The sequence below is a fragment of the Xenopus laevis genome, chromosome 1S (genome assembly GCF_017654675.1).
Source record: "Xenopus laevis strain J_2021 chromosome 1S, Xenopus_laevis_v10.1, whole genome shotgun sequence".
NCBI lineage: Eukaryota > Metazoa > Chordata > Amphibia > Anura > Pipidae > Xenopus > Xenopus laevis.
In genome coordinates, this window is record NC_054372.1 from 83,812,067 (window position 1) to 84,068,543 (window position 256,477).

Consider the following 256,477-nt stretch of genomic DNA (forward strand, 5'->3'; position numbering starts at 1 on the left):
CTAAGTATGAAGTTGAAGTTTTTTTTAAAGAGACAGTACTTTGATTATTGAATGGTCAAATAGTCGAACGATTTTTACTTCGAATCGTTCGAATCATTCGATTCGATCGAATTTGACTAATTCGATAGTCGAAGTACCTTCGTACTTCGAAATTCGAATATTTTTGCATTCAAACTATTCACTCGAGCTTAGTAAATCTGCCCTTGTGTGTTATGCACATAAGATATTGAAATACATGATAATATAGGCACAGTTTATGCAACCCCCTTACACAGTGTGATTGTAGTACAGAAATGCAATGCAATGCAGACACAACAGTTTTTACACATGTCGCCAAATGAGCGGATCTCTCCCCGATATGCCCACATTGAAGTCGGTGATATCAGGCTGATCCGATCAGAGGCCCTAGGGCACAGATGCGGCCGCGATCCAAAGGGATTTTTTAACCTACCCGATCAAGATCTGGTTAACTTTCGGCCAGATATAGATTGGGGAAGCCCTTCGGATGGCCCCACACCCAGGCCAATAAGCTGCCGACTCGGTCTGTCGGCAGCTTTTATCAGCCATGGGGGCCTTTAGTCTATCCTGTGCCAGCAATTCCAAAGCATCAAGGAGAAATGAGAGAGATACAGTACTGGTACTGTATAATAAGCTGCAGAAGAGAGGGAGGGAAAAAAATCATGTATCCAGTGAAAAAGAAGGGTTGAGAGATCCAGAGTGGAAAAGAGATACAGGAATAGGCTAAGAGGAAGGTGAATCAGAAATATAATAGGTACGAGTAAGAGATACTAAGGAGCAGAGCTGCTAGAGAGAGGGGGAGGGTGTAAAACGAGTGGGGAGAGATAGAGGGAACACTCAGAAAGGGAGGAGGGTGAGAAAAAGAGACGACACAAAGAGAGTGGAGGAGGGAGAGAAAGAAAGGACATTGGAAGAGATAGAAAGGGGACAGAGATGGGAAGCAAGGGCAATAGGAATAGACATAGGGAAATCAGACATTGAGTGGCCGATAAAAGAGGACGGGGGCAACAAAGCAAGAAAGAGGGACAGTGCAGGAGATAGACTGACAAAGAGCAATGTGTGCATAACCGGAGCATTGAAATGGTATTCCTATGACACTGAATAAGAGCATCTGCAGTACCTGGAATATAAACACAATATGACACGATGTGACAAGGACAAAAGGTAAAAAGGGTGTGTGATATTACTGTCTGCCTGTGGGTACCAGGGATTTTAGGTGTCAATATCGTTGTTTATGAAAAGCACAAATGATTGTGTGGCTCTGCTTAGCTCTATGCATGAAGGCATGTTTGTCTGGTTATATTTGTGACTAGCTGAACACAAATTATGTGTGCTTGCCCGCCTAGCATCATGTTGCATTGGTATGTGTTTGCTGCCAATATGCTTCAGTTAAGCTGTGGGTGACAATATGTTAGGTCCCTGTTCACCTGTAATTATATCAGATGCCAAGTCTGCACATCTTGTATTTATTGCACTGTGAATTATATATCATGCCACTGTACCACTCTGTTGCTCACTGCGTCTATTGCCTTATATATGGTCATCCAGCACCATGGCATCAATGTAGGCAACACAGGCTTTAATTATGTCTTATTAGTATATTGTTTTTTGTTTATTTAGTCATTTTGGTGCATATATATGTATTACACAATAGATTGTGTATGTGAACAGGTCAACTATCACTGCAGCACATTAATTGTAACATTGTGTAGATTACGTAGAAACTCAGCACTGCCTGAACCAATAAAGATCTATACTGTTCAAGAGGTCAAATTAGATACAGACCTATTAATGTATCTGACTGTGTAAAATAAAAACACAGATGACTACCTGGCATAGAAGCACCGAGGCTGATGACAACTATATGGTCAGCCAAGTCTGACCTTCTGATAGCTATACAGCAACTATAATGCATGTGTGATGGTTCCCTGCATAGGATTACATGTGATCACCATTTGAGCATTGCTTATACACCAGTATCTGCTAAAATTTATTCCATATTCTTCTACTTCTTTTCAATTTGTAAATGTATCTGTTGAGGAAGAGTGCTATAGTAATGTTTAAGTGTGTTTGAAGGTGTATAAATATATATATCTATCTATATATATATATATATATATATATATATATATATATATATATATATATATATATATATATATATATATATATATATACACACAGTGTATGTATTTCATTTTTCAAAAATGTAGTGCCCTATATATTATTATTTATTAGCTTAGCCATTGATGCAGATACTTCAGCTATTTGTATATTTCTATTATTGTAATACTGTTACAAACCTATATCTACCTGCTTAAGGCAAAATAACAGCAAAGTGGTTGCTTTTGATTTGTTACTAGTTGTTAAGATACCTCTGATGCCCCAGGGAGGTGGTCAGATTGTTTATGAGTTTAATAATGAAGGGACAAATATCCATAAATAAAGATCAATGTTTGTGGAAAGGTAAATCTAAACACAATGGTTCAAACAATGCACTTTTACTGTGTGCCTCTGTCATTAGAATTCACTAAGGTTATAAATATATATTCATCTGATAAGGTCAGCTTAATTGTAAACTATTGTGAGCAGGGTCCTAGTGTCTTATTCTGTAACCCTTGTTTGATAATTTAATGTAAACCCATGTTTGTTGTCATATTGTAAAGCACTACATACCTTGCTGGCACTACTGTATGTATAACTCTGTAGACTAATAATGTTCATTATTGGAGCAAATCAGGAGGCTATATACTTAGACTTAAAGGGGTGGTTCACCTTAAAGTTCATTTTTAGTATCTTATAGAATGGTCAATTCTAAGCATTTTTTTTATTGTTTTTAATATATTTGCCTTTTTCCTCTGACTCTTTTCAGCTTTCAAATGGGGGTCGCTGACCCCATCTATAAAACAAAAGCTCTATAAGACTACAAATGTATTGTTATTGCTACTTTGTATTATTCATCTTTCTATTCAGGCCCTCTCCTATTCATATTCTAGTCTATACAAATCAGTGCATTGTTGCTAGGGTAATTTGGAACCTAGCAACCATATTGCTGAAATTGCAAACTGGAGAGCTGCTGGATAAAAAGCTAAATAACTCAAAAGCCACAAATAATACAAAATGAAAACTAATTGCAATTGTCTTAGAATATCACCTTTTACATCATTACAAAAGTTAACTCAAAGGTAAACAACCCCTTTAAACTACTGGTTCAGTCCCTTCATCCAACTGACATCTGTCTGAAAATCATCCAGATTTCAATTGGGCACATTTGAAGATACTGTTGCATGAGCAGTGCATTAACATGTTTATGCGGTCCTTGTACGATGGTCACAGTAGTTGATCTTATCTCTTAAAACTGCTCAGTTTGGCCTAGAAATGTGGATGGCCAAATCAGGCCCAGATCCACTCTTTGGCAACCTCACTAAACAAGTGGATCTAGTCAATTATGGCCACTTTAAGACAAGTGTGAAAAAGTAGTCTATAGGTAAATATGTGCAGTAAACTTTATAGATCAAACCATGATACTTATAATTACCGTACAGCAGGCCCTGCAGGACAGGTCAGGGGGACAAGGGGCCTGTACCTCAGGGTCTGCTATATGGTAGTTCCCCTACTTTGCCCCTTCTGAAGTTTACATACACTGCTAGAACAATCTTTTGCAGCAGGCAATGAGTGAGTGGCCTAGTGGGCAGAAGGGAGGGGGGTTAGTAATTGCATCTTTTTTTTGGATTCTGTTGGCAAGTCAGTATATCATTTTGGCTCAATTTAAATGTGGATAATGTGGATGAATCTCATGGTTTGATGCCTTTCCAGATTCATTAAGGTATTGGAAAAGTGTTCTTCAATTATGTCAACTCCTGAGTGGCAAGATGCCATGTTTTCTGGCAGGATAATAATGAAAACAAGCACTTTCCATTTAGATCCCTGGCCTGCATATACCACAGTCAATCCCATGTACACAACCAACACAAATTGACAACTATAAAGGCTAGGTTGATATGATTATTAATTCGATATGAATTTAAGTGTGCGTGCTGCCATATTGGTAAAGGGAAGAATATTATGTGAGACTGTGAGTATAGCAGATTAAATGTTTAATCAGAGGCCAAGACCATAGCAGATTTTTATGGCCCAAGTTTTAATATGATATGATGTGATCAAATTAATAATCCATTAGACAGACAAATGTGGATATTGCTGGCCTGTAAGGGAGAAGATTGCTGAAGTTTATGGTACAATGTGAAAGGAAGGACAGTGGTGTATCTTGTCACTATTAGGCCTGGTTTCATGTAAATGTTGGTATCGAGGAAAAGTGTGCCCTTTATCAAGTAATTTTAAATATTAGGAGCTTTAAAGTATGCCAAAAGTACCCCAAAGGCTATACCCTTTCAGTGTTTGTAAAATACTGTACATTCATTGAAACTAGTCTCCTAATTTTTATGGAAAAGACTGTGGCCTTACTAGTGTGCGCTAACCCCGCTGCAAAAAAATCTTTACAGGACAGGACATTCATTTCTTTGTCTGTTAATGGGACAGACTAGATGGATAAACTCTTTGAAGTTAAAATACAAATGTACAATTGACTTACCTCACAAATATACAGTACAAGGGAACTGCTGCCTGGGAACTGCCATAAATCTATTTGTGCCTTCTGCAAACAGTGGCTTGACTTGCAAACAGTACATTTGACATTTGGCCAAAAATTTTGTAGTGCTCAGTGACCACTATGCAGAATGCATCAGCTTGTGTTACATGCTGTATACAATTATATTCAGGAAGAATGGTTTTAGAATAAGGTCATCTGCTGTCTACTAATCCCAAATCACTCAATCATATCCCTGAATGTCACTATGGTTCCTGTCTTCTCTCCCCCAGTCTATGCCTCCAACTACAAGTGTTTCTTGCACAAATTCCAACACAACCAAATTTAAAAGAGAATGAATAGTAGGATTAAGGCATTTGAGGCAAGTAAAATACAACAAATTGACATGTTGTTTTAAATGAGATATCTAAAGTAACTGATCAAATGAGAACATTTATCCTGGTAATTTTTCACATTTAAATCACCAACTGCCACTAAATAAAATATTAAAACTCTAAACAAAATAAGAATTACATGAAAAATCAGAGCCAAAATGCATCGCAGCCTTAAATAAATCCCTGTCACGATGGTATCTATTTTGCAACTTGCTTGAATAACACAAAGAACAGGATTACATTAAGTCAATGTCTTTTACTAACCCTTAACATAACTGCTTTGTATATTATTAATTTTATAGATATATTTACAGTATATGTATTATTGTGTTCCAGAGTAATGTTGGTACTATAGGCCTTTGTCTAAACGTACTGCTGTTAAACTTGTGGTTCACATTTTGTATTTTTAAAATTCAGTTTTATAACCATTTTGGCAATATGGTTCGTTTCTAAACTTTATGCAAATGCACAGGTGCAATATGTGGTCTCATAGGGATAAATATATTTCTTCTGAAAGAGAGCACTAACCCAGTCTGAGGGACAAGCTCTCTGAAAGTAAAATGGTTTCAAAAATAGTCATGGAAGCATGATCTTCTACTGCACATGCCCCAACTTTCCTTAACCCTTTAGCATAGTAGCAATAAAAGCTCCCACTGCCCTTTCTGCTATTACAGGTATAGGATCCATTAACTGGAGATCTATTATCCAGAAAGTTCAGAATTACGGAAAGGCCATCTCTCATAGACTCCATTTTAATCAATTAAAATGTTTAAAAATGATTTCATTTTCCTCTGAATAATAAAACAGTACCTTGTATTTGATTCTAAGATAAAATTAATTAATTAATTAGTGGCAAAACAATCCTATTGGGTATAATAATGTTTTAATGATGTTTTAGTAGACTTGAGGTATAGATATCTAAATTACGGAGAGCCCCCATATCTGGAAAACCCCAGGTCCCAGGCACTCTGGATAAAAGATCCCATACCTGTATAACAAAGCCATCGCAGCAGAAGGTCAGCAACCTAATTGTTTAGGGGTGCATGATCCCCATTTGGCTGGGCCTCTTTGAAAATGTCTGACACCAGAAGATATGATTTTTTTTATATCTATCATATCATTGTCTGTCCTATTTATAATTTTACCATAAAAGTATTTGCCCACTGCTTTGACATTACCTTTTACATCCATGTTCCTCTATGAGGGGGCTGCCATATTTGAGCAACAGTAGTCCATTAGCATTAGAAACTCTAATGACAGGTTAAGAAGAGACAGTCAGGTTGACAAAACAGTCAGGTTTAGGAACTTCAAGTAACAATTACTTACAAAAGCAGAACTATCAGCAACAGTCAACAGTCAACATGACCTATAGGTAACTTCTGATTAATATTTTGAAAAGAACAGTTTAAGTGTCAGTATCACTTTAAGAGGTTCACTATATGTTAAATGGTCCCTATTGCCAACATTCTTATTTTGGATATGATAACAGTATAGTGGCATTTTTTAAAAACATTAAATACCACAGTTAATACTTTGTTGATCCATCGTCCAGCTTGGTTAGCTATATACTTGTCTCCTTGTGTCTGGAGACCTTTTTACTTTGTTGCTAATTCACATTTTCTTTGTGCTATGTATCTTGAGAATTTTCACTTCTCAGCCTGGATTTGTGACAAGGCCACAAAGAACCAGGCCTAGAGCGGCAACATTTTAAGGACGGCATGTCGCCCAGCCGCATCCTTATGTGTATTGGGAGCGCATAGTCTCCCAGAGCCATGGAGCATGTGCGGGGGTTTGCACAAGGCGGCAGGCACTAGGACCATGAGGCCTAGGGTCGCCACTGAGAGAAATCCAGCCCTTTCCTTTTCAGGAGAAATGGATATTATTGCTATTATTGAGCTTTGATTATATGCTTTGTCTCTTGCTGCCTCTCACCTTCATCCTGTAGTACTTCTTGAACTTAGTTTGAGGGCAAATTTCAGGTAATAAATCTTTTTTCCTATGTTATGTTATTTGAAAGTACATATCTTGTACACTCTGAAAAGTTCAGTTACGTTATAGAAAACTGTTATGTACATTTTAAGACAGTTTGACTGATTATGCAACTATACTTTGAACAAATGACATCAGAATTGCCTGCAGAATTGTGCTTACTACAGAGGGCTACTAGACTGGTTCAGATTCATGATCTCTTGCTATGAACGCTTTAAGGGGTAATCCCCCTTTATGACATGGCAGTAACGTAACTAGAGGGGGGCGGGACGTGCAGCCGGGCCCCCCGCCCCCCTCCGTACGTTATTTTCTGCACTGAATCCAGTGGCGCACAAGCTGCCGGTGGGCCCTGAGGGGGTGCGGCCCCTGGCCCAATCGCACCCTCTTCTCCCCCGGTAGTTACGCCACTGTGACATGGGCTTATTCAACTGGAATTAGGAAGAAAAGTGTCATGATCGGCACCTAAATCCAGAACAAGTGCTAGGCTCCCTGGTCTCGGCTCTGCTTCCGCCTGTAGCAGCTACCTTTCACTTCAGGAGGAGTCCTCCGCTAATCGGATGCCGCCAGGTCTTAATAAGAGACCTTTTGAATACCTTTTGAATTTCACACCAATGTGCCATGACCTGATAACGCCGGTGCGTAAAACCTGGAAGTGCGCGTCGCGTGCCATAGGAAAGACCGGCACCAGGGAGACATCTGCACAAGGCAAGAGTCAAGAAGTCTCTGGGCTAAAAATTCGGGCCGACCCTTTACCAACCCTGGAGAAGGACATGATTGCTGGTGGACCTGTACAACTGGTCTTAACATGAATACATGAAAGAGGTTAGATGACTTAAACATATCAGCCAGCTTGAGACAGACAGAGGTAGGGTTAATCTCCATGATAGGATATGAACCAATAAACCTGGTCCCCCACTTAAGAAATGGAATTTTAAGCTTAATATTCACTGTAGATAACCAAACCAAGTCCCCAACCTGATATTTGGATACCTCCCTACAGGACTTATCGGCTGCTCTTTTTTGAGTGGTCGTAGCTGCCGAAAGAGAACCATGTACCCCAGAACGAGACTTAAGCATGGCCATAGACGCAAAGATCTGATCGTACAAATCGAGGATTCGTACGATTTTCGAACCGTGTGTGGAGAGTCCCAACATTTTTCGTCCGGCGGAGATCGGTCGTTTGGTCGATCAGACAGGTTAGAAAATTTCTGTCGGCTGCCGATAATATCTCTGCGTGTATTGCCGATCGTACCATTTTCAGTGGGAGACTGTCACTAGCTTTGGTTGGACATAGATATCGTACGATTGCTGTCAGGGGCAGAACATTGCTGATCTGTTCTTTAACAAATCTTACTGGTAAGACTTTGATCTGAATGGTTAGTGGCGGGTCGGGAGATGGGAAAGTCCGATCGTACGATGATTCTTACGATCGGGAGCTTTGCATCTATGGCCAGCTTATGAACAATGTATTACAGAGGGGAGTTTCTATAGAGAAGCCACCAATTGGGTAGAAACTAGACAAGAATCTTTACACTTAGATCCCTACTGATAACCTCCCCAGTTACCCAATCAATGTGGGGATTGTGTACCTGTAACCCCAGGGTAACCCCAGAATTAACTGAGATGAAGAACCATCAAGAATGTGAAAAGATAATATCTCACAATGCATATTGTTAATACACGTGAACAATGCCTTGGATTAATGGGTTACCAGTCCTGACCCGAGTGGGCAGGGCTGGAACTAGGGGTAGGCAGAGTAGGCACGTGCCTAGGGCGCAAAGCTGGGAGGGCGCCAGGCACGTACCTCCTCTTTCGCCTCCCCCAAGTTCGGTTCCCTTCTCTGCCCGACTCTGCATTTTTTTCTTGCTTCACACATGGGCACGCGAGTGCAAATTCGCGCATGCGCAGGCGAAAAACAGGCGCCGCGACTAGGGATGTCGCGGACTGTTCGCCAGCGAACTTGTTCGCGCGAACATCGGCTGTTCGCGTCCGCCGCAAGTTCGCGAACGTCGCGCGACGTTCGCCAATAGGCGTTCGCGTCAAAATCGTTCGACCATTCGATCGCTAAAATCGAACGATTTTCGTTCGATTCGAACGAAAATCGTTCGATCGAACGATTAAAATCCTTCGATCATTCGAATCGAACGATTTTCGGATGTTCGAAGTTCGCGAACTGTTCGCGAACTGTTCGCAATTTTTGCCGGTGTTCGCGAACGGCGTTCGCGAACACATTATCGGCGGTTCGCTACATCCCTAGCCGCGACTGCCGGGCCTGCCTAGGGTGCCTGCCCAGCGTGGCCCGGCACTGCGAGTGGGCTCTTATCAATTGCTGAACCTCTCATAGGAGGTGTAAGGGTAACATTATACCTTCCTGCGAAGGCAATATCTAAAAAAATTCCCTCCAGCCCCAGAATCCACCAAAGCCGAAACTTTAAACATACCCCCATACCAGGACAAAACGACAGGTACAGGTTTTTAGAGGCAAACTGGGGAGAGGAAATCTCTGGACCCAAATGTAGCACGCCTTCTCCATTTAGGTTTTGATGTTTTCCCGGCCTCTTAGGACAATATTTAAGGAAATTACCCTTATCCCCACAATATATACACAGGTCCTGGCATAATTTTCCTGCCCCCTCTTCAGGGGACAAACAAGTAGCCCCAATGGGGGACCTTGAGTTATGTAGTCCTGTTGCCCCTCTTGTTCCTCTACACAGAAGGAGGGTTGAATGAAGCAGCTCAATGGTCTGAGGAATAGCAGGACCTTCTTCCATTTTCTTCTGTTTCATGGGCCTGTTGTACTGTCACGATCAGTAAGTGCTAGGCTCCCTGGTCTCGGCTCCGCTTCCGCCTGTAGCAGCCGCCTTTCACTTCAGGAGGAGCCATCCGCTAATCGGATGCCACAAGGTCTTAATAAGAGAGGAGCTTAGCAAGAGTTCTGGAAAAGCAAAGGGGCACAATGGTTTACCAAGGATTTTGGATGGAAAGCCAAATGTTACCCCTGAGGAATAGGAAACAAGGTGAGTTGGTGATTCGTCAGTATTACATACTGTAGGGAAATATGTACCCCCTTCAGCCCGCCTTTCCCTTTGCCTCCTATAAGTTTGGATGGCTAACTTCATGAGGTCATCCAAAGTGGATGAAGGAGGGTAATTAACCAGGCTGTCTTTGTCAAAAAGCCACACCCAGAATTGGCTACAAAGAGCTGTATCATTCCACCCAGTTTCAACTGACCAGGTTGCGGAATTCCGTACAGTGCTCCTCAGTTACTCTTTTCCCTTGGCCGAGATTAGCAATTTCGGAATCGGCAGAGGTACCATGATCCAGTTCATCGTATAATATGGCCATGGTAGTAAAAAATACCTCTAGGGAAAAATGGGCAGGGTCAGTCGGGGGGTTACCTTAGTGCCCAAACTTGTGGGTCACCTTGTAGTAAGGTCATAATGAACCTTACTTCCTCCTCACAAGTAGAAAAAGTGTGAGGGAAAAAACTGAGGTACAACTTGCATGCCTCTTGAAAAACAAAAAATGTACTCCTATCCCCACTAAACTTATCAGGGAAGGGGATTTTAGGTTCATGAGAACTACCTCTATTACCCAGGGTAGATTACGGGGAAGACCCCTCAGGAACTGCATCTAGCCTTTCGGAGAGAGAACGAAGACCTTGAATTATGTAGTCCTGTTTCCCCTCTTGTTCCTCTACACAGAAGGAGGGTTGAATGCTCAATGGTCTGAGGAATAGCAGGACCTTCTTCCATTTTCTTCTGTCTCATGGGCCTGTTGTACTGTCACGATCGGCAAGTGCTAGGCTCCCTGGTCTCGGCTCCGCTTCCGCCTGTATCAGCCGCCATTCACTTCAGGAGGAGCCATCTGCTAATCGGATGCCACAAGGTCTTAATAAGAGAGGAGCCTAGCAAGAGTTCTGGACAAGCAAAGGGGCACAATGGTTTCCAAGAATTTTGGAGGGAAAGCCACAACTCAGAAAAAAACAAACGGAATAACGTGGTCAGGGCAACTACCAAAAATCCAAAATCCCTTTAAATACCTTTAGAATTTTATGCCAATGCGCCATGGCGTCATCACGCCGGCACGTAAAACCCGGAAGTGCGTCCCACGTGCCTTAGGAGAGACCGGCTCCAGGGAGACACACCGCAGGCATCCCCGCTGATCACTAGACCACCAGGGTGAGTGGATATTACAAAAAGATGCATAAACACTATCTGAACTTTCAGAAATAATATAATTTTTTTTGTTACACAAACATACATGATTCCAAAGATTGAAACCAAACCATGTTACCCAACAAACCATTTCCTAACATCCCTTTTTTTACAAAAATTTTTTCTCCATTTATAAATGTGAAGTATATCAGATACTCAGATACTTGACTTTACTTACACACACACACAGGACTGCCGGCCCAGACCTGATATTAACGCTGCTTTATAAACTCCCTTCCAGCCCCCAGTTGCCGCCTTGCAGGGTCGAACTGGGCCCTGTGGGCCCCTGCCGGGCCAGACACAGTCCCCATTTGGCTGGGCCCATTAAAAAAAAATTGTGGGCCAGCATTCCCGTATGCGTGACACACGTGCCGCTTGTACCAAGCTTGTAGAAAACTTTATTGGCAAGGCTTGAAAATGTTGCATGTACAGTGCAGCAAAAATTTGTTTGGCTATGTGCAATTTGTAAACACACCCAAATACCACACCTATTTTACCAAAACATACCCCAGAGATTCCAGTTTAATTACAAAAGAAAATGGATAATGAGCATGTAAGTTCATGACCAGCCAGTGTAACCACTAAATAAAATAGGTAATGGGCATTTTAACCTGCAGATGTGCCAATACTATTATTAGGGAAAATGAATAATCAGCATATTAACCGAAGATGTGTCATTATAATTGCTACAGAAAAAGGATAGTCTGCATATTAACTCTAGACAACCCAGTATAATCACTACAGGAAATGGATTATCCACATATTAACCACAGACGTGCCAGTATAATGACTGTAGGAATGGCCAATGAGCACTCCATTAACTCCAGATATTCCAGTAAAATGAATTCAGAAATAGATAGATTGAGTGCATACCAACACCAACATTTTTCTTTCCTGCTGCTCCCACACTGTTTGTCTTACTCTCTTTCTCTCTTCCTGGCTCATGTAAAAAAAATCCAACTTTTACAGTACAAATTTAATTAATGAAGTAAAAGCAAAGTACATTAAAGGACAGTCCCACAGAGGTATATCTTCCTGTGAAATGGAATTAGGTAACATATCCTTTACTAATCTGCATTGCAAATTTGTACAAATGGGAAACTGCTACCTGTATGTTAGCATTTCCAGTTAATTTATTCCAGTGGGAATACCTATAGAATGCCCATGCTGCTGAACTGCTAATTAATCAGCTCTGATACATGCTAAGAGTGACTATTGTCAAAGAATAAAAACAGGGGTTGTTAAGAACAACTTGGGCTCTAAATGGACAAAACCTGTTTGTACCCTTAGGTAGTGTGGTGGGATCATAATATTTTTAGGGCACATGCACCCTTTTTATATAATGGACTATTAAATTGTCTAATGGATATTAACATTAAAATATGTATACTAATATTTACTACCTGCCTGGATATCTTTAGGATGTGGGGGGAAACCACACAGACATGGAGAGCACATACAAACTCCTTGCAGATAGTGACCAGGCAGCAAAGCTACACATAACATGAAGTTATTATTGTTTGTGTCTAATGCAATAACTATTACAGTAATTCAGATGACAGTTTATTAATAACACAAATGCACATTTACTTTTACAGTAAAAAATTATGCAGAAGTAGTGTTCACTTACATATGCCTCCATATTTGTGAAATAACTTTATAATCACTCATGTGTCTTCCTTAAACAGTATATTAACCAGTAACCTCCATGGTATTCTCTTGACAATTAGCAGCTGTGCAGCAATCTAACATTGTATCAAATCAAATACTTTCTGTGGTCATTGTAACAACAAGCCATTATAACATAAAAGAGCTGAACAACTGACTGCTAAGTGTACTTGTGGATTCCATTGCACCTAAGGTGACTGTGATGGGCTCTGTTCCCTAAACACATGGATTATTGTTCTTGGCTAGGGAGGTGAAGGCAACAGCAGCTGAAATGAGTAGTGATGACAGCTGTAAGGAGACACAAGTGAAGACAGGTGGAACCTCTGAATGACATAGCTTGTGTGCATGCAGGAATTGTTTGCATTTGTGATCGTGATTTGGTGTTCAGACAGAGCTGAACAGGCTGGGGAGTGTTCTGTCCCTATGTTGAGTATTATCTCCTGTGTTTCAATAAGGTATGTATATGATTACTGCTTTTTGCTTATTATATGTTTCATTATGTCATTATTTATTTTTGTTTGTTTTGCATTTTGATGATGAAAAGAATTATTGGAACAGTGGCCTCAGGCACTAATTGTACCTGAAAACGTACAATGCTGCATGAAATTATTTGGTCTCTATGCTTTCCGAGTGCATTTCCCCTGGTATGTATATTGCTGGTGTCTGAAGCAATAATCAACAGCAGAAAAGAACCATCTGGTGTTACACAGTTACTTCAGTTTATTTCAGGCTCAGGGTAACCTTTTCTGTATACAAGACAACTAGGAATGAATCTAATGTATTGATGATTTCTAACATCCCTGCTGTGAGATTTGTACATGTATCTGTAAAACTTTATGCAGGTGCACCACAAGACTATATTAATCATCAGTGCAGTAAAGTATTGCAGTACTGTGCATGCTGGCATGGGCAACATGTAACCTACAGCTCAATTATTTTAAATATTCACACACAGATATACACAGAGTTCAATAAATATATGGGCCATACTTCACTCTGAACATAATATGTTGTAACATGGTGTTTTTCTACATTTCTCTCTCTGTGTTGTGACAAATATTATTTTGAGACCTTATTAATGAGCCACCATAAGGATGGGGAGTTAGGGGTTGACAAAAATAGTTTTGCTAGGACAAAATAATTATTTAACCATTAATTGATACTGATCCTTTGAGTAGTAATCATTTCCATTTTCAGAAAATCAAATGATGCTCCAAATGCTGCACTTGTACTGGGTTCAATAGCTGTCTCTGAGATCTTGAATATATTAAATGCCAGTTACCCATTGACATTTCCTTTCCATTGACATCAATGGGATGCACCTTGCGCAATTTTTAACATTAATTGCTCATTTAGGGACCCAAGCCCATGGATTAACACTGCAAGAAGCCACATCCATAAAGTACTTGAATCTACTGAAGAACACAAATCTACTCTACTACTGACTGTAATGTGAAAGCACTACTATTTGGGGTTTGCAGTCTCTGTTTAAATACACTCTGGTGTTTGACTACAATGTAGAGTACAATTAATTTGTACTGTATAGGAATAATTCAGACAGGGTTTTAGCTCATGCAGTTGGACCAAGCCCACAAGGATATACCAAACCAAGGAACAAGGCAATTCCTGTATATACCAGAAGATATGAATCTCAGTGATGACTGCCAGTCAAAAAACAGTATCTGCCATAAGTAAAGTATACTTATATTGAGTGAGACATAAAAGAAAGCTAGGTGGTCTAAACAGGAGTCATGCCTTTAATCTTTGAATGTAAGACCCTATAAATGGATGGATATAAGCAGTATCTTTGCTGCTTTGATTTGTTAAATCTACCCCTAGACACAAACAAAAACAATTGCATACTATACTTTGGATACTTAACACACAAACACAAGTTCTTATGCACATCCAGGATACATACCTAAATAGAAAGCACCACATAATGTAGGGGGTTTACTACCACATTAGGTTCAGGAGAATGTGGGGGCACAGATCGAAGCAGAGGCTGCAGGAGATCTGTTCACTGCAAAGCAAACTGTAACAAAATATATAGCTTGTTCAATCACATTAGTTTTATCAAGGGGTTATGCAAAGTAGCACCTAATTTAATTGGCTAAATTAACAGTATTTAATTGAGCTGTATTTTTATTTGCTCTGATGATATATCTTGCACCCAGCAGCAATATGATTAAGCAGACATTTGTAGGCTATTAGCACATTTTCTATGCTGGCAGAAAAACAATATTGTATGCCACACCCGTCTGTCAGTGTACACATGGGGCATAATTTGGCCCCAAAATTCAGATTTGAGGCAAACGGTTTTTATCTCCATGTTATTATTTCAAATGTACACTGCAAGGCTGCACTGAAATCAGTTAAGTCTGCAGTATGCTTTAAAACTTTTTAGTTATCATCCCCTGAGGAGCATTTAGGGAGGCTTAACCAGTGGCCAGAATCCTTTTGAACTTGTGCCAGGGAAGTAATTTTTATTGTTTGCATATTTACCTGCCATAAGTGAGCCTGAGTAGGGCAAATCATAGCCCTCGAGCAAACACAAATTGAGACTGGCAGCTGGAGACAACTGGGCAAAGCTAAATATATCTGAAATAAAGCACTAGTATACAATGACTTGCATCAATTTTTTTTGGGAGGGGGACATTTACACCATTTGTATCTAAGAGTTTTATTGCAGTCATTTAAGAGAATCAATGACTAATTGTATCCCAGTGCTTTATTGCTATCAAAGACAGTTTTATTTCTTTTACCCAGCTTGTAAAATTGATTTGACTACAACGGGTTTACAATCCAAATAGTAATGGGTGACTTAACCTGTCAATACTATGTAATAATGTGAGAAGTTCTTAGTAATGTCTACAAAGGCCATGAATTCAAAACTGTTGATCAGATACTCTTAAGCATGTTAATGCTTAAAGATGTAGTCTTGTGTATGGAGGCTATAGATCGAATAAGTGAATAATTATATTTATATGTTTATCATGAACTTCTCCCTTTCGTGTGCAATTCTCAGACCTTCTTTGCAGTTCAGCTTCACTATGGCTGCCTTTAGACCAATCTCTCCAGTCTAGTTGTCTGCCTCTGGTGCATAGCAGAATTAAGATCATATGAAGCAAATGCAGGTCTACCTTGTCTCAGTGTTAAACACTAAAACCCTCACAATGATAATAGCAACCTTTTCAACAGAATAGAAAAATAGATTTCTTAGGGTTTTTTCTGTTGGTGTGATTTGTCAGGTGGAGCAATTTCCTTAAGGAGCAGCTAGTTGGATAAACCTAGGTATAATATTAAGGCTTGATTGCTCAGGTAACAATTAGGTAACAATATACGTAAAGGAGAAATATTCTTTGGGGGATGGAAGAATGGATTTGACAAAATATTAACTAAACCCTGAAGCTAATGTGCCACAGTGAATAAATGAAGCTGAAAAGAGGTTGCATATTTCAGAAACACAATGATCCAAAAAACACCAAGAAATCAACAAGAAAGAAAAAATGAAGGTTTTGGAATGACCTTCATAGTCCCCAGACAGGAACATTATTGATTAGTGTGTGGATAGATGTCAGAGAAACAGTGCATGCAAGGAAAATCTAATCATATATTTCAAAAAAGTTTAACAAAAAGTTGCAAAAATGACAAAAGCAACATTGAAAGACTTTTAAAGGTACAAGGGTTAACATGAACTTTGAAGTTCTTTCTTGTTTTGTATATGCAGTTTTTTATTTCATTATTTTTTTTCATTTAATAGAAGATAGGTAGGGGAATGTTTATATTTGTGTTGTTTAAAGCTTTAAACCAAAGGAGAGTGGCAATCAAACAGATATAGATCACCAAAGAAATGTGTTTATACACAAGAATAGATGAACCTCTATTACAAATATAGATTGTCTACATATTGCGTTATGCTGTGTGTGAAACAATTTATTAACAATACATATAAACAGGATTTAGTTATGTATATTACTATGTTATTCATTTTTCCTCATAGACTAACTCCATATTAAAAGAGGAAAAAACCCCATCAAAGGTTAAAAGAAGTTAAAGTTATTTGGATCTGAATAACCATTATTTAGATAGAGCATTTATATTTGTTGCTGTGCAGTCTTATTTCGTTTAGTGATCATCAATATAAAATGGCCTCAATGTATATACACAATAAAAGGGCATTCTGTTACTCTGTATAATCATCTGTTTATGAGGTGAATATAGAAGTGCAATGTATTTCATTTTTTTATCTAGAATACTGATTATAAGTAGCGAATAAGATGTTACTTCAGCTAAATCTGTGACATTGGTTTAGGTCTTTTAAAGTAAAACTATACCCCTGAACAAGGTTGATCTCTAATATATTGCAGATGTAAAACCCTGCTTCATGTAAATAAACCATTTTCATAATAATATGTTTGTTTATTAGTATGTGCTATTGGGTAATCCTATAATAGAAAATTGCCATTTTAAGAACAAAGGGCCACCCCTTGGTATCCTACAGTTCATGATTCACACAAACAAACCAAACATGTTTGTTCACGTGAGTGAAAGTTCTGTCTTTTGCTTCCACACTTCTTCCTGTTAGAGCTGCAATATTTCTGATCAGGTGATCTCTGAGGCAGCACAGAAATTATCACAAAAGCGCAATATTAAATTAAGTACATATTTGAGTTTCTTTAATATGCCACTTAAAGCAAAATTATACCCCCAAACAATGTAGGTCTCTATAAAAAATATTTTGCATAAAACAGCTCCTATGTAAAATCCTGCTTCATGTAAATAAACCATTTTCCTAATAATATACTTTTTAGTAGTATGTGCCATTGGCTAATCATAAAGAGAAAATTGCCATTTTAAAAAATAAGGGCTGCCCCCTGGGATTGTATGATTCACAGTGCACACAAACATACCAAACAAACCATACTTCTTAGGTCACATGAGCCAATTAACAGACAGAGTTCTGTCTTTTGCTTCCACACTTCTTTCTGTTACAGTTAGAGCTGTAGTATTTCTGCTCAGGTGATCTCTGACCATCATGAAATGGTGGTTCAATGCAAGAGATGTAAAAGCGCAATTTTTACTTAAATATATATTCCAGTTTTATAAGGTTGTTTAATATGCCACTTAATATGATGTAAACTATCTGGTGCTTAAGTATTCATTTTGGAGGTATAATTTTCCTTTAATGGTACAAGGCAGGCAGGAATGTTGGAAAGGATAACATGTTAAGGCAGCAGTAGGACTAATAACTTGTTTTAACAAATACACTGGTAAACTGTTGATTAGCAGCTGTGTATAACTAGATTTTAACTGCACAGTACCTCTTTAGCTGCTGCTAAATTAACCCTAGCATCTTTATTAAGTAAGTGAAATGATATAGTGACTTGTACAGAATGGTCATTTGAAATAATAAAATTCTTCCAAACATGGATATGTGTGTTAGGTTGTTACAGGCAAAGCCAGTTACTATGGTAACAGAAAGTAGGGCTAGCACAGAGAGAAACAAGAGAATATGTTCTCCACTGTGTTTGGCTAGTGCAGGGAAGTCAGCATTAAGTGCCATACTGCAAGATTAAATAAATTCCTGAGAAACTTGGAGGGAAGCAACACTGCATATCCATGTTGTCTTATTTCTTTAAAGAATTTAAAGGAAAACTATTCCCCCAAAATGAATACTTAAGCAACAGATAATTACATATTAAGTGACATATTATAGAATCTTACCCAATGACACATACTGCTTAAAAGGATATTAATATTTCTTCAGATTTCTTAGGGTTTTTACTGTTGGTATGTGAGTTATGTCAGGTGGAGCAATTTCCTTAAGGAGCAGCTAGTTGGATAAACCTAGGTATAATATTAAAGCATGATTGCTCAGGTAACAATATACGTAAAGGAGAACTAACCCCCTCCCCACAAACAATGGTTTGCACAAACCTTGTTTTACTGGGAGTTTATACATCTGCCCACACCTTTGTTTTTTAATAAATGTTTAGGAATTTCTTCTCTGACAAATGTCCACAACAGTCTGTGCTCTGACAGCAAGAGTCACACATATTCTGTAAAATAAATAAATGTCTTATTAATAAAATTAATAAATGCCTAATTAATGGTGCTGAGTGATGTCAACAGTTATAAACATGTTTTACAATGTCACACGAACTAATCAAAACTGGTGTATTACCCTACAAACTGTACTTAAAACTATATTAGAAGTAACCAGTAAAAAAACACGCAGCGGATAAAATCTAGGGTTTGTTAACATTCTTTGCAACATCAGTGGAGGCAGTGTCAAACTGGGGGACCCAGGGCCCACCGGGTCTGCAGCTTCAGGGCCCCCCAGCTGCAAACTCCTCTATGCCGTTGTTTCATTCCCCCCCCCCTCCACACGCACAAGCTTGAACGTTTTTCAGGCACTGAGGTAGATGAGATGAGGGAGTGGGTCTGGACCGACGGGGCCCACAGGGTTTTTTCCAGTGTACCGCCTGCTCAGTCCAACCCTGAGTGGAGGAGTGGTAAACATTCCAGTGGAGAAGATAGACAACCTAGAGGCACACTTATCAATGGTCGATTTTCGAATTCATGTGAGTTTTTAAAAATTCCCCCTAAACTCCCATAAATCCGAAATTCTAAATTTATTTTAAAAAAATATAATTTTTAAAACTCGGATGAATTAAATTGATCCGAAAACTCGAAGCGAATTCGATACAAAAAACTTGATTTGAGTTTTTTTCTCTGAATATCAGGAAGGCTGCAAATAGCTCCAAATTGATCCTTGGACCTCTCCCATTGACTCAAACAGCAATTCATCCAGGTTTTAGATGGCGAATAGTCAAATTCAAATATAAATCTAAAATGTAATTCAAATTTTTTAAAAGATCGAATTTGAATAACTCCCTAGTCAAATTTGACAGTTTTGACCATAAAAAAATTTGAAAATTCAACCCTTTATAACAGTGCCAGAACTACCAGGGGTGCAGGAGGTGCAGCTGCACAAGGGACCCTGCACCCTGGTGGGGCCCGCAACCCAGGAGAGGAGTACCGAGTACCGACGACTACTCCGTGGCACCAGCATAAAAATACCTGTCCCTGCAGACACTTCCTCCCCCACTAACTAATGGGCGTGTACACAAGCGTGCATTCGCGCATGCGCGTTAGCAAGCGTGCGTATGCATATTAGCTTTTTTGCCACAGGTTGCGGATCTGGGCCTACAGGGCCCACTGGAGCCGGTCCAGGCCAGTCCAACCCTGGCTGAATACGGTATATATAAATATAGTGGCAGAGAGGGGAGAGTGGGGGGGGTTTTGAGAGAGTGAAGGGGGGTTTGAGAGAGTGCAGGGGGGTGTTGAGAGAGGGGGGGTTTGAGACAGTGTGAAGGGGGGTTCAATAGAGTGGAGGGTTTGAGAGTGTGCAGGGGGGGTTTGAGAGAATGGAGGGTTTGAGAGTGTGCAGGGGGGTTTGAGAGAATGGAGGGGTTAAGAGTGTGCAGGGGGTTTGAGAGAATGGAGGGGTTGAGAGTGTGCAGTGGGGTTTGAGAGAATGGAGGGGTTGAGAGTGTGCAGGGGGGTTGAGAGAGTGCAGGGGGGGTTGAGAGAGTGCAGGGGGGTTTGATAAAGTGGAGGGGTTGAGAATGTGCAGGGGGGGTTTGAGAGAGTGCATAAGGGGTTTGAGAGAATGGAGGGGTTGAGAGTGTGCAGGGGGGTTAGAAAATGTTCAGGGGGGTTTGAGAGAGTGCAGGGGGTTATTGAGAGAGGGGGGTTTGAGAGAGTGTGCAGGGGGGTTTGATAGAGTGGATGGGTTGAGAGTGTGCAGGGGGGTTTGAAAATGTGCAGGGGGGTTTGAGAGAGTGCAGGGAGGTTTTGAGAGAGGGGGGTTTGAGAGAGTGTGCAGGGGGGTTTGAGAGAGTGCAGGGGGGTTTGAGAGAATGGAGGGGTTGAGAGTGTGCAGGGGGGGTTTGAGAGAGTGCAGGGGAGTTTGAGAGAATGGAGGGGTTGAGAGTGTGCAGGGGGGTTTGAAAATGTGCAGGGGGTTTGAGAGAGTGCAGGGGGGTTTTGAGGGAGGGGGGTTTGAGAGAGTGTGAAGGGTCGTTTGATACAGTGGAGGGGTTGAGAGTGTGCAGGGGGGGATTGATAGAGTGGAGAGGTTGAGAGTGCAGGGGGGGTTTGAGAGAGTGTGCAGGGGGGGTTTGATAGAGTAGAGGGGTTGATAGTGCAGGGGGGGTTTGAGAGAGGGGGGTTTGAGAGAGTGGAGGGGTTGAGAGTGTGCAGGGGGGTTTGATAGGGTGGAGGGGTTCAGAGTGTGCAGGGGGTTTGAGAGAGTGGAGGGTTTGAGAGTGTGCAGGGGGGGGGTTTAAGAGGGTGTGCAGGGGGGGGTTTGAGAGGGTGTGCAGGGGGGGGGTTGAGAGGGTGTGCAGGGGGAGTTTGAGAGAGTGTGGGGGGTTGAGAGAGTGTGCGGGCAGGATAAATGACTGCCAAATACAGCAGGGGAAAAGGGCGCCAGTATTAGTTCAAATTGTCCAGGACTCTAACAGGCAGGATGAATGGATGGCAGACAGTGGTGGTGCTGCTGCAGGTTCCTCCTTTCCACCCACCCCCAAGACAATCAGTGAAGAAAGAAAGAAGGCAGGCTGGTAAGGATACAAATCACATTTATTACACTGCATTGTGGTTTTTAACCCTTTCCTTGCTTTCAATAGCAACAATTTCAGTTGTGTCCTCCTATTTGGGGTATTTGTACATGGAATTGACAGTGTGCCACCTTATGTGATTTCTGGGGTTATTTATTCATGGGATTGCCACTGTATCATCCAACTATGAGTTCTGGGGGTATCAAACATGAAATTCTTACTGTGTTCATCCTACTTTTAGTTCTATTATACTATTATACATGGAACTGCAACTGTGTTTATTCTGCTTAATGTTTTAATAATTAAATTGCATCAGTGTCTTTTATCTCAGAATGATGAGATTTGTGCTTTAGGTACAGCTAAAACAAATGTTTAGCTATTGATATATTTAATATTTCTACCATAGTGGGCATGGTCTAAATTCAGCAGGAACAGTCCCCTAAGTTTGCTCATAGTCTGTACAGAGAAATCCCATAAAACTATGGCAGCATAGGTATTCCCCTGTATTAAGCACAATGGTCACAGAACCCCTCAGTGACTTCTAATATCCTTATCATTTACAGTAGGGGGTACATTATCCCTTATAATACATAAGTGATACTGTTCCCTGTATAACTCAGGCCTGCTGTCTTTATATGGTCACAGAACAACCCCTTACTGACTTCTAATATCCTTATAATTTACAGTAGGGGGTACATTATCCTGTATATCATTATAATACAGTAAAAGCTCAATTTTACGTGTCTATTTTACGTGGAACTTTTAACTGTTGTTGCTTCTTTTTAATGACTCATTTGTGTATTCATACCTCTTTTTTCACATTTCAGTCTCTTATTCAAATCAGTGCATGGTTGTAAGGGGAATTTGGACCCTAGCAACCAGACTGCTGAAATTGCAAACCGGAAAGCTGTTGAATAAAAAGCTAAATAACTCAACAACCACAAATAAAATAAAATGAAAACCAATTGCAAATAGTCTCAGAATGTCACTCTCTACATCATACTAAAAGTTAACTCTTAGGTGAACAATCCCTTTAGGTGGGGGCCAGTTGTAAATTTCTGTACCAGGGCCCTTAGGGGTCTAGTTACACCACTGCTTTATAAATATGCCCCGTAATATGGGGTATACAAGTGTATTGTCAGGATATAGTTGGTTGGAAGGTGGTAGAGAATCAAAGTTAGTTAACAGGCAGTATAGCAACAGGAAGCAAAATGTAAAAGGATCCTGTCATGGGAACACATGTTTTTTTTCAAAATGCATAAGTTAATAGTGCTGCTCCAGCAGACTTCTACATTGAAATCTTTTTTCAAAAGAGCAAACAGATTTTTTTATATTTAATTTTGAAATCTGACATGGGACTAGACATACTGTCCATTTCACAGGTGCCCCCAGTCATGTGACTTGTGCTCTGATAAACTCTTTACTGCTGCACTGCAAGTTGGAGTGATATCACTCCCTCCCTTTCCCCCCAGCAGCCTAAGGCTATGGACACACAGGCTGTGTTCAGCGACTGAGTAATTTTGCAGGCTGAGAGAAGCTCAGTGCCTCTGCTCCATTGATTTGAATCAGATCAGCCTGTGTGCGGTCACACAGATGCAAAGGTCAGCCCAATTAAGCAGGTTGAAAACAGCCTGTGTGTTCATAGCCTAACAAAAGAGCAATGGTAATTTAAGCAGATAACAGCTCCCTGACACTTACAGCTCCTTGTTACATATAAGAATAGCACTCAATAGTAAAAATCCATGTCCCACTAAGACTTCTTCAGTTACATTGAGTTGGATAAACAATAGCCTGCCTGAAAGTAGTTCCTTCCTGAAGTGATGGATCTTTTCTGAAAGCACAGGATAAGGCAGAATGACCTTAGATGGCTGCCTACACACCAATATAACAACTAAAAAATAATATACTTGTTAGTTCAGGAATAAAATGTTATATGGTAGAGTGAATAATTTGCAGTCTAAACCATGTAATTTATGACAGTATACATTTAACCTCTCATTCACTGTCTTCCAGAAGCCAAGACATGTGGACAACCAACAGGAGTAAATATATATTTATAATAAGGAATTTATACATGCATTTTCTTTCTTCTCCAGCTATAGGCTTATTTTCATTGCAATATTTATCCAATGAATAGCTGTATGATCTATACACATTATTATTGTTTTCAGAAATGGCCCCTTAATTGGAGCTCCCCATAGATGTTCTCTGGTCTCTGTCTGAGACAGGCTTCAGTTCCCAATCAGGTCCTGCTAGCTGCTGATTGGTTCCTATCCTACAGTGCAGTGAGCTGAGTGCCGCCGTCTCCCCTGCACAACCAGATAATTCAGGGAACAGGAAGTGGAAGAGAAGGGAGGTATTATTAGTAGTGATGGGGGAATATATTCGCCAGACATAGATTTGAGGTGATTTCCGCATTTCGCTGCCCGGAAATGTTTTCGTGAAAATTCCACTGTGAAAAATTCAGCGTGACAAAATAATTGTCGTCCGTCAAAATTGATGCGCACATAAAAATTGTCACACATCAAAATTATTCTGATGCCCATTGTATTTGGACAAAAGAGTCGTGCATTAAAAAAATTGTTGTCAAAATGATCGCGCATCAAAATTATTTTGACACCCAGTAACTTCAATGCGTTTTGTGAATTTTTCGTTGTTTCGCAAATGTTTTAGAAGTTTCACAAATTTTTCTCTAAGCGAAATGGGACAAATTCGCCTATCACTGATTATTAGGGTTTATGCAGACATATTCAATAAATCAGCTACTTTTTAAAGCATATTCCTTCCATATTTAAAAAAGAGTATAATGCACTGGTACATTCTTGTTTTTTAAATACGTGTACAGCAGAGCACAATTATAACCATATTAGTATGCCTTTGTTTTATTATATTTATTTTTTCTTGTACTAGACTGTGAACAGGCCTGCATACGATGCTTCTTCAAACCAGCCTCTTATGTGCTTGCCTTGTGCTGATGGGGGGTCTAGGGGAATCTGTGTTCCCAGAAGAGGCTGTGCCAATTACCAAGACTGGAGTTGAATGTGAGTTACATTTTTATAGATTTTTTTCTTTCATGCAATGTGTCCTAGTCCAATTCAGCCATCCTGCAATGTTTATCTTCCTGAAATTAACTTATATACTGTAAGCTTTCCTGTATGTTTACTGAAGGTTCTAACTATGCTATTAAATATGTTGTCCCAAATGCTTCTTCTCCAATCCTTCTGCTTGTTTTAAAATAGAATGGTATGCATAAAGTGGTATACTTATTTTCTCCAAAAAAACTTTACCAAATGTATGATAAAATACAAAATAATTTGACCATTGTCCCCCCTCACACACACATAATGTGTTCCCAATTTGAAATTAACATCTGGTATTAACAGAAGTCTGTCACATGCAGAAATAAAGAGCCTAAAAAATATTTTAGTTGCTCTTCTATGACAAGAAAAACACAAACAATTTATTGATTCTGTTTGTGGTATACTATCAGAAAACAACTGAAAAAAAAAGTTTTTTGAACAGGGGTGAATTAATACACAGGCCCAGTGTGATCAGGGGACCATCTAACTTTTTTCAATTATTATTTCTATTTTCTTTTCTTTTAATATTTATTTTTATTTGTACTGCTGTGTCTGTTTGGGTGCATGTGCTTGAAGAAGAAGACAGACAAGGCACGTGCATATGCACTCGATTGCACTGATGCCTGGATCTGCACCAGTGTCGAACTGGCCCACTGGGACTCCCGGTGGGCCCAGGTGTCAGTGGGCCCTCTTGCTTCTAACCATTTGGCCTATTTCATGTCATTCCCCATTCCTTTATGGTAAAAAAGAGGCTTACTAATGGAAGTATAGTATAGTAATAATAATAAAATATAGTAATTACATATAAAAGACTAGGAGAATAAAGAGGTTGACTTCAGAGAGGAGGAATAATAGTTTGCAAAGTGATCCCACCATGGGCCCATCATCTAAAGTTTTCTGGTGGGCCCCTGGCATTCCAGTCCGACACTGATCTGCACACATCCGGACCCAGCAGTAGCCAAGAAGGAGGACCTGTGGATGTAGGCTAGGGACCTCACACCTCATTAATCTGCCACTGGTTTAGAAAATGAGAAACCCCATAAAGGTACTAGGGCTCACAGTAACGGAACTAGGTGGGGGCAGGCCTTGGTGCGGGCCGTGCAGCCAGGCCCCCCCACCCTCGTCAGTGCGCATTTAGTTTGCGGCTGCAGCCTACTCCAGCCGGCTGCAGCGCACACAATCTGCCAGGGGGGCCTGCGGGGGTGCGGGCCCTGGCCCAGTTGCACCCCTGCTCCCCTAAGGGCTCATTGATGTCCACAAGCACAGTGGGCACCTTGCGTTTTACCCCACTGTGAGTTGCTCAGTCCTTCTTGCCTTTATTTCTGAATTTGGCGCAGATTCACCTATTGACATAGGGGGACCCTGGAGCAGGGCCACCATCAGGGGGGGACAGGGGGGACAAGCGTACCGGGCCCGGGCACGAAGGGGGGCCCGGCAGCGCTGCATTTTTTTGAAGATCCGGGCCCCCCTTACGAGCGCCCGAGCCGTACGTCATTCCTCTTCAGTGCCGAATGCGGAAGTGCCGAAAAGCCGAAGCCGATGCGCCGAAAAGACCCGAAGTCACGGAAAAAGCCGAAGTCCCGAAGTCACGAAGCGCCGAAAAGACCCGAAGTCACGAAAACAGCCGAAGCCGAAGTCCTGAAGCAGCGCAAAGACCCGAAGTCACGAAAACAGCCGAAATTGAAGTCCTGAAGCGGTGAAAAGACCCGAAGTCACGAAAGGAGGCGAAGTTGAAGTACTGAAGCCATGAGTTCAATTCTACTGAACACCAGTTTGTGTTTTTTTTTTTTTTTAATCCCCTGGCCACCAATGTATTATTTTAATATTCTATAGGCCCCTGCCACCAATCTTTTTTTTAAAACTTTTGTTTTTGGGGCCCCAATTTTTTTTTAACTCGTAAGGGGCCCCTTGCCACCATTGTTTTTTTTTGGTTTTTTTTTTTAAAAAAAAATTAATTTTCTTTTTGGTGGCCCCAAATTTTTTTAACTTGTAAGGGGGCCCCTGCCACCAGTTTTTTTTTTTTTTTTCAAAAAAAAATTATTTTTTTAAATTTTTTTTGGGGCCCCAATTTGTTTTTAACTTGTAAGGGGGCCCCTGCCACCATTTTTTTTTTCAAAAAAATTTTTTTTTTTTCCAAATTTTTTTTTTGGGGCCCCAATTTGTTTTTAACTTATAAGGGGGCCCCTGCCGCCTATGTTTGTTTATTTTTTAGTTTTTTTTTACATTTTTTTTTGTTGGGGCCCCAAGTTTTTTTTAACTTATAAGGGGGCCCCTGCCACCAATGTTTGTTTATTTTTTAGTTTTTTTTTACATTTTTTTTTGTTGGGGCCCCAAGTTTTTTTTAACTTATAAGGGGGCCCCTGCCACCAATGTTTGTTTATTTTTTAGTTTTTTTTACTTTTTTTTTTGTTGGGGCCCCAAGTTTTTTTTAACTCATAAGGGGGCCCCTGCCACCAATGTTTTAAAAAAAAAAAAAAAAAATTTTAATTTTTTTTTTTGGGGCCCCAATTTTTTTTTATAAGGGGGCCCTGACCATCAATAGCTTTTTACAATTTGTGTGGGGGGGGGTTACTTTTTTAGCGTTGATGTCTGTGTGGTCTTTTAACTGCGATGTGGGCGGGATATGGGGCGGAGCTTGGTCGTCAGTGTGGGCGGGGCCCAGGGGGCCCCAAAAATTTTGTTGTACGGGGCCCCGTGATTTCTAATGGCGGCCCTGCCCTGGAGCTACCTCCACCTCCTGACCAGTTTGTAGCTTCAGTGTTTCCTTCACCCAGCGTCCATAGGCACAGTACACTTGGACCTAAAGAATTGGGCATAGTCATCAATTGCATGGCAAATGCCTCCAGATGGACATCCGTGTAGGTGCATTCAATTTGCGGTGAAAGCCATACACAGTTGCGCTCAGTTGCAAATCCAGCGCAATTGTGTCAAGAGATTTCCCATTCATGTCTGCAATGATGCTAGAATTCTGGGGAAAATGGGGCATTTTGGGAAAAGCATGACAATCGTCCTCACTGCACCTCATTAAGTGAATGCATCCAATTGTGGCTTTGATGTTTTATGGGAACAACAATGAGAAATGCAGCCCTTCACATAACATTCAGAGCAACATTAAAATAGTATCATATAATTTGTAAATGCTTTGTGATCAAATTGCCTTGACCCCAATCAGAAACTATTCTTATCGGTCTTTGACCTTCTTTTTTCCTTTGTATTATATCATTTTAAGTTGTTTATGCCACCTTATTGAATTTCTGTTTCAAATTACATTCTCAAGTGTACTTTCTCTGTTTTTAATTCAGACCTTCAGACATACCCAGTGTTCTTAGGAAAGGGTCCCAGCAAGACAGCTGAGAGAGAAAGAGATCATCTTAACATTCAAAAAATATTGATGGTGAATAGAACACTGTATGTTGGTGACAGGTGAGGAACAAAGAAAAGGAGATTGACTTTTAGGGTCCATCAAAAGGGAATATATGCCACACTGTACACTGTGTGTGTGTGTATGTATGTATATTTGTATTAATATAGCGCTACCTGCATATGCAGTATTGTGCAGAGAAAGAAGACAATAATGGACAACATGAGGAACAATACAATAGAACATTATCTAAATACAGTAGATAAAATGACAGTGCTGTATTCATGAAGAGCTAGCTGGGGAGACACGTATATGATCCCCATACCAGCCACTTCACATTATTTGGACACACAAGTTAGGGAGCACTGATGTGCACAGGGTGCAAAGGAGCCTTATGCAGGCACATGCACAAGGAAGCCTTGTACTCCTCGGTACCACACTCTGCACCTTTTATTAAATGAGTGCTTAGGGGTGTGATTTTGCACTCCTTATTGCTCCAGCACAAGTGTCCCGGATGCAAATCTGCCTAGTGCTAATAAATAATCCTCAAACATTTAACTTTATATGCTATCCCCTGGTTCATATCTGCTACTGCATTTACAGTATGTGCCAGTGGGTCAATGCAACATCATTGTTTCTGTAACGTTCGTTGTTGTTTAGTTCTGTTTTTGGGTTTGCCAATAAAAATATCAGAATTTGTCTAGACTTATGGGGTGCCGTTTGTCCCAAATACATTCTGTATACAAAACTATCTCTAATACACAGAATGAATGTCTCTCGTGGTATATAAGTATTTATGACCATACACAGATAAATATAATATACAAAAGACTTATTTCTATTAAAGAATGAAAACAAAATCTGGTTAGTGCACAAAAGGATGTCATTATATCACAAACTCCATTCTGTACAGTTTAACAAGCAATCTGTCTCACAAATGTATAACCTCCATGTAACGGACACACTTATGTGCAAAGTTACTTATAGAATGAATTATGTAAAAACAAAGTTGGACATAATATATAATAGTGTAACTAACTAGTGCTTGTCAAGCTAGATTTGAATGACAAAATAGATATCTGTGACAGAAAGCAAGATTTTATAGCACAGGATTCATTCTTTCCACAAAATGACAGTTTTGTTTCACAAAACAGATAAAATAACCATTCTGTGAAGCAACACTGTCAGTCACATTCCTGAACCAATAAGAACAAAGCTTATTGCCATATACAAACAAGATGAGAAGTGGCCAGCTCTGCTCCACATGGCTAAGGCAAAGTATCTGACCTGCTATAGAGGGCGCCCTCTAATGTCCCCTGTGCTGCATAGTAATAAACATGAACAAACCTTTCCTAAAAGAGCTGCTGTTAAACACTACAGGTTCATAAATGGAAGTTTTTACAAATGGCTGAGAAATATAATGCTGCACTTATAATGATTGTAGAGAAAGAAAAGTATGCAAAACATAAATATGATCATTTTAAGTGATATGGCTATTCTTATTGTAGTAACCTGTTTGTGTGGCCATTTTGGTTAAGGGCATTCCTGCTGTTTTGCCATTATTTTATGACTCACTCCTGTTCCTCTTCCTGTCTAAGCTGAGAGCAATAATGGGACAGGCCACACCCACCTGCCATCTTCTATTAAATGTACCAGAAGTTACTGTGCTTGTCTGGCTGCTTTGCCTGCCTCTTAGAGTCAGTTATAAGTTTTGTATATGATAGTTAGACTCCAATGTCTCCTCCTAGCTGTAATCTTGCACCAATTAGCTTGTAGTAGTCTCTTAATAATGTGCTTAGCTATAGTTCAACTACTACATAATAGATTTAGCCAGCGACTTGGGACTGATCATGTGCATCGCACATTGTGTATAGTATGATGTGTAGGTTATATGAACATCCACTCCTGAGTATTGTGTGTAAACAAAAGGCTTCAGGACTTCAACTTCACCTCCTTTTGTGAATTCGGGTCTTTTCACCGCTTCGGGACTTCAGCTTCGTCTTTTCGGCACTTCCGCATTCGGTAATATGTGCAATGGCCGCACGGCTTGGGCGCTCTTAAAGGGGACCCGGCTCTTTGAAAAATGCAGCACTTATGGGCCCCCCTTCAGGCCTGGAACACTTGTCCCCCCCTGCTGGCGGCCCTGGACATGCATGTGACATGGGCGCAGTTGTGCTCTCTGCTCTAGTGTTGTGCCCCCCTTGACCCACTCTGATGTGAAAGGGTTAAGCACTGGGCAGGTAAGGGGACGGCATCATTAGTCTTTTGTTATAAATAAATATAAAGCATTGTATAGCTTCTTGCTTCTATAAAAATAGATTATGATCCCCTAAAATTGCCCCTGCCTAAATGACCCCCTTTTGTTTACACACAGTACTCAGGAGTGGCTGCTCATATAACCTACACATCATACTATACAGAATGCGTGGTCATACCTCCCAACATTTTGGTAATAAGTAAAAAGAGGGACAAAAAATTTTTTGTCATGTAGCGCGGCAATTTTTTGACCACACCCATTTTTGTGGCCACACCCCATAATTACCATGTTCATTTTACAAAGTTTGGCAGGTTATAAAAGTTTGAAAATATTTCTCCTTATCTAAACTGTTAAAATTACTTATTTTTTTATCTCAAAATTGTTACAAAGTATCTTAGTTGCACCTGTTAGCTGTACTGGCCTCTCTGCCAAAAGCCAATTAAGTTAGAAATTTTGGACACAATAAAGATCTTTACAATTTGAATTGGTGCCTGCTGGAAGTCTGCATACATTGAGTGCCTGCTCCTTTTTACATTTCGGTTTGTCCGCCCCCTATGCTGAGGGCTCAGGGCAGTGCACCTGGGCCACTTCCCTTACGTGGTGAGTAATTTGTTTACCACATTGAAATACAATACAGATGACTTCTTGTAAGTTAGAAATTTTGTTTCTTTTTCTGGCTGTTCAGTGCAGAGAAAAGAGGGACTTTCCAGTACAAATGAGGGACCTCAGGTTGAGCTGTCAAAAGAGGGACTGTCCCTCTGAAAAAGGGACAGTTGGGAGGTATGTGTGCACATGATCAGTCCCAAGTCTCTGGCTAAAGCTATTATGTAGTAGTTAAACTATAGGTAAGCACATTATTAAGAGACTACTACAAGCTAATTGGTGCAAGATTACAGCTAGGAGGAGACATTGGAGTCTAACTATCATATACAAAACTTATAACTGACTCTGAGAGTCAGGCAAAGCAGCCAGACAAGCACAGTAACTTCTGGTACATTTAATAGAAGATGGCAGGTGGGTGTGGCCTGTCCCATTATTGCTCTCAGTTTAGACAGGAAGAGGAACAGGAGTGAGTCATAAGATAATGGCAAAACAGCAGGAATGCCCTTAACCAAAATGGCCACACAAGCAGGTTACTACAATAAGAATAGCCATATCACCTAAAATGATCATATTTATGTTTTGCATACTTTTATTTTCTACAATCATAAGTACAGCATTATATTTCTCAGCCGTTTGTAAAAACTTCCATTTATGAACCTGTAGTGTTTAACAGCAGCTCTTTTAGGAAAGGTTTGTTCATGTTTATTACTATGCAGCAGAGGGGACATTAGAGGGCACACTCTATAGCAGGTCAGATACTTTGCCATGTGGAGCAGAGCTGGCCACTTCTCATCTTGTTTGTATATGGCAATAAGCTTTGTTCTTATTGGTTCAGGAATGTGACTGACAGTGTTGCTTCACAGAATGGTTATTTTATCTGTTTTGTGAACAAAACTGTCATTTTGTGGAAAGAATGAATCCTGTGCTATAAAATCTTGCTTTCTGTCACAGATATCTATTTTGTCATTCAAATCTAGCTTGACAAGCACTAGTTAGTTACACTATTATATATTATGTCCAACTTTGCTTTTACATAATTCATTCTGTAAGTAACTTTGCACATAAGTGTGTCCGTTACATGGAGGTTATACATTTGTGAGACAGATTGCTTGTTAAACTGTACAGAATGGTGTTTGTGATATAATGACATCCTTTTGTGCACTAACCAGATTTTGTTTTCATTCTTTAATAGAAATAGGTCTTTTGTATATTTTTTTTCTCTGTGTATGGTCACAAATTCTTATATAACATGAGAGACATTCATTGTGTGTATTAGGGATAGTTTTGTATACAGAATGTATTTGGGACAAACGGCACCCCATATAGACTAGCATATTAAAGTCTGAATACTAAAACTCAAAAAATTTGAGTTTTTTACTATAAAATCTGAATTTTTGTGGAAATTAAAATCAAAATTTTAAAGATTTATTATGCCCCGAGGCTGCAAAAAGTCTAAATCCTGCCATCTCAGACCTGCCAAGATTATATACAGTTAGGTCCATAAATATTTGGACAGACAACTTTTTTTCTAATTTTGTTTCTGTACATTACCACAATAAATTTTAAATGAAACAACTCAGATGCAGTTGAACTGCAGACTTTCAGCTTTAAATCAGTGGGTTGAACAAAAAGCTTGCATAAAAATGTGAGAAACTAAAGCCTTCTTTTTTTTTAAATAATCGCTTCATTTCAGGGGCTCAAAAGTAATTGGACCAGGGGTTCAAAAGTAATTGGACAATTGACTCAAAGGCTATTTCATGGGCAGGTGTGGGCAATTCCTTTGTTATGTCTATCAATGAAGCAGATAAAAGCCCTGGAGTTGATTTGAGGGGGGGGGTTGCTTGTATGTGGAAGACAACATGCAGTCAAAGGAGCTCTCCATGCAGGTGAAACAAGGCCATCCTTAAGCTGTAAAATCAGAAAAAATCTCTCAGAGAAATTGCTACAATATTGTGGCAAAATCTACAGTTTGGTACATCCTGAGAAAGAAAGAAAGCACTGGTGAACTCAGCAACGCAAAAAGACCTAGACGTCTACGGAAGACAACAGTGGTGGATGATCGCCAAAACGAGTGAACAACACTCTCCAGGAGGTAGGTGTATTGTTATCTAAGTCTACCATAAAGAGAAGACTGCATGAAAGTAAATATAGAGGGTGCACTGCAAGGTGCAAGCCACTCATATGCATCAAGAATAGAAAGGCTTTGCTAAAAAAAAACATCTTAAAAAGCCAGCACAGTTCTGGAAAAACATTCTTTGGATAGATGAAATAAAGATCAACGTCTACCAGAATAATGGCAAGAAAAAGTATGCAGAAGGCGTGGAATAGCTGATCCAAAGCATACCACATCATCTGTAAAATGGCGGAGGTAGTGTGATGGCTTGGGTGTGAACTAGTGTTTATCCATGATATGACACAGGACAGAAGCAGCCAAATGAATTCTGAGGTGTTTAGAGACACTGTCTGCTCAAATCCAGCTAAATGCAGTCAAATTGATTGGGAGGTGCTTCATAATACAGATGGACAATGACCCAAAACATACAGCCAAAGCAACCCTGTAGTTTATTAAAGCAAAGAAGTGGAATATTCTTGAATGGCCAAGTCAGTAACCTGATCTGAACCCAATTGAGCATGCATCAAGAATAGAAAGTCTTTGCTAAAAAAAAACATCTTAAAAAGCCAGCACAGTTCTGGAAAAACATTCTTTGGATAGATGAAATAAAGATCAACGTCTACCAGAATAATGGCAAGAAAAAGTATGCAGAAGGCGTGGAATACATGCATCAAGAATAGAAAGGCTTTGCTAAAAAAAAACATCTTAAAAAGCCAGCACAGTTCTGGAAAAACATTCTTTGGATAGATGAAATAAAGATCAACGTCTACCAGAATAATGGCAAGAAAAAGTATGCAGAAGGCGTGGAATAGCTGATCCAAAGCATACCACATCATCTGTAAAATGGCGGAGGCAGTGTGATGGCTTGGGTGTGAACTAGTGTTTATCCATGATATGACACAGGACAGAAGCAGCCAAATGAATTCTGAGGTGTTTAGAGACACTGTCTGCTCAAATCCAGCTAAATGCAGTCAAATTGATTGGGAGGTGCTTCATAATACAGATGGACAATGACCCAAAACATACAGCCAAAGCAAGCCTGTAGTTTATTAAAGCAAAGAAGTGGAATATTCTTGAATGGCCAAGTCAGGAACCTGATCTGAACCCAATTGAGCATGCATTTCACTTGTTGAAGACTAAACTTCAAACAGAAAGGCCCACAAACAAACAGCAACTGAAACTGAACTGAAACCAAGAATCTGGTGATGTCCATGAGTTCAAGACTGCAAGCTGTCATTGCCAGCAAAGTGTTTTGAACCAAGTATTAGAAATGGACATTTTTTTTTCAGTTTTTTAATTTGTCCAATTACTTTTGAGCCCCTGAAATAAATTGTTTGTGTTAAAAAAAGGCTTTAGTTCCTCACATTTTTATGCAATCTTTTTGTTCAACCCACTGAATTAAAGCTGAAAGTCTGCAGTTCAACTGCGTCTGAGTTGTTTCATTTAAATTTCATTGTGGTAATGTACAGAACCAAAATTAGGGGGAAAAAATCGTTTTGTCCAAATATTTATGGACCTAACTGTATAAGTCAGGGATCCCCAACCTTTTGAACCTGTGAGTAACATTTAGAAGTAAAAGGGGGTTGGGGAGCAACACTAGCATGAAAAATGTTCTTGCGGTGCCAAATAAGTGCTTGGCCATTTGGATATCAATCAACCTACATTGAGGCTCTGTTTGGCAGTGCACCTGGTTTGAGGCCACTGGGAGCAATATCCAAGGGGTTGAAGAGCAACATGTTGCTCATGAGCTAATCCGGCTATTGGGGCAAAAAAGTTCAAAAATGTGGATTTTATGGGAAAAAGCCCAAAAAAAATTTAGCAATTCAGGAAAAAAATCAAGACTATCATACGATTTGGGTTTTCGCTTGATTTTATTGAGTTTTTTCCTAATCCGATTAAATTGAGCCTTTTTAATAATAAGGTCAAATTGTGGATTCTAGTTTGGATGGACTTTTTAAAATAATCATAGAATAGGTGAAGGCTTAAAATATGTTTCTTTGTCTAGAGCCTTTATGTCCCCTTTTTAGGGATAAGTGTAGAGTCAATTTGTTTCATTCTCATTCTTACAGTATCTTTTTTTAGGGATGCTTTGTATCAAATCATGTTGGATTCTTACAGCACAGAGCTGCAGTATCATAAGGTGAGCTTGAGAGTAATCAAATGCTTGAGTTGTTTAATGTACATATGCCTGCTAGTGTGCTCTAAAGGTTGATTTGGATCTCTACGAAAAACTGTTACTCAGTAGTGTTCTCCAGAAGATGTAATAATGTTGGAGGACAATCAACACTTAATACAGGTATATAAATTCCAACCAAGGCTGTTATATCATAAAACTACTAACAGGGAATTAATTCCCCACAAGATTGGGATATGTTGCTAAATCTTCAGTTGCTGATATGTACATCTTGACCAGAGAATTTTCTACAAACAACTCCATTAAACTTCCATCATGCTTTGCTTATTTTTAAAGCAAGTTTTAATGCAAGTTTCTCAACTACTTGAGAAAAAGATGCTTATTTAACTGGTAGCAAGTTAACTGGTAACTGGATGCCCCTGGTAGCAAGTGGGGCGCAGCTTTCTCAGCTCGTTTCATTGGCATAGTGCCCCTGACCTTAGACCAGTGCTGTCTACATTCAAATGTAAAAAGAATTAGGGAGCAATACAAGCATGGAAAAGGTCCATGGGATGCCAAATATGGACTGTGATTAACCATTTGGTAGCCTTTGTGTGGACTGGCAGCATACAGGAAGCTCAGTTTGTCAGTACACCTGGTTTTTATGCAACCAAAACTTGCCTCCAAGCCAGGAATTCAAAAATAATTACCTGCTCTGAGGCCACTAAGAGCAACATCGAAGGGGTTGGTGAGCCACTGGTTGGGGATCACTGCTGTAAACATATATGAGAGAACTCTGCTGTGCTATGCTATTTATATTTTTGTGCAGCAGCTTACACATACAGTTGTGCATACATCAGGTAGAAATTGTACAATATTAGCTATTTTTGGAAAATACAAGTGATCCTGCTAAAACTAGAGAGTCACTTGGCTGGTTACTGAAGCATGGGGAAACTAAAGAAACTGTCAAAGGATCTGCAAGCAAAAGTAGTTCTTTATAAATCAGAAATAGGATATAAAAACCTATCCAAATAAAATGACTTTGAACTGTTTGAATTATGATCAAAAAGTAAAAAAAAATAGAGTTTTTGTCAGGTAGACTGAGAAAGGAAAGATCATATTTAACATGATCTTCCTTTACTGGTCAAACTCAATGACAGTACTCACCAGGATAGACCCTCCCTCTGCTCCCATCAGAAAGACCTCCCAAATCGTAAGTCCACCACCACCCTGGAACTGGTGTCTTTGTAACAAGTTTCTAGTAACTACAGAAAAAGGAATGGGAAGATACTGACATGGAGTTCATCCAGAAAAATGTATCAGCGCTGCGCAATATGTTGGTGCTCTACAAATACTTTATAATAATAATGATACACATTTATACCAACCCCTCCACTGAACCATCATTGTGGAGATTTCAAACATGTAGTTCATGCTAGACCACCAAAGACTTTGTAGGACCTTTTTTGCTAAGAAGTGTGGGCAGTGTTACTGCCTGAGAAATTAAAGGGTCTCATTCACAACTATATCAAAAACTGCAGTCATTGATGATAAAGGGAATACATAATATTAATAAGGTTATATAAACATTTGAACAGGATCATTGTATTATTTCCTTTCCTGCTATGGTTTGTTTAATCATTCCACTACTCTGTGATGTCTAATACAGGTATGGAATCCATTATTCAGAAACCCATTATCCAGAAAGCTCAGAATAACGGAAAGGCTGTCTCCCAATTACCACATTTTTTTAAATGATTACCGTTTTCTCTGTAATAATACAGCAGTACCGTGTAATAAAAACAAGTTATAAAAAAATGATATAATAAACGCTTATTGAAAGCAGAACCAGCCTGTTGGGTTACAGAAAGATCCATTAATTGGTAAGCCACAGGCCCCAAGCATTCTGGATAACAGGTCCCATACCTGTAGTTTCATTTGAATCACATTAAAATTGGCTTTGCCTCTTGTTTATTAAATATGGTCGACAATATCTACCAGGGGTGTAACTTGTGAGCCCAACTGTATGTTAACACAGTAACATTGCAAATTTCAAAAGCCTACTTCACAGTTTCCCCATTATTCTTTTTCTCTTTAACATTTTTCGTCATAGTGTCCTGTCTTTTTCTCCCTACTTTTGTTTTTTGCTGTTTTATTCTGTCATCTGCTTCTCTAGTTTTTTAAATAATGTTTAACTTCTGATTCTCCCTTTCTTCCCTTCTGTCACATTTCTTTGTTATCTAAGAAAGCCCAAATGCTAATTACTATACAACGGCAGCTCCTTTGCTACTTTAAAACACTCACCCAATTAATAGGCCCATACTCCGAACCCCTTCTTGAGACAATCAATCAGTGTATCTTGCAAATACAGTGCTCCAACTTGGTGGTTTGGGGCAGTGCCCCCACAGCAAGAGGAGACACCAGTCAATCCGCACCGATATGATACGCACTCCACGGACTTCCATGTAGTGGTAAAATTAAAGCAGCTTTATTTATAAGTGGAGCTATTTGTCTGGTTAATTCCGATAACGATCCAGACTCCTCCATGCTAACTAGTTAGGTGACTCCCTGGCAGGAAATATGTTTATGAAATAAAGCTGCTTTAATTTAATCACTGCTTGGAAGTCCGTGGAGTATGTGATATATTGGTGCCGATTGACTGGCATTTCTTTCATAGTCTCCTTAGTCTGTTTTGTTCTTTATGATCCCCATCCATCATACTGTTTGTCTTTCCCAGCTGCTCATTAACGCAAATACAGTATTATACTTTTATTTAAATCTGTTTTTTGGCTAGGCTGGTATGAAAATGTTTGACTTTTTTTTTTATTTTATAACAATGATTGAGTTGTAAAAAAATATTCTTAAGTACATTCATGTTTTTTTCCACATTTTTTCTCTTATATTGTGGAAAAGCTAACTCTTGAATTCGATTTGCCCCTCAGACTCACACATTAAGCAGTTTTCTATTTGTAGTGCAAGTATGTGCTAGGGTGACGTGAAAAAGTTAAAGGGATACTGTCATGGGAAAAAAATTTTTTTTTCAAAATTAATCAGTTAATAGTGCTGCTCTTGCAGAATTATGCACTGAAATCCATTTCTCAAAAGAGCAAACAGATTTTTTTATATTCAATTTTGAAATCTGACATGTGGCTAGACATATTGTCAATTTCCCAGCTGCCCCAAGTCATGTGACTTGTGCGCTGATAAACTTCAATCACTCTTTACTGCTGTACTGCAAGTTGGAGTGATATTTTCCCTCCCTTTCCCCCCCCCAGCAGCCAAACAAAAGAACAATTGGAAGGTTACAGATAGCAGCTCCCTAACACAAGATAACAGCTGCCTAGTAGATCTAAGAACAACACTCAATAGTAAAAACCCATGTCCCACTGAGACACATTCAGTTATATTGAGAAGGAAAAACAGCAGCCTGACAGAAAGCATTTCTCTCCTTAAGTGCTGGCACAAGTCACATGACCAGGGGCAGCTGGGAAATTGACAAAATGTCTAGCCCCATGTCAGATTTCAAAATTGAATATAAAAAAATCTGTTTGGTCTTTTGAGAAATGGATTTCAGTGCAGAATTCTGCTGGAGTAGCACTATTAACTGATGCATTTTGAAAAAAACATGTTTTCTGATGACAGGTTCCCTTTAATTTTAGTATGTTATAGAATGTTATATTCTATTCTTTTTTATTGTTTTTGAATTGTTTTCTACCTCTTTCCAGCTTTTAAAATGGTGTTTACTGATCCCTGCAGCAAAGAAAAAAGAAAGATTGCAGTGTGAGGCTACAGTTTTATTATTATGCTGAGTTAAACTGGTCCCTAGCAACCAGATAGTTTCTAAAATTCCATACTGGAAAGCTGTTAAACAAAAATCTGAAAAAACTCAAAATAAAAAAATGAAAAGAAATTGCAAATAGTCTTAAAATATAAATGTTGGCATCATACTAAAAGTTAATTACAATGGTGAAGCACCCCTCGATTTTCTTTTTCTCCCCTGTCAGTTTCAACTCCCATGTATTCACTGCACTTTGCACCTTGTGTCAGATTAAAAAGGTAGGCGGTAGGGAAATGGCTCTGCTACACTTTGAGCACACACACCGGCCCTTCATAACTTGCTCACCTGGATAAGGCTCAAGTTAATCAAGTTAATCACTGAATATTTGTCTTAGGGATGACAGTATCCTTTTACAAAAGGAAATATTAGAAATTGTAGTTGTGCTTCATCTAGGGACTTATATAAATGCACTTTTATTTGCTGTTGTTTTGACCATGCATTTAAATTTTGATTTGTTTGATTTTTATATACAGAAATTGATCTGGAAATCAAATCACCAAGACATTAATGTATGCCGGATGAAAGGAAAGCAGGAGGTGGGAATTACACTACTCTTAGTCTTTCACCATAGACACACATGCACCTACACATACTACCTGTGATCTTGTGGATCTCTGTGGCATTCATTGACTACTGCTCTATTAGCATGCAGACATTGGTTAAAATTTCTGGCAATGTGATACATATGTTGTGATACATATGGTGTGATACAATGTGATACATATGGCACTTTAGACTGCATATGCTGTAAAGGGTATTTTACCTTTTAAGGATAGTTTACCTTTACAAACTTCGGGACAGATTTATCAAAGGTGAATTTCGAGCTATTTTTTGTGTGCTTCGACTAGGGAATAGTCCAAATTAGATTCGAAATTGCAAAAAATTCGAAAATTTGAAAATCGAAATTTATCATGTACTGTCTCTTTAAAAATTAGACTTTGACTATTCACCATCTAAAACCTGCCAAATTGCTGTTTTAGCCTATGCGGGACCTCCTAGGACCTATGTGGAGTCAATTGGTGGACTTTGAAAAATCTAAGTTTTTTGGGCGGAAAAACTTCGAATTGAATTTGATCAAATGCGCTATTCGATTCGGCCGAATATGGACCTATTAGATCGAAAACAGAGCTATTCGACCCAAAAAAAACTTCAACTTAATTTCGGTTGGTCTTTTTGAATTGGAATTTCAAAGTTTTTTCAATTCAAACTTTGACCCTTGATAAATATGCCCCTAAATGTGCTTTTTATTCAATGAATGCACATTATTTACATAATGATAGGTTTAATTAAACATTGACGCCTAAATAACTTTCTTTCCCTTGTGCAACACCCCTTGCAGTGACAATGTAATTGACTGTGAAAGTAGCTCCACTTTGATTTCTACTACACCACTGTTAGTTCTTTTGCCTACTAAAAAAATATTATGACCACAAAACTTTTAATGATGTAAAGCAGAAAATTCTTGCAATTTGTTATGTATTCAGTCCTCACAGTCAAAAGAATAATGAAGCAATTGCAAACGAGAACTTGACTATTCTTTTTTGTGATCTGATGTACCTTCATTTAACTCAGGGCAAACTCAAAATGAAAAAAAAATGGAATAACCCAATCAATCATAGCTGATCAGCTGACAAAAAACTTGGCCAGACAATGTTCTGTCATGTGTCTAACTTAGAAAATATGAATTTTAGGCAGCTGTGCCAAGTTTGTAGCATTTTATATTTACAATCACTTGGCCCATCCTACTATGGCTCCATAATTTGTACCAGATATAAAGCAGAATATGAAGATTTAGTGATATACTTTATTTACAATATATTGATTATAACCAGGGGTAGGCAGAAGAGGTACGAGCCTAGGATGGAAAGCTGGGGAGGCATCAGACATGTACCTTCTTCCCCTAGTCCGGTTCTCCCTGTCTCTACTCTCCTCACTCGTTCTGTTCTGTTCCCTCATAGCGAGTGACTGTGTGCATCTGTTTGCGCGCGTGCCTGCCTGTTTGCATGCACGTTCGTTCTCTCGTCTGGGGGTGGGAGGCAACATGACCAGCCAGGTTGCCTAGGGCATGCACTGTAAGCATGCACATCCCCACACATAACAGGAACTTTGTCCAGTCTGAACATTTATTTGTAAATAAAACCTATTAAAGAACAGAAAAACATTCCATAGTCTTTCTAGAAGTATAACTTCTAACGCTTTTACTCAGTAGCAGGACTATGATCAGAAACATACTTAACATTTTTGGGCTCAATAAGATTGTAAATGCCCCAAGCAGCATATTTAATTAAATAAAGTATAATCTGTGTTGGCTCTTTTGCTTTGTAGGACTCAGAATAATAACAGGATGTGCTATATTTTTATGTATTTTTATTTTACTTGTTGAAGTTGGAGAGCATAGAACCATATGGAATGGAAAAATGGAAAACACGATAAAAAAAATATGGATTATGGAAGTTTTGGTGGTGGTTCTGATGTTACCAGGATGCCTGGCAAGATATCACACTTTACAACACACCCAGCTTTTTGTTGAAAAGGTTTAACAGTAGAATAATCCCACGGTTGCACTGTGGCCAAATAAAACTGGGTGAAATACCTTTTCTACTACAAGCTGTGTTTGCGATTCCTAATAAGGGGTCCGATTAAAATCATGAGGAAACATTTTATGGTTTCAGTTAGAGGAGAAAACATTTCTCATAATTCAGTTCCAGTTGTTCCCATAGACTCAAAAGATTTTTCATGTGATTAAGAGTTAGATTTTTCATGTGATAAGAAAGTTATTCTTATTGAATTGCATCTGGCTCTATGGGTCAGTCTGGAATTGAATAAAGAGAAAAAGATGGTCATACAAAATTACGATCTTTCCTTTTCAAAAGTTCGATCATTTGTTTTCATGACATACTTACTAGCTGAATCAACAGATATGCCCGATAAAAATTTTCCGCCTTGGCGGATTGATGAGACAACTGATATCCAAGTCTTTTGCCAATATAGGTCATCTTGTCTACCACCATTAGTGCACCAAATATTGAACTTCTTTCGGAAGATAATATCTGTGCATGTACGGCCACCTTTAGTCTTTGTCACCTAACTGAATCTGGCACAATATGTGTAAAAACTACTTTGAACTTAAATGTCTCATATGAATATAAAAAAATCCATTCATCCAGTAATAATAAAGCATCTTGACACATAACCTCACAGGTCTTTGCACCTAACACTCATTGTCTCCTGAATCATTCACTTTGACCTCTTTCATTCACTGGTACACGTCCCAATCACTGGTCCCTCTCTTCCCACAGGACGAGTGCAGGAACTTTGTGAAGGTTCTTCTTTTGAGAGACTACCAAACTTTGTTCATTTGCGGAACCAATGCTTTCAACCCAGTGTGTGCTGACTACAGTGTACGTGAGATCCCCTTTGCAGGAAAACATTGTGTCCCCTTCCTGCTTCATTGATCACTCCCTCCCATACTGTTTTAGATTTGTTGTTCCCAAATAGTCCCTCTGTGAGAAACGTGTTTCTGCAGCTTTGCAACAGATAGTAGAAAACGTTGTATTTGTTGTTGTGCATCCATTCAAGAAGCAAATCATTCAAGGGAAACTGACACAAAAAAACTACATTTCAAAATATAATTGTACATTGGGGGGTTATTTACAAAAATCCAAAACTTTCTATTTTACATTTTTACTGTATTTATTGTTAAATTAAAAATCTGGTGCAGGAAAAGACTTGCATTATAGATAATGTTGACTGTTTGTCACTGATAGGTTTGCTTTTGTAAATAATCATTAATAAACCGACACTGTATTGCCAACCTGACTGTCCCTTCTCAACCTGAAAGTTAGCTTGTGTTTCTAATGCAAACAGACTACTGCTGAACAAATATGGCAGCCCCCATAGAGGAACATGGGGGATCAGATAGATAATGTAAAAGCATTTTAATTATAAAAAAATTATAAATAGCATTCAAAGACAATGTTATGACAGATGTTAAAAAAGGTTAAGGGGCAGATTTACTTGTGGGCGAAAATTAGTCAGCGACCGCTTTGCACCCATCGCTACACTTCGCCAGGCAAAAATTCGCTCAGACAATGCTAATTCACGCAAATGCAGAGTTTTGTCGTGGGCGCCGAATGCGTCATTTCTGCCTACCGCAAATTGCGCTCAGGTTAACTTGCATACGGCAGGAAATTTAAAGCTGAATGGATACAGCAAATACATTACATTACACAAGTCTAGGGAACCTTAATAAAGAAAATAGAGTTGTTATAATGCCCTACTCATTAGCCCACTTTATAGTTAATGTTCCATATGTTAGAAAATGTATGGGGGAACCCGGTTACCCAAAAAAAATTTAAGGACTTTTGCAGGCTATCACTCTGAGCTGGACTTAGACTTGATGGACTTTTTCCACTAAAAAAATATGATGTAATAAGTAGATCCACTCCAATGCACTTCGCCTGAACTGAGCTGGCGAAGGCAAGTCTGGTGAAAGAGGTAATGTTCAGTAAAATCCGCATTTCATTGATTTTGCTGATTAACGTCCATTCGCCAGAGTGAATTGTTACCTGGCATTAGAGTGTGAATAACCGCTAGCGTGTATCTCCTTCGCTTGTGAAGTGACGCTCGTGCCCGTTCGGTGAAGTCCCTGAAAGCGGTAACGCTGACAAATTGACGCTAGCGTTAGCCACTTCACCCTCGAGTAAATCTTCCCCTTAATGTTTGGTGTCAGTATCTCTTTATGAATAAAATAAATTAATTTCTACATTAATATCAAATGAGTCATTTAAATGTATTTTTATTTCCCGGCACCTTCAGACTGACACTCTGGAGCAGGTTGGAGATATTATTAGTGGAATGGCACGATGTCCATATGATCCCAAACATGCAAATGTGGCTCTTTTTGCAGGTAAATTCAAAACTGGTTATTTTGAAAGAACAGTGAAAAGATGAATGGAATAAGTACAGAGCCATACAGTTTGACACTTCTTAAAAGTTATCAGCCTCACCCCCAGTCATTACACAATATTCTCTTTTCTCCCTCTTTTAGATGGAATGCTCTTCACTGCTACAGTAACAGATTTCCTGGCTATTGATGCTGTTTTGTATCGCAGCCTTGGCCCACGTCTAGCTCTACGTAGTGTAAAACATGACTCAAAATGGTTCAAGGGTGAGGGAAACAACATTAGGCACAAATGTATTTTTATGAAATGAAACTGTGGATAAATTGTGTCATTTTCATAATATGTAGTCTGCCTTTTTGTTTTCATTGATAGTTTTGTTTTCTGCCCCTAGATCCATACTTTGTTCACTCAGTGGAATGGAAAGAGCATGTGTACTTCTTTTTCAGGGAGGTTGCAATGGAGTTCAACTACCTTGAGAAGGTGCCCATTTTATTTATCTAACTAATATACACCTAAATACCCTATATTTGTTTTATTACTTGTTATATACCAAATGGTTTACCTTACATCTATGAAGTTCCTTGCAAAGGTGTTTAGACCCTGATTAGTTATGTTATTTAAAAGAGTACAAAAGGTGTAATCTGTGGGTGGTGCCCCAGTAATTATAATCTCGTACCTGATACCCTGGACTGGTGCTTCTCTTCGTTAAAAAAAGTTAATCATTTCTTCTCTTTGTTCTGGGCTGGCACATGTGTAGGCTTTTTTCACTGTACTGTGCAAATGCCTGCCTGGGCCTTAAAGGGATACTGTCATGGGGAAAAACATTTTTTCAAAATGAATCAGTTAATAGTGCTGCTCCAGCAGAATTCTGCACTGAAATCCGTTTCTCAAAAGAGCAAAGAGATTTTTTTATATTCAATTTTGAATTCTGACATGGGGCTAGACATATTGTCAATTTCCCAGCTGCCTCATGTCATGTGACTTGTGCTCTATTAAACTTCAATCACTCTTTACTGCTGTACTGCAAGTTGGAGTGATATCACCCCCCTCCCTTTCCCCCCCCCCAGCAGCCAAACAAAAAAACAATGGGAAGGTAACCAGATAGCTCCCTAACACAAGATAACAGCTGCCTGGTAGATCTAAGAACAACTATCAATAGTAAAAACCCATGTCTCACTGAGACACATTCAGTTACATTGAGAAGGAAAACAGCAGCCTGCCAGAAAGCATTTCTCTCCTAAAGTGCAGGCACAAGTCACATGACCAGGGGCAGCTGTGAAATTGACAAAATGTCTAGCCCCATGTCAGATTTCAAAATTGAATATAAAAAAAATCTGTTTGCTCTTTTGAGAAATGGATTTCAGTGCAGAATTCTGCTGGAGTAGCACTATTAACTGATGCGTTTTGAAAAAAACATGTTTTCCGATGACAGGATCCCTTTAAGAAAAGAGGACAGTAGAGAAAGAGGATTGGGATGAATTCGTTTCTACCGAAATACCCAAGATTGACGCAGTTTACTGCTAACTGGAGTAATAACTGGGGGGATGTAACATTTTGGAACCCCCAAAAAGTATGCCTTAAATAAATAGCATATTATACATTCTTACATTATGTTCACTGTGATATTTTAATTTCAAAGCACTGAACACAAAATTCATTCTTGAAGTAATATTGTTTAATAATAGAAAAAAATCTTTCAAAAACTGAATTATGCTGTTTGTACTAATATTTAATAGGGACACTTTAATATTTTTAGAGAACCCTTTTACAGTAATACCAATTTGTAAATCTTTTGAGATATGTATGTACCAGCTTTGCTGTCTGTTCCAGAGTGGTTTTGTCCCATTAATTTTTTTATTTTGCATTTCAAACATACAACATAAAACATGAAAATAATACTTACGTTGTGGGTAGCAATTAAAGTTGAGTTTACAAAATACAATTTGGATCGGGCAATTTTTAAACATTTGGCATTCTTAAGTGTTACTTTGTTCATCCATTGTGTTTGCATTTAACTAAAAATTATTAATTGAAAAAAATTTGTTTTAGGCTGGAACTACACAGTGCACATCCTCCGATCTGACACAATTAGAGGAAGTGCGGGCGTCACATCAGATGCACCGAATCTAATGTAAGTAATACAAATGTCTCACCTACAAACTGATTGCATCTGACATGCCTGTCAGATGCGAACGATGCACATTGCGTCTTAATCTGCCAGTCGTGTTGTGTCGTTGCAATCAGTTTGTAGATGCGACATTTGTATTACTTAGATTCTGTGCATCCGACGTGATGCCTTCGCTTACTCTCATCGTGTCGGATCGGAAGGACATACACAGTTTAGTTCTTGCCTTACACTATGGAAGTGCACCCCTGCTTGCTTCTAGATATTTCTGATTGACCTACCACTTAGTAGGCTCCTCTATTGCTGATGTTGAACTTTGTACCTTGTACTTTGTAATTTTTTCTTTATCCACTGCAATGTGCACAGTGCAATCAGACCCTTCTGCTTCTGGAATAAGAGGGGTGCTTTTGTGCCCCTAGTTCTTGCACTTCTGTTGAGTATTTTTTTAAATAACGCTTCTATTCTTTTTTTGTGGTAACTTTCTACCCATTTGTGATCAAGTATTGTTGCTTTGTTTTCTCATATTTTCTCATTCTTTTCCGTTTACCTACCACATTGCTTTTCGTGTCCCTTTCTTTGTCTGAAAAGTGTTACTTTAGTAACTGGGATTGGGAGCCTTGTCTTGCAGCAATGAGCTTTTGCTCAAACTTTTTGCACTATCCATTCTTATTTCTATTTTAACAAGATGCCTTCTTGTTAAGGCAGCAGCCCTTTAGCATGAAAAATCAATTGGTTGCCAGGGTCCCCCCTACAAATTAAAAAAAAATCACTGGTGGCCAGCTTCCCCCTACAAGTTAAAAAAATGTGGCTCAGGGTCCCCCATAAAAGTTAAAAAACATCACTGGTGGCTAGCTACCCCCTACAATTTAAAAACCCCATTGATGGCCAGAGTCCTCCCTAAAAGTTAAAAAACAAATACAATTAGTAGTCAGGGCCCCCATAAAAAATTTTTTTTTAAATGTTTTTATTTATGAGACTTTTCATACAATAAAATAGTTGTAAAGTAGCCCCCATAAAAGTTTTAAAAAACTTCATTAGTTACCAGCCCCCCCATGTTAGAAAATTCCATTGGTGGCCAGCCCCCCCCCCCCCACAAGGTAAAAAAAGCACATGGTGTTCAGTGGAAGTTACCTTAGGTTCTTCTTCCTTGTCCTTGGAAATGGAAACTTTGTCAACTCCTGTCTTTTCGTGACTTTTATAGCTTCAGCTTCAGCTCCTTCTGGGCTTAGGGTCTTTTCGTGGCTTCTGCTCCTTTTGCAGCTTCGACTCCATTCGCGGTTGTGGGTATTCGAGCTTCATCACCTCAGGTCTTTGTTACCTTGGGACTTCGGTGATTTGGGTCTTCAGCACCTTGGAACTTCAGGTTCAGTTTGCACACTGTTAAGAGGGCCCAGCTAATTTGGAAAGTGAAGCACATCCGGGGACCCCTTTAAGCCTGGGCCCAGTATGACTGTACCCCCTGTGCCCCTCTGATGGCAGCGCTGCTTCCTCTGTTTAGGGGGCTTACAGGAGGGTCATGGGTGATACACAGGCCAAATCACCTCTCATCTGCATTTTTTTGCACATTGTGGGCTACCCATATTTTCAGCCCATGCCGCAAATGTGACACCACTGGGTGATGGTCATCCCATGGGCCACAGAAACCATAGTATGTCATACACTGTTCCTATCTTTATGTACCACTGAAACAATGTTGAGTGGATATATTCCTCCCCCAGTAAAGACTCCACTTCCCACAATGCCTTCCATAGTTGTCATTTTCAATTTTACAGGTCTGTTAATAATCACTGAACATTGCTTTCATTATGGTTTACAAGCACTTTAACCACCATCCTGCTAATCGAGCACGTTCAATAATGTATAAACTGAAAGCTTAAAATGAGTGATGGTTGGGTGTCAGGTCTCTGGTTCCACAAAATATTGAAAGGGAGTTGGGAGTTGAATTTGTATGCATATATAAAACAGTGCCACATTAGAGAACTCATTTTGAGATTCAGTGATTTGAAATGAAATATCACAGAGTAAAATATCAGTGTAGAATATATTTTAATAAAATTAAGCAATTGATCAATGTTTAAAAAACTGTAAATGCCTAGTGACAGATAGGGACATAATACTGGCACTTTGAATAAAAAAACAAGCAGGTTATTAAAATATTTGTGCTAAGTAAAACAATTGTGTCTTTGTTTTGAAAAAAAATTCAGTTCAAAAGTTATTGCCTGGTAAGCATACGCTAGTATTACAATCAATGGAATTTCATCTATTAATACAAAAAAACATTGCCCTTTGTGCAAAACACTTTATGCCCTTAGACTTTCATACACAACTCAAAACAAGGATCTTAATTCCTACGAAAGCAATACCCCTCATTATGCTATTTTCTGTCTTTTCTTTGCACCATATTACACCTCTCCTTTTCTGTACACAGGTAGTGGTATCCCGTGTTGCACGCGTGTGTAAAAATGACATGGGAGGGTCACAGCGTGTTTTGGAAAAGCAATTCTCTTCCTTCTTGAAGACTCGTTTAAACTGTTCTGTCCCTGGAGATTCTCATTTTTACTTCAATGTCATCCAAACAGTCAGCAATATTATGTACATTGGTGGAAGGCATGTTGTTTTGGCACTTTTCTCCACTCCAACAAATAGGTATGGTTTCTTGAACAGTTTAAACAATTTAAACTCAATATGATGTGATGTGATTCAAGATGGTTAATATCCTTGTTATGATAGTGCTAAATATTATACTAAATAACATGTCACATGACATGGTAGACCTTACCTTGGAGTGACTGATAAGTATAATAACACTTGGCTTTTAAATGGTCATAGAGCTCCTCAATAATTTCTAAAATCCTTATAATCTATTTTAAGGAATTTTTACAATGGCCCATACTGTAAATAATAAAAATAAATACTGCAAAAAATAAAATAACCTTAAAATATATTCTTATATTTTATAATAGGAGTACAGTATTCACTATACAGTCTACAGTTTAGTAAATACTGCAAAAAATAAAATAACCTTAAAATATATTCTTATATTTTATAATAGGAGTACAGTATTCACTATACAGTCTACAGTTTAGCCATTTTTTACTATGGGCGAAACTGTAATTAATATACAAAAGCCATGAATATCCTGTAAATTATATCCTTATAACCAGCTCCTGGTGATGTCATCAGTTATAAATGGAGCTTAGTGATGTAATTTCTGTCACATGACTCACTAAACTTGTATATTATCGTAAATAAAGTACCCCTTGTCAGAGTTCCATGGCCTGTATATGAGCACTTGACCTTCTTTTATATGGTCCTTGGTGACTTATAATATCCTTATAATTTATATTTTACAATAGAGGGTACTTTATTCACTATATAAACAGCATTTAATGTAAATTGTGTCTGATTGTTACCTTTAAAAGCAGGACGTTTTTGTAGCTGAATTCTTGTTAGCACCTCTGCCTAGGGTGCAGCAATATTATCCAAGAGAGTGTTTGTCTCTTTCACTTGACAAAGAGCTTCACGGGGCTCGAAACATGTAGTGCTGAGAATAAACACAGAAGTTTGAGCAGTTAACCTGCAGTTTCGTCTGTTCTTGTTTAACTACAACTCTCTTGGATAAACAGCATTTATAAGTTAAAGAGAATAGCAAACTATTCATAGTGTCTCTTCTACTGTTTCACTTCCTCTCTCATCCTCCTCGCCACCACCACAAATGCTCTGCCATTCACTGGCCACCGTGTATCTCGCCCATCTGCTTCCCAGGTCTTTTTGTATTTCTTCCTTTTAATTAAAGGGCAATATTTGCCATTGCTAAAAAATGTAAAACTATTTAAGGAAGAATGGGAGAAAGTTGTGCTTTTGATCAGATTGCAGGTGTACTAACTTATTACACCCCACTTCTAGTAACTTCTAGTGTTTTTATAAATGTCAGTAAGGGGTACAGTATTACTCTCTGATTGTTCCAGCAGACATGAGGGCTTAACAGAGAAACAGTTTAATCTTAAAGGAGAACTAAAGGAGAACTAAAGCTTAACCAAAGAAGTAGGCTAGAAACGTTGTACATGTATGTTTTGGGCTTCTGTACCAGCCCGAGGCAACCACAGCCCTTTAGCAGGGAAGTTCTGTGTCTCTGAAGATGCCCCAGTAGCTCCTCATCTTCTTTTCCGCTGATTCACTGCACATGCTCTGTGCTGCTATCAATTACTGAGCTGAGGGACCCACTCAAATTATACAGTATGCATAGAATATAAATATCACAATATAAGGCTAATTAGTAATTAATACAGATAATTATTACATGGAAGCACAGAAACCAGCATCAGAATTTAATAATCAGCCTTGCAGCATTAGCTTATATTACAGGACAACCTCATTTTCTGCTTGATAATTTGTGACGACCCCTAAACTTAGCTGCTCAACAGCTGCTCAGAGCCCACTGAGCATGTGAGTGTCACAGACACTTTTAAAGATGGTGACCCCCTGTGAAACGTTTGAAGTCCTGGATCAATGCTGATATTGAGAAGCTGAAACTTTAGGCTGCTGAAGTAAGTTCAGTACATAAAATATGGCATTTTTAGCCATATACATTTTTAGGGTTTAGTTCTCCTTTAAGGTGCAAGCATTTTTTTATTTCCAGTGAGAACTGTGAAGATGTGTCATCCAGGTACTGGTTTGGTTGCCTCATTGAAGTCTGGAGGGAATCCCCCCCCCTTTGGGGCAGGTGGGTTTCTCTTGGGTTGGGTCGTTGAACTTACTTAATGGATGTGTATTTTTCAGCTTTGTCTACTGTGTTAATGTGTTATGAATATGAATATATGAAAGTTAAATTGCAATAGTTGCAAAATTGTGCATAATCCCATATTCTTCCTTAGTATCCCTGGATCAGCTGTCTGTGTGTTTGACATGGAACAAATAGCTTCAGTTTTTTCTGGCCGATTTAGGGAACAGCGCACTCCAGACTCTGTCTGGACTCCTGTAGCAGAAGAGCTGGTACCACGGCCCCGGTGAGTGAATTAATCCGCTAGACCCTATATACTATAATTAATAAGTACTGGGTAGCTGGCATTTAAAGAACATCCAGCAAATTAATACAGAACATTACTTACAAGTTGTACTGTCTTGTTTTATGCATGCTAATTGTAATGCAAGAACTGTACAGGGTGCCATAAAGAAATGGTTCACTAGACTGGCCTATAAACACTTACTGATATTTCTAATTTCAGTCTCCAAGTATCCTCTGAAAGGTAGCATATTTTAGCATCTTAGGTTGGTATATTTTTCAGTCTGGCAGTAGATAAAGGAAGCAATGTACTTTACAGATTTATAAGGAGAAATGAAATGAAGGTTGTAAATGGAAGGTAAATTAGCATAAATATGAACAGAAATTTGCATTTTCACAATGTGATATTAGAGTATTGTTACATTTGCGAATTTTAAGAACTGCTGAAATAAATAAAATAACATTTGCAGTAAGAATTTTATTACACAAATATATAATTTTTAATATATATATATATATATATATATATATATATATATATATATATATATATATATATATATATATATATATATATATATATATACTAGTTCTTGTCCATGAACATAGGTGCTAATTTGCATAGTTTGCAGTAGTTGCCTGTAACAACCAATTAGGTCTTCTCTTTAATTTTTTAATGAAAATTTTCTGATGAGAGATAACCACAGTACTATTTTACACAGGGTACTGCTTTCCAACTCTTGAGATCAGTACATTAAGATGAGCAGTTTTGGTTTGTCCACTTGGACTGCCGATTGAGCGATTTGCAAGATCTGTTAAGACCAGTTTGGAAAAAAATGAACATTTATCTTTGCCCTGTACACTACCATGAATACTTTTTTACAGAAATGTTGCATTATGCTCTCATAAAAATGTATTCGTCCTCCAGCCCAGGATGCTGTGTCGGACATTCACAGCCTTATAACTCCTCACGCAGTCTCCCCGATGAAGTGCTAAACTTTGTAAAGTCTCATCCACTAATGGAAGATTCAGTTCCATCAGTTGGTGGCTTCCCGTGGATAACAAGGACTCTGACACGGTGAGAAGAAAATTTTGTTGTACTACTAGGTGGGATTAAAGGTCATCTGTATATAAAAAGTGTCTGTAGGGCCTCACAAAACAAGGTTAATTCTAGTAATCATAATTAAAGAATTGATAAACAGTTTGAATATTGTGCAGTCATTGATAAAATCAGTATTATTGACTTTCAGGAATCAACTGACTCATCTTGCTGTGGATACATCTTCTGGAGTTCATGGAAACCAGACTGTGCTATTTCTTGCCTCAGACTCTGGAACTGTCCTAAAGTATCTACTGATGCCAAAAATGAGTGGATCTCAGATAGGCACTTCAACAAATCAAACTATACTATTGGAAGAAATGCAGACATACCCTGCAAACAGGTCTGTCTTAAATTTGCAGATGTAGGCTCTGCAATGTATTTTCAATGTTGTCATCTTTGTAACAGGCAGTAGAGCTTGTGACCTTTATTTGCAGATGTGGTTGGGATGAAGAGGACCAGAGAATTATTGGTATAGAAGTCGATAAAGGCTCTGGATCCCTGCTTTTGGCCTACAGCAGTTGTATAGTTAAAGTGCCACTTGCCCGCTGCCAAAGACATGATGGGTGTATCAGGTTAGTACTAATGAGAACACTGTCAGAAAAAAGATAACATTCCCAATAAAGGGTCAAATTAAAGTAAGTTTATACATTTGTTTAGCAATAACAAAAAAAAATTTCATTAAGCTCAACGTTTCGAAACCGCACAGGGTTCTTTGTCAGGAGTATGTAACAAACCCTGCTGCGAGGGTTCGAAACATTGAGCTAAATAAAATACTTTTTTGTTATTGCTAAACAAATCCCATGAGTGCTGTCATTTCCTGCATGTTTTATATATAGATATAAATATTTATATAAAAAATGTATATCTTTCTAATTCTGTTGCAGTTACTTGAATACTTTCAGACCAGATTTGTATTATTTAGTTCCAGTGCCCTGGAAAATGCCCCTTCCTCTCCTGAACTACATTTAATGCTCCCACCGTAGCTGCCACCTTGCCCCTGAGAATGCAAAAAAAGGACAACGGTTATTTTGGAATTGAATGCTGACTAGGAACATGCTCTCTATAAACCAAAGTTGAATAGGCTTCCAGTGCACATGCTTCTTTTGGCAATCAACTCCTGGAACATGTCGTAACTAGATATGCTGCATTTTCAGCTTAGATATGGGGTAATTTAGGGGAAAAAGGTGGGGAAAAGGGGCCCTTTATGGAGTACGCACTTTAAAAAAATAGACAAATGGGATTTTGATGCAGAATAATAAAAAATTAGGTCTTCTTTGACCAACGAACAATAAGAAGAGACCAGTTATGACAGATAATTAGTTAAAAAAGCCAATCAAGCATTCTGCATGTGGACCGTCTGTTGTGATTTGTATGCTGTCTAGTGCTCCTTCCTGTAGCTTACTGACAACCATGGTGTTGGCCTGTATGAAGCTATATTGGCACTAAAGTATCACACTGATATACAGTATATGCTCCATGTAGCTCCACACAGACTGAAGTTGGGCCTGTCAATGGAGCTATATGGAGAGTTTTTTACAGAGATCATTAATAAATCAGTGCCTGCTGGTGGAGCTTACAGTCTAAGGTCACTAACAGTCACACACATACACAAACTAGGGTGAATTTCATAAAGAGACAATTAACCCCACTGTATGTCTTTTATAAGTGGGGAGAAAAAAATCCCCAGAGAGAATTCCCCGATAGGAACTAAACTAACTGCTCCACCATGCTGCCAAGAATATAATAGCATAATAATAAATTCAGTATGATTTACTTAAAGGGGAGAAAATATATTTTGTCTTTGAGCCTAAAAAATGTGTGTTATGTTTAGCAGACAACATGCTAACTGACTGCTTAGCTCTGCTGAAAGGCAAAAACCCATTGTTCTCTTTAACTGCAATTATGCAGACCCACCTCAGTTCAGGTAATTGTCACTTAAAAATGTAGTAGTCAGCACATTAAAGTGATCCTGACCTACAATTACACTGTGCCAATGCAGACAATTGCCATTGAAGTAAATGGGAAGTGATTCCAGGTGTCGGCTACTTGGCTGAAATTAGATGAAATACTGAATAATTATGGCCAATTTTACTTAGTTTCTGAAGTATGTCACATGGATGACTCCTGCACCAGATATACTATATCACTATAAATGTATACTGCTAGAACTCAAAAGGATGCCATTAGTAAGTTAAATATGCTTTTAGAGCATTTTAATACACTATATAGTTGGTTCTGAATATTTATTTAAAAGGAGATGGTGTTGGAAGTATGTCAGATTAAAATGCCACCCAATAAATTAATACATAATTTAATAATTTCTATATCCCACAATTTAAAGGATCAAGGAAGGTTGCAGATGTTGCAAAGAAACTTGAGGGTACTTTTCCAGGCCTTGTGAAGCACCCTCCCCCAGAAAACACCTTTTTATAACCTAATATAGATTGGTGGTCATCAGCATTTCTTTGTTTTCTACCCAACAGAAGCTGCCTAGGGACACGTGATCCATACTGTGCATGGGACCCTGTTAACAACCTTTGTGTTTTTACCCCACAAGGAATCAGGTATTACTGAAGTTTATGCAATAGCATTTGCATAGTAAAAACAGAGTTTTTAAAACTGCCATAAATATATATTTATATCAAATCTGCCATATTATCTAGTTAATACGGCAAGTTGAGCTAGCGACCCCTAGCTCAAAAATGACGACCAACCAGCTATACATCATCTGGTTTTGTTTTGGTAGAGTACTCTTACTTTTTTTTATTGATGCTTCCCTCAACTAATAGTGCAAGTATTTCTGCTAAAAGTATATGTGGTTTTTTGACATTGACAGCCATCTGAGTGCCATTTGTGCTATCCGAGCATTATGCTATATTAATCAGTCATTCTCATGCCCTTTCCTCCTGCTTTCTGACAAGGACCTTTTCATACTCAACATTTCCAGAAATAGTCTGTTTTCTTTATTAAGATGGATATCCACAAGCATTCATAAACCTTTAGTATGTTGTATATGGACCAATTCTTAGCAACTTTTCAGTTGGTCTTTATTTTGTATGGCTTTTCAATTATTAATATACTTATGATCCTATTTCCTCCCTGAAAATGATGCTATCTGGTTGCTGGTTACTGAAAACCACAACCTAAAAACTGAAGACAGATTGTCTTAAAATACTGGTGTCTGTATCTTACTAAAAGTCATTAAAAGTAATTATGTATTACCCCTTTGAAGAGAATGAAATCTGAAAATTAAATATTGTCTGAAACAAAATGTAATTTAACTTTTCAATATACATTCATTAAAAATTTTCAGGGTTGAATGCAACATAAACTGCCCCCACAACTATTTGTACTTTTTTTATGCAGTTTTGCCTGTTGTAATTATACATTTGATGCCACCCAAACCACCACTTACTGAAAAGAGTAAGGCCTTTTCCCCACAAGTGTTTGCTGGTATATTCTCAATTTGCAGTGGATCTTTCATGCAGCCAACCGCAAAGGAGCACATTGGAAAACGCAGCCTGTTCTTTTCAGTAACTGTACCACAGGGAACCCAAAAATACAGGTGGACTGAGTACAAAGTGAGTACAAACTGATTGAAAATATGGGGTGCGTTTCCCCTGTGGTGGAACACATGAAAGATTCACTGCAGGGGAATCCAGGAAGAACATCCATAAGAGCTCTAACTTGTGAGTGGCAGAAGCAGAGTTAATTATATTAAGGAGAAGCAGTGAATTCGTTTATTGGAACACAATAATCAAGTAAAAAATTATTTTTACAGGGGCAGATATGAGCAAGACCTTAATGGATCATGGACCTCTCAACTTGGGGACTGTGAGGGTATGTGTAGTTCTCATCAACCCTCTTTCTTTAAATGTAGAGTTACATTGTTATTTGACATAAAAAACATGGACATATCATATTGCATGTCACAGTTATTACAAAAGGACACAAATAAAATTCCCATAGCTCCTACAATATATATTTTTATTTCTTGTTTATTAAAATCCATTGTATACTTTGTATCTTTCAGGCCTGGTAATACAGAATTTTGTTGAGCAGAGAGGTGAAGAGGTGTCTGTTAATGTCCTGGTTGTCTCGTCTGTAGCAGCATTTGTAGTAGGAGCCATGCTTTCAGGGCTAGGAGTGTGCTGGGCAAGTTCACAGAGGAATAAAAAGCTACAGTGCCGACACAGAGAACTGGACACTAGTCTGATGCAGGGAGGCTCTGTGCAGAGTGTTAGTCGAGAACTGGGTCAACCAGAACATGACCCTCTTCTTACTACTTTGATACAGCGTAATTGGAACCCAGGACGCAGTAAGGAGCATACTGGTGGTATACCTCCAACCCCTGAGCAGACACCTCAACAGCACAAAAAAAGCAATAGCACCCATGAATATATTTCTCACTCCTTGCGGGACCCAAATATTATCCTAACACAACCAGAGACACCACCACTCTTATCTAAACACATGTTAACAAAGGGAGACCATGGTCCACAAGACCAATGTTATTTGCAACCCCATGAAGAAGATCCCCTGTACTTGCCTCTGCATGGAGGAGATTGTTTATATTTACGCCAGCATGGAGAGGAACCCTGCTTTATGACCCAGCACAGAGATGACATTTGCTATATTCCCCCAAATGTAGAGGGGAAACGGTATTTATCCCAACATGGGGACAACCCTTGCTATGTGTCTTCACAGGGAGAGGAAACACGATATTTACCTCAACACACTGAAGAGACACACTACCAGCCCTCACAGGGACAGGACAGAAATTATCTTTCCCTGGATGTGCCCTTCAAATCATGGACATCCAGTGAACGTAGACGAGTTGTGTCTGCCCCAACATGTGAAAGGTTTTACCAGCCAACCTCTCATGATAGTCCTCTGCGACCACCATATCTGAAAAGAAACCTGACTTTTAATAGTGGGGAGAGCTGGTCCCATCCCCGTCATAACTTCTACACAAGGCCAACATATACCCGCAATGGGACTTCTAACTCAGACTTCAGGCTAATGTTGCATTTTGGGATGCCGAGGACCCCAACAGCACAGTGACACAAAACATTTATCTGAAGCATACAGGCAATCATTATATATGGTGGATTCTGCCTCATCCACAATGACCCTTACTGCAGGATTGGAGTTTCATCACGTCTCGCCTCAAACTTCTCTCTTCTCTGCTCTAAATTGTTTTACTTTTAAATGAGGGTATTCTCTAAGACTGATTCAGAGATTGTGGCTTTTCAAAAAAAAAAAAAAGAAAAGGTTGGGGTGGAGTCCTTTAAGAGAAATCAGCAAAGCACAATGTGTTCAGATAAACCTTTTATTAATGTTTGTTTTTTTTATAAATGTTCTATGGATAGGACTGAAGAAGCATGACTATAAGTATGTATGTCCTGAGTGTGAGGATAGTGTATGTATGGGTACATATGGGTAGAACTATTGCTGTGGATAAGGTTACCAGGTGATTTGTACACTGCACATACTGCTCTCACATACAATAACACAGCCCTAAACATCATACGAAGACATAAGACATGGCCACACACAAACACAGTCTGTTGATAACCAAAAATGAGAATTTTGTCAATATAATGAATTCTTTAAACAATTAAAACAAAGCTCTTATGCATAATTATAAGCAATGTATGAATGAGGTGAATTATAGGGAAACAAAAAAACGGTATGAAATTTCTTTTAAACAGAAATTGTTGTATTCCATGAAGCAAGGAAACAAACCTATTTTGACAAAATAGTTATTTCTATTCATCACAGACTTATTTCCCTAATGTTTTGAGAATCTGTTGCAGAAACAGTTACCTGTTTGGTCTCGGGTATGTTATTGGAGCTTAATACATTTCACAACATTTTTATTTATTTATTTTTTGGTGTTACTGACCCTAATGACAAATGCAATGCATTCTTTTTGATGGGAAAACACATTTAAGCCCAAGAACAGACCACACATCCCAAATGGTATTTTTAACTCAAAACAGAATAGCAGCAAAAGAAGACAAACTTAGGTGGAAAAATGCCATATGTCCATCAATATCAACCTTTCAGGTAATTCCTACCTAGCTTCTAGCTGATCCAAAGGTATGACTATGGGAAGGTTGCTTTGCAGGACAAAAGTAGAAACTGAAACAGAAAGCAAGAATACCACAAACGACATGACAAGAAGTGAAGAGGAGCTGGGTAATTAACTAAACTCAATTCATTTATCAATACTTATCAGTACAACTTTTGTTCTGTAGGTTCTGTAAGCAAATTAAAGGACAACACATCTTCACACTTTCAAAAAAAGGCTACAGAAAATAATTTTCAGGCATTTCTACCAATGTTTTTAACACTTAAAGAGAAAAGATTGCACAAATAAGAATAAAAATTTGCATTTCTCAATGTAATATTTTTCCTTAAACTGTTATTGCATTACAAATTTTAATTGTACATTGTGAATTTTAATTGCTCACTTTTAAGAAATGCTAGAAGCAAACGTAACAACTTTTTCAGGATGAAGTTTTATTACATTCACCGCACACTGGCGCAAACTAAAAAAATCGCAATCCTTCTTCTACTGTCGGAATTGGTTGCTAAACAGTTTCCAGGTTCGCAAATTTTATATTAAATTCACACAAAGGTAAATTTGTTAGTGCAAAGGCATAACTTTTTGCATTGCGAAAATTTTTCTGTTACATTTCCGTTACTGATTTTTATTACATTCCACCATTAATTTACAGTATGCCTATGATAATTTCAGTCATAAATAGGCTACTTTCTGGCCATCTGTGGTTCTTTTTAAACTCATTCCCAATGTTAGCTCAGTTGCCCTTTTGCTTGGAGGGCAGGCTAATATTAATCATAGCAGTATATTTAGCAGCTGACGAATTAAGCCCTCCCTGGATTTATCATGTTGGGCTGCACTTATTTTTTTAACTTTGTGTATGTCTAAAATGATAGTATATGTTGTTTGCTCAGTGCTCAGTGACTTGAATAGATGTCATTGATTGGGCTGTCTGCTTTTGCTAGTAGTTTTGCCATTATAGTAAGATTTGCTTTACAGTAATATTTTTTTATTCCTTTTGGGGGACATATGTTTTGGTTGTTCTGCTTTCTGTAGAATTATTTTTTATAGCTTTCAGTGAGGGGGCTAATTATTATGTTGTGTAAAACAAAATTCTCTGGAAAAAAAAACACTTTTAAAAAGCTTTGTAAAATAAATGGCGAATTTATCAAGGTATGTTTGATTTTACACCATGCAAACTCCAGATTTGCTGCTGTTATTTTACACTGCTTCAGACCTTTGAAAGGAAGTCCCGGTAAATGTTACCCAAAGAAAAAGCGCATAGAAAATTATGCCATTTTGACACAGTTTTTAAACAAATAACAAATAAGCCTGGCGATGTGTGGCGAATTAGTCTGCCATATTTTACACCACATAATAGATCTGCTCCTAAGTGTTTGCCCTCTGTCTTCCATTATTATGTATCTGTTAGAAACCCCTAATGTTCTTAATTCATGTAAGTCCATCACAAAATTATGTCTAATATGTTGTTTTTTCAGGAAAGAAAACCTGAAATCAGTCAGTTTTATATCTGCCAGATGACTTGATTTATCTAAAGTTGCCTTGATTTACTTACACTGTACAAATTTGAATGAACTGTAGCACAGGAAATAACCTTTATTATGTTTGTGAGGGTTTGCTCAAGGATTCATGCACTACCATTAAGCAGCTTGCACCTTGCACCTTCTTAGATAAATGGTAACTAAACCAAAGATGCTAAAAGTAATACAATCCCTTGATCCAGAAGGTCTCTTTTTTCAGATCCTGGACATTCTTCTATGGCTATTCACAGTTTTGCACATGCCCCAATTCCAATGGAAGGCTTGCACGAATGTTGATTATGATCAGGATGCAATGTACATGACTTTTGGTGTATGACAAGTGGGGAGGCAAAAACCCCATGAAGCAATACTTTCCTAATGCAGGTCTCTAAAAAGGGTTGAACTTGATGGACAGCTGACTTTTTCAAATTAATTAAATAAGTACATAAAAAAGCCATGGAGTATAAACATAAAGACTAAAATCACTATGAAAGGGCTGTAGTTTTGGACTAATACTGTTACATACAGATCACATCCAGCATAACTTGCTTACAGTCTAAAATAACTGTACATTTTCCTAAATGATTTAGAGTACAACTATATCTCTTAACATTACAGACACATAGAATTGCCAACATGTAACACATTGATTAATCTAAATCTAACCTTTCTAACAGGTGCCATTGGATAAAACTATAAAACTATATTGAAACTGCTATTTTAATTACTATACTCTGTCCCTCTAGCTTGTAAGGCACTGTGCTTACAGACAATCCAAGACCATGCATACATACTAGGGTGAACAGCCAATGAATGGACAGCGCTGTATCCTCTACTCCCACACTTTTTTCTGTTATAGCTGGAACTGTCAGGTTTTCTTGTCAGGTGATCAGTGATGGAGCACACATAACTTCATAAAATTGTGTCTTGAGGTAGAACATGTAAAAGGACAATATTTACTGATATTTTTATGGAAATTCAGTAAGATTTATAATATGATATAAATTATCTGTTGGCTTGGTTAAGAACATATCTTATGTTCGCCTTTAAATTTTTAAAATAGTCCTAATTGTCACTGTTACTGTATTAAGAGCAGGCAAATTGCAAGATGTGTCATGTTAAGAATATCTCATCCAAATGAGGAGCTGTTCTATTTTATGCATTTGTTTCTGTACTCTATTCTTCCAACAGGAGGAATTATGGTAGAAGTTAGATTTATGTATACATATGCTTATTTATGATCTGCATGTTTTATCTCACTGTAATCTTGCAAAAGGACTTTGCTTATGTATTAAGACTGCCACGGAAGGGTCAGGAAAAAGATCATGCCATGGCATACCTAATCCAATTTAGACTGACAAGATCTAACATGATGATGTATTTTGGAAGAGATTAAATTCTAATTACAGATTTAATTATTTATTTTAGTTTAAAGAGTTCTCCAATACCTTATAACCTGTTATACTGTGGTTCATTCACAGCCCGAGCTATAACTTATAGCCCTTAAAAAGTTGCATGGGATACTTGGTTCTAGATATACTTTAAGTAAAAAAATAATAATAAAGGGGGATGTTTCTCCTGATCTCTTTGAATTCTTAGATTAAATTTCCCTATTAATATTCATGAATTTCATCCTGACTTTTATAGGCCTGAAAGTCCCCTGTGAAATCCTCCTCGGGGGATTCGGAAAACCCGTCTCAATGGGGGAGTGGAGCACTTGTAGTTTCAGAGCAGTAGTTTCAGAGCAGCAGGAGGAAGAAACTGACTATATTTACAAAGCATACAAATGTATCAGCTTTATTCTGAGCAGGCATCCATTTTGTTTCATTGCATTCTGCTCATGTTTCAGTATGCAGGTTTAGCAGTGTGACACTGTTCAGACCCAAAACATCACATTTGTATCACTTTTAATAAAAAGGGAAAATGGAAGAAAAGAATATATGGGGCACAAAAGGCAGGAAGCTGAGAAATCAGGAGCAAACTGTATGAAACATGGAACATTTGGAAGAAGGATAAAAAAAGAATTTAAGTAGATTGAAAAAGATTTACCCCCACATGTAATAAAAGGCACTAAGTTTGCCCAGGAGCAGTAACCAGTAGCAACCAATAAGATGTTTGCTTTTAAACATGTGACCAGGAAATTCTACCTGCTGATTGGTTGCTATAGGTTACTGCCCCTGGGCAAACTTAGTGCCTTTAATTACAAAACCCCTTTAGAGTGTACATGGTTTAGAAGGTTAGAAGGTATTTAGCACATTCTATTGGAGAGTATATATCTGGGAAATATATAGCCTTGGGAAAAACATATTTTGTTTTGGGAAATTGTGCCTTGAGGCAACCTGACGAAAGATAATGGCACATAACAATCAATCCATTACCTTCAACCCCATTTGTGTGCACTAATCGGCCTGTCAGCACATACAGAAACAGTATAGTATACGTTTCTGTTCCTAAATCTTCTTTGTGTGCACACAAAATCTGACAGCAGATTTGCTTTCCAAAACTGGCATTTACTTGTTAGCAAATTACCCATGTACCATTAACCCGTTGAGATACATAAAGGGGGCCTGAGTAAAAATGTTGAAAACCTTTGATCTAGGGGCTGATTTACTAATACAAGTCCTACATTACACTCCTGCTGCAACCAGACAGATAGATCTCTGCTTTAGTTTTTTTCTGTTTTAGCAGGAGTGGCAGAAATACTACTATATCTACTGCTGTGTAGCCATAGGGCAGAAATCTAAGCTGAACAGAGCAAAAAGGCACATGTTTATATAACAGATAAGCTCTATATAATACAATGGGTTTTGCACATGAAGATGCCCTAAGGTTGTCCATGGCCTACAGAAAAAATTAAACTTGGGCTGCAGATTTATTCCTTCTATATTAAGCAAAATTCAGCAGAATACATGTAGTGTGCAGAGGCTTTTCAATAATTAACCCTGTAGGTTATAAACTATTACTTGTTTACTCTTGATTTACTTAATATAGACGGCAAGAAAGATGGTGCAATATACTGTACTATGCACCAACAAAATTACTATGCACCAACTGACTTACCAAAGCAACCTACCATGTTTTTAATCTCCATCCATTTCAGTTGTGCAAATTGCAGTGGAACCATAAGCTTGCAACGTGTTCAAATAGTCCAAGAAGGGAGTTGTTGAAATTTAGATCGTAGTAGGTTATTATAAAGGAGAAGGGATCTCTCTGTATACTGCATCTGTTTGCTATCAATCTATGTTTGCTATAAAATAAACCTTGCCTGAATTAAACAAAAAAAAGGAGAAGGGAACTTGGAATTCAATATAAATAGCCCCAGTTAAAGGGCAAACTGCAATTATGACAAAAAAATATGGATACCCCAAGAAAAAAGTGTTCTAAACAAGTCATTAGAAAACTAAAAACAGATTTTTATTTTTTATGAGAGACTATAATGCTTTTCATGCTATATATATATATATATATATATATATATATATATATACATACATACACACACACATACATACAGCCATCCAACTCTTCATACAGACCTATGAATGAACTCATTTATAAAACACCATACCTATAATAAACTAACTGGATATTATGCTTGCCCAAGAAGTAATTGAACATTGGTTCAATTACTTCTTGGGCAAGCATAATATCCAGTTAATAAATAAAATCTACCATCACAACATCACCCAGCACATAAGCAGCAGAAGATGATTTTGCTGGGGGGGTAGGAAGAGAATATATGTGTGCCTGGTGAAAAATAAGCCAGGCCTACCTTTGCAATGCCACACCCACCTAGTTTACTTAGTCCAGATCAGTTTTGGTATAAGGAATTGATCCAAGTGATAATTTTAAAGTGCATGTTCACCTTCAGACAATAGTCCAGATTTGAACAGCCCCTGTCAGAAAAAATATTTTTGTAAATCATCTTTATTATTTTAAATGTTTAGTTTTGAAGCTATATAGACCATATCTGGATCAGTGCTGCTAAAATTCTCTCTTCTCTGGGCTCTCTCTTGCAAGGGATCAATGCCAACAGCTTGCCCAAAAAGTCCACTCTTGTTATATGCAAAAGCTCATTTAAACAAGCCACAGTCATTTTGGAACAAAGCGCTTTGGACAGATGAGTCAAAAATTTTGTTATTTAGTCATAATAAGAAATGATTTGCATGGTGGAAGAAGAACACCGCATTACATGAAAAACACCTGCTACTTCTTGTCAAATGTAGTGGACGTTCCATCATGGTGTGAGGCTGTGTAGCTAGTTCAAGGACTGGGGCCCTTGTTAAAGTCCAGTGTCGGATGAATTCAACCCAATATCAACAAATTCTGTAGGATAATGTTCAAGCATAAGTCACAAAGAATAATTATGCAGGGGTTGGATATTCCAACAAGACAATGACTCCTGACTTAAATATCATTGAAAATCAATGGGATGATTTGAAGCAGGCTGTCCATGCTCGGCAGCCATCAAATTTAACTGCAATGGAGAGATTTTGTATAGACAAATGGTCAAAAATACCTCCATCCAGAATCCAGACACTCATCAAAGGCTATAGGAGGCGTCTAGAGGCTGTTACATTTGCAAAAGGAGGCTCAAGTAAGTATTGATGTAATATCTCTGTTGGGTAGCCCACGTTTATGTACCTGTCTAATTTTGTTATGATGCATATTGCATATTTTCTGTTAACCCAATAAACTTAATGTCACTGCTGAAATATTACTGTTTCCATAAGGCATGTTTTATATTAAAAGGAAGTTGCTACTTTGAAAGCTCAGTCAATGATAAACAAAACTCCAAATTTGGATTCCCAAACTTTTTTTGTACGACTGCAAATTCATAAATTCAATTTCATAAGAAAGTGTTATTTTATCATGTGAAAAGTATTCTCCTAAGTCTTTATCACCAAATTGAATCTGGCCTATTATTTGTTACATTTTTTCTTAAGATTAGTACAAAACAAATTACACAGAGATATAATAAACCCGGAGCATTAAAACCCCTGCATTCAGTTTGCATGCTGACGTTTGAGATCAAAGGTCCAATAGTACAAGGTACAATGCTAAAATGTACAATAGTTGGAATGTTAATTCTCCATTAATCATTAATATGTGGGATTTGGAAATCACTTGAAAATCATGTACTGATTACAAAAACATGAATTAAAATGATATTTCAGACTTAACCCTAAAGGACTAATTTAATCCAAATTAAGGTAACAAGAATATTAAAAATAATTACTATTAACAAGAATACATATTATTGTATTTCAATGTATTAAATTACAACAGTGGGTAAACAACATAATACCAAATAATAAATAGTTTCATTGTAATATAGGGCACAGATCAAATGAGAATGGCATACAACCCCAGGAGATAAAATCTAGACACAGCTACAACTGTTTAAATAATAACTAGATTAAAGGGGTGGTTCACCTTCAAACAACTACCGTATATACTCGCGTATAAGCCGAGTTTTTCAGCACCCAAAATGTGCTGAAAAACTCAAACTCGGCTTATACGCGGGTCATACCTCTGCTCTTCCCTCTGTCCTTCCCTCTGTCACCTCTGCCCCAGCCGGACTGCCTGTGACTGCCTGTGTCGCCGCCCGGAGCAGGTCCAGGAGCTCCGGGCGGCGCGTCCTTCCCTGCCGGCGTTCGCTTTCAAAATGGCGGCGCCCATGGCCGCCACGTGGGGTAGCGGCGCCGGCCGCTACCCACGTGGCGGCCATGGGCGCCGCCATTTTGAAAGCGAACGCCGGCAGGGAAGGACGCGCCGCCCGGAGCTCCTGGACCTGCTCCGGGCGGCGACACAGGCAGTCCGGCTGGGGCAGAGGTGACAGAGGGAAGAGCAGAGGTGACAGAGGGAAGGACAGAGGGAAGAGCAGAGGTGACAGAGGGAAGGACAGAGGGAAGAGCAGAGGTGACAGAGGGAAGGACAGAGGGAAGAGCAGCCAGGGTGGGGGAGAGCGACAGATGGGGGGGGAAGTGGCAGAGGGAAGCAAACATGAAATAGGGGTGGCAGAGGGAAGCAAACATGAAATCCGGTCGGCGACACAGTCAGTCACAGACAGTAACAGGTACCTGCCCAGTGTCCCCCAATTGTTGCGGCTGGGTCACATTCACATTTTGAAATCTGACATGGGGCCCCTAGGCTTATACACGAGTCAATACATTTTTCCAGTTTTCTTAGGTAAATTAGGTACCTCGGCTTATACACGGGTCGGCTTATACACGAGTATATACGGTAGTTGTTCTCAGATAGATCACCATAAATTACTTTTTCCAATGACTTTCTGTTTTCTACAGGTGAGTCTGCTCCTGAATTACTGAGCTGCCAGACTGAAACACCAGAGACAGGGACATTCAACTTTTAACTTACATTTTGGAAAAAACAGTAAAAAAATAAATAATGGAAAATAATTGAAAGAAGACTTTATTTCTGGGGAACAATCTTAAAACAACTGAACTGAAAAAAGGAATGTGAACAACCCCTTTAATGCTAAATGAAGGGTCTCATAACCTTGAGACCACATTATTTTACCAATTGGGACATGTATGGGCCAATAACAAACTCTACCCCAGCAACGTCTGACTACTGCTTTACACTGGCCCATGGCCTGTGATCCTACTGTTGACAACTAAAATGCTTGGCTATATTCAGTTGGACAGACTACTTACAAAATAAAACCTGTTAAAAGTAGGTAAAATGTTTCTAAAAGTAATTTTCTTGCTTAAATGTTATGCTACTCAAGTTGCTTTGTCACTTTCCTTTCTGTCATGTTTCATGATCGTGAATAAAGAAGGCACAGAATTAGTCAGGCAGTTTTGCCAATTTTAACCTTACTGCCACATCATTTGTGCATGCAGGACATCGCAGGGGGCTGTTTCAGTATACCTTTAAAGATGTGAACCCCAATAGATGATCTGACCAAATTGTTCTGGATGCTCCTTTGTTGACATTGCCACTTTTATGCATACAAATACTTATGTCCGGTACATTAATTGAACTCTTTGACTCCAGGTATCAAAGTATTATCTTCAACTCTGATTTGCTCCACATATATTAGCTAAGTTTTCTTTATTTCACAATGTTGCACAACTTGACCATATGATTCAAATAAACAGAGATTCCCAGATGTGATCTTAGGGTAAGGGCACACTGGACAATTCGGGGAGATTGGCAAATAATCGGCTCGACTTTGCAGCGACCAATCTCCCTGAACGCCTTACCTCACTCTGCGCTGGCTAAAATGAAAAATCGCCGGCGCTAATCACACGTGGCGATTCTTTTCCTAAGTGGGCCGAAGTTTCCTCGTGTGGCATTTTAGCCAGCACAGAGTGCTGGCTAATCCTTCACTCGAGCTAAGTAAATGTGCCCCTTAGTATCCTATAAATTACTTGTCTGAAATGTACAATTCTGTATGTGATACAGATGCCTAGAAATGTCCTATAAATATTCGTTTTATCTTTGTATTATACATTTACTCATGAAATCCGCTGCAGCTTCCCTCTACCTACAATTTCCATCTCTGTTACATTCACCAATATTACTTCTCTCTGCAATAGTTCCCTCTCAGAGTTTCCAAGCCTACAAGAATTGCATCTTTCCAATGCCCTGGAATCTCTTCCTAACCATTTTATTGTCCCATTAAGCAGTTTGCACACCTTTGACCTCACTATTGATTTCATTGTCTATTTCACCAACTTTGTTCCTGGATGTTGCAGCTCTTCTTTCCTGGTGCTCAGGGGAAATTTACCGACAAATCTTTGGATATCAAAAATTTCAATACTGGAAAACCTAAACTGGCTGGATGTATTCCACAATCATCTAAAAGAAGGAATTCTATGAGCTTTTCCTCCCTTTACAACCTAGAGAATCTTGACCTATCATATAATCAGCTGCACCAGTTGCCATCATCTTTGCTTAAAGGACTGCCTTTCTTACAGCGCCTGAACCTGGAGGGAAAGAAGCTCTCCTCATTACCTCCTAGTTTCTTTGCAACTAGTCCTTTAAAACATGTGTTTCTTGCAAGAAACTCTCTGCATCTTTTACCTGAAGGTCTTCTGCTACTAGTAATCTCACTGAAAACTCTTGATTTATCAGAAAATGTACTCAGATTACTTCCCTCTGGCTTTCTACAAGAGTGCAAAGATTAGATGATAGTAGGGAACAGACTCTGGACCTTTCAAATAACCCTTGGCATTGTGACTGTGATTTATTATCCCTGCATCAATGGGTCACTAAGCACACTCTATATTCCTTAGATACCACACAGTGTGCAGGGCCTGGTGCTTTAAAGGGGACACGACACCCAAAAAAAATATTCCAAATCACACTAGTCAAGCAAAATTAACTTTAATTACACTGTTTGAATCTTGTTTCTGGGAACTCATAATTATAGCAAGCAGGCAGGAGTCATTTTGTGGACAGTGTTATTAAGACAAGCCTTGCATCATCTCAGAATCTTGTTTGTGCACCAGAATGAGGGACCTGATGTCTATCCCCTTTGACCAGGGCCGGATTTGCCCTGAGGGCGCCCCAGGGCCGGCATCCTCCGTCGCCCCCTCCCTCTGTAAAGATAGCGCGCATTCTGTTTGGTTGCGCAGCATTAGCCTGAGGCCAGCGTCCTCTGTAAAGATAGCGCGCATGCGCATCCTGTGTGGTTTCGGACCACTAGCCATTCGGCGCTAGTGCTCCGCCAAGAAAACTGCTTGTGTGGCTGGGCAGCATGCCGCCCCTTAATTGATGCCGCCCTAGGCCTGGGCCTATGTGGCCTTGCCGCAAATCCGGGCCTGCCATTGACTGGCCACGTAATTAAATGGTTAAGAGAACTGGGGGAATGTGTGGAGAGCAGTGACATATAGGAAGTGCTGAATGGAAAGTGAAATTAATTGCTTGCCCTGCCTCTATGCCTTAGGCATAGAGGAGGGGCAGGCAATATTTGATTGACAGCTAAGATTTTTAAATGAGTTTAAAACAGCTATGAATGCTTTAATTAAAAAAATAATTTGGATTTCATGTTTAATTTAAAAAGAACTTTTATTATACAGCTTTTTATGTCTGGGTGACAAGGTCCACTTTAAAAAATTGCATTTTGCATCATGTGAAAGTAGATTTGTGCCAAAGCTTACTGAACCACAAAACGTAATACAACTGAACCAACTTGTATAATAATTTAATTTGATACATACATTGCCTGTAAAGTACAAGCAGATCTGAAGACATTTTCAGGCAATAAATATTTTAAATACACACAGGGGAGTACATCATTGTAACATACAGTATAAAAGGGTGACGACTCTACATACGGTACCTAGCTGTGATTATTTAAATAAAAATATGTAAATTAAATATTATCCGTCTCTGAGTGGATGTGAGTGTCCTTATCATGGTCTATAACAAAAATGTAAACTTGATAATTAAAGAGTTGAGGAAATCATATAAAAGCATAGTACAGCATTAAGGCAAAGCATTACTGTTGAATTAAAATACCCTTCTCTGGCTGACCTCCCAAGGACTTGGGGATTGCTTTGCAACCAGGGGTGCTTCGCCAATGAGGCGAGTTGAGGCTATCACCACAGGCGGCAGTGCCCCGATTAGGTACCAGGGGCGGTAAATATGCCGCTCCTGGTACTTTAAGAGCAGAACTCTCTGCCGCCCTCATGGACCCCCCTGGACCCCCTCAGGCGCAAAAAGGTAAGCGCATGTGGGAGGGGGGATGGCAGCAACTGCTGCTGCCTCAGGCAGTGGAGGGGCCAGGATCATCCCTGTTTGCAACCATGGGCATGTGCCCATAGCTAGAAAATCTAATGTTATAAATGAAAAAAAGACCACTCTACTCTTTTTTGACAAAACCCTGAACATTGAATTTTGAATGGTTTGCACTTCTCTCTGTCTAAGAAACATAGCTAAAAGTACCAATGTAGATGAGGGGCACAGGGGCATCTTTCTAAGAAGAGTGGAGATGGCAGATACTCAAGAACAGATTTATACCACAGCCAGACTTGTAATATCAAAGTTAGTTTATTGATTAAAAGAGAAGGAACGTCACAGCTATTGGGGGGTGCCATTGTATTCACTTACCTGATACCTCAGGCCAGTGCAGTTTTCTACAGGGTATCAGGTAAGTGAATACAATCACTGGCACCGCCCCAGTGATTGTGACTTTCCGTCTCCTTCAGTAAACCAATCCTCTTCTTCTGCTTCTTCTTTCTTCACTACCCTGTCCAAATTACCCTAGCAACCATTTATTTATTTGAATAAGGGACTGGAATATGAATAGGAGACGGCCTGGTTAGAAAGAGGAATAAGAAAAAGTAGCAATAACATTACATTTATAGCTTTAGAGAGCATGCCTTTTTAGATGGGGTCAGTGACCTCCATTTCGAAAACTGAAAAGTCAGAAGAAGGTAAATAATTCAAAAACTATAAAAAAGAAGAAATGAAGGTCAAATGAAAAGTTAGAATTAGCCATTCTATAACATACTAAAAGTTAACTTAAAGGTGAACCACTGTTTCCTAACTTTTAGCCCCCAGTGATTGTTGACTTTTCTTTAATGCAGGGGTGTCCAAAAGGTTTGTCAGGATCTACCAGTAGACCTTTAGCTGGTAATCAATAGATCTCAAGACACAGATTGTCTAAATCACCCTCCTGTTTAATTCTTTTCATTCAGATATTTATAATTTTATGTTACATAAGAAATAATTGTTCAACATAGCAATATACATTTGCTCATAAATCAATGTAATATTTAAGTAATATTGAACAGAATGCTAACAATGCTTTTATGGATGTAGAATATAATGGGACAGTATCACTTAAGTAGACCTTGCATTAGTAAAGTATGGGACTCCTGCTTTAAGGCATGTTTTCAGCTTAGTCTATAAGTATGTGCTAGCAGTGCTTGAATTGGAATGAAAAAGGTGGAGGGATACTACACATGGTGCACAGGGCCGGATTTACATAGTGGGCGCCCCTAGGCCCACTGCCGTTTGTCGCCCCTGCCCCCCTTTATTCGGGCAAATTTTCATCATCTGGACTGGACCAATGGGGATTGTCGGACGGGAAATTTAAAAAAATTATTGTATCTTCAGCACATCCCCAGTGTTTTTAAACCAATGTGGAAGTGGTTGGGCAACATGCCGCCCCCCTAAAAATCCATGCCTGGTGGTGCACAAAAGTAGCCCACCCCACTGTCATAAACCCCACCTACTGTTGTGATAAGCTTTGCCCACAAACACTTTCTAGTTTCACCCACAGCATATCATTTTTCTATTTCCAGCAAAAACGCGCTGCTTTTCCATGGTGGGAATGGCAGCATCAAACATAATAGGTTAAGCCAGAGATGTGGGTTAAGTCAGAGATGTGGGACTGATCATGTGCACACAATTCCTGTATAATAGCATGAAGAGTAGGTCTTATGATCAGTCTCTAGTTAGCTGTAGTTAAACTACTACTTAATTGGTGTAGTAATACAATTGAGGCACTCCTGAGTACTGTATGCAAACAAAAACAGGATTTTTATACTCACCGTTAAATCTGTTTCTCTCTAGTCGATAAGGGGGACACAGGGACAGATGGGGTTAAGCTCCACCCTCTAGGAGGCAGGACACTTAGATAATGAAAAAAGGGCCGTGCCAGTATAGTGGCTTAACCCGACACCAAACCAAACCATTCAGTTTGTACCAAAGAGACTGCTGAAAACAGAAAAAAAAAAAAAACTCAAAACTGCAGAAACTGGTAAAGAGGGGAAATTTTTTGCCTTGCAGACCAATAGGTCAACTCGCTGAAGGGACGGGAAGCCCTGTGTCCCCCTTATCGACTAGAGAGAAACAGATTTAACGGTGAGTATAAAAATCCTGTTTTCTCTTACGTCTCAAGGGGGACACAGGGACAGATGGGGAGTTAACAAAGCAGCCCCAAAAACAACAGGGTGGGAGCGAGTGTTAGACACATCATTGCACCACAAAGTGCAACACCTTACGGCCAAAAGAGGCCTCTGCTGAAGAAAACGTGTCAAGGCGGTAGAATTTCGTGAAAGTGTGAATAGCAGACCAGGTAGCTGCTCTGCAGATCTGGTCCAAAGAGGCTGCATTACGCCATGCCCAGGAGGCACCCATGGATCTCGTAGAATGGGCTCGAATACCCTCAGGAGGAAGTCTTCCCTTGGATAAATAGGCCTTCTTGATGGTCTCCTTCAACCATCGTGCGATGGAGGTCTTGGAAGCTGCCATACCTCGTCGTGGCCCTGAAGGAAGTACGAACAGGGTCTGAGATCTCCTGAAGGTCTTGGTCCGTTCGAGGTACCAACGAAGTGCTCGGACAACATCCAGCCCATGGAGCCGTCTTTCTTTGTCATTCTTGGGGTCCGGACACAGAGAGGGCACCACAATCTCCTGATTGATATGGAAGGACGATACCACCTTTGGGAGAAAGGATGGGACAGTGCGTAGTACAGCTTTATCCTTGTGAAAGACGAGGAATGCTGGATCACAGGATAGGGCGCAATCTCTGAAACCCGTCTGGCAGACCCAATCGGTTCAAAAGGAGGATCTAGAAGAGCTTCCAGAACTGTGTTGAGATCCCAACCTGGCGTTGGTGGACGAAATGGAGGGGCAATATGAGCTACTCCCTGGAGGAAGGTGTGGATAGCATCGTCCATTGCGAGGCGAGACTGGAGCAGAACGGACAGTGCTGAAACCTGAACCTTCAAGGAACTGAGTTTGAGTCCTAACTGCAGACCTCGCTGGAGGAAGGACAATACTCGTGGTATATTGCATTCCATAAGGGATGAGTCCGCCTCAAGTATGCCTGTCTCCCTGCACCAAGTCCAATAACTGCGCCAAACCCGGTGGTAGACTTTGGATGAAGTCGCCTTGCGAGATTTGAGCATGGTGGCAATGACATCATCCGCTAATCCCTTCCGTCTCCAGATGGCTGCCTCAACAGCCATCCAGTCAAAGCAAATAGTCCTGGATTGTGGTGGGTTATTGGACCCTGGCACAGTAAGTCGTTCCTGAGACGAATGGGCTGTGCTATGGACATCTCTTGTAGGTCCGAAAACCACGTCCGTCTGGGCCGTGGAGGGAGAGTGTCTGATTTTCTTGAGGACCCGAGGCAGCATGGGGAGCGGAGGGAAGACGTAGGCCAGGTCGAAGTGCCAGAACTGGGTCATGGCATCTATTCCTGCTGCTAGAGGATCCCTGGATCTGGCAAAGAAGGCTGCCACCTTGCGATTGGTCCTGGACGCCATCAGATCGATCTGGGGACGACCCCAATGACTGACCAGCTCCGCAAAGGCTTCTGGATGAAGCTCCCATTCTCCCGGATCTAGCAGGTTTCGACTGAGGAAGTCTGCCTTGGTGTTGTCCACTCCCGGAATGTGGATGGCGGACAGTCTCACCGAGCTGGACTCGGCCCAATTTAGTATTAGCTGGACCTCCGCTAGGGCTGCTGCGAGTTCCGCCTTGCCTGTTGATGTATGCGACTGTGGTGGAATTGTCGCTCTGTACCCGCACTGCCTTTGACTGTAGAAGGTGCGACCAATGGGCAAGGGAAAGTCTTACCGCTCGAAGCTCCAGAATGTTGATGGGAAGTTTGGACTCCCCGCGAGACCACAGACCTTGTGCGGATCGTTGGTCCCACGTTGCGCCCCAGCCGAGAAGACTTGCGTCTGTGGACATGACGGTCCATTCCGGTGTTGACCAAGATTGGCCCGTGCCCAGGTTGCTCGACTTGAGCCACCAACGGAGAGACTCCCGAGTCGAGGCTAGTAGAGACAGAGTCTGTGATAGGGATCCCCCCTTCCAGGTGGTCAGAATGTTGGATTGGAGAGGTCGTAAGTGTAGCTGAGCAAAGGGCACTGCTTTCGATGGCGGAGACCATCAGCCCTAGAACCTTCATCGCCAGGTGTACGGTAGGTCTTTGAGTGTGAAGTAAGGCATACACTTGATCCCTGATCCTCTGTTGTTTGTCGAGAGGTAGGCTTACGCGTTGTGTCAGGGTGTTGAAGTCGAGAAACGTCATCTGGTGACAGGGGACTAGGTTGGACTTTCTCCAATTGATGGTCCAACCGAAGTCTTGTAGGATGGCGATAGCTTTCTGGAGATCCTGTTTGCTCCTCCCCTCCGTCCTGGCCTTCAGTAGCAGATCATCCAGGTAGGGTGTCACTGAAATGCCCTGTAGCCGCAGGGTGGCTGCAGTCACCGTCATCAGCTTGGTGAAGACCCTGGGTGCTGATGTAAGTCCGAAGGGAAGAGCCACAAATTGATAGTGACGATTTTTGAAGGAAAACCTCAGAAACTGATGATGAGGTGGCCAAATCGGGACATGGAGATAGGCATCCTTGATGTCCAGGGACATCATCCATTGTCCCGGTTCCATTCCACGTATCACGGATCGGAGGGTCTCCATCTTGAACCGGACCGACCGAATGAACTTGTTGAGGAACTTTAGATCCAGCACTGGTCTGAATGAGCCGTCCTTCTTGGGAACGAGGAACAGGTTGGAGTAGAAACCTGAGAATTTCTCTGTAGGAGGCACTGGAATGATCACCCCATGCTGTTGCATGTTGTTGACACAGTCTAGAAAGGCTAAGGCTTTGTTTGGATTGGTAGGAAATCTGGACATGAGGAATTTTCTGGGGGGGCAAGAAGAAAAATCCAGGTGATAGCCTTCTGATATGATCTCGTTTACCCAGGCATCTGATGAATGCTGGTGCCAAACCTCCCGGAATTGTAACAGTCTGCCCCCTATGAATTCCGAAGGGAGTGCCCCGTCAAGCGGAGGTGGGCTTGTCAGCGGAGGTCTTATTATGGAATTTGTTGGACTTACCTTCTGCCATTTCAGCAGTGGCTGTGGTAACTGCTGAATGGTTGGGCCCGGCCACGGAATGTATGCTGAATTAGCCCCTAATGGAAGCTGTAGCAAAAAGGCTGCCAGGCAAGGCAGTCCTGGAGAGTGGCGCTGCTGACCCCTGCACTGTTATCCGACACTTCTAATGAGTGGGAGAAACAGCGCGAGCATTCAAGATGGCGGATAAGGAGAACCGCCTCCTGTCCAGACGCGCGAAGTTCATGCGTTCCAATGCGTGCGCACCTCAAGATGGCGCTGGAACGCAAGGTGCGCCTTTTACATAGAAACGCCGGAGAGTCAGCAGTAACAGGCCGTGAGCGGCGCAGATACCTCCCCCCCCAGGGGAGGACAAAGTGCGCATGGTTGCACCGGAGTAACCGGTCAGTAATCCCCAGGAGTGTAGGGAAGATACAGCTCTGACTACCCAAGGAACCCTGGGAATCGGAGAGCGGAGTAACAAGGAGTTATACTCACAGTCCACTGCACCGGTCAGGCCCTCTGCTCTCCGTTTAGGGATGCAGGCATGCCTGGATAAATCGGTATGGCCGGTTGAGGCCAGGGAATGACTCCGGTGGGGTAATCCCGCGGGGGAGGTGTACATCAACAGATACAGGTAGCCCTGTTCGTGGTAACACCCCATATGGCAGTAATCTGCGTAAATAATCTGCGTGGAATATTTGTCCATCCTCCTTGGAAGCAGGACACTTAAAAACTGGATGGTTTGGTTTGGTGTCGGGTTAAGCCACTATACTGGCACGGCCCTTTTTTCATTATCTAAGTGTCCTGCCTCCTAGAGGGTGGAGCTTAACCCCATCTGTCCCTGTGTCCCCCTTGAGACATAAGAGAAAGAAGTAATGTATGCAGTGTCAATTTTAAGGGGATCGTAAATAACGGGGGTCTATAACCTATTTGGTTTGGAGGAGTGGCATATGTGTATACCTTACTCTGAAGGAAAAGGTAAAAGCTGGGGAAATCTCATATAATGTAGGGAGAGGTCCTAAATCAAGTAACCTCTGGGGGAATATGAGGGTGTTGACATGTATGCTCTTTTTCTATGCTAAGCATGCATGCAAGTGCTAAGTTAATGCCAGGTTTGTAGGAAAATCATTTATTGACAAAGCCCAGAAAGTCACTTACAGGTTCCATAACCTGTGGAAATGTTTTGCACTATACATAACACAGTAATATGTGGTATTATTTGTTAAAGAAGAAGGAAAGGAGCTCTTTACTTGGGGGTGCCAAAAGTTAGGCACCCCAAGTGATTATATATACAGGGATTATACATACAACTCACACTTACAAACAGATGCTATTACAGTAATGTACTGTGGTTTGCTTGGCCTTTTTTAGTATTTAGCTAAAATTTTTTATCTTTTTTGCCTATTAATAACATTGGGATAAAACATAATTTTTACCGGCCAGGTGGCAACCCGAGTGAGAAGAAGAACTTAGTATTCTGCAGATTTTCCTATGTCCCCAATTATCTCCCAATAGTGATAGGCTTAAGTATTGTTGGAGGGGTCGGCAACTTTCCCAATGTCTGTGTAAGAACAAAATACCAAACTCCAAAGCCGGTGTAGTGGGGAGAACCCCTGCGTGTTTATTAGTCACTTGATGTAATGTTTCGGGGGCGTGCCCCTTCAGCATGATGTCTGACGAAAGGGCACGCCCCTAAAACATTACATCAAGTGACTAATAATTACGCAGGGGTTCCCCGCTACACCGGCTTTGGAGTTTGGTATTTTCTTCTTATATGGACATTGGGAAAGTTGCCGACCCCTCCAACAATACAGAACTTGTCATTGGTATTTTCCGGTAGCAGGGAAACATAATACAGATTTGTAGCCATATCCCCCCCCCACTTACTGTAAAATAATATACACATATACAAACTCACACTCAGTTTCTCACAGACACAATCACACACACAGAAACAGATTAAGCTTTCCCACCATCTGAAGCCATTTTCTAAAATCACCCCCAGGCCCCCCACCCCCATCATGTGACCGGGTTGAGGCTCAGAGGAAGCACAATAAAACAGGTTTCAGACTGATGCAGCTGCCAGGGAGACATGCAGTGTTATCATGATAAAGAAACAGAATTACAACAAGCACGAACGTCTTGCCCACCATTATGGGAACCTCCCTACCCTACTGTGGGGGAAGAAATAAGTTCCTATAAGCTATGCAGAAACTGCTTCTTTTCTGTGCTGCCCCCTTTTAGTCACCAAGTATAACTCCGCCTACTCTGACACATCAAGCCTTCAAATAGGAGAAAGAAAGGAGGGGCTGAACTTACAAAGAGACTAGTGTAAGTAAAGTGCAGGCATTAGGAGACCACATAATCGCGTCAATTTTTCAGCGTAGTGGGATTTTTCTTTTTCTCTCCAAAAGCCAGCCTGGTTGTGTGAGAGAGCTGTTATAAAATGTGGTGGGCATTGGTGTAATTGGAATTGGTGGGGGGTGGGCTCTCTGTGCTTTTTTGCTCATATCTCGGTGGTTCTGCCCTTTACCCAGGAAAAGTATTTAGCTGCGTGCGTGTTACAATGTCCGAGGATGGAACTGCGGCAATTGCTGATGAGATACCCGAGCAACAGGTGAGCAGCTGTGGAGAGAACTCCCATTTGTGTGTTGTAATTTGAAGTGTTCATTATTTTAGACAGCGTTGGGCAATCCGTATTTGTATAGGTCAACCTAATGTCAGAATACACTTGATGTATATTTGAGTTGTGTTATTTTGCTTTCCCTCCCCCCCCCCCAAGAAGCGTTGGGGGTGTGATGTAGTTACAAAAAGCAGTCTTAAGGGATGCAGGTGGTGGGGGGGGGGTTTTTTCTAAATGAAGGCCGAGTGCTTTTATCCAGGTTATGGAACTCCAAGATTTCTAATATCCTTATATTTTGCAATAAGGGGTACTTTTATTATATTGCACAGGTTTTAGGGAATAGAGTTCCACACAGTCAAAAATTGTATCACTAACCTTCGTTTATAACTGATGACTTCACTAAGAGTGGTTTATAAGCATATATATATAGTGAATAAAGTACCCCCTCTTGTAAAATATAAGGATATTATAAGTTACCGAGGAGTTTCATGACCATTCGGCCGAGTGTTTTTATACAGGTCATGGAACTCCGAGGTAACTTATAATATCCTCATATTTTACAACTGGGGGTACTTTATTAATTATAATACAGAAATTTTAGTGAGTAATGTGACAGAAATTACATCACTACTCACCGTTTATAACTGATGACATCACTACTCACCGTTTATAAGGATATAATTTACAAGATATTCATGGCTTTTGTGTATTATAATTTGATATTCATGGCTTTTGTGTATTTGCCTGCACTGCTTCCAAATTTATGTAATACAATGAGACTGAAATCAGTGTTGTAAACATTCCATAGATCTCTCTAGTAACTGTACCACGCAGGTAGTCCAGCCTGTCCTTCATCACCTACATCAATTTCTGAGAACTCTGCCATTCTTACTTTGCGTTATAATGTATGTGTCGCATTTTTGTGCTGTGCTTAAGGGCTGACTACTGATTGTGTAGTGTAGAATTCATGTCTCACTGAACTTTTGTGCAGTCATAGGTCATTTCCTCCAATCATCCACATTCTTTCTTACCTCTGATTCAATCCCAAGATTTACGTGTATTTAATTTCATCAGAATGCAGTAAGCCGGGTGACCAGCCTTCCTCTGGTTAGTTCAGCATGCAGTGTTGTCGGTGCCGTGTACAGCTCCACCAAAGAAAGTCATCCTTACATCCGTGGTGTATGTGATGTGGCTGAGAAAGGTGCAAAGACTCTAACGGATGCTGCAATGAGTGGAGCTCAACCGCTGATAACTAGGTTGGAGCCACAAAGTAAGTGATAAGATGAATGTAGTATGGCGGATAGTGTGTTTACACATTTTTTAGATCCATACAGCAAGTGTTATAGGTGATCCAATAAAGTGTGACTTTTTTTTTTTTTTTTTGCATGAAAAACTGTTTGCTTTAGAAGCCCTAATGTAGCATGTATGTAATATATACGTGTATATATAACTTTAATAGAATAATATGACTATCCCTGGCAGCCTTGAGAATGACGTGTGCCACCGCATAAAGAGATTTTAATTTTCCTAAAAATGTAATTGCCTTAGAAAAGCTTGCTTTTCCATTTAAAGACTGTAGTAAATTTAATGTAGCAAATTAATAAAGCAGATAGGGTTGTTTTGAAAGACACCAGGTTTGTTATAGTGTTGACATAAATGCTGAAGCATAAAGTGTTCAAAATCACTGTTAACAGCGGTTATTTGTGGAGGTTCCTCATCTCTGCCCTTGTAAAATCTAGGCCTTAAGCCAGAACTTTTAACAGCAAGGACATCCCTTAAGTTTGTGTGTCTGACTTTCTGATTCTCTTCCTGTTTACCTGTTTCAGTTGCCAGTGCAAATGAATTGGTCTGCAGGGGCCTAGACAAACTAGAATCCACACTCCCCATTCTTCAGCAACCTACAGAGAAGGTAAGTGAATTATCCAGAAAGAACACCAGTTCAAATGTGCTCTATATCCGTTAAAGGGGACCTGTCAGCAGAAAAAGTATTCCAAATCCTATTTTATCATGTTCATAAACAAAATAACTTTAATTACATTATACATTATTTGAATCTTGTTTTCTTCGCTCTGGGAATTCATAATTATAGCAGGCAGGCAGGAGCCATTTTGTGGACACTATTAAAAGGCAAGCCTTGCATCTTCTCAAAATCTTGTTTGTGCATCAGAATTGGGGACCTGATGTCCTACCCTATGCACTAGTTACACAATTATATGGTTAAGATAGAGGGGGAATGTGGGGAGTGCAGTGAAATCTAGTAAGTACTGAATGGAAAGTGAAAGTAGTTGCCTGCCCTGTCCCTATGCCTAAGGCATAGAGGAGGGGCAGACAATATTTGATTTGACAGCTGAAATTTTTAAACAAGTTTACAACAGCTATGAATACTTTACTAAAAAAAATAATTTGGATGTAATGTTTAATTTGAAAAGTGCTTTTAATGTCTGGGTGACAGGTCTGTCTGCTTTAAGACTGCTTGTATGTATGTATGTATGTATGTATGTATGTTTGTTTTGTTTTTTGTTTTTTCACTTCACAGCATACTGGAAAGCATGAACTAGAGAATTTTTTTATACCAGATTATCTCTGGACACAAACAATGTGACTTAATACTGGTAAAGTATCCTACATATAGTGAGGAAACCATTTTGTTGATTTGAGATTTTTTTTTTTAAATATTTGTTTACACTTTATACTGATACACTCCTCTAAAACATGGCATGTGTAGTATCACTGTAAAATGGCAACAGTGTAATAGAACTTTTTTTACTAATGTCAGGCATGGATGCTGAAGGTGTGGTGGGGGAAAAGACAAGCAGAAGGTATTTTAACCTATTGCTCCACCACATGCCCAACACAGCTACAGAATACTTGTTCCAAGGAGCATCTGAGGCTAATGAATATATTAGTGCTGAATTGCATAAGTACAGTCACACATAGTGGCCAGTTGGCAAAAAGCAGTCATTGGTACTGACACCAGAAATTAAACTTTTTTAAATTTATGATAATATTGCCTTTGAAAGCAACTATAAATTTGCCATAAAGTACTTGCACAATGCTTTTACATTACCTGTCTGGTGCCCCATGTTCCTGTATGAGGGGGCTGCCATATTTGTGCAGCAGGAGTCCGTTGGCATTAGAAACTATAACTGACAGGCTGAGAAGGGACAGTCAGGTTGGCAAAACAGTCAGGTTTAGAAACTTCAACTTACAATAACTTACAAAAACAAACCTCTCGGCAAAAAACAGTCAACAAGACCTATAGGTAACTTTTAATGTACATTTATATTTTAAAATGTACTTTTTTTACTGTCAGTATCACTTTAAGAGGACTATGGTTTAATAGTCTATTCTGAGCAACTTTCCAACTGAGGGTTTGGATTTAAAAAGTAAAAAATGTACCAAGAAGGTTTTGAGTGAAACATCAAAAGTGCAATAAACAACGAGGCTAAATGGCAGTTTACTCATTAGGTTATGCATGGCACATCTATACTGGTTAAACACAAGCCCTTTGATATTGCTTTTAATGAACTGTGAGTAGATTGCTGTTTTAACAATTATATAATTAATTAATGTTTTAAAGGACTGAATTTCTCTGTCATGAAAGATTTGTTATATTAGTATAAATCAGAACAACTGATACTAATGAAAGTTTAAATTTGCATTTCAGTGTTAAAATATCTTATGACCGTCTGTGCTCATAATTGTTAGATTGCATTACTCTTAAATACTCCAAGCCCACATGCGAGACCCCTTAATTCTACATTGCCGATTAATGCTTTGAGGGAAAATTAATACTGAATGCGAGAATGTAATGCTTTGTTTAATTTTCTGCAGGTTGTGTCTGATACAAAGGACCTGGTGACTGGTGCATGTGATGCAGTGACAAATACAGTAACTGGAGCTCGAGATACCGTAACTGGAGCCATGTCTGGTGTAATGGGTCTTGCTTATGGGGCTGTGCAAGGCAGTGTTGATATGACTTGGGCAGCAGTATCCTCTGTAATGGGAACACGTGCAGGACAGTTGGCTACAAGCAGCGTGGACACTGTTTTAGGAAAGTCTGAAGAATTAGTGGACCATTACCTCCCAATGACTGATGAGGAGCTGGGTAATGTACTAATTTCTCTAACATTTTACTTATTTTGTGTGGGTTATATTTCTGAAAAAGTGTATAGAGACCTGGCATATATAATCTGAAATCAAGGTGCAAGAATCCATGCCGACTAAACAAGAACAGAACTGGCCATCCTTCCACCTAAACTTCTCAATTTGCTATTGCTTGCTACTAATGGAATGCTCACCGTACATTTTGTCACCTGCGCTAAATCCATCCCAATGAAGGCGAAAATAACGTTGAATAGAAGTTAGCTAGTGAACCTGAATAGTGTAATTGCTGGAAACGACCTTCTCCTATATTAACTTCTGTTCAAAAGTATTTTCTAAAGTTTTGTTGTCTGTGATGGAGGCAGTTTTAGTGTAGGGTCACAAAATATACAGTGTACCATCACCCTTAACCCCATTGACTCAGCAGGCTGTCTAGGTAATCTCTGAATCTTCACCAGGGTTGGAATACTACCAGTCTATAAACATCAAAAATAACCTAAAAATGGTCCCACTTTGGAAAAAAAAACTTAAAGAATAAGTAAACCTTAAAAAAGTGTAAAATTGATGAAGCTGTATTTCTAAGCACTTTTGCAATATACATTCATTATTTGAATTCCAAGATATACATTTACAGTTAACATGAATGAAATTTGCTACAGCAGCGACACCTGCTGGTCATTTTCCAACCTCTGACCACCAAGTAGTCAAGGAAGTTGTCAGGAGAAAGGAAAAAAATTAGAAATCTCTCTCAAATCTAACAAAATGAGCAATCAAAGCAGCCATTTTTCTTTCTCCTGACAACTTCCTTGACTACTTGGTGGTCAGAAATTGACCAGCAGGTGGCGCTGTTGAAACTGAATTCATTCATTTTAACAGCACATGTCTACTTTAATATCTTGGAATTAAAATAATGTACATTGCAAAAGTGCTTAGAATAGCACCCTCCTTCACCGACATTGTATCGAATATACATTAAGGAACATTCCCCCCCTCTCTCTTACCCCCTCTTACTTACATGCTCTCTTTTCTCTCTATGTCTTCCTTCAACTATTGATGGCTTTACTATGATTCTGAAAAACTCAATAAAGTTAAATACAAAAAAAAGAATAGCACCCTCATTAATTTTACATTCACTTATTTTTAAGGCTTTCTTATCCTTTAAAATTTTCTCTGTGGCATGAAAAAAAACATAGCTCTGGGATCAGATATCCGGAAACCCGTTATTCAGAAAGCACCAAATTATGGAAGGCCGCATCCCATAAGACTTTTGTCCATATTATCCAAATTTTTAAAAAGTATTCCCTTTTTCTCTGTAATATTAAAAGTGCCTTGTACTTCATCAAAACTAAGATATAATTAATTCTTATTGGAAGCAAAACCAGCCTATTGGGTGTATTTAATGTTTTAATTAGTATTTATGTTAAGAACAACTTGGTGTGCTTAAGTCATACTTTGAATAAATGCAGACATACAGATGCCCTTAAAGGAACGATAACACCAAAAAATGTAAGTGTTTTAAAGTAATGAAAATCTCATTTACTGTTGCCCTGCACTGGTAAAACTGTTCTGTTTGCTTCTGAAACACTACTATAGTTCATATAAACAAGCTGCTCTGGAGCCTACTAGGCCAATATATTCCATGTGGATAATTTTTTTTTTTTTTTTAATAGTAAAATTTCAATTAAATTTCAAAATTTCAATGAATCGAGTTGTCATGACACTTGTGTAAAGTTTAAATCATAAATTGTGTGGTTCTTAACTTAATATTGTAATGTTGCAAACCAAATTTTTACATGCCTTTGAAGAAAAAATAGATTATTTTTGCATAAATTGAGTTCAACAATTTTAGGCTCGTGGGTTATAGTATAGATTTTTATATGCTATAAATAAAATGCTTTTGGTTAGAATATAATAGAAATAAGTTGAAAGAGATTTTTGTACTCTCCTTTTTCTCTTGTCCTATATTGGGGGACACAGGCACCGTGGGGATGAAGATCCTGCAGCTGGAGAATGGACACTAACTTGTTAACCGTGACTCCTCCTCCTGCTCTGGGCTTCATCCTCTGCCTCCTACTACATTCAGTTTCGACCAAAGAAGGCAAAATAACCCAAAAACAGAAGTGGAGTAACTCAACCCACTCAGAACTGTAAAACAGAACATATCTCCCAACGAGGAGTAACTGGACACAACCCTAGGTTGTGAGATATCGGTGTCAATACAGGGAGGGAAGGCCTGTGTCCCTCAATATAGAACAAGAGAAAAAGATTTAAATGTGAGTACAAAAATCTTTCTCTTGCCTAATTGGGGGACACAGGCACAGTGGGGATGTCCCAAAGCAATCCCTGAGGGCGGGACACTGTGACCCCCTATATGTTGCTTAACTGATTACAGCCTGTAGCACCTTCCTCCTGAAGCTGGCTTCGGCTGATGCCTGTGTATGTGACCTGTAGAATCATGTGAAGGGACGCCCAAGTGGCCGCTCTGCAGACCTGTTCTGCTGATGCCGAACTGCCCAGGAAGTCCTGAGTGTGTAAAGTGTGCCCTAACCTTGATCGGTGGAGACATTACCTTCACTGTGTAGGCTCTAATGATTGTGGAACGAATCCACTTGGCTATCGTTGCCTTCGATGCTTTGGTTCCTCTCTTAGGTCTGTTCAGGATGATGAAGAGTGCATCCGTCCTCCTTATCTCCTTAGTGGCCTGCAAGTAAGTTTTAATTGCTCGGACCACGTCAAGCTTGTGTAATTTACTCTCGATAGGATTCTTGGGGTCTGTACATAGGGATGGAACGACCATGTCTTTATGAATTAACACAACCTTGTCTTTATGAATTATTGTGAACGGAGACTTGCAGGAAAGTGCAGCTATTTCAGGCGGAACCTAAAGGGGGTTAATAGATGAGGAATTACTCGCCAATGTCGCCAGCTGTAGCATGCCCTGCTGTGATGCTCCGTTTTCGTATACATATAAATACATAATTATGTGAAAAGTTACCACATATAACGTAGAGCCGGTGTATAACGCTGTTGCAGACCTCCGGAGAGTGGGAAAACAGCGCAGGGAGTGAGGACCGAGCCAGCAGACCTCCGGAGAGCGGAAAGGCTGTAGGGCTAGGTGTAATAGTATCAGCTGGAAGTGCTCTTGAAAGAATCGGTAGAGAAATACAACTTGTCCTAGCTTTACTCTTCACTTTTCACATTCAAAATAGATTCTAATACATTTTAAAGCAATACACTTGCATGTATACATCTACAACCTATATTTGTCATGCTTTAAACTGCGTACATGCTGATTTTCCTGGTACCACATTGAATTGGCCAGAAATGTGTAATGCTCTGCAAGGTACTTAAGAACCTCGATCAGACAGGAACTTGAGATCAGGGAATGGCTCAGAGAAGGATTGGTGAGAAGTCAAAAAGTGTGGCAACAGATAAATTACTTTTAGAGCGCTGTATGCAGCTAACTGGAGAATTGAAATTAGTTATTTATATAAATTGTTAGATTAACAATTACATTTAAAGCATGTTAACTATTACTTTCTACTCCAACTGCAGTGTAAACTACTATAGTGTGGACTGAGTGGATTAACCAGTATCTGTGAACAACCATTAGCCTGTAGAAATTTTCTTTGAAAATCAGCCTAGTGTAAGCCCATTTATTATAGGATAGTAACAGCCAGTGTTACCACTTGTGTGCACTGATAAGCTGGCTGATTTTTGGATTTTCCCTTTCACTGTTCATCGCAGCTCAACTTGCATCATCTGTGGAGGGGTTTGAAGTAGCACCATTGCAGGAGCAGAGAAAGCAGCAGAGTTACTTTGTTCGCTTAGGATCACTGTCCACACGGTTGCGCCACCGTGCATATCAACACTCCTTGGGCAAGGTGAGAAGTGCCCGGAACAACACTCAGGAACTTCTCACTCAGCTGCACCACACCATTGACCTGGTATGAACTCCAAAATATCGGTCTAAAATGAATTAATAATAATGGTTACTTTTATTTATTTTTTGCTAATTGCGTTCTTGCCATCCTTTTATGTCCTTTGTATGTGCCATGGGCTAGTCTTTAACTTCTGCCTTTAATGTACTTAATCCACAAGCCTTTTGCATTTCTTTCTCAATACCTTTTATTCAGATGGATTCAGTAACACGTAGTGTACATGGTGGTCAGGAGAAACTGCACCAGTTATGGCTGGATTGGAACAGTAAACAGCCAAATTCCAGGTTGACTGATGAAGAGGAAAGGTCACAGTATGAGGTAAAGACATATTTTTAATTACTTCTGTTTATTTTTAGCAAAGGTGTTTTAGGTATATACTGCTCGATTCAAATGTGCCAAACTCTTCCTTACACCTACCCTGCCTGTAACCTTATTTAGCCCCACTCCCTCATTTAGCAGTGGGTATTTATAAACTTGCTTCTGCTTTACCCCCTCTTTCTCTGTCAGAAATTGTAAGGCGAGGGTCTATAAATACAGATGGTTAACTGTGTAGGGAGCAGGTTAGTTAGAGTTGGGGTGGGTGTTGACTTTTGGACAACCCTCCATATTAGTGATGTGCCTGTTGACACAAACAATTGCACAATCCAATTGAAGGGACAAGGAAATTGGTTTACCTTGTTCTTACTATGATTTTAAATTAATGATACTTGAATCATGAGTCTGGCTTCAGAACTAGGTTGGGTCAGGCCCCCTTCATCCTGTGCATGCTCCATTAGAATGAGTGTAGTGCACAGTAACTGAACAAATGTCTGCAAACCATGCATCAAGATGCAAAAAGAGAAATTGGGGAATTCTCTCTATTAGAATAGTGGTAGTGCGGCCAGGGGTATTAGGGTTCTCACACACAACATCACACTGTCTTAAGCATGTCTGCAAATGTATTGAGTGAAAAAATTCAGCATGTTGCATTTAAAAAACGAAATAAAATAGTCATGAATACAAACAAGCACAATATACTGTAATAGTTTCAACTAGCTGATGCATTTATTTGTGCTCAAACCTGCATCTAAAAATAAATTTTAAAAATTCTGGAAATAGCTCCCATACTTGTGCTTTGTTTGAGATTAATTTGTTTCCTTGTCCTTCAACTTTTAGACTGTACTTTCTTTAAGGTAAGGGCCCCTCTCTAAAACTTTTTTTTAAAAGTTTTTTATTTTTGGTATGTTCACACATTTACAACTCTCTGGACTATGCTGGCTTTTTATGAATTTGTTAAAAAAATTTAATTTGCAGCTTTTGGAATGCCGAACTTTCACCATGGTGCAAAGCCTCACAGCACAACTCCAAACCACTTGCTTAAGTTTGGTGTCTGGAGCACAAGGTCTTCCATCTCACATCGGGGAGAGGATGCAGCATCTACGCCAAAATGCCCAAGCTCTCCACTCATCTTTTGCTAATATTTTCTCCTTTGGGGACCTCACGGCAGGGTCCCTAACACAAAGCCGAGAACATGTTACAAAGGTCCAGGACCACGTAGATGAGCTATTCTCTTATGTAGTTACCAACACTCCCTTAACTTGGCTTGTTGGACCTTTTGCACCTCGGTTAGTTGAGAGCCCTGAAGAGCAGCCAATGAAAGGGTGAGACAGGAGGGGAGGTAGAGGTCCTAGCATATATTTGGAGGTTCAGGGGACTTCTTAAATATGGCACTTTAACGACTTAAAGGATATTGATAGGAGGGAAAATTGAGAACATGCAACTTCTGTGCATTAGAGGTATATTTCTTGGCTTCATCACTTCATTGTGTTTTCACAACCTGTAACCAATAACGAAGTTCAAACTTTCTCATATAATCATTGCTATTACAATTCTATCTCTAATGAAACTTGTATTAAAAAAAGACTAGGTCTTGTGCAAACAATTTTAGGTTTTGTGTACTTTGTTCTTGAGCTGCCTTCAGTCTGGTTTATAAATATTTTTATATATATATGATTAACAACCATAAAAACTGATACTGCACTTGCACATGCCTGTTTATTTTCTGCATATTGTTGTATCCATATTGGAATTGTGTCTGAATTGTGTGTTCTGAAGACTGAATTTTGATGGACTGATATAATACATCTGGGAGGCTCTCTTTTGCTTAGAAAGATGTTTGGAGAGGAAGAAATATGCTTTCTACATACAGGACTTGTACCAGTCCATTTTATTAATTAATGGAGTCATTTTGAATTAGCTCTAATACATCTGCTAGGAAAGGGAACCCCCTCAAAAAATATTAGACCTGTCAATCACAATCTGACCCTGATATCTAAATGAGAGCAACAGATTGTAGAGATGGAGCTAGTACAGAGTAACTTGATTAAAAAACATTTTTTGTTTTTATATTTAGAAATGATGTAACAATCAGATGAAGCTTATATGAAATTATCACTCTTGAATAGTTTCCCTTTTAAAAGAAAAGGACGTTGCTGATACATTTTGGTTGGGTGGAACTACTATGTGCCACTATCCCCAGATATTAAAGGGATACTGTCATGGGAAAACATTTTTTTTCCAAAATGAATAAGTTAATAGTGCTGCTCCAGCAGAATTCTGCACTGAAATCCATTTCTCAAAAGAGCAAACAGATTTTTTTTTTTATATTCAATTTTGAACTCTGACAATATGTCTAGCCCCATGTCAATTTCCCAGCTGCCCCTGGTCATGTGACTTGTGCTCTGATTAACTTCAATCACTCTTTACTGCAAGTTGGAGTGATATCACCCCCTCCCTTTCCCCCCCAGCAGCCAAACAAAAGAACAATGGGAAGGTAACCAGATAACTGCTCCCTAACACAAGATAACAGCACTCAATAGTAAAACCCATGTCCCACTGAGACACATTCAGTTACATTGAGAAGGAAAAATGGCAGCCTGCCAGAAAGCATTTCTCTCCTAAAGTGCAGGCACAAGTCACATGACCAGGGGCAGCTGGGAAATTGACAAAATGTCTAGCCCCATGTCAGATTTCAAAATTAAATATTTTGAGAAAGGGATTTCAGTGCAGAATTCTGCTGGAGTAGCACTATTAACTCATGTTTTGAAAAAAACGTTTTTCAATGACAGGATCCCTTTAAGCACTAAAATTTATTTAATCATAAGAAAATAAATACGATGATGGGTATTCTTGCAACCATCCTGTACATTTGGCACCTTTCATTGAACAGGTATGTCTTTTTTTGTCGGAACAGATTCAGTTGAACTGCATGACTATTTCATATGGCGCTCTCTCAGATCATGCATGGGAAGTTCCAATGTTCTGGTTTCTGCTACTTGGGACAACAATCAAAAACACTGTCTTTGCCACATCCCTCCCTTGAACTCATGCATGGCAGCCTGCAATGTGAAATATACATTAGAAATTGTAGTTGCCTCTGCCCAGTCTAATCCCAGAGCATATCCATAACATTAATTGAAACCCACACTATTATTTTGAACAAGCTTCAATTAATGATTCAATTAGATGGGGTTGTAGAGTATTTGCCAATGTAGTAATATAATTTTGACCAAAAACAGTTATTGATGTTGACCTGCTTTTATGCTTAACACAACTGTATGTGGCTTTACTCTGATGTAAAAGAATTATGTATACAAATATAGGTATGGGAGCTATTATCCAGAAAGCTTGGGACCTGGGGGTTTTTCAGATAAAACTGATCTTTCCTTAATTTAGATCTTAATGCCGTAAATCTACTAGAAAATCATAAAAAGATTAAAAAAAACAGGCTGGTTTAATAAGGATTAATTATATCTTAGTTTGGATCATGTACAAGGTACTGTTTTGTTATTACAGAGAAGAATAAAATCATTAAAAGATTTTTGTTTATTTGGATGAAATGGAGTCTATGGTGGATGTCCTTTCCATAATTCTGAATTTTCTGGCTAATAGATCACATACCATTACTGTAATGCAGCAAATAATGAAACCAAAATGCAAAGTAAAATAATTGAACATAATATGATAATATGAAAAGCTTATGCAACACAGAACATTTTGCATGCATAAAAAAAAGGCACTGGCCATCTGGTGGACTAAAGGATGACTACAGCCCTAGATGCAGTATCAGTTTCATTAGGAACAGATAAGGGCATCCTGAAATCGTTAGATCCTATAGTGAATACATCCTGTCAATTGGATATTACATTTCTAGGCTGTTTTAGCACCATCCTGGAATATATGAAAATATAGAATTATCACCCCTAATGCATTATTGCACAAAGAGCAGTTTCTAGTTGCTCCAGCCAGAAGTGCTCCCAGGGCTGCTTTTAATAATTGGGCAAAAGTGGCATTTATCCAGGGCCCACCAGAATAGTGGGGCATTAAGAAACAACAGTGATGGGAAGCTATACACTGCAAGTCAATGTAAAACTGCAATTTAAATACTTAATTCCATCTTATATGAGGCACTGTGATCACACACAAACCAATTACATACATACATACATGCTACGTTACATAAGACAATGAATTGCCAGAGCTGTGTCTTTTAATTTTACGTCTTCCTGAACCAGATGCAATTCAGGTGATCAGTGAGGGGGCACAAACATCACAAAATGGTAGCTTAAGGCAAGAGATGTAAAAGCAAGCTATTTACGGATATATACAGATAAAGGGCATGTAAAGGCAAAAAAGTAAAATCCCATTTTTACTTTCTTTAATGAAAAAGAAACCTATATCCAATATACTTTAATTAAAAATGTGTACCATTTTATAAGAAACCTGACAGTGTGCAGTGAAATTCTCCCTTCATTTACTGCTGTGGATAGGAATTGGCAGACGGTCCTTAACTGCTCTGCTTACATAGAGTACAATTTCTTCAAAATTATCCCCACACTATCATCTCTGGTAGAGAGAGATTTAGAGAAGAGAACATGTAAAAAGTGCAATCACACAATTTTAAGGTTCATCTGGGCAGGAAAAACACCAAAAGTGAATAAACTTACTTTATATCAGCTTAAAAAATAAGGGTGGTCTGGGTCTCTCAAAACTCTCATTCTATTATAAAGCCGCCCCAACTTTCCCAGGTTTTAACCCTGCACACCATAGAAGAACAAGCTACATTGGGTTTCTTTGGAAGCTACTTTTACTCAGCCTTGTTCTCCTACAGCATTAATCAGGTGTCCTCTTGGGAAGAGACCCAAAAAAGGTTAACAGGTGCCTTCAACATACCCTGAAACTTTTGGATACCTTAAACAAGAAATTGAATTTAGGTTCCCTTCACAGTCAAGCAGCACCTATACCATGGAATCCACTGTTCATAACAGGTCTCAAAGCTTTACAATTTAAGTGGTGGTGAGAACAAAACATTTTGGCAGTGGGCCATCTATGTTCATCCTTGAGTCCATCCCCTCTGCAACAGTTTATAGATAAGTACTCCATTCCACAAGACGAAAGATTTTGGTTGCAACAAATACTCCACTTTGTACATTCACAATGGCTCCTCGTAGAGGTCATAGATAACTTAGCAACATTTTTTGAAAAGCGGTGCCTCCATTCTTCTAGACTACGTAAATCAGTATCGTGTCTATACAATAAAGTCTTTGAACTTCCTCTGCCCCAGAAGTTACCATATATTTTAGCAGAGACCTCTCTACGAAATTGGACCCTGAGGACTGGGATTGAGCTGGGAATACGGCTAAAAGGTCCTTGAGTAACGTCTCCTTACAAGAGACAAACTATAAAGTACATTTTAGATGGTACTTAGTACCAGCAGGTATCGCTAAATTCACTCCCTCAGCCAACCCTAGTTGCTTCTGGGGCTGTGGTAAAATAGGCAAAATGTTCCATACGTGGTGGACATGCTCCAATGCTCGGAGATTTTGAATTAGGATCTTTAATATGGTCTTATCTGTTTTGGAAGTTTCTGGGACCCTGTAATAGCCTTATTAAGTGTAAAACCTGGAGAATTAAATTATACCCAGTTTTTTTCTGTTTACCATAATTATGACGGCAGCTAAGAGGACCCTGGCTAGGGCCTGGAAACAAAAACAAATACCAATTGACCCAGTAAAGTCCAGAGTAGACTGGATTATGTCCCAAGAAAAAATGACTAGCATTTTACTCGACACCTACCAGAAAATTCTGTTGACTTGGAGTCCCTGGATATGGGCATGGTGTGCCCAACACCCTTTTTTAACTATAGTGGCTCATAGTGTACAACGTATAAACAGTGTAGAAGAAGTAATATTTTATTTTTTTTCTTTATTAATAAAAAAGACATTCCTTATGTGAACCTAATGTTTATTAAAATGTGATTGTTAACCTGTTCATATTACAATATGGATTGCTTGAGTTGTTTAAGCATCATGTGGTACAGAACTATTGCTTCAAACGAAGTTACGACATACAGTATGTGATTAGCTACACAGTAAAAGGGAAATTTATGCTGATGTATGTATGCAAACGTCTGACGAAAATAATTGACTGTAGACAAATATTGATAAAAAAAACAATAAAAATTTATTGAAATAAGAAAAATTACAATCACACTGCTAGATTGTAAGAAACCAGTTGATAGACTACAATGTTGTCTTACACAACTTCCACAAAATTGCACAATTCCACTAACACATAGTAACATCAAGTTTAACCTTTTTACTTTTTTTAACCTGCCTATCTGCCAGTTGATCCAGAGGAAGGCAAAAAAACCCCATCTGATGCCTTTTCAAATTGCCTCAGAGGGGAAAAAAATTCCTCCCTGACTCCAAAATGGCAATCGGACTAGTCCCTGGATCAACTTGTACTATGAGCTATTACCCATAACCCTGTATTGCTTCACTTGCTAAAAAGCCATCCAACCCCTTCTTAAAGCTATCTAATGTATCAGCTTGTACAACTGGTTCAGGGAGAGAATTCCACATTTTCACAGCTCTCACTGTAAAAAAACCCCTTCCGAATATTTAGGCGGAACCTCTTTTCTTCTAATCGGAATGGGTGACCTTGTGTCAGCTGGAAAGATCTACTGGTAAATTAGAGAGATTATTATATGATCCCCTTATATATTTATACATAGTTATCATATCACCCCTTAAGCGCCTCTTCTCCAGCGTGAACATCCCCAATTTGGCCAGTCTTTCCTCATAGCTAAGATCTTCCATACCTTTTACCAGCTTATTTGCCCTTTTCTGCACCCTCTCTAATACAATAATGTCCTGTTTGAGTGATGGGGACCAAAACTATACAGCATATTCTAGATGAGGCCTTACCAGTGCTCTATAAAGTGGAAGAATGACCCCCTCCTTCCCTGAATCTATGCCCCTTTTAATACAGCTCCAGACCTTATTTGCCCTTGATGCTGCTGACTGGCATTGCTTGCTACAGCCAAGTTTATCATCTACAAGGAATCCAAGGTCCTTTTCCATAATGGATTTGCCAAATGCAGTCCCATTAAGGGTATAAGTGGCTTGGATATTTTTACATCCCAGGTGTATGACTTTACATTTATCAACATTGAATCTCATTTGCCACTTAGCTGCCCAGATTGCCAGTTTGTCAATATCCTGTTGCTAGGATGCCACATCCTGGATGGAATTTATTAGGCTGGATCTTTTTGTGTCTGTCATCTGCAAACACTGATACATTACCTACAATACCCTCCCCTAAGTCATTTATGAACAAGTTAAATAAAAGTGGACCCAATACCGAGCCCTTAGGGACCCACTAAGAACCTTACTCCAAGCAGAGAATGTACCATTAACAACCACCCTCTGTACCCGATCCTGTAGCCAGTTTCCTATCCATGTGCAAATGGCTTCATTAAGCCCAACAGACCTTAGTTTAGTAAGCAGTCGTTTGTGGGGCACAGTATCAAACACTTTGGCAAAATCCAATTAGATCAAATCTACTGCCCTGCCACTGTCCAGCATCTTACTTACCTTATCATAAAAAGCAATCAAATTTGTCTGACATGACCTATCCTTCATAAAGCCATGCTGATTGCTGCTCATAATGCCATTCACCAAGACAACATTTTGAATGTGATCCCTTAACAAGCCTTCAAATAATTTGCCCACCACCGATGTCAAAATTACTGGCCTATAAATGCCGTAATTGATCGTAATTCCTTTTTAAATACTGAAATTACATTACATTACAGCTTTTCTCCAATCCATAGGTACTGCACCAGATGAAAGCAAATCTGACAAAATCAGAAATAGGGGCTGGTCTAAAACTGAACTAAGCTCTCTTAGAACCCGGGGGTGTATGCCAGAATTCTAATCTCATGCCATATTATCAACCTCTAGCTTTTCAAGTGATGCCACAATCAGGGGATAAGTGGACTTAAATTACCATCCAGACTACTACTATAGATAATCATTTACAGTCTATTTACAGTCAGATCAGGAGTCTTAAGCAAAGGTCAGACAATTACAGTAAATAGATGACCAATCATCTTCTGCCAAATGATGGATATGGTAGCAAATAATGATGTCAATCATCCTCTCAAAAGTGGAAAAGGTTGCTAGGGTGTAAATATAGGTTTAATATGAGGGGATCCAGAATTAGTAGCCACTGTATAGAATACATGTGCTTAAAAGAGAATGTAAACTGTTACAGGGAGCTTTCCCATGCAATATGCATGGAGAACCTGATGCTATTTCAGTTACATACTGTATATGGTACAGACCATAGTATTAGAAACATTCCCATATCATGATGATTGCACCACCATGCTTCACTGTCTTCACAGTGTACTGTGGCTTGAATTCAGTGTTTGAGGGTTGTCTGACAAACTGTCTGTGGCCCCTAGACCCAAAAAGAACAATCTTGCTTTCATCAGTCCACAAAATGTTGCGCTACTTCTCTTTAGGTCATTTTGTTACTTGGCAAAATGTTACCTCTTCAGCACATCTTTTTTTCAACAATAGGACTTTGCGGTGGCTTCTTGCCGATAGCTTGGCTTCACATAGGCGTAACAGTACTCACAGATAACTTTAGACCTTTTGCCATTTTTGCTATTCTTCTATTCATTTGAATGGTTAAAGCATTTGAGATCATTTTAGCTGAGCAGCCTATCATTTTTATTAAAAGTACGCTGTTCTTCTGAACAATGTCTGGAATTACCCATTTTCTTCAGGTCCCTAGGCAGCAAAATTTCCCTGTGTTCTTGTTTCCTGTCCTCCAAGGACTAGGTAAGTATGTAGGGGTCCAGCAGGATTCCTAGCATGGGTTGGCAGGACAGGTAGTGTCCGTCCCTTACCAATCACCCCTAGCCTGGGTTTGGGGGGGTGATCTCTTCCCTTTCTTTCTTTATCTTGGAGACTCCTGCCGGTGCTGTGGGAGGGGAGATCAGCCTTGTGCGGCTGGTTGGAGGAGATCCCGTCGGCATGGGGAGGACCTGCGGTGCAAGGTCCTCCCCTCTAGGCTGTGGGTTGCCTTCCCTCTTGGCTGTCTATGGCAGAGACAGTCTGGTGAGGCTGGGTAGTCCCGCACTAGCGTCTGCGATTCCATGCACTGGGGGGATCCTCACTTCCAGGTTTGGATGGCGGGTCATCCGACAGCCCAGCAGCAAATTTAAAAGCCAAATATTGCAGTTAGTAGGGTAAGCCTCCCTACACTGCGGCTGCTGTGTTTTTACATTTCGGTTCTGATAAGTAGCTGTGGCTTCAATTTGCTTTGTTGGTAGGTTTATTTAATTCTTGCAACCTTTCTAATTTTTTTCTTATAGCCATGTCCTCCCGATCTGAAGTTAGAGAACAGGAAAGAGAAAAATCCAAGAGATGTGCACTATGCAAGGCAAAGCTTTCTCGAGATTTTCCTAAGAGGATTTGTCCGGACTGTTTTAAGGAAAATTTTCAGCAACAAGTGCCTGAATCTATGTCAGAGTTCATGTCCTGGTTCAAGTCTAATATGCAGCAGACCTTTGATACGTTTAAAGTTGCCACTCAATCTCAGCCACAGGCAAGTACTTCAGCAGCTAGCCAGTTGGAGGTGCCAAACGTACATGAAGTATGACATTAGAGATGATACTTATGTGTTTTCGGCAGAAAATAGAGATCATCTAGTTAATCTGTTAGATTCTCAATGAATTTAAAAGATGAGGATAAGCCACGCTCCAAACAAGATATGATGTTTTTGGGTCGTAAAAAAACGTGAGTATTTCCATTACATAGTTGATTTTGGTATCATTTATAAGGAATGGCTGAAGCCTGAACAGAAATTAACGCTGCCTCGAAATTGGAATGCAATATTTCCGTTTGATGATAAGGTGTCGGCTGCCTGGGACCTTCCACCTAAGGTTGATGTGGAGGTGGCCAGATTGGCTAAGAAGATGACTTTTCCAGTGGAGAATGGAGCCAGCTTTAAAGATCTAATGGATCATAAAGTGGATGCTGCTTTCAAAAAACTCGGTGAATCTTCTGCGGCAGGATTTAGGCCAGAAGTGGCCACAGCTTGTGTCATCCGATCTATTAGGCTTTGGCTTACTTAGCTGGATCAAGATATTGAAGATGGAGTCTCCCAGGAAGATATGAAATCTTCTACGGAAATTATTAAGCTAGCGGCAGACTACTTGTGTGATGCTTCAGTGGAGAGCATTAGAATGGCAGCTAGATCTTCTGTTCTAGCTGGTAGACGTGCAGTGGCTTAAACATTGGCAGCAGAACTGGCTTAGAAGAACAAGCTTTGTGCCATGCCTTAAGTGGGTCCCTTTCTTTTCGGTAAAGAGTTGGAAGTTCTGGTTTCTATGCTAGGAGAGACTAAGAAGTCATTGCCTCAGGACAGATGTTTTTTTCCCCAAAGGAATTTTTTTTTTGTCCGTCAAACCAGTATAAGAGGACCTAGAGAGAAGAAAAAGACCTTTTTTCGTTCCATCCGTGGCAGACCAGGAAAAAGGGGGGAAAAGTTCAGAAGAACCTCGTAAAACGGATCAGTTCTGACACCAACTTGTTCAGACCAGTAGGGGGGGGGGGGAGACCATTATTTTATACTCTGCAGGCAGTATATATGAAAGGCTCAGACATCATCAGAGCAGATTTTCTGAGCTGCAGAGTGGTTGTGCCTCGGGAATGGTCTCTCAGTCCGTCTGTCTTTCAACTTCTGATTCATTGGTGGGGTCTTTTGACTATGGATCTCATGGCTACAAGAGAAAATGCCAAGCTAAACAGATTCTTTTTCCTGTCTCTTCAGGACAGACCAGCAGCAATAGATGCCATGCTTCAATGCTGGAGAGGCAGTCTGGGTTACATATTTCTTCCGCTTATGATGATAACCAGAGTTCTGAGGAAAATCAAACTGGACAAAGCCAGAGTTATTATAGTAGTTGCATACTGGCCCAGAAGGGCTTGGTTTACTCTCCTGCTGGAAATGGCGGAACTGGCCCAGGAGGGCTTGGTTTACTCTCCTGCTGGACATGGTGGAAGAGGATCCACTGTTCTTGGGCTCCAGCAGGACTCTGCTTCATCATGGGCCAGTGCACCACCCGGACCCCAGCAGACTAGCTCTGTCAGCATGGATCCTGAATGACAGTCCCTAACTCAACAGGGGTTATCAACTGAAGTTATTGTCGTTATGATTCAAAGCAGGAAATCAGGAACTAATAAAATCTATCTAGAGTTTGGAGAAGATTTTCTTACTGGTTCGGAGATCACTCTATTGATCCGCATTGAGCCTCCCTCCCTGCCTGTGGACCTCTTACCTGTAAGGGTCAGGTCACATGCTCAGATTCGGGGAGATTAGTCGCCCGGGGACAAATCTCTTCTTCTTCGGGGCGGCTAATCTCCCCGAACTGCCTCCCGCCAGCTAGCTGCCTCACAAGGAAACTTCAGGCAACTTCGGAAAATGAATCGCTCCAAGTGCAATCACTAGGAGCGATTCGTTTTCCAAAGTTGCCTCACGAGGAAACTTCGATCGACTTTGGAAAACGAAACGCTCCGAGTGCCATCACGTCGGTTTGTAAGCATGCATGAAAAAGTTTCAATAAATCCCACATTTTAACCTATACTGAGTGGGACCATGGAAGGGGACAGAAAGTACACATGCATTTTGTTAATTTACATATTCCAGCATTTGTGCAATCGTCTACAAGTTACATGATGAATTGTTAACTTAATGATATGTTAAATAAGTGGATTATTTTGGCGTGCAAAATAATAGCGGAGGGGAAGGTAAAATCAGATCAGGTGTAAACATACAGCATATAATGGCATGCATATTCTTTTGCATTGCTATGTGTCCTAAGACGCCAACAAGTTTGTCATCACGTAACAGTAATTCACCATGGGTGTACCATGAAGGTACAATCTGTGCCAGTATGTATGCAACATACCATGGATGTACCAAATCGTGGCAGATATCATGAGAAACACAGAGAGACAGACAATATGACTAGGCCATTTGCTTTGGTGGGAAAAAAATGCAATGGCATATATTAAAAACTTAATTTTATAAAATATCGAAGATACTGATTTTTTTTTTCTAGTAAAGCAACAAGAAACAATAAGAAAGCCCAAACTCTGGAACTCCGTTAAATCTCCCACATCTCTGAAGACCATCAAGAATATTTTGCTAAAAAAAGTAAAATTGAGAATGAGAAGGGAATAGAGAAGTTGAGTTGTCCGACAACTCACTTGATAAACCAGGATCGGATTTGCCATTTAGAATCGCTAGTGACTCAGAGTTGCTCTACCACATCTTGGCAGATAAAGAACACAGAGTCCATGGAGAAAGTCTCAAAGTTAATCTTTTTGCAGCAACAGATGTATGAACAGCTATTGACTTGAGAGCACCCAGAGAAGTTTCTCCAACTAACCAGAAAGTTGGAAGTCATGCAAATGTTTTCGATGAAAGATGTTGAACTCTGAATAATCCAGCCCTGGTAGATGCTCCTGTGGCCCACCAATCACCACAATCTCAAAAGGCATACTTAAAACATGCAAATTACAAACAGAAAGGTCCACAAAAATCTATATTTGTTACAGGTCAAATGTCATCAAAACTATGAAGAAGCTGAATACCGGTGACACCTTGCTGTGGCGTTTGAACAGCACTTTAGAAGTGTCAGATGAGACTTCCAGGTCTTGAAGATGAAGGGTCTCTAAAATGGAGGAGATTAAGGAGTCTACTGTCTCCGAGGATAGTCTGGGTGACTCCTCCTCTTCGTGGTCTGAATTAGAGGATAGCTGTCCTTCGGAGCGATGACAGTCGCCGGAGTCTGGTGGTGTGTCTGGGAGATTTACCACTGTTCTCCTTGGATGGGGATGGTGCCCATCGTTTGAAAGCCCTTGTTTTAGAATTGTCTAGGCTGGATAGTAGCCTGTCCAGGGATTGCACCAGTTTAGGTATTCCTGTGGCTAATTGCGATGCCCACTCTGGGGTAGGCTGTGGCTGATTGTCTCTGTTAGAGGCGGATGGTTCCCCCGGAACAGCCTGACTCACCTGGGGTGGAGTACGTTCTGAGCCCTGATCTAGCGACTTACACTTACTACATAGGGGGTCTTTGTGCCCTGATGGTAGCCGTTTGCGACATTTGGCACAGGCTAAGAATTTTACAGTTGCAGATGATCTGGCTGTCACTGTTCCCCTCAGACCTGGTGGCGCTAATTGAGCTATAGGCCCCCCTGGGTGTGGTAGGATCTTAACTGGTATGTGGCAAGCCTAACCTGCTCTAGGTACCCGCAGGGGAATTGCACTAACCAGCGTGAGGTAGAGGCAGCAAGGAGTGGTTGAGGGTGACTGCTGGTGTAGTGGCACTAGCTGACCTGTGTCCCTGCTGAGGTGTTTTCAGTCTGCCTCCCCACTATGGAACAGCACTGGAATATGCATGCTGTGCCTTTGGAGGAGTCCCATCGGAAAGCCTGTGAAAAAGGGTTTTGTACGCACTCCCAATGGCGGCCGGGATCTGAGGAAGGCACGTTTGTATTCACGCGTCAGAGGTAGGGTACCTAGCCGGTAAAACACCAGCCAAGGCCGGGCCGGTATTACAAATTTACCGGCAATGTAGCAGCCGGTAAATTTGTAATACACCTATCAAAAGCCTGTGGCCTGCCCCCCAGTCTGGTGAAAACTCACCTTTTTGCGAATCGCATGCTGTGGCTCCGCCCCCTTCGACGGCACGACCTGCCCCATTCAATCACGCACCGTGGCTCCGCCCCCTTCACCAACATGGCCTGCCCTTTTGTTCCTGCCCCCTCCACCGGCTGGTGGAAATTTTTTTTTAAAAGGTGGCAACCCTAGTCAGAGGAGACTTCCGGGTGACACAAGCATACAAAGTGCTGAGGCGCCAATTTTAAAAATGGCTGCACCGTAACGCTCCTGCATTCCCGCTGAAGCAGGACCTGCGAGCCACCCAGAGCCTGCCCCGTTCCCTGATCTGGAGCTTGCTCCGGCATTATGCCCTTCAGTAAGAAGAATGTACTGTAACCTCCCGTCAGGGGAGCAGGGGAAACAGGTAGTGGGCGGCAGAGTAAAGCACCCCGTGCATGCCATGGTTGTAGGCAAGGAGGGGGTAATATGCCCTGGAAAGATGGGGAAATGCAGAATACTCACCAAGTGAAGGCAGTCTCCCTGTGTCTTCCGGCAGTCTTCTCCAGTATATATAGAGGAAGAGAGATATAGGTTGGGCTGTTGGTCTGTGCAAGCACTGTATAGACCCTGTAGACAAAATCCCACATTGGAGGATGCCCTGCAGGGATATTCTACATGGTGTAGAAGTCCTGAACATAACCTAATGTCAGAAAAAAACCGACCAGAAGTAAAATCACATCCTCACCTCCTGAGGACACAACAAAAACTGAGCTAAGCTCCGCCTGCTGGAAGTATAACCAGTGGGGGAGGAGCCAGTTTTTTTCTACTGTTGTGTCCTGCCTCCTAGTGGTATGAGCTATACCCCATTGTCTGTGTCCCCCAAGTTGACTAGGAGAGATTATGGGTTCAAACTCCCATTCTGCTTCCCATTCAAAGGATAGTTCAAAAGCAAGTCACAGGCTTTGTCAGTTCAACATCCGTCAAAGTCCAAAGAAGGTGTACCATAATGCCAGATTAGTTCTCCTTTTCTGCTATGTTCACTTAAACCTTTCTCTAGTCTCTAAAATATATGGGACATTTCATCTGATCTTTGACCGAAACAGGTTTGTTTCAGAACATACACTTGCACATAAACAGTCATATGAAAAAAGTTTGGGAACCCCCTCTTAATTCTTTGGAGATTTGTTTACCATTGACTGAGCTTTCAAAGTATTAACTTCCATTTAATATATAACATGCCTTATGGAAACAGTAGTATTTCAACAGTGACAACATTTATTGGATTAACAGAAAATATGCAATATGCATCATAACAAAATGAGACAGGTGCATACATTTGGCCACCACAACAGAGATATTACATAAATACTTAGTTGAGCCTCCTTTTGCAAATGTAACAGCCTCTAGACACCTCCTGTAGCCTTTGATGAGTGTCTGGATTCTGAAAGTTATTTTTGATTATTTATCCATACAAAATCCTCTCCAGTTCAGTTTAATTTGATGGCTGCCGAGCATGGACAGCCTGCTTCAAATCATCCCATAGATTTTCGATAATATTCAAGTCGAAGGACTGTGACGGCCATTCCAGAATATTGTACTTCTCCTCTGCATAAATGCCTTTGTAGATTTGGAAGTGTGTTTAGGGTCATTGTCTTGTTGGAATATCCAACCCCTGTGTAACTGATGCTTGAACATTATCCTGAAGAATTTGTTGATATTGGGTTGAATTCATCCGACCTTCGACTTTAACAAGGGCCCCAGTCCCTGAACTAGCCACACAACCCCACAGATTGATGGAACCTTCACCGAATTTGACAGTAGGTAGCAGGTGTTCTTCTTCCGCCATGAAAATCGTTTTTTGTTATGACCAAATAATTCATCTTGTCGCATCAGTTCAGCAAGATGTTCTTGCAGGTCTTTGGAGGTGATCTTTGGGTTGTCTGTAACCATTCTCACAATCCTCTGCATATGCCACTCCTGGCTTATTGGCCTGCCGGACTTGGGTTTTACAGCAACTGTGCCTGTGGTCTTCCATTTCCCCGATTACATTACTTACAGTTGAATCTGACAGTTTGAACCTCTGAGATAGCTTTTTGTATCCTTCCCCTAAACCATGATACTGAACAATCTTTGTTTTTAGATCTTTTGAGACTTACTTTGAGGATCCCATGCTGAGGAGAGTCAAACAGCAGCACAACTTGCAATTGGCAATCTTAAATACCTTTTTTTCATGATTATACACACCTACCTATGAAGTTCAAGGCTTAACGAGCTAATCCAACCATTTTGGTGTTGTCAGTAATCAGTATTGAGCAGTTACATGCATTGCAAAATTAGAAGGGTGTCCAAATTTTTGCACAGCCAGTTTTTCACATTTGGTTTAATTGAATACTGCTTCACTAAAAATATTTGTTCAGAAAACACCCCAGTACTTAGATGTTCCTGGGAAATGAAAGACATACCACTATCTTTTTTTGTTGAAAGTGGATTCAATTATTATGCAGGCTGAGAGGGGTTCCCACACTTTTTCATATGACTGTATATCTGTGAAAGGCACCAGTACCATCTTTGTTTGGGCTTTTTTTTCACTATAGTTTAGGTTTACTTCAGCCAAGTGTTGTCATTTACAGTTCCAGGTAGTTACGTGAGCACCCATTTGGGCCTTGGCTAAAAGTATGGCGGGGACACACAATCATCTGGTAATACTGATCATCAAACAACAGTAGATCCAACCAGCATATGCCTCCTACTGTGCAATGCCGATCAGTACTGGAAGAAGAGCAATTGGACGAAGATGGTGCCCGTAAACTCCGCAAGAGAGAACCTGCATGGAGGGGTGACTAACAAGTTAGGGGCATTTGCCCGGGGGGGGGAGGGCTTTTGCACCAAAACGTTTTCCTTCTCCTTTAAACCACACACGTTACCACAAGACCATGTTCACATTAATTGTGGTAGCACACCAAAAAACCAAATGTTTGGTGCTCACTGCAGGGATATCACTTATCACTCATATGTGAAAAAAGTTGTCATATGAAGACATACCCTTAAATACATATACCTAGTCATCCTCTGTGGATAACACAGCACCCCCAGCACATGATTAAACACCTAACAATTTATTTTCAAATGCTAACAAACCCCCAGAACAAATACCAGGCTTATGTTCCACAGGCAGAGTATGTCACACACAAGCAGTGCGGGGCACACAAAGGCAGAGCGGGGCACACACAGGCAGAGTATGTCACACACAGGGAGCATAGGGAAGGCAGAACAGAGCAGGAGACAGGGAAACCTATTGGGACCACTGCAAGATCTGCTATATACAGTGACAGAGTGCTGGTGCCCTATTAGCATTTTGTATAAAATGTGAACAGGTGAAAAATGTGGGCAGTTTTCAAGTGTGAACAGTACAGAGTTTTAGGATGTGAACAATAAAGGTGTCACAAGTGTGAACAATGCAGGGGGGATTACATGTGTGAACAATACAGGGGATTAGTCTGAATTTGAGGTTTAAACAATGCAGGGGCCAGTAAATCTCTGTAGTGATACAATTTAAAGTTTACACATGGTAAGCAAACACAGCAGTCATGTGGGGGCCGCACAAGGGGGGGGCACCAGTTGGACAGCGGAACAAATCAGTTGATCTACCTGTTACAGCAACCTGTAATGGCTGCTTGTCAGAGACAACCTAGATACAACTAATTAATGTAGTGCGTGATGCTTTGGTGCTGCAAGAGTCCACATTTGTATCTAATACGACAAACCTTAATTTGTCAGTTACTTGTTAGTATAAGTTTCTTCCCTGTTCTAAGGATTTTCCTGGACCCTACAACACAAAGAATCTTTGTCTCAACTTTGCAAACCATTACATGGATGTCAGGCCACATATTCAACATTTTAATGTCTGGATAATACAGTGTCTGAAGGGGAATATCCTCAATGTTGCTGTTCAGATGGCACAAACTGTTGATAAATGTGTTTAGACTCTCCTTTAGTAAGCCATGTTGTTCAGGTCAAAAAAGTTAAATTCACTGGTTCACTGTTTTTTTTTACCAAAAAAGCTTGAGAAAAGGCCAAACCAGGCCTGAAACTTTGCTGTATCCAGATTGTTGCAATGTGTATCGAATAAAAGCTTTTTATTTTAAACACGGACTGGTGCTGTGCCTCAAGTATTCCATGCTATGTATTACTGCACATATGCAAATTTGGCCAGTGTTCATAAATGAGCTTCCCCTCCCTCGTCCACCCAGCCTAGCTGCTACCCCAGGTAATTGCCCGTAACTTTTTACTTACCCCTCGGTGCAGATTCTGTCCAGCAGAGTTCACAGGCGCCATCTTCTTCTTCGGTAATCTTCGGGTCTTCTCCTGGCGCATTCGGCAATTTCTGTGACTTTCGGCGCATGCGCAGTTGTTCGTGAGTGGCAGACTGCTGCGCATACCCCAATATGGCACTTACTTCCCGAAGATTACCAAAGAGAAGAAGATGGCGCCCGTGAACTTCACTGGACAGAATCTGCACCAAGGGGTAAGTAAAAAGTTAGGGGCATTTACCCGAGGTAGCAGCTAGGCTGTGGGGGAGGAGGAGTCTATGTAGGGTAGGGGGTGGGTTGTTTTTTTTTTTAAATAAGGGGTTGAATCCTCCTTTAAGGGTCCTCACAAATCATCAAACAAAAAATGAGGTTACTGTTATAGAAGCTGATGCTACAGGGCTGATTATTAAATTCTGATGCCTTGTATCATGAAGTTTAAGTCTTTTAAGATTATACTAATCAATTAAGTTGGGGAACTACTGGGGTCATATTACAGACACAGATCTTGACTGACTTGGCTACTTTGTTAATCTTAAATTCTTGTTTTACAGAACAGAAGTACAAAACCTTCTTGATATATATCAAAAGGAACCCCTCAGATTTATTTCACTGATGATCAAAATGTTTGTAAAAAAAACATTTACTTCAATAAGATTGACTAAACATTTAAAAGCTGCAAGGGGGGTTTAATCTATGAGTTATACATTCATCATCAAACAAAAAATGAGGTTCACATATTATAGAAGCTGATGCTACAGGGCTGATTGTAAAATTTATGATACAAGGCATCCAAATTTAATAGTGGGGAACTACTGGGGGCATATTCAGAGACACAGATCTTCACTGCAAAACAGCATTTCTAGGCTACTTTGCTACTTTAGTACAAAACCTTTTTTTTTATATATCAAAAGGAACCCCTCAGCTTATTTCACTGATGATCAAAATGTTTGTAAAAAAACACCATTTACTTCTATTAGACTGATTTAACATTTATAAGCTGCAAATAATGGGGGTTTAATCTATATTAATTAGTGGTGCTTGCGAAGCAAAGCATCACTACTGTTATCTTGCAAACTTATTTTTATTAGTGGTGCTTGCGAAGCAAAGCATCACTACTGTTATCTTGCAAACTTATTTTTTTAGTGGTGCTTGCGAAGCAAAGCATCACTACTGTTATCTTGCAAACTTATTTTTATTCTTCTTCCGTATGAAAGTTTGGCGCGTAACTAGTCCCGCACCGTTTGTCCTAGACCCATGAATGAGGTGTCAAATCGTGCGGCTTAATCGGGAATGGGGTGGTATGACTTTTCTAAGGGGTGGGTGGTTAATTGCCCCTTGCGGGGGCAATTAACCACCCCGAAAAGTCCCATAGATTAACATTGAGGCCAACTTTTGACGGATTCTAGCGCAGAGAGGGAATCTTGTAGAAACGTTAAATTTACCACATTTGAAGAGGTTTGCGACCTGTGTCAGATGATACCCCACACGAGGGTATAAGTTTTTACCCCCGGGGCAGGAGAGGTCCCCAAATTTGCCCCATTGACTTATAATGGGCAATTTATCGAATAATTAGTTTGTCGCAGACCCATGAATGAGGTGTCAAACCGTTCAGTTTATTCGGGAATGGGGTGTTGTGACTTTTCTGTCCTATTTTGGGGACCCAAAAAAGTGAGCGGAGCCGCAAACAACCAATCAGATTTTCCCTATTGACTTCAATGAGAAAATGTAAACAGCTGTAATTCTCACAGTAATAAAGCCAGAGCTCCCAAACTTGGCACCGTGGGTCACTGCAGCCAAAATTTACAAAAAGTGGGCGGAGTCTACAACAGCCAATCAAATTTCAGCCATTCAATTAAATAGGAAAATTTTAAACTGCTGCCGCTCTTAGACGGTTAATGGCAGCCTCCTCAAAGTTGGCACAGTTGGTCACTGGGGGACTGGGATTAAAATTAAGAAAAGTGGGTGGAGCCAAACCAACCAATCAGATTTCTTTGATTGGTTTTAATGGGAAAAATTAAGAAGGCTGCCATTCTCTCAGTATTGATGTCAGGGACCTTGAATATCACAAATGTGGTCGCTGGGGGTTTCCACTTCAAGTTTAGAAAAAGTGGGCGGAGCCACCAACAACCAATCAAATTTCATTCATTGATTTTCAATAGAAAAAAATAGAAATGCTGCCATTTTTACACATTAAATGACAGCATTCCCAAACTTTGGTATGTTAGTCACTGAGTGACTGTGGTTCACAATTAGGAAAAAAAGGGGCGGGGCAACAACAGCCAATCAGATTTGGGCCTGAGTTTTGCCACGGCAAGCACCACTCACATTTTCTTCAGGAAATGTACCTCTCTAGTTGTTGTATATTATTGTTATTGGGAGAGAACATCTTAATTTATTCAGTATTTATTTTCCAATGGCTATATTCAAACCTGAATCCAAACTTATGATTTACCGTATATACTCGAGTATAAGCCGACCCGAGTATAAGCCGAGGTACCTAATTTACCTAAGAAAACTGGAAAAATTTATTGACTCGAGTATAAGCCTAGGGGTGAGAAATTCTTTTAGGACATGGCCAATTTAAAGCTTTAACGTTGCTGCTTACTCACTGATCTGAAGCATGCACTGACTCCTCCATTCTGCTGCACATACTTCTCCCCCCTCCTCGCTTAATTCTGCTCCAGCCCCTCCCCTCTCAGCTCTTGTCAATCAGTCCTCCCTCTTCAGCCCTTCCCCTCCGTGCTCAAAGCTCAAATGACAATGGTAGCTCACAAACTTACATGGAGGGTTAAAGGAGAAGTAAATGTTTAAAATAAAAACCTTTTTTTTTTAATCATAGCAAGCAATAGGACACGATACATTACACAATGATGTGGCACTACCTTTTCTCCACAGATTGACCCACGCTTTGCCTCTCTTCTTTCAGACAGGCGCCATACCGTATTTAAAAAGTATAACTCCAGAGCTGCAGCCCCTCCCTCAACTGAAATCAGGCTACAGGGAAGCGCAGGATACGAACGGAAGAAACAAAAGCCAAGGGATGTGAGGCCGCGCCCCCTTAGCTGTCAACTGCCGCCTCCTTTCCCCCTATTACGAGGCTGCAGCGTCCCAGGGCACGTCACAAAGGGAGAAGACGCGCGACTCCGCTCCCTGTACAGGTGCGTGCTCGTATCACAGAGTGAGTGCGCACCTCATCCAAATGTCGTCTCGAGCGCTCCTCTTCCAAACTCTTGCGCACTCCTACGCGCAATACGGTAATGCGCACACATTTTCCCACATCTCCTGCGTAAAAAGGGGAAGGGCTGAGGAGTACTGAGTGACGAGAGCTGAGAGGGGAGGGGCTGAGGGCTAAGGAAGCCACGAGGGGGGAGAAGTATGGGCAGCACGGAGGAGTCATTGCACACTTCAATCAGTGAGTAAGCGGCAACCTTTTTTAGCTGACCCGAGTATAAGCCGAGGTAGACTTTTTCAGCACATTTTGGGTGCTGAAAAACTTGGCTTATACTCGAGTATATACGGTAAGTTTTATGAGCACTTTATTAAAACAAAAAGAGGATTCATTTGTTTGGGGCTGGACACAACTCCAAAAGCAATGGGCTCAGAGCGATGTAGTCAGGGAAGCAATGGATATAGAATGATGTATGCTCTGATACAGGATGGGTATGCCTGATATTTGGTAGTAATTATTAAGTAAGTATTATTGAAATTATTTTGTCAAAATTTTAGTTTTTTGTTCTGAAAGGAATTCTACCCAAGTTTTAATTATTTTAGTTATTACTATACTGTACCATTTTACTAATTTCATAACAGACATTTGCCCAGTTGAGTTTATTTGGCTTTAAATTTATAGCAGGAAAAATGACAGGATACATTAATTATTGTTTATTTATAAAACCCTTTATCATAATTTCTTGCCAATTCATCCCATAGGAAATCAACTGAAAGAAACAAAAACAGCCAAATGAAGAGATACAAACTGACCACTAGGGGATGGGGAAACATCACAGCTGCAATCCATGAAATTCCTGAACAGAACAGCTGCAGCAGTAACGGAGATTAGATCAAGGTGCAATACAGGTCTTCAGCTTGTTTGGTTCTCTGAAGAGATAGGTCTGGATTCAATGTTTTCTTCTGTAGGATTACTGTTATGTTCAGCACTGCAGGTAAAAAATAAAAACAAAAAAAAAAAAATTAACTCTTCAAAGACTCCAACATAAAAATATCCTGCCAATTGGAGATATAGTGTTGTGCAAAGCACGTCCCTTCAGACATCATTATACAGAGCATTTTGGGTGTGGGTATGAGAGGGTGCAGGCTGGAAAACCGCAACCCTTAACGGGCTGCAAGAATTTAGGTCAGTAACTGGTCATTCTATTCATGTAACAACCATATGTGTATTCTCAAGCCAAGTTGTGGGGTGGGATGCCAAGACAGAGGCAATTCTCCTAAAAAAACATAAACCATTCACTCTATCAAAAGCAGATTTTGTGTACTCACAATTCTCTCTCTTTAGTCGCTTGGGGAACACTGGGACCATGGGGTATACCTGGTATAACTAGGAGGTGCCGGACAAGACGGAAGAAACCGGCCCCTCCTCTACTGGCTATACCCCTGGCAGGCGGACCTAAGCCCAGTTTGTTCCAAAGTCAATAGGAATATAACTAATTAAACTGATACAAGTAACAATAAAAACATAACCGTATCATGTCTGCACTAAGCGAAGGCCTCAATCCAGGGTGGGAAGCCCGAGTCCCCCAAGCGACTGAAGAAAAATAGATTTAACCGTGAGTACACAAAATCTCCTTTTCTCCAGGTCATCTTGGGGGACACAGGGACATACCAAAGCTGTCCCGTAGAAAATCTCGGGTGGGGGAATGAGGCCTATGTAGAGGTAACCCCTGCGGCTTGAAGTACTTTTCTGCCAAAGTGAGTATCAGAAGCTGCAAAGGTGTCAAAATGGTATCATTTTGAGAAAGAGTGGACAGAGGTCCACGTGGCTGTCTTCAAAGCTGTTCAGCTGATGCTTGATTTCTGAATGCCCAGGACGTACTCATGCCCATGGTGGAGTGGACTGAGATTCTGGCTGGTGGCGTCTTTCCTCGTGCCACGTATGCTCGCTGAATTGCTTGCTGGATCCAGCGAGTGTCAGGTAGCCGGGAGCTCCCTCCAGGGAGGTTGTCAGGATCAAGGAGGAAGCCCACAGGGGAGTGAAGGTCGCGGTGTCCAACAAGGGGTAAACAGAAGGATAACCAAAGTCCAGGCAAGGGTTCAAGGGCAGGCAGAATATCAGCAAAGTCCAAAAGTCCAGGCAAGGGGTCAGCAACAAACAGGAACAGGATAAGTCTTCAAAATAGCAGACAGGAAACCCAGGAAACACACAGGAACGAATCCTATACTTGGGCGCCATTCTGGCGTCTTGGTAAGGCTTTTATATTTGAATTTGGCGCCATTCTGACATCATCGGCGTCCTTGCGTCAACGTCATTGCGCCGGCGCTGCTACCCACGTGGCGGCCATGGGCGCCGCCATTTTGGGAGCGACGCCGGCAGGGAAGGACGCGCCGCCCGGAGCTCCTGGACCTGCTCCGGGCGGCGATCGTGACAGTACCCCCCCCTCACGGGGGGCCTCCGGACCACCAGGACTTGGCTTCTGGGGAAATTTGGAGTGGAACTCCCTCACCAGACGAGGAGCATGGACATCAGAGCGTCCTTCCCAGGAGCATTCTTCAGGGCCAAAGCCTTTCCACTTGATGAGGTACTGAAGAGAGCCCCTGGAGATTCTGGAGTCAAGGATCTTCTCCACCTCATATTCTTGTTGACCATCCACAGAGATGGTAGGAGGGGGAGGCTGGACAACGGAAAAGCGGTTGGAGGTAGCGGGTTTCACCAAGGAGACATGAAACACGTTGGGAATTCGCATCTCAGGGGGAAGCTGAAGTCTGACAGCCACAGGGTTGATCACCTCCGAGATGGAGAATGGACCTACGAACCTCGGACCCAACTTAGGAGATGGTACCTTCAACCGAATGTTCCTGGAAGACAACCAAACTTTATCACCAACCTTGTAGGGAGGAGAGGGTCTACGTCTACGATCTGCAAACGTCTTATGAACCAGAGCACTCTTCTCCAGGTTTGACTTGGTTGCAGCCCAAATAGCAGACATGTGGGCTGCATGGTCATCAGCGGCCGGAACATCAGACAACACAAAGTCTTGTGGGAAGGCTTGAGGATGTTGACCATACACCGACATAAATGGGGACCTTCCAGTGGAAGTGTGGCAGGCATTGTTATGAGCAAATTCCGCCCACGGGAGGAGATCAGACCAATCATCTTGACAAAGGGAAACGTGGTTCCTCAAGAACTGTTCTAAGGCTTGGTTCACTCGCTCAGCCGCTCCATTAGTCTGGGGATGATAAGCTGAGGAGAACTGAAGATTAATACCCAGATCTTTGCACAGGGAACGCCAGAACTTTGCCGTGAATTGGGACCCTCTGTCAGAAACGATCTCGGCCGGGAAGCCATGCAGGCGAAAAATGAACTGGATGAACAACTGTGACAACTCCACTGCAGATGGAAGCTTCCGTAGAGGGATGAAGTGGGCCATCTTGCTGAAGCGGTCAATGACAACCCAGATCACGGTGTTCCCACTGGAGGGAGGAAGTTCAACAATGAAGTCCATTGCCAAATGCGTCCAAGGACGAGAGGGAACAGGCAACGGCTGTAGTAACCCACTGGGGCGAGAATGGCTGGACTTGGAAGTGGCACAAACAGTACAGGCAGAAACAAAGTCTTTGACATCTTTACGGATTGTCGGCCACCAGACTAGACGCCGTAAAAGTTCAAGAGTTTTAACAGGACCAGGATGTCCCGCTTGTTTGGAACTATGAGTCTGTTGCAGGATAGGCAGACGAAGCTCAGGAGGTACAAAAGCCATTCCGATGGGGGTATCAGGAGGGGCAGAAGATTGTTCAGCCAGGATTTGATCAGCAAACTGAGGGTACAATGAAGCGATGATCTTGACAGGAGGAATAATTGGCTCTTGTCTTTCAGGAGAACGATCCACCGGAGAGAAACTTCGCGACAGAGCATCGGCCTTCCGATTCTTGGAGCCAGGGCGATAAGTCAAGATAAAGTTAAATTGGGAAAAGAAGAGAGCCCACCTTGCCTGCCTGGGGTTCAGCCTCTTGAGAGATTGAATGAATTCGAGATTCTTATGATCGGTGAAGATCGTGACTGGAATCAAGGAACCTTCAAGGAGGTGACACCACTCTTCTAAGGCGAGCTTGACAGCCAGGAGTTCTCGATTTCCTACATCATAGTTATGTTCAGCAGGAGAGAACTTCTTAGAGAAATATGCACATGGGTGCAGCTTTCCATCAGAGGGATGCCTTTGGGACAAGATAGCTCCAACTTCAGAAGCATCCACCTCAATGAAGAAAGGTAACCCCGGATCAGGATGGCGGAGAACCGAAGCGGAAGTGAAGGCATCCTTCAGGGATTGAAAGGCTTCAATAGCAGATGGAGGCCAAGAACTGGGTTTACCCCCTTTTCGGATGAGGGCCAGGATAGGAGCTATACAAGAAGAGAACCCCTTAATGAATTGCCGGTAGTAATTGGCAAAACCAATGAATCTCTGGATCGCCTTGGTGCTCAGCGGAAGGGGCCACTCTTGGATTGCGGACACTTTAACGGGATCCATCTCGAAACCCTCTGGGGAGATGATATAGCCCAGAAAAGGAATCTTGGACACTTCAAATACACATTTCTCCAGCTTGGCAAAGAGAGAGTTCTTCCTCAAACGAGAGAGTACTTCCTTCACCTGGGAGCGATGGCTTGCAAGGTCCTTGGAGAAAATCAGGATGTCATCTAGGTATACGACCACAAACTTTCCAAGAGATCCCGGAAAATGTCGTTCACGAAATACTGAAAGACAGCGGGGGCATTGCAGAGACCAAAGGGCATTACGAGGTACTCATAGTGCCCATCACGAGTGTTGAATGCTGTCTTCCATTCGTCACCTTCCCGGATGCGGATAAGGTTGTACGCCTCACGGAGATCCAACTTAGAGAAGATTTTAGCCCCCTTCAGTTGGTCAAAAAGTTCTGCGATCAGCAGCAAGGGATACCGGTTCTTAACGGTGATTTTATTTAGACCCCGGTAATCAATACAAGGACGTAGGCCTCCATCCTTCTTCTCCACGAAGAAGAATCCAGCCCCTGCAGGAGAAGTGGAAGGGCGAATAAACCCCCGCTGTAGATTATCTTGAATATATTCTTTCATGGCAGAGGTCTCTGCTGGGGAGAGAGGATAAGTGCGACCTCTAGGAGGCATGGTTCCAGGCAGGAGATCAACTGGACAATCGTAGAGACGATGAGGAGGGAGAAATTCTGCAGACTTTTTATAGAAGACATCAGCGAACTCCTTGTAGAAGGAGGGAAGCGTCTTCAAATCTGACGAAGAAATATTCACCCTCTGGATGGGTTCAGCAGGAAGGCAGTGCTGTTGACAGTATGGACTCCAACGGGAAACCTGCCCCGAGGACCAATCAATAATAGGGTTGTGCAGGCGTAACCAAGGAAGCCCCAAGACGACTGGAACAGAAGGACAGGAAATAATCAGGAACGATAACTTTTCTTTGTGTAAAGTCCCAACCTGTACAGGCAATTCCCCAGTCGTCATAGAGATAAACTCGGATTCAAGGGGTCGATCATCAATGGCGGTTACACGAAGTGGAGGAGTCAATGGAAACAGGGGAACATTCATATGCTTGGCAAAGAGAGCGTCCATGAAATTGCCGGCAGCTCCAGAGTCAATAAAAGCAGAGCCAACAATGGTCTTAGAGGACAGACGGATCTGTAAAGGCAGAAGAAACCCTATGAGAGTTCTCTTGTGACTTGGGAGTAACACCCCCTAAATGAGTCTTTGCAAGGTTACCTTGAAGAGGGGAACTCTGAGGCTTCACAGGACAGGAGTTGGCAAAGTGAGATTGACCCCCACAGTAGAGACAAAGTCCAGCCGTACGTCTCTGGAGTTTCTCCTGTTCAGAGAGACGAGCTCTTCCGACTTGCATAGGTTCCTCCGGAGGAATAACAGAAGGCTGCTGGGAGGTAGGAGGTAATAGAGGTCTTTGAAAGCGAGGAGCCAACATGGGTTGAAATTTCTTGACTTTGTCCCTATCAGCTTGATGTTCTCTCTGACGAGTGTCCACCTTGACAGACAAAGCAATGAGGTCTTCAACCTGCGCGGGTAATTCACGGGAGACCAGGTCATCTTTGAGGCGGATAGAGAGACCATTGTAGAAGGCAGCATGATAGGCATCATTGTTCCAGCAAGTCTCTGCAGCGAGGGTACGGAATTCAATGGCATATTCCGCTACACTGCGATTTCCTTGGCGGATCTGGAACAGACGAGAAGCAGCGGTCGCCACCCGACCGGGAGCATCGAACACCGTCCGGAATTCATGAAGGAAGGCTTTGGAATCGTCAATTAAGGGAGACTCCTTCTCCCAGTGCGGAGATGCCCATTCGAGCACTTTCCCCGCCAGACGAGTGATTACGAAACCAACCTTTGCTCGTTCAGAGTTAAATTCCGCAGGTTTAAGGGCGAACCGAATCTGGCACTGGTTCACAAAACCACGACAGGCTTGAGGGTCGCCACTGTAGAGAGGCGGTGCAGGAATTCGCGGACCAGAAATGGAGGATTGTGTAGCCATATCGGCAGCAGCTAGCATGGGCGTTGGAGTAGTCGGCGTGAGCATGGATAACTTTTCCAAGATCGCCTCCAGCGCGCGTCCGACGTAATTTTGCCGAGCTTCGTATGCCTCCATGCGGGTATGCAGACCTCGAAAGGCCCTGCCGAAATCTGGCTGAGCTTCCTCAGTGGGATCCATGGCCCAAGTATAATGTCAGGGAGCCGGGAGCTCCCTCCAGGGAGGTTGTCAGGATCAAGGAGGAAGCCCACAGGGGAGTCAAGGTCACGGTGTCCAACAAGGGGTAAACAGAAGGATAACCAAAGTCCAGGCAAGGGTTCAAGGGCAGGCAGAATATCAGCAAAGTCCAAAAGTCCAGGCAAGGGGTCAGCAACAAACAGGAACAGGATAAGTCTTCAAAATAGCAGACAGGAAACACACAGAAACGAATCCTATACTTGAGCGCCATTCTGGCGTCTTGGTAAGGCTTTTATATTTGAATTTGGCGCCATTCTGACGTCATCGGCGTCCTTGCGTCGACGCGCTGACGTCATTGCGCCGGCGCCGCTACCCACGTGGCGGCCATGGGCGCCACCATTTTGGGAGCGACGCCGGCAGGGAAGGACGCGCCGCCCGGAGCTCCTGGACCTGCTCCGGGCGGCGAACGTGACAGCGAGAAATCAAGGCTTTAGTAGCGGAGGAACCCTGGTTTGATCCTGAGGGAATAACCAGTAAAGAGTCCGTCTTGTGGATGTCCTGAACTCTGTGCAGACAGAACTTGAGAACGTGAACAGGGTCCAGAGTATGAAAGATCACTTCCTTAGGATTGGCTGGTGACGGGCAGAATGTCGGTATAGTAATTTCTTGGTTTAGGTGTAATTCTAAAACTACCTTGGGTAGGTTGGAACTGTGCGAAGAACCGCCCTATCCTGGTGGAAGGTAAGAAGAGGCGGTCTGCATGAAAGAGCGCTGGGTTCTGATACACGTCTTGCTGAGGCAATAGCCAGAAGGAAGACTGTCTTCCAGGTGAGCCACTGAAGTGGCACTAAACTTAGAGGTTCGAAGTGAGGGTCTTGTAGAGCACGAAGAACCAATTTGAGGTCCCAGAGAGGAGCTGGAGCTCGTACTGGGGGAGCCACATGTGCAGCAATAACAAAGAGAAATCAGATTGCACTCACCAAGCAAAATGTGCTGAATTTTTATGATTTATTCATGAAATCATGTTTCTTTTAAGGATGTGATATGCTTTTCAATTGTAATATGGAAATGACTTGTTTTAGTTGATAGAATTTTAAGTAATACATTTTTTATTGTACTTTTTATATTCACAGATAATATATCAATACAGAGGAAAGCATTAAATGACACTGTCAGAACATTTCTTAATTTATTTATACACGATTGTCATAGATAGGTATGCACAATTTGTATTAAGGGTTACATTTGGCAGTCACTGGTGCTTGGAGGGTGTTACCATTTGCATGTTTTAACTATTTATACCTGTTTCCTGTTCACTTTTGTAAGAGCACTTGAGAAAGGGTGTTGATCCCCCGAAACGTTGTGCAGAGATCTGAATAAATCATAAAAATTCAGCACGTTTTGCTTGGTGAGTGCCATCTGATTTCTCTTTGTTATTGCTACATGTATGGAACTGAAGAGCAGCAAAGTTCCCAGATAGAGCACCACAGTATTTAACCCATGGAGGTAGGATTCTATTGAAGTTTGAGCCACATGTGCAACCCCCTGCATGAAAGTCTTGAAATCTGGCAGGAGAGCAAGACATCTTTGGAAAAGGACCGATAGTGCGGAGACCTATGACTTGAGTGATCCCAGAGACATACCCATGGAATTGAGAACAGTCTGAAATCTTCTTTGTGACAGATGCACCATTGCTGATAGGTAGCCCAGACTCTAGGATAGGCTTTTGCCGAAACCAGCTTGCGTGCGGCGCACATGGTGCGTGCCACGGCCCTTGAGAACCCATTCTGTGTTAGGATCTGGGTCTCAACAGCCATGCCTTCAAGATGAGATTTCTTGGATTTGGGTGCGGAATTGAACCTTGGATGAGAAGATCCAGATTCAGAGGCAGGGTCCAGGGGTCTGCCACTGACATGTTGAGTAGACCTTTAAACCAAGGAGCATCAAGGCCATCTTGGAGCGATGAGAATGAGTGTGATCCGTTCCTTTTGTAGTTTTTTTTTAAAGCTCTGGGTAGAAGTGGAAGAGGCGGAAAAACGTACGCCAGACGAAAATGCCACTTGGCCGTTATGGCATCAGCTTCCAGGGATAGAGGATCCCAGCAACAAGCAAAAAAGGTGGGAACCTTGCGGCTGTGTCCAGTCGCCATGAGGTCCACGTCTGGGATGCCCCACCTTTGCGTTGTCTCATGGAAGATGTCGTCCTTCAGTGACCACCCGTCTGGGTCTAGGGACTGTCTGCTTAGGTAATCCATTTCCCAGTTAAGCAGACCTAGGATGTAGATAGCCGACAGGTGGGTCTGATGTGCTTCAGCTCATTTGAACATGAGATTGACTTAGTTAAGAGCACCACTGCTTCTTGTGCCCCCTGGTGGTTGATGTAGGCCACCGCTGTGGTGGTGTTGGACTGTATCTTTACTGCTTAACCCTTTAATTCTTGTTGCCAACGAATCAAGCCCAGGCGGATTGCCCGAACCTCGAGAAGGTTGATCTGTAGCTTCTTTTCTCGAAAGTTCCACCTTGCTTGTGCATAGCGGCCCTCAAGAACTGCTCCCCAGCCGAAAAGGCTTGTGCCCGTTGTGAGTATGCGCCACAGAGGTTCTCCCATGGGTCTGCCTAGGAAAAGGTGGGTGTTGTTCAGCCACCAGAGCAGGGATGTCTGTCCTCGTCTTGCAAGATAATCGGATCTCTTGAAGCAAGGGTCTCCTTTTCCAGACCTTCAGGATGTTCCACTGAAGTTCTCTGAGATGAAATTGGGCAATGGTACCACTTCTATGGTGGAAACCATGACTCCCAGTACCTTCATGCAAAACTTGATTGTGTGAAGTGGCTTGTGTGGGATTGTGTGAAGTGGCTTGTGCGGGAGTGACTGTACTAACGTTCGAAGGTGCCTGGCCTTCTCCTGAGGAGATAAACGTTCTGCGTTTGAGTATTGAATTGCATGCCTAGAAAGATCATGGATTGGCAGTTTGTCCATGGTTAACTTGAGTGACCTCTTGGCCTCTATGAAGGAGGGTGTCTTGATTAGGAGGTCGTCTAGGTACGTGGTAATGTATATCCCTGCAATGCGAATAGCTGCTGTCACTGCGGCCATAATCTTGGTGAAGACCTGCGGAGCTGACAGCCCAAAGTGGAGGCTTGTGAAATGGTAGTGACAATCCTGGAAAGCAAGTTGCAAGTATCTCTGATTAGAAGGGAAAGTCGGTACGTGCAAATATGCATCCTTTATGTCGAGTGACATCAGGAATTGTCCCGGGGACATGGCTGCAATGACCGATCTGAGAGACTCCATTTTGAACCTCTGTGTACGAATGAATTTGTTTAGCTCCTTGAGGTCCAGAATGGGACGTAGTGACCCATCCTTCTTGGGTACTACGAAGAGGTTAGAATAGAAACCCTTGAAACGTTCTCCTGCAGGAACAGGAATGATCACCTCTGAAAGGAGGAGGTTGGAAATGACATCTAGGAAAGTTTGTCGGGATCTTGAGGCAGTGGGACATGAAGAAACAATGGGGGGGGGGTGAGGAAAACTCCAGATGATATCCATGGATTACCACTTCGTGTAACCAGGCGTCTTGAGTAAGTGTGATCCACATATTTGCGAAGAGTCCTAGTCTCCACCCAATTGGTTTAGTGCCTGCCAGTGCAAGGTCGCTGTCATGCCAAGGTGGTCTTGTCTCCCGCTTTGGGAGTGTGTTTGCGGTTTTGTCTGGATGGCCTCTGCTTGTTATTGAAGCGTCCTCTGTTTGAGAAGGACTGCCATGGTGTTGAGGATCTAGAATGTTTGGTTTGTGAGCCTCAAAAAAAAACAAAAAAAAACCTGTATCCCTGCAAAAGGGAGGGCGTGCTTTTGGTTGAGGAAGTACTTTTACCCCCTGTTGCTTGGCTAATGATCTTGTATAAGTCAGGTCCAAACAGGAGTTTACCTTTGAAAGGGATGGAAGTCAGAGACTTTTTAGAAGAAAAATCAGCTGACCATAGTTTCATCCAGAGAGATCTGCGAGCTTCCACTGAAAGAGCCGATGAACGACTTGTGACCTGGGTGGCATCGAGGGACGCCTCACACATGGAGTTGTTTGCTTCCTTGATCTGAGAGGCCCATTGAGAAATCTCGTGACGTGGTGCCCCAGATTCAATGGCAGTGAGCAGTGAGGAGGGAGTCAGACCAGGACTGAATAGCTCTACTGATCCATGCCATGGCTAGTACTGGACGTAAGGAATTGCCAGATGCGGAGAAAATTAAGCAAGTAAATATTATGGTCTCATAAGACCACGGTAGAATGTGTTCACCAAAAAATATTTTCGTGAAATCACCAAAAATAAAACCCTTCTCTTTAGCAGAAATCTGGGCTCTAGTCAAGATACAGAGGAAAATCAATAGCTCCAAATATTAATATCAATGTCAAGTGTACATTTTATGTCTGAAATCCAATTCATTGGTGCAGTAATAGTCATATACTGTCAAGCCACACACATACATGGTAGAGGGGGGCCAAACTACAGTTTACACTACTGGTATAGAAAATGTAAAACCTAAGCAATAAGCCTTAAATGTAGACATCAACCTTTATGCAAAAATGTTGATGAATTTAGGCGAGAATTACATTTTTATCAAACTGGGATATCCTGAGGCTTTCAAAGCAGTTAAACATTTTAGAATATTTTATATTTACGTATCTACTCCATTGATAAATGTGTCAATTCATAAGAACATGAGTGCTTTGAGCAGCAAAATGACATATATATATATATATATACTGTATATGGGGTTACGAACAAATCTGTGTACACACATTATAGAAAATTTACCCTCAAGCATAAATCAGTCATACTCACTGGTTGTTTTGTTTTGTCTCCATCTCGGTTATGTTGTCTAGGTTCAGCCCTTCCACATCTTGCTCTTTATCACCAGCGGTTTCAGTCCTCTGAGACAGAAAGTCTCCATTCATTGAAGTATCCAATTCTGGGGAAACAAAAGTCAACAGTTTAATTATTAAAGGAAAACTATACCCTCCAAACAATGTAGGTCTCTAAAAAGATATTGCATAAAACAGCTCATATGTAAAACTCTGCTGCATATAAATAAACCATTTTCATAATAATATACTTTTCTAGTAGTATGTGCCATTAGGTAATCATAAATAGAAAATTGCCATTTTAATAAATAAGGGCAGCCCCCTGGGATCATACGATTCACTGTGCACACAAACATACCAACAAACTATACTTGTTAGTTCACATGAGCCAATTAACATTAAGTTCTGTCTTTTGCTTCAATACTTCTTCAGTTAGAGTATCTCTGGTCAAGTGATCTCTGAGGCAGCAAACAGACCATCATGAAATGGTGGTTCAAGGCAAGAGATGTAAAGACAACATTTACTAAAATATATATATATATATATATATATATATATATATATATATATATATATATATATATATATATATATATATATATATATATATATATATATATATATATATATATATATAGAATAAAGTACCCCCTCTTGTAAAATATAAGGATATTATAAGTTACCGAGGAGTTTCATGACCATATAAAAACACAAGGCCGAGTGTTTTTATACAGGTCATGGAACTCCGAGGTAACTTCTAATATCCTCATATTTTGCAACTGGGGTACTTTATTTATTATAATACACAAATTTCAATGAGTCATGTGACAGAAATGACATCAGAACTCACCGTTTATAACTGATGACATCAGAACTCACCGTTTATAAGGATATAATTTACAGGATATTCATGGCTTTTGTGTATTATATATATATATATATATATACACATACACAAGTGTAGGGGCCCACAGGGTTAATGTGCCCCTGTGGCTTTAATTCCCTATACTTCCTGATCTCCCTAGTTGCTGGGGGAGGCTCCTGTCGTTAGAGATAATTTGCACAGATATGCTATTGGCCAGGATACGCTGTGACCACATCCTGGCAGACTCTGGTATAGTGAGTGAGTATGGGTTGATCTTCCTCTTTGGCTGCTGGATGCTGATCCAGCTGGGTGTGCCCAGGGGAGCCTGGGTACAGCAAGGCCCAGAAAGCCATGTGCCTAGATGGACCGGGTCCTCTAGTGTCTAAGTCGGGGAGCAGGTAACCGAGTGAATGAGGTTAGCTAAACAGGGTTAGTTCTGTCATAGACTCTCTAGGAAAGTAAGGTAGAGAGGACAGATAGTAAGAGCAGTTGGAGCTCCATCGAGGATTGTAGTAGGGAGTAGTTCCCAGGGCCTTTGAATTGCCTAGAGCGAAGAGGCCACAGTGGATAGGGTGTCAAGATTAGAAAGGTGTTCTTCCGACCAATCCATAGGGTGGGAGCCGGACCGCCTAATGGCAGTCACGGTCTCTGCTGTGTGCTGTAACCTGTTTCAGCCTGCTGTGTGGCATTGTGTTTGCTGTGTACCTCTGTAAGTAAACCCTGGGCTTATTTATCTTGTACAAATAAACAGTTATTCGTTTATCACAAGAATCTCCTGGCGCCCATTATTTCTATTTGGTGTAGCAAAGTAGTGAGAGTTGTAGTTAAACTATTCCACCTGGGAAATCTTCCATGTAGCAAAGGCCCTAGCCTGAAGTGTTTTTAGTCGCATGTAACCCATGCTCTAACAAATAGCTGGACATTAACCCCTTTTTGGCCTGCCTAGTCAGATTAGCGTTACACAAGTTTGGTAAGATTCTTTAATATGTCACTTAATATGATATAAACAATCTGTTGCGTAAGTATTCATTTTGGGGGTATAGTATTCCTTTAAAGTTACCAATTAAAATAACAGTGGGCTGCAGATTTCTAGTTAGATCAATCTAGAATAAGTATAAGGGCACAGACACACGTGGAAACTTCGGGTGACTTCCAACGGGAAGGCAGTTCGGGGAGATTAGTCGCCCGAAGAAGAGGCGATTTGTCGCTGGGTGACTAAATCTTTCCGAATCTCCACGTGTGTCTCTGCCCTTAAGAGCTGGGACAAAGTCTAAATGTACACATTATGAAGGTGTGGCAATAAGAGCTTTGCCTAAATTATTTAAACATCAGAGGAACCTAAAATTGATTTTACGGATTTGTGTGGCTGTAACGAAAGGAAAGCAAGCCCCTTTACTTCTTCAAACGTTAGTACCTTCTCCAGCCTTGCCAGTCTGGATTTCTCCCTCTGGATCTTTCTCTGCAGTGTTGACCTTTTGTGCTGTTTTCTGTTGAGACTCCAACTTGGGGCCTAGGATACGAGCTTTAATTTGCGAATAAACTTCTGTGGCTTTGTTCATAACACTTTGATTTGCTTTGTAGCGCCGGATCTGGTGGTTGGGAGATCGTTGAGACATAAAAAATTTGATTTACGTACAAAGGTAAAATGTTTTTGTTTTATTAAAATTTTATTTTATTACCAATTGGATAGTTTGCCCTATATCATAGATCATTACATCTAAAAATCTTTTGGAACTTTTAGAATTTTTGAACTGTCTAACTGATAACTGTTTGTGTACACCTGTGGTGCTATATAAAAAAAATTATCATTAGGGTTTGGGGATCCAGAATTATGTCCCTTCTAAATTAAGACATTTGATTGTATGAAAAATTAATGGCTAGCAGGTGTGTACAAGTAATATTATTAATAACGGTAATATGGAATCAAAGGAAGGATAATTTGATAAGGAAAAACATTAATTTAAAGTATGATTCTTACCTTCTTAAGTGTGGCCACCACATCTGTGTTCTTCTGCAGGATCTGAGATGTCACCTCTAATCCTCCTAGTTCTTCTAAAGCATCTAGACACTTCTTAATGTCCTGAGCAACAGAATAATAGAGGTGTCACTGTATTGCAATGGAGACAAGACTGGTGGCCATTGCATGTTTGTGATGTTTAGAACAAGTGAATAAATATGGATTCGTAGGATATTTTTCCAAAGGGTTGGTTAAAAATGTGTGGCTCCGAAATTTAATTATACCCAAACACCGATTCCCAACCAGTGGCATGTGAGCAACATGTTGCATGCCCCACCTTTTGGATGTTGCTCCTATTGGCTTAAAAGAATATGAATTCCTTACTTGGAGTAAAGTTTTTGAGATATAAAGACCAAGTTTACTGCCAAAATTGTCCTACTGCAGGCTAGCAAACCACACTGGGCTATCAAACAAACAATCACAGACCTTATTTTAGCAACTCCCAGAAACCTTTTTCATTCTTATGTGGCTCTATTTCAATTCCAAACAAGGATATATAACAGTTTATGAATTGTACTTAGCATTGCTTAATGTTATTTCTACTAACATTATGATTGGACAACTGCATTATCAGCCACTTTCAACTGGCTAGAGACTTCAGACTACATGTCCTGCAACTCTAGGTCATGCCCCTTCATTTACATTACAGAAGGAATAGCATGTAAAAAGGAAGACTGTGTATGGCAGCCTTAAAGTACAAGTATATGATGTAACAAAAAGATATTTTTGTAACATTAGCAGAGTTTCTACTGTTTATCCTCGAACACTTACCTCATCTACACCTACCCACTACAGAAACAGAAAAGAAGCAAATTCCTGACAATTTCCTCATCAAGAATTGAGAAGAGAACACGCGACTGGATGCTAGACTACAGAACTTATTGGTTGCGGGTAAACGAGAAAGATTGATTGAGGCCTGCATGTCAGAAAAATTTATTCGTTCTAGAATTAATGTTAAATTGGCCTGAGATCTCGACACTGAGTATTGGAAGTCAGCATAGCAAAAATTACAAAAGGGTGTATGCGCCACAAGCCTTATTTTAAATATTATACATTTCTCCTTTAATGCTGTAAAAGATGGGGAAGTCTAGGTTTGTTTTAATGACTAAACAGGAATCAAAAAGAGTGCGATATCCATGTTATAGCCTGCCTTTACTTACAGGATTGTCCACTTTCAGTGCAAATTTGATGTCACTATGAAGCTTTAGAAGTCTTTCTTCCACTGTAGGCTCTGGTTCATTCAAAAAAAAAAAAAAAGAGCAACACAGTAATTTAATAACAGTGTGGTTGAAATGGATCATGATAAATGTCACATGAATGCCTTGATGGAACTTATTTTTTATTAAATGTATTTAAGAAAGCTATTCCTTTAATCACAATAAATAATGCTCATGGTGTCCTTCTCATGAATGCACAGAATATATACTTTGTTCTTAATAGAATTCTCCAACTCACCTTTTTTCACCACCTTTCGGGCACTTGTTACCTCTGGTTTCTTTTTCTCCTTTTCCACTTTAGATGGTCTAAAAAAGAAGATTTTGACTTACATAATCCAAACAGTTTACATTACCATGTCTAAAATAAAAACACATCCCACACTTCTGTAAGTTTCTCCACAACACAGAAGTTTGCTTCTTCCTATTACCTTCCCCTTGGCCTTTCTCTACGTTTTTCCTTTTGGTTTGTCTTTCTTGCACTTTCAGAAGGCCTTGGTTTCTTTATTGTTTTCTTTACCTAAAATATATGATGATACAATGGTATCAAAAAGAAACAAAACATACTGAACTTCCGCTACATTGATTACACACATTACAAAATGTCACAATAAAACAGTCTCAAAGAGATAAACAAGAATGCAAAGTCAAATAACTGCATGTTGTTTATGAAATTGATTTGCCCGAAAATATATTTGTGACTAGATAATGCTTAAAGGGGAACTCCGGTTCCAAACTAAAATTTGATAAAGAGGCCCACAAAGTAACAGAAGTCAGCCAGCTCAGCAAAGTAGTCAGAAAGATCAGCAGAAGGGGCCAGGCTTAGGGAACTGTCAGAAACCTTTAAAAATCGTGAAAAGTCTGCATACTTTTTAATTGATGTGTATTGCAAACTTGTTTGAAATTATGTTTACTTATCAAAAAGCTTAAGTTATGTTCTTGTGGAGTTCCACTTTAAAAAAACGTCAGTACCCAGATAACTCAGAGACTTATGGGGAGAGGATTTTTAATTTATATAACCACTTTACCAGCTTTGTGTTAAACTTCTCCATTTGAAATTGTGTGCACATTCCTGGCAGCCTTAAGGGGTTACTGGTGTTACAGCTGGAGGGCTAGGACCTTATAAAACTGTTTTGTATGGTATAAGGGGCTCAAAATCGTCTCACTGTATGGGGCACAGTGGAAGAAAATGGGTTTGAAACAAGGCTCCAAGGTCAGATGGAATACACCCTGTGAGCTTAATTCAGTTTTAGACAGGCCTCTATTTATGATTTTCTCAAATTCACTTTCATCTGGTATGGTACCTGTGGATTGGAGGAAAGCAGAGGTTATTCCAATGTTTAAAATGGGATAACAATCTCAACCTGGCAATTATAGGCCAGTAAATTTGACATCTGTGATGGGCAAATTTATTTGAAGACTTGTTAAGGCATCACATTAAAAATGCCATAATGTCCTATGGCATTATGAGCAGCAATCACCATGGCTTTATGAAGGATAGGTCAACTCAGACTAATTTGATAGTAACATAGTAAGTGTGGTTGAAAAAAGACACATGTCCATCAAGTTCACACTTTTGATTTTTTTTTGACCTGCCTAACTGCCAGTTGATCCAGAGGAAGGCAAAAAAAACCATCTGAAGCCTCTCCAATTTGCCTCAGAGGGGGAAAAATTCCTTCCTGACTCCAAAATGGCAATCGGACTAGTCCCTGGATCAACTTGTACTAGGAGATATCTTCCACAACCCTGTATTCCCTCACTTGCTAAAAATCCATCCAACCCCTTCTTTAAGCTATCTAATGCATCAGCCTGTACAACTGATTCAGGGAGAGAATTCCACATCTTCACAGCTCTCACTTTAAAAAAACCCTTCCGAATATTTAGGCGGATCCCCTTATATATTTATACATAGTTATCATACCACCCCGTAAATGCCTTTTCTCCAGTGTGAACATCCTCAATTTGGCCAGTCTTTCTTCATAGCTAAGATTTTCCATGCCTTTTACCAGCTTAGTTGCCCTTCTCTGGACCTTCTCTAATACAATAGTGTCCTGTTTGAGTGATGGAGACCAAAACTGTACGGCATATTCTAGATGGGGCCTTACCAGTGCTCTTAGCTATGAGGAAAGACTGGCCAAGTTATTGCTGTTCACGCTGGAGAAGAGGAGCTTAAGGGGTAATATGATAACTATGTATAAACATATAAGGGAATCATAGAATAATCTCTCTGTAATGCTTTATTTACCAGTAGGTCTTTCCAGCTGACACAAGGTCACACATTCCAATTAGAAGAAAGGAGGTTCCGTCTAAATATTCAGAAGGGTTTTTTTTACAGTGAGAGCTGTGAAGATGTGGAATTCTCTCCCTGAATCAGTTGTACTGGCTGATACATTAGATAGCTTTAAGAAGGGGTTGAATGGCTTCTTAGCAAGTGAGGAAATACAGGGTTATGAAAGATAGCTCATAGTACAAGTTGATCCAGGGACTTGTCCGATTGCCATTTTGGAGTCAGGAAGGGATTTTTTCCCCCTTTGAGGCAAATTGGAGAGGCTTCAGATGGGTTTTTTGCCTTCCTCTGTATCATCTGGCAGTTAGGCAGGTTAAAAAAAGTAAAAAGGTTGAACTTGATGGACATGTGTCTTTTTTCAACCTAACTTACCATGTTACTTAAAGTACCCTGCTTTTCAGAATCAGTTGCACCTTTCATACAGAAAAAGGCCATGTTAAAAAGGGGAGTATTTTCCACTTTTTGAAGTGAGGTTGAAAATTAAAACTGTAAGAGCCATAACTGTTAAAGCCAACTGGTGAAACCAGTGTATACACTCACTGTATCCAAGCTGGATATTCTAAGGGCTTGATATCTAAACTATATGGTATCCTATTAACACCCGCATCTGAAACACACACACCCAACATTCCAAATCTGCATGGCAAGATAATGTAGGCCAGCGGGATCAAGAAGAGTTGGAAGAGGCCCTTGAGGCCCTCAAATACACCTCCCCATATGTACGTGAATGTACAATACAAACCTATATCCTGCAGAGAGCATACCTTACCCCCTTAACCCTTAGACACTTTCGCACACAAACCCACACTGCCCCAAATGTGGCTCCAATCGTCCCAACTTCTTCCACGTAATATGGGCCTGCCCAGCGATTGCCAGATACTGGGTACAAATTACCAAGTTTATACATGATATCATGGGATCCCCGGTCCCCCTGGACCCTAAAGTCTGCCTATAGGCAATTATAGAAAACCTATACCCCAGCATATACTCGAGAACAGCGATGGCAGAATTACTGCATTGTGCAAGGAAACACATAACCAGCAAGTGGCTGTCACCACAATGTCCAACACTAGGTGGTTGGATTACTCTAGTGAGCCAGGCACTCCAACACAGAGCAATAACCTACAAAAACAGGGGTTGCCATGATAAATACAAATGGATATGGAACCCCTGGTTAGGAAGCCCCCAAACTATAATAAAACTAGGTTGAATGATTCCATGAAATAGAACCTTCAAAATGTGCATCTCTGTGCGAACGTGGTGTCCTGCATCTAGCTTTATAAACTGTACTGTATAAGACCTAAAAATGTAAATATATCCACATACTTGGATATAACTTGCTATAAATTGAAGCCATAAGGTCTACCCTTGCTCAATTTGCCTTGGTCTATTGTCTCCTGACTGAGGAAATCTACCAGTCAATTATCTACCAGCTATTCATTAGAGCACCTCCTTGATGATTTATGTATACAACTGCTGTAACATTGTCAGACTATATTTACACTGGATATCTATATCTATCCAGTCATATGTTTTTTAGAAATTGTCCCTGGGTTCCAACAGTACATTTGAAGAGAGCTTTCCTTCTGATTCCAACAACTCTAGAGCAGTGCTATCTAAATTCTGTGATAGAGGGCCAAAATTTTACTGGCCTATGTGGAGGAGGGCCGATAATGGAAGTCAGTGTTGGCCACTCCCCTGTTTAAACCACACCCACATTACCACAAGAACTTTTAAAACCATATCGACACTAAAAGGCGGTAGCACACCAAAAAACCAAATGGTTGGTGCTCACTGCAGGCAAATACCTCATCACTCAAAATTGAAGTCATGTTAAAAAAACATACCCTTAAATCCATATGCCTCATCCTCCCCTGTGGATAATACAACAACCCCCAACACATGATTAAACACATTAGGGGACCTTAATTTCCAAATGCCAATAACCCCAAGAACAAACCACTAACAGGCTTACTTTCCACAGGTAGCATAGTGCAAGCAGAGAATGGCACACACAAGCAGAACTGGGCAAGCAGAGAATAACACACACAAGCAGCACTGGGCAAGCAGAGGATGGCATACACAAGCAGCACTGGGCAAGCAGAGAATGGCACACCCAAGGAGCACTGGGCAAGCAGAGAATGGCACACAAGCAGCACTGGGCAAGCAGAGAATGGCACACACAAGCAGCACTGGGCAAGCAGAGAATTGCACACACAAGCAACTCTGGGCAAGCAGAGAATGGCACACACAGGGAGGCAGGGCCGGGCCAAGGTATTTTTGCACCCTAGACAAGGGCTTCAATCAGTGCCCCCCCCACCCAGTCCTGCATTACCATTTCCCACCTTACCAGTCATATTGCCCCCTGTAACTGTGCCAGCACCTATCATATTGCCTGCATTTGTACCTATGCCAATGGCAGTCAATCCCACAGATTGCCACCAGGCCCCAATCTGTACTTGTGCCAGCATAAGACAAAACATCCATCATATTTTTACCCCCAATCTGTACCTATGCCAACGGCAACCAAAAGAATACATCATATTGCCCCATTTGTATATGTTACAGCAGTAGCCAAAACCCAATCATATTGCCCTCAAACATCTGTGTACCTGTGCCAGCAGCCACCATATTGCCCCATGTACCTGCGCCAGCCTTATAATGCCCCAATCTGTACCTGTGCCAGCATCAGCCAAAAATACACACTACTGCCTCCATATATGTACTTGTGCCAGCAGCAGCCAAATATCCATCATATCATCTGTTTACCTGTGCAAATAGCAGCCAAGATATTGCCCACAAATATGTACCTGTGCCAGCAGCTGCCAAAAGGGAGCTGGGGAGTGATTCTGTCTGGAACAGGGGGTTTATAAAGTTGAAAATCTATTAAAGGCCAAGCAAATCAGGGTTTAAAAAAGAAAGAAAGGAAATTCCCCTTAAAAGTGTGCCCCCCCTATGATTGCGCCCTAGTCGGGCGCCTACTCTGCCTGCCCCTAGTTCTGGCCCTGCAGGGAGGGAAGGCAGAACAGAGCAGAAGACAAGGAAAGGTATCATTCTAAGATGCACTACATACAGTGACACATTACTGGTGTCTCATTAGCATTTTGAATAAGGTGTGAACAGGTGAACAATGTGGGCAGTTTCAGTCTGGGTCTCAGGTGTGAACAGTACAGGCCTTTAGGATATAAACAATAGAGGTGTCACAAGTGAGAACAATACAGGGTGATCACAGGTGTGAACAATACAGGGGGTTAGAGTCTGAATTTGAGGTTTAAACAATGCAGGGGCCAGTTTATCTCTGCAGTGACACCTTTTAAATCTTACATATGGTAAACAGACAGAGCATCTGGGGGGCCACAGAAGGGGGGGTCGCAGGCCAGTTGGACAGCCCTGCTCTAGAGCATTAGCAGGCACCACCCATTCACCCCTGCATCTAAATTGATGACAGCCCAAGGGTGCTTCATAAACTACCAGTGCCACTAAGACTAGTCATGAACGCTCTGCCAATTCTGTAACCAAGATCAGTCTTAAGTACTCCTTTTATTGTAAGGTGGAGGAGACTGGACTCCTGGCAGTTTATGATCTATTCCATCTACAGCAGTGACCTAAGTAGAGAGAGAGATATATATATATATATATAAAAAGAAGACCAGCAACACCGAGATCTCTTGTGATATACTCAAATCTGTATTGTGAAATCACATCCAAGCCGACGTGACGTTTCGGTCCACACAGGGACCTTTCTCTTTGATATATATATCAAACAAGGGAAAGTTGTGCTCACCACTAATTTTTAAAAACATTAGGCGGGGGTGCAATGAGGCTGTGACCACAGAAATACATATAAACAAATATAAGAGGTCCTCTGCACTGAACCCATTATCAATATATTTAAGACAGATATTTTGTGCATACTGCTACTGAAAAATGCCTTACCCTTTAAACAAAACAGGGATTGTTTGTCCATATATTGCAATATATTTAAGATGGCCAACTACGTCAAAGAAATCCCATATCTGGCCAGTCCTACGCTCAATTTTCATCTGATTCATTAAGAATTTGAATTCTAAAGAAGTCATGTCCTAAATGACTCCCAGGAGTGCCAATCTTTTGAGAAAAATATCTGCTGGTGATATTGATCACATTTCCTTGATGTAATTCAGGTGGCAGGCTGAGCGTGATTCATCTGGAGACCGGGACCTGCCAAAATCTTTTGGAGGAAGACCAAGATACTCCCGTTTAGAGGATTATCTGGGTTGTTTAGTTGTCCAGCCTTTGACACTTGCGGTTCCAATATTTGGTTAAAAGAGACAAAAAAGGGATTGTGCCTTAGGTTATTACCCTTGAGTTTTGGAGGAGTAAGGTCCTCTTTCCTCCCATAGCTTGGGAGATATACAGTTGTGTACAAAATAATAACAGCCTTCCATACATTCAAATGCATTAGGAGCACTGCACATTCTATTTCAAATCAAAACATGAAAAGAAATTGATCAAATTTGTGCTATTCATTTACAGAAAGTGAAGAAAAGGGAATATAAGTTTGTTCAAAATAATAGTCATTGGGATCAGGAGGAGTAAGGTCCTAAACACAAGCCAATATATTTTACCTACTCAGACTTTGTTTTCTTACCTTCTTGTCACTGTCAGAATCATCAGAAATTGCCCTGGCTTTGTCCTTTTTGATTTCAGATGCTATAGGCTTCACTTCTTTCACTGGCTTCTTGTCTTCTTCAGAATCAGAAGATGATGAACTCTTTCTTGGCTTTGGAGGTGTTATGACTTCACTCTTGCTGCTGTCACTATCAGAGTCACTTTTGTCACCTTTTTCTGCTTTCTCCTTTTTCTTTTGCTCTTCCTCCTCCCTTTCTTCTTCACGAAGCCGTCGCAATTGTTCTTCCTGTTCTTTCTTTCTACGCTCTTCCAACTCCCTCCGTCTCTCCTCATCTCTCTTCTTCCACTCACTTATCCGATCTACTGAACTGTCACTGAGGAAATATTGCATTTATGAGGAAACTAAAAAGATGGCCCAAAATTAAAAAGTACTAGGATAAATGTAAGTTCAAATAATGATGTGTTATTCTTTAAGATTCTCACCTGTCACTGCTGTCACTGGAAGGGATGGGCTCTGCTTTGCGTCCTCGGTCACGTGGTTTGGGTGCAGGATTCTCTGCTGTGATATGATGAACAGAAATTATGAATGTGGCCAATCCATGCCCCACATTCAATTTTGTGGTAGAAAAGCCTCACTCACCAGGTCGACGTCCCCTTGGGGTCTTCTTTACAGGCGCCTCAGAATCAGAGGATGAGATAGAAGGAGACGATGCAGAGGAGGAAGAAGGGGATTTTTTCAGTTCCTTTTTTTCATCTTCTGACTCAGATTTGGAGTCAAAGTCAGACTTCGCCAAAATCTGAGTAGAAAACCAAATATATCTGTCTCCCGTTTTTTTGTATGAATGGCTATGTATGATCACAGGTTAGTTGAATTATAATTTTGTTTTACTAAACTAAAACTACTAACCTTATTTTTTTTCCCTACATTTGAGGTCCTTCGTTGAATTCTGGGAGTGCTTTTTTCTGGGGTGAAGTCCTAATTCAAAAAGGAAAACATGTACCTTTTTGCATAAACAAAAATCAACACATCAAAAATAACGTAAAAGATATATCACATCTCACCTGGTCGCTGTCTGAATTCTCCTCCTCAGAGCTTGATGCACTGTCTGGTTCTGGCTCACTGGATGAATGTTTTGTACGTTTGGCACTTGGAGCCTACAGAAGAAAAGAAACACTAGCGTTGAAAAATGCAAAATATCTGCTGCAGCTGTGATGTTGGATTTGAGGGCCTGGTAAGATGTGATTTACAGAAGTGCTCTGGCCAATTTTATATTTCCCCTGTTCTCAAGCTAACATCACCATTGCCACATCTAAAGAAATGATGAAGTTCGTTATATAGGCAAACACAGGGAAAGGAAAGGTTCTATAATAATACACAAATATGAAGAGAAGAGTACACAAATATGAACAGTACTCTATACTTATTGCAAATTAAAATGTTTTTATCAGGGGACCACTATAGTCAGCTGTGGTCTGGGCCTGTAAACTCATTAGTATACACTTTAAAACAGTGTCAGAAAGCTATAAAATCCTCTGATGCCAGTAAAAGAGATGACCAATGATGAGAAAAAAAACCTGTTCTTCTTAATGTAAATACTAACAGTTATACAGGTATAGGATCTATCATCTAGAATGCCTGCGACCTGAGGTTTTTCTTAATTTGGATCACCATACCTTAAAGGAACAGTAACTTCAAAAAATAAAAGTGTTTTAAAGTAATGAAAATATAATGCAGTGTTGCCTTGCACTGGTAAAACTGCTGTGTTTGCTTAAGAAACACTACTATTGTTTGTATAAATAAGCTGCTGTGTAGCAATGGGGGCAGCCATTCAAGGGAGAAAAAGCTCAAGTTACACAGCAGATAGCAGATAAGCTCTGTCTGTCTAATGGTGTTATCTGTTATCCATTAGTTAACCTGTGCCATATAGCCGTTTTTCAATTTCCGCCATTGCTCCACAGCAGCTTGTTTATATGAACTATAGTAGTGTTTCTGAAGCAAACAAATCAGTTTTACCAGTGCAGGGCAACAGTACATGATATTTTCATTACTTTAAAACACATTTTTTGGTGTTACTGTTCCTTTAAATTTCACTAAATAATACTAAAACATTAAAATTTATCCAGTAGAATTTTTTTGCCACAATTATGGATTAATGCAGCTTAGTTATCATAAGAACAAGGTACTGTTTTATTACCATAGAGAAAAAGGTAATACTTTAAAAAAAATTTAAACGATTTGCTCAAAGTGGACTCTATGGCATTCTCCTGATTTAGAGCTTTCTGGTTATCCATTCTGGTTTTTTAAAATGGACATAGGGGAATGCAGGAATTTTCAAATCTCACAGGGTAAAAAAAACAAACAAACATACAGGTAGTTGAGAAATGACTTTGCATAAGCATGCAACAGAGAAAATGTGGAAGTGAAATTGGCTGAATAATTTCTGCGAAGTGCTGCATCATCCTGCATATGTTGGTGCTATCCAAATAAAAATAAAGCACAATAATTTTGTACGATATTTCCACATTTTCTTTTCTGAAGCCAACTGAAGATAACTTTGTAGCAAATTGATGCCTACTGACAAGTGTTGATCTCAATGTCCCTTGCAGCCCTTTGTATAGTGTACCGTGGTTATAGGTCCTTTTCTTTTTAGTCCTTCCTTTTCACTTCCATCTTCATCACTGGATGAAACACCAGCTGTTGGAAGAATTGGCTGACTGGCTTCTTGCTCTTCTTCCCCATCAATCCTGACTGTTGACTTCCCACCAGGAACATCACTGTCTGAGGAGCTGACAGACTAAGAGAAGAAAAAGTCAGAACACATTATGTAGCAAGTGATACAGCTTATTTTTGGCAGGGGCACACGGGCAGATTCGGGGAGATTTAGTTGGCTGGCGACTAATTGCCTCTTCTGCGGTGCGACAATCTCCCCAAACTGCCTTCCGCCTGCTATAATGAGAAAACGCCAGCGCCAATGCACTCACGGCACTTAGATTTCCGAAGTCGCCCCAAGTTTCCTTGTGAGATTGTCGCCCCGCAGAAGAGGCGATTAGTCGCCAGGCAACTAAATCTCCCCGAATCTGCCTGTGTGCCCCTGCTCTATGGGGAGGATAGTTGTTTACAAAAATTCAGACACTTACTGCAGGAAGCAGGCTGTAGCTGGCTTGTGGGTTATTCTGGATTTCCCAGAGACCTTCATTGAATCCTTTCCTTTTGTTCGATTTGCCATACTTATCTTTATATTTATCATATGGAAAAAGATCCTTGGGTGCTAAAAAAGCCCTATAGAAACAAAAAAGACACGCTGATAAAGCACAAAGTTAATAACTAGTTTCCACTAAAAAGAATAGAAAGAAAAACACATTAAACAGATATGTAAAACATCAAACAAGGTGTTGTTTGCTACTCACGTCTCATGGGTTCCATAAAAGAAAATTGGGTATTTATTTGGAGGAGGTTTCACTGCCCCATCTTTGACATCGTCAATCTAATTAATGAAGAATGGTAGATTCTTAGAAACAATATAGTGCATCAAAATAACCAACATGTTTTTTTCTAAAAAGTCTAAAAACGAACAAAGCAACACATAAACCAAGAGCAAGTACACAGCAAAAATAAAAGGAGGGAAACATGTATGTCACAGTTCTGCTGTAGCTCTATGCTCACAAAAAAGCTATGTCATTCACATAAAGAAAATCAATTGGCAAAAATACGTACCATCAAGGCCTTATTAAGTCTTCAAATAGGCAGGAGGTTACAAGTTTTTTTTTTACTTTATCAGATTAAACGAACAGTAACACCAAAAAATGAATGTTTTAAAGTAATGAAAATTTAATATACTGTTGTGCTGCACTGGTAAACCTGGTGTGTTTGCTTCTGTGCTGTGTAGCCATTCAAAGCTGAAAAAGGAGAGAAGGCACAGGATACACAGCAGACAACAGCTCTGTAGTATACAATTGGATTCTTCAGAATGTATCTGTTATCTAATGTGTATCTTGTGCTTGAATGGGTGCCACCATGGCTACATAGCAGCTTGTTTGTATAAACTAGAGCTTTGTTTCTGAAGCAAACAACCCAGTTTTACCAGTGCAGGGCAACAGTACTTTATAGTGTCATTCCTTTAAAACATTATTGGGTGTTACTGTTCCTTTAACGAGTTGACAGGGTTAAGCTGGTCATTTGCAGACAAATTTCCCAGTACTGAATAAGTCAAACAATCAGAGAGTCACACATATCAATGCTGATTTTTACATGTGGTAACAACAAAAAATTATTTTAAAGTAATTAGAATATAAAATACTGTTTCCCTGCACTGGCACAACTGGTGTGCTTGCTTTAGAAAAACTACTATAGTTTATATAGGGGGCAGCCATTCAAAGCACAGGTTACACAGCAGATAACAGATACACTTGTAGTTGTTATTTTTTTTTACAGGGCTTATCTGTTATCTGCTAAGCTTGTGTCCTTTCTCCTTTTTTGTCTTAAAGGCTACCAACATGGCTCCACTGGCCTATTTACATAAACTATACTATGTCTTTCTAAAGCAAACACATAACATACCATTGCACAACAAAAATACATTATAATTTAATTACTTTAAAAAACATTTTTTTGGTGTTACTGTTCCTTTAAAGTTCCTTACAGTACAGAATTGTTTTCTTTTGGTGGTACAATGATGCATATATATATATATATATATATATATATATATATATATATATATATATATATATATATATATATATATATATATATATATATATATATATATATATAAACATAACAATAAATGATCAGTGTAGGGAGGCATGTAGGACAGACCCCTTGAATATCAAACAAAGTACTTTTGCAACATAACTAAAGAAAGCAGTTCTTAAAGGTCTTCTGCCCGCTCATTTGACACCATATTCTATATCTCATAACACACATCAGTACTCTCCCCTGACTTCATTGACAAATGGGAGGTTTTTAAACTTCTTCCAAAGCCAATTTTACACAAACCTAGTATTGTTCCAAATTTAAGTTTGTTGTCCCATCTTTCTTCAGATATTTGATTTGAAAAATCTAGAGAAGGCATCCCCAAGCAGTGGCTCATGAGCAACATGTTCCTCACCAACCCCTTGGATGTTGCTCCCAGTGGCCTCAAAGCAGCTGCTTATTTTTGAATTGCTGTCTTGAAGACATGTTTTGGTTGCATAACAAACAGGTGCACTGCCAAACAGGGCCTCCTGTGTCCACATAGGGGCTACCAAATGGCCAATCACAGCATGTCATGCTTATGTTGCTCCTCAACTCTCTTTACATCCAATAGTTATATGAGGCAGAAGCAGAAAAATCATATCTGTCTGAAAAAAGGAAATCAGACCATTCCTTGGATCAACACTCTACTCAGTATTAATATTAACGGTGTAGTATTAGCGCACTTGCAAAAATGGCATCCAAAGCTTTCACGTTCATCTGCAAGTACAGTTGCTTCTGAAAACAGTTCTCCACAACTTGTCATCTTAAAATACCTTTCTGCAACACAGTCAACACAAGTTCAAGCCTCCTTTCCTCTAATCTCAGTTGATGCCATCTATTCTCTGGAAAGATCTATGATATGGTTTATGATATGGTCATATTAGCATGAAGCTCCAAATTGACTTACCCTTAAAACAGAAATCCTTCATTTATTTTAAAAGGACCCCTAGTTACCCCTTCAAAGATGAATTAAGACGCCACACTCGTCTTGTGGGTGGAACCAGCACTGACTTGCCAGAAGTATCAAGAAGTATACATACATATTAAGTATACATAGTAGCATATGTATTAGCGCTCACTCACCAGAAATCCTGTCTCTCTACATGCAAAAGGAAGTTATTTTGTTTGTATTGGAATCAGTTATTTGAGTGAGCTCTAATACATCTGCAAGGATAGGGAGCCTCCCTATAAGATATATTGGATCATTCATCAGACACCAAACTGCTGCATGAAGACAGAATGAAGAGAAACAGATGCTGAGAGAGGAATAGTGAATATAAACTTGATTATTCCAGAAACAATGCAGAATTGTTAACTGGTTGTATTTAGAAAGTTTCTTACTTCAGTATGTGGAAGCTTATGTTAAATGTTCATTTTTGTGATAGTTCCCCTTTAAAAACTTCCTGGGATTAGTTTTAGCCTCTGCCACAATGGGCATCTTATTTCCTACCTTTGCCTTCCAGATTGCAGTATACCTATGTCCTTTTCTATCAACAATTCAACTAAATATTCCAATTAAGAGCAAAACTAACATAAGTACCTAGCATATTTGAAACCCCAAGATGTTTAACTTTACAGTTATCTACATTAAATCTTACCTGCCGCTTAGATGCTTAAATTGCCAGTTTGTCCCTACAAGGATGATACATCCTGCATGGATTAAACTGTCCTCCATAATCAGCCAACACAGAACAGATAGTTGCCTCCAATGCCTCCTTCCAAGTTATTAAGAATAAATAAAGTGGTTGAGTAAACACCCCTCCAATATGGAACCCTAGAAAGCACAATTAAAATCCTAAACAGAATGTACCACTGAAAATTATTTTCTATACTCAAGATCCTGTCCCTGTCACCTCAGGAAGTTCCTGAGCTTCTTCACTCTTCTGCGTGTCCGCCTGTGGTTTCTGCTTTTAACATGCACTGCCATCAGAAGATTTTCTCCATTTATTCCATTGCATTGCCCCACTTTCCATGAGCCATTCCACATTCAATCTACCTTGCCTGTCTATATACATTTATTTTATAATGCTTTCCAGCTGTATCTCCATAATTGATTTTTACTCCCAGTCTATCATCACATCTCCCCAATAACTCTCCTTCTACCCTAAACTCTTATTCATCTTTCTTCAGTTCCTCTCCCGCCTGCACGCCCCATACTCTTAGCAATCCTTCTCATGATTGATTTATATTGACATATTCTCATACCCTCGCAGGCCAGTGTGGGTATCCCTTCATCTTTGCGAACACCAAATCTCCCGGCTTGAAGTTAAGCGGCATGGCTACTGTCCGATTTGGGTCTCCCCTACTCTAAACACTGTGTTGGGTTAGTTCCACTGCCTCCGCCGGAAGTCCCACCTTCGATTTCTGATTGGCCTTAGAAACCACCACTTCAAAGGGCCAGAGAAACGATTGACTGCGATGTTGGAGGCGGATCTTGCAAAAGCCATGTGGATGGGTGTTAGGTCACATGACGGTGGCAACAACGTAGGGTATACCAGTAGTTAAGGTGCTGGAATGTGTACTGGCGAAGACTTGCATAGAGACTGTCACTTTTAGAGAAGGCGACATCCGGTGCTGGGAATGGTGCTTCCGGGTTAGAGCTGTCATATCCCGTAAAGTGGGAGTTGTAGTGCAGGAATTGTTGTCTAAGGGCTTGTTTGCTCCAATATGAAGAAATTCTTCGATGGATTGAAGAGTGATATGAAGTTCAAAAGTGCGGGAGCTGGACACAAACTGAACGAAGATACCAGGTAAAAGAGGAGAGGGAAAATGGCTTTGGTAATGGAAAAGGTATCAGGCAGGCAGCGATAGACTTATGAAAGCGAAGACTCAAGCGAGACGAATCATTTCGTGAGCATCATTTTTTGCTTTGTATGTAGCCTCGCTCTCTTACCTGTCCCTCCTAGATCATTATACCTCAATCCTCTTCTGAATCTTGGTCTGGTGTGGCCATTTGCCACGCCTCTCGCTCTCTCCCTGTCTCTCTGTCTCCAGCTCAGCTTCGTAATTAAGAGGTAATCACGTCAGGAGGCAGGCAACATATGTTATCCTTGTATGGTGTTCCAGAGAAAAAAATGCAGATTCTCAACAGAATTCTTACTGTTCGCTCTCATTCTCCAATCGAGTTATTTCCAGATTTTGTAACCCAGGCTGAAGGCTTGACTTGAGATGAGACCTTTATATTTGCTGTTGAAGGTATTCATAAAAGACAAGGCCAGTTAGGGCAAGACTGTCAACTCAATTTGTCCTTTATTGGTGCATCTTTGCCATGCTGGCTTTGCCTATTGCTACATGTTTTCTGAGGCAGATTGGGTGTATTTCCAATGCTTTTCAGTGGCAGGGGTTGCTTGTTTTTAAGGTTCAAATTACAGGGACATGTGGCTGGGCTGTTACTAAAGGTGATTAAGTGAGGGGGGGATACAAGGTGACTTGGATGATTGCGCATGATTAAATATGGTTGCACTGCATTCCATTTTGTTTATATTTGAATAAGAATTTAAATATGCAATAACTGAATTGCTTATGATGTGGCATTCATTAATGTCACACATTTTTGAATTCCTTACAGATGAATTCAATGATGGAATTCCAGATGTAAGAAGCAGTAGAATAGAAAAGTTTAAGATGAGGGATAGCGGTGGGTGTCATCTGCATATTAGTGATATTTAAGACCTAATGAAGAAGGTCTCCAAAGAGACCTCCAGAAAAACTCCAGATAGTGTAAAGGGAGAACAGCAGAGGGTCGAGTACAGAACCCAGAGGCACTCCTGCACTAAGCTGAACCAGGGAAGAGGATTTGTTAGCAAAAGTAACGTGGAAGGAGCAGACCAGGCCAAAAGCCAGACTGCATAGTGACCAGCACATTATGGGCGCAGAAATAGTTGGTAACACAAGTATAAGGACAATATGTTCCAGGAGTTAGAGGCTTTGGGTAAGAGAGAGAGTGAGAAGGCAATAGTTAAAGGAAAACTATACCCCCAAAATGAATACTTAAGCAACAGATAGTTTATATCAAATTGAATGACATATTAAAGAATCTTACCAAACTGGAATATATTTACATAAATATTGCCCTTTTACATCTCTTGCCTTGAACCACCATTTCGTGACTCTATCTGTGCTGCCTCAGAGATCACCTGACCAGAAATACTACAACTCTAATTGTAACAGGAAGAAGTGAGGAAGCAAAAGGCAGAACTCTGTCTGTTAATTGGCTCATGTGACCTAACATGTGGTTTGTATGTGTGCACAGTGAATCTTACGATCTCAGGGGGCGGCCCTTATTTTTTAAAATGGAAATTTTCTATTTATGATTACCCAATGGCACATACTACTAAAAAAGTATATTATTATGATAATGGTTCATTTACATGAAGCAGGGTTTTACACATGAGCTGTTTTACTCAGTATCTTTTAATAGAGACCTACATTGTTTGGGGGGTATAGTTTTCCTTTAATCAAGTGTAGCCTTTTTAAAAGGATACTGTTATGGGAAAACATGTTTTCTTCAAAATGCATAAGTTAATAGTACTGCTCCAGAAGACTTCTGCACTTGTGCTTTGATTAACTTCAGTCACCCACTGCTGCACTGCAAGTTGGAATATCACTCTTCCCCCCTCCCCCCCAGCAGCCCATCAGCAGAACAACGGGAAGGTAACCAGATAACAGCTCCCTGTAAGATATTAGAATAGCACTCAGTAGTAAAAATTCATATCCCACTGCAACTCCTTCAGTTACATTGAGTAGGAGAAAGCAGTACCATTCTAAAGTGCTCACTCTTTCTGAAAGCACATGACCAGGCAAAATTACTTGAGATGGCTGCCTACCCGCTGATATTACAACTAAAAAAAATACACTTGTTGGGTTAGGAATGCAATTTTACTCGGTAGAGGGGATTATTTGAAGTGTAAACTGTGTAATTTAGAATCCCTTTAAGAGTGGGCTTGACACCGACCTGTTTGCATACAGGGGAAAGTGAGAGAAGTTAAAAAGGAATTGAATATATATGAGTAAGTGTTGGAGTAAGCGCAGGGGCACACTGTTTTAGTAATGCTGAGGGCATAGGATCAAGCTAAAAAAAAAACTTTTGACTCAAAGATTAAAAAAGCTGAATACAGGAAGTTTAAGATTATTAGTATCTAAAGTCTGATTAAATTGTTTGTGGAAAGAATCTACTCTTTTCTGCTTTTAAAAAAACTCATCAAAGTCCTAGGGGGTATGGTCAGATATAAGTGATTCAATTTATAGTGAATGAAGTAGGCTTTTCTATGGGTTTTCTTCTAAACCCATAGTTTGCAAGAGAGCAGAAATGATGAGTTTAGCCAGCCATGGGGATTATATGCACAACTGCATTGTGGTTGCAGAGTGGCATGGGTGCTCATTGCAAGTGACAGACAGGGTCGGACTGGGCTGGCCCAGACCCGCTCCCACGATCGGCCAAACCCCCCCAAAGAAATGGACGATCTGCCGCTATGCACAGCCATCATTTGCACATATGCGCGGAAGTTTGCTGGTCGGGAGTGGGCCCCCAGGGACTGCTAGGAGGGCCCTTGGTGTTGCAGCCCCGGTGGGCCCCCAATGCTCCAGTCCAACCCTGATGACAAAATTAAGTTGTAGGTAATTACGTGAAAAAAGTGAATCAGGAGCAGAGGAAGCACCAAAGGAGGAAAGGCTAGAACTCAAAGCATTTATGGCGAGGCATTTTCAGGCGACTGTTGAAAAGCGCATCGCCTCGTGTGGTTAGCACAGGCGTTTTTACATAGGCGCCCATACAAAACTGTCGCCTGCGCCGGTCGCGGCGACTGTCGCGGCGCTTTGTTGCCGCGACCGCAAACGCGTCGCTATCTCCCCGTGTGGACTAGCCCTTAAACGGCAAGGAAGGGATAGCAGGATGCCTACTCCTCCCCCACAGCCAGTAGTTAGGAGGGATATGCGAGAAGATGAGACCACTATAATAGTGCAATAGCACTGGCATTTTTCAATTATGCCCTTTTTTTACAGACAGTACTTTATTTGCTTTAGTAGCCACAGAATGACACTGCCCAGAATTAGACAACTTGTTATCTACAAAAACCCCTAGATCCTTCTCAGTTAAGGAAACGCAGGGCCATGTAGTGTATAACTTGCATTTATATTATTTTTGCCAAAGTGCATAACCTTGCATCAACATTAAACCTCATTTTCCAGTTTGCTGCCCAATTTTTCAATTTAGTCAAATCACTCTGCAAAGTGGCAGCATCCTGCATGGAACCTAGAGTTCTGCAAAATTTAGTATCATCAGCAAAAATAGAAACAGTAATTTCATTGCCCACCACCAGGTCATTAAATTGATTCTGTAATGATGTTTATGGTCTAGTTTTTATTTCTAAATGATACTGTTTACACTGCAAATAATTCACTCAATCGTGTAAAATGTAATTCTTAACCCAACAAGTGCATTTTATTTTAGTTGTGATATTGTTGTGTAGGCAGCCATCTTTGGTCATTTTGCCTGATCATGTGCTTTCAGAAAGAGCCAGTGCTGCACTATGGAACTGCTTTCTGGCAGGCTATTGTTTCTCCTATTCAATGTAAGTGAAGGAGTCGCAGTGGGACGTATTTTATCTTTCAGATAAAGTTTATTTCTTTCATTACTTGCCAGCATTCACACAGTGACTCCCAATACCAATTTTCTCAACGTTTATCACTTTAACATGTTACAGAATTGTTCTATTCCCCCCCCCACACCTTGTTACATGGTATCCTTATGTGGGAACACAAACATTAAGATAACTTGAGAGATGTTTATACCCCATCAGGACAGTAAGCCACTCGCCCCACACTTTTGTAAAGGCTATGAGTTTGCCTCTCCTATTGTATATCTGTAGGTGGCTACAGGTAAGGACATTTCTACACCAAGGTATGTAAATTTGGTGACAATAGGTAAAGCACACATATCCAGATTTTCACCTGACAATGGGCGATCAACAAGAAACAATATAGTTTTAGTTTACTGACTTGTATGCCAGACACTTTGCCATGAGTCCCCTAAGGGACCTCCCCCTGTCTCCCAAGTAAATAAGGGTATCATCTGCATCTGGCAGAGGCCACCGGGGTTTTATACTGAAGTTGTACCAGGGCAATGAACCTGGGACCGAGCCCAAAGGCAGCCAAGACCTTCCACAAGTAGGGCCACTCCAGTGTGTCAAAGGTCTTGGCTACGTCCAGCGCAGCTATGGCCCTGCTGCCCAAGTTGGTGTGTACTGTCGTAAAGCTATGCATTAATCTTCAGACATTTAAGGCCTTTGGTTTTCTAGGCATAAAGCCTAGTTGATCATCACTGACAAGGGTACTAACTACTTTTTTAAGATGGCAAGCCAAGATTTTAGCCAGTATCTTGACATCCGCTGTAAGCAGAGAGATAGGTCTGTATGACTCGGGTAGTTTCTGATCCTTGCCTGGTTTAGGAAGCAGAGCTATCGCTGCTTGGTACATTGATCAGGAAGGTGACTTTTTAGTGGCTCCTCCCTATACACCTTTAGGAGGATTGGAGCAAAGGTTTTTTTGTGCTTTTTATATAGCTCTATGGGTACGCTGTCTGCCCCGCAGCCTTCCCAGAGGGAAACGAGTCAATTGCCTCCTGAATCTCCATAAGGGAAAGGTCAGCTTCTAGGGACTCTCAATGTGCTTCGCTCAATGATGCTAAATTAAAGGGTTTGTTCACCTTCCAAACACTTTTTTCAATTCAGTTGTTTTTAGATTGTTCCCCAGAAATAAAGACTTTTAATTAATTTCCATTATTTATTTTTTTACTGTTTTTCCAAAATCTAAGTTTAAAGTTGAATGTTTCTGTCTCTGGTGTTTGAGTCTGGTAGCTCAGTAATTCAGGTGAAGACTCTAAACTGTTACAATTTTGCAACATTTAGTTGTAACATTGCTCAGCAGCATCTCTGGAGTATTAGCAAATATTGCATCACATTCTATAATTCTAGCTGCCTGTTATAAAACCTAGAGATTCTGCTCAGCAGGGACAAAGATAAGAAATGTATCAACCAAATGTATTCATTTAGAACAGTTCACAGGGTCTGCGACCCCCCCAGAGCTGCTTCAGAAGGTGAAAAATGATGCAGTCACACATAGAAAATACAAATACATTGGAAAAAGTAATTATTTCTGGTGATCTATCTGAAAACAGCTAGTTGTTTGAAGGTGAACCACCCCTTTAACCGTGCTTAGGCATTCATCTACATATGCCAAATTGCTAGCATCCAGGGTGGATTTATACAAGTTAGAGTAGAATTGTGGTAGTATGTTTTGTATCTGCATGGGGTCAGATGTTAGTCCTCCTTGTTGTGTTTTCAGCGGAGTAATAGCTTGGGGGAGGATTGTGTTCTAGTAAGGCGGGCTAACCGTTTCCCTGCTCTTTCCCCACATTCTTTTACATTGAGTTTCATAAAGTTAAACCTAGTTTATGCTTTATCCTTCAGGAATTCAGTATAATTATCTTGTGCTCTCTGGTAGTTGGTCTAAGACAGTCTCCATTTCCAGCTTAGAGATATTTTGCTCCATTTGATCTTGTGTCAGCTTGGACTGCTTTTTAAATTAGTTAATTTCATAGTTTAAACAGCCCTCTTACATATGCCTTAAGAGCATCCCATAGTACCAAGTGATCAACAGTGTGTTCGTTGATGATCATGAATTCCTGAATAGCATCCTCTGAGTCTAGGGATTGGAAATTGTCCAATATTTTTAAAAACTGGAGGCCTATAACCTTTCTCAACCTTTTCTATATAAAATTCTTGCCAAAGTTTTTGCCAATAGACTGAAGGAGATTATAGGCCTGGTCATACATACCAATCCAAAGTTTGGTATCCCTAGGCACACGATCCACTAAATAACTGATCTTATAAGAGACAGCATTTGGTATGAGAAAGACCGTAGGCAGCGTCTTGCAATTTTATCACTTGATTTTGAAAAGGCTTTTGACCAAATCCCATGTGTATCTTTTTAATGTTTTAAAGAAAATGGGTATTCCTGAAGGTTTTTTTTTATAATTTTTAAAGGAACAGTAACACCAAAAAGTGATTAAAGGAATGACAATATAAGGGAAGTTGTGCTCACCACTAATTTTTAAAACCATTAGGCGGGGGTGCAATGAGGCCGTGACCACAAAATACATATAGACAAATACAAGAGTCCTCTGCACTCAACCCATTATCAATATATTTAAGACAGAGACATTTTGTGCATACTGCTACTGAAAAATGCCTTACCCTTTAAACAAAACAGGCATTGTTTGTCCATATATTGCAATATATTTAAGCTGGCCAACTACGTCAAAGTCATCCCATATCTGGCCAGTCCTATGCTCAATTTTATCTGATTCATTAAGAATTCTGTTGCTTCATTATACATTTTAGAAAAGGGACTAAGTTTTACTTGCAACTTACTAGCTGCTTTCAAAGTAAAACTCCCAAACTTGGCTGCCCTTTTATTAGACACCAGTGGGATCACCTGACTATAGTTGGGAAGGGTGGGAGCTACAACATGGAGCTGGTCACTGCTCCTGTATAACTATAACAAACAAGGGAAACTTGTGCTCACCACTAATTTTTAAAACCATTAGGCGGGGGTGCAATGAGGCTGTGACCACAAAAATACATATAGACAAATACAAGAGTCCTCTGCACTCAACCCATTATTTGGTTTTATGTCTTGAGAATTATCATTCTGATTACTGGCCCTTTTTTTATCAAATACTCTGCAGGGTTTATGAAACACGCATGGTGTGTTTTAGCTCTAAAAAATCCATTTTGTTTTAGCCCTTCCTGGTTTTATGACATTTCATAAGAGATTTTAACCTCTAGGGAGGACCTTTTCAATAAGCTTAAAATTAAGCAATTGCTTTATGCCTTAGAACCTGTGATCCCCATTTTAAATCTAAATGTGAAAGAGACTGGATGTGTGTGGGACAGGGTATGTCACAGAAAGCTTTTTAATAGCCAAAAGGACTTTGCTTGGGCCTGTGTGCATGAATGTGCCCTATTAGGGCTTTTAAATATAAAAGAGGGGTGGCGGCACTGCCTAAATGTCCCACGGTTGCTTGCTCTTGGAAAGAGACTGTTTTACACCTTTTATGCTCAGGAACTTTGGAGAACAATAAGCCCTTTATTAAAACTGGTAGGGGGACTCCGGAATATAGACTATACTATCATTCTCTATGGACACATGCAGTGCACATCATTGACCCATTTTATGGAAAATTATAAATTGTTTTAAAGAAGCTCTTTGGAAAACCAGAAACAGCATGCATTATAATTCAGAGGAGATTTTATTACGATTGTATACCCCTGGCCCTCATCATGATGCATTTGTATCTTTTAATTGATTGACAAAAAGAAAGGAACAAAACATGAACTTTTATGCTGCTGAGGTAAATGGTCACAAATTTTAAAATATACTTTTATGTAAACTACCTTGGAATTTTAATGTGATCTGTATCTTTTAAGAAACAAACACTGTATTCTGTGAATTTATATGATTATAATTTTTGAATGTTTTACTATGATTTGGTAACAATAAAGCTATTTGAAACTGTTACCTTGTCATTCCTGCTTGACCTATGCCTGGTTTCCTGTTTGTTCCTGCCCTGACTCCTATTCCTGATTACTGAGCTCCAAATCCCTGCCTAGTTCCTGTGCCCTGTTCCTGATTACTGTTGACCTGGTACTGATCTTAGCCTGTTTTCTGGACTACTCTCTGCCTTCAGCCTGCCCTTGACTTTGGCCAGCATATCGGACTCTCCTTGTCAGCCATCTGCCTCCGTCCATTGGCCTGGTTAAGGACTTGTGTATTTCTTTGAGCCTGCATCAAAACTGCTGCATTGTCTCCTTATAAATAAATCTCCACGTTCTTATAACGTCATCTGCCTTTCATTAAGTTCTGGTTTTGTATTATCCACGTTACACAGCACATAGGCTCCTAATTGCCAGCCACTTACCCTTACGTAGCAGAAACCGTTCAGGACCATTCAAGTAACTGATCAGGGCCAGTCTAATATGAACAGTACTGTGCTGTCTGAGGTGTGAACAACACAGGGGCTTACAGTGTGAGTCCTAGGGGTTGATGTAATTTCAAAGGCTTAGTAGGAGGAACAATCCTAAAAATCCTACATATAAGTGCTTTCTTTTTGGAGGTTCCAGATGATATTTGAGAGCTTCAGCTAAAATTTTTCCGAAAAAAGGAGGAAGCATCAATTCTTGGGGGACCAAAGTCCAAGCCTTCTCAACAACCCAAGAAAGCAACATGGCTATGCCAGGGACTTAGATTTACCAGTACCAGCTTGTCTCTCAAATGGCAATCCTCAGAAAAGTATTCTGATAAAGGATCACAATTGCTAAACGTTTCTTTTTGGACACTCGTAGCATGCACTTTAATTAACACAGCATAATTCCAAGTGCATCCAATTATACACATCTGGGGGCACATTTACTAAGGGTCGAAGTGAATTTTCAAATAAAAAAAACTTTGAATTTCGAAGTAATTTTTGGGTACGTCGACCATCAAATAGGCCAACTTCGACTTCGATTCGAATTGGAAAAACTTTGAATATTCAAACATTTGAAAATCTAAGTACTGTCTCTTTAACAAACTTTGACTTCGACACTTCGCCACCTTACACCTGCCGAATTGCTATGTTAGCCTATGGGGACCTCCTAGAACATATAGCCAACATTTGGCTAAGTTTTTATAAGTCAGTTTTTTTTTTTTTAAATCGTTCGATCGATTAAATTGTTCGAATCGAAAGATTTAGTCGATCGAACGAACGATTTTACTTTGACCGAATATGGCCATATTCGATCAAAAAAAAAAACTTCGACTTTGAATATCGAACTACTGCAATTCAAGTTTTTTTGCTTCGAAATTCGACCCCTAGTAAATGTGCCCCCTGGTGTGGCCCATTATTAGAGAAATTTGCTTCAAGCAACATAATCATTGCAGTGCCACTCCAAATGCACCATTTTCATGATATGCAGAGTGCATTTTATACAGTGCAGTACATCTTTTAGCACTGGTATTAATAACCTAACTTTTAGAAATGCTTGTGTGCACCACATTATTTTTATATGAGTGTTATTTGTTTTACAATATGCTAATCTGTCCAGAAACCATCTTATAACTGAACGCGTTCTGTGTTCTAGCTGAAACATACAGATTATTAAAGATTCATTCTTCTGCAGTCTGATCCGTGTATTTGATGTAAACCATGCAGATGTTAAAATTTGTGTTTTAGATTACTCTAGTGGAGAAAGCTTTTAATTTACATTTAGGCAAGGATTTACAGCATGGTGTAGGGATTATTCCCAAATTTACAAAGAATATGGATGGTAATTTTTTTTTCCTTCAGGGAAAATGTGCCTAAAGTTACAAAAGAACAACCTAAACCTCGTAGACCACCTACAGGGGAGGCACAGATTGCAGCAGCTTCTGCTGCAATGGCAAGAATGGAGTCAATGCAGGGGAGGACCATGGGGCAGTTCAAGGATACCACAGGTGAGACGCAAGAGGTTAAAGGGGTTGTTCACCTTTGTAACAAATTGACAAATCTAACAGTTCACATGAATAGAAAAAACTTTTCCATAGAAATAGTTAACAGAAAAAGTACAGTTCAAGAGATATTCACCTCAGAAGTGTCCCTGTACTAATCCTTCAGTTCCACACAGACTCTGTGCTGGGAGGGGGTCACTGACCCCCAAAAACACTACAGTGTTCACTTCCTCTTCCTTATATGACATCACACATTGTACTGGCAGCTAACTTAACTCCTATTGGCTATGTCTGATGTCAATCTGCCACTGCTTCCTGGGCTGTGCTGGGGAATTTGAGCACTGTTACAAGTTTGTGAGAGGGAGGGGGAGTGTGGGCTGTGTGCTGCAGAGACTTCAACTGTGCAGATGGGGGGGGGGATCGAGGTGCTTGGGACCTTGAGTTTTATGGATAATGGATCTTTCCATAATTTAATCTTCATACCTTAAGTCTACTAGAAAATCATGTAAACATTAAATAAACCCAATAGGCTGGTTTTGCTTCCAATAAGGATTTATTATATCTCAGTTGGGATCAAGTACAAGCGACTGTTTTATTATTACAGAGAAAAGGGAAATCATTTTTATAAATTTGAATTATTGTATTATAATGGATACTATGGGAGATGACACTTGTACTTTCCAGAAATATATTATTTGGGGGGGGGGGGGTCCATGTATTATTTTGTGTATTTACCTCATAAAAAAATCATTATTCAGCAGCTGACGTGACTTCCAGGACTATTTGTATGAGCTTGAGGCTTTCCAAATGAGTTGAATTTTTGTGCATGAAGTGAAATATTTTTCTGGTATAGATCCCTATATCATGAAAAATAGAACTTTTCCATTTTTTGGTATTTAGAGCTCTAAATCTTGTTCCAGAAGTGGAACACTTAAACACTTAAAAAAGGTATCGTTTTCCTAGGTAAATTACCGCCCCCCTGGGAGAGCGCACAAAATGTTCAAAAAACCTTCCTGCCCTCAACACTGCTCTGCCCGTCACTTAGGGCTGCCACCTCACCCTTTTAAAACCAAACACATATGAAATCCACAGCCTGCATGGCTAATTGGCAATTCATTTAGATGCATGATACATGGCTGCACAGAAATCAGTTCAGTCTGCAGCATCTAAATGAGTTGATAATTAGCCATGCCATTTGGTTTTAAAAGGGTGAGGTGGCAACTGGCAACCCTACTGTCCCTGCTAGATGTGTAAGTTACATACGTTTCTAAGCAAGTCAGTGGTGGTTTTGTTCCAATTTTGTAAATAACTGACATTATGCTTAATGCCAAAGGTATTAAAAGATAAAAATATAGAAATGCCAGTATTTATTCCCAGAAAAGTTTGCACCCCTTTGGCACTCCATTCAGTTTTAGTATAGGCAGAGGGAGAGTGCCAGAATTGGGAGAACAATGTTGCTCCTTCCTTTTCTGCAGTATTTGTCTGCATGGCTGTGTGATTGTTTGTTACAAAGCAGGTTTGTTTATATGCTGCGTCTGTTAACCTCTGCCATTACAATTGAGTAATCAACCAATGACCATTCAAATTATGTGACTGGTTACAGTTCACAAGCACCCAATAAATTACTAGGAGGAGGGCAGTATCAACATCCAATAGGAAACAAGTAAGGGCAAAGCCTGGGCATGATGATGTCATTATATAGGAAGTTCTTGGTGTGTCAGGTTCAAAATAGGCCACTCCCATCACTTCAGAAAACTGGTCTGAGAGAAAGGAGAAGGGCTGAGTTAATTGGTATAAAAATTAGCTTTTACAATGGCATTTTTTCTTTTTGTTATGGAAAATGGTTTTTCTAACACATTGAGAACATTGTTAGTGGTTTCATAAGATTTGTACATTGAAGGGGAACAACCACTTTAAAGGGAAAATGATTGGATATAAAACTTTAGGCTTCTAAAACTGCCTCTTTGGCTGGAGAGATTTAAGGTGGTTATACATGGCTGATATAAGCTACTGATTCGATCCACAATTTTCTTCTGGTCTGTTTTATTTAAAGGCATATTTCCTTTGAATACATTTTAATTATGGTGTAGACGTTGGTTTTCTGAGACAATTAGCAACTTGTCTTCATTTTTTATGTTTTTTCAGTTATTTGGCTTTATCAGCTAGGCAGTGGTTTGAATGAGATATGAGAATATGAATAGTAGAGGCCTAAATAGAAATATTGGCTTTACAATAAATAGTTACAATAAAATTGAAACATCACAGAGCAATAGAATTTGGCTGTCCGTGACCCTCATTTGAAAGCTGGAAAGACGCAGTAAACAAATAATTCAAAAACTATAAAAAATTTATAAAACCAATTGCAAAGTTGCTAGGAATAAAGAATTCTATAATATACTAAGTTAATATAAATGTGAACCACCCTTTAACTAAAATAGATTGAAAGCGCATACCTTCCTAGAATCATTGAAACAGTCAGGTCTTCATTTTGTTAATGAAAATCCTTTAGTTGGCTTACTTACATAATGTCTATGAAAACTCCAAAAATGTTCATGCACAAAAGACTGAACCTACAAACAAGAAAAACAAAACAACAATAGTAATTGTAAGTGATCTTCAACACAAATAGAAATTAGAGTGCTTGTCAATCAAGCCTCGATAGTCAACCTTAGGGTTACTGACAGCAGCTGTGAAACAACTGATAAGATAAACGTCTGATATTAACAGCCAGTAACTGCTAATAACTCAGAAACCGCTAAAATGGGAGCAGACTTGAAGCAAAAAGCATAATGTCAGTAAAATAAAAAAACAGCCCTTATTTTAGGGTGTTATGATTAAATGCCTTTTCTTTCCAGGCAGGAAAGAGTTGATTGTTGAACAGAAAGAAGAGGCTAATGCAGGTCAAAAGGTAATATACTAAATGTGAATAGAGCGTTCAGTTAAAACTTCTTTTTTTTCTAAAAATAACATTACTTTGACTCTAGCTGGATATTGATACTGCAAGAAAGAAGTCCAGTTCTATTTGTACTGTCCTGTTCAGATGCCCACTTACTGATGAGCTGCTTAGGAAAGAGGAGCGAGAAGGCCACATTAGAAGTATTATACAGAAGGTGAGTATTTTTAGGGTATATTGAAGTGTTTGCTTAACCTGCTTCTAGCCTTAGGTCATTTACTAAAGTTTCTGTTTCGTCCAGTTGTCCACCACAGATCCCACAACTGCTGCCATTTTGAAGATTCACACATATAACAAAGACAGAGAAAAAGTGAAGCTTGGGACCGAGACTATAGCTAAGTAACTACATATACTATGTATTAACATAATGCAGATGGCGGAGTGCTAGCAAGTGGTTATAGCAATGACAAATGTTATCTTATATATAAATAAGAAGGTTTGTCTGTAGTTCAGATGTTCTTTATACAGTATGTAAGTTATGACCAACTGCAACTAAATTTCTCAGGCTTGTGGTTCAAAAAACCTTGGTTGCAATGGCTGTGCATATCTCTCATTTGTTGTTTCATATTACCACAAATTATTAATTTGGGCACAGAGCTAAAACTTTTCAGGCACCATTTTCAGAGACCTTTGGTTGACAAAACACTAGTCACCATCTCCACAAAGGCCTGACAATCTATCTGAACATCATTTCATAGGGTATAACTAAATGCAACAAAACATCTATCATGTACCGTCATGTGCCTGCCTATCTGACTAATCAGATTGATCCACTACATAGTATCATAGAATTATTCAGCAGCACATTGTGGCAATGCACAAACCATGTCCTTAGGGGGTAGTAGGGGCTGTGTCATTACAGTGTCCTAGATCTGATGAGTGATGCATTGTGCCAATGTTTTTTAAATGTGTAAAAGTTGTCTTTAACCTGTTTACCATGGGGTATTATTTATCAAAATGTTAAAGGAAGAGTAACACCAAAAACTGAAAGTGTTTTAAAGTAATACAAATACAATGTAGTGTTGCCCTGCACTGGTAAAACTGATGTGTTTGCTTCAGAAACACTACTATAGTTCATATAAACAAGCTGCTGAGTAGCAATGGCGGAAATTGAAAAAAGGCTATATGGCACAGGATAAATAATGGATAACAGATAGCATTATGTTCTACAGAGCTTATCTGCTATCTGCTGTGTAACTTGAGCCTTTTCTCCTTGGAATAGCTGCCCCCATGGCTACACAGCAGCTTAAAGGACCAGTAACAGCAAATTTTTTTTTTCAAAAATTCGTTAGTACACAACGAAAAAATAACACCAACACAAATTAAAATTTAAAATAACAAAGCCTTTATTAAGAAATAACTTACAGAATCTCCACTTCCTGTCCTCTTCAGAAACAGCGAAAGGGCGACCATCCTTCCTGCAGCGCTCGATTTGTCCTCCCTGGTTAGCTCCAATATTCTACTGACAGCGTGTGAAGCGAGTTGAAGCTGCGGATCAAGACCCTGCGGGACCGACACATGAAGCCCTTGCTGCTGTACGAGTGCGGGAAACCAACTGGTGCAGGCAGCCTAAGATGCAGGCAGTTTCCTGGGAGCAAGCGGTTCTCCCTCCACAGGCAGCTGAGCGCTGAGGTGTCACCCGGCTCGGTATCTCCACAGCTCAGTGCGAGGCAAAGGACAGGGGAAGACTTACGGCCAGTCTGGAGCTGCCTCAGTGCAGCAGTGCAGCGAGACGCCATCCAATTTTAGATGTGCGGGTGGTTCTGCAAGAAATAAATAATCGGCTGTCGCGGTTTGCTTGTCCTTTATTTAGCGCCGCTTCCCACAAGTTCATCCACGGCAGCTCAACTCTGTTCTGCACTAACCCCGTCACTGCACCTAATAAATGCACTTCGTGTTTGCCCAACATTGCATCAGTGCAAGGTGCTCAATGGGCTCTCTAATTCCTCCTGAACTTGTGGGAAGCGGCGCTAAATAAAGGACAAGCAAACCGCGATAGCCGATTATTTATTTCTTGCAGAACCACATCTAAAATTGGATGGCGTCTCGCTGCACTGCTGCACTGAGGCAGCTCCAGACTGGCCGTAAGTCTTCCCCTGTCCTTTGCCTCGCACTGAGCTGTGGAGATAACCGAGCCGGGTGACACCTCAGCGCTCAGCTGCCTGTGGAGGGAGAACCGCTTGCTCCCAGGAAACTGCCTGCATCTTAGGCTGCCTGCACCAGTTGGTTTCCCGCACTCGTACAGCAGCAAGGGCTTCATGTGTCGGTCCCGCAGGGTCTTTATCCACAGCTTCAACTCGCTTCACACGCTGTCAATAGAATATTGGAGCTAACAATGGAGGACAAATCGAGCGCTGCAGGAAGGATGGTCGCCCTTTTGCCGTTTCTGAAGAGGACAGGAAGTGGAGATTCTGTAAGTTATTTCTTAATAAAGGCTTTGTTATTTTAAATTTTAATTTGTGTTGGTGTTATTTTTTCGTTGTGTACTAACGAATTTTTGAAAAAAAAAATTTGCTGTTACTGGTCCTTTAATTATATAAACAATAGTAATGTTTCTGAAGCAAACACGGCAGTTTTACTAGTGCAGGGCAACACTACACATTATATTTTTATTACTTTAAAACAATTAAATTTTTTGATGTTACTGGTCCTTTAAGTTAGAGATCTCCACAGTCATATAGAGTGAAATTCCGTTACTCTCCATTCATTTCAATGGGATTTTTAAAAGAGTATTTATCAATGGGTGAAAGTTCATCCTTTGTTAAATATGCCTTTAAAAATCCCATAGAAATGAATGGAGAGTGGCAGAATTTCACTATAGAAGACTGTGGCGATCTTTTACTTCACTTTTTGGTAAATATACCCCCAAATATTCAAGGGTGCTGGAATTAGTTATTCTGCCTATATGCCTACAAACTTGCTGTTGTACAGTTTTGCAAAAGCCCCCCACCCATTTCTTAGGTGATGTTAATATCTCTCATTTAGATACCTGAATAACATTATCATTCACCCTGAAGAAGAGAAGTATTGCAAAATCAAAATGTCAAACAAGGTGTTCCAGGTGAGGAAATGCAACCTATTTAAAACTTTTTACAGGATTTTGACATTATCTTAAATTATGTCATTCTTTTTTACTACCTACTCAGGAGAAAATCAGCTGTTTAGAGGGCTCACATGAATTCTTTGAGGCCATTGGGTTTGAAAAGAGGACAGTCCCTGGGCAAGGTAAGCATTGGTGATCCTGTTATGAGAGAACTGGATGTGTGATCAGTGTCACTGGAAACTAAAATACTACTGTTCAAGATGTAGATGATAATTAGTCTTGTATTTAATGTCTTAGATCTACAGGAAGACTTTTTTGTGCTGGGCAGTGATGCACTGAAAACCCTAGATGCACTACAGGGACATTGTGATGCATTGTTGAGTGCAGGGCCTTTGAAACTAAGTCTGGAAAGGCAACTGCGTATTTTCATGCCATCCATTGAAGCTGCGCACTTTGACCTTCCCAATGACTTCTTCAACCTGACCGCAGAGGAGATAAAGAGGGAGCAAAGAGACAGGTATTTATTTATTGAACGCTACATAGAAACACAAATATAATTTGTATTTTCAATTATGAATCAGCACATCCTTTTAAAAATGTATGTTCATTCCATTGTTAGTCAACTAAAGCCTGAGCAAGAATAAGTTAGAAATTTACATGTACCTGTTTTGTGCTTGTTGCTACCCTGTAGAATTAAAGATTTTAATCTTTGATCATGGCTCGTGTAGATCCCAATAATTATTTTCTGCTAAAGTACAGCACAGCAGGGATAGGTATACTGTATATTAAGCAGCTACACAATGTACTTGTAGACCAGGGATCCACAACCAATGTTTTGCGAGCATCGTGTTCCTCACTAACCTCCTTGGATGTTGCTCTCAGTGGCCTCAAAGTAGGTTTTTTTTTTTTTTAATTTCTGGCTTGGAGGAAAATTTGGGGTGCATAAAAACCAGGTGTACTGTCAAATAGAGCCTTCTGGAAGCTGCTAGTCCACATGGGGTCTACCAAATACCCAATTACAGCCCTTATTTGGCATCTGCAGAGACTTTTATCATGCTTGTGTTGCTGCCCAAATATTTTTACATTTAAATGTGTTCACAGGTAAAAGAAAGTTGGGCCCCCCTACTCTAGACTAATTACTAATTGGCCAAATGATTAGTAAGCATTATGTCTCTCAAACATACTAAAACTAGATATGTATAGCTTTATGAAGATAACTTCCAGTAGTACATTATCAAATTTTGAAGCACTACAGCAAAAATCGGTATACTTTAGTTTAAAAAAAGCAAAAATCCTGTAACAGTAGGTTTACCCCAAGAAGCCATATATTTTTGTGAATCCACGAGTGAGTCTTTCTGCTCCTAATTACAAAACTGCAAAGCTTTTCTGAATTAAATGTTTTTTCTAAATATTTAGAAAAGGATGAAGTTCATGGATGTGTTTCTTTTTTTTTTTTCAGCTTAACTTATGTTACATTTATGAAATTTATGAAAAATGACCTCAAAACTTTTGCAACTTTGTACCTCCCATATAACATTAGGTACCAATGAAAACACCCTAAAAATGTCAACAACCACCGATAATTTGATGCCCAATGTGCATAGGATCACCAAAGTAGGTTACCTTCCATCTTCCATAACCCTGTATTCCCTCACTTTTTAAAAATCCATCCAACCCCCTTCTAATGTATCAGCCTGTACAACTGATTCAGGGAGGAAATTCCACATCTTCACTGTAACAAAACAAAAAAAAAAACCCTTCCGAATATTAAAGGTGGAACCTCTTTTCTTCGGAATGGGTGCCCTTGCATCAGCTGGAAAGACCTATTGGCATTAGAGAGATTATTGTATGATCCCCTTATATATTTAAATATATCATATCACCCCTTAAAGGGGAAGTAAAGTCTACAATAGAATAATGCTAGAAATGCTGTATTTTGTATACTAAACACAAACATGAACTTATTGCACCGCAAGCCTAATCAAACAAATGATTTATTCTTTCAAAGTTGGCCACAGGGGGTCACCATCTTGTAACAACGTTGCAACATGCTCAGTGTGATCTGGGGTGCTTATATCTGTCATAAATTATCAAAACAGCACAAGTCAAATAATATCTGTGAGAAGCTGATACAACAAGATTTATAATCAGAATAGGCAGACTGCAGTCGGTCCTGTGTTGTCATGTAATCTACTATGGATTTTATAGTTTTTGTATTGTTTAATACAAACCTTCTCCAACTCTGCAGAACCAGTGGCTGCAGCAAAATAATCCCCCAAATAGAACCCCAGTCTATTGTCCCTGCAGCTGGCGTGGGAATCATGTAAAGGCAAAAAATAAAATCCAATACAAATCTCTACACAGTTGCTGTCTGCTCTCTACAAACAAATCTGCTTGAGTTCTGCATGGCTAGGAAGTAAGGCGCGGGCTCCCTTGCTGTTCATAAGTATGATTGTTTCCCTGCAGAGATGTTAGGGACTGTCTGACAGTTCCTATCCACAGCAGTAAATGAAGGGAGAATTTCACTGCATACAGTCAGATTTCTTATAAAAACGGTACACATTTTTTATTTAAAGTATATTGGAGATAGATTTTTTTTTTTCATTAAAGAAAGTAAAAATTGGATTTTATTTCCTTGCCTTTACATGCCCTTTAAGCGCCTCTTCTCCAACGTGAACAACCTCAACTTGGCCAGTCTTTCCTCATAGCTAAGATTTTCCATACTTTTTACCAGCTTAGTTGCCCTTCTCTGCACCCACTCTAATACAATTATGTCCTGTTTGAGCACTGGAGACTGAAACTAGATAGGGCCTTACCAGTGCTCTATACAGTGGAAGAACGACCCCTTCCTGCTGTGAATCAATGCCCCTTTTAATACAGCTCAAGACCTTATTTGCCCTTGATGCTGCTGACTGGCATTGCTTACTACAGCCACGTTTATCATCTACAAGGACTCCATGGTCCTTTTACATAATGGATTTGCCTAGTGCAGTCCCACTAAGGGTATAAGTGGCTTGGATATTTTTACATCCCAGGTGCACGACTTTACATTCATCAACATTGAATCTCATTTGCTATTTAGCTGCCCAGACTGCCAGTTTGTCAAGATCCTGTTGCAAGGATGCCACATCCTGGATGGAATTAATTGGGCTGGATAGTTTTGTGCCATCTGCAAACACTGATACATTACTTACAATACCCTCCCCTAAGTCATTATGGACAAGTTAAATAAAAGTGGACCCAATACTGAGCCCTGAAGGACCCCACTATGAACCTTACTCCAAGTAGAGAATGTACCATTAACAACCACCCTCTGTACCCGATCCTGTAGTCAGTATCCATGTGCAAATTACTTTATTAAGCCCAACAGACCTTAGTTTAGGCAGTCGTTTGTGGGGCACGATGTGAAATGCTTTGGCAAAATCCAAATACCGTATATACCCGAGTATAAGCCGAGTTTTTCAGCATCCAAAATGTGCTGAAAAAGTCTACCTCGGCTTATACTCGGGTCAGCGGTACCCGACCCGAGTAGCTGAGATTGCAGTCACTTTTAATCATTCCTATACCAACAGTACACTTGGGGAGAGACTGCAATATCCCACAATGCCCTCTGTTGGTTATATGAAAGAATAACAGTGCGCCCTCTGTTGGTTATATGAAAGATTAACAGTGACTACAATATCACACAGCGCCATCTGTTGGTTGTATGAAAGAATAACAGTGCGCCCTCTGATGGTTATATTAAAGAATAACAGTGACTGCAATATCACACTGCACCCTCTGTTGGTTATATGAAAGAATAACAGTGCGCCCTCTGTTGGTTATATGAAAGAATAACAGTGACTGCAATATCACACAGCACCCTCTGTTGGTTATATGAAAGAATAACAGTGACTGCAATATCACACAGCGCCCTCTGTTGGTTATACGAAAGATTAACAGTGATGGCAATATCAAACAGCACCCTCTGCACATGGTAGTGGGACAGTGGGACAATGCACACAGTAATCCGTTTGGCAATTCTCTGTCACCATCTTTGCACTCTGCAAAGAAGTCCGGTTGATCGCTGGGGGGGTCGCTTTGGCAGAATGTGCGCTGCTGGGAGACAGGGCTGTAGTTGTGTCTAGGCTTATACTAGAGTCAATAAATTTTCCCAGTTTTCGTAGGTAAAATTAGGTACCATGGCTTATACTCGGGTCAGCTTATACTCGAGTATATACGGTAGATCACATCAACTGCCCCCAACAGTCCAGCGTCTTACTTACCTCATCAAAAAAAGCAATCAAATTTGTCTGACATTACCTATCCTTCATAAAGCCATGCTGCTCATAATGCCATTCACTAGGACAAAATTTTGAATGTGATCCCTTGACAAGCCTTGAAATAATTTGCCCACATATGTCAAATTTACTGCCTATAATTGGCAGGCTGAGATTGTAATTCCTTTTTAAATATTGGAATGACATCAGTTTTTCTCCAATCCATAGGTACCATACCAGATGAAAGCGAATCTGAGAAAATCAGAAATAGGGGCCGGTCTAAAGCTGAACTAAGCTCTCTTAGAACCCAAGGGTGTATGCCATCTGGCCCTGGCACCTTTTTTACATATATTTATATTAAAGCTTTATGAATCATATCCCGAGTCAGACACTGACTAGATTGAGTTGAGCCATCAGTGCAGCTATGAAGTAAGCCTGGGAACTCAGACTCCTCTATTGTATACACTGAAGAAAATAACTGATTTAGCACATTTGCCTTTTCTGTATCTGTTACAACCATATTGGTACCATTATTTAAAGGAGCAACACTCTCAACCTGCATGTTTTTACTATTAATATACTTGAAAAAGTTTTTGGGGTTAGTTTTAGCCTCAGCCACAATGCAGTCTCCATTTCCTTTATTTGCCTTCTAGATTGCTGTTTTACAACATTTATTATAGTATTTATATTCATTAAATGCAGTTTCTGTCCCAACAGACTTGTAGTTTTAAAATATCTTTCTCTTCTTATTAATTGTGTAGCCACGGAAATCACAGATACGTTTAGTATATATAATAAAGATAGTAGTATGAATATTGTAACCCTTAAAGGGATACTGTCATGGGAAAACATGCATCAGTTAATAGTGCTGCTCCAGCAGAATTCTGCACTGAAATCCATGTTTCAAAAGAGCAAACAGATTTTTTGTATATTTAATTTTGAAATCTTACATGGGGCTAGACATATTGTCAGTTTCCCAGCTGCCCGCAGTCATGTGACCTGTGCTTTGATAAACTTAAGTCACTCTTTACTGCAAGTTGGAGTGATCACCCCACCTCCCTTTCCCCCCAGCAGCCTAACAACAGAACAATGGGAAGGTAACCAGATAACCGCTCCCTAACACAAGATAATAGCTCCCGGGTAGATCTAAGAACAACACTCAATAGTAAAAGCCAAGTCCCACTGAGACTGATTCAGTTACATTAAGTAGGATAAATAACAGCCTGCCAGAAAGTAGTTCCATCCTAAAGTGCAGGCACAAGTCACATGACTGGGGCAGCTGGGAAACTGACAATATGTCTAGCCCCATGTCAGATTTCAAAATTGAATTTTAAAAAAATCTGTTTGCTCTTTTGAGAATTGGATTTATGTGCAGAATTCTGCTGGAACAGCACTATTAACTGATGCATTTAGAAAAAAAAACGTTTTCCCATGACAGTATCCCTTTAATTGCATGTTTACAAACCCCTCCAACTTTTTATAGCAGAAAAAAAATAATTTGCAACAGGTCTTATCATTCTGTAGCATAGACCAATGTTTCAAAATGACCCTTTTGATAAAATTAAAGTGTGGGCCATAAGTAGTTACATGTTACATTTTGTTTATTCCTCACTATTTGAAATGAAATGGTCCTCCTTGTCTGTATAACTGGCTTTTAGGAAGTCCTTTGGTGACTCCGGCAGGGTGAAAACTAACTTTATGTAACAAATTATTTTTATCTGTAGGTTTATTGTACAAATCTGTGGTAAAACAGCCATCAGTATAAGTAACCTATACATCCAAGTAATTTACAGTATGTGGACCAATATTCATTATAAGTTGTATAGTATTGTGGACGCTATTAAGATAGTCACAAAATTCAGAACACAGCTCAGAAGAGCCAGTCCATACCATAAACATAACATTTACATAACGGTACCATACAGTTATGTATTGCTCACATTTTGGATTGTTTAAGATATGTTTATGTTCAAAATGATGCATAAAGATATTTGCATATGCGGGTGCCATATTTACCCCCATACTTGTACTTTGTACCTGAAACTAAATAGTCGAAACCAAAATGGAAATAGTTACTTTTTAAGATCAATCAAGACAATCACACAATCACATACAAAATTAACTTAATGCATCGGGAAATAATGTTTGGTTAGGTATTCTCTACAACATTCAATACTTTAATCTTTAACAGACCCCATCTCATAATACTGACCTAAATGTACAGAGTAGCACAGTGGAGCTCAGGGGCACCATGTTTGGTTGCTATGGTATATTTGGGATTCTCTTTTTTTTCTTTTCTATAATGTACAAAGCTTTGTGTCTCCAACTGCACATGCGCCAAAAGCTGAAGTGTCAGCGCTCACGCCACGTAAATCCTGAAGCAACCAAACAAGGCACCCCTGAGCTCCGCTGTGCTACTCTGCATATTTAGGTCAGAGTTGCTGGATGTAGAACAGTGTTAGGAGGAAGCAGGGAAGGGGCCAGTGGAGAAGGTGAATTGGGGCTTTTAGCTGTAGGGGGGTTTAGTTCGCCTTAAAATGGCTAGAGCTGCTAAATCGCTGAATAACTGTAAAGTGCTCATGCTAATTAATCTACACACTGTAGCCTGTGCAGCTTGCAATTTACTGCCTTAACAATTTGTACTTAATTCTTATTTGAACACAAAAATGGATTTTGAAATCGAATTTAATTTTACTAGGATGTGTCATCTTCGCAGGAGATATTGACAAACTGGTAACTGGACAGCTAAGTGGTAGATAGGAAAGGGGTTTTATTTATAGCAAGAAAGTCAGTGTGCAAAGTACAATCAGCCAATTATTTGCATTTTTCACACTGCCTTTGCGCTGTATTTAAATATTCCCACAAGGATACAGTACTACCTGTATTCAACAGCACCGTATTCATTAGGGGCAAGAAGTACACAGCTTTTACTCCACCCCCCCCAACTTAAGCATCATTAAGACATGCAAGTTATGGGTACACCAACACAACGGTTTACCTTGTACTGGATTATTTTTATATGATCATATTGATATTCACCAGAAGATTGACATCCCTTGACATGTTTTATGGTTGTTTTCCAGCCCAAGGCAAACCTCATTTCCAGTTTGATGATTTTCTGATAATGCTTAAGCTTAGCTTCTCAGAAGTTGCTTAGAACACACCGAAATGTGCACAACTTTGAATGCCTAAAACTCTACTGTTATAGAGATGGTGAACTTTTAAACTGGTACAGTAAGTTCAGTATATTCTAGGATCCAAGAGAGGTGCGTGGGAGGTGGCATGGAGCTACCGTCTAACCTGCCCCCTAATGTGCCATTTATTTGTTGTCAAGGAAGGGAGAGGCACATCATGGCCCTGTCTGGGCTAAACTGTGCTTCCTGATGCTGCTCTGCACAAAGCACTGGATTTTTCAGCCAGTTCTTAGCGCAGAGACCCACAGCTTGGTGAGTACTAAAGGTAAGTAAAAGACCACACAGTGTCTTTTATTGCATCATCCTTTAAAAAGCTATTCAAAATAAAACATCATGAGTGGCATACTGGATCAGTTAATAGCACTCCTGCCTTTCAGCATTTGGGTCCTGTGACTAAGGCTGACATGGTCATGGTGTGCAAGGAATTTGTATTTTTCTTCCTGCGTGATTTCCTCCACCCACAATCCAAAAAATAAAATAAACAGACATAATTTGGCTTCTAATGAAATCACCCCTAGTGTATTGTGTGATTAGGAAATGTGTTGGGGACCTGATATTGTAGGCTCCAGTGGGGTAGGGACTGATGTGAACAATGAGTTCAATGTTAAGTTCTGTATAATTGTCTGCAATATAAGGATAGAAATAATAATAATCTCCATGTAATGTCTTATAAAGACCACACACAATGACAACTAACAGTCACAAGAATACTAAAATCAAGATAAAATATAATCATGCTAATACAATCAGCACCTAACTTCATGACATCCTTACAGATTATGATAAACATATTATGCTGATTGGAGCAACATTCCAGAGGATATATTCTCGAAATAAGATCCTATTTTGAAGTTATTCTGAATTGAGAAAGCCAGTTGGATGACTGGTGAAACGTCTTCAAGGAAAAAAAACACCTTAAGTCCAATTGATTTGACTTATTTCTACAGATATACCATGACCTGGATGAATGAGAATCTTCACAAACATTTAGCAGTAGAAGGTAGTGCTTGCTTAATAGAATATATAGAGTCATTCAAGATGGTTCGGAATGGTGTAGATGGTCAGTAGTATGAAAGGGGAATTCTGCATAATAAAAATTATAATTCTTAGCAACCATTATAAAGTTGTGTTCAGAATGATAGCAGTCAGACATCACTAACCTGTTCAATCACTGCTCTTGGTAGAAATTCCATTTTTATATGGCAGATAATTTCCTAGCAGGTGTAATAGAAAACCACCAGACATGACATGCATTGTATGTAAAGCCTGAATTAAAGCCAATCACTAAAGAAATAACCATTGTTGGCACTGGTAAGGGTGTGGAATCCCTCTGGGTAGAGATTTTGACTGGGCAAAAGGTTACAAAGAGAAGTATCATTGGTGTATGCTATAAAATACCATGTATAAGTGATGAGTATGAAGCCCAGCTACTGTTACAAATAGAAGCAGCTTCACAACTAGGTCAGGTTATTACTATATGTGACTTTAATTATCCAGCAATTGACTGGGATAATGGGGTTGCCAAGACAGCAATAGCTAGTAGGTTTGTAAATATGCTGAATGACAACTTTTTATTCCAGCTGCTTCAAGAACCTGCTAGGAATAACTCTTTAGGATCTTGTAATAACTAATAATACTGAACTCATCTCTAGCATTTGTGTGGGTGATCATTTAGGGAATAGTGATCATAACATGGTCTCCTTTGAGATTTTGTTGCAGAGGCAATTCTATACGGGAGTAACTAAAAGACTAAATTTCAGACGTGCAAACTTTGACAGTATAAGGGCATCTCTGCAACATATTAATTGGGAAATGCTTTTCACAGGGTTAAACACAGAACAAAAATGGGAAGTCTTTAAAATGCTGCTTAATAAATATACTTTTATTTTTTTGCCTAATAACAGAAAACATTTCTAAGCAACTTTGCAATATACATTCATTACACTTTAGTGGTTTTTAAGTCATTCGTATTGCTATTGAAAGCAGTGCTTGCATGTCCATTTCTAGTCGCTGCCTGGTGGCTCTGACTTCTGAAACCATGTAACACAAGCCAAGACCTGTCTTGCTGAAGGAGACTGGCTTTTGCAACACTGTTTAAAAAGTAACTACCACGAATTACGCAAATTCTGTTTTAAATAGCCATTACATTAACAAATAACTTTTAAAGCACTAATATTTAATAAATTCATATTGGAAAGTTGTTTATAATTGTGTTTTCTATTAGGCAAAAAATGTTTGGGTTGACGTGTCCTTTAAAGCAGAAGGAAAGGCTAAAATTAAGTAAGCTTTATTAGAAAGGTCTCTATAAATACACCAGTAACCCCTCAAAATAATGATGCTCTGAGTCCTCAATCAAAAGAAACACCACATTTCTTCCCTTCTATTGTGTACAAATGAGCTTCTGTATCAAGGGCATGGCCTTGAGCATGCTCAGTTTGCTCCTCCCTCCCTGCTGTAAACTGAGCCCAGAGCTATGAGCGAGCAGGAAGTGATGTAAAAATCTGCTTGGCCCTTCACAGTGGAATCCAGACGTATGCTGCATGGTATGAGCTCATGCGGTCAGCATTTGAGGGTGAAGTACAGGTGGTTTCTATAGTCCGTTTTCTCATTCTCACACAGGTTTTAGGGTTTTCTCCCCATAATGAGTTGCAATATGTCCATGAAGGTTGTCATTCATCCAGGTAATGGTATAACTATAGAAATAAGTCAAATCAACTAGACTTAATGTTTTTTTTTTCTTTTTCCTTGAAAACATTTCACTTATCAAACTGGCTTTCTCAATTCAGAATGACCTGTACAAAAATATTTGTGGTTATATACCCTGGATTTTTTTCTCCAATCTACCTAAACTGTTTAGTAAAACCACCATAGGGTCAGAGACCTCATGGAGGTATGGTATTGATTGTATGAGCACGATTGGAGCTATGAGGTATTGTTAATCCATCCAGGGAGAGGTGTTAAAACAGCATTGTATGTGGCAGAGAATAGGTTGCAAGTTGCATAGTACAAAGTGAGACACACAGTGGACTTTATTTGGATATAGTGTTTTGACCCAGCATTAGTCTAGGAACATAAATATCCAGTTGCACAGCACTGACCTGGAACATATAGATTCAACATTACTGCTTTTCGCCTTTTAGGACAGAAAAGTTGGATAGGAATGCAATGCTCAGAACTAAAGCTATGCGAGAGCGGGAAGAACAGAGAGAAATGAAGAAATACAATTACTCTGTACTGAGAATCAGATTGCCAGATGGATACATCATGCAAGGTAAGAATTCTTAGTGCTGCAATATCTTCCATGTTGTGCACCACCTCTCAAATATGAACCATGTTTGCAGGTCTCATAATACATGTGCTAAAGCGAACCGGCACCCAGACATGAAAAGCTGTATAATAAGTCCTTCAAATTAAACATTTTTTTTATAAAAGCATTAATAGCTTTTGTAAACATTTAAAAATCTCAGCCGTCAATCAAATATTGTCTGCCCCTTCTCTATGCCTTAGGCATAGAGGCGGGGCAGCCAATTACTTTCACTTTCCATTCAGCACTTACTAGATGTCACTGTTCTCCACACATTCACCCTCCTTTTTTACCATTTAATTGTGTAACCAGTGAATGGGTATGGATATCAGATCCCCCATTCTGGTGCACAAACAAGATTGTGAGATGATGCAAAGCTTGCTTTAATAAGTGTACACAAAATGGCGCCTGCCTGCTTGCTATAATTAGGATTTTTCAAACCGAAGGAAACAAGATTCAAATAATGTATATAGTGTAATTAAATGTATTTTGCTTGACAAATGCAATAGGATTTGGAATATTATATAATATATATTTTTGGGTGACAGGTCCACTTTAAGAAGCTTGTGATGGCCACGTGCAGAAAGTGGACATTGGAGGGCATAATGCAGACAACAGGCTTCTATTCAGAGAAGACTCTAAACAGACTTCTATTTTGCAGGCATTTTCTATGCACGGGAACGGGTGTCTGATTTGTTTGATTTTGTTCGTGAGCAGCTACAAAATGACTGGCTTCCTTATGAACTTCTAGCTCCAGGGGGTCACAAAGTAGAGGATGAGCAGAGTACATTGATAGAGTGTGGGCTGGTAAGTGCTCTTCTGAGAACAGACTATCACTACATTTAAAATTGGTTCAGCTACACTATACATCTCTCTCCCCTTTGTTAACTACAGAAAAAACTTCTCTTCTACAGGTTCCTTCTGCACTACTGACCTTTCGCTGGGATGCAGCCGTCTTGGCTGATGTGGAGGCTGGGGGAGGGCAGAATTCAGTTAGTGTAATAAAGCCAGAGCTTCTCTTAAAAGTAGAGCAACTCACATAATAAATATCTGTCACACCTGATGTCCAACAAGGATTTTTTGTTTGCAAAGGAAATAGTGCTTGCCTGGAGTGATCAGTCGTCAAGGCATGTTGCCTTTCAGATGCAGGTAGGCATCATTTAGCCAAATTGCACACAGGCTACAGATTCAGCTTCATGTGAAGGCAGTTAAAGTAATTACCAGGATCTGTACCAAAGCAGCTTTTCAGACCGACCAATAATGCACGAAATGGTTTAGTTGTAATTAGGCAATGTATTTTGTAACACATGTATTTCTCCACTGAACTCTATTAATGATCAAGATGGTTTGTTTTGAATAAAAGTAATTTGCATACAAGTGTCTTTTTGTCATAGGTTTAGGGGAGGGGTGAGGAGAATGAGGATAAAGTCTTTAAAGTTATTTATACAGCACAACATGGAGATTCATATCCACTCAGTTTTGCAGGGTCCAGATTTTGTTCTTGCTCCCTGGTCTTAAGTACTTTGCAATATCATGCCTAAAGTCTTACACTTAGCTACAGAATCACGTACTATTTGTATTCATTTGAATTATGCTTTATTAGAGACTAATTGGCAGTCTTCTTACAGTTTGGGTTAAAGGAGTCTTTTTTAATAATTTTGCGGATGAAAGTGCAATCTGTACACAAGTCTAATTTATGATTTCAAACTGCCACAAGTTTTTAAAAATTTTTTATATATAAAAAAAATCTACATACATATACATGCATTGCATAATTTTTATTTTAGTTTTGACAGGAGGCAAGGATAGCAGAATCATTCAGGTTTATCTTGCATTCAATGGTGGAGTCCTCTGCATCTGAAGAGAGAAAAAATTTGTATAAAAACGATATCCTAGCTAAACGTTTTAATCATCCACAGGCACTGATTAAAGGGTGCAATATCAGAACTAGACTGTGTACATAAAGTACAAATTTGAACAGTACTTTCCAAACATTCCATGCAGTGTTAGGGCTCTTACTCACTGGCGTTTTGACCTGCGCTCCCCTGCGTTCCGTTTTTTGGCGTTCAGCCGCAGGGGAGCGCAGGAATAGACGCAAGTCATTATTTCAAATGGGGCTGTACTCACTCAGGCGCATGTAGGCGCCGAACGCAGGTTCAGACGCAACATGCTGCATTTTTCCTGCGTTCGGCGCCTACACGCGCCTGAGTGAGTACAGCCCCATTTGAAATAATGACTTGCGTCTATTCCTGCGCTCCCCTGCGGCTGAACGCCAAAAAACGGAACGCAGGGGAGCGCAGGTCAAAACACCAGTGAGTAAGAGCCCTTAGGCATATCCAACCCATGTTTTAGTGGGCAACTGATATTAAAAAAAACAAAAACACTAGGACAGTCATAAAAGAACACAGTAGTGCCCCTGAGAAGTCTTGTGATCAAATATTTCTTGAACGGCAGCATTCTGGCAGAAAGATCCAATACAAAATGGTTCAGGTATTCACAAGAGTGTGTAATAATGAAAATACACCTCACGCACCCAAAGGTAACTGCGACTGAACAAATCATTTTCCCCCACTAACACACTCCTTCCTATGTCTGTTCACGTTCTTCAAGTAATACAGACACTAAACTGCTCTTCAAAATACTAATGTATGTTAAAAGGTCACAATCATTTTTCGCTAATAGGTCTGCTTCTGTGTTACTTGAAGTACCTACATCTGACTTTTGCCAACCTTATAGTTCTCCATTGTACATTTCTGTGTAGGGGACAACTAGGCTGTCTGAATGTGCTGTATCAAGAGTGCCACTGCTCTCTGTACTTTAGCTTACTTGCCACACAGAAGGGCAAGCGACTTGTTTTTAGAAGTTACACACTAAATGGCAGTGTTGGGGGTTTCCTTAATTAAGAAGGATCTGTAGAATTTTTTGTAGAGAAGTTGTCTAATTCCAGGCAGTGTTAATTCCAAACCAAACGGTTTTCAATATACTGGCACACTGATTTTTAAAGGAATTGTTCAGTGAAAAAATAAAAACCGGGTAAAAAATGTTTACTGGAGTAGCTGATGTCTAATCTAAAAACCAGATCACTACTTCCTGCTTTGCAACTCTATTATTGGTTACCATTCAGTAACTGGGGGGGGGGGCATATGGGTCATAACCATTTGTTTTTGAATCTGACCTGCATGCTGTGAGAGCAAAAACTGTTAAATTGCCTGGCAGTGCAAAATGAAGAGTGAGCTTCTGTTTGCATACTGTTCAGAAATGATTTTGGCCCATTAATGTCAGAATTTCTTAATCCAGTTCTAATAGCTAATAGCTCAAGGACAAAGATTATGTCCTATAATGGCCCAGTGAAAGACCTGATCTTACTCCATCTCTATGTACAACTGCCACCTGACTAAAATGAACAGGGAAGATCAGCTTTGAAGATGGGGCAACTTCCAAAAAGTGTGCAAAGCTGGTCACAGCTAGCGAGCAATATGAGGTCCACACCGGGATGGAGCTCCAAGTTCAAGGGGCTATGCTGGGACTCAAAGCATCCAAGTAATATGTGTCCCAGCTCATTCATTATGCACGTAATGTAATCAGGTGATAGAGAACCCCATCTTACATCACACACATGTGTAAGTTCAAAAGACTAACATGCCTGACCAAACGGCCACTCAGCACAGAGAGATCTTTTACAAATCATGGTTGTGTAGGGCAAAATAAATTTGGGACCTACAATAAGCCTATACAAAGAAAGGAATCTGCCAGCTATTTTGGCCAAACAATATTAGACATGAGTGCATGACTGCCTGAATCACTCTTCAAATACTCCCCCTCCTCCAGCAGAAGCAGCTCTACATGGTATAACATAGTGCCTACGAGCACAGATTAAGTGGCCTTTGTCTTTAAACAAAATAATTTAGCACTGTCCTAAGGAGATGAGCTCTGTGCTTAATTGGTTCAATTAAAATCGTACATGTATAGCCACCCTGACTGGATCTTCCTGGCAATTTATTTCGACCTGGGGGGGGGGGTATTTATCATACATCTATGAACACAAACCATATATTTAATTTTAAAAAATACCTTTAGCTTGTTGGTCCTCTATAATCATACAGTCATCATCATCCTCTTCTTCTTCAGTGTCAGCCTGGAAGCCATCCATATCTGTATTTACAGCCTAAATGTCAGAAAACAGTTAAGAGATATATGGAACAAAGCTAGGGATACAAGAATTTCATATTCATAAAAGCACACTTTTTTTTATTAATTTTATCTATGTTCACACCCAAAGTAGCATCTCAATTATTGGGTTTAAAGGGGAACTAAAGTCTAAAATAGAATAATGCTAGAAATGCTGCATTTTGTACAAATATGAACACCAGAAACAAATGATTCATGTTTTCAAAGTTGGCCTGAGGGCTATGTCAAACATCTTTGCAAGACCAAGACTACGCACATGCTCAGTGTGGTCTGGGCTTCAGTTGGGAGGTTAAATTTAGGGATAGTCAAATTATCAAAACATCACAAATCAATACACAAGAGTAGTTGGCCCGAAAATGCTTCCTTTTTTCCGGGCGATTTCCAAAAAGCCGCTCTCAGGCCTAAATTGTGGCTGTCAATTCAACTACAGGAAGCAACGGATTACAGCAAATCCATTTCTCTTCCCCTAATTAAAATCCACAGGCAGAGAGAAGACATTAAAATGCAAAGTGTGCTCTTTCCATAAACCCAAGGGCAGACTGAGCGACTGCTACTCTCAGCCTGCATATTCTTTTTCAGACTGAGAGAAGCAGATGCCTTCAGAGTCCCATCTCCATACAAAAGATGGCCATGGGTACAGTAATTGTGATACCGAGTATAGCACAAGGGCTACATGTATGCTCCTCAACATAAATTGTGAATTACAAAGATGTTAACTTGATAACATGACATTGTATTTTATCTGGTCATCTCACCGTTTCAAGGTCCCTTGCTCTTTTCATAAACTTTGTGATAGGCATGCTCCCTGCAGACTTCCTCTTGCCAGACAAAGGCAGGGATTGTAATGATCCTCCATTTGCACCATTATTTTCCTTGGATACAGAGTTAACTTGAGTGATGTAAGTCCACTGGCAAGGTACAGGAAGATTGTCTTGTTGAAGGCCCTTTAAGACATCAGAATGCACATACCAACACATACGGTGCTCTGGGCGCTTTTCATACACAGAGTTTTCGGAGATTAATCGTTTCAAGCGAGCTTTAGAAGGGACTATAATATTGCTAGGCGTTTGTGGTGTGGAGTTGGGGCTGGTGGACTCAATGTCTGTAGCATGACTTGCATTATCCTCCAAGAATAAACCCCGGCGACAGCACTCCTGAAATTCTTGTATTATTATCTTACTTCCATTGACATTCCCATGAAGTAGAGGTACGAGTTTGGAGAGTACTGAAGAGACAACGGCATTTAAGTGTAAGTCAGGCCAAGTAAAGGCAGATTCTTTCATGCACTTCTATAATTTTCAAACAAATGGCATTATCAGTCCCTACAGACAACTGTAGTATAGATTAATATCAAATAAAACTAGTCTGGTACCCCTGGAGGATGTTTATATAAAAAAAAAAACCAAAAAAAAAAAAACCTTCCACAGGTCCTAAACAGTACAGTTTTATAATCTATATTGGAAAATCAAAATCAAGTGTACATCATACTTTGCCTGTCCTTAATTTTTTGGGCAGAACTGATATCTTGTGTAAGCTCTTCCTCAACTGCAGGTGACTCCAGAATACAGGCAGAAAACTTTTGCAGCAGTCTGATCTCTGAAGCTTTACTGTCGCACCACACACAACCAATCACTACAGGCTGCAGTACACGGATCTTCTTGCTGTTTGATTGCAAGTCATCCCACTCTTTTGCCTTTAGCTTTTGTCTAACTTTTTGGTTCTCTGGGTCTGTACATTCCTGAGAGAGAGAGAACACACAAAAGTCTAAATACAACCAGAATAAAAATACATTAACTTTTGTGTGATGGTAGTTCTAATGAGAAAGTCACTGGACTTTTATTCAAGTCTTATTAGAAATTTTTCATGCACATACGTCACATTAATTTTTTTTTTATATATAATTACAACACATGGGTAGGAAGGAATACATAAAACTTTATACAGATAACAGATGTTACTGTGCATTTGTTTGCAGTTCTGTTTACGTGTTCTTACTACAATTCATAAGCATACATTTAATAGGTGTGCATCTATAAGGGTTTCCCCCCTCATTTCGATCTTTATATTTTTAATTTCATCCTTGTGTTACGTCTTACATTATAGTTACAGTATCTTTCTGCTCTCCTAAGATAGAAGCCTACATTTTTAATACAATATTGTTCAACACAGAATATCTTAACACATTTAACCCACTGATCCCATTTAACACAGAAAATTGTGTCACAACATCCCGTCTAATTAAAGAGTTCACCATTTGTGAACAATGGTCCTTTGATATGCTAATGAAAAGGTTAATTGCATTAAAGGGGACCCTGTCATCCGAAAAAATTACTACACATCCATGTTAGTCGAGCAAAATAAACTTTAATTACACTATATAAATTTAAATACAGTTTCCTTTGGTCTGGGAATTCATAATTATAGCAAGCAGGCAGGAGCCATGTTGTAGACACATATGTGTGTGTATTTTATATATCTCAACAGCATACCATGAATAGCAAGATATATTGCAGATGCAACAAAACTATTCTATGTTAAGTATATATTAAACTTTTTTTTTCACATTTTCTCTTAAGTACAACATCAAAAAGGCTTCTAGTTAACTAATATTTTATCTGAAATCAGTCACAAATCATTACCTCATCAGATACCCCTTCATCATTAGATAAGTACCCATGAGGAACAAAGAAACCATCATCATCTTCGTCTTCTTCTTCTTTGGGATCATCGTCCTCATTCTCCTACACAAACGAAATATAGAAGACAATGAATAAACAGCTGCTTAATTGAAAACAGGATATTGAAAGAGACACATTTATGAGCATGGTTTTCTATTCAGATCTATGGTCACTGTGTAAAGTGTTATATGTTAACATTTCCAAAAGAGAGAAAGAAAAAAAAAATAACTTTAAAAACACACACATTACCAAATACTGGACCATTCAAGGAGAATACGGTTTGAAAGGGCCCCTGCTACATGGATCATAATAATTAACATGCTTCCTCTTACCCCCTCACTGTGTGACAGAGACTCCCCTGGCTCTTCCTCTTCCCACTCTTCATCACTGTCCACTTCATAGTCGAGCATGTCCTTTTAAGATCAAAAAATTTTATTTTTTTCTAAAGACAGTCCATAATAGATTTAAAGCAGCCTACCTTAAGTATTTGGATTTCACTGTTTGCAATGTGTAAACCAAACACAGAGGCAGAATCAATATAATATTACCCATGACATAACATATGGCTTATGTGCTACAACTATATTTAATGAAACGCAACAGGATAAAAAAAAAATGAAGTGAGCCAATTCTTCTGTTACTATCATTTTGTTTAGACTTTAGTGTACTTACTGTGTCCTGAGCCCATGGCTTACGTGGGTTGATTACCCTGCTTCTTTTATTGCTTGTGCCCCAGTAGGCAGGCCGGTGATTCTCACAAAACTGCAGCAATTTCATTCTCCCAAACTTTTTGCGTTCTGGCACACCGATGTCTTTTATGTGCTCTTCAAGCACCATGTTCGAACCTAGTACAGGATCCGTCTCTCCCAGTACCTGTACATCATCCACCTCAACGCTAGAAATACCACCACAAAAATAAATAAAATGTTTTTATAAATAAAAATAAACCAATGCACCTAAAGGGACAATACACCAACCTAATAGTGGGACTTGTATTCTACTGAGCATTTATAATTCTAAAAAAATAAACTAGGCATCAGTATAAATTGCTCCATATGAATGCTGCAAAACAGACTAAAAGAGCATGTATTTAAAGAGATAGTGTACACCTAATATGATTGATAGATATATTTATAGATATTTTCTTTTTATGGTTGGGACCCATTGATGAATTAATTGAGTTTGTGGAACAATTGAAAATTAAAAATGAATTTCAGCAAAGACAGAGAATTTCCTTGATGTGACAATTTACAAAAGTGATGGCAGGTTACAGACATGTATATTCACCAAATCCACTGACAGGAATACCATATTGCACTATGGCAGTCATCATCCCAGACACCTCGGAGACAAATCGTTCAGACAGACGCCGATCAGGAGAGATTTATTACACTAGTCAATACAGTTTAAAGAGTGCTAAGGTGAAACAGATTGTGCTTAAGCATTGGGACGTAGTGTACACGGATGAACAACTGATAGGGAAAATAGGCAAGAAACCCAAATTTAGCTACTCACGCTCAAGGAATTTAAAAGAGCAATTGAGTCCCTCGGATCCTAGGGACAAATATGACAAGAGACAGGATAGGTTGGGCCCTATTACACGGCCGGGAGTCCACAAATGTAAGGGTTGTGTGACGTGTGGTACCCTTATTTTAGGAATTCACTTCACACACCCGTACACGGGTAAAAAATATGCAGTGAGACAGAGGATGGTGGTGTACATAATAAAGTGCCCATGTGGGTTGCTTTATTGTGGCAAAACAATTAGACCATTGAAGGAAAGAATAGCTATGCACAGGTCGAGTATAAGGGCAGTATTAGACCCAAACAGAGCCAAAAATAGAAACAAAAGCGAGGGGAAGCAAGACATAGCCCAGCAGCCGGTCGCTAAACATTGGGCTGAGGCCAAACACGATGCCTCTTCGTTTAGGTGTATCCCTATTGAACAAGTCAGAGCACATACGAGGGGAGGCAACATGGAAAAGTTGCTGTTAAAAAGAGAAGCGTTCTGGATTTACGAGTTAAATTGTATGATCCCTTATGGTATGAATGGGCAAGTAAACTTAAGTTGCTTTTTAAACTGAAAAAATAAGAGAGGGATATATATATAAGTTAGCAAACAATCGAATCTTGTTTCTCAGTAGCTGTTACAGTGTATAATTTGAACTTTGCGATTTTGTATCTATTTTTTTAGGATTGGTCACAATTGGATGTTATGGACACTAACTTGAACCTTTTTGAAAAAAAAAACAAAACACTGGTTACATCTTGTGGATGTTTTAATGTATTACGAGTTTATACCTTTTAATCACGACACGGACACAATTTCATCAAAAAAGTATTTAATATTTAACATTTATCCATGTATTTATATTTTTATTGAAAATTTTAAACACAGATGTACAAATGTTTGATATATGAATGGCAAATCTGTTATGGCCATGTTTTACTACAAATAATTGCCTGCTATTGGTCAGGAGAAATTAAATTGAACACATGATTTATATTGAAGTGTTAATCACCAGAGAGCACTGATTGGTTTAGAATTAAGCACTATGTTATTTATTGTGAGTTTTTTTGGTGTTTGTATTTTCCTTGAAAAAGGTCCCAATCGGGACAGAAACGTCGGGCACAGACACAATGTAATAATAAAGAAATTGGCTTTTATAACAGGGAGTGCTGGTCTCAGAATAATTGGTAGATAGATAGATAGATAGACACACACACATGAAAGCACTCACGGCAAATCCGCAGAAGGCGATCTTGTAAGGCCCTTTATTATGTTAATCAAATCACCAGATATCTCTGCTTACTACATCCTGTTTGCAACTTGTATCCCAAATACTTGCAGATACACATTGGGTCATAGCCCTACATTGGTTGGTTCCCTCCCTTCCTATCTTACATATATTTACTTAAATTTATGCCTATGCACTAGTGATCAGCCCTCTTGGAGGACAAACTTGATCTCAATACATGCATATGTTCACAAGTGCCATAGGAATGATAATGTCGCTGTGATCAAACTACGCACTGACTTAATTTAATTTTTATCTTTATTATATTATTTCTGTACTTCTCAATTGCTTTTTTATGTACCTTTATGATTTTATTCACTTGTTGATATATGCTTTTAATTATCACACAAAAAAAATGTGGGGTCATATTGTCATAACTATGTATGCAATTTAATTACTGCATATGAAGACTTGGCTGGAGGAGAGCCGATTACCTAAAAGAAATAAATTTTCCACAAAAAAAAAAAAACACAAACATTTTACATATTTAACCCTTTAAGTGCCAAGAACGTAGCTCCTACGTTCTTTTAAAAAAGGCTTTAAGTGCCAAGAACGTAGGAGCTACGTTCTTTACTAAGTCAGCGCTCCCTCTGCACGCGCAGCAAAAACAGCGTGCAGAGAGGAGCGATCAGCGCCACAACCCCCTAGGCAACGAGCTTACCTGCAGCAGATCGCCGATCCTCGCCGACACCCTTCTCCAGGAGCGACACAGACGCAGCAACAGCTTCCTTGTCGCAGGACCCGGACCTCACGTGTTCCAGCGCCGCCCACGCACTTCCTGCTGCTCTGACTCATCGATCCTGGACCCTACAGCTCTGAAAAGGACCCCCTTCATCTAGATTCGGTAAGTGCCCCCTTTTTTTTACTTATTTAGTACATTTACAAGCATTTATATGTACACAATGCACATATTAGTAAAAGTAGTTTTTTTTTTTTTTTTTTCTGACTTTTCTGATTTTTTTGATTTTTCACACTTTGGCACTTATTTACACACTCACATACACATATGCACAAATGTATACACTTTTTAGAGCTGTAAATCCATGCATACACAAACACACACTTATAGGGGTTTTTTGTACTTTTTTTTTTTTTTTAGCTCTTCATTTTCAAGTTTCCCTCTTGTTATTTCCCCAAAAAACGTTAGATTTCATAGCATGACTACTGGATCAAGCATTCTGACCACTAACCACGCTGTCATTTTGTTATTTCGTTGATTTTCCTAATTGTATTTGATTTTTTGTGATATATAATTGCAGTTTTATGCTTGCATTGTTTTTCCTTGTGTCATTTTTTAGCATCGCTTACACTTTGATCATTTGGGGTAGAAACACATTTTTAGCAATTCTGTGTTCGTCAGAATGTGTACTTTCCAAAAATATATGGTTTTGGGGGGTCTTTGTACTGTTAGGGGGTCTTACGGCACATTATATGCAGTCAGTATGCTATGTTCACAGAAGGTGAATTGACAGCCGAGAAAATTCTTATGCACTATTTTCATTTGGGGTCCGCACGTGCCCACCTGCTTTGGTATATCTATGCATAATGGGCATCAAACTGTTCAGTAGACCCTTGGCGTCAATATTTATGGTGTTTTCTAATTGTATGTAAGAAATTGGGTGAGATAAATGCGACCAACTGCAATATTTTTAGGCGATTTTCAGAAATATCATAAAAACTGCTGCCTTTAGCGTTGCTTTGCAGTATGTACGTTTGGAGTAGAAAGACAGTTTTAGCAAATTTTTATTCGGCAGAATGTGTACTTTCCAAAAATATATGGTTTTGGGGGGTCTTTGTACTGTTAGGGGGTCTTACGGCACATTATATGCAGTCAGTGTGCTATGTTCACAGAAGGCGAATTGACAGCCGAGAAAATTCTTATGCACTGTTTTCATTTGGGGTCCGCACGTGCCCACCTGCTTTGGTATATCTATGCATATTGGGCATCATACTGTTCAGTAGACCCTTGGCGTCAATATTTATGGTGTTTTCTAATTGTATGTAAGAAATTGGGTGAGATAAATGCGACCAACTGCAATATTTTTAGGCGATTTTCAGAAATATCATAAAAACTGCTGCCTTTAGCGTTGCTTTGCAGTATGTACGTTTGGAGTAGAAAGACAGTTTTAGCTAATTTTTATTCGGCACAATGTGTACTTTCCAAAAATATATGGTTTTGGGGGGTCTTTGTACTGTTAGGGGGTCTTACGGCACATTATATGCAGTCAGTGTGCTATGTTCACAGAAGGCGAATTGACAGCCGAGAAAATTCTTATGCACTGTTTTCATTTGGGGTCCGCACGTGCCCACCTGCTTTGGTATATCTATGCATATTGGGCATCATACTGTTCAGTAGACCCTTGACATCAATATTTAGGGTGTTTTCCATTTGTATGTAAGAAATTGGGTGAGATAAGTGCGACCAACTGCAATATTTTTAGGCGATTTTCAGAAATATAAAAACTGTTGCCTTTAGCGTTGCTTTGCAGTATGTACGTTTGGAGTAGAAAGACAGTTTTAGCTAATTTTTATTCGGCAGAATGTGTACTTTCCAAAAATATATGGTTTTGGGGGGTCTTTGTACTGTTAGGGGGTCTTACGGCACATTATATGCAGTCAGTGTGCTATGTTCACAGAAGGCGAATTGACAGCCGAGAAAATTCTTATGCACTGTTTTCATTTGGGGTCCGCACGTGCCCACCTGCTTTGGTATATCTATGCATATTGGGCATCATACTGTTCAGTAGACCCTTGACATCAATATTTAGGGTGTTTTCCATTTGTATGTAAGAAATTGGGTGAGATAAGTGCGACCAACTGCAATATTTTTAGGCGATTTTCAGAAATATCATAAAAACCACTGCATTTAGCATTGCTTTGCAGTATGTACGTTTGGAGTAGAAAGACAGTTTTAGCAAATTTTTATTCGGTAGAATGTGTACTTTCCAAAAATATATGGTTTTCTGGGGTGAACGTAATTTTTTGTACCTTTGCCTGTCACAAAATCCTGTATATGTGCTGATTTTGCAGTATCTGGAATTACAGAACTCGTACGGGGTGTCTTCTTTCTGGGGCCCCTATATGCCACATACTTAGGTGTACCTATGCATATTGGGTATCATACTGTTCAGCAGACCCAGACTTTCAAGTTTAGGGAGTTTTATCTTGGTATATAATGATATGTAGGAGATACAATGCTTTAGAGTTGGAGTATTGAGGGGATTTTTGTATATGTCATAAAAACTGAGAAATGTAGGAAAGCTTTGCTGCTTGGTAATTTGGAGTAGAAAGACATGCATACCCATTTTAGATTCGTCAGAATGTGTACTTTCCAAAAGTATATGGTTTTCTGGGGTGAACATGCATTTTTGTACTTTTGCCCCTCATAAAATGCTGTAAATGTGCTGATTTTGCAGTATTTGGAATTACAGAACTGTCTTCGTTCTGGGACCCCTATACGCTACATACTTAGGTGTACTTATGCATATTGGGCATCAAACTATTCAGCGGACCCTGGCTTTCATATTTAGTGTGTTTTATATTGGTATATAATGATATGTGGGAGATACGATGCTTCAGAGTTGCAATATTGAGATGATTTTTGGTAATGTCATAAAAATTGGCAAATGTAGGAGCGCTTTACGGCTTGGTACTTTGGAGTAGAAAGACATGCATACCCATATTAGATTCGTCAGAATGTGTACTTTCCAAAAATATATGGTTTTCTGGGGTGAACATGCATTTTTGCCCCTTGAGAAATGCTGTAAATGTGCTGATTTTGCAGTATTTGGAATTCCAGAACTGATAACTCATATGGGGTGTCTTCGTTTTGGGGCCCCGATACGCCACATACTTATGTGTACCTATGCATATTGGGCATCAAACTGTTCAGCGAACCCTGGGCTTTCATATTTAGTGTGTTTTATCTTGGTATATAATGATATGTGGGAGATACGATGCTTCAGAGTTGCAATATTGAGATGATTTTCGGTAATGTCATAAAAATTGGCAAATGTAGGAGCGCTTTACGGCTTGGTACTTTGGAGTAGAAAGACATGCATACCCATATTAGATTCGTCAGAATGTGTACTTTCCAAAAATATATGGTTTTCTGGGGTGAACATGCATTTTTGTATTTTTGCCCCTTGAGAAATGCTGTAAATGTGCTGATTTTGCAGTATTTGGAATTCCAGAACTGATAACTCATATGGGGTGTCTTCGTTCTGGGGCCCCTATACGCCACATACTTAGGTGTACCTATGCATATTGGGCATCAAACTGTTCAGCGAACCCTGGGCTTTCATATTTAGTGTGTTTTATCTTGGTATATAATGATATGTGGGAGATACGATGCTTCAGAGTTGCAATATTGAGATGATTTTCGGTAATGTCATAAAAATTGGCAAATGTAGGAGCGCTTTATGGCTTGGTACTTTGGAGTAGAAAGACATGCATACCCATATTAGATTCGTCAGAATGTGTACTTTCCAAAAATATATGGTTTTCTGGGGTGAACATGCATTTTTGTACTTTTGCCCCTTGAGAAATGCTGTAAATGTGCTGATTTTGCAGTATTTGGAATTCCAGAACTGATAACTCATATGGGGTGTCTTCGTTTTGGGGCCCCTATACGCCACATACTTAGGTGTACCTATGCATATTGGGCATCAAACTGTTCAGCGAACCCTGGGCTTTCATATTTAGGGTGTTGTATCTTGGTATATAATGATATGTGGTAGATACGATGCTGTAGACTGGACACTTTGAGGTAATTTTTCAAAAATGTAACACATTTTTATAAAAACTGCTAACTTTAGGAAAGAATTGCAACTTGGTAGTTTGGAGTACAAATATATATTTACCCATTTTGAACTCGTTAGAATCTGTTCTTTCTAATAAGGGGTAGTTTTTTAGGGTAAACCTACTGTTAGTGGAATGTTTGGTCTTGAAATCAGATGTATGCAGTTTTGTAGAGCAGTGCTTTGGAAATTTGGTAGTTTACTGCTTCGAAGTTTTTGATCTATAGAAGTAAGAAATCTCCATAAAACTATATATATTTGGTATTGGCGCGTTCAGGAGACACAGAACTTTCCAAATCTGCCATGTTCTCATGCATAAAATAAATTATGCTTCTGATATATGTGTTTTTATCATGTGAAACTGTTTTTTTTTTTTTTTTTTATACATTTAGAACCCCATATCTTTTTACTGGAGTGGAATGACAACAAAATACTAGCATATTTTGAAAGCTTAGGTTGTCCTGAGAAAAACGATACCTTGTTTTCATGGGTAAACTAAAAGACCCCCCCAGGCAAGTCCCCTAAAGTGAAAGAGCAAAAAATGTTCAAAAACGGTCTGGCAATAGAAGTTTCAACTAGGCCAAATTGGCTGGCAGCGAAAGGGTTAATATTTTGGGGTGATATTCTTTTATTATGAAAGGAAATCTGTTTCCCCATTCGCAGTGGACATTAATTGGCAGTGTGCAACTCTGTAACCACAAAATAAGGAATAGGAGTATTAGATCTTCATTATGCTTCAAGGGGCAGTACACTTTTAGAATGCTATAGGATGGCTAATTCTAAACTACTATTTTAATTGGTACTGTATTTATTATTTAAATAATAAATACAGTTTACTTCTTCTGACTGTCCAGCTTTCAAATGGCGGTTAATGACACCTTCTAAAAAAATGCTCTATAAGGCTACAAATGTCATTGCTACTTTTTATTACTCATCTTACTATGCAGACCCTCTCCTATTCATTTTAGTCTCTTATTAAAATCAATACATGTGCTAGGATAATTTAGAACTTAGCAATCAAATTACTGCAATTGCAAACTGGAGAGCAGCTGAATAAAAAGCTAAATCAAAAACCACAAATAAAAAGTGAAAACCAATTGCAAATTGTCTCAGTAAATAACGGTCTACATCATACTAAAAAGGAGATTTAGTGTACTCACCATTAAATTCACTTGGGGGGACGGGGACATAGGGACCTTGGGGTATAGCTGGTGCAACTAGGAGGACACAAAAATATAACAAATAGAACTAGCTCCTCCCTCCCTGACTATAACCCCCAGAGGCCAGTTCAGTTTATACCAAAGAAGTCAGAAAATTTAAATATAACTAACTTAATAACTATGTTGATTAGATTACATTAACCACGTTTGATTGAAGTGATGACCCCTCTCCGGGAAGGGAAGTCCAGTGTCCCCCAAGCGACTGAAGAGAAAGATTTAACGGGGAGTACACTAAATCTCCTTTTCTCCTTTGTCTGCTTGGGGGAAAGAGGGACCGTGGGAACGTACCAAAGCTGTCCCCTGCAGTGGGTGGGAAGGATAGGCCTTCGTGGATGTGACCACCGCAGCTTGAAGAACCTTCCTACTGAAGCGCGTATCAGAAGCTGCAAAAGGTGTTGCAAATGAGTGGATAGAAGAGGAAAAGTGTTGTTCTTCGAATTGTCGGAAGCAGTGGCTTTCGTTTCCAGGCACATAGTATGTTCCATTGTAATTCCCTGAGTTGGTACTGAGCAAAGGGAACTGCTTTTATAGTGGATGCCATGACTCCCAGGACCTTCATATAAAACTTGGCTGTGTGCTCTGGCTTCTTCAGCAGAGACTTGATTAAGGATTGTAGATGGGAGTATATTCTTGTGAGGCAGCGATACCTTCTGTGTTGAAGTGCATCCTGAATAAAATTGTCGATTGATTTCGAATCAAGCAAGACTTGTTCCCGTTGAGACACCATCCCAGGTCTTGTAGGATGGACATTGTGAGACGCAGAGCCTGTTGGGCCTCTGCGGCCTTGATCAAAAGGTCGTCCAGGTACAGGGTAATAGAGATGCCCCAGTTGCGAATTACTTCTGTGGCTGCTGCCATAATTTTTGTGAACACACAGGGCACTGAAGTGAGGCAGAATTGGTAGTAATAGTTTTGTAAGGCAAATTTAAAAATTTCTGATCTGGAAGGAAAATGGGAACGTGCAGACTGGCGTCCTTTATGTCAAGGTACACCAGGAATTCACCCGGAGACATTGCTGCGATAACTAAGTGAAGTGACTCCATTTTGAACTTGAGTGGCCGGATGAACTTGGTCAGTTCTTTTAGGTCTAGGACCGGTCTTAGCGATCCGTTCTTTTTGGGAACAGGTTTGAATAGTAGCCCCTGAAGTGTTCCCCAGCTGGGACTGGGGCAATCACTTCTGCTTGGCGTAGATTACACTCTGAAATGTTATGCATTTGGTTGATTACTGTGGGAACCTGGACATGAAGAAGCATCGAGGAGGGATGGACGCAAATTCCAGGTGGTAGCCAAGTGACACGACTTCGTGAACCCAGGCATCTTGAGCGAGTGTTATCCAGGAGTTTGTAAAGTGGCCTAATCTTCCCTTATGGGCCCGTGGGTATGGGTAGACCATCATGCTGATGTGGGTTTGTCTGTGGTCTTGGAGAAGGGTTTGCGACCTTGCCAGGAAACCCTGGCTTTTCCTCCCCATAGGCCTCTTCCCGATGTTGAATGCCGTGGGGGAAAACTTTGGTGTTTTTGTTTTGTGGTCCCGAAAAAAAAACAAAAAAAAACAACTTTCCTCTGCGAAAGGAAGGGTCTTTGGTTGTGGAAGCAAGGTGCTTTGACCTCCTGTAGCTTGACTGAGAAGTTCATCAATGTCAGGGCCCAGACTTCCCTTGAAGGGAATAGATGTCAAGGATTTCTTGGAAGAAAAATCTGCAGACCAACGTTTGAGCCACAGTGAACAGCGAGCAGCCACCACTAGTGCCGATGTACAGCTTATCACTTGGGCGGCATCCAGCAATGCTTCGCAGATGTCGTTTGTGTCTTTAATTTGTGATGCCCACTGTGCGTGGTGTGCCAGCCTGGATTGTGTTGAGTAGCGACTCTGACCAGGATTGTATCGCTCTGCTAACCCATGCCGTGGCCAGAGGCTGAGAAAATGGAGGGAAGTAAACAGTTTATTATCCATGGGGTCCTTAAAAGATGAGGCGTCTGGAACTGGCAGGGCTGTGTTCTTAGATAGGTGGGACACTGGTGCATCCACTGAGAGTGGGGTGGACCACTTTACTGTAGTCTCAGACAAGAACAGATAAAGTTTCAAAAACTAACCATTCCTGTTGAATAATGATGTCAAGCTGTGTGAGAGAAGGAAATACTGGAGATGCTTTGCTATGGCTCTTGAAAAGAGCTGGATGATGCCGTATGGTGTCTATGATAGATAGAATCAGTGAGTCTATTGCCTCTGAGGAATGTGAAATGGGTTCCTCTTCCTCCTCCTCGCCAAGGGAATTGGGTGACTGATTTCTGAGGTGTCCGTCACTTTCAACTTCAGATGGGGATGGGGCCCTCCTTTCACATGTTTTGCCCTTTGGGTTATCTAGTCTGGATAGGAGCTTATCCAGTGATTGTGCCAATTTAGGAATCCCTGTTGCTAGTAGAGATGCCCACTCAGAACGACTTGTGCATCTGCGGGTACTGTATCAGTGGATGTTGACACTATACTGACCTGAAAGGACCGCGACACCTGAGGAGGAGCAGGTCTTGGGAGCTCCAAAGCCATAGCCATTGGCTTACAACCAGTACAAATGGGGTCTTTGTGCCCATTGGGCAAGCATTTGCGGCATTTGCACACGCCAAATACGTTATGGATGTTGAAGATGTTACCTTGGCGAAGGGGCCATCGCTGGGAGTTTCAGACATGTTTGTCCTTTGGGTCAATGAGGCCTGTGGAAATATAGCTTTGCTCTCCAGATAGTTAACCCTGCATGAGCTCGTCTGAACAGAGGGTGGAGGTAGCTGGAGGAGCGGGTATATAAACTAGCTGTATGAGCTAGATGGGCGAGACCGCAGCCGAGCTCCATTCATGTAGCACTGCTTTTTGGCGCCAATTCCACGGTCTATCGGGTGCTGGGTGTGCGCGTCTCATTCACTGATGCGCTTCCAGTAGACAGTGTGGTGCTGGGCAGTGCGCAAGAAAGATACAACGCCCGTTGAATACACCAAGCAGGAAGTGTTCCCGCTGCTCCTCCAGTCTGTCATAGTGAGGAAGAAAGTCCCGACTCTTTGCCCTGGCAACCGCACCTAATGAAGTGTGGTGCTGTGACTAGGCACTGGCGCTCAGCCCCTGTAGAGCAAGTTTCCCGTTCCCCTGCCTAAGTCCCTGACTACGCATACAGCAGAGGGACAGCCCTGGGGGGGGGGGGGGCAGTCGAGTTCTAGAGGGAGACAGACACTCACCTAGTGCAAGACGCCGCTCCCTCAATGCTGTAAGGTCAGCCAGGTTTCCTCCTGTGAATGGAATGGAGACGTTAAGAGGCTGGTTGGTCCTCGTAAGTCACACAACTGACCCCAGAAGCCCAGGGTGGGAGATGACAATAGCAACCTCCTACTCAGTGTAGGGGGTTATGAACATCTCCTGGTGTCAGAAAGATACTGACTGTAAAGCACTTAAACAGAAGTACGTCCTTCCTCCTGAGGACACAAAAAAAAAAAAAAACTGAACTGGGCTTTGCCTGCTGGGGGGCATAGACAGCGATGGAGGAGCTAGTTCTATTTGTTATATCGTTGTGTCCTCCTCACAGCTGCACCAGCTATACCCCAAGGTCCCTGTGTCCCCCAAGCAGACAATGGAGAAAGTTCATTTAAAGTCGAGCAAACCCTTAAAGGGAAACTAAAGTTTAAAAAAAATGACAAACATGGCTTGGGGTTCTGTACCAACCCAAGGCACCCACAGTGAAGATCAGTGCCCTTGAAAATGCCCCAAGTAGCCTTCCATCTTCTTTTCTGTCACATCAAATGTTCTGTGCTGCTGTCAGTTACCTGAGCTTAGGGACCATTTCACAATATACCTTCTTTAAATAGAAGGCTGATGGCAGCACTGAAAACAATTTAATAATTAGCCCAGTAGCATCGGCTTATATTATTGGCAAATTTCACTTGGTGTTTGATTTGCAACGACCCCTAATCTTACAGTTGCCCAGAGCCCACTGAGTATATGCAGTGTCACCAACACCTAACAATCCAAGATATCAGGCTGAGACAACTTTGAAGGCCTGGATGATTACTATTATAGAGTTGCTGAACCTTTAGGCTGGTGCTTTAAGCTTACTATACAAAATATTGCATTTCTAGCTATATTAGTTTTTAAGTTAAAGGAGAATATATTAACCTAACTTACTCATACCTGTTAATGGTTGGCACTGTAGTCTGACCCATCTTGCGTGGTCTTCTCTTCTTAATTTCATCAAGGAAGGAAGACTCTGAAGTTTGCTCCTGGAGGAATATATCCAGCTCTTCAGATGCTTCTTGTTCAAAATCAATACGACACAGAGGTGCTAATGCCATCCCCTTTTTAATCTCAAAAGGGGCAAATTTCCCACAGGACCTAGCAAATGTCTGAAATGGGGTAAAAGAAAAAAAATGCATTTCATGTAAGTGGGCAAAAAAAGAATACAAGCATTAATATGAAATACTAAAATGTAAAACTTTATTTAAATTTTATTTTTTAAAGCGTTTAAAACCCAAAAAAGTCAAAATTTAAGAACTTTTTTTCCCCTCAGTCTATTAAAAAAAAGTTACCTTAGGAGCCTGTGGTGTTTTTGGTTTCTGTAAAAATCTAGTGATCTCCGCTTTCTCAGCCTTTATGCGCTAGAAAAAAAGTAGGATGTTATTTAACTTTCTAATTGATGCTTTACATCATGTTATATCAAGTACAAAATGTGCAAGTTAGTAATGGTTTAACAAACAAAAATGTAAAATAAAGGCGGCCAAATACTAGAAGATCCACTTGTTTGGCGAAGTCACCAAACAAGCATGTTTCCCCTATATGCCCACCTACAATAAACAATATCAGGCTTTAATACGATCGCTTGTCCCAGGGCCACACAATTGGATTAAACTGTAGGTATACAAGTAGTCTTAAACAAGAACATCATCAACAGGCATACATTAACAACAAATACCACTATACTGCTTCAAACAGCACCAGCAGATGACACTGTGAGCACTGGTGGTCAGAATCAAAGGTGTGGGATATAGTACTGTGAATTTTACACTTAAAGGGTACCTGTTCGTAAAATACATTTTCCCAAACCAACAAAGGTGCGGGCTCCGGTTGGGGGAAACTGGGAGCTCCCGGTACGAGTAGCCCTGTTAGAGCACACACGCATAATGAGCGAATGCAGTGACCTGCTCAGTATGCACAGGTGTGTGTTGCCAGAATAGCATTATGTGCATGCGCTAAGTACAACACTGCCGCTTGCACTGGGAGCTCCCTCCCGGTTAAAGTGTTCTAGCAATGGCAGGGGGCATTAAAATAAAAAAATACTGTTAGTTTGGTTAGGGATGTTTTTGGCCAACAGGTGCCCTTTAACTACACTAATACTTTGGCCCTTTAAGGCCATATTGCAAAAAAATTCTGTTTGACACTTCCCATAGTGCAAAACAATTTTGGATTTGACACTTGTTATTTCCAAATAACTCATAACCCAAAAGAATGAGTTAAAAGCACATCTTCCATCCAAACTACCTTCTCTTCTTCTTTTAGTCGCTTTTCCTCCTCTTTTTGTCTCTTCTCCTCTTCCTTTTTTCGTTTTTCTTCTTGCTTAGCCCTGAGTACACAATAGGTGCAAAAAGATATGAGCCCTATATAACCTTGTTTCTAAACCATAAGGCTGTGCTACATGTTAGAACACACTTTGATTCATTAGCATTAGTGCAATTGAATTTCTGCAGTTGGGGTGGGTGCATTTGGCACTTTTACTAGTTTTAATTGCAACGAATTTAGGATTCTGCTGAATCCAGAGTGCCTGTTCAAAATCAAAAACATTTTCTGTTAACTTATGCCAACTTATTTTTCTCCTATTTTAAATATCCAAATTAGGGCTTGGTTTAAATTCAGCATTAAGCATACTGAAAGATTTGGATCAGATTAAAAAAAAAAAAAAAGTGAATTATAGCTGTGAGGTGCCACAGGTTGATCAGCTGGGCATAATCAGACACACTCAAAGAGGTCTGGGATCCTGATGCAGAGGAACCTAGTTAGGGCTCTTACACATGAGCGTTTTTACCTGCGCTCCCCTGCGTTCCGTTTTTCGGCGTTCAGCCGCAGGGGAGCGCAGGAATAGACGCATTTAATTATTTCAAATGGGGCTGTACTCACACAGGCGCATGTAGGCGCCGAACGCAGGAAAAATGCAGCATGTTGCGTCTCAACCTGCGTTCGGCGCCTACATGCGCCTGTGTGAGTACAGCCCCATTTGAAATAATTAAATGCGTCTATTCCTGCGCTCCCCTGCGGCTGAACGCCGAAAAACGGAACGCAGGGGAGCGCAGGTAAAAACGCTCATGTGTAAGAGCCCTTATTTGTGCACAGTCATCCGTGTGGAGGTCTGTAATAACGTTGATAGTAACTCCCAATGCCAGAAGATTCTTTATTGTTAATACTTACTCCAGGGCTTCAAGCTTCTCTTTTTTCTTCTCCTCCTTTAGTCTATTTTTTTCTGCCTTCTCTCTATCTTCTCTCTCCTTTTTTTCCTTCTTGTCTTTTTCCCGCTGCTCTCTCTCTCCTTCCCTTTTTTTCTTTGCAAGATCTTTAGCAGCCCTTGCCTCTCTTCTAGCACATTCTCGCTCCTCCTTTTCAGCTTGCCTCTTCTCCGCCTTATCCTTAGAGTAATGTAATACAACCACATAATATCAGAACTGTTTTAATTATTTCGTAAGAGGCATATCAAACATATATAGACAAAAATAAAGCCAATAGCAGTTTTATGGAGATTTCTGTCTTTTAAGAATAAAATCTTTGCCCCCTTCCATTAGAATTCAGTGGATGGTTTTCTTTTGAACAATGAACACAGGTGAAGGTTCCAGACTGTTTCTTAACCATTGGGTAATGGTCTGCATCCTTGTACTAAAAATTTGAACTAGCAACCAGGTAGCAGCTTTAACGAGATACTGGAAAACAGATAGAAAGCAACAACCATTAAATTGCAGCCTTGATGAGCAAGTTGCTAAGAATAGGACGTTTAAGGGGAACTATTGTGAAAATTAAAATTAATAATAACTTCAGCATACTGAAATAAGAAACTTTCTAAATACAATCAATTAAAAATTCTGCATTGTTTCTGAAATTTAAGTTTATCTTCACTATTCCTCTAAGCATCTGTTTTGGCTCATTCGGTCTTCATTGAGGAGTTGGATGTTCGATAAATGATCCAATATATACATCACAAAAAGGGGCATTGGATCATATATATCATAATATATATCTTATAGGGGGCTTATTTTGCCTAGATGATGCATTAAAGCTCACTATTAAAACCACCAGAAATCCTGTCTTTGTACATACAGAATTTGTGCAAAAGGCAGTTGTTAGATTTTGTTTGTACTGGAATCAATTATTTGAGAGAGCTCTAATACATCTGCTAGAAAAGGAAGTCCCCCCCCCTATAAGATATATTGGATCATTCATCGGACAGCCAACTGCTGCATGAAGACCGAATGAAGAGAAACAGATGCTGAGAGAGGAATAGTAAAGATAAACTTGATTATTTCAGAAACAATGCAGATTTTTTAATGGATTGTATTTCAAAAGTTTCTTACTTCAGTATGAGGAAGCTTATATTTAATTTTCATTTTCACTATAGTTCCCCTTTAACATTGTACTATTCTTCGACAAGTGGTGTGTTACTTATTGCCTGAAATTTGCTGTGTCAACAAAAAGAAAGAGAGAAAAAAAAACCTGCCATAGACAATATGGAATTGCCTCTGCTCAAATTACAATCAAGCAAAAATGCCTTCTTACACATTTTTGAGCATTCATACACTCTAGTGATGTGCAGGTCGGGTTTTACCCAAAACGCACCCAACCCGCCCAAGACTCCCGGGTTCCGTTCATAGACCAGCTCCGTCCACCGATGACATCACCAAAAGGGGCAGGTCAATTAAGGCGCGCATCTTACAAAAAAAAAAAAGGAAGCCGGCAGTGCAAGGTGGCGGGCAGGGAGAGCAGGAAGAAGAGCCCAAACCTGAGGTGCGAGTTCAGCCCGAACCCGCGGGTATCGGGCCGTCCCACACATCACTAATACACTCAATACTCACAATATAAAAAGTGGCTAAAGAACCCTTTCTGTGACAGGGTTTAACTGCATTTAGGATAGGGCCAGACAATTACCATGCAGGCAGAGCATCCGCTCCCCCTGCACCTGGGTTCAGTGGAATTTGGATGCAAAACTCGACATTTTGCGCTGAAGAAAATGGGAGCTGCAGATTTGTGTCTGGCCCTAGCTATAACTATTCAGAATTTAGCTTTCACAGCCCACCAAGGACATTCCTTTTGTTCTTAAAACAAAGATACAACCTCTAAAGCAGTGATGGGCATTTAACATTTAACTTTTTGTTCTTAAAAGAACAGTAACTGAAAAAAATAAATTTTCAATTAATTATAATATACTGTTGCCCTGCACTGTTAAAAGTTACATGGTTACTTTAGAAAGCCTACTATAGTTTATATAAATAGGCTGCTGTGTAACGAAGGCAGCCATTCAAGGAGAAATGCACAGGTTACTTAAAAGATAACAGATAAGCTTTGTCATAGAATACAATGATATTCTAACAGAATGTAACCTGTTCCTTGAATGACTGCCCCTTGGCTACACAGCAGCACATTGTAGTGTTTCTAAAGCTTCATTTGAAGCAGCGTACCGTATATACTCGAGTATAAGCCGAGTTTTTCAGCATCCAAAATGTGCTGAAAAAGTCTACCTCGGCTTATACTCGAGTCAGTGGGCAGTAGCTGAGATTGCAGTCAGTTTAATCATTCCTATACCAACAGTTCGCTTGGGGAGAGACTGCAATATCACACAGCTGTGATTATATGAAAGAATAACAGTGCGCCCTCTGTTGGTTATATGAAAGAATAACCGTGACTGCAATATCACACAGCACCCTCTTTTGGTTATATGAAAGAATAACAGTGCGCCCTCTGTTGGTTATATGAAAGAATAACAGTGCGCCCTCTGTTGGTTATATAAAAGATTAACAGTGACTGCAATTTCACACAGCCCTCTGTTGGTTATATGAAAGAAAAACAGTGACTGCAATATAACAGCGCCCTCTGTTGGTTATATGAAGGATTAACAGTGATGGCAATTATCACACAGCACCCTCTGTTGGTTATACGAAAGATTAACAGTGATGGCAATATCACACAGTAATGCACACAGTAATCCGTTTGGCAATTCTCTGTCACCATCAACGTTGCAAAGAAGTCTGGTTGATCGCTGGGGGGGGGGGTCGCTTTGGCGGAATGTGCGCTGCTGGGAGACAGGGCTGTAGTAGTGTCTAGGCTTATACTCGAGTCAATAAGTTTTCCCAGTTTTCGTAAGTAAATTAGGTACCTCAGCTTATACTCTAGTATATACGGTAGGTGGTTCTTCATTCAGGACAGTGAGGTTGTGCAATGCACTGCCGGGTGATGTTGTGATGGCTGATTTAGTTAATGCCTTTAAGAGTGGCTTGGATGATTTTTTGGACAGACATAATATCAAAGGCTATTGTGATACTAAACTCTAGTTAGTATAGATATGGGTATATATAATTTATGTGAACGTATGGAGGGGTGTGTGTATGGATGCTGGGTTTTCATTTGGAGGGGTTGAACTATATCTTTTTTCAACCCGATTTAACTATGTAACACAACTTTGACCAATGCAGGGCAACAGTACATTATATTATCACTTTGAAATGCTATTTTTTGGTGTCACTGTTCATTTAAATTCTCTAGTTTGGAGTTATAACTTAACAGGATGCTAGTCCCACTTATCCTTGCAGACTGCTTTGAATCCAGAATGAAATATTCATAGGGGTCTATGTACAGAAGCTGTGAGAAAAAACAAGCTTGCCTACATTAGAAAAATACAAATCAGACAGACAAAGACACACCCGTCAACAAGGATGTTCCTTTTGTTCTTAAAACATTTATATGAAAGATACAATCTTTGATGGACTGCATCTAAGGGCAATGACACACAGAGCTACATGTATCCAACTACATGTTATGGCTACAAAATAGACAATACTAATAATTGTGTCCATGTGTATTTTAGCAGAGACTATTCTTAGTATTATCTATGGCAGGGTATTTTCTGTCATTTGTAGAAGCAACTAGTAGAAGCAGTAGAAATAGATTTGTAGAAGGGTCTCATAGCCATAAGTGGAAGGGCGTCTGCTGTTCTAGGGGAAAGAATGAATAGTTTAAATACTTTTCAAGCTGGTTAGCCAAGCAGGCGGGAGTTGTAATTCACCACAGGTTATGTAAAGAGACCAGCATTGAGACAGCCAAACTAATATTCCAGGATTCTTTGATATCTTAAGGGATACGGTCACGGGAAAACATGTTTTTTTCAAAACGCATAAGTTAATAGTGCTGCTCCAGCAGAATTCTGCACAGAAATCCATTTTTCAAAAGAGCAAACAGATTTTGTTATATTCAATTTTAAAATCGGACATGGGGCTAGACATATTGTCAATTTCCCAGCGGCCTCCAGGTAAACCCTAAAGTATTGATCATTTTCAAAACTGGGTAACAATTTTCTAAACCAAAAGTTTTCCTTTTTGTTTCTTTTAAATATATTAATAAAAGGTGGTTTTAGCAACTAGGATATATACATTTTGAAGATTTGGATATACATATATACAAAAAATTACTTTTGTTCATTTTTTTTTTTTTTTAAACATCTATAACATGTCGGGCAATTGTTTGATGCTTGGCCCACTAGAGGTCACTCTGACCAACTATTTAAGGAAATGATGAATGTGAATCTGTATGTCTATGACTAAGGGAATGCTTTCCCAAAACGCGTAAGGCGATGATGTTACCCACCATGACACAATAAAGATACCTCTTTATACTTATCCGGAGTGCCGTCTGGAACATTTTTCTTTTGGACATATACATACACACTGAATATTTACACACACTAATTACAACTTACTTTGGTTTTCTTCTTTTCTGCAGACGTCTTATTTGAAGTAGCCTATAAATGTGGAGAAAGTTTTCAGAATATAAATGTTACATACCCACACACTTGTATATAAAGAGTTAGACACATTTATGCAAGGAAACAAGTCATATTGATAACAATCAACCATATTTATTTAAAAAAAATAATAAAAAAAAGTAATACTTTATGTACTACGAAACCTAATGCAAGTGTTACATTGTACTACTTATGTATCTGTTCAAGACCTCTTACTGCTCCTCCACTTTATCAGTCAATCCACTGAGTGGTTGCTAAAATCCACTAAACATCTCCAGGAAACGATAAGTCAACATGGAACACAACGAGGGAGGGCCAACCTAAGGGGGGTGGGGAAATGGTTCATGCAACTCAGGGGCACACTATCATAGTTTTCTCTCAATCTGTGGAATCGTGCATGCGTGTATTTGAAATCATTCATGCTTCTGATCCCCATTAGCTTGACTAACAACACAATTTGAAGGGTGGTGGCTGTTGTATGCTGCCGTGAAGACAGATTTGTATATAGAAATTACAATGTGGGGAAACAAAAGTCACAATCCAGTACGGGATCACTTATCCAGAAAGCTCAGAATTACAGAAAGGGCATCAGACAAAATAAATTTTAATCAAATAATGCAATTTTTTTTTATTTTTTTAATGATTTCTCTATTCCCTAATAATAAAACAGTACCTTGTACTTGATCCTAACAAAGATATAATAGATAAGAGTGACAACAGGAACAACCCCCAGCTCTCATGTTCTTACTCTTTTCCATCCATTGTTCTTAAGGAAAAGGCATTACCATGTTGGAAATGTGCTAGCACTACTGTGACTGGAGAAAAATTATATATAAATAAAATGGAGTCTATGGGGAATGGTCTTCACAAAATTCTGAGCTTTCTGGATTACATGCATCTCTCTCTCTACTTTCTTTTTTCACAAACAAAATCAGTGTCAAATAATCCAGAGTTCAACATTTGTCTAAGAAAAATCTGTGCAGATAGGAAAATTATATGAAAATACGAAATGCTGAAGTGCACTTGAATGTAGGGTTGCCACCTTTGTGGCCCACGATCCGGGCAGGTGGTGGGACAGTGATGTTACAGGCGTATTGACCGTGACGCAGTGGGACAGGCTGCTAATGTTGTGGGCCGGGCAAGAGATGTCCCAGGGGCAGGGCTATGACAATCAAGGGGGGGGGGTCCTGCATGTTTTCCCTTATGTGGAAAATTGGGCAGACTGTCTTGACTCTGGCAGCCCATCTGAAAACCGGACAGATGGTAACCATACAACGGTCAAATACAGATGACTAGTTCTTTGGTTGAAAAGTAGATTCCAGTGTATACAGGGCTGTGGAGCCTGTACATAAATCGTTTAATTCCTCCGGCTGTCGAGTCGGATCTGCGACACGATTGTCGCAGATCCGACTTCAAAGACGCAAATGCGCTGCAAATAGCGCTGCTGCGCGTTACTCACCTCTTCCTTCCTGAACAGCCGCCCACACACTTCCTGCTGCGCAGTAACTCTGCAGACACGCTGTTCTGGCTGCCTCCATCGGTTTCAGCGATCCTTCTGCTACAAAAACGGTAAGTGCCCTTTTTTTTTTACACACTTACCTGCACTTACACATACCTACAGTACATTTATACACTTACATAAACATTTTAGTAAAAATTTTTATTTATTTTTTTAATTTTTTTATTTCAGCACACTTGGTCATTTTTGTACACTTATTTACACTTAATTACATGTATTTGCACACTCAGACAACTTTTATTAGTGCACAAATATGTATACACAAACTCACAAACAGGTGTTTTTTTTTTTTTTTTTTTTTTACTTATTCATTGTACCGTTTGTTTTACCTAAAAACATGTTATTTTGACAGCGTGACTATTGGATAATCGATTTCGGCCACTAATTACGCTGTCGGATCAATTATTTTGTTATTTCATTGATTTACGCTATTTTTGTGGTTTTATTGCAATTTTATCCCTGCATTATTGTTCCTTATGAATCTTTAGTATTGTTTTGCTGTTTGGTGCTTTGGTATAGAAAGATTTATTTTACTTAGTTTGATTCGCCAGAACATATGCTTTCCAAAAATATATAGTTTTCTGGGGGTCTTTTTACATTTTGTGGGTCTTACGGCACATAACGTACAGTTGGGGCTCTCTTTTCCGCAGCTTAGTTGGCTACTGTGAAAATTCATATGCATGTTTTTCATTTGGGGTCTGTACACGCCACATACTTTGGTAAATCTTTGCATATTGGGCATCAAACTATTCAGTAGACCTCTGACGTCCATATTTAGGGTGTTTTTTCTTTATACGTAAAACATTGCGTGCGATATATGCGGCAAACCAACAATTTTAGGCGATTTTCAGAAATGTTGTAAAAACCTCTACGTTTAGAAAAGCTTTGCAGTTTGGTAGTTTGGTGTAGAAAGACGTCGTTATCTGTTGGATTCGTCAGAATGTGTACTTTCCAAAAACATATGGTTTTGGGGGGTCTTTGCTGTTAGGAGGGTCTTGAGGCACATAATATGAAGTCAAGGGTCTATGTTCACAGAAGGCGAATCGGCAGCGGAGAAAAATCATATGCACTATTTTCATTTGGGGTCCGCACATGCCAGCTGCCTTGGTATATCAATGCATATTGGGCATCAAACTGTTCAGTAGACCCTTGGCATCAATATTTATGGTGTATTACAATTGTATGCAAGAAATTGGGTGAGATAAATGCGGCCAATTGCAATATTTTTAGGCAATTTCAAAAATATAAAAACTGTTGCTTTTATCGCCAAATTTAGGAAAGGCTTGCGACTTGGTACTTTGGAGTACAAAGACATGCATACCCAATTTGGATTTGCGAGACTGTGTACTTTCTGAAAATATATGGTTTTCTGGGGTGAACGTACTTTTTTCTACTTTTGCCCCCCCCCAAAACGATGTAAATGTGTTGATTTTGCAGTACCTGAAATGACAGACCATACAAGGGGGGGGGGTCTTCATTTTAGGGGCGATATATGCCACGGGCTTGGGTACACCTAAACATATTTGGCATAAAACTGTTCAGAGGACCCCAGGCTTTCATATTTTGGGTGATTTGTCTTGATACCTAAAAGTATGTGGGTAATACGATGCTGCAGGGTAGAAATTTTGAAGTGATTTTTGGAAATGTCACCAAAATCACCAAATTTAGGAATGGTTTGCGGCTTGGTACTTTGGAGTAGAAAGACATGCATACCCAATTTAGATTCAGGGGAATATGTACTTTCCGAAAATATATGGTTTTCTGGGGTGAATGTACTTTTTTCTACCTTTGCTGCCCCCCAAAACTATATAAATGTGTTGATTTTGCAGTATATGAAATGACAGAAAAAATGGGGGTCTTCTTTTTGGGGCCCGTATATGCCACGTGCTTGGTTACACCTATACATATTGGGCATCAAACTGTTCAGAGGACCCTAGGCTTTCATATTTGGGGTGATTTCTCTTGATACCTAAAAGTATGTGGGTAATACGATGCTGCAGGTTAGAAATTTTGAGGTGACTTTTGGAAATGTCACCAAAACCACCAAATTTAGGAATGGTTTGCGGCTTGGTACTATGTAGTACAAAGACATGCATACCCAATTTAGATTCGTGGCAATGTGTACTTTCCGAAAATATATGGTTTACTGGGGTGAACATACTTTTTTCTACTTTTGCCCCCCCCCCCAAAAAAGATGTAAATGTGTTGATTTTGCAGTACCTGAAATGACAGACCATATGGGGGTCTTCTTTTTGGGGCCCCTGTATGCCACGTGCTTGAGTACATATATACATATTGGGCATGAAACGGTTCAGTGGACCCTAGGCTTTCATATTTGGGGTGATTTATCTTGATACCTAAAAGTATGTGGGAAATACAATGCTGCAGGTTAGAAATTTTGAAGTGATTTTTGGAAATGTCACCAAAATCACCAAATTTAGGAATGGTTTGCAGCTTGGTACTTTGGAGTACAAAGACATGCATACCCAATTTAGATTCGTTGCAATGTGTACTTTCCAAAAATATATGGTTTTCTGGGGTGAACTTACTTTTTTCTACATTTGCCCCCCTCAAAACGATGTAAATGTGTTGATTTTGAAGTATCTGAAATGACAGACCATATGGGGGTCTTCCTTTTCAGGCCCCTATAAGCCACTTGCTTGGGTACACCTATACATATTGGGCATCAAACTGTTCAGAGGACCCTAGGCTTTCATATTTGGGGTGATTTCTCTTGATACCTAAAAATATGTGGGTAATACGATGCTGCAGGGTAGAAATTTTGAGGTGATTTTTGGAAATGTCGCCGAAATCACCAAATTTAGGAATGGTTTGCCGCTTGGTACTTTGGTGTAGAAAGACATGCATACCCAATTTGGATTCAGGGGAATGTGTACTTTCCGAAAATATATGGTTTTCTGGGGTGAACGTACTTTTTTCTACCTTTGCCGCCCCCCAAAACTATGTAAATGTGTTGATTTTGCAGTATCTGAAATGACAGAACAAACGGGAGGTCTTCCTTTTGGGGCCCCCTATGCCACGTGCTTGGGTACACCTATACATATTGGGCATCAAACTGTTCAGTGGACCCCAGGATTTCATATTTGGGGTGTTTTACATTGATACCTAATGATGTGTGGGAGATATGTTGCTGTAGAGTGGAAGCTTTGAGGTCATTTTTCAAAAAATTCACCAATTTCTATAAAACATTATAACTTTAGGAAACAATTGCAACTTGGTAGTTTAGAGTACAAAGATATTTTTACCCATTTTTGGTTCACCAGAATCTGTTCTTTCTAGTAATGGGTAGTTTTCTAGGATAAACCTACTGTTAGCGGAATGTTTGGCCTTGAAATCAAAAGTATGCCGTTTGCTGAGCGTTGCTTTGGAAATTTGGTTGTGTACTGCTTGTAGATTTTGAGCTATAAAAGTGAGAAATCTCCATAAAACTATATATATTTGGTATTGCCGCGTTCAGGAGACATAGACCTTTCTAAATTGGCTGTGTTCTCGTACATAAAATAAATGATGTTTCTGATATATGTGATTGTTCTTTGTGAAACATGATTTTTTTCATTTTATTAGACACTTAGAAGCCTATATTTTTTTACAGAAGTAGAATTACACCAAAATTCTTGCATATTGTGAAAGTTCAGGTTGTCCTGAAAAAAACAATATATTGTTTTCCTGGGTAAACTAAAAGACCACCCCAGGAAAGGCCCTTAAAGTGAAAGAGTGCAAAATATCTAAAAACTGCTTGGCAGTAGATGTTCGCATCTAGGACAAAACGGCTGGCAGGGAAAGGGTTAAGGGCCTTTCCTGGGGTGGTCTTTTAGTTTAACCAGGAAAACAATATATTGTTTTTTTCAGGACAACCTGAACTTTCACAATATGCAAGAATTTTGGTGTAATTATACTTCTGTAAAAAAAATATCGGCTTCTAAGTGTCTAATAAAATGAAAAAAATCATGTTTCACATAGAACAATCACATATATCAGAAACAATTTATTTTATGTACTAGAACACAGCATATTTGGAAAGGTCTATGTCTCCTGAACGCAGCAATACCAAATATTTATAGTTTTATGGAGATTTCTCACTTGTATAGCTCAAAATCTACAAGCAGTACACTACCAAATTTCCAAAGCACCGCTCCCCAAACAGCAGACTTCTGATTTCAAGGCCAAACATTCCGCTAACAGTAGGTTTACCCTAGAAAACTACCCATTATTAGAAAGAACAGATTCTGGTGAATCAAAAATGGGTAAATATATCTTTGTAATCCAAACTACCAAGTGGCAATTGTTTCCTTAAGTTATAATGTTTTATAGAAATTGGTGAATTTTTTGAAAAATGACCTCAAAGCTTCCACTCTACAGCATCATATCTCCCACACAACATTAGGTATCAATGTAAAACACCCCAAATATGAAAGCCTGGGGTCCACTGAACAGTTTGATGCCCAATATGTATAGGTTTACCTAAGCATGTGGTATATAGGGACCCTAAAATGTAGACACCTCATTTGAGCCATCAGTTCTGTAATTCCAGTTACTGCAAAATAAGCATTTACATAGTTTGGGGGGGGGGGCAAAATTAGGAAAACGTACGTTCACCCTAGAAAACCATATTTTCGGAAAGTACCCATTCCTCCGAATCCAAATTGGGTATGCATGTCTTTCTACTCCAAAGCACTAAGCCGCACACCCTTCCTAAATTTGGCAATTTTGGTGCCATTTTCTAAAATCATCTCAAAACTTCCAACCTGCAACATCGTATTTCCAACATACTATTATGTATCAATATAAATCTCCCCAAATATGAAAGGCTTGGGTCCCCTGAACAGTTTGATGCCCAATATGTATAGGTGTAACCAAGCACGTGGCATATAGGGGCTCCAAAATGAATACACCCCATATGGTCCGCCATTTCAGGTACTACAGAATCAACACATTTACATTGTTTTGGGAGGCGGCAAAGGTATAAAAACGTAAGTTCACCCCAAAAAACTATATTTTCAGAGAGTACACATTCCCCCAAATCCAAATTGGGTATGCATGTCTTTATACTCCAAAGTAACAAGCTGCAAAACGTTCCTAAATTTGGCAATTTTGGTGAAGTTTTCAAAAATCACCTCAAAGCTTCCAACCTGCCGCATTGTATGTCCCACATACTATTAAGGTATCAAGATAAATCACCCCAAATATGAAAGCCTGGTGTCCTCTGAACAGTTTGATGCCCAATATGTATAGGTGTACCCAAGCACATGGCATATAGGGGCCCCAAAATGAAGACCCCATATGGTCTGTCATTTCAGGTGCTGCAAAATCAACACATTTACATAGTTTTGGGGGGCGGCAAAGTTAGAAAAAAGTAAGTTCACCCCAGAAAAGTACACATTCCACTGAATTCAAATTGGGTATGCATGTCTTTCTACTCCAAAGTACCAAGCCGCAAACCATTCCTAAATTTGGTGATTTTGGTGACATTTCCAAAAATCACTTCAACAATTCTACCCTGCAGCGTCGTATTACCCACATACTTTTAGGTATCAAGAGAAGTCACCCCAAATATAAAAGCCTAGGGTCCTCTGAACAGTTTGATGGCCAATATGTATAGGTGTACCCAAGCACGTGGCATATAGGAGCCCCAAAACGAAAATCCCCATATGGTCTGTCATTTCAGGTACTGCAAGATCAAAAACATATACATAGTTTTGGGGGGGGGGGGGGGAGCAAAGGTAGAAACAAAAAAAGTACATTCACCCCAGAAAACCATATATTTTCGTAAAGTACACATTCTCGCGAATCCAAATTGGGTATGCATGTCTTTGTACTCCAAAGTACCAAGTCGCAAGCCTTTCCTAAATTTGGCGATAAAAACAGATTTTACATTTCTGAAAATTGCCTAAAAATATTGCAATTGGCCGCATTTATCTCACCCAATTTCTTACATACAATTGTAAAACCCATAAATACTGATGCCAAGGATCTACTTAACAGTTTGATGCCCAATATGCATTGATATAAGAAGGCAGCTGGCATGTGCAGACCTCAAATGAATATAGTGCATATGATTTTTCTCTGCTGCCGATTCGCCTTCTGTGAACATAGACCCCTGACTTCAGATTATGTGCCTCAAGACCCTCTTAACAGCAAAGACCCCCCCCAAAAACCATATATTTTTGGAAAGTACACATTCTGACGAATCCAAAAAAGATAAAGACGTCTTTCTACACCAAACTACAAAGCTTTTCTAAATGTAAAGGTTTTTACAACATTTCTGAAAATCGACTTAAAATTGTTGCAGTTTGCCGCATTTATCGCACACAATGTTTTACGTAAAAAGAAAAATCACCCTTAATATGGATGTCAGAGGTTACTGAATAGTTTGATGCCCAATATGCATAGATTTAACAAAGTATGTGGCGTGTACGGACCACAAATGAAAAACATGCATATGAATTTTCACGCTAGCCAACTAAGCTGCAGAAAAGAGAGCCCCAACTGTGCGTTATGTGCCATAAGACCCCCAAACTGTAAAAAGACCCCCAGAAAACCATATATTTTTGGAAAGCAAATATTCTGGCGAATCAAACTAAGTAAAATAATTCTTTCTATACCAAAGCACCAAAAAGAAAAACTATACTAAATATACATAAGGAACAATAATGCAGGGATAAAATTGCAATAACCCCTGAATCCTTCACAAAGGATTCGGCCGAATACGGAACCAACCCCAATTTGCATATGCAAATTAGGGGTAGGAAGGGAAAAACATTTTTTCTTTCCTTGTTTTGTGACAAAAAGTCACGCGACTACCCTCTCCGTCCCTAATTTGCATATGCAAATTGGGATTCGGTTCGGCCGGACAGAAGGATTCGGCCGAATATGAATCCTGCTGAAAAAGGCCAAATCCCGAACCGAATCCTGGATACTTTCATCCCTACTAGATTCTTTAAAAAAACAAAATGAAGGTGGAGTTACGGATGTCCTGGAGTAGCATTGGTTTACTGAAGTTTTGATTTCTTAGCATAGTAAAATAATTACAGGTAACATAATTGTGTTCTATATGCCAATATTTCCCATCAATTGTTTTGCCAAACACAATAAAGAGTTAAATGCTCCTTTCAATGGCAAATAGTTTGTACAAATAACTTTAAAAACACTAAAAATTAATAAATGTATATTGGAAAGTTGCTTAGAATTAGTAACATAGCAAGTTAGGTTTAAAAAAAAAGACACACGTCCATCAAGTTGAACCTTTTAACTCTATTTTAACCTGCCGGACTTCTAGCTGATCCAGGAATGCAAAAAACCAATTGAAGCCTCTCCAACTTGCCTCAGAGGGGGAAATCAAAGGGGTCCTTGAAGGCTGCAGAATCTGTGACCGGAAGGGCTGTAGACTTGGACAGTCTTGAGAACAGAGCATCTACCGCTGGTGGGTAAGACCACTTGTCCACCAGGTCCTTGGGAAATCTGACATGGAAAATGTTCTGGTAGACAAATTTTCGTTCTGGAGACTTCCACTCATTTGTACTGTAATGATTAGCGGTTTATGTGATGGAAAACAGATGGATGACTTGTTTTGTCTTTTGAACAGGCTTGAAGTTTGTCCTTGTTGTCCGGTGTTTGCGAGACATTTAGCACCTCGAGCAGCATGATGGATATCCCAGTTCTTGAATTCAACCTGATTATCATCCGCCTCCTAATAAGAGACATCAGATGGAGGGAGCTCACCTTCCGGAAGGGAGGAGCTTTGGTCAACCGATGATATGTCAGAGGGTATGGGCACTAGTGTCACCCTTAGAGGCATCTGATCGTTTGAGCTTACCCCTGGAACTGTGGTTAAGCCTGACTAATGCCTTGCCCAGACTATCAGCGATGGAGGGGAGTCCCTGTAAGGAGGCAAAGGACTGAGATAGTGGAATTGCCCAGGTGGGTGCTGGTGGATCTGCTGGGTGGGCCCCCTTCAGAGTCCTAGGAAGTGCCCTTCAGAGAGGGGTTCCCCATCTGTGTGGCCATTGAGCCCCATAGAACAGTATCTGCATAGCAGCTCTTCCCGACACCCTGTAATTTTGGATTGACTATTGACCGAGTGTAATGGCAGAGCCACGCTGAGGATGCCGTCCCCCGTTTCCTGGCGTGCTACTTGGATAAGGGAAGCAGGCGTAAGGATGCATGCCAGCTGAAGGTGCGAAGAAGCTCAAAATGGTGCCTCCATCCTTCCGCCCCACCTCCATGAGACGATGCAGCTTGCTTAGGCTGCCCCTCCTGTAAGTCAAACACTCTGCGGGAGTTTGCGTTTATTCGGAGAGTGAGGGAGGGCTGTCATTAGTGAATTAGTGGGAATAGGTTTGCTAAATCTCAGTAAACCCGGAGCACACGTAAAATAAAGACACCATTTAAAACTTTCTTAGCAGTATATTCTTTTGTACAGTTGAAGTGTCCTAACAGTGCCTTAACAGTAATGCCTAATACACACCCTAGACAGGTGCCTCTTCTGCCTACCCCTAGTTCTGGCCCTGAAGCTGGTGTATTTGCTTCAGAAACACTACTCAGTTTATACAAACAAGCTGCTGTTTTAGCCCCATGCATACACAGCAGCTTTGTTATATAAAATATTGTCGTTTCTTTACCCAACACACCAGTTTCACTGGTGTAGCACAACAGTACGTTGTATTGTCATTCCTTTAAAACACAAATTTTTTTGGTTTTACTGTTCCTTTAAGTGTTGGTACAGGCTATTATCTAAAAATGGCCACTACAACATCTTAGGGCTGAAAATCTAAAGGTGGTCTCCATCACGTTAAATGTGGGGCGTCATGTGTGGTTTTGAGGCATTTCTTTGCTAGCAGAAATATATTAAATGAAACACCATGTTGTGTGACAATAGATTATTGTTACTGTTCCTTAGTATGTTACCATTGTTTGCTTGTCTCTATGTTTGTGTACAAACAATTTTGTACTTATACTGACCCAGCCATTTCTCTGCACAGTTTTTTTTTTAACAGTGCACAAAAGATCATTTCTGCAACCCCCAAAAAAATACACCATATCTTATAAGAGGGAGTTATCTGTAAAAAGGATTTCCAACCTTATCTCATTACACATATACATGCAAATATTATACCTTAAGGATATACAGGATATTTGCTTATGGCTGCTTCATTTACTCTTAAAGTGATACTGAGACTGAAAAACTACTTTTTAAAATATGAATGAATATTAAAGAGTTACATATAGGTCATGTTGATTGTTAGTTCCTAAACCTGATTGTTTTGCCAACCTGACTGTCCCATCTCAGCCTGTCACTTAAAGTTTCTAATGCTAACAGACTCCTGCTGCACAAATATGGCAACCCCCTCATAGACAAAATGGGGAGTCAGATAATGTAAGGTAATGTAAAAGAATCCGGCAATGACTTTATGACAAAATAAAGTAGCCAATATTATGATAAATGTAAAAAAAATATTTCTGGTGTCAGTATCTCTTTAAGATGTCCATACATGTACCAGTAGCCTGAATTCCTTTTACTCGGTCACAGCCTGGGTCATATGTTAATAAACCATATTAGCCCAGTGTACCACTTCTAATCCACTGAAGACAGATGGATTATGCACATCAAGAAATCACAGCACACCTTATTTTTAAAAAATGCAGCTATAAAATGAGGTTTAAAATCAGCAGCAACGAAGACATACATTTTGCACTAGGGATGCACAATCCAGGATTAGGTCTTTTTCCAACAGGATTCAGCTGAATCCAAGTGCCTGACCAAACCTAATCCTTAAAACGATGTGAATTTGTCACACAAACAGCAAAGCAAAAAGTGTAACCATGCACAGTTGCCTTTTAGCCTTTCCAGCACTCATTTGTAAATTAGGGTTTGGATTCAGTTTGAAATTCAGCCAAATAGATCAAATATTTTGGGATTCGGTCAAATCTCAAAATAGTGGATTCAGCGCACCCATATTTATACTCAATAAACATAAGCAACATTTCTTAAATATAAAGATACATATTACAAGAGGAATAGAAGAAAGTAGCTTACTTTGCCAGTTGGGGTAGTGGAAGTTGATGGGCTGCTTCCATTTGTGAACTTGGAACCAGTCTGTACATCAGGAGAGCTAAGTGAAACAGGGGAACTGCTGGAGGAGACAGACACAGAGTCATCATCTGCAGAACTGTTGTAATCTTCTTTGACTGCTCTTTCGGGAGAAAAATTTGACACTGAAGTGCAGGAGGCTGCAGACTGATGCGGCTTGTCCAATTCAAGTTCTGGAAAACTCATGTTCTCAAGAGACTTATTGTCTACAGAAACAGTGCATTCCTCGTTTGTACTTAATGGAGCATTGGTGGTGCTCCTCTCAGGTGAAACTGTACCATTTGCTAGTTGTGCTCGAGACTCCCCATTTAACGGACTGTCATTCGAAGTGCTAATATTTGAATCTTCCGTCAAATCGATAGTGATGATAGAGGGGGCATTGCTGGCTTTGGGGGCTTTCCTAATATAGTTGTCCAATGGCCCTTTTCCATTAATAGCTTTAGGGATTGGAGTCATTTCTGTCTCCATTTCACAGTCATTTTCCATATCTTCCATAGAGGAGTTGAGAGAGTACAGCATTTTTTGAGGAGACACATTTTGTGGGATTCTTATTTTTTTCTCTTCTAAACACCCTTCATCTTTGGGTACTGGATTCAGGCGTTTGAAAGGTAGACGAGCTGCAACATAGATTGTTATGAATAAGAATGATGCAACTAACTAAAGAAAACAATTACCATATCAAGAGTGGTCTTTACCTTGTACCATCTTCTTTGTATTAGATTTAGTAGAGGATTTCATAACTGCAAAGAGAAAGACACACTTGGGTCAGTTAACTATATTAACAATAAGAGCAAAGCAAAACAAGAATAACCTTTAAAGCAATAAAAGTTTTAAAAATTGGCAAAGGAAGAAAAATAATTCAAAAGGAATCTAAAACTGGCTTGAATATACACGGGCCATGTAGTGCACATGTGCTGCAATTCACTGTCCTATAAAATCACATAAGCTTCAATTGGGTATGTAAGCGTATAGGACAGCTTGCAAGATCCCCAACAACCTCATTACATTTATTATAAAAGCTTATAGAAAAATAAGATTCAAAACAAATAATTAAACAATATTAAATCAGCATATACAGATCAGTGCCTCAAATAAGCTAGAGAGCAAGCTTTTGCATATGGGCTGTATCGTGTGATATTGTTTCATAGAGACCTGCTGCATTCAGAGGTATAGCAGCTCTAAAGGGGTTTTGGCACAACAAATTACATTTTTCATATACGTATTCAGATAATTGCTAAAAGCATTAAGTTGGCAACCTAACAAACAAATAATTGGCACACACAAAAATATTACTTTGCAGCAAAAGCATTAATTTATATGAGAAAGGGTTATTCTTATTCTAGTGGTAACGAGCAATGAACAGGTGACCCTCGTATCTAAAACAGCTTGTGTGTTCTTTTCTATGACTATGGTCAATTCTGAGCCCTTAGGAGGGGATAATAGCTAAACTAATGTATTTTAAAATAAATTACAGCTCTAATATAGGTAAAGGGGACCTGTCACCTTGAGAAATAATTCCAAATCCTATTTTATCATGTTAGTCAAGCAAAATAATCTTTATTTATATTATATAATTATTTAAATCTGGTTTCCTTCATCCTGGAAAATCATAATTCTAGCAAGCAGGAGGTTGCCATTTTGTGAACACTTATTAATGCAAGCCTTGCTAATCTCAAAATCTTATTTCTGTGCCAGAATGGGGGACATGATGGCAATCACCACGCACAAGCTAAGCAATTAGATGTTAAGGAGGGAGGGGGAATGTAGGGAGTGCTCCGACATCTAGGAAGTGCTGAATGGAAAGTAATTGGATGGGTGTTTTTAATAAAAAAAAAAAAATTGGGTGACAGGTCCACTTGACCATTAAATATTACATTGTTGCATACAATGTAATGAAAGTTATCTACTGTGTATCATGTGCTTGAATGGCTGCCCCCATGGCTACACAGCATGTTTATAGTTGTTTTTCTGAAGTTTTGCCAGTGCAGGGAACCAGTACATTATATTGTTTTTCCTTTAAAACACTAATTTTTTTGGTGTTACTTTTCCTTTAACCTATAAAAAAAAAATCATATAGGATTATGCAAAACTTTTTAAAAAGACCCTAAACACTTAATTTAACTACACACCACTAAAAATCAAAATTACTAAGAAAGGAAAACCAGTACGTTAGTCTTAAAGGGATACTGTCATGGAAACATTTTTTTTTACAAAATGTATCAGTTAATAGTGCTACTACAGCAGAATCCTGCATTGAAATACATCACTACGGTTATCTTGTTAGTGGTGCTTGCGAAGCAAAGCATCACTACTGTTATCTTGCAAACTTATTTTTATTTAGTGGTGCTTGCAAAGCAAAGCATCACTACTGTTATTTTAGTGGTGCTTGCGAAGCAAAGCATCACTACTGTTATCTTGTTTTAGTGGTGCTTGCGAAGCAAAGCATCACTACTGTTATCTTGCAAACTTATTTTTATTCTTCTTCCGTATGAGTTTGGCGCGTAACTAGTCCCGCACCGTTTGTCCTAGACCCATGAATGAGGTGTCAAATTGTGCGGCTTAATCGGGAATGGGGTGGTATGACTTTTCTAAGGGGTGGGTGGTTAATTGCCCCTTGCGGGGGCAATTAACCACCCCGAAAAGTCCCATAGATTAACATTGAGGCCAACTTTTGACGGATTCTAGCGCAGAGAGGGAATCTTGTAGAAACGTTAAATTTACCACATTTGAAGAGGTTTGCGACCTGTGTCAGATGATACCCCACACGAGGGTATAAGTTTTACCCCCGGGGCAGGAGAGGTCCCCAAATTTGCCCCATTGACTTATAATGGGGAATTTATCGAATAATTAGTTTGTCGCAGACCCATGAATGAGGTATCAAACCGTTCAGCTTATTCGGGAATGGGGTGTTGTGACTTTTCTGTCCTATTTTGGGGACCCAAAAAAGTGAGCGGAGCCGCAAACAACCAATCAGATTTTCCCTATTGACTTCAATGAGAAAATGTAAACAGCTGTAATTCTCACAGTAATAAAGCCAGAGCTCCCAAACTTGGCACCGTGGGTCACTGGGTGACTGCAGCCAAAATTTACAAAAAGTGGGCGGAGTCTACAACAGCCAATCAAATTTCAGCCATTCAATTAAATAGGAAAATTTTAAACTGCTGCCGCTCTTAGACGGTTAATGGCAGCCTCCTCAAAGTTGCCACAGTTGGTCACTGGGGGACTGGGATTAAAATTAAGAAAAGTGGGTGGAGCCAAAACCAACCAATCAGATTTCTTTGATTGGTTTTAATGGGAAAAATTAAGAAGGCTGCCATTCTCTCAGTATTGATGTCAGGGACCTTGAATATCACAAATGTGGTCGCTGGGGGTTTCCACTTCAAGTTTAGAAAAAGTGGGCGGAGCCACCAACAACCAATCAAATTTCATTCATTGATTTTCAATAGAAAAAAATAGAAATGCTGCCATTTTTACACATTAAATGACAGCATTCCCAAACTTTGGTATGTTAGTCACTGAGTGACTGTGGTTCACAATTAGGAAAAAAAGGGGCGGGGCAACAACAGCCAATCAGATTTGGGCCTGAGTTTTGCCACGGCAAGCACCACTCACATTTTCTTCAGGAAATGTACCTCTCTAGTTTTTATTCTTCTTCCGTATGAAAGTTTGGCGCGTAACTAGTCCCGCACCGTTTGTCCTAGACCCATGAATGAGGTGTCAAATCGCGCAGCTTAATCGGGAATGGGGTGGTATGACTTTTCTAAGGGGTGGGTGGTTAATTGCCCCTTGCGGGGGCAATTAACCACCCCGAAAAGTCCCATAGATTAACATTGAGGCCAACTTTTGACGGATTCTAGCGCAGAGACGGAATCTTGTAGAAACGTTAAATTTACCACATTTGAAGAGGTTTGCGACCTGTGTCAGATGATACCCCACACGAGGGTATAAGTTTTACCCCCGGGGCAGGAGAGGTCCCCAAATTTGCCCCATTGACTTATAATGGGGAATTTATCGAATAATTAGTTTGTCGCAGACCCATGAATGGAGGTGTCAAACCGTTCAGCTTATTCGGGAATGGGGTGTTGTGACTTTTCTGTCCTATTTTGGGGACCCAAAAAAGTGAGCGGAGCCGCAAACAACCAATCAGATTTTCCCTATTGACTTCAATGAGAAAATGTAAACAGCTGTAATTCTCACAGTAATAAAGCCAGAGCTCCCAAACTTGGCACCGTGGGTCACTGGGTGACTGCAGCCAAAATTTACAAAAAGTGGGCGGAGTCTACAACAGCCAATCAAATTTCAGCCATTCAATTAAATAGGAAAATTTTAAACTGCTGCCGCTCTTAGACGGTTAATGGCAGCCTCCTCAAAGTTGGCACAGTTGGTCACTGGGGGACTGGGATTAAAATTAAGAAAAGTGGGTGGAGCCAAAACCAACCAATCAGATTTCTTTGATTGGTTTTAATGGGAAAAATTAAGAAGGCTGCCATTCTCTCAGTATTGATGTCAGGGACCTTGAATATCACAAATGTGGTCGCTGGGGGTTTCCACTTCAAGTTTAGAAAAAGTGGGCGGAGCCACCAACAACCAATCAAATTTCATTCATTGATTTTCAATAGAAAAAAATAGAAATGCTGCCATTTTTACACATTAAATGACAGCATTCCCAAACTTTGGTATGTTAGTCACTGAGTGACTGTGGTTAACAATTAGGAAAAAAAGGGGCGGGGCAACAACAGCCAATCAGATTTGGGCCTGAGTTTTGCCACGGCAAGCACCACTCACATTTTCTTCAGGAAATGTACCTCTCTAGTTTTATATCTAATTTTAAAATTTGCTATGGGGCTAGACATTTTGACATTTCCCAGCTGCCCTCAGGTCATGTGACTTGTGCTCTGATAAACTTCAGTCACACTTTACTGCTGCACTGCAATTTGGAGTGATGTCATTACCCCTCCCTCCTACAAGCTGCTGTAATGTAAATAGAGCCTTGTCTGCTGAACCTGTCAATTGAACAATAGGCAGGAATCAAGATAAGCTCCCACTGACACCACTTCAGAAGGACTGAAATCCTGCATATAAATAATAATATAGTCCTCTGATAACTGCCCCCACTTACATTTCAAAAATAAATAAATAAATAAATATATATATATATATATATAAATAAATAAATAAACACACACAATTAATTTTGGGCACTGGAAAAAATATTATATAGATAGTTTATTTATATTTGTTTACACAAAAATGAAAAGGGGTTGTTCATCTTCCAAACACTTTTTTCAATGCAATTGTTCTTAGATTGTTCCCCAGAAATAAAGACTTTTTTCAATTACTTTCCATTTATTTTTTACTATTTTTCCAAAATCTAAGTTTAAAGTTGAATGTCTGTCTCTGGTGTTTCAGTCTGGCAGCTCAGTAATTCAGGCACAGACTCTAAAAACGGTTACAATTTTGCAACATTTAGTCGATACATTTCTCAGCAGCATCTCTGGAGTATATTAGCAACTATTGTATCAATTCTAACAGCTGCCTGTAATGAAACTCAGAGATTATGCTCAGTAGGGACAAAAATAAGAAATGTATCAACTAAATGTATCTATTTAGAACAGTTTACAAGGTCGACGATCCCCCCTCCCAGGGCTGCTTCAGAAGGTAAAAAAATGACACTTTACACTTCAATATTAGAAAAACAGTCACACTTAGAAAATAGAAAGTCATTGGAAAAAGTTGTTATTTCTGGTGATCTATCTAAAACCAACTAGTTTGAAGGTGAACCACCCCTTTAAAGAAGACGTTTTATGTAAAAAACAATAATGTACCAGTGCATTTTACTCATTTAGATATAGAAGAATTGTTCTTAAAAAAGTAGTGTTTCGGCTGATTTTTTGAATATTTCTGCAAAAACCCTAATATTCCCTCCTTTCTCTTCCACTTCCTGTTCCCTGAATTCCAAGGCTGTGCAGGGGAGCCGGCAGCTCTCAGCTCACTGCACTGTAGTGCAGCAACCAATCAGCAGCTATCAGGACCTGATAGGGAACTGAAGTCTGCCTGCTTGTGTGATTGCAGGGTTGTGATTGGCTGTCCCCTTCTACTGTGCTTCTGGCAAAGACCCTTTACGACACGTCCATCCCTCATTTGAAACACAGACAGGGACCATTGAACATCTATAGGGAGATGCAATAAAGGGGTGATTTTTAAAGATAATATTAATGGTTAGCACCATATAAAAGCAACACCATATATTACTTATAATTGCCAACAAAATTATATATTTTTTTCATTTATCCTATATGTCTCCTTTAAGCAAGGTAGTAAAGTAGCACCAACATTACATTTGTAAACAACCATGGCAGTCATTCAGCCTATTACCAGTATCCTTTAACCCTTACACACACACACATAACTAGCAATTGGTGTACACACATACACACATTTTTGCCATTACATATTCGCTAACCGCACAATAATTTTTATATGTCATTTTCTGTGATTATATTACAATTTTGGTAATTTTGGTGCATTTTTAGCCATTTTATTGCTTTTTCAGCTCTGTGTAGGTGTTATTCACTTGTTTCTGTCCGTAAAAATTATTTGGCCAACCCAAACTAATCAGACTGTGATTCTGACTGCTAATTGCACTAGGTGAGGAAAAAAAAAAAAGGGGTGATTTTGTTGTATTTTGTAATGTTCTTTGTTACTTGTTTTTGCACATGGAAATTTTGTCTGCCATGTATCCACTCTGTGCGCCCCATATTTTGGTAAATCTATGCATATTAGGCATCAAACTGTTCAGTGCTTATCTAGGATGTTTTATGTTGAGCGTTATAAAATCTGGGATAAATAATGGGTAAAGTGCACTCTTTGTTACAATTTTCAGAAATTTCATAAAAAACAATACATTTATGATTAACGAGGATGAAAGAAAACCTTGTTTTATGTATGTATAACAAGCTCTATCTAACTTATTCCCACTCTTGCCCTTTGATAGCGCTACAGGCGAAACACGAGTTAGGGCAAGATTTAGCTCATTGTGTTGTGTTTGTCTTTTATTCACCAGAGAGTGAAATTGATTGCGAAATCATCGTGTATGTGTGTATAAACTTTTCTTTGATCCTTTACCGTAATCTATTCTCTTTTCCAAGAGCTGTTGACTCTAAATGGGAATAAGCTGTATAGAGCTTAACAGACATAAAACAAGGTTGTTTTTTGTTTTTATTTCCTCATTAATCATAAACTTAAAAAAAAAAATCCATGTATGCCTGAAAAGTCTGGGAATTTAAGAAAGAGAAGTTAGTTGGTCGCCAATTTCCTAATCTAAAAAACGCTACGTTTGGCATATCTTTGCACTTTGGTAGCTTGCCATAGAAAATTTTATTTACTGATTTTGGATGTCAGAATGTGTACATTTGGAAAATATATGGTTTCTAGGGTCTCCTTACTATTAGGGAGTCTTAAGGCACTTAATACACATACCAGGTGCCTATATTGCAGCAGCCAGTGTCAGATGTGAAAATCTCTATGCACTATTTTAATTTGGAGGTCTCTGCGCCACATAGTTTGGTAGATTTATGTATATTGGGCATCAGAGTGTTCATTCCTGGTGTGCTTATTTAGGATGTTTTATGTTATCTTGCAAAATCTGGTGTATATAATAGGGTAACACACAAGCACATGTTCTTTCTTTGTACAGGTATAGGATCAGTTATCTGGAAACCAGTTATCCAGAAAGTTCTGAAAATAAGGAAAGGTCGTCTCCCATAGACTCTAATAAAATAAAACAATCCAGATTTTTCCATTTTCTCTGTAATAATAAAACAGTAGCTTGTACTTGATCCAAACAAAGATATAATTATTCCTTATTGGAGACAAAACCAGCGATAAGGTTTATTTAATGCTTATATTTAGTAGTCTTAAGGTGTGAAGATCCAAATTAAACAAAGACCCATTATCCGGAAAGCCCCAGGGCCCAAAAATACAGGATAATAGGTTCCATACCTGTACCTTATGCTATGTGGGAGATAACATGTTAGAAAGCGGAAGCTTTGAGGGGATTTTCGGGGATTTCATCCAAACCGTATCCAAATCCATGTTGGATTCACCTAAATGTGTACTCTACAAAAATATATAGTTTTGGGTGTCAAATTTATTTGTGTTTTTATCCCCACAAATGCAGTAAATGTGTTGATTTTAGAGTAGCTGAAGTGACCGCTAACTTCATTTTGGGGTCTCTAAGCACCAGATGCTTTGGTAATTTCATGCACGATGGGCATCAAACTGTTCAGCGGAGCCCTGACATTCATATTTAGGATGTTTTTTTGTGTTAACTTATGGTATGTGGGTGATGATACTAGAAACTGAAAGCTTTGAGGCAATTTTCAGTTACATTATGTACCAATTTTGGAAAAGCATAGCAACTCAATTAGTTTGCAGTACAAAGACATGGTTATCCATTTTGGATTTGTCTGAATGTGTACTTTCCAAAAATAAATGGTTGGGGGGGTCAACGCATGTTTTTGTGTTTTTACCCCCAAAAATGCAGTAAACATGTGGATTTTTCAGTATCTGAAGTGACCTCAGGGACAATTTGTATGCACCAACTTAATTTTGGGGTCTCTGAGCGCCAGATACTTTGGTAATTCCATGCACAATGGGCATCAAACTGTTCAGTAGACCCATGGCATTCATATTTAGGATGTTTTTTCTTCGTACTTTATGCTTTGTGGGAGATATGAATGTACAAAGTGAACCTTTTGAGGTGATTTCTCAGAGTTTTCATATACTTTCATGAAAACAACTATGTTCAGAATAGCTTTGATGTTTGGTAGGAGTAGAATGGTTAAACATTTTGGATTCAGCAAAATCTGTACTTTTCAAACATATATGATTTCCTGGGGTAAACCTACTGTTCCAGAATTTTTGGCTTTAGAATTTAAAGTATATTATGCTGAAGTCCTCTGAAAATTCCATCACTTATAACTGGGAGTTTTTGATCAATAGAAGTCAGAAATCTCCAGAAAATTATACATATCTGTTACTGGCATGTTTGAGAGACACAAAGCTTTCCAAATCAGTTGAATTTTTGTCCATAAAATAAAATATTTTTATGGTATAAATCCCTAGATCATTAAAAATAGAAATGTTTTGTTTTTCTTTGGTATTTCAAGCTCTAAATCTTGCTCCAGAAGTGGAAATACACAAAAACTCTGGGAGATTTATAGAGTTCAGATTAACCTGAAAAAAAAAAAAAAAAAAGTAATTCCTAGGTAAACTAAACAACCCCTCCTAGGAAATGGCCTTAAAAGTGAGAGCCCAAAATGTTCAAAAATAAAAGTCTGGCACTGAATGCCAATTAAATAGGAAATTCTGTTGGCACTTGAAGGGTTAAAAACAAAATGAACACTAGCGCCAAGTCCCCTACTAACATTAGAAATCATTCTAAATCGTGGTAAAAAAAATGCAATATTCCATTCCTTGCACCCTCTGGGTAAAGGCATTTTACTCTAAATGTCCGATACTTGCTGGCAGAGTTAATACGTTCAGGTGTTACCACAAACCAAATTGAAGGCGTAGTTTAGAATCCGAAACTTAGGTAAAGAGGAATACATTGGCCTTTATACACAAAGTTTTCCCACACCGCGCTAATCGCTTATTTCTTGTGTCCCCGTACCGTCTCCTGCTGCTTCCTTCCCAGGCATCCTCCAGCCCGAGCTGCCCGAAGGCTCCGCTTACTCCTTGAAGGATCTGTAGTTCAGGTTCCACAGCTTTTACACCACCTTCGCCAGCCTACCGGTTCTAATTCCTCCCGGTCTTCTTAATGTACATCTAGCAGCGCGCTCTCTCTCTCGCGCTCGTATTTGGCGGGAAGACCTTGGACACCGTTCACCCTCGCACTCGATTGGCTTACTGAACCCACATGACATGAGCGCCCGTGTGGAACCAACCATCGTCTGTGTCAGGCTTTCTCACTGACTAGTTCCTGTTGTAGAATGATCCTGTTGGTGCTACGTTTCGTCCATGTGGATTGGATGGCCTTTACGTCCTTCTATCACAGGCCTTCAATGGCTATAGAGATAAACGTCATTGCCGGGGAGGGTCTAGCTATGGTTGTGTAGTAAATATCCTGTAAGGTGATGAAGTGTTGGTGTCTCGTTCCTATCTTCAGAAAGGATTGTCCCTTTCTTTAGTAGATATGAAATAAATTACACATTGGGCAGTAAGCAAATTCTATCTGAGTAAAATTCCTCATGTCCTCCACTGGCAATGTAAGAGGAAGGGATCATAGGAATAAGTACAATCTCTTGTGATAAAACTAAATGCCAGCAACCTTTTACAGGAAGTCTGACAAAAATATGTGCAGGGTAAACAAAATGCAACCCTCTGTCTGTGTACCCCATTAATATACAATGGGCAGGTGCGTTCTTCAAGATAGTTTTTATATAAGGATGTGTTAAATTCATCATCCTGTGCTTGGCTATTTTAGGATTACTACCCATCAGTCCAGTATAAAGATAGATCCAGGATAAAGATATTAATGTGTACCCCATTAATATATAATGGACAGGTGCGTTTTTCAAGATAGTATTTATTTATATATAAGGATGTGTTAAATTCATCATTCTGTGCTTGGCTATTTTAGGATTACTACCCATCAGTCCAGTATAAAGATAGATCCAGGATAAAGATATTAATGTGTACCCCATTAATATATAATGGACAGGTGCGTTTTTCAAGATAGTATTTATTTATATATAAGGATGTGTTAAATTCATCATTCTGTGCTTGGCTATTTTAGGATTACTACCCATCAGTCCAGTATAAAGATAGATCCAGGATAAAGATATTAATGTGTACCCCATTAATATATAATGGACAGGTGTGTTTTTCAAGATAGTATTTATTTATATATAAGGATGTGTTAAATTCATCATTCTGTGCTTGGCTATTTTAGGATTACTACCCATCAGTCCAGTATAAAGATAGAAAGGGGCAGATTTATCAAAGGTCGAGGTGAATTTTCAAATAAAAAAAATTAGAATTTCGAGCTATTTTTTGTGTACTTCGACTAGGAAAGAGTCCAAATTCCATTCGAATTTGAAAAAAATATAAAATTCAAATATCGAAATGTACTGTCTCTTTAAAAATGTGACTTTGACCATTCGCTATCTAAAACCTGCTGAATTGCTGTTTTAGCCTATGGGGCTCTTGGTCTTTTTGAATTAGAATTTCGCAGTTCTTTCAATTCGAAATTCGACCCTTGATAAATCTGCCCCTTAGGGTAAGGACACACCTGGAGATTCGGGGAGATTTATTCGCCCGGCGGCTAATCGCTTCTTCTTTGGGGCGACTAATCTCCCCGAACTGCTTCCCCGTGTCTTCCGTCTGCATCAATGAAAAAAAACGCCTGCGCCAATGCACTCGCATCGCTTCGATTTCTGAAGTCGCCCGAAGTATACTCATGAGGAAACTTCAGACAACTTCGGAAATCTAAATGCCGCGAGTGCATTGGCGCAGGCTTTTTTTTTACATAGCAATTTGGGGGGAGGGGGAACATAAAAACAGAATAAAGAAAGAAAAAAAAACAGAAAAAAAAAAAAAGAAAAGGTAAGAAGACTACCGGTACATTTCTTTTATGCTAAAGCCATTTACTGTTTGGATTTACAATCGAAAGATTCAAAGGATTTTAATCCATCGATCGAAGGATTATCCTTCGATCAGAAAAACCTTGTAAAGCCTATTGGGACCTTCCCCATAGGCTAACATTGGCCTCTGTAGGTTTTAGGTGGCGAACTAGGGGGTCGAAGAAATTTTTAAAGAGACAGTACTTCGATTATCGAATGGTCGACTATTCGAACGATTTAAAGTCGATGGTCGTAGTCGAAGTAGCCAAAAAAAACATTCGAAATTCAAACTATTTTTCCTCTATTCCTTCACTCGAACTTAGTGAATGGGCCCCCACGTGTAGTGTTTATTCTTCCCTCTAACTCATGGGTCGTAATAAAGTTTTTTTAAAAGGGATAATACTGGATCCCTGCCAATTATACGTGGAATTTCACTTTCCAGGAGGAGGAGGTATCGATTACCAAATTGACATTAAATTTTTTAAAGGGAAATAGTAAAAACCCCCTCTCTCCACCACCTCACCAATTCTTAGTCTTTTACCTACTGACAAAGTGCTTAGTGCAGTTATCAAAAGTTTGAATAACTTAGCATGGCATCTCAGATATAATTCATTGGTTAATTAATTAAGATTAAATAAATTAAGTTAATTGACAATTTAAAGTGTTTGTGCTTAATTATTAGTGTGTTGAGTTAGAAAAATGTGTATTAAGTACTTTCCTACGTAGGACCAAATGCTCATGACCATAAGGTTATACACATTTAAAAAAATTCATTCAAAAATAAAGTGCTAGTGCTAGTTACAATCTTTGATTGCCAGTGAATTAATTCGAATTGGTTAATAAAAAAGCTTGAGCTAAGAGGTGTTGAGAAAATGAATTCATTAAATATTTGAAAAAGAGAGAAAATTACCAAAAACAGCATTTAAGAAATAAAAGTAGGTAAAAGAAAATAGTACAGAGGGAGAAGTCCCAAGAAACTGCTGCCTGGCCCTGGGACCCCACACGGGGGAGATAGTAGGACGAAGGGGACTGTAGTCTCTGGACTACCTTTCTATCTTGCAAGAGAACTATTCTTCCCTATAAAACCACAAATCCACCAGTGCCATGTAACAAAGAGAGAGGTTATGAATGTAGTTAAGGTAGGCTATGTTAATCAATAAAGATAGGTTTAGTTAAAAACAAAGTCTGGAAACAATTCCGTTCTGTTAAAAACGGGATCGTTTTGCCAGCGCGCGTTTCGCCTGGACTTTTTCAAGGCAAAAATAAATTGAATCGTAATAACGTTTTGTAACCATTGTTTTGCTAGGTTAATCCTAGCTGCTACTAAGATCTGAGACGAGTTTATTGTGGAATTTATTTAGCTCCTTGGTAGGAAGTGCTAGCAGGGCTAAGTGAATATCTCTCTGTAATGGTTTTTGTAACACTTTTTGTATTAGTCTAAAAATATCTTCCCAGTATGTGGAAGGGGTAGGCAACCGGCGGCTCTGGAGCCTCATGTGGCTCTTCATCCTGCTTGCTGAGGCTCAGTCTTGCGGCTTTGCCTGTCAAGTCATCTATACATCTATACAGCCCTCACACCTGCTGGCGGCTTCTTGAGTGTGCGACCGCGGTAAGCTAACCGTTAGCTTACCGCGGTCGCACACTCAGGAAGCCGCCAGCAGGTGTGATGGCTGTATAGACGTCCCAGGAGTGACAGGCAAGATCGAGCTGCAGCAAGATGATTCATCATGGTCCTGAACGCGGTCGCACACTCAAGACAAGAGAGAAGCCTCCAGAGTCCAGCTGCAGCCGGTTCGAGGGCTATAGACTTGGATGTGATGCATATTTTAAGGACGTCTATAGCCCTTGCCTTTACCTGCTGGCGGCTTCTTGAGTGCTCTTGGCGCTCTCTCAGTTCCCCTCCCTGAGAGAGTTCAAAGAAAAGAACAATAACATAATAAATTGTGATTATTTACGCTGTGCAATTATGGCAATGCAACCTGCATTTGGAGAAAGATTGAGCCAGTTCAGAAAGGAAAAAAACACTCTGTCCTTCCCTGTCACAACGCTGGACATTGACCCATCCCTGCCCATCCCTGCTGAACATATCCACATTCAGGGGGATAAGTCAGCCCCAATCTTGAAATTGAACTGGCCGAAATAGCTGATAAAGACTTATGGGTGTCCAAGTCCAAAAGCCTGACAGCGGATCTCGAAGAAATTGCCCGTCAGAAGGCCACTCTCGCTAAAGAGCACAAATGGAATGATATTGAAAACCTTCCCATACCCGACAAACTTGTTTTTGAAACATGGAGTGCCAATTCCTGACACGTATATGAACATGAAAAAATATGCGTTTGGAGTCCTGTCCATCTTTGTCTCAACATACTTATGCAAGCAAGTTTTCTCAAACATGAACTTCATAATCCAAATATCGCTCCAGCCTCGCAAATGAGAGCCTACACTCCAGTGTGATCAAAATCATATCTTACAGCTCCCACATAGGGAAATCAGCATGGAGCTTCAGAAACAGAAGTCACATTAAACAGATGAGAACACTAACATTTAATAGGGCTATTCAGTGTTTAATTAATTTCAAAGTAGACCTGCACGTGCACTTCTGTTTGTTGTATTCTGTTGTTGTAACAGTGCAAAATTAAAAAAAGGTTAAAACTTTTAAAAGTTTATAAGCTGTGCTATGTTTTGCGGCTCTTTTGACAGTAAAGGTTGCTGACCCCTGACCAAGGGGCACATTTACCTAGGGTCGAATATCGAGGGTTAATTAAAAGTAAAATCCTTCGACTTAGAATATCGAAGTTGAAGGATTTACCGCTATTCCTACGATCGAAAATTGTTAGGAAGCCTATGGGGGCCTTCCCCATAGGCTAACATTGGCCTCGGTAGGTTGTAGGTGGCGAACTAGGGGGTCGAAGAATTTTTTAAAGAGACAGTACTTCGACTATCGAATAGTCGAACGATTTTTAGTTCAAATCGTTTGATTCGAAGGTCGTGGTCGAAGTAGCCCATTCGATGGTCGAAGTAGCCTAAAAAACCATTAGAAATTCAAACTATTTTTCCTCTATTCCTTCACTCAAACTAAGTAAATGGGCCCCCAAGTGTGTATAAAATTGCCTATTTCACCACATCCTCGAAAGCACGTTGGATGAGAGGAAGGGTTAATTTTATGCTTCCTTTCAGGATGAGCCACTGTGTACTGTGTAGGCCGATTCTTTCATGGTCGTATTGGGGGAGATCTTAGTAATGGAGTTTCATATTGAATTCCATGTCTTTTGTGAGAGCTCTCTTCCACGTCTTTTGTGAGATCTCCGTAGACTCCATTTTATCCAAATAATTCAGATCTATAAAACTTATTTTTTAGTAGGCTTAAGATATGAAGATCCATATTACAGAAAGATCTGCTACCCAGAAAACCGCAGGTCCCAAGCATACCTGTATATCATGTAATAGACATCTTTATTATTTCAGGCTAATACTAAGTGGAGTAGAAAAAAATGCTTGATTTCTTTGAACATATATAGTAGTTCATTGGTTAGCTTTGATTGCTTCCATCACTAAGCACTTCAAATTCACCAGGCGCACAGGGGTTCACTTGTGTGCAGACACAAGTGAATATCAGTGTAAAATTGCATGGAAGTATGAATATTTATGACAATATCTGCTCAAATACATGGGATTTTTCAACCAGCATTAACATCTCAGCACAGATAATTAGAAATTACTCCCCCATTTACTATCTATCCCTGACCCTAGGATATGGACACAGTATAACATCAAATACCTAGGGCATATCACTGAAAATGAGAAACTTGTAACCTTTGTCGCCTTGAAAGATAAATATAGTCTACCGAACAAAATGTTCTTCCGTTATATCCAACTCAAACATGCTATTAAGGCCCAATTTGGCAATGCAAATATTGACACTATTCCTCGTAGATTAGAAGAAATGATATTCACCCCGGAACTAAAAATGCCAGCCTCCTAATTTTACTCTTTCCTAAACAAACCAGAGAGCCCAATTCTACCTAAACTGTTTGAAAAATGGACCCAAGATATCCCACATTTTACCCCAGAAATATGGTCAGACATTCTGGAAACCCACAGTACAATGTTAATCAGCTCCAAGGACAGAATGATACAATTTAGGTACGTACATAGATTCTATCTCACCTCTCACAGGCTCCATCTCATGAACCCAAATATACTTGATATATGTAGTGTAAGTGCAATCACTCACTTTCTGATTATATTCAAATGGTCTAGAAGTGTCGGGATATTCAAAAATTCTGGCAAAAAGTATCTAAAGAAATAAGCAGTCTTCTGGCACTAACAATCCCTCTTGACCCAGCAACACTCTTACTAAAGACTAAAGCTGGCCATAGATGTTGAGATTTTTAAAAGATCAGATCCTCATCGTGAGACCACGATCTTCTCGGAACAATCGTACGCATTGACCATCAACTAAAAAGACCAATTTGCCAGGAAAACAAAGGGGAGCTGCCTGCTTGGCCCTGCAAACATAGATAGATTGCACTGGGACCGACAAAGATTTTTTTGACCTGGCCGATCAATTTCCTGACAGATTTCGGCCGAAAAATCTTAAAATGTTCGATCGTTCGAATCCAACTAACTGCACGATAATTTCGAAGGGTTTGTCGGACTTCCCTAAAATCGGTCGTTCGGCAAGAAGAATTGTCACGTCTATGGGGAGCTTAATTGTAATTAACTGGAAATCCAGTCAACCCCTCCATACATACATGGTTATTAAAAAGCTGGTTAGGTGCATAAGTGAATGTATCAAAGCAGGCAGACATATCCTGCTAAACTGTGAATAACTCAGGGTAAATAAAAACAGGGACCCCCGTTGTACCTTATTATAGGTTCGAGGGGGCCAACTCCACAAGGAGGATTGCTCAGCTAGTCTCAGAGAAATCATCTTGTGTACTATGTAAACTGTTCAATACTAAGGTTATATCATATTCAATACAGGTTTAAATGGCTAATTGCTACTGTTTCAATTTGTAACAGACCAATGCTAGACACATTTTAAACAAAACAAATATTGATAAATGCAATGTTACTTAAATGTAACCGACTTAGCTGTAGAATAAAGGAAATGTAGAGACATTTACATAAGTCCCATGTCTCACTTAATACGAAGTAATGTTCACACACAGATGTTTAAATGTTAAGGGACATCTGAAAAATAGGAAAAGGAAACAACAGCAACATTGGAATTGTACTGAAGGGTGGAGGGACTCCTAGAAAAACGGGGACATCGGGAGGGTTTCATTCAAACCTTTTGGAAACGATGTATCTAATTTAAAAATCCACATTGACTCCTTCTGCATCAATAGTAAGTCTCTATTTTCTCCTCTGCGTGGCACGGGTACATGGTCTATTAACATACTTTGGCAAATTGACCTCAGTATTAGACTTGTGTCAACACAGAAATATAATAAAAGCCCTATTCATTGAATCGTGTTGAAAAAGGGGGAATGGTGTGCCTTTAAATACTTTGGAAGTATTATGTTTTAAATGCTAAAGGATTACCTATAAACCTTAACCAGCAAAAATGTTTAGAAAAACACAGCTGTCCACAAAATCACAGGGAATAATGCAAGAGTTTGCTTGGAAGCACATTCAATCCAAACCCAATACACAGATGCAAACAAATTGTCCAGGGGACCCACTGCCCCTTTCTCAATGTATGCACCATGGCAAAGTAACTCTTTGCATTTTTCACTGGGCACTGAGACCAGCTGGATTTTTGCACCACTTGGCTTCTTTTTGTATGATGATCAGCCCAGGGTGGAACTCCCGGACCGGACTGCCCGCCCCTCAAAGATATTATCGGCAGAGCTACCGCCCGATTATAGAAGCCGCACAAACAGAGATGCAAGCATCCAGCGATGATTACAGCCCCTCTCCAGTCAGCCAGCCTTTTTTAGAAGTGGACACAAGAGAGCAACGATATCCACCAAAACGCCAATACAGGAATCCGAGAGCACGGATACCAAGGGAAAGATACCCACAACAACCCATCACAAAGCGAGGTATTAGACTTATGCATTAATATATCCTCACATACATTGACTAATATGGAAATCTCATTGCTTAACAAAGGTTTGGGGTATGTACCATATAATGAAAATAATGTACATGATTGAGAAATTGATTTTTTTAAAGTTTGTCAGAAGACTCAAACTTAAAATACATTTCGTAGACCATCCTAATCTAGATTCTGCCAAACCTACTGATTCAATGCAATCAAAGAAATCGAGTACTTTTAACCCCTCAATTGAGAATGCAGTTATTGTTACTTTTGAGAATGTAATACGTAAGGAGGTCCAAAAAATATGGGATATAAGGGGTAATCAGAGATCATTTTCTAACCTTTCAAAAAAGAAAAAGGAGGCTTTACACTCCCTAAGTAATAATCCTGCAATTGTAATTAGACCAGCAGACAAAGGGGGAGCTATAGTGGTAATGAACACATCCCAATATATGGAGGAAGCCAGCAGACAATTGTCGGTAACAGAACACTATGAACTAACCCCTAATGATCCTGTCTGGTCAATTAAACGAGAAGTCGATGGTTTAGTAACAGAAGCATGGGAACAAGGTGTAATCAACACAACTACTAAGGAGTTCCTCATTACAGACCATCCACGTACATCCATTCTACACCTGATTCCAAAAATCCATAAATCCCTTGTCGACCCACCAGGGCACCCGATCATTACAGGGATTGGATCTTTATTAGAACCTTTGTCCAAATTGGTAGATCAATACCTCCAACCTATTGTATGCAGAATACCCACATGTCTATTAGATACAACTGATCTGCTCAGACAACTCCAAGATTTAGCTCTCCCTAATACCAACATATGTCCACATAGACATACAGAGCCTCTATACTTCTATGTCAGGAATCACATTGGAATCAAACCCTGGTCTTTGTATTTGGACAATCCTGCATTATACTGGTGAGCCACTGGGGAATCCTAGTGCTTATACTGGACACTGCCCTGAACAGACTTTCTATATTCTTGCAACACGCTTACCTTATCTTGCCTCATTAACAACATGTGTTGTCAGTCAAGCAATCAAGGCCCTTTATAAGCCTGTGCCATCAAACTTCCTGTTGCTTGATCATCTGAGCTCCTGAGCCCATCCTACCTGTGTTTATGCTGATTCCTGCCTGACCCCTGTGTTCCCTGCCTTGCTCCGTGTTCGCCTACCTGTGTTCCTCGCTCCTACCTTCCTGTTCTCACTTGGTTCCCGACTCCTACTACTCTGGATTCCCTTGGTTCTGACCTCCGGCCTGTTTCTCAACCTTGCTCGTCTGCTGCCTGCCATTTGACCTCAGCCTGCCTTTTGGACTTCGCCTGCCTGCCGCCAGCCCTGACCATTTTGTTTGTTTCTGGACTTGCCTCTCTCCATTGCCAGCCTCATTCCAGGCCTGTATTTTTCAACTTCTGTGTGTTTGATTATTTTCTCATTTTGTTATTAAATAATTCCTTTTTGCCTTACTATGGCTTCTACTAATTATCCATCCATTCAGGGGTATTACTTTGCAAATAGGCTCCAGCCCGATGGTCACTCACCTGTGGCCAGACCTGACACTTCTATTCCCCAGAATGAAGGCTTACATTACATAGAGGAATCGCTCTTAGAAACAAACATTGAGCATCACCTCATCTATTTTCTATTGGATTGTCTGACCTTAGTACTGCATAAAAATGATTTCAGGTTTGATGAGAAATATTATTGGCAACGCCAAGGCACGTCTATGTGTGCATCCATAGCCCCTTCTTTTGCAAATATTTTTGTACATCACTTGGAACTAAAAAAATTTTTGGCCCCTATAATAAATATATCTTCAAATATTGGCGCTATGTGGATGATATATTGATTATTTGGCATGGCACAGAAGACGTTTTTAGAAAAAAGTTGGCTGCGGCTAACTTGTGCCACCCTACCATAAAGTTCACTGGCGAATGGTCTAATACATCTTTGAACTTTCTAGATGTTAAACTTAGTGTCTGTGATAACAAAATTACTACCGAAATGTATTCAAAACCCACAGACCACAATACACTACTACTTCGCTCTAGCTACCAGAATCCACATACTTTGGGTGCTATACCTAAAAGCCAGTACATACGTGCACGTCGCATAGCGACGACTGATACTCAGTACAAAAAGGCAGCAGATACTCTCACACAGAAACTTTCTGAACGTGGGTACCAGGCAACAAAATTAAATCAATACAAAATGATGTAGGCAAAATAAATCAACAAGAACTCTCGAAAAGGGTCTATTAACAAACAGCAGATAGATAGAATTCCCTTTGTGTCAAAATTTGGCAGACAAAGTAAAAAAATCAAACACATCATTAAAAAATATTGGCCTATTTTACAACAGGACACTAAGTATGGGTCACTTTTTAGACCAAAGTCATTTATTCAGCTACACCAGGGGTCGAAGCCTTAGAGACACTCTCTGCCCCCTGATATAGAAATGACCCTGGTTTAAATGTACCCCCACAAGTTAAAATTAAAACATTGGTGGTCAGGGCCCCCCAATAAAACAAAAAAAAATTGCCCCCATAAAAGGTAAAAATAAATTTGGTGGCCAGCCCTCCCCCAAGTTAAAAAAACATTTGTGGCCAGACCCCCAAGTTAAAAGAAAAACATTGGCAGCCAGCCCCTCCAAGATAACTCCAAGATAAAAAAAATGGTGCCCAGAGTTGCCTATTAAAGTAAAAAAAGAAAAAAACTGTGGCCAGGGATTTAAAAAATAAAAATAAAAATTAGACCATTGGTGTTCAGTGGAAACTTACCTTTAAATTTTGCAAGGCCATCTTCTTCCACCTAGGAGACAGCAGCTTCTTCATTCTCGGTTTCGGCGGCTCCAGCTCCCATTCAGCTTTGTCTTCCATTCGGCTTTTCAGCTTTGGCTCCTATTCAGCTTTTCAGCTTTGGCTCCTGTTCAGCTTTTCGGTTTTGGCTACCATAAAGCTTCTTGGCTTTGGCCTCCATTTGATTTTTCCGCTTCAGCTCCCATTCAGCCCTTTGGCTTTGATTCCCATTTGGCTCTTCGGCTTTGGCTCCGATTCGGCTTTTTGTCTTCAGCCCCCATTTGTCTTTTTACCCCTTCGGCTCCCATTTGATTCAGCTCCCATTTGGCCCCTCTATTCCCGGGCCCGCTTAACCCTAAATTGACCGGCCCACCTGGTATTTGTCCAAACTCCCAGATGGCCAGTCTGGTCCTGGAGTTATGAATGTCTTGTGTGATAGTATAACTTCGGTTTCTGTTTAGGGAATGCACAGAATCCCAAATCGAATCATGATTTATTATTTTTCTAAATTTGCATCCATTACTTGCATACATTGCAATATTACCTGCAATACGTTGGAATATATGCAGCAGCATTCATGCTTAAACTTTGTATGCTATACTGAAATGGTCACAAGGTGGCACTGTGAATATTGTTAATGTGTGTTTTCAAATATATGTGCACTTTGTTGTTTCTGTATCCTACCACCATATTGTTTTTGGTTTTCCACACTGTTAAATGAGCTTTGTGTTATCCCTGAGTAATTCAGAAGTACATCTTCTCACAAGTTGCTGTGCTGAGTGTTCACTGCGTGATCATCATAATGACCAAATAGCCAAATAAAGTGAGACAGACATGGCCAGCAGTTCAGAACAGCAACAGTGTAACCGTTATCGAAGACCTAAGAGATGGTGAACCGTCAGTTGAACCAAGACCATAAAAGGAGAACAGTACTGAATAAGTAACATGCACGTCTCCAGAACAAATAGTTGAAGTTGGCACTGAATTAAGCACCACAGGTGAGAAGACACAAACAAGCACTGACACTGAAACAAGACATTCAACGAGAGAGAACAGGGGCAAGCCACCTGCTCGACTTTCATACAAAGCAAATACAGCCTATTATAACTGCACTCTGCTGTTTCTGTTTCCGCTTCCTTCCACCATTTTGTTCTTGGTTTTCCACACTGTTAAATGTGCTCTGTGATTAAAGGAAAACTATACCCTCAGAACAATGTAGGTCTCTATAAAAAGATATTGCATAAAACAGCTCATGTGTAAAACCCTGCTTCGTGTAAATAAACCATTTTCATAATAATATACTTTTTAGTAGTATGTGCCATTGGGTAATCATAAATAGAAAATTGCCATTTTAAAAAATAAGGGCTTCCCCCTTAATAAACTATACTTGTTAGGTCACACGAGCCAATTAACAGACAGAGTTCTGTCTTATGCTTCCGCCTTCTTCCTGTAACAGTTGGGGGCAGATGTATTAAGGGTCGAATATCGAGGGTTAATTAACCCTCGATATTCGACTAGGAACTAAAATCCTTCGACTTCGAATATTGAAGTCGAAGGATTAGATTTTAATACAATGATCGAAGGAATATCCTTCGATCAAAAAAACTTAGGCAAGCCTATGGGGACCTTCCCCATAGGCTAACATTGACTTCGGTAGCTTTTAGCTGCCGAAGTAGGGGGTCGAAGTATTTTTTAAAGAGACAGTACTTCGACTATCGAATGGTTGAATAGTCGAACGATTTTTAGTTCGAATCGTTCGATTCGTAGTCGTAGTCGAAGGTCGAAGTAGCCCATTCGATGGTCGAAGTAGCCCAAAAAACACTTCGAAATTCGAAGTTTTTTTACTTCGAATCCTTCACTCGAGCTTCATGAATCGGCCCCTTAGAGTTGTAGTATTTCTGGTCAGGTGATCTCTGAGGCAGCACACAGACCATCACAAAATGATGGTTCAAGACAAAAGATGTAAACGGCAATATTTCCTAAATATATATACCAGTTTGGTAAGATTCTTTAATATGCCAGTTAATATGATATAAACTATCTGTTGCTTAAATATTCATTTTGGCGGTAAAGTTTTCCTTTAACAAGTAAATCTTCTCACAAGTTGCTGTGCTGAGTGTTCCCTGTGTGATCATCATAAAGATCCCCTCTGCCAATACAATATTACTTGTCCCGCCATAAGAATTCTTAATGTTATTATGGGTCATATTTATTATGCTCTGTAAAACTAATTTTGCCAAAAAAACAGTGTAAAAAGTTGTGTAAAATATATGGTGTATGTAACTTCATGAGTACGCCAGATGATAGTGCCTTGTGTACAGATAGAGTACAATTGTTACACACCAAGACTAAATCCTCAGAACACAATGCAGTAAGATTTATAACTACATATAACACAGTCACCAAATTAATAAGATCATTAACAAATATTGGGCAATTCTTAATGAAGATAAAACCCTTGGTTCGATGTTGCAGGACAAGGTCTCAATTAGTTAAAGGCATAGTCCTAACTTAAAAGGCGTTTTCTAGAAGCCATTTCCAAAATCATTGAAAATTACCAATATTAGAGGCTGCTTCCCTGTGGGAACTGTAACTTATGTGATAAAATGTTGAAAACATCGACATTCAAAGACAGATTTGGAAGGGACCATCAGGTAAACAGCTACATAAACTCAAAAGTTAAAAGGATGAATTTATTGTCTGGAATGCCCCTGTGACAAAAAGTACGTCGGAATGACAACACAGATGCTTAAATCCAGAGTGCAACAGCATTGCAGCTCCATCCACAATGCTGATAAGAAATCCACAATTCTGACAGAAAAAAATCCTTATCAACAGTAACTTGTCATTTCAAACAATTCCATAATATGAATCCTGCTAACATTAAATTTTGGGCAACTGAACAAATCAACCTAGGTATAAGAGGTGAAAATATTGAACAAGAACTGCTTAATCGTGAAAGCTACTGGATTTTTTTAAATTAAATTCAGTCTTCCCCCGAAGGGATAAATGAAAACTCTTTAATGCCTTTATTTAAAAAACTCTGCTGGCCATGTCTTCAGCCTTCAACCCTCAGCCCTCAGCCTTCGGCCCACACCCCTCAGCCTTCGGCCTTCAGGCTGAAGGCTGGTATGTATACTATTGCTATGTAAACTGAACTTTTGTTAATACTATTGTAAACTGCCAAATTGTTTTTTAAACAGTAAAAGATTTTTTGATACCACCCGAGTTTATGGTTGAATTTTATTTTTGAGAGTGCATAACCTATTGTATGGTGTAAAGATATTAAACAATTGAAATAGTGATTTAATAAGTATAAGTATAAGTGAAGATACTGAATGAATTTGTCACAGTATACCCTGTTATTTCAATCAAATTCTAATTACCGTAAGTGATTATACCTCTCTGACAAGTGAGTTCTTAGAAACCAACAATTTTCTTTTTTATTAATGCCAGATTATATGCCATTATTTTATGTTGCTGCCAGCGGAAGTCACTATAAGTAAAAACACTAAATGTATGGCGAATACTGGAGGTGTGTGGTGTATTATCCCTTTGTTTTTTACACAGCATAATAAATATGCCCCTTAGTCTGATTTCTTCCTTTGAAAAACAGTCCTGACATTCTTTTTATTTTAACCATTTTACCAAATTCTCAAGTTTTGTTGTATAAAGAGCTAATGATTGTTTCCTGAGGCCTTGCTAGCTTGTAACAACAAACTTTATTGACACAAACACAGACAATATCAAAAACATTAGTGATTTCAGTACCCGCTACAACAGTTGATGGCAGCACATGTTAAGCTCTTTATATATGTAAACATCTCCCTTCTTTTTTTTTTCTTTTTTTTTATATATCAACCAAACCAAACTGCAGTATGTTTTACTTAAACACTGGAGTACTGTCCATATCAAAGTTTCTTAAATTACAGAACAAAGTCTTTGTATCTTGCAGGTGTTCTGATTTCTCGAGTGCGAGTGCAACGTGGGAAAGCTGTTGTGTCCCTATTCTCTACATTTGCTTCCACCTCTGGGTTTATAGGTGACGTCTGGTCTGTAATGTCCTCAGAGGACTCTGTAATTGGTGTGGTCTCCTCATTAGTGTTAACATCACTTGTTTCATTAGTGCATCTGAGAAATTTGTAAGGCTTCATCTCATTCAGTATGGTGTTGTATTTGTTGTAAACGTATGTTGGATACTCTTAAATATTCAGCAAAATTAATCTGTTCTAGCTCCTTCCAAAAGGCATCTTCGGCATAGATGGAGAATATTTCATATTCTGGGGTATCAGATTTCACTTGGGTTTTAGGTAATGGCGCTCTTGACAGAAAGTCTGCAATATATATTTGTGATCCTTTTTTGTAAGTCACTTTCAGGTTGTACTTTTGTAATTGCAGCATCATTCTCTGTAACCGTTTTGGGGCTCCTAGTAGAGGTTTCTTGAATATACTTTCCAGTGGCTTGTGGTCAGACTCAATGTTGATTAGGTTTTTCCCATGTAGATATTGATCAAATTTCTGACATCCAAACACAATAGCCAGACATTCCTTTTCAGTCTGTGCATATCTTTGCTCCGTTGGAGACAGTGTGCGTGATGCAAAGGCAACTAGCTGGCCTTGTTGCAATAAAGTTGCTCCTAGTCCTTTTTTACTGGCATCACATTGTACTGTCACTTCCTCATATACATCATAGTATCTTAAAGGAAAACTATACCCCCAAAATGAACACTTAAGCAACAGATAGTTCATATCATATTAAGTGGCATATTAAAGAATCTTCCCAAACTGGAATATATATTAAGGTAAATATTGCCCTTTTACATCTCTTGCCTTGAGCCACCATTTCGTGACTCTATCTGTGCTGCCTCAGAGATCACCTGACCAGAAATACTTCAACTCTAACTGTAACAGGAAGAAGTGTGGAAGCAAAAGACACAACTCTGTCTGTTAATTGGCTCATGTGACTTAACATGTATGGTTTGTTGGTATGTTTGTGAGTACAGTGAATCCTACGATCCCGGGGGGCGGCCCTTATTTTTTAAAATGGCAATTTTCTATTTATGATTACCCAATGGCACGTACTACTAGAAAAGTATATTATTATGAAAATGGTTTATTTACATGAAGCAGGGTTTTACATATGAGCTGTTTTATGCAATATCTTTTTATAGAGACCTACATTGTTTGGGGGGTATAGTTTTCCTTTAAGATTTTTGTGCCGTTACAAGTTTTTTTATTTGGTCCAAAGCTTCCTCATGGCTGGATTGCCAGACCCATACACTGTCTTTGTCTGTCAGCCTTCTTAATGGTTCGCATACATCAGACAAGTGTGGCAAGAATTTAGCTAAGTAGTTTACAAACCCAAGCATTCTTTAGACTGCTTGTGCATTCTCTGGCTTAGGCATCTCCAAAATGGCTTTTAACTTATCTGGGTTTGGGCGTAAACCCTCAGCCGTCAGTAGATGCCCCATGTAAGGTACTGAGGATAGTCTCAGTCTGAGCTTTTGTTTGTTTAACTTTAGGTTTAGCTTTCTGGCTGACAAATCAGATTTTTGTCATGGTCCTCTGTGGCTTCCTCTGCCATGTCTCCACACCCATACACCAAGATGTCATCCGCAATAACCTCCACTCCTGGCAGACCTTCTACAACTTCATGCTGCCTACGCTGATATTCCTCTGGAGCAGTGGCTATCCCAAAAGGCATACCTAGCCACCGGTAGCGGCCAAAAGGGGTCCAGAATGCGGTGAGATTGCTACTGCTTTTATCTAGTTTAACTTGCCAAAATCCATCTTTCGCATCCAACATTGAAAAGACTTTTGCCTTTGCCAAGCTGGGCAGTATTTCCTCTATTGTGGGCATTGGATAATGTGATCTTTTTAGTGCCTTATTCAGATCTTTAGGATCAATACAAACTCGTAATTTGCCTGGTTTCTTGACTGCAACCATGCTGCTTATCCATGCTGTTGGATTTGTGACCTTTTTTAAAACTCCCAGTTTTTCTAATCAAATAATTTCCTCTTTTAGTTCAGCTTTAAGAGGTGCTGGCACTTTCCGTGGCTGGTGTTGTATTGGCAGCACTGTTGTATCAACCTCTAGGTGATATTCTCCTGGTAGACATTCGAGTCCATGAAAGAGATCTTTATTGTCACTTGTGATCTGTTCATATGTTAGGGGCTGTCTTTTGACTTTTTGAGTGTTAGCATGCACTGCTGTTAGCACCTCATGTTCAATATTCACTGTGAGCAGTCCCACTTTTCTATAGGTGTCTGCTGAAAGAAGTGGCTTATGAGTACCTTTAACAACCTGAAAAAGAAGGCGATAACCTTTGCCTTTATATGTGCAAAGTTCAAAGTACACTGTCCCATAGGTATCATATAAGTGTCATTATACCACTTTAGCTTAACATGGCTTTTCTGTAATGTTGGTTTTCTTTCTTTAGTAATTTTGCAATAATCCCTGAATGTCATAAGATTACATGTGGCTCCACAATCAAGTTGGCAAAGTTTTTGTCTTCCTGCTTGCTTACTTGTACTAAGCATTTGATCCCACTGGAAAATAATTTGTCTAATGCAAATACTGGATTTGGTGCATCTGCATCATGAATTTCTTTTTTTCATGCAGGGGTAAGGATAGTTACTAAAATATAGTAAATTTGCCCCTTGGTGTTTAGATCACTGCTATGGGGTAGATTTATCAATGTAACAAATTTAAATGTTATATTTAATTTATAAATTATTTAATTTATAAATGCAAATTACTGTTTTTAATTTTTTTAATTAAAAAATACTCAAATTAACAAATTTGAATTTCGCTAAATATGCCCCCAAAACTCATGTAATGGCACATAATGTTTTCTTACTACATTGCCTGCACTCATAATATGGGCTAATTTCTACCTCCTCCTCCTCCAGCCTGTACTACTTAAAGAGCAAGTCACTGGTGTATGTTATGCCTTAAAGGAATTGTTCAGTGTGAAAATAAAAACTGGGTAAATAGAAAGGCTGTGCAAAATAAAACATGTTTCTAATATAGTTAGTTAGCCAAAAATGTAATGTATAAAGGCTGGAGTGAATTGATGTATAACATGTCAGTCAGAACACTACTTCTTGCTTTTCAGCTCTCTTGGTTGACACTGACTGGTTACCCTGGTTACCAGGCAGTAACCAATCAGAGACTTGAGGGGGGGCCACATGGGTCATATCTGTTGCTTTTGAATCTGAGCTGAATGCTGAGGATCAATTGCAAACTCACTGAACATAAATGTACCATGTGGCCCTCCTTCAAGTCGCTGACTAGCTCAGAGTTATAGAGCTGAAAAGCAGGAAGTTGGATTCTGGCTGTTTTATTAGACATCTGTTCACTACAGCCTTTATATATTACATATTTGGCTAACTAAATATATCAGAAACATTTTTTATTTTGCACAGCCTATCTATTTACACAGTTTTTATTTTCACACTGAACTGTTCCTTTAAAGGCACAAAGGGTTGGTTTTTACTTTGCAATCAATTAATCCATCTATTTAACCTCTTTGTTCTCATAGAAATAGGGAATGGCCATGAAATAGGCAAAAAGTTTAGCAGCATGAGGGCCCACTGACACCTTGGCCCACCTGGAGTTTTCCTGGTATCCTGGTGGGCCATTCCAACACTGTTTCCAAAAATTCAATAAACATGGGTAATATCATTTGAAACATGTACAGCAAGTACATAATTTTCAGGGTATTTACCAAGCCCCCTTTTTTGCAGAGTTAACACTTCAGTTCCAAGTTGTGACAAGAGAAGAAGGGATTCCTGTGGATTCTACAAGAAAAACAGATAAGCCAGCACATCACCATCAGCAGGCTTTTCATATGCAAGAAAAGAAAACAAAAGTCTGTTTATTTTCCATATATTCAAAAAAATGTAATTTCACATCAATCATATAAAGCATGTTAATGGAGAAGGCAGTAGCGATCCTAGAGGGGGTGGGCCCTGGTGCGTGATGCGCAGCCGGGCCCCGCCCCCCCTCCGTACGGCCACATTTGGCCGCATTTTCAGCGGGGAACGGACTGCCGGGGGGCCATGAGGGGGTGCGGGCCCTGGCTCGCTCGCACCCCCTGCTCCTCCGGTAGTTCTGCCAGATAGGAGCAAAAGCCTCATTAACTGACAAGCCCTACATATTGAGGCCAAACAACAGACCTAAGTATTAGTGGATTGTTGAGTTCATATAGTTGAAGGCTCCTACAAAGACTCTTATATCCTTACATACAAAACAGTATTACAACAGTATTACAATGGGGGACTAATAGCTATAAAGGTTAAGTAAGTGACAACATTCCCAGTGGAATAACATGCTTTAAAAAGTAAGTGAAAAGATTGTGAAGCTTTACAAACACAATATTTTGACTTAGGGATTGACTTAGCATAAGGGTCCTTTTTTTGGGCCTCACAAACCCTTGATGCTAGAAATTAACTATTTATGTGCTTTGTTAAACTTACAACTATGTAACTAAAGTGTGCATTGATGAGCCTCTCATGCACTCTTCTTCCCTGTGGTTGGTTATCCCTTCATCTCCCAACATACCCCTCAATTTCAGGTTACAAAACATCATCAATGTCTGGCGGGAGTTCATGCTGCACTGCCACATTTTGCAACATGGCACAGACAATGATCATGTCTAAAACCTTCCAGGGAGGATAAAGCAGAGCACCCCCAGTGACTGAGATGGGCACTATTGTACATAAGTTGGGCAGCTGTTTGGGCAAACCTCACAGGGGTCATCAACCAAGAAAGAACCCCATATCCTGCATCTCCTAGAAAGTTGAAAGAAAAACATATTTAGGAATTAGGTGTATGCTAAAGTACTTGACACCATTCATGAATAGGACTTGCTATGACTTGTGGGAGCTAGTACTCTTTTATTAGTAAGTGCTGCTTCCAGTTGTCTGTCTGTTGTGTTGACTATTTGCATGCTGTAGCTATGTCCATTGAGTATACAAACAGTACACAGACCAAATGTTCCATCTTGCCTTTTACTTTAACTCACAAACCAGTCTTACGCATATAATTAAGTACTTGTTTGGTAGGAAACATGCACCCTCCCTTCCTTATTTGTTAATTGATACACGTGCATGTGCAAACTAGTAAGTGTCTCCCCTTAACACACATAAAAACCTCTAAAGTCAATCAGGTGGCAATAATTAGAATCCCTGCCAAAGTCACTTAAGTCCCAAGATGCATAGCACATTTGTTCTAGCAAAACTCTCCCTAGTCTCAAATACTGGCTAAATTAAAAGGGTCATAGTTTCAGTGAAGGAGGGGGTCATTCTTCCAATGTACAGAGCACTCAAACAGGACACAATTGAAATAGAGAGGGTGCAGAGAAGGGCAACTAAGCTAGTAAAATGTATGGAAAATCTCAGCTATGAGTTAAGTCTTACGCATTTAATTAATAAATTACATGTTTGGTGGGAGACATGCACCCTCCCTTCCTTATTAGTTAATTCACACACGTGCATGTGAAAACTTGTAAGTGTCTACCCTTAACACACATCAAACCTCTAAAGTCAGTCAGGTGACATTAATATAATCCCTGCCAAAGTCAGTTAATTGAAGTAAACTACAAGTCCTAAGATGCATAGCTCATTTATTTTAGCAAGACTGTACCTAGTTGAAAATCTTGGCTAAATACATGCATAGCCCTTTAAAGGAATATTTGAAATGGCATTCTAGGAAACATATACCCACAAGCCAACCCTCTAGCATTTCTCCCCTGGTATAGTGGTAATGGAGAGCTGACTGACGCAGGATAGTGGCGATGTGGACATTTCCAGGAAAGCCAGATATCCCACTCTAAGGCACATGTGGGAATCGCCTGCACATTGATGGAATAGGTGCACTTCCAATTACGGTATAGCTCCTGCTGATGGCAAGGTGGTGTGAGCGAAACTTGAGTGCAATCAATGACTCCTAGGCAATTTGGAAATTGCCCAATTAAGAAAAAATCCTGCTTCAATCTTATTCATTCTGCCTGGGTTGAGGGGAAGGAAATGAGCCTTAATGTGTGCTGCAGTAGTTCCCTCAGCGCTTGCATTACTATCCTGCTGAAGGTGGGCTGGCTCATGCCAATGAGGCATGAAGATACTTGCTGGAAACTGCCAGTGCCCAAGGAAATGCAAAACTGCAAGCAGCTTGCACATCCCAAGCAGTGCCTGAGTTCGTGCCATCAAAGGTTCAATGTCCTTGCTGATAAGGCCATACACCTGGAGAATGGCAGCACGGCTCAAGCTGTACATCTTCCCAACCTCATCATCAGGCAGCTGGTCAAGAGTATTAGCATCCTGAAATGGCGAGGCTACCTGATCCTAACAGGAATCAAAGGGGCATATTGCCCCTGGTGCTGCTGCTGCTCCTCCTGTAGCTGTTGCTACCTTTCCTGCCCAGCAATAATTGCTATGACAAGCAAAGGTAGCAGGTTATAATGTATTGGGCAAGCCATCTAAACTGCTACTATGACTCGAATATATTTAAAAATTCACTCAAACTTTGATAAATCTGCCTCTAAAGGTGCTGAATTTTCAGTTAAAAAAGCACTGTTTGTAACGTAGATAATACATTTCTCCAGCCACTTAAAGGGGAAGGTATTTAGCCAGCTTCTTCTCAATGAGGTTTTCAGCAGAAGACTTTCCAATTTCTTAAAAAGATCTTGAAAAATATTTTTATATTCTTCATTTCATGGGGTCCATGCAAATAGAAACACATCTGTAAATGCAATTATCTTTTTTTGTATATAATCTTTTTTAACCCCTGCAACTCCACTAAGGACAATATCCAATGCAGTGCTTACAAATCCTTGTTAGTCCTTTGCCAAAATATGCAGTAGTTTACATCTGAATTATTAATATGTATTACATTTTAAATATTTTTATGATATATTAAACGTACTGGTAGATATTAGTAAAGATATAGATCTGTATAAGGACTTTGGTGTTGTCATTACCGTCATCATGTAAGTGAACTACTCTAAATTCACAAAATTTACTTACAAGACAAAGGCAAACTTAGTGCCTTTCATTACATATGGGGGATAGGGTCTTACAAAGCAGCCAGAAATAACATACTTTAGAAGGAAAGCCAAAATATATGGTAAATACGAAGTACCCAAATCTGGGTCTTTGCACATCATACTGGATTAAAAACAGTGTATATTTTTCAACTACAACCCCACAATTAAATTAGTCAAACAAAAATGTCACTATATCTTTCATATGGATTGGCTTGACACAACCATGACAAAGAACAAAATACAGGAATAGTTTTAATACATATGCCATCAGCGGCTGAGATGGGGTGCTGATGTACAGTGGCCAGAAGCTGGCCAGGATGCAAAAGTTGTGTAAGTTACATATAAATTCTATACTATCTATCACTAGATGTTATTTATCAGGTAAACTAAGATGTTTTTAATATATGAACCAAGTGTACTTGGTGAAACTGCCTTACTATGTCCACTTTAATGATACTATTTCAACCAAACACAAACAATTACTACATATTACTCTATGCAACCTTTAATGTCCTCATTCTTTTATTTTCGTTAATGGAAAATCAATAAATACATAAAAAAAGACAAAATAACTTACTATAAGTAATTATGATTCTCTGCAATTTTTTTTATTCACAGTGACATTAAATCTGCCATTAAATTAGGTAAAACGGTTACATACATGCCATTTGTTGTTTACATAAAACACAATATATATTTATTTGAATGCAATAAATTGAAAGCAATAAATAATACGTTCAAAATAACAAACAACATATTTATGTAGATTGAATAGGTGCCCCCAAAATGAAAAATAACGATCTGTTGTTCTCAATTTATGTTCATAGTAGAACACACAACACTTGCAGATTGTGTCTCTGGTCTCCTCCCCTGTTTCCTGACTTATACCGGAAGTAAGCGGTTGCCATGTAATATCCTGAGTAAGGAGCCTGGGGAGAGGCTTTTGAGTTCTTTCCGTGATTCTAGTACTCTCGCAGAAATAGTGTATCGCAGCAATGTCTGTAGCCGGGCTTAAAAAGCAGTTTTATAAAGCAAGTCAGGTGAGCTTAACATGTGTTTTAAAAGCAGATGTCGTAACTAAGTAATATCACTTCAGAAGTATTCAACTCTGTCCCTAGGGGACTGCAGCTGTCTCTGCATTCTTTGTGTTGCTTGCGGGCTCCGGGAGGTGTAGCATTAAGACGTAAACTTCGCACCATAGAATCACTTTCGCTTTGCCCGAGAATGTACTTCGCTTTTCTAAAATTGTTTACACAACTTTTCGGACCTGTGAAAATGGTATGTGTATCGTGTGGAAAGAGGCGGAGAATTGACTGTGCATGCAAATAAGTAACAGTATATAGCGAGGCAATTCAGTCAAAAGCTTAGGAAACAAACTTCAGGAACATGTTATGATGGGGAAAGAGTTTGTCAGAACTGTTTTTGCCTTTAGTATTCTTCACCAGGGTTTCTGTAGTAAAAGGTGCCTAATCAATAAACCTGGCAGAGAGCTGACTAGCTCTGTTGTTTGAGTAAGAACCAGCAGTGCTAAAAGGGACAAATACTGCTTTCATTCGCAATTAAATTACATTTCAACCTTAAAACCACTGACGAAATATAAAATATTATATATCTATATAGTGCCTATCTTATATCCATGTTTAACTTTGTCTGCATGCACTAAGATGTTCATGGGCCAAATCCCTTTGTAAGCCCCCCAGGCCTAAGGTTGAATTTCAGTGGAGGCCTGTACAGTCCTGTCATTGAAGGACAGCATCCATGACCTGATATTGTCTTTACTGGACTTTCAAACCAGATTAACAAATATCTTGTTCATCCTGTGCATTGGTATTTTTTTTATGGCAAATAGTGGGCCAGGCGTTGTGTGTGACTTGTTTACAGGGAAAGCTGTGCTGCTTCACTCTAAAATAATGCTGGAAACACAAGCTGATGACCAATGATCCCCACTAAGAAATCATAAATCCTTATTGGAGTAAAACTATGCCAAGAGGTTTATTTAATGTTTAAATTATTTTTAGTACACTTAAAGTAAGTAGATCCAAAAAGATCCATTATCTGGAAAACCCCACACTTTCTGTTCAATGGATCCTAACAGTGGTATGTCATATATAGTTCTCAATACATCTAAAGAATGAAAACAAGTATAGCTTATATAAAATAACTATGGATGGCTAGAAATAGTTGCAGGGATTGGATAAATGTAATCCTTAAAGGGGCTGTTCATCTTCCAAACACTTTTTCCAATCCAATTTTTTTTAGATTGTTCCCCAGAAATAAAGACTTTTTTCAATTACTTTCCATTTATTTTTTACTGTTTTTCCAAAATCTAAGTTTAAAGTTGAATGTCCGTCTCTGGTGTTTTAGTCTGGCAGCTCAGTAATTCAGGTACAGACTCTAAACTGTTACAATTTTGCAACATTTAGTTGATACATTTTTCAGCAGCATCTCTGGAGTATATTAGCAACTATTATATCAATTCTAACAGCTGCCTGTAATGAAACCCAGAGATTCTGCTCAGCAGGGACAAAGAACAAATGTATCAACTAAATGTATCTATTTAGAACAGTTTACAAGGTCGACGACCCCCCCCCCCCCCACTCCCAGGGCTGCTTCAGAAGGTAAAAAATTACACTTTACACTTCAATATTAGAAAAACAGTCACACTTAGAAAATAGAATGTCATTGGAAAAAGTTATTTCTGGTGCTCTATCTAAAACCAACTACTGTTTGAAGGTGAACCACTCCTTTAATGGATAAAAATATATATATATATTTTTTTATGATGTACTATGTGTTATGGAATCCACGTTTAAGTTTAACGAAAATCTTCCATTGAATATCACTGTTCATTACTGCCATGTTTATTATTTGTGCCTCAAAGAATTTTTTTGGGGTGCATAGACCTAATAGACTTCTTTCTGCTGTTCTTGAGTGGTATTACCCTTGGCACTTACTAATGCTGGCAGTGACCATTGATGGGGTAGGAACAGGCCAGGGAAAATCACCATCAGTTGCTAAAACCCTCAAATTGCATAATCCCTCAAAAATGAATACAAAAACACATTTGATTTTTTTCGATTAAGCAATTTAATTGTTTTAGCAGAGACATTTCTCAGTATTGTCTATGGCTGAGTGTTTTCTGTTTTGTAGCTGCGACATGTCGTGGGTGACAAACTGATCACTGCTTTTGCTGTGAATTACAATGAGCAATCTGCTTTAATTGGTGAAATTTATTCAATACATTTATATTTTTGGCCGAATTTTGCCTCCGAAATTATAGCAATAGACTCCAATGGGTGAAAAAATTTGTGTGCAACAAAAAAAAGTGTTATGCCCATAGACTTCAGTGCATTTTGGCAAATTTTCACCATTTCACATTTTTGTTCCAAGCGAAACCGGTCAGATTCGCCCATCATTCGACCTGGCACCTAGACATGAAAAACTATAATAAAAGGCCATCTCAAATGAAATATGAAATAGTTTTGCTTAGGAACAGTAACAAATCAAATTATAATGTTCTGTTGCCCTGTACTGGTAAAAAATTTAGAAACATTTTATATTAATAAGGGCAAGAATCATCAACATGTGGCACACAGCAATTTTTGTTGCCCACAGTTATGGACATATTTACTAATGAGCGAAAGTTGGTTTATTATCGCAAAAACAAACATTCACCATGATAATGGCAATTTAATAAGAGACCCGTATGAGTGAATTAACTTTGCATTGGTGAAAATTCTCTTTGCTTTGGAGGAAAGGTAGTGTGTGTTTTTGCCCGTAGAAGAGCACAAGAATTAGTCTTCACCAAGAGAAAACTTCATGCTAATTTACAACATGCATCATTTCATCATGGCTCTCTGCAGAATTTTCCCTACTACATTTGTTTGGGGAAAATGTCCATAATTCCCTTCCCACTTACATTAATGTAAAATGGCTGTGAGAAAACATATGCTTTGCATATGCTTTTAAATTATTCACGGAAGGATGTTAAATGGAGTCTGGTGGTCATTTTCTTCTTAATTGTTTCATGTAGATGAAGTATTCCCATGCAATATTATTTGTCTTTAGGAGGTGTGCCACACTTGTGCCTGTGAAGTGTAAATAGAACAATTAGGAACAGTACTGGGCATGGTCAGCCTTTAAAAAAGGCAAACTTCATGCCTAGATAAAGCTTTCATTGCATTGCAGAGAGCAATTCAGATGTAAATATTGCCCCTTTGTTTACCTTCTTTTTAACTTATATAGGCTGAGACAAGCAGATCTACTCGGTGTCCCTGCTCCATTGATTTAATTCTGATCAGCCTGTGTGTGCTCACAGTAGTGCTGAAGCTGAGGTCAGCACAAAAAGCGCAAAAGGAGGCATTTCCATGCTGACCTCAATTTCAGCTCTGCTGTGTGTGTGCACTTGGAGGGAGCAGTTCTGGGTCAGCGTATGTCATGGGGCCCACTAGAGTTAAAGCCCATTGGGTTCTTTACTGGTGTCACATACCATTGTTTTATAATCTCCCAACAATAATTGTAGGCAGCCACAGAGATTAGGATACAGTTGTATAGCTACTTGCTGATCCTATGGATCTCTGTTAAATTTTCTGTTTTTTGGGGTTAAAATACAACTTAATGAACAATTCCAGTGTTTTGTTTTAGACTGGTTTTATTGACTATTGCCAAGTAGAATTACATGTCTGAACCTGAAGACCAGTTGTGCTAATGGCACACTTGGACTGGGGTAAAGATGATCCCATACCTTCTGCTACATTAAAGGAAAACTATACCCCCAAAATGGATACTTAAGCAACAGTTGATACCAAATGAAGTGGCATATTAAGGAATCTTACCAAACTGGTAAATATATTTAAGTAAATATTGCCCTTTTACATCTCTTGCCTTGAACCACCATTTCATGATGATCTCTGTACTGCCTCCGAGATCACCTGACCAGAAATAATACAGTTCTAACTGTAAAAGGAAGAAGTGTGGAAGCAAAAGACAGAAATGTCTGTTAATTGGCTCATGTGACCTAACATGCATTTTTTTGTGTGCACCAGGAATTCTAGGATTCAAGAGGGGCAGCCCTTATTGTTTAAAATGACAATTTTCTATTTATGATTACCCAGTGCCACATACTACTAAAAACGTACATTATTATGAAAATGGTTTATTTACATTAAGCAGGGTTTTACATATGAGCTGTTTTATGCAATATGTTTTTTAGAGACCTACATTGTTTGGGGTTTATACTTTTCCATTAATGTGTGAACGATGACAGGTACAAAAATGCATGCTCTAGTATTTCTGCACAGAAATCCATTCTGTGTGTTTGATGACAGGCTCATCGTTGCAAGTGCACACATTCAGGTAGAACACATTCAAGTAAAACTGTCCTGAAGGATTTAGGGCAGAGGCACACGGGCAGATTCGGGGACATTTAGTTGCCTGGTGACTAATCGCCTCTTCTGCGGGGCAACAATCTCCGCAAACTGCCTTCGCCTTGCCTTACCTGCTAAAATGAAAAATCTCCTGCGCCAATGCACCATTGAAATCGAAGCGCCGCGAGTGCCATTGCGCTGACATTTTCTTATTATGGCAGGGGGAAGGCAGTGTGGGGAGATTGTTGCCCCGCAGAAGAGGCGATTAGTCACCAGGCAACTAAATCTCCCCAATCTGCCCGTGTGCACCTGCCCTTAGGGTTAACACTTATTTACTATCCTAAATATGTTTTTTAATTTATGGATTAACAGTTGCTACAGTAAAGTTTTATTGTATTTTTAACTTTGTTGTGAATTAAATGGGACGTTAAATGGGTACTTAAAAGTAAGACTTGAACTGTAAGCTACAGAACCGTTGCTGTAAATTGTCAGAATGCATCAGATGCTGTTTATTTTTTTAAATAAATATTATTTTTACTGTGGCTGGTTCTTGTACATTGTTGGGAGTGCGAGCCTTATGCTTCACATATGCCAACATGGATGTTGTGTACTGGCTATGCAGTCTATATTCTTTCAAATCACCTTACAATCATATATTGGAGCTATGCAGTGGGTCTTTCTGCTCTTAAAAAAAAATAGCTACGTATCCTCATTATAAATCAGTTGCTATAGTGTGTCAAAAAAATGTGTCTCCAATAGACTTTGGTGAATTTGTCACCATTTCATGAATTTTTGGCGAAATTGGTCAGATTCACTCATCACTAAATAGTGACGTTTAATGTTTCCATTTTTCCCATTGTTGTGTCATGCTAAAGCAACTGGGGAGAGGGGGGTGTCACGGACTCTGTATACATTGTTGATACATTTCTTATCTTCGGACTTGCTTAGCGGAATCCCTGAGTTTCATTAAAGGCAGCATTTATAATTGATGTTTGAGAAAAAAATAGAACATGGGAAGCAAATGAAAAAAGTCTTCATTTCTGGTGAACAATTTGAAAACCACTGAACTGAAAAAAGTTTTTAGAAGGTAAACAGCATCTCACCGATCACCAAATAAATTTTTCACCCACCAGAGGTGCAGATTAACAGATCCACGTACTCCAGATGACAGAAACAATCGTATTTTGTGCTCTGCCCCCCCCCACAATGTTTTTGTGTTTTAGCATCAGGGACTGTGCAGACCGATCTATGGCATACACATGAGCATACTGAGTGAACTGGGACACAGAATCATCATGCTCGTCCATGTGCCCCAATATGACCATCTGCACTGGAACTTCAATGTGCTTGACAGGGGGCTTTTTTCTAGAAAAATACTATTGTTTCCCCCATCCAGTGTGAGCTCTGTAACCCGCACCACTGGAAGTGGAAACAATATGTTATAGGTGCCCTTTAATTATAAAGATTTATATATGATATTATACATGATATGAAATCAACTCCTTTTGTGATACAGGTCATAAATCTTTTGCCAATGTAGATAACGGATGCCAATGTGAAACGGGTTTTTAATCAATGGTAACACGTTCATCCAATTCAACGTTTTTTCATTTGTGAAACCTGCCTAACTAGGATTGTGCAAAGGAAGGTGCAAATCCTCATCTGCAGCCTCTCCAGTTTGCTTGGACAAAACCCTGCTAGCCCTTCCTAGTACTGACTGGCATTTGCTTGTTACATCTAAGTTTATTATCCACTAGTACACCCAAGTCCTTCTCCATAAAGGGGCTTGCATATTTTCATATATGAAATTCATAACCTTTCATTTCTCATCTGCCACTTAGCGGCCAAGTCTACCAGATTGTCCATCTTTTATAAATACGTGACATGTTTTTATTTAATTGGTCAGTATTTCTTCTCCATATTTTGAAGCTTTGCCAGCAATTTATGCTTTAAATTGTAACACCCATTCTTTACCAGACTTTGGTAACGTAAAGGGATTCTGTCATGATTTTAAATGATGTAGTTTTTATTTCTAAACAACACTGTTTACACTACATATAATTCAATCTACAATATAAAATTTAATTCCTGAACCAGCAAGTGTATTTCTTTAAGTTGTAATATTGATGTGTAAGGCAGCCATCTCAGGTCATTTTGCCTGGTCATGTGCTTTCAGAAAGAGTCAGCACTTTAGGATGGTTTTCTGGCAGGCTGTTGTTTCTCCTACTCAATGTAATTGAATGTGTCACAGTGGGACCTGGATATCACTATTGAGTGCTGTTCTACCAGGCAGCTGTTATCTTGTGTCAGGGAGCTGTGATCTGGTTACCTTCCCATTGTTCTGTTGTTAGGCTCCTGGGGGCAAAGGGAGTGGGATGATATCACTTCAGCTTGCAGTAAAGAGTGACTGAAGTTTATAAGAGCACAAGTCACATGACTGGGGGCAGCTGGGAAACTGACAATATGTCTCGCCCCATGTCAGATTTCAAAATGAAATATAAAAAATCTTTTCTCATCCACTTATGGTGCATCACCCAAAGAACTGTATTTACATCTGGCAAAGTAAATGATGCTACGGGGCTGTTGCTTATTAATTAGTTTTGCTAAGTTATACATTGGTTTCTATGCTATTGTGTAATGAGAATCTATAACTGACATATATCTTTGTCTTTCACAGCTTGTGAGTGAAAAAGTTGGAGGAGCTGAAGGGACCAAATTGGATGAAGACTTTAAAGAAATGGAAAAGGTACAGCTAATATAAAGGGATATGACTTACTGCATCGACCCAGATTGCCATTTTGGAGTCAGGAAGGAAGTGAGGCAAATTGGAGAGCCATCAGATGGGTTTTTTTACCTTCCTCTGCATTAACTAGCAGTTAGACAGGTTAAAATAGAGTTGAAAGTTTGAACTTGATGGACGTGTGTCTTTTTTTCAATCTAACTTACTATGTTACTATGTCATTTACCTGAGTTTAGAAAGTTCTAATTTTTTAATAAATTTCAATTGGTTGAGTTTCGAGCTTATAGGAGTTTTAAAAAAACTCCCATTAATTTGAAATTTGACCCTTGATAAATCTGCCCCTACGTGTGTTTTAGCAGTAGCATTTCAGTATTGTCTATGGCAGGTTTTTTTTTTGGCATTCTGTAGCCACAACAAGTAGCTGCTACTAGTAGTAGTAGTGTAAAGAAACTGTACATAATAAATACAATTTTATTCAGTTTCGGAGCTGAGGAAGTGATGATTATCAAAAGTAAACCACCCTTTTAGCTACTGATATAGTTACTTCTAGCTTATGAAAATATTAACCGAGTTTATAAGTATTGGTGGACCTCAACCACTCCTCATGATTAGATGCACTTGTGCACGGGATTCACTGTTTATGTATGTAAAATAAACAGCCCAGGGTACACTGTTCTTTCAAACATAGTTATTTGTTTTTCTTGCTGCCTTCATATTATGACTGTTTCTGTCAACTCAAAAGTAGTTGAGATCATTTTATTTTACTCAGTAATCGCTAATGCATTTATAAATCTTCCCTTGCATTATTATTATCTTTTATTCATATCTGTATTTTTTGATTTGACTAGTAATCTTGGTGCCTACATTTTTTGCAGAAAGTCGATGTGACAACTAAAGCTGTGGCTGATGTTCTTGCTAAGACAATTGAGTATCTGCAACCAAATCCAGGTAACTGCCTTTCAGCATGGCCTGTGTTTGCATGCGATAGCAATAGTTGTAGTAATATTAAATATTTCCTTCTGTCTTGTGTGTGTTTTCCCTGCTGCCACTGTGACAACATCTAGTCCTGCAAAGCAGTGACATTACACTACTACACTTTTGAAAATCTCAGTCATTTTTAAAGGAGAACTAAAGCTGCACAAAAGAAGGGTAGAAATGTTGTACCTTATCTTTTGGCCTTCTATACCAGCCCAGGGCAATCAGAACCCTTTAGCAGTAAAGATATGTGCCTTCAAAGATGCCCCAATAGTTCCCCATCTTTCTCTCTGTTGATTCATTGCACATACTCTGTGTTGCTCTCAGTTACTGATCTTAGAGACCAATGCACAAGATTGTGAATAAATATCTAATAAATGTCACAATATATGGCTGTGGCTGAATTATAAATTATTATTGATACAAGGCAGCTTAGACATCAGCACAGCCTCAGAGTTAAGCATCATCTTATATGACAGACATACCTTGCTTTCTGCTTGATGATTTGAGACAACCCCTAAGCTTAGTTTCACAACAGCTGTCTGGAGCACACATAGCCAGTAGCGATCCTAGAGGGGGACGGGCCCTGGTGCGTGACGCTCAGCCGGTTAATTTTAAAGGGGTTGTTCACCTTCAAACAACGAGTTGTTTTCAGTTAGATCACGAGAAATAATGGCTATTTCCAATTACTTTCTATTTTCTATGTGTCACCCTTTTCTAAAATTAAGTGCACCTGAATTAGTGAGCTGCCAGACTGAAACACCAGATACCGGAATATTCAACTTTAAACTTAGATTTTGGAAAAACAGTAAAAAATAAATAATGGAAAGTAATTGAAAAAAGTCTTTATTTCAGGGAAACAATCTGAAAAACAACTGAACTGAAAAAAGTGTTTGGAAGGTGAACAACCCCTTTAACCTCTTTTATAAGTGTATATGTCCATTTATTGTACAGAATGCACTAAATCCAGGGATGTAGGGATGCACTATTTATTGTAGGGATGCACTAAATCCAGGTTTCTGCCTTTTTCAGTAGAATTCAGCCAAACTGAAGTGCCTGCCCAAATCCAATCCTTAAAATCATGTATCGTTAAAAACAAACAATTATTGGGTTGATAATGACTTTAAATTTCAGGAAAGGAAACTATAGCACCCTAAAAAAAAACTATAATTCTGATATTAAATCATTACTGTTGTCAAGGTTAAGATTCAATAGTTTAGTTGTTTAATATAAGATGCCAATTCCATATGATTTCACATTTAGTTATCTTCTACAATAAGTATATCAGGTAAAGTAATGTCATATTATGTATTCTGTTTAAACTTCAGCCTCCCGAGCTAAGCTGTCAATGCTGAACACTGTGTCTAAGATACGTGGGCAGGTGAAGAATCCAGGATATCCACAGCCAGAAGGTGTTTTAGGAGAGACTATGATCAAATATGGCAAGGACCTTGGCGATGAATCAAATTTTGGTGTGTGTCAGTGTTGATACCTTAAAGGAATTATTCAGTATAAAAATAAAAACTGGGTAAATAACTAGGTTGCGCAAAATAAAAAAACATTTTTATTATAATTACTTAGCAAAAAAATTATTTATGAAGGTTAGTGTGACTGGATGTCTAGCCAGAACACTACTTTCTTTGCAGCTCTCTTGGTTTCCACTGATTGGTTTCCAGTCAGTAACCAGTGACTTGAGGAGGGCTAAATGGGTCAAAACTGTTGCTTTTGAATCTGAGCTGCATGTTGAGGATGAATTGCAAACTCACTGAACACTGACTAACTCGAAGTTAGAGAACTGAAAAGCAGTAAGTCGGGTTCTGTTCTGTTCCGCTCAATCCAGCCTTTGTAGATTACATTTTTGGATAACTATTAGAAACATTTTTTATTATGCACAACCTACAGTCAAGTTTCAGAACCCCTCTCAGCCTTCATAATAATTTACTCCACTTTCACCAAAAAAAGGTAACAGAGGTATGTCTTTCATTTCCTAGGAACATCTGAGTACTGAGGTGTTTTCTGAACAAAGATTTTTAGTGAAGCAGTATTCAGTTGAATGATATTAAATCAAATGTGGAGAATCAAGACACTTATCAAAGGCTATAGGAGGCGTCTAGAGGCGGTTACATTTGCATTTGTATGCACCTGTCTAATTTTGTTATGACACATATTGCATATTTTTTGTTAATCCGATAAAATTTACATCACTGCTGAAATACTACTGTTTCCATAAGGCATGTTATATATTAAAAGGACATTGCTACTCAGCCAATGATAAACAAAACTCCAAAGAATTGAGGGGTTCCCAAACTTTTTCATATGACTGTATCTATTTACCCAGTGTTTATTTTTACACTGGACTATTCCTTTAACTTGCATAGTGCTTTTTCTAAGTTGTGTAGCTTTCTCAGATTGGTGTAGACACTGATATGCTGTGCCACATAGGTGATGCTTTGCTGGATGCTGGGGAGTCAATGAAAAGGTTGGCAGAAGTGAAGGATTCTCTAGATATTGAAGTGAAACAAAACTTTTTGGATCCCCTACAGAATCTATGTGACAAAGATTTGAAAGAGATACAGGTGAGGTTTTTGGATCAGCCATCTGCAGTGCTGGTATATCAAGAACTGGTAAATCAGTAATAAAAGTAATGATTTCCCATATCAGTACTTGCAGCTGCTTAAAGAGATACTGACACCAGAAATGTAACCTTTTTTGCATCTCCCATAAAATTGACTTTGCATGCTTCTTATAATTTTGCAATAAAGTATTTGCCCAATTATTTTACATTACCTATCTGACCCTCTGTGATCGCCTATGAGGGGGACTGCCATATTTGTGCAGCAGTAGTCCGTTAGCATTAGAAACTTTAACTGACAGGCTGAGATGGCACAGTCAGGTTGGCAAAACAGTCAAGTTTAGGAACTTCAACTAACAATCACAGACCTCTCAGCAAAAGGTCACTATAGGCTACTTTTAATGTACATTCATATTTTAAAAATTATTTTTTTTAGTGTCAGTAAAACTTTAAGTTTTGAATGTATGGTACAGATGTAATTTGTAACATTTATTTGTTTTGTTAATCTCATATGTTAGAATTATGTCTATTCTAGCACCATCTAAAAAAACTGGAGGGCCGGAGGCTTGATTATGACTACAAGAAGAAGCGTCAAGGAAAAATACCAGATGAAGAGCTGAGACAGGCTTTGGAAAAGTTTGCTGAGTCAAAAGAAGTAGCCGAGACAAGCATGATTAATTTGCTTGATACAGATGTAAGTAGAGGTTAACATTTTTCCTAGTGCTGCTTTTTGTTTTAAAGGTTTTTATTTTGCATTTTCAAAACAAACAAAAACAAATAAAGCAAATCAACAGGCTTGACACTTACATGACTACTAATTATTTCATGTTTTAGTGACAGTTTCAATAGGTAAAGGAGTATGTAACTTAATCCCCAGTTATCAGCATATACTTCCGGCAAATCTAGAGTTCAGTTAACTGGTAGGGATGCATGAGGGTTTCATAGTGCTACTTTACCATAAATTATGATGTCAATTTACTTTGTACTTTCAGTTCCAAACTAAATTGATCTAAACAGTATCACAATTTTAGCTTCCACATTTTAAACCAGAATGAATCTTAGCAACCACATCTGAACCAAGCAGCTAACTTGGTTTGGCTGCCCTGGTTCCTGGAACGTATTCCTTAAAGGGGTTGTTCATCTTTTAGATAACGTTTAGTATGATGTAGATAGTGATATTCTGAGACAATTTGCAATTTGTTTTCATTTTTATTATTTGTGGTTTTTGAGTTATTTAAACTTTTATTCAGCAGTTCTTCAATTTGCAAACTAAGCTAGTAACTAGAGTCAAGATTACCCTAGCAACCATGCATTGATTTGAATAAGAGACTGGAATATGAATATTAGAGGGCCTGAATAGATGGATCAGTAATAAAAAAGTAACAATACATTTGTAGCCTTACAGAGCATTTATTCTTTAGAATGGAGTCGGCGACGCCAATTTGAAAGCTGCAAAGAGTCAGAAGAAAAAGGCAAATAACTATAAAACTATAAAAAATAAATAATGAAAACCAATTGAAAAGTTACTTAGAATTGGTTCTATAACATAATAAAAGTTACCTTAAAGGTGAACCACCCCTTTGTTTACTGCTGGTACAAAACAGCAACATGCCACCGTCTTTTCTGTGCTGGTACAGTAGAAGCTGCTGTCACAGGCTGATTGCACATGCAGTTGTGCAATTAGACTCCTAATGTACGTGCAAGCAGTCCAGGACAGGAGCTTCAATTGTAACAGAAATGGAAAGATGTTTACTTGTTTCAGTTCCAGACCAGCAGAAGGCAATGATTACTTAAGTTTTAGGGACAGGGCAAACAAAATAAAGATAGCAACTCGGGTCAGGAGGCTGTGTATCATGATATCAGCTGGTAGGTCATTCCACAACCTTACTGACTTGTGTTTTTTTCTGTGTGAAAAATATTACCTTTTACCTGTCCTCTAATGTAATGTAATCTTTCTCGAATCCTTAGGCCGAATACCGAACCAAATTCTAATTTGAGTATGCAAAAAAAGAAGTATGCATATGCAAATTAGGGGTGGGAAGGGGAAATCATATTTTACTTCCTTATTTTGTGACAAAAATTCACGCAATTTCCTAATCCCTAAAACAAACCCAACTTTGATAGTCTTTGCTCATACGGAAATTATTGTGCTGATTTTTATTCAGGCATCTAACTATTTCCCTCACTCTTTTCTCACATATATATATAACTTACTTGTTTGCTTTCTATGCCAAGAATTTGTAACAAACATGTCTGTATCATAAGCAGAGAGTCTTTTCTGCGATGAAACTGACAAACACTTCATAATGCAAGCACAGAGATGCATTCTTTTATAAATTCAGCATAGTCTTTTCCATTAGTGGATCCATTATTTCATGTTGACAGCTAGCAATTACACAACTTAGTAATACTCTATGATCTATGAGGAATACAGTTTTAACCCTTTTAATGGTTAGTATGCCAGCTGCATCTAAATGCTTTTAACTTTAATTAATCTTGCATATTATGTCACGAGAGAGGCAAAAAGTGGATTCCGCATCAGATGGAATGTTAAATATAATACAACTAGCACAAATATTGCTTCTAAGCCTGCAATTCATATCATATTCTTACTTTGTCCTGTGGTGTTGTTTTCTGCCCATAATTGCAGATTTCCTGATACATGCATGGTGAATGCCATAGTTTAAAACCATAAAAACAGCTGTCTGTGCACTAATCTGAGAATACAAAATTGGCATATTGGATATAATTGCTCAGGTGGTGATTTGTCATAGCAGAGTCAATCACCTGTCAATAGAATTGTGGTGTATGTCTCATTTTAATCTCACGTTTTGTGCATCTCCATCATCATTATTTTCCATCCATCTTTAGCTGTACTGAATACCTGAAATGCTGTTACAGTTTGTTGTGTTTAAGCCTAAAAAGTGTAAAATGCAATGCTCTGATGTGGTTCGCATTTATTTGTTTTCTTAGAGATACTGGCACAACTGATATTGCCTTTGAAAGCTACTTATAACTTTGCCATAAAGTATTTGCACAATGCTTTTACATTAACTTTCTGATGCCCCATGTTCCTGTATGAGGGGGCTGCCGTATTTTTGCAGCAGGAGTCCGTTAGTATTAGAAACTCTAACTGACATGCTTAGATGGGACAGTTAGGTTGGCAAAACAGTCAGGTTTAGAAACTTCAACTAACAATTGCTTACAAAAATAAACCTCTCAGCAAAAAATGATCAACATGACCTATAGGTAACTTTTAATGTACATTCATATTTTAAAAAGTAGTTTTTTAGTGTCAATATCACTTGAAACACCAAAAACAGTAACACCAAAAAATTAAAGGGTTTTAAAGGAACGCAAATATAATGTATTGGTGCCCTGCACTGGCAAAACTGGTGTGTTTACTTCAGAAAAACAACTATAGTTGATATAAACAAGCTGCTGGGCAGCAACGGGGGCAGCCATTCAAGCACATAAAACACAGTAGATAAGATACGTTCTGAAGAATCCCATTGTATGCAACAGCACTTATCTGTTTCTACTGTGTATCCTGCGCCTTTTCTCCTTTTTCAGCTTTGAATTGCTGCCTCCATGCCTACACAGCAGCTTGTTTATATAAACTATAGTAGAGTTTCTTAATCCAACCCACCGGTTTTACCAGTGCAGCACAACAGTACGTTATATTTTCATTAATTTAGGACACTTTCATTTTTTGGTGTTACTGTTCCTTTCTTTGTCAAAGAAAACTTGATTCATTGCATATTGTTTCTTATTTACAAAGCACTGGTAGGCACATAATCTATCTGTCAGTGCATAGAAGTGGATTTTATGAAATTATGTATTTTTGTCACAGCAAAAGCATTGCATATGTATAAAAAATGTTCCCTTCCTCTCCTTTATCTTATCTAAAGGTGGAACAGGTTAGCCAATTGTCAGCCTTGGTGGAAGCACAGCTAGACTATCACAGGCAAGCTGTGCAAATAATGGATGAACTTTCAGACAAGTTGAAGGATCGTGTGAAAGAGTCCTCTTCCAGACCAAAACGAGAGTTCAAACCTAAGCCACGAGAAAGCTATGAATATACTGAAAATGAACAATCCAATGGTGGCTTCTGCAACTCGTCCAACAAAGTACCAGGTAATATTAATGCTTCAGGGTTACTTTGTTTTATTAAGTTTTTTGGGATGTATTGGGCTGTAACATTCACTTATTGTTTTGCTTCAGCTTCATCATCTTTCCGAAGCGAAAAGCCTGCAAGGACTAATAACCGCAGTTCAGGTGAGTTCCGCCTATTCCAGCATTGCACATATGCCCTTTACGCAAACACCTACTTTTATTTCCTTACCCTAAACAATGAAGTGATTTAGGTTTTTTAAATAACTTTCAAAAATGTTTGTTTACATTCTTGTCTATTTGTCTTGTAGCTCCCTTGGATCAGCCATGCTGTAAATCTCTATATGACTTTGAACCTGAGAATGATGGAGAACTAGGTTTCCATGAGGGTGATATTATTACGCTTACCAATCAGATTGATGAGAACTGGTATGAAGGAATGATTAATGGCCAGTCCGGTTTTTTTCCAGTCAACTACGTTGAGATCCTGGTTCCATTGCCTCAATGAATTCCACTTGGATTTGTTTAATAGACTACATTAACACTAAGGACCAAAATTATAAGGAACTATAAGCACCTAGTTCCTGTTTTGAAGATCTCTCTGGAAGAGAATGTCTTTTTATTCAGTTTTATACTTTAGTGGCCTGTTATTTCAGGACGCCAGCCATAAAGTACATATTTGTCCGTCCATTTAGTACCCCATCATTATTTGTCATTCAAGATCTGGCTTAAAAACTATTCTAGTAAATCACTACTTCAGTTACTATAGTGAACACTAGTAATTTACTACGTCAGTTACTATAGTGAACACTAAGTGCCCCTTACATACAGTTGTCGGGTAGTTTACAATATATTTAAGTCTAACCAGAATGTGATTCTATTCAGTTCTTTAAGTGGCTTGGATAATTCTAAAACACTGGTTATTCTTGGCCTCTAAAAAGAACCCTGACCATAAGCACAGTTGTTAATGGGTTATATCCCATTGAGTGGGTCAGGACTTTTTCATTGTCTTTTTACAAAATATGTTTCTCTTGAATACTTTTGCTGCAAAAATATGTGGTAGCAACTAAGGTGTTAACCTTCTTTTCCTGCTTAATATCTATGTATATGTATATTATATATAATCTTTATATTCTATGTTACATCATGTATATTGGTGCAGTTATGTATTTTAGTCTAGAATTAACATTGTGAATATACAGAGACCGTGGATTTGCTAGGTTTACGTCTGTATCTCTTTAAATGACCAGTAATACCAAAAAATGAGAATTAATGATTTGAGTATACATACCTTGTTTCTTTACAGAACATGTAAAAATATTTCTCATTAAGTGAAAGTCATGGCTGTCAGTATTTTCAAATATTGCGTAAATCCATTCTGCATAATGTATTCAGTGGAATGATTAATGTGTAATCATGACTTAAGTTCACAATCATGAAATTTCAGCAAGAGCACACTTACACCTACTACAGATCATTAACTGCATTTGATAGGTATCCAGTTTTAAAGGCGTTGCATATTAACTCTATGCTCTGTGATGCAATTTATTCTAATAATAATGCTACACCTAATTCCATTTTGTTTGTTTCAGATGGTAGAGATAATTACAGTATCTGTTTTTCAGCAATGCAAATTCTTTATCAGCTTCTAATTCTTATTCTTTTAAAAAGGTGTGTTTCAGACTTGCAAAGAGCTATGGGTTGCTCTGTGGTGCTGAAAAACTGGAGTCTGGAGACAGATGGGCATCAGTCATGCAGGTTGTTGGCAAACTACCAAGCAAATTAAATAAAAACAGTACACTTTGTCAGCATGTGAAAATACCTTTAAATTGCAGGGCACAGGAATTATCATGTTTAAACCTTGCAGAGGTTTATACACAGAGATTCCAATGTCCTGTAGTACAAAGGTTAAAAAAAAAACCCGCTGTGTTCCAATCTGCCTGTTTGGCACCACACCGCCGAACAGACTTGTTGAAGGGCACCTGTTATCCTAACATATTTTCCCTCACCAAAGGCGTGGGCTAACAGAGCCCACACTCTGGTTGGTGGTAAATTTGTTTTTTTCATTTGGCCCCACCAGCGATAGGACACCTGCACCAGGAGAGGGAGCTCCTGGTTGGACTGTCTATTTTGGGGCACATGCAAGCGCATAATGAGCAAATGCCATAACTTTCTCATTATGCTTGTGACATCAGACACTCATTATGTGCATGCACGCTGCACAACATGGCCACTGTCCCTGGGAGCTCCTTCCTGGTGAGAGTGTCCTTTTTTTTTTTTTAAATTTTCAAAACTGCATACTTCTGATTTTAAGGCCAAACATTCCACTAACAGTAGGTTTATCCTAGAAAACTACACAATTTTGGAATAAACAGATTCAGATGAATCTAAAATAGGTAAATACATGTTTGTAATCCAAACTACCAAGTTCCAATTCTTTCCTTAATTTTTTTATACAAATTTGTTAAATTTTTGAAAAATTACCTCAAAGCTTCCAGCATCTTATCTCCCACATACTAGTAGGCATCAAGATAAAACACCCTAAATATGAATGCCTGGGGTCTGCTGCATTTTTTATGGCATTTCTGAAAATCGCCTAAAATATTGCAATTTGCCACATTTATCTCACCAAAGTTGTTATATACAATACAAATGAAAATAGTGCATAGGAATTTTCTCGGCTGCCATTTCGCCTTCTGTGAACTGATTGACTGCGTATTGTGCCATAAGACCCCTGAAAATCAGATATTTTTAGAAAGTACACATTCTGACAAATCCAAACTGAGTTATTATCTCTTTCTACTTCAAAATATCAAGGGTCCTTGGCAACATTGTAGGGTCCGAGAATTGCAGAGTCTACGCAGCAGAGTGGGTGGGCTGGAAGTCGGGTCCTGTGTCGGTGGCTGATCCTGCGAGATTGGGTAAGAAGGTGATCGAGTCGCAGGACCTGCATGGAAGTCCCCTTGGCCCGTTGCTTAGGGTTTGGGGGCCCATCTGACTCTGTGCATGGTGGTAAAAGCCACTACTGCAGCACGGAAACTCTTTTATGCAAAGCACGTAGGTACTTCAGCCCACACATAGTACCTATGTACTCAGCAGGTAAAGGATTAAGCATTCATAAAATTTTGCCAAGAAAAGTGACCTGTAAATAGAACTTATGGTAAGTGATGTAAAAAAAAAAATCTGTCATCATCACCACCCATGCCACCCAATACACTACTGGGTACAAGAAAAGCAGAAGAAGGGAGGAGCTAATATATGTTTAAGCAGCCACAATTGTATTATGAAAATTTAACAGATGTTCCAAATTTTACTTCTTAAGTCATGACAAGATTCAGTTGATGTTGTTCAATAAGCGTATTCAGCAAGTGCCATCTAGTTTATGGATCTCTCCAACTATGCAAGATAACAACTAAGAAAAAACTATGAATGTAATTTAGAATCCATCACTTAGGATTCAAACAAAGAAGAGGTTGCTGACTGAGGTATAGCCCTTTATAGAATAACTTTTTCCTATCCAGTGACCTCCGAGTGGGATTAACTGATTCAGTGTTTTGTTTGAATGAGATTGGGAGAAAAAAAAAAAAAAGCTATGCATTGATACTTTTAGGTCACATTATCTGGCCAAAACTATGTTGACACCTGTCTGCCCAATATTTAATTAATTATTATGAAGATGGTCATCTTTGCTGCAAGAATAGCCTTTACTATTACTCTTCTTTAAAGACTTACCTCTAGATGTTGGAATATTGTTGGTGAGATTATCATCCACATCCATGGGTTGTGGTCTTTGTTTTAGTTCATCCCTTTAATCACAGTTAAAGGTCAAAGATTTGAGGGCCTGTCAAATTCTTCCATTCTGCATCCCTACCAATTTTGCACAGTCTTCCACAAAATGTTTTTGTGTCTTAAATAGCCGATTTAATAATTCAATAATTAGTCTGTGTACTTTTGGCCGTATAATTGGCATTTACACCCATATGTCTTGTCACCAATTAATAAGTACCTAACTGTAACTGGCACCAGACCATCAAACAAATCAGATCTTAAAGAAGGAAAGCTACAGAGGCAGATTATTGCCAATAGATTATCCACAGAAGCCCATGTGTACACAATAGAAGGAAAGAACTGTGGTATTTCTTTTGACAGAGGACACAGAGCAGCATTATTTTGGGGGTGTATTTATATAGCCCTTTCTGATAAAAAGTTTACTTAATTTTAACTTTTTCTTCTCCTTTAAATGGATTTTCCCACTCACCTGGGGTAAGTCTTTTAAACGGTTTCCTTAAAAGAAAGGCAAAACAACAGAAAAAAGTATAACCAAGTTTTTTCAGTCCTAGGGCTAGTACAACTCTCAATCAATCCTTGGATGTAGCGCACAGGACCCTGTTCATTGGTGCTGGTTCACACTTGCTCATGTTTTCCTGAGCATCACATGGGGCTTGTACTGCTCCCATGAATGCTAGAAGAGGGAGAATTGCATAGGGAATAAACCATGTGATGAGGTAATGCAATCTTATACTACAATAATAATAATAAAAACAGAATTTTTTTTGGAATATCCTCTGTGTAGTTCTTAGAAATGTGTAGCACATTACATGTTTTTATTAATTAGTATTTGTACAGTCACTTTGTTTTGTGTATTATCAGTGGAGAATTTGCCTGCCAATGAGCCACAGCTCATTTATACTTTAGGAATAAATTCTTACCTGAAATAGTAAACTGTTACACCAATGGTGTTGGGAAGGGCAAACTACTAGAAAGGACCCATTTCATAAAAACCATAAGTGAAGAAAATGGTATTCGAATGAGATTGGTAACTATGGCAACCACTGAAAACAACCATCACGACTACTCCATGGTATAATACACCAATATTAGCAATTAAAATAAAAAAAATTACTATGCACTAGTATTAAGTAAGCATAGCCTACATCGTGACATCTTAAAGGCAACAATGTAGGGTAGGCACATAAAGATAATGTTATCACAAGCACATTGCATACACAACACAGAGCTGGATATGCAGAATTGCACTTCAGTCTAAACAGTAGTTGGAATGTAGAAAGTCCAGCTCTGATTAACAGACTAAAAATAATAGCATGGTCAATTAACATTTTTTAAGTGGGAGAGTTCAAGCCTTCAAAAAATGATTTGCTTTAGGCTGGTTAGTGTTACTGTAGAGTTGCTCTGTTGGCATGTTGATAGTTGTACAAACATGTCCACAGTGACACCAAGCCCAAAAACAGCAATGTGGGTAGTTGTGCAAGTGAGCCAGTATTTGATAGGTGTGTGTGGATGGTCAATGGTGCTCCTTTGTGTTTTGCTACTTCATGTAAGAGAGCCAGTGCAACAGAAGCACCCATTTCTCATACTGTATATGAATCTAACCATGTATGGTTATGGGATAAATCATCTGGTAGCGAATACTTTTTAACCGAAATTCTAGCATTACATGCAAACATAGATGTTTTGATTTGTTCAAATGGTTGGTAGTTATTGACAAATGTCAAAATGATAGGAATGTGCACCCACTTAAATTGCAAAATAGCCTACACATATAGTATGTGACACATATTATACTTTGAGGAATGCTCAATACCTGTCACATCCCTGGCTAATAAACCAGCTATGGGCCATTTTGAAATTTTAAGTGTGTGCATTTTCCAATTTAATTTTTTATCTTCCATCTCACAAAGTATCTAGGAAATGGTTTAAGCACCACAAAAGTGTATTTTTAACTTTGCAGTGCAAAGGTAGCAATACATTTTCTAGTAAGTTAAACGACTCATTGTTTCCCATATCTTATTTACAATATTAAAAATCTCCTTAGTAGCCATGGAAAAAGTTCTGTCAAAAAGCAGTTGTGGTCCATTGTGTATGTTATTAGCCTTGCTGTTGCATGTTGTTGGAGTTTGGCCTTGAACAGAAGTTGGTCAATTGCTAAGTCATAAAGCCCCTCTGACCAAAGTATTTTGCCAATTCTGAGACCTTGTTACTGCATAGTTATTCTGTATTACCTGTAGAAATTGTGAATATAGGGCATTTCTGAATGTATTATTGGAACTTTTGTTACTTACACACTGCTTGGTATACCAAGTACCCTGTGCACTGGAGGGGGTCTTTTGTCGGTGTTGACCACATTTGTTTTTTTCCACTATTTTGAGAACAGCTAAATTATGATAGTGTTGCAAGTATTGGCATATGGCATTGTGCAACAATTGTTTTCTAACAGAGTATGCTTTTGTTTGATAGTACACTTCAATATTAACAAGGCACCTACAGTATATTTAAGGCACATGTAATACCACTCTCTCATATGCCCTCATATTGGATATCCATACCTGTTCCTCAATGGCTTTTAAAGCATTTACCCCCATATGTAATATAAGGCACTAAGTTTGCCTGGGAACAGTAACCATAGCGATGAATGAGATGTTTGCATTTAAACAGGTGACCAGTAAATGCTACAGGCTGATTGGTTGCTATGAGTTACTGCCCCTATGCAAACTTAGTTCCTTTTATTACATAACCCCCTTAGACTTCTATGCCAACAAGACAATTTTACACGTGGCCAGTCATCTGTCTAAATACAGCTTTATGTCTTTGAGCTCAATATACAGTTGTATTTAGAATAATAGCAGTGTGTTTAAAAAAAGGGAATAAAACTCAAAATCCTTACAATAACTTTTATTGCCATACATGCAAATACACTTGGAACACTGCACATTCTATTCCAAATCAAAACACGAAGAAAAAATGTGTTAAATTTGTGTTATTCCTTTACAGAAAGTGAAGAAAAGGGAACAATATGCTGTTCCAAAAAAAATAACAGTATCTGCATTCTTCTTTACAAACTCAAAACATTCACTGTATAAACTGAAAAATGTTTCAAGATTTTGCTTTCCTTAGATTCACTGAACTAATATTTAGTTGTATAACCACTGTTTCTGAGAACTGCTGCACATCTGTGTTGCATGGAGTTGACCAACTTGTGGCACCTTGGTCTTTGCAGTCATTGCCTTGTTGAAACATCCACTTCAAGGGTAGTTATTTGGCATAAGAAAACATGACCTCCCAGTATTTTGATGTATTGAAACTGATCCACGATCCCTAGTATGCGATAAATAGGCCCAACAACGTAGTATGAGAAACATCCACATATCATGATGCTTGCACTAGTTTCTGGATTGAATAGGTATAGAGGCCTAGATATGCTATGGTCTAACAAGTGATGCATTTCACTCCTAGGAGGTGTTCATTTACATCTATTCTTGGTATGCCTCTTCATAGTTACATTCTGAAAGTTGGTTCTATGATCTCTCAGGCAAGGTAACCTCTCACTATAGGGATGTGAGATGGTCAGGTTGGGGTCACTCTCAGTGTGAGTTCCTTTGTGTAGGACTTGGTCCTAGCAGGATTGCTTCCCCTTAGCATCATTGCTCTCTTCCTGAAGGTTGGATTTGAGATTGGCTAATCTTATAAGAAGTCTCCTGTAGATTACTATTACTTCACCTTCATTACTTCATGGGTTGGTGGGAGCGGCACCACATTTTTGGCGATTCGAACCCATATACGTCGAAAATAGTACAGTTTTATTGGTACATCGATGACTGTATAGGAATCTGGGACAGTGACTCTGAATCCTTTAAAGATTTTGTTGAT

The 256,477-nt window shown here is 39.6% G+C and overlaps 6 protein-coding genes and 1 pseudogene across 10 annotated transcripts; 5 read left to right on the forward strand and 2 right to left on the reverse strand.

The window, feature by feature from the left end:
• The first annotated feature begins 656 nt into the window (after positions 1-656).
• Positions 657-58,312, forward strand: sema6b.S (sema domain, transmembrane domain (TM), and cytoplasmic domain, (semaphorin) 6B S homeolog). The gene is made up of 17 exons (XM_018243530.2): positions 657-1,182; positions 24,413-24,543; positions 27,885-28,005; positions 34,999-35,056; positions 39,341-39,403; positions 42,167-42,268; positions 43,686-43,776; positions 43,918-44,037; positions 44,163-44,251; positions 48,325-48,542; positions 50,771-50,902; positions 51,827-51,976; positions 52,149-52,340; positions 52,435-52,572; positions 54,484-54,564; positions 55,782-55,840; positions 56,034-58,312. Exons 2-17 carry the CDS (start codon positions 24,435-24,437, stop codon positions 57,062-57,064), a joined length of 2,754 nt encoding a protein of 917 aa, XP_018099019.1. The 5' UTR covers positions 657-1,182; positions 24,413-24,434; the 3' UTR covers positions 57,065-58,312.
• An 8,287-nt stretch (positions 58,313-66,599) lies between these two features.
• On the forward strand, positions 66,600-67,992 carry LOC108704625 (annotated as a pseudogene).
• Positions 67,993-76,658: 8,666 nt separating this feature from the next.
• On the forward strand, positions 76,659-87,140 carry plin3.S (perilipin 3 S homeolog). Of its 3 annotated transcripts, none has more exons than XM_018237457.2 (8): positions 76,659-76,778; positions 76,985-77,064; positions 78,145-78,340; positions 78,897-78,979; positions 80,905-81,178; positions 84,922-85,121; positions 85,311-85,433; positions 86,409-87,134. In XM_018237457.2, exons 2-8 carry the CDS (start codon positions 77,014-77,016, stop codon positions 86,757-86,759), a joined length of 1,278 nt encoding a protein of 425 aa, XP_018092946.1. In that variant the 5' UTR covers positions 76,659-76,778; positions 76,985-77,013; the 3' UTR covers positions 86,760-87,134. The 3 variants fall into 3 exon arrangements, with proteins under 3 accessions (XP_018092946.1, XP_041431491.1, NP_001086708.1); XM_041575557.1 differs by having other exon boundaries at positions 76,776-76,898; NM_001093239.1 differs by lacking the exon at positions 76,659-76,778 and having other exon boundaries at positions 76,787-77,064; positions 86,409-87,140.
• A 20,164-nt stretch (positions 87,141-107,304) lies between these two features.
• Positions 107,305-136,245, reverse strand: hdgfl2.S (HDGF like 2 S homeolog). Its single transcript, XM_018243531.2, has 16 exons — positions 136,106-136,245; positions 132,571-132,647; positions 132,301-132,442; positions 131,787-131,957; positions 130,225-130,317; positions 130,070-130,138; positions 129,803-129,959; positions 129,646-129,721; positions 129,182-129,536; positions 122,696-122,784; positions 122,506-122,573; positions 122,211-122,281; positions 121,012-121,113; positions 120,448-120,622; positions 118,149-118,275; positions 107,305-107,586 (listed from the first exon to the last, which is right to left on the reverse strand). The coding sequence occupies exons 1-16, from the start codon at positions 136,175-136,177 to the stop codon at positions 107,511-107,513; spliced, it is 1,920 nt and encodes a 639-aa protein (XP_018099020.1). The 5' UTR covers positions 136,178-136,245; the 3' UTR covers positions 107,305-107,510.
• A 271-nt stretch (positions 136,246-136,516) lies between these two features.
• On the forward strand, positions 136,517-164,552 carry ubxn6.S (UBX domain protein 6 S homeolog). 2 transcript variants are annotated; one of them, XM_018243532.2, is made up of 11 exons: positions 136,517-136,650; positions 146,286-146,431; positions 149,281-149,333; positions 149,410-149,535; positions 149,620-149,717; positions 152,364-152,439; positions 152,525-152,603; positions 152,719-152,938; positions 163,015-163,145; positions 163,840-163,985; positions 164,093-164,552. In XM_018243532.2, exons 1-11 carry the CDS (start codon positions 136,568-136,570, stop codon positions 164,219-164,221), a joined length of 1,287 nt encoding a protein of 428 aa, XP_018099021.1. In that variant the 5' UTR covers positions 136,517-136,567; the 3' UTR covers positions 164,222-164,552. The 2 variants fall into 2 exon arrangements, with proteins under 2 accessions (XP_018099021.1, XP_018099022.1); XM_018243533.2 differs by lacking the exon at positions 149,281-149,333.
• A 254-nt stretch (positions 164,553-164,806) lies between these two features.
• chaf1a.S (chromatin assembly factor 1 subunit A S homeolog) lies at positions 164,807-211,260 on the reverse strand. Its single transcript, NM_001095620.1, is given in 15 exon segments — positions 164,807-165,035; positions 167,250-167,343; positions 168,122-168,591; positions 168,855-169,104; positions 170,006-170,107; positions 170,377-170,457; positions 170,717-170,939; positions 183,032-183,243; positions 183,427-183,495; positions 184,376-184,457; positions 185,297-185,511; positions 189,840-189,881; positions 201,458-202,128; positions 202,207-202,251; positions 211,185-211,260. Coding segments are annotated over 14 exon segments (2,628 nt in total). The 5' UTR covers positions 202,250-202,251; positions 211,185-211,260; the 3' UTR covers positions 164,807-164,961.
• Positions 211,261-233,910: 22,650 nt separating this feature from the next.
• LOC108706809 (endophilin-A2) lies at positions 233,911-250,384 on the forward strand. 2 transcript variants are annotated; one of them, XM_018243535.2, is made up of 9 exons: positions 233,911-234,086; positions 241,090-241,158; positions 242,028-242,100; positions 243,456-243,599; positions 244,570-244,703; positions 245,235-245,393; positions 248,611-248,836; positions 248,924-248,977; positions 249,124-250,384. In XM_018243535.2, the coding sequence occupies exons 1-9, from the start codon at positions 234,042-234,044 to the stop codon at positions 249,318-249,320; spliced, it is 1,101 nt and encodes a 366-aa protein (XP_018099024.1). In that variant the 5' UTR covers positions 233,911-234,041; the 3' UTR covers positions 249,321-250,384. The 2 variants fall into 2 exon arrangements, with proteins under 2 accessions (XP_018099024.1, XP_018099023.1); XM_018243534.2 differs by lacking the exon at positions 233,911-234,086 and adding an exon at positions 234,168-234,324.
• The last annotated feature ends 6,093 nt before the right edge of the window (positions 250,385-256,477 follow it).

Excerpts from the sequence above, each read along its gene's own strand:
- plin3.S (XM_018237457.2), top strand. The coding sequence starts at position 77,014 with ATGTCCGAGGATGGAACTGCGGCAATTGCTGATGAGATACCCGAGCAA. Across the intron at positions 78,341-78,896 it reads AACTAGGTTGGAGCCACAAA|TTGCCAGTGCAAATGAATTG; the intron begins GTAAGTGATAAG and ends TACCTGTTTCAG. Across the intron at positions 81,179-84,921 it reads AATGACTGATGAGGAGCTGG|CTCAACTTGCATCATCTGTG; the intron begins GTAATGTACTAA and ends TGTTCATCGCAG.
- ubxn6.S (XM_018243532.2), top strand. The coding sequence starts at position 136,568 with ATGAAGAAATTCTTCGATGGATTGAAGAGTGATATGAAGTTCAAAAGT. Across the intron at positions 146,432-149,280 it reads GCAGTTCAAGGATACCACAG|GCAGGAAAGAGTTGATTGTT; the intron begins GTGAGACGCAAG and ends TTTTCTTTCCAG. Across the intron at positions 152,440-152,524 it reads TGTCAAACAAGGTGTTCCAG|GAGAAAATCAGCTGTTTAGA; the intron begins GTGAGGAAATGC and ends CTACCTACTCAG.
- sema6b.S (XM_018243530.2), top strand. The coding sequence starts at position 24,435 with ATGCTTCTTCAAACCAGCCTCTTATGTGCTTGCCTTGTGCTGATGGGG. Across the intron at positions 44,252-48,324 it reads AGTTCAACTACCTTGAGAAG|GTAGTGGTATCCCGTGTTGC; the intron begins GTGCCCATTTTA and ends TTCTGTACACAG. Across the intron at positions 54,565-55,781 it reads TTTACCCCACAAGGAATCAG|GGGCAGATATGAGCAAGACC; the intron begins GTATTACTGAAG and ends TTATTTTTACAG.
- hdgfl2.S (XM_018243531.2), bottom strand. The coding sequence starts at position 136,177 with ATGCCGCTTAACTTCAAGCCGGGAGATTTGGTGTTCGCAAAGATGAAG. Across the intron at positions 130,318-131,786 it reads GAAAAGGACCTATAACCACG|GCTCCAAGTGCCAAACGTAC; the intron begins GTACACTATACA and ends TTTCTTCTGTAG. Across the intron at positions 129,960-130,069 it reads ATGTAGGGAAAAAAAATAAG|ATTTTGGCGAAGTCTGACTT; the intron begins GTTAGTAGTTTT and ends TTTTCTACTCAG.
- LOC108706809 (XM_018243534.2), top strand. The coding sequence starts at position 234,271 with ATGTACTTCGCTTTTCTAAAATTGTTTACACAACTTTTCGGACCTGTG. Across the intron at positions 242,101-243,455 it reads GTATCTGCAACCAAATCCAG|CCTCCCGAGCTAAGCTGTCA; the intron begins GTAACTGCCTTT and ends TTTAAACTTCAG. Across the intron at positions 243,600-244,569 it reads TGGCGATGAATCAAATTTTG|GTGATGCTTTGCTGGATGCT; the intron begins GTGTGTGTCAGT and ends TGTGCCACATAG.